General features: G+C 43.5%; 3 protein-coding genes, 1 long non-coding RNA gene and 3 pseudogenes across 5 annotated transcripts; 2 read left to right on the top strand and 5 right to left on the bottom strand.

The window, feature by feature from the left end:
- Positions 1 to 5144: 5144 nt before the first annotated feature.
- LOC129395840 (beta-defensin 130B-like) lies at positions 5145 to 18083 on the bottom strand. The gene is made up of 2 exons (XM_055107251.1): positions 13132 to 18083; positions 5145 to 5976 (listed from the first exon to the last, which is right to left on the bottom strand). The coding sequence occupies exons 1-2, from the start codon at positions 13220 to 13222 to the stop codon at positions 5795 to 5797; spliced, it is 273 nt and encodes a 90-aa protein (XP_054963226.1). The 5' UTR covers positions 13223 to 18083; the 3' UTR covers positions 5145 to 5794.
- A 15773-nt stretch (positions 18084 to 33856) lies between these two features.
- Positions 33857 to 39140, bottom strand: LOC129395917 (beta-defensin 108B-like; annotated as a pseudogene).
- A 10170-nt stretch (positions 39141 to 49310) lies between these two features.
- LOC129395839 (zinc finger protein 705D-like) lies at positions 49311 to 54366 on the top strand (annotated as a pseudogene).
- Positions 54367 to 59391: 5025 nt separating this feature from the next.
- Positions 59392 to 115037, top strand: LOC129395834 (uncharacterized). Of its 2 annotated transcripts, none has more exons than XM_063607056.1 (9): positions 59392 to 59952; positions 62779 to 63262; positions 77658 to 77782; positions 77875 to 77936; positions 109739 to 109854; positions 111030 to 111140; positions 112685 to 112799; positions 113808 to 113883; positions 114906 to 115037. In XM_063607056.1, the coding sequence occupies exons 2-8, from the start codon at positions 63130 to 63132 to the stop codon at positions 113875 to 113877; spliced, it is 732 nt and encodes a 243-aa protein (XP_063463126.1). In that variant the 5' UTR covers positions 59392 to 59952; positions 62779 to 63129; the 3' UTR covers positions 113878 to 113883; positions 114906 to 115037. The 2 variants fall into 2 exon arrangements, with proteins under 2 accessions (XP_063463126.1, XP_063463125.1); XM_063607055.1 differs by having other exon boundaries at positions 114865 to 114996.
- LOC134731032 (uncharacterized) lies at positions 107423 to 109742 on the bottom strand. The gene is made up of 3 exons (XR_010113094.1): positions 109130 to 109742; positions 108004 to 108182; positions 107423 to 107511 (listed from the first exon to the last, which is right to left on the bottom strand). It is a non-coding gene; the product is annotated as an uncharacterized LOC134731032 (long non-coding RNA).
- Positions 115038 to 115550: 513 nt separating the features above from the next.
- LOC117981336 (protein-lysine N-methyltransferase EEF2KMT-like) lies at positions 115551 to 128982 on the bottom strand. The gene is given in 10 exon segments (XM_055107276.2): positions 115551 to 115944; positions 119347 to 119496; positions 120324 to 120589; positions 120749 to 120882; positions 122117 to 122218; positions 123800 to 123863; positions 123865 to 123878; positions 125742 to 125804; positions 127968 to 128416; positions 128892 to 128982. Coding segments are annotated over 9 exon segments (990 nt in total). The 5' UTR covers positions 128064 to 128416; positions 128892 to 128982; the 3' UTR covers positions 115551 to 115843.
- A 21910-nt stretch (positions 128983 to 150892) lies between these two features.
- LOC134731030 (endogenous retrovirus group K member 6 Env polyprotein-like) lies at positions 150893 to 153482 on the bottom strand (annotated as a pseudogene).
- Positions 153483 to 237075: the final 83593 nt, after the last annotated feature.

Genomic DNA, 237075 nt, shown 5'->3' with positions numbered 1-237075 from the left:
TGGCACACATACACCATGGAATATTATGCAGCCATAAGAAAAGGATGATTCCATGTCCTTTGTAGGGATATGGATGAAGCTGGAAACCATCATTCTCAGCAAACTATCCCAAGGACAGGAAACCAAACACTGCATGTTCTCACTCATAGGTGGGAATTGAACAATGAGAACTCTTGGACACAGGAAGGGGAACATCACACACTGAGGCCTGTCATTGGGTAGCGGGAGGGGGGAGGGATAGCATTAGGAGATATACCTAGTATAAATTACGAGTTAATGGGTGCAGCACACCAGCATGGCACATGTATACATATGTAACAAACCTGCACTTTGTGCACATGTACCCTAGAACTTAAAGTCTAATAATAATAAAAAAAAATAGGCCATGCTGAGGGAAGAATCTCAGAGATTGAAGACTTGTTCAGTTAGACAAAAATAAAGAAAAAAGAATTCAGGAAAATAAACAAACCACTGAGAAATATGGAATTATGTAAAGCGACCAGCTATATGACTCACTGGCATCCCTGAAAGAGCAGAGGAGAAAGCAAACAACTTGGGAAACATATTTGAGGACATCTTCCATAAAAATTTCCCCAACCTCACTAGAGAGGTTGATTCAAATTTAGTAACTGCAGAGAACCCTGCAAGATACTACACAAGACAACCATCCCCTAGACATATGTCATCAGATTCTCCAAGGTCGACATGAAAGAAAACGTATGAAAGGCAGCTAGAGAAAAGGAGCAGGTAACCCACAAAGGGAATCCCGTTAGGCTAACAGTGGACTGTTAAGCTGAAACTCTATAAGCCAGAAGAGATTGTGGGCCTACATTCAGCATTCTTAAAGACAAGAAATCCCAACCAAGAATTTTATATCCATCTAACCTAAACTTTATAAGCAAAGGAGAAACAAAATCCTTTTCAGACAAGCAAATGCTAAGGAAATTTGTTACCATCAGACATGCCTTAAGGGCAGAGGTCCTTAAGGGAGTGCTAAATATGGAAATGAAAGAGTACCGGCCACCACAAAACACAATTAATTACATAGATATTGACACAATAGAGCAACACACAATGAAGTCTGCATAATAACCAGCTAACAACACAAGAACAGGATCAACTCCACACATAGCACAATTAACCTTGAACATAAATGGACTAAATGCCCTACTTAAAAGGCACAAAGTGACAAGTTGGATAAAGAAGCAAGCCCCAACTGTATGCTGTCTTCAGTGTCATTGCATGTGAGCCCATCACTCATAGGCTCAAAGTAAAGGCTCAAAGAAAGATCTGCCAAGCAAATGGGAAACAAAAAAGCAGGGGTTGCCATTCTAATTTCAGACAAAACAGACTTTAAGCCAACAAAGATAGAAATAGACAAAGAAGGGCATTACATAATGGTAAAGGGTTCAATTCAACAAGAAGACTTAGCTATCTTAAATATATATGCACCCAAGACAAGTGTGCGCAAATTCATAAAACAAGTTATTAGGGACCTACAAAAAGACTTAGATAACCACACAGTAGTAGTGGGAGACTTCAACACCTCACTGACAGCATTCGACAGATCATTGAGAGAGAAAACTAACAAAGATATTTAGGCCCTAACTCAACACTTGACCAAATGGACCTAAAAGACATCTACAGAACAGTCCACCCAAAAACAGAATAGACATTCTTCTCATCTGCACATGGTACACACTCTAAAATCAACCATGTGATTGGCCATAAAACAATATTCAGCAAATTCAAAAAACTCGAAATTATACCAACCACACTCTCTGACCACATCCCAGTAAAAAATAGAAATAAATATTAGGAAAATCACTAAAAACCATACAATTACATGGAAATTAAACAACCTGCTCCTGAATGACTTTTGGGAATGACTTTTGAGGCTACATCTGGAACCACATGTAAGCAGGGCTGCAGCAGGGTCCACAGGCAGATGGCGGTGTTTCTGTGTTCATGGCCAGGTCTCTGATTGGTGAGCCTACTCCCAGGGACATGGGCCTGCCTTCTCAAAGCAGTTTTCCTTGGTCTTGGGCTCTAGTGGGTTGTCATGAGCTCCTGACTGGGTCCTGATGTTCCCACAAAGACATTTTATCCATGGATGGTTGCCAAATCAGTGTTCTGTGGGTGGATGAAGGCTGGGGACCTTCTACTTAGCCATCTTACAGATATTCTGTTTCATTTGTTATTTGATTTCTTTTTCTTCTTTTTTTCAAGTAGTTGCGTCATTGTGATTATTCAAATTTTTTTCTTATTAAACTGTTGTGTTATTTAAGAGTTGCTTTAATGTTCATAGTATTGCTTTTTAACCCATCACAGTCTATCATTGGGTGTCATACTACTTTACATCTAATATAAAATCCTTTCAAGGTTATATGAGCTATGGTTCTTACAGCAGCAAAAATATTTTATTTTGTATTTTGAATATGGAAATTGCAATATTTTTCTAGTGATAGTAAAATCCATTTTACTTGGACTATTTTCAAGTATTTGGTGATTTGCCATTTATTCAGAATCTCTATTGTCTCGATTATATCAAAATTTCCAGAAAGATAGAAAGAACAAAACAAACTTCTAAATGTACAACTGTCAAAGGTCTGAGAGTACCTCAAGCTTTCATGATATATAGTATTGCCTTTGTCTTTTTTTTTTTTTTTTTTTTTTTGAGATGGAGTCTCGCTCTGTCACCCAGGCTAGAGTGCAGTGCCGCAATCTCGGCTCACGGCAACCTCTGCCTCCTGGGTTCAAGCGATTCTCCTGCCTCAGCTTCCTGGGTAGCTGGGATTACAGGCAACCACCACCATGCCTGGCTAATTTTTGTATTTTTAGTAGAGACGGGGTTTTGCCATGTTGGCCAGGCTGGTCTTGAACTCCTGACCTCGGCCTCCCAAAGTGTTGGGATTACAGGTGTGAGCCACTGTGTCCGGCCTGCCTTTGCCTTTATATAACAATAAAATTAACTCCTTTGGGGTTTATCAACTATGCCCTCATAAATTAGTATCAATATAATATGTTCCATGCACAGAATCATATCATTGTATACAGTAAACATGGCCTTCTCCAGAAGATATAGTCAAGTACTCCAACAGATTGCATGTAATTCACCCAGTCTTATTATCAAAAGGCACAGACAGCCTTTTCCCAGAAATATTTTAAATGTCCCTAAAACGTGGATTTCTGCACCTCTGGATGAGATATCAGAGCAATATTGCCCTAAAATCTCAATGGTTAAGATATGGTCAGGTATTTGTAACAACTAGCACAGCAGTAAAAAAACCAAAGGGGTTATCTCTAGATCTATATCTTTCAGATAAAGAGACATAATTCATCTTTGGATTGTCAGAAGACTTTTCTGATCTATTATTTTATATGTGAAGCTGTCTTACGTTTTGAAAGTTTACAGGCAAAGGTCTCTACTTGAGTGAATTTTCTAACTTTATTTACTTTCAACTTTAACTGATAATTTCTTTACTATAGTGGTTTTCAACTAGGGACAATGTTGCCCTCAGAGGACTTTTAGTAATGTGTAGAGATTTTTGTTTGTTTGTTTGTTTATTTATTTTTTGGTCACAGGTGGGAGAAAGGTTTTAGAGGCAAGAGAGGCTGCTAAACATCCTACAATATACAGCAAAGCTCCCCACAGCAAAAAAAAAATTGTTCTTCTCAAAATGTTGACAGTGCTGGAGATCAGACACATTGCTCTACTTTATATTTTATTGTCTGTCCCTGAACTTCTTTATTAAATGGCCAATATTGTATGGTAAAATCGAGAGTATCATCAGAAAGAAAATTAAGAAAAGCAATCAGAATTAGAAATTAGAGGCCCCTCTGCCTATGGAATAGCCATTCTTTTATTCCTTGACTTTCTTAATAAACTTTCTCTCACTTAAAAAAAAAAAAGAAATTAGATTTTCTGGACTGATTCTTTTTGTTCCTTATCTTTTTCATTTCCCTTACCTGTTTTTTCTTCTCGCTCAGAGATAAAAAACGTTCTGTCCAGGCGCGGTGGCTCACGCCTGTAATCCCAGCACTTTGGGAGGCTGAGGCGGGCGGATCACGAGGTCAGGAGATCGAGACAATCCTGGCTAACAAGGTGAATACCCGTCTCTACTAAAAATACAAAAAATTAGCCAGGCGTGGTGGCGGGCGCCTGAAGTCCCAGCTACTTGGGAGGCTGATGCAGGAGAATGGCGGGAACCTGGGAGGTGGAGCTTGCAGTGAGCTGAGATCGCGCCAGTGCACTCCAGCCTGGGTGACAGTGAGACTCCGTCTCAAAAAAGAAAAAAAAAAAAATGTTCTTTTTGCTTCAGTGAGTTGAGATGTTATATTAATTCAATGTCAAGTCTCTAAAGAAACTTTCACTAATTCACTAAGACGGAGAATAAGAAATGAGTGATGTTTCTTTTTTTTTTTTTTTGCTTACATTTAATAGAAAAATTTGGACTTAACAAGGGGAAGATAATTTCGTTTCAGGCAGTAATTCATTTGGATTCTAATGTCTTTGGGCATTAACATAGAGATTGAAGAGACTCAATCTTTGAACTTCAATTTATGCCTAGAAATTTTATAAGAACACTTGTTTATATTCAAATGTGGGAAATTTTTCTTTTTTAGCAATTTAATATAGGAGGGTATTTATGACTTTTAAAGTCTCTTAATGTCATTTAATTATCAAAGAATCTCTAATGTGCTACGCTGGATAATGTAGTGACACATAATTTAAGACAAGAAAGAAGAGAAGATGTTAATTTTCAGCTTGTGTAAAATGTATATGGTAGAAATTGTATTAGTGTATTATTCTGAGATTAGCTTAGAATCTGATCTCAGAGTAATATGCCGTTCATGAGTGATTCTGAGAAGATATAGAAAAAGTAATGACTAGTATTGAAGAAACAGATCCATGAAGATGAGATTAGAGTTATTTTAATAGACTCCTGACATCTCCTCTGCATAGGGAGATAACCCATCCTCCCCTGATTCATTGACCATAAGCTTTGTGGTTAAAAAAATACAAACACTTGAATTTTGTTTGTGGGGTAATTTAGCCTCATTCTAGATGTTTTCCATCTTTGTGACACTCATGCCATGTCATACTCCTGGTATCCTCCCTGTCCTTTTATTTTCTTGGCCCCAGGAAATGGAGTTATCTGATGGAGAGTTTGGAAAGAACTAACCAGGCATGCTGAGTTAGCAACTCTTCAGCTCTACAGCTCCTCCTAGTGAGCCTACTTGTAGAAAGCGGGTCTTCTTTTCCACTTTTCTAGGGGCAGGGGGCAGTAGAGGGGAGACCTGCTTCAAGTGCTGGAATGACTGGAATGGTCATGCGCCTAATTCTCAGGTGCAATGTTAGCAAGGTCACATGATTAGCAGGCTTTAACCCATATTATCTAAGTAGGTCTCTATTAGTAATGAAAATGATATTTGTTCAGAACTGGATGAGGAAGAAGACGGACATTGCACTTCAAATAATCAAACACTGCCTACTGATACTTCATATTCTTATTGTTTCACATATTTAACATTTTTATCTTTTTTTCTTAGAAACATATTTTTTATAAGTACCTATAGGGTATGAGATTCTTCTGTTATTTATTTTATTCTTATAGTTCTTAAGAGGCTTGCATGTGCATCAAGAAGAAATGCTCCAGGAGGCAGTCAGTAAACGTGGGATTAGGACAACGTTTATTTCCAGTCAAGGAAGAATAAGAAATTGGGTTAAACAGGAGTCTGCAAAATTTATCCATCCATTCTGGAGTTCAAAGGGCTTAACGTTTGCTCCCACCTAAGGAGATTTTCCTTTGGGAACCGGAGTTGGATAGGGCTCAAGTATCCACCACCTTCTACAACATTTTTTTCCTTCATTACATATACCAATGGTATCATCTAGTGTGCGGCATAGTTTGTCTCTGCACACCCCTTTCAAAGCAATACACTGTTTTTGTCCTGGAATAACGCCAGTCTTTCCTATACAGGAAGAGATTTAAGAACATCATTAATTCACTATTGAAAATATACATAAAAGAATAAACCCCCAGAAGAATGGCTTTGGGATAGGAAAGAAAACATTGTCTATATGAAAGGATGAGACCCGTAGACAGAAATAGTGCCTTTTTATGGGAAGGGAGCTAAGATTGTAGATTATATACACCCTGGAGGAAATAGGCCAATTTCTAAAATCCTTTAAAGGGATTGTCCTCCCCTAGCGCAGTACATTTTGGAATGTGTGGGACCATTTGTTCTTACCACCATGCCTAGGGAAGGTGTCTTTTGTATTTAGCAGATAGCACAGCATTGCTAAATTTTTCACCTAAGGAATTGTCTTGCACCAAACACCAACAATGCCACCACTAAGAAACAATTTCAAAGGAAGTATGTGTCCCTCCAAATTCCCATCTGTGCATACATCGTCCCTATCAAATGGTTCATGTTCATATCTTCATCTCCTTTCATAGAAAGCCTATCAATCCTTTAGATTTTATCTAAACTAATTTCCTCATTTCAGGACTATGTAAGAAATACCTTTCCTATGTTGCTCAATACCTCATAGATAGATGGAGGGATGGATAGATAGATAGATAGATAGATAGATAGATAGATAGATAGACAGAAGACAGACACCTGGAGAGAATTACTCACAGAGCTAAAAGGTATTTTCCCTTAAGTGTATCCACATGTTCTCTTAATTCATCTGGTTGTTGAGAAGCATATGGCTAAGGGTGTGCTCTAATTCAGTAGTTTTCTCTATGCTTACTATCCTTTCTCTTGCCTTCTCAGCACAACCATAGTTTATTTTTCCTACTGTATATCACTGCAGATGTTATATAAGAAAAACACTTTTGCTGATGTTCATTAACAGACATTAGTTCCTGAACCAGCCTGTTAACACACCTGGATCTTATTTTGTTTTTACTGGCCTCTAATATACTACCTCTGGCTTCTTTGCTTCTGTAGATGAGTAACAGTTTGGTGGCCATTTCAGCTCTCAGTCTTTTTGTTGTTGCTTGTTATTGTTTTGTATTTAAACTAGGCTATCATTGTTGTTTCTCTACTCTGTAGAAATAGATCCATAGCCAGAAAAACCAATGCAGCCTTTTGGAACTGAATGCTCATAACCTATGCAAGATTGTCTTCCACTCTTGTTAGAAGCTTCAACCTAGTGCAGTCTGGTATTATACTCTACTGTCAGACTAGCAGTTCATAAACTCAGGGTTTCTGTGCACAACAGAATATCACGATGGGGGAGTTGGGTAATATCTTGTAATATTCTCTCTTTTTTCCAAGACTATTGTGGAAGAGAAAGTGGCTGACTTTCAGAGAGAGACCTGAAGTCTCCCCGGCCAGTTGTGGAAGGCGCTGGTTCAACTGCATTGTCTACACAGAACACAGGCTTCATGCTAAGAAGCATAGCAGACCTGTTGCTAACTGTTGGTCTTTTCCCTGATAACTTCATCCATACATTTAACATCTGGCAACACTGTCAGACTTTTTAAATGAAGCTAAAATCAGGGGTTATTAGTACTGGGAAAGATATAGTCAGAGGCAGAGTATGGCATCAAGGAGGCCTATGCGTGTGAACTTAGAGGCATCCCATGCAAAATGAGGTGGAATGTGAATCTTCAGCTGAAGCCAAAAGAGTGAACTTCCTCTCAGTAGGATGCATAACCCACTCTACGGTAAAGTTCAGCCTACTGACACAGCATGTAGCCTAAGACAGTGCCAATTCCTCTATTTGGGAGATGTCCCTTGCTTCACTCAAAAGGAGTGGAACAATTCATCCTACCAGTGATGTGCTTCTTGCTACATGGGAAGCTTAATTTAAGGAGGTATGCTTTGAGCATGAAGCCAAAGAGTTATAATCTCCCTTTTTACCGATGACTGTGACATATCCTCATGCCAAGGGCACTAGTTTAAGTCAAAAAGATAAGATTAAATTACTTAATTCATATTCAGATTCATATTCCTCATTCATGAGGAAGGAAATTTCTTCCCAGATATTCACATTTATTTTCAGACTTATTGACAGAAGTATATACATGTAGAGCAAAAGAAGAGAGGCACTCTCTAATACACTTTAGAATTTATTTGACGTTAATATGTTATAATGGTTATATCACACAGCAGTTGAGGAAAGGATGCATATTTAATAAGTGCCTTTGGAAAAAGAAACAATTTAGATGTTCACTTCATATTATATCACAACATTAATTTCTGTGGATGCAGTGAGAAGGACTTAGAATCACACTGGAAAAGACCCTTAATAGCGCATTCATCTACTTTCTAAAAGGATATAACTTTCTTAGCATTAGAACTCATTGAGTCAGTAACTTTTAAGTTTTTTTTTTGGATGATGTAGAGGATTTAAATGGAACAGGCTCTGCCTGGAACTTTATCAATCAAAAAATAGAAGTGCAGTTTCCATTTCTCTACATAATGTGAGTTCAAGCTGTCTTCTGCTCCTATCCAATGTCGTGTATTTAGATATTATGTTATTCTCCACAGTCAGTGTAAGAAGAATGCTATAATTTTCTTAATTCTCAGACAGCTAATGCAGCAATCCAAGATTTATGCCATTCTAACCTCTTTAGACTCATATTCCCAGCATATATATGTATGTTTATGTGTACATATAAATCTATATGAACTATTACAATTTTTTATAGGATACCATGGATTCTTTTTGGATTAAATATAAGGATATATAAAAACATATATTCAAGTAGCTATAACTTAATATTCATCAGACATTAAGCTGATAAACTAATATTACAGATTATGTAGTTTCTTTGGAGAAATTTTTTCATGAAAACAATAACTTTTTTTACTTAATTGGATTTTTTTGGTGTAAAAATATCTTTAACAAAACTCTTCATGATCTAGCCACTCAATTTTTCTTAAAATAAATTTTATGACATAAAAGTTATATAGGAGTTATCAAATTTCTAAGATTATCAGAATGCTTCTAGACACCTGATAAATTCTACATGCCCGACAGTCACAGCAGAGATTAAGATCAGAATTTTTGGAGTGCAGTATTATTAAATTGTATAGACAGCTCAGCAATTAACTATTCAGTACTAGGAGACCATACAAAACTGATAATGAAATTCCTATTTTTCGACCTGAGTGTTCTGGGTCCCACTTCATAATGTGTCCAAGAACATCTCAATATGCACAAGTAAGGCATTTTGACCTTTATGTATGGTTTTAATATCCTCTGCTCACAAGAAACCTGGCTATTCAAAAGTGATTCCCTCCTGTGCAGAATTATAGGACCTTTGTTTAATCCTTCTTCCTGGTATAACTGATTTGGAAGGAAGAAAGAAGGGCTGATATTTCTATTCCTCCATGAAGATGTCACAGCTTGAAAGGCAGGCCTCTGCCTCTGAAGGATTATTGTCGTATTTGTGGGGAGATTAACTCAGCTTTCAACCTCAAATAACCTCTTGTTCTGCATCATTTATTTTATTGTGGTAATAACACTTAAAGTGAGATCTACCTTCTTAAGAAATTTGTAAGTGCTATAGATATAATATTGTACAGTTGATATTTAGAGCTTATTCATCTAATAAAACTGAAAACTTTTACTCATTAAATAGCAACTCCCTATTTCCTCCTCCCTCCCCAGTCCCTGGAAACCACCATTCTGCTACCTGTTTCCATGAGTTTGACTATTCTAGGTAACTCATAGAAGTGCAATCAGGCAGTATTTGTCTTCTGTGACTGGCTTATTTCATTTAGCATAATGTCCTCCAGGTTCATCCATGTTGTCACATAGAGTAGAAAACCTCCTTAGTTTCCTCAATATATAATTAGAAGATTTTGAGAAAAAAGTCTGGCAGAAATCAGAGTTATCATTTTTGTATGCATATCTACACCTATGGATTGATTAAAAACAACATTGACCCAGATTAAAGAGATTTACTTTTAGCTGCAATGTTGCTAGTACCTATGTGATCTGAGTAAAATCACGTTCTTTATCTGTACATGGGTTTTATTCTCTAAAATAAAAACAACTGCCACTAAATTTTATTTTAATTTGAAATTATTACAATCATATAATTTCATATCACATGTCACTACAAGTGTATCTGACCTCAATGGTATCTTCTGACCAAAGCTGAGAACCAAATGAGAATTGCATAAGCTCCTTCAGAAGGAGGCAATCATATGTGAGGTGGATCTCAACATGTCCACAGATTAGGTAAAGATCAAACAATTGAGTAGCTTTGATTGCACTTAAAAGAATCTCAGAACTGGAACAAAACAAGAGTGCCCTCTCTCACCATCCTAATCAACATAGTACTGGAAATACGAGCCAGAGCAATCAGCCTTTTGAAATAAAAGGCATTCGAATAGGAAAAGAAGAAATCCAATTACCTCATTTTATAGATGATATTATTCTACACTTAAGAAACCCTAAAGATTCTTTGAAAGCCTCCTGGACCTGATAGACAACTTTAGTAAAGTTTCAGGATGCAACATCAATGTACAAGATCAGTAGCCTTTCTATACACCAACAATGTTCAACCCAAGAACCAAGTCAAGAATGCAATCCCGTTTACAACAGCCACACAAAAAATTAAATACCCATGAATACATTTAACCAAGGAGGTGAAAGATCTCTACAAGGGACACTACAAATCACTACTGAAAGAAATCACGGATGACACAAATAGAAAAATATTCCCTGCTGTGGATTGGAAGAACCAATATTGTGAAAATGGCCATACTGCCCAAAGCAATTTATAGATTCAGTGCTATTCCTATCAAACTACCAATGACTTTTTTCACAGAATAGAAAAAACTATTCTAAAATTCATATGAAACCATAAAAGAACTCAGACAACCAAAATAATCCTAAGCAAAAAGAACAACACTGGAGGCATCATCCTACTTGACTCCAAATTATACTATAAGGCTACAGTAACTAAAATGGCATGGGACTGGTACAAAAGCAGACACATGAACCACTGGAACAGAACAGAGAACCCAGAAATAAAGCTGCACATTTATAACCATCTGCTCTTTGACACAGTTGACAAAAATAAACAATAGGAAAAGGACTCCCTGTTCAATAAATGGTGCTGGGATAGCTGGCCAGCCACAAGCAGAAGAATAAAACTGGATGCCTATCTTTCACCATATACAAAAAATTAACTCATGATGGATTAAATATTTAAATGTAAGACCTCAAACTATAAGACTCCTAGAAGAAAACCTAAGAAACACCATTCTAGATATTGGCCTTGGGGAATAATTTATGACTAAGTACTCAAAAGCAATTGCAACAAAAACAAAAGTTGACAAGTAGAGCCGAATTAAACTAAAGAGCTTCTGCAGAGAAAAAGAAACTATTAACAGTGTAAACAGAAAACAACAGAATGGGAGAAAATATTTGCTAACTATGCATCTGACAAAAATTTAATAACTGGAATCTACAGGGAATTTAAATCAACAAGCAGAAAACAAATAAAGTGGGGAAAAGACATGAAAAACATGAACAGACTCTTCTCAGAAGAAGACATAGAAGCAGCCAGCAAACATGAAAAATAGCTCAACATCACTAATCACTAGAGAAATACAAATCAAAACCACAATGAGAACTATCTTATACCAGTGAGAATGGCTATTATTAAAAAGTCAAAAAATAACAGAAATGCAGATGAGGCTGTGGAGAAAAGGAGTGCTTATACACTGTTGGTGGGAACGTAAATTAGTTCAGCCACTGTGGAAAGCAGTCTGAAGATTTCTCAAAGAACTTAAAACAGAGCTACCATTCCACTCAGCAATTCCATTACTGGGTATATCGTCCAAAAGAAAACAAATAATTCTACCCAAAACATACCTGCACTCCTATGTTCATCACAGAACTACTCACAATAGTAAAGACAAAGAATCAACCCAGGTGCTCATCAATGGTGGACTGGATAAAGAAAATGTGGTACATATAGACCATGGAATTCTATGAAGCCATAAAAAAGAACAAAATCATATCCTTTGTAGCAACATGGATGATCTGGAGGACTGCAAATTAATGTAGAAATAGAAAATCAAATACCACATGTTCTCACGTATAAGTGGGAGCTAAAAATTGGATACTCATGGACATAAAGATGGGACATGGGAGACTACTACAGTGGGGAGGGAGGAAAACAAGGATTGAAAAACTATTTGGTACTATGCTGACTACCTGAGTGATGGGATTACCATCATGCCCCAAACCTCACATCACAAAATATACCAACATAACAAACCTGCACATGTACCCCCTGAATCTACAATATAAGCTGAAATTATTTAAAAAATAATCTCAGAGATAAAGGGAGGAAGAGATCTTTGCTCATTGACCACACACTTTATTTTGGGGGATATGAACATCCCACTATTAACAGTCGAGATAATAATTTTACCGTATCTTATCAGGATCTGGATGAAACACCCTGAAGATGTTTGATTCTTTATTCCCTTTTCAGTTTGATGCTACATTTCGATATTGAAACTTCTGAATCATGGACCCTAAGGATGCAACTACGAGTCTTGAAGTGTTTTCTGTACTATTTGTCTTATGCTTAAAATTTTGCCATTAAAGCTTCATGCCACTGTTTATTCTTTTCCAAATTCCCTTGCTCCCAAATTTCTATTGGTCTTTTATAATTAGACGCAAAATTTTCTTGTTGAACTCTGTCTTATTTGCCTAACTGCTACCCTTCACAAATATTCCTCACCAATAGACTCTACATCACTTCCATCCACTACCGAGTTGGAACCAAGAGCTATCATCTTCACTCTCCTTTTTGGAGAGTGAAGCCTTGATGATAGCTGTTTGCTTTATTTACTAACCTTTAAATCACATATCAAAGCTTCTATACCCCTAACTCTATTTCGGCCCCATTTTCTAATTATTGAGCTCTTGAACCCCCATTTTCTGTTGAAATAACTCCTTGTCCTGCTTCTCAATTGTGGCCTCATTAGTACCAAAGAAGAGAAACATGTTGGATTTCTGAATTCCTAAGGCTGTGAATTGGGGTCTGAGTTAGGATGGCCACAGTATAATTATCTCAGTAGACCTCCTCCGGTCTAGGCGTCCCAATAGACTTCTACAATCATTCACCATCTTACCTTTTGGTATTAAAGTCACAAAGAGGAGGAGAACAGAAATAAGGGAATGGAGTTTCATGGTTGAGTGCCCAATAGAGAGGTGAGTGATCATGGCTGGTGGAACACAGGGGCTTTTATTTAATTCTGGGGGCCTGAGGTTCCTCTTGCTCAGTGAAGCTTAACAGAAAGGAAATAAAACAGCTTCCGTTGGAATATTTCCAAACTCGAAGGTCTCTAAGTTTGGTGACAAATTAACCTAATTGTAGGAAAGCAGATGGCTAACCCTTTCCTTTTTCTATGGCTGTCAGTTTCACCAGAGGTTAATTAATACCTGTAGTTAATTTGCTTTTTTGAATGGGGCCAAGAAGTAAAGCCATGTCGGTACAGAACATCCTTATTGCAAAAGTCCTAGGGCTTGTAAGGAAACATTTCCATAATACACTGTTGTTGTTTTTTTTTACAAGAAGGACAAGAGTATTGTCTAAGGTCCATTTATGAGAAGGTATTTTTTCTTTTTTCTTTTCTTTTTTCTTTTTTTTTTTTTTTGAGACGGAGTCTCGCTCTGTCGCCCAGGCTGCAGGCTGGAGTGCGGTGGCACGATCTCGGCTCACTGCAAGCTCCGCCTCCCAGGTTCACGCCATTCTCCTACCTCAGCCTCCCCAGTAGCTGGGACTACAGGCACCCGCCACCACAGCCGGCTAATTTTTTGTACTTTTAGTAGAGACGGGGTTTCACCGTGTTAGCCAGGATGGTCTCCACCTCCTGACCTCGTGATCCGCCCACCTCGGCCTCCCAAAGTGCTGGGATTACAAGGCGTGAGCCACTGCGGCCGGCCCTGAGGTGGTTTTAATCACATCTGAATGGTGGATACATTTAATTCGCATTGACAACAGATTTTTTTCATCGTTATGGATCCTTTGTATAATTATCTCATACAACAAGACAAGTAAGATCAAGAGAGTTGAAAGATAAAAGACAGAGTAAAGTGCGCAGCTCCTGTCAAAAGACTCTGAGTCTACAGCTTAAAGAGATTCCCCTAACCTTTCACCCTAACCCACCACATAGCAACAAAATATTGAAAGCTTAAGAGCCTGCCTTTAATCAAGAATCAATTGACCAAGATCCAACTTACCCAAAACAAATTTACCTTCTGTTCAATTTCTTATTGGCATATTTCCCTGAATTGATGTTTTTTTAAATTTGTAAACTTTCATATATGGTGTCAGTCTTTTCTGAAAAATTATATATACATATATAATATAACTTTTATATAGCTTTTATTTGACTACTTTTGATCATTTTCATGTTAGCTGATGTATTTATAAGCATTTGCTTATTTATTTCTTCATTAATAATTTATGCCTTAATAATTTTAGGTTTGCATAAATGTTCCAAAAGACTAATATTCAAAATATTTTTTGAAAAGTAGAACAAAGCCAGAGAATTTAGACCACCTTGTTTTAAGACAAAGCTACAATAATGAAGACACTGTGATACTGGAATAAGGAGAGACATATAGTTCAACAGAACATAATGGAGAGTCAAGGATAAGACCATCATATGAATGGTCTGTATATGGGTAAGACCATATATATTTATCCATGCTCAGTGATTTTGACAAAGGTGCTAAGTAAAGTCTTTTTTTTTTTTTATGCCCTCATTCTTGTTTATGTAACTAATTCAAGTGGTTCATGCGCAGGTTTGTTACATGGATAAATTGTGTGTCCTGGGGGTTTAGTATACAGATAATTTTCCCAGATATTCAGCATATTACTCAATAGGTAGATTTTCAATCCTCACCCTCCTCCCAACCTCCACCCCCAGGTAGGCCTTAGTGTCTGTTGTTCCCTTCTTTGTGTCCATGTGTATTCAGTGTTTAACTTCCACTTTTTTTTTTTTTTTTTTTTTTTTTTTTAGACAGAATCTTGCTCTGTTGCCCAGGCTGGAGGGCAGCAGCATGATCTCGGCTCACTGCAACCTCCGCCTCCTAGGTCCAAGCGATTCTCCTGCCTCAGCCTCCTGAGTAGCTGGGACTACGGGTGTGTGCCACCACGCACAGCTAATTTTTTGTATTTTTAGTAGAGACAGGGTTTCACCATGTTAGCCAGGATGGTCTCAATCCCCTGACCTCGTGATCTGCCTGCCTCAGCCTCCCAATAGCTTCCACTTTTAAGTAAGAATATATGGTATTTGGCTTTCTGTTTCTCTGTTAATTTGGTTAGAATAATGGCCTCCAGCTGCATCCATGCTGCTGCAAAGGACATGATTTTTTATTTTTCATGGCTGCATAGTATTCCATGGCGCATATATGCCAAATTTTCTTTATTTAGCCCCCTGTTGATGGGCATCTAGGTTGATTCCATGTCTTTACTATTGTGAATAATGCTGCAATGAACATACACATGCATGTATCTTTATGGTGGAATAATTGATATTCCTTTAGATATATACTAAGTAATGGGATTGCTGTGTCAAATAGTGCTTCTATTTTAAGTGTTTTGAGAAATCTTCAGACTACTTTCCACTATAGCTGAACTAATTTATATTTCCGCTAGCAGTGTATAAGCATTCCCTTTTCTCCAAAGCCTCACCAGGGTCTGTTATTTTTTGACTTAATAATATCTATTCTGACTGGTGTGAGAGGGGATCTTATTGTGGTTTTGATTTGCATTTCTCTAGTTATTAGTGATATTGGGCATATTTAAAAATAAGTTGGGTGTCTCCCTGTATGTCTGCTTTTGAGAAGTGTCCATGTTTTCCAAATTTTTGAATAAAGGTTTTAGTTTTTGCTTGTTGACTTAAATTCCTTATAGATTCTGGATATGAGACTTTTGTCAGATGCATGGTTTGCAAATGTTTTCTCCCATTCTGTAGTTTGCTGTTTACTCTGTTAATAGTTTTTTTTTTTTTTCTCTCTCTGCAGAAGCTCTTTAGTTTAATTCGGCTGCACTTGTCAATTTTTGTTTTTGTTGCAGCTACTTTTGAGGACTTAGTCATGCATTATTTCCCAAGGCCAATGTCGACCATGATGTTTCCTAGATTTTCTTCTAGAATTCTTAAAGTTTGAGGTCTTACATTGAAATCTTTAATCCATCTTGAGTTAGTTTTTTGTATATGGTGAAAGGTAGGCATTCAGTTTCATCCTTCTACATATGGCTAGCCAGCTATCTCAGCACCATTTATTGAACAGGGAGTCTTTTCCCCATTGTTTATTTTTGTCCACTTTGTCAAAGAGCAGATGGTTATAGGTGCGCAGCTTTATTTCTGTGTTACAACAATCTTTATCTCTGGAATAGAGATTCTGTTCCGATGGCCCATGTGTCTGCTTTTGTACCAGTCCCATGTTGTTTTGGTTTCTACAGCTTTGTCATATAGTTTGAAGTCAGGTAATGTGATGCCTGCAGTGTTGTTCTTTTTTGCTTAGGATTACTTTCACTCATCAGACTTTTTTTTTTTTTTTGGTCTCATATGAATTTTCAAATAGTTTTTCTAACTCTGTAAACATGTCATTGATAGTTTGATAGGAATAGCACTGAATCTGTAAATTGCTTTGAGCAGTATGGTCATTTTAATAATATTGATTCTTCCTATCCATGAGCATAGAATGTTTTTTCATGTTTGTGTCATCCCTGATTTCTTTCAGCATTGTTTTGTAATTCTCACTTAGAGATCATTCATCATCCTGGTTAGCTGTATTCCTAGGTATTTTTATTTTTTCTTCCAGCTGTTATGAATGGGATTTTGCTCTTGCTGTGGCTCACAGCTTGGTGTATAGAAATGATATTGATTTTTTGTACATTGATTCTGCATCCCGAAACTTTACTGATTATCAGGTCTATGGCCTTTGGGCAGAGACTATGGAATTTTCTCATTATGGAGTCATATTATCTCTGAAGAGAGATAGTTTGACTTCCTCTCTTTCTAGTTGGATGCCTTTTATTTCTTTCTCTTACCTTATTGCTCTGGCTAAGATTTCCACTCTTTCAACCAGTGGTTCTGGAGAGGGAGATACAAACAGAAGTCATATAACCTTTTATTATGTAGCCTGAGAAGGCAGAAAGCATCATCAGCACTGTATTTGTTAGTTAAGGCAGTTACGAAGGTTTGCCTCAGATCAAGCAGAGGGAACATAGACTTCACCTCTCAGTGGAGGAGTATCAATGTTACATTATAAAAAGTTCTTGTGGGATGGAATACATATTTTTAGAAAACTACAACTTTTGGAAACGTGTTTTTGAAAAACACAATGTGCCACTGTAGCTATAATTTTTTTTCAGTTTCACAAATGTCAATTTTACGTGGTTCAATCCATTATGCTCTTGACTAAAATTGCCAGAATTTTAATGTCCTTCATTTTTAATATTGGGAATTGCTGTGACTAGTAAGTACTAATAATAGTATAATGAATAAATTATATGGTACAAATAGTATAATAACAAGGTTGTGGTGTAGTGACAGCAGCAAAAATGGAATAAAAATGTTCAAAATTTTATCTCTTTATAAAATATACTAAAAAGCTGGCAACAACTGTCAAAATAAAGCTTTTTAGAACTCTGAAAACTAACCTAAGGTTTTTAGCAACCTAGGGAGTGCTAATTCTAGCAAAATATCTCATCTCAGTAAGAACATCGATTTGTGGTTTTTAACTTACCCTGTTTCCACTCTTCTCAGAGAAGCAGCAGGCTTGAAAATAATGCCCAGATTCTTAATACCAATGCCAGAAGAAACAGAATGGACCTCATTCATGAAAAATTGATCTCCCTGTTGACTCCCTCAAATATATTCTCAAAAGCCTCGTTTTTTCACCTAATCTGGACCTCACGTAGTGGTAAAGCTGCTACTTGGTGTGTGGCGGTGTTAGAAAACATTTACAGAAAAACATAAATACTGCTGCATGAATACTGGGGAAAACAATAGACTAAACAAAAATCTTGAGAGAAAGTACTGGGAATGAGATGCTTTGGGGAATATGGGCTTTGAAAAGCTTCAACAGATTTCTGAGAATTTGCAAACTGTGTATGTCAAGGCTGTGTGCATGTTCAGTAAAAACCTGGGAAATTTCTACCTTCCCTGCACAAGCAGAAAGTGTAGGCCAAGGCAGAGTTGTAAACTGTCTGGCTGAGTGTTGAAAGCAGGGCCCAACACATACACAAAGCCGCTCTGCAAGTTCCAAACACATATGGAAATCTTTGTCAAATTATTAGCTGACCTCTAAGCTAATGGAAAAAAAATATTTTAATCGACATAGGTGACAAAAAATAGAGACCAGAAAATTTATTCAGAAAAGATACTAAACAAACAAATAACTACAACGAGGAGTACAACGTGGGGAGGAGGGAGAATCTTATTTCCAGAGTGGCCACATTATCATGTTTAAAATGTCTGGTATTCAAAAAAAGTATGAGACATACAAAAAGAAAAAACTGAAGAAAGTATGGCACATGGAAAAGAAAAAATGCAGTTAATAAAAACTACCCCGAGGAGATCCAGACATTGGCCTTAATAGAAACAGACTTTAAATCAACTATTTTAGATATGTTCAAAGAGCTAAAGGAAACAACATCTAAGGAACTAAAGAGAAACATGAGAATGATATCTCAGAAAAATAGATAATATCAACAAGAGACAATTTAAAAAAAAACATGAGAATGATATCTCACAAAATAGAGACTATCAATATTTTTTAAAAATTATTTATTTTATAATGTTCTTTTAAAAAGAAACCAAATAGAAATTTTCGAGTTGAAAGATAAAATAATGGAAATGAAAAATGCTCTAGAGGGCTAAACAGCAGTTTTGAGGAGGTACGAAAAACTAGTGAACATGAAAATAGGTCAATTGAGATTATCCAGTTAGAGAAAATCTCACTTAGAGAAAAGAATGAAGAATAATAAATGGAGCCTAATAGACCTGTGGAACACCATCAAGATATCAACATATGCATAATGGAAGTTCCAAAAAGAAAAGAGAGAGAGAAAGGTACAGAAAATATATTTGAAGATATAATTGTCTAATACTTACCAAATTTTATGAAAAATTTAATCTACATGTACAATAAGCTCAATGTACTCTAGGTGGATAAACTCAAAGAGACCACCCGAAGACATATCATAACCAAATGGCTCAAATCCAAAGCCAAAGAGTAAATCTTGAAAACAGTAGGAGAGAAGAGACTTATCATTTATAGTAGTTCCTTCTTATCCATGAGGGATAGATTTCAAAACTCCTAGTGAATGCCTGAAACCATGGATAGTATTGAATCATACACATATTATGTTTTTTAATACAACTTACAATAACATTTAATCAAAATTTAAAATTTGATAATTTTAATGTATAAATTAGGGGGAATACGCTTGCATTTTGGGGCCATTATTAAGTAAAATTAGGGTTACTTGAATACAGGACTGTGATAGTGTGACAGTCAATCTGATAACCAGGATAGGTGATAATTGACTAATGGGTCAGTAGCATATACAGGATGAATATTCTGGACAAAGGGATGGTTCACCTCCCAAGTGGGATGAAGCCAGATAGCATGAGATTTCATCATGCTACTCAAGTGGCATGCAATTGAGAATTGTTTATTTCTGAAATTTTCCATTTAATATTTTCAGGCGAAAGTTGACCATAGGTAACTGAAGTCATGGAAAGTAAAATTGCAGATAAGGGAAGATTAGTTATTAGTGATTCACAGTAAATTTACAGCTGACCTCTTTTAAGAATACAGTGGGATGATAAAAAATTCTATGAGCAGTTATTTGGGCTGAAATGAAAGAACATTATATAGTAATTTCAAACACATAAAGGAGTAAAAATGCTGGGGTGTGTGTGTGTGTGTGTGTATCTTTAATAAAGGTAACTTTAGTATATATAAGCAATATCCTCTTTTCTTCTGATTTAAAAAAAACTACACATCACAATGCAGCATTACTCACATTACCCAAGATATTGAAAAAACCTAAGTGTTTATGAACAGATGGATAAAGGAATTATATACATAATAAAATATCACTCAGTTTTGTAAGAAGTTTCTTTCATTTGCATCAACATGGATGAACCTAGAAGACATTATGCTAATAATAAATCAGGCACAGAAAGAAAAATACTGCATTATCTCATTTATAGGTAGACCCTAAACAAAAAAGCCCCACAAAAGCCCTAAGAAATAGAAAGGTTAGAAAGAGGTGGGAGGTGTGTGGAAGATGGAAGATGAAATCCAAAGGGTACAAGTTTCAGCTATATAAAATAAATAAGCCTGGAGAGCTCATGTAAAACACAAGAGCTGTAGTTAATAATGTATCATACTCCAAAATTTGCCCAGAGTAGATTTTAGATACTTTTACCACAAAAATGTAACTATGTGAGATGATGGATATGTTAATTTGCTTGATTATGGCAATCATTGCACTACATATATATGTATATATACACAAACATAATATTGTATATCTTAAATACAATAAAAAGAAAGTCAATGCATAAAGCAATAAATATAAACCTATGTTGATGATCATACGATGTATAAAGATATGATTTAGGTTGGGCCCGGTTGCTCATGCCTGTAATCCCAGCACTTTGGGAGGCCGAGGCGGGCGGATCACCTGAGGTCAGGAGTTCAAGAGCAGCCTGACTAACATGGAGAAATCCCGTGTCTACCAAAAATACAAAATTAGCTGGGCATGGTGGCCCATGCCTGTAATCCCAGCCAAAAAAAGCGGGGGTTGCAATTCTAGTCCCTGACAAAACAGAGTTTAAACCAACAAAGATAAAAAAAAAGACAAAGAAGAGTACTACACAATGATAAAGGGATCATCTCAACAAGAAGAGCTAACTATCCTAAATATATATGCACCCAATACAGGAGCACCTAGATTCATAAAACAAATTCTTAGACACCTGCAAAGAGACTTAGACTCCCACAAAATAATAATGGGAAACTTTAACACCCCACTGTCAATATTAGATCAACAAGACAGAAAATTAACAAAAATATGCAGGACTTGAATTCAGCTCTGGATCAAGTGAACTTAACAGACATCTACAGAACTCTCCACCCCAAATCAACATAATATATATTCTAATCAGTGCCACATGACACATATTATAAAATCGACTGCATAGTTGGAAGTAAAACACTCATCAGAAAATGCAAAAGAACTGAAAACATAACAAACCGTCTCTCAGACCACAGTGCAATCAAATTAGAACTCAGGATGAAGAAACTCACTCAAAACCACACAACTACATGGAAATTGAACAACCTGCTCCTGAATGACTCCTGGGTAAATAAGGAAATTAAGGCAGAAATCAAGAAGTTATTCGAAGCCAATGAGAACAAAGACCACATACCAGACTCTCTGGGACACAGCTAAAGCAGTGTTAAGAGGGAAATTTATAGCACTAAATGTCCACATCAGAAAGCTAGAAAGATCTCAAAAATGACAGCCTAACATCACAATTAGAAGAGCTAGAGAAGCAACAGCAAACAAATCCAAAAGCTAGCAGAAGGCAAGAAATAACTAAGATCAGAGCAGAACTGAAGGAGATAGAGATACAAAAAACCCTTCAAGAAATCAATTAATCCACAAGCTGATTTCTTGAAGAAATAAACAAAATAGACCACTACCTAGGTGAATAAAGAAGAAAAGAGAGGAGAATCAAATAGACACAATAAAAATGATAAAGGGGATATCACCACTGACCCTATAGAAATACAAACTATCACTAGAGAATACTATAAATACCCCTATGCAAATAAACTAGAAAACCTAGAAGAAATGGATAAATTCCTGGACATATACACCCTCTCAAGACTAAACCAGGAAGAAGGTGAATCCCTGAATAGACCAATAAGAAGCTGTGAAATTGAGACAGTAATTAATAGTCTACCACCCAAAAGAAGTCCAGGACCAGACTGATTCAGAGCTGAATTCCACCAGAGATAGAAAACCAGCAGAAAACAAGGATGCCCTCTCTCACTGCTCCTATTCAACATAGTATTGGAATTTCTGCCCAGGGCAATCAGGCAAGAGAAAGAAATAAAAGTATTAAAATAGGAAGAGAGGAAGTCAAATTGTCTCTGTTTGCAGATGATGTGATTCCCTATTTAATAAATGGTGATGGGAAAACTGGCTAGCCATATTCAGAAAATTAAAACTGGACCCCTTCCTTACACCTTATACAAAATTTAACTCAGGATGCATTAAAGAATTAAATGTAAATCCCAAAACCATAAAAGTTCTAGGAGAAAACCTAGGCAATACCATTCAGGACATAGGCATGGGCAAAGACTTCATGACGAAAATGCCAAAAGCATTTGCAACAAAAGTCAAAATTGACAAATGGGATCTAATTAAGCTAAAGAGCTTCTACACAGAAAAGGAAACTATCATCAGAGTGAACAGGAAACCTACAGAATGGGAGAAAATTTTTGCTATCTACCCATCTGACAAAGGTCTAATATCCAGAATCCACAAGAAGCTTAAACAAATTTACAAGAAAAAACAACCCCATTAAAAAGTTGGCAAAGAATATGAACAGACACTTCTCAAAAGAAGACTTTTATGCGGCTAAGAAACATAAAACACAAAACAGTCTCCAGAATAGTCCACGTTAGGCCATAAAATAAATCTCAGAAAATTTTAAAATATTAAAATCATACAAAATACTTTCTCCAACCACTGTGGGATGAAACTAAAAATCAGTAACAGAAAAAAAAAAAAAAAAACAGAAAAATTCACAAATGTGTGAGAATTAAACACCATACCCCTACATAACCCATGTGTCCAAGATGAAATCACAAAGGGAATTGAAAAATACTTGGAGAAGAACCAAAATGAAAATACAATCAGGGATGCAGCAAAAGCTAAGCTCAGATAAAAATTTATAGATGTAAACTCTTACCTTAAAAAAGAATGAATAAAATAGATAGCTAACACTCTAAATTCAGAACCCAGGAAAAGAAGAACTAATTAAATTCATAGCAAGCAGGAAAAATAAAATGGTAAATATTAGAGCAAAGTGAAATAGAGAATAACAAAATAGTAGAGAAATCAACATCAAAAAAAAGTTGATTATTTGAAAAGATCAAGAAACTTCACTAGCCTTTTGCTATACCGACCAAGCAAAAAAGGAAGAATACATAAATTACTAAAATTAAAAATAAAGGCCAGGCGCGGTGGATCACGCCTGTAATACCAGCACTTTGGGAGGCTGAGGCAGGCAGATCACGAGATCAGGAGATCAAGGCCATCCTGGTTAACATGGTGAAATCCCGTCTCTACTAAAAAAATACAAAAAATTAGCCGGGCGTGGTGGCGGGCGTCTGGAGTCCCAGCTACTTGGGAGGCTGAGGCAGGAGAATGGCGTGAACCCGGGAGGCGGAGCTTGCAGTGAGCGGAGATGGCGCCACTGCACTCCAGCCTGCGCGACAAAGCGAGACTGTCTCAAAAAAAAAAAAAAAAAAAAAAGAGTGGGAATACTACTACCAAACTTACACAGATAAAAGAAATTATAAGCGAACCCTATGAATAATTGTATGTCACCAAATTAGATACCCTAAATAAAATGATGGACAATTTCTACAAATAAACTACCAAAACTGAGTCAAGAAGAAATAAAAAATACAGATAGACATATAACAAGTGACGGTAGTGAGTCTGTGATTAAAAACTTCCAAAAAAATCATCCAGGACCAGATGGCTGTACTAGTGAATTTAATCACGTTTAAAGAATAATGAAGGCTAATCTTTCCTACAATCTTCAAAAAATTGTGACACATTTCCAAACTAATTTTATGTGACCAGTATTACCCTGATATGAAGGCAAGACAAAGACATTACCAGAAATGAAAACTAGTCCAGTATTCTTTATCAATGAAGATACAAAAATTCTTAACAAAATACTTTAAAATGGAATCTAGCAATATATTAAAAGGATTATACACCACAACCAAGTGCAATTTATTTTAAGAATTGGCTTGTGGGGGGTGGCTCACGCCTGTAATCCCGGCACTTTGGGAGGCTAAGGCAGGCAGGTCACTTGAGGCAAGGAGTTCGAGACCAGCCTGGCCAACATGGCAATACTCCATCTCTGCTAAAGATACAAAAATTAGCTGGGCGCGGTGGCGCACGACTGTAATTTCAGCTACTCCGGTGGCTGAGGCAAGAGAATCGCTTGAACCCGGGAAGCAGAGGCTGCAGTGAGCTGAGATTGCACCACTGCCCTCCAGCCTGGGTGACAGAGCAAGACCCTGTCTCAAAAAAAAAAAAAAAAAAAAAAAAAAAGTTTTTTTAAATATGCAAAATCAATCAATATTAGTAGAATAAAGGGGAAAAAAAGCCACAATCGTCTCAAAAGACATAAACAATTATTTGACAAAATCTAGTGCCCTTTCATGATGACACTCAAGAAACCATAAATCCAAGACAATTTTCTCACCCTGGTAACGAGCATCGATAAGAAAAGTGTAGCTAACATCATACCTAATAGTGAAAGACTAAAAGGTTTTCTTCTAAAAATAGGAACAAGAAAAGAATGTCTGCCCTTGACACTTCCGTTCAACAATGTGCTGAAAGTTCTAGCAAAGGCAATTAGGCTAAGAAGAAACTAAAGGCATTCGGAGGAAAGGAAGAAGCATTATTATCTCTATTAAGCCATGAAATGATATTACATGTAGAATACTCAAAAGAATTCACAAAAATCTATTAGGGCTAATAAACAATTTCAATAAAGTTTGAAGATACAAGATCAATATGCAAAAATCAGCTGCATTTCTTTTCTGTAATAGCAATGAACAACTTGGAAGTTAAATGAAGAAACAATGATACTTACAATAGCATAAAACATTAAATACATAGGAAATAGTGCAATGAAGGAAGTGTAAGACTTGTACGCTGAGTCTACAAAATATTTTTGAAAGAAAAAGAAGATCCAAGTGAATGGAAAGATTTCTCATGCTCATGAGTTGGAAGATTTAATATAATTTGAATGAAAATACTTCCCAAATTGATTTATAGATTTAATGCAATCCCTATCAAAATTCTGTCTTTTTGCAGAAATTGAAAAAATTATTCTAAAATTTATATAGAAATGAAAAGACGATTAAATATCCAAAACAATTTTGAAATAGAAGAACAAAGTGGGAGTACTCAAATTTCTCAATTTCAAAACTTACCTCAAAGTCACAGTAATCTAAACAGTGTGATAATGGTGTAAGAATAGACATATAGACTGATAAAATCAAATTTAAAGTTCAGAAATAAACCCATTCATCTACATGCAATTGATTTTCAACAAGGGTGCCAAGACCATTTAATGAGGAAAGAATAGACTTCAACAAATGGTGCTGGGACAACTGGATATCCACATGTAAAAGGAAAAATTTGTCTACCTCATTCCGTATATGAGAATTAATTCAAAACTGACCAAAGACCTTAATGTAATAACTAGAATTGTAAATGTTCAGGAAAAAATGGTACAAATAGTTGTGACCTTAGATTAGGCAATGCTTTCTTAAATATGACACCAAAAACATAGCCACAAAAAATAGCTAAATTGGACTTCATTTAAGTTAAAAACTTGAGTGTATTAAAGGATACTACCAAGGAAGGGGAAAAACCCCACTGAATATGAGAAAAATATTTGAAAATTGGATTAATATCCAGAATATATAAAGAACTACTACAAATCAGCAGCAGCAACAACGACAATAAAACACAAATGATCTAAGAAATGATCAAAAGATTTGAATAGTTTTTTGAAAAAGATATTTAAGTGGGCTATAAGCACATGAAAGGGAAATGAAAATCAAAACCACAATGAGATACCATTTGATATCGAGTGGAATAACTATCATCAAGAAAGATGGAAAATAACAAGTGTTGTGGAAAATGTGGAGAAATTGGATTCTCATACATTTCTGATGGAAACATAAAATGGTGGAGGTAGTTTGAAAAACAGGTTGGCAGTTCTTAAAGAATTAAAAATAGAGTTCCCATATAACCCAGCAATTCCACTCTTAGGTATATACTTAAGAAAATAGTTTCTACCTAAGAATTGAAAAATTCTCAATGAATTCTCATAGCAGCATTATTCATAATAGTAAAAAAAACTTAAATAACCCAAATGCCCATCAGCTGATAAATATATAAACACAATGTGGTATATTTATATAACACAGTATTATTTATTGATAGAAGGAATGAAATAGCTATATATCCTACAACTTGGATGACCTTGAAAAATTATGGTAAGTTATGGAAGGCAGACACAAATGGGTATATATTTTATAATTCCAGTTATGTAATGTCCAGAATAGTCAAATCTATAAAGATAGAAAACAAATTAGTAGTTTCTGGGGATTAGAGAAGGAGTTTCTTTTTGGGGTGATGGAAAGGTTTTGGAATTAAATAGTGGTGATGGCTGCACAACATTGTAAATATACTAACATCTATTAAATTAAACAAATCAAAATGGTTGAAATAGTGAATATTTTGTTGTGTGAATATTATCTTAATAAAAATTGTTTTGACAAATACGATGTTTTGGAGTGTCCCTTTTTCTTTTTTTTCTTAGAAGAGTTGGATATAATTACAATTGTTTAAATTTCTGAAATGTGGTTGAAAATATAAGTTAAGTGCCCTCTTTTTTGGGAGGTTATTGATTACAGAATTAGTTGCTTTATTAATTCAGGAAAACATTCTTATTTTCTGTTTCATCTTGAGTTAATTTTGTCAAGTTTCTTTAATGGTTTTGCATATTTGAAGATGCTTCCTTTTTTCCTGTTACTTTTATTTGTGCATTTTATTTTCTTTGTAATTCATACTGCAAAGACTGAGATGTTTCTGTTTTCTATTATTATTTTCTTCTGAGATCAGATGAGATCAGGAGTGTTCATGATGGTATTGCCAAAGACTCACCATTATTATTTTCTAATATTAGCATTTATGACTCTGAATTTCCTCTTTAATAATATACCAATGGAATCCAAAAAGTTTTAATAAGTAATATTTTAATTTCAATATATTTATTTTTTCACTAAGTTTTTTTCTTTAATTAACTGGGTTTTAGAACAGTTTCTTATAATTTCATATCAGTGGGATAAATGAACACTTTCTGTAGAGTGTCAGTTATTTGACTTTTGTTAAGATTTGGCATGTAGAACAAATCGTTATATGGTCAATATTTGTGCATATTCAATATGTCCTATTAAAATTGTATTCGGTAGTTGTTGAATGAAGTTCTTTGTAATTATTCCCTTCACAAAAATAGTAAATTTTTATTAACATCCAATGTATTATTGATGTTTAAAGTCTTCTTTTTCTTTGAATGACTAAGAAAAATAAGTTATAATATCCCTCTACAGTTTGGAATTTTTTCATTTTTCCTTGTAGGTTGCTCAATTTTTGTTTTATAAATTTGATGCTATGTTATTGAAGTGCACATATTTTGATGTATATATTTTTCTGGTACCACACTGTTTTGGTGACTATGATCTTATAGCATACTTTGAAATCAGGTAGTGTGATGCCTCCAGATTTGTTCTTTTTGCTTAGTCTTGCTTTGGATATGTGGGCTCTTTTTTGGTTCCATATGAATTTTAGAATTGTTTTTACTAACTCTGAAGAATGATGGTGGTGTTTTGATGACTCCATGGGGGTCATCCACTTTGTAGGATATATAGCTATTTCATTCCTTGTATCAATAAATAATACTGTATTATATAAATATACCACAATGTGTTTATATATTTATCAGCTGATGGGCATTTGGGTTATTTCAGCTTTTTTACTATTATGAATAATGCTGCTATAAGAATTCACTGAGAATTTTTCAACTCTTACGTACAAACTTTTTTCTTAAGTATATACCTAAGAGTGGAATTGCTGGGTTATATGGTAACTCTATTTTTAATTCTTTGAGAACTGCCAACCTGTTTTTCAAACTGCTTCCACCATTTTGGTGGTTTAGGGCTCTATTTTTTGTGCTGATGGGCCTCCTGCTGGGAGATGGCGCTTTCCAGAAAGCATCCGCTATAGTAGTGTTGAGAGATGACAACATGCTAGCAGCCCTCGCTTGCTCTCAGCGCCTCCTTGGCCTCGGCGTCCACTCTAGTTGCACTCGAGGAGCCCTTCAGCCCGCCACTGCACTGTGGGGGCCCCTCTCTGGGGCTGGTCAAGGCCGGAGCCGGCTCCCTCTGCTCGAAGGGTGTGGAGGGAGAGGCCCTGGTGGGAGCCGGGGCTGTGTGTGGCCCTTGTGGGCTGGCGCGGGTTCTGGGTGGGCGCGGGCTCAGTGGGCCCCACACTTGGGGCGGATGGCCGGTGCCTGCTGGGCTTGACCGGGGGATGAGCTCTCTCTAGGCTTCTGGAGTGCAGGGGCTGGGTGCTGCAAAGTCCTGTCTGGCGAGTGCCATCAAGAGGTGAAGCCGGCTGGGCTTCTGGGCCCGCTGGGGACTTGGAGAACTTTTCTGTCTAGCTAAATGATTGTAAACGCACCAATCAGCACTCTGTGTCTAGCTAAAACTTTGTAAATGCACCAATCAGCGCTCTGGGTCTAGCTAATCCGGTGGGGGACTTGAAGAACGTTTGTGTCCAGCTAAAGGATTTTAAATTCACCAATCAGCACTCTGTGTCTAGCTAAAGGTTTGTAAATGCACCAGTCGGCACTCTGTCAAAACGGACCAATCAGCTGTCTGTAAAATGGACCAATCAGCAGGATGTGGATGGGGCGGGGGGCAAACAAGGGAATAAAAGCAGGCCACCGGAGGCCACAGCTCAACAGGCTTGGGTCCCCTTCCATGCTGTGGGAAGTTTGTTCTTTCGCTTTTTGCAACATAGCTTGCTGCTGCTCACTCTTTGGGTCCCTGCCGCCTTTAAGAGCTGTAACACTCACTGCGAAGGTCTGCAGCTTCACTTCTGAAGCCAGCCAGACCACGAACCCACTGGGAGGAATAAGCAACTCTGGACACACCATCTTTAAGAATTGTTAACACTCACCAGGAGGGTCTGCGGCTTCATTCTTAAACTCAGCGAGACCAAGAACCCACCAATTCCGGACACTGTGGAGAGGGACCAGTGGTGGGCAGGGCTCCAGAACTCCAAAGATCGTATGTTCTTTGTCTTCTGCTACCAGGGTGGATATGGAAGGACCATCAGGTGGGGGTGGGGCTAGGCGTGCCCGAGCTCAGACTCTCCTTGGGTGGGTCTTGCTTTCGCTGCTGTGGGGGATGGAGTTCAGATTCCCATGTTAGTGGAATTGTGTACCTAGAAGGATTATGGCTGCCTCTGCTGAGTCATGCAGGTTGTCAGGGAAGTGGGGGAAAGCTAGCTTCCACGCACACCGAAAGGCTGGTCTCACTCCCACAATGCCCCTTGTGATAGCCCGGAGTCTGTTTCCAGGCCGAAGGCTAATCTGGCTTGAAAACTTACCTGAGGCTTTCTGCCTCCCGACTGACAAAGAAATGGGCTTCAGTTCTCACCCCGCCTGTGAAGTCTGCAAGCCGGATTCACGCCCTCCCCCGAGTTCTGGCCAGGAGGCTTCCAGCCCCATTTAATTTTTTACAAAGTTCAGCTAGAGAAGTCCTTCTCCCTGTGAAGTTTTACCCCCTGCTCCTCTGGCCACCCTCCTGATGGATGCCTGTGGTGTCAGGCAGGAATGGGCTACTTGGGGATCCAGCGGCCTTCCAGTGCCTTTGTGCTACTTCCTTTACTCCTGTATGTTGCTCAGCTTGGCTCTCTAACTTGGCTCAGCTCCAGGTAAAGTCACGAACTTCTCCCACAAACAGACTTTCAGCTTCTCCAGTGGGGGTGTGTGTTCATGAGACGAGGGTCTCCCTTTCCCATTTCCGTGGTTAGGGGACTTAAAGTATTTGGGGTGTCTCCCAGGTCCTGCAAGAGCAGTCTGCTTCCTTCGGAGGGTCTGTGGGTCCTGTCAGGATTGCTGATCTGTTCTTGCAGTCCATCTGGAGCTAAAATTCACAATGCAAGCCTCCGCATGCTGCTCTGTCCAGAGCTGCCATCTAGTTCTGCCTCCTGTCTGTCATAATCCCTCATGACCCTTGAGCTTTTTTTTCATATGATTGTCGGCAGCATGTATGTCTTCTTTTGAGAAGTGTCTGTTCATGTCTTTGCCTACTTTTTAAAGGTTTTATTTTTTTGTAAATTTGTTTAAGTTCCTTATAGATGCTGTATATTGGATCTTTGTCGAATGCATAGCTTGCAAAAATTTTCTCCCATTCTGCAGGTTGTCTTTTTGCTCTGTTAATAGTTTCTTTTGCTGCCCAGAAGCTCTTTAGTTTAATTACATCCCATTCGTCAATTTTTGCTTTTGTCACAATTGCTTTTGGTGTCATTGTTATAAAATCTTCGCTCGTGCCTATGTCCTGAATGGTATTGCCTAGGTTGTCTTCCAGGGTTTTTATAGTTTTGTGTTTCACACTTAAGTCTTTAATCCATTTAATCTTGCATATTAAGACCGATCTTTATGGTTAGAAATTCTTTCATCTTCTTAATCTAGTCTATTGTTGAGGTTCTCAAATTGTATTATTTATTTTATTTATTGAATTATTCCATTTCAGCTGTTAAATTCCTTTTCACTCATTTTATGGATTTGTTTGATTGAAATCTGTTGCTGGAGAATTATTGGTTTTCCTTCAGAGATGCTATGTTTCCTTGCTCTTTAATGTTTCTTATGCCCTTACAATGATATTTGAATATCTGGTAAAACAGTTGCTTCTTCTAATTTTATAGATTGGCATTGGTAGTAAAAGACTGACTTCTGTAGCTGTATCTATACTGTTGAATCAGCAAGACACTTTGCCTTTAGTTCTGGGTTGGTTCAGTAGTTTAGACTTCTATGATTTCTTCAGCTATAATCAGCATCACTGATGTCTGTGAGCTCCTCAGTGTCTTAGCCTTCATTGTTAATGGAGGCTGTGGTGAGATTTTGCTGGGGAAAGACAAGCCAGGCAGTTTGGTCCTTGGGCACCAGTTGCATTGGTCTTTGAACTTGTGGGTGATGAACGTGGGCACTAGTGGTTGAAGTTTCAGGCAGGCCATCCTTGGGCCTTCAGGTGGCTTTTTTTTTTTTTTTTGAGATGGAGTTTCACTCTTGTTGCCCAGGCTGGTGTACAATGGCGTGATCTCAGCTCACTGCAACCTCCGCCTCCCAGGTTCAAGCAATTCTCCTGCCTCAGCCTCCCGAGTAGCTGGGATTACAGGCATGCACCTCCATGCCCGGCTAATTTTGTATTATTGTTATTATTATTATTATTATTATTTTTTTTTAGTAGAGATGGAGTTTCTCCATGTTGGTCAGGCTGGTCTTGAACTCCCGACCTCACGTGATCTGCCCCCTTCAGCCTTCCAGAATGCTGGGATTACAGGCGTGAGTCAGGTGGCTTTCTCAAGTGCCAGCAGTGACAGTGGTGAGCTAGGTAGATAGGCATGCCCTCAAGACCCTGAGAGGCATGTGTAGCATCAGCAATTGCAGTAGTCATAGCAGGTCAACTCTTGCGACCCCAGATGGCATGTGCAGACACCAACAGTCGTGGCAACATGATGGACAGAGTAGTCCTCAGGCTTTCACCTTGTGCAAATATGTGGGCACTGGTGGCAGCGGTGATGGCAGGCTGGGAAGTCCTATCCTTAGGCTCTCAGGAGACACACAGGTACTTGATGGTGATAGACATGGTGGATTAATCCCCAGGCTCCCAGACAATGTGCACAGGCACCACCAGGCTAGGTGGGCTCATACTCAGGTCACAAGAAGGCATGCACAGGTGCCAATGACAGAGAGCAGTGTGGGTTGATCCCCAGCCTCCTGGACAACGAGCTTGGGTAGTGGTAGCGACAGCAATGGGTGGGATGGGCCTGTGCTCTGGCCCTGGAATAGTGCCCAGGAAGGCAAGTCCCCAGGTCCCCTGAGGATGCCTGCAGGTGTGCAGTGGCCCTGCTCCTGGGGGTCAGGATTGCTGTCAGTGTCAGTGGTCCTGTGAAGGTGACTCTCCACTTGTGAAGAGTGCCTGCTTCAGCTCCCTTTGTTCTGGGGGCAGCCTCTCTAGTGAATGGCACTGCCAGTTCCCTGGAGTGTAGGACACTGTGTAGGCTAGAGTGATGGGGACCAAGCTACACTGGTGAGTTCAGCTGGTATTGTGACTCTGCAGGCCTCTGGATGGACATGAGGGAATGTCACGGGGGGTCCAGAAATGTGGAGATGCAGGGGCTGTTGGGCCCCAGGGAAGGATGTAGTCTGTTGGGGGCTGGGGTCTCAAATTGGCACTGTGCCACAGCTGCCTGTGTCTGGGGGTGGGTGCAGACGATCCAGTGCCAACTCCTTCTCTGGGACAATGACCATCACATAGACTCCAGGCAGCTCCCTATAGTAGTCTCAGGGCCTGCGAGGGCTGAGAGACTGTCCCTTGGCTAGGATTGCAGTGTCCACAGTGGGAATATGGACCACTAGGGCTCTCTTTTTTACCTTTTCACCACCCTGGAGAGGCTGTCCTGGCTTTAAGTTGATTCTGGCTGGGCTGCTGCTTCATTTTCCTTTCCTTCCATACCTCAGAGATTCCTCGTCACTTTGCTGCTGAATTCTAGTGCCCTCTTTCATGCCCTCTTCAAGGTATGATTATCTACTTGCTGGTCTGGTCTTTCTTTCGGAGGACACAGTGCCTGGTACCTCTAGTCAGCCATCTTGAAGGCCACCTCCTAGCAATGAGAGGATAATATTCTATGTGACGGCTTTAATATACGTGTCCAAACTGCTTCTTTTCTAGGGAAGCACTTACTCTAAGAAATAAATGTTATATAGTGCAAAAATATATTAAAGGGTCAGTTGGTGATGTAGTTTCAAGAGTGACACTGAGGAAAACTTGGCACTTCCACAGGGTTGAGTTGGTTGGAATATATCTCAATCTGTGAGATTTTGAACCCAATGTTTTGAACTTTTTGAGATTTCGAGTAGTCCATGTGACATAACTTAACATTGTTTCTTGCCCAAATCAGTCATAGTGAAAAATAAAATCCAGCTAATATACTTTGAAATATCTTAATTCTATACTCTTTCAATGACCAAGGGGAGGCCCCCCACTACTTTACACAGAAAAGAAAACTCTATGAATCAGAATCTCTTCACACAAAGCCACTAAAATTGTGTCTAAATGGAGCAAAATTGTGACAGGTGGTAAAAGCACTCAGTGGCTGTTGTAGGCAGAATAATGTCCCCTCTGTCTCCCACCAAAGCTATCCACATTCTAACTCCTGGGTCCTGTGAATGTGCCACCTTGTAAGGCAAAGGGGAATTGAGGTTTCATGTGAAATTAAGGCTGTTAATCAGCTGACCTTAAAATAGGGAGATTATCTTAGATTTTCCAGGTGGGCCCAATGTAATCATGAGTCCTAAAAAATGGAAGAGTGGGGAGAAGATGAATTCAGAATGATGGAATGTGAGGACTCAACGCTCCTTTGCTGGCTTTGAAAATGGATGGAGGAAGCTATGGTGCCCAGGAGTAACCTGCCATTGCTGGGATAAAGGTGCAGGAAGAAAACTGCAGAGCTTCCAGAAGAAAGCTCAGCCCTGCTGACACCTTGATGTTGGCCCACTGAGATCCATCTGAAACCTGCAGCCTGTAGAGCTGTCAGATAATGCATTTGTGTTGCTTTAAGCCACTAAGTTTGTTGTAATTTGTGATAGCAGCCGTAGGAAGCCCATGCAGTGTTTTAAAAGATGGAAGAAAATGCTGAATGATTATGCCCAGAGAAAGGTGGTAACTAAAGGAATTCCCTGAATCTTGGCCAGACATACATGTACAGACCCAGGGAATTGCCTTTGAAAAGAGTGCTGAACAAATTGCCTTTAATCTGAGTGCACCTCTTTTTATAATTTAGATTTCTGGTGAAGTCTGGCTGACGTGATTGTGCATTTTTCCCATGTGCTGCACCTTTATCAGGGAGAGACAGACCCCTGCAAGGCTGCATGGAATAGGATGGTGCATTTTCCCAGTAAAAAAGGGGAGTGGTCTTCCCACACGCAGGGTGAAGGGTTACAGGGTGAAACAAAAGCAATAGGTATGGTTGAAAGTTCCCCCACCCTGCTGTAGGTCATTTTCAACTAAGAGGTCATCCAGATGGGATAGAAGGATACTGGAAACCAAACAGTAATCAAGTCATAACATGTAATATAAACTTATTTTTTTCTTTCTTTCTTTTTTTTTTTTTTTTTGAGACAGTGTCTTGCTCTGTCGCCCAGGCTGGAGTGCAGTGTCAGGATCTCGGCTCACTGCAGCCTCCACCTCATGGGTTCAAGAGATTCTGCTTCAGCCTCCTGAGTAGCTGGGATTACAGGTGCCCGCCACCATGCCTGGCTAAATTTTTGTATTTTTAAAAGAGACAGGGTTTCACCATGTTGGCCAGAATGGTCTTGATCTCCTGACCTCATGATCCACCCACCTTGGCCTTCCAAAGTGCTAGGATTGCAGGCATGAGTCACCGCACCCAGCCAGTAATATAAACTTTTAAAAGAGGTTTTGTGCTGGTTGGTTTTGGTTTATTCTTTTTTGAGGATTCAGTAAAAATCCCTGTGAGGAAAATGGAGAGAGGGAAAGGGAGACAGGGAGACAGGGAGAGGGAGAGAGAAAAAAGAGAACCTAAAACCTCCAGAAAACAACAGGCTTCAGTCCTTTTTGGGTGTAGTGCTCTCAATTCTTGGTTGATGCCCCAGAGGCAGACAGCAGGGTCAGCTATTTAAACATCTCCTAACATGGATTTCTGTTTCGAGGCAAAAGTCCCGACAGGAGCCATTTGGACATTCACAGATCTCCTTGAATTTGCCCCTGGCTACATGCAGAAGAGGGTTATTGTAACCATTCATCAGTCTTTCTTTACTTTGTATTGAATTACATGGATGTAGGGGGCAGTGCCTGAAAATAATCTCGTGCGGATTTGCGTGTGTGTGTGTGTGTGTGTGTGTGTGTGTGTGTGTTATTTGATTTCTTAAACACTTAAAAATCTGCTGTCACACAAAAATTTGGATTTTTTGGTGTTCTTGAAAAATCTGAGAATATTGGGTGCACCTACATGACAAAAGGCTGGAGGTGAGTAGCCCGCTCCCCTTTACAAGTTCTAGAGCATGCAAGTTTCAGTTTATTTCTCCCTTATTATCTTCTAACACTGATGGGATATTTCAGCCTTTTTAAAAAATTTATTGTCTTCTACTATGGATTTTCCTGGAGTGAAAGAGAAGAAAATCTCTTTTGGCTTATCTCTTTTTATTTCTACACACACACACACACACACACACACACTCTATATGATAGATTATAATAGATGTATCTTTCATAAGTAGAACTGAAATATAGACCTAAAAGATAATATACTTTAATTGTTAGAGAGGATATTTTTCCTGTGGAAGGGAACAATATTCCTATGTGTTTAATACACAAATATATCTGTGCCAGTACTTGGTACACCCTGAGACTTCACTCACTACTTATATCTCTGGCACTGGTCTTTGAGGTTGCAATTTTTCTCTAGAAACCATGGCATATATTAAGAGTGAAACATTCAAGGCCTTCTTAGGCTCAAAAACTATACTTGTTGAAAACATTGAATAGTATTTCATTTATGTCCGAAGATATCACTGCTCTGGGAATAGGCTGCACACACTGAGGTATTTAGTTTGAAAAGTGTTTTAATTCTGAGCAGTCTTTGTATGTAACACAGAGCACCTTTTCCATGACAACTTCTTGGCAATAAGGGAGGTATAAAAACCAGCCCTTTTTTTTTTTCTATTCTGGAACACAAAAGCCAATTCTAGAATAGCTTTCAATCAGTACAGCAATTTTTATAAACATTCAATAAATGCCTATTTAATTGAACTGAAATCCAAATGTATTAGATTCCATTTAACTTTTCAATGGTCACAAAGCAGTTAGTGGATTGATGTGAAGACCAAATATATGTAATATCATATTTATATCTGTAATGCAAATTGGGAAATAAAGGTCATGCTTTTCTGAAGACAATGGTAATTGTAAATGTTGACCACTTGGTAGAAACAAGCTGAAATCTGAGTTTTTTGATCCCTGAGCTTTCCATCTCTTCCTTTTATCTGTAAGTAGTCAGCTACTACGTATAGTAGTACCCAAGCCCACTGGCTTTCTGCTAAAATTGGCCCTTTGCAGCTGGAAGAGTCATAAGAGATTAGTATAGTGTAGAGGGTGAACCACTGACCTGTCTTGTGATATGTGATAAATCACTCTTGAACATCCCTCTGTGGTAGTACTTCTTGCCTTCTACTACGGGTGGTGTTTTCCCACCTGACCTCAATTCTTTATAATGAATTTCTTGAGGGCAGGAATCATATCTTGTGCTCCTCTGTATGTATATTCCAGAATCTGATTAAAGTCTTGGATTATAATAGCTATTCAGTAAATGATTGTGGAATAATTGATTAAAATACAGCTATTTTCTAACTTGCAATGTGTTTGTGCGGAAATTTGTTGTTACTCTGAGTTCACAGGTCTTTGAATCATGTGTACTATTTTACTATACCTGAGTCTATTGAGCATTACATTTTCAAACCACTTTTCGAGAAACTTAATACAGAACTACCATTTGACCCAGTAATCTCACTACTGGGTGTATATCCAAAGGAAAATAAATCAGTCTTGTAAAAAGACCTAAATTTGTATGTTCATCACAGTGGTATTCACAGTAGCAAAGATATGGAATCAAACTAGGTGTTCATCAACAGTGGATTGAATAAAGAAAATCTATTACATATATGTCATGGAATACTATGCAGCCATAAAAAGAACAAAATTGTGTCCTTTTCAGTAGCATGGATGCAGCTGGAGGTCTTTATTCTAAGCAAATTAGCTCAGGAACAGGAAGCCAAATACCACATATTCTCAGTTATAAGTGGGAGCTGAGCAATGAGTGCATATGGACATAAAAATGGGAACAAGAGAGATTGGGTCTTACCAGGAGGGGAGGGAGAGGGAGTAGTCTGAATAGCTACCCTTTGGGTACACCCTACCTGCATGACAGAGTTATTCATACCCCAAACCTCAATATCACACAATATACCCATGTAACAAATCTGCACATGCACTCCCTGAATCTAAAATAAAGGTTGAAATTATTTTAAAAAATTGAAATTACAAAGGGCTTTTAAAAATTATGGTGTACCATTGTTCAATTGCAAGAATTCAAGTAACATTAAGGATTTTAAAAATCTTTTGTTTTCATTTGTTCTTTGCTTGTAAACCCTGTGTATTGCATATTGTGGACACTATGTCTTTTCCAGCTATTTGCTTTAGGAACAAAAGCTAGAGTTACAATGAACATCATAGGCTGTCTTGTCTAGTCACTTACCTTAAAGATGAGGAAATAAGCTGACGGAAAGGAAGAAACATGCTCAAGATCACCCAGTGATCGAGGGAGGCAGATGATAGGGACAACACTAAGGCTTGGTATTCTGAGCCTCATTCCATTTTCCACTCTTGCCCTCTCTCTGTGTCCTCCTCTCCTCTCTAGCCTTCTACAAAAAGTTTGCAGTTCTGCTTCAATGTCTACCTAAGGACATCCAGAGGAGATGCCACCTCTCATTAGGCTGCATTCTTTAGCACCATCCTGTGTTTTCTTCTCCAGTCTTGTTGCATCCCATTTTTGACTGTGAGTCATGCTTCTGCCTGTGCTGTTCTATCCAATTAGTTGCTTCTATTTTGATTGAGTGACAGTGAAAACAACAAAAAAAATTGTTTATCCAAATTTGGAATTTTTAAACCTTGATTAAAAGCATTGATTTCTTGGGGTTATATATGTAAGACACATATTTTAAAATATTTTTAACTGATTAAAAAATCAAACCCATGTATTTAGCCAGGATGACTATTTAACAAGTACTAGTGAGACAGAACTTCAGTAATGCCACAAGGGTAATAATCTTATAAGTCAGTCCCCGATGTTGTGTGCTACCAAGTTAATATAATTGGATATGGTATCTCCTTTTTTCAGCCTTTAGGAAGTCACAGAGAGGAACAGCACAACAGAACTCCAGAGTGGGATGTATAGGGAAAGCCAGGATACTAAAATAAAGCATTGACGCTGACATTTACCCCACCGTTGGGAAAGGCATTTCGGTTTCCAGGGCCTTAATTTTTTTCTCTATAAAACAGCAGAAATAGAGGCAATAAGTTGCTTATTCATCCTTGAATACACATGTTCAGGAGTTCCAGAAAATTTTTGGATCTACTTTTGGTGTCTGGTAATCACCTTGGGCCAATCCAAGAAGTCCTATACACACTTCTCCAAAGCATGTCTGTGCAAGGGGCCTTATACCTGTGATTAATGTTCACATGCTGAATGCAGTAGGCTATGCTCTGGTGTGGGGTCATCCCTGGTTCCTGTGTTTAAATTCTACATTACAAGACTAGATGCTGAGAAGGAAGAGGGACAGCCAGGGATGGAGATGGAGCCTTAAGGGTAAAAGTCAAGCCCCAGGGACCAACAGTATTGGGGAGCAATAGGTTAAAGATTTCATAGATTATAATAATATTTTCAAAGAGACTTCTTCCACCAATCCCTTCTGTCTGAGCCAACCACAGCTTTGGCATAGCTCTTATGCCAGTTCTTAGGATAACTAACTTTTGCCGAAAGAAACTAGAGGAGCTTTGGAGACCAAGATTTAGTAGAATAATGCCTGATTTTTAATTTTTGAGGCTAGTAAACTTGCCTAATTTGGAGATGGAATAAGAGGGTTTCAAAGACTTGAAACACCATTGACTTCATTTAACTGAGTTGCTATGGAGAATTAACGAATTTGATGGCTGCAGGCCTCTCAGCCAATGAGTCTTCCAGATTTCCTATTAGACCCCCTTTTCTGGTCATAGGTGATGGTGATTTCTCTTTGAGTCTTGAATCCCTGTAAGGTGTTACGCACTCTACTCTTACCAAGTTTATTTTGTTACCTGGTAGAACTTGGCTCATAAAGAAGAAAATGGTGAAGAGGAGGACAGCAATCCTCATGGCTGAAGAAAGAAGAAAGTTTGGCTTCATTTCCAGGAGGCAGAGAAAACTTCCGTCTGTGGCTCTCTAGCACCAGTGGAATGTCTCTGTTTGGGTAATAAGAGTCTTTCTGTACCTCCTTAGGCATATTCATAGATAGAGGTGTTCTATGCATGCAAAATTGCTTTTATGGGAAGACTGAGAGTCCTTTTTTTATTGGACAGCCAGTTCATTAGAATGATGTGGGTGCACAGTTTTGGCCAGAAAACCTTGTTAAATGGGGACATAAGCTACAAACATTTTGGCAAAAGATGAAAGTTTATGAAGAAACAACCATTTATATTGTTACAATAAATTAGACTGTGTTGAGAAATCAGTTGGTTTCATTAATGACCAGACATTTTGTTAGTGAACACTTCCCAGACTTTACTAGCCCTAAGAATTAATCACCCCACTTGCTCCTGGTCTGAAACTCCAAAGTGCTTTGTCTATGTTACAGTACTTACTGCCTTGTATGTTAGATTAGTGAATGTATATTTGCCTCATCCACTAATGTATGAGCTTCTTGCTTGCTGGGACAAGGCTATATTCCTCAGAACTGAGGAGGGAGTTGAATCATGTGGCTATTTATTCTCAAATCCTCTTCACCAAGTGGAACAAAACAACAGCGAAAGACCACCGCGCATGGAAGCAGGAGGTCTGGATTTGGATTCTAGATCTCTAGATCTATTACTAACTGGAGGTATGGATGTAGTCAGGAAAATTGTCTTCCTTAGGTGCTTCCTTGATAGCACCTATAAAGGTCGAGATCTGTTGGATCTAGATCAGGGGATTCTCAATCATTACTATGCAGAAAATCAACTGGGAGAGTTCCTTTGCAATACAGATGCTTAGTTCCATCTCATGATACTTTTATTTTTTTTAAATTGGTCAAGTATTTTTCATTAAATAATGTAAACTTTCTTAGTCTACATCTAATAAAACTCCCACCAGCATACAAATACATTGAATGATATTAGCAGCAGAATCTTTAAATAAAGTAACCATACACAACTATTAGGCCACTTTTTTTCATTGCTTAGTATTTCATGCTATTTGTCATCATTGTCATCATAATCAGCCTCATCCTACATTGTTGAACACCCATCATGGACCATATGGCATAAACATTTTTCCTACTCATAAAGGAGCATATGTTCTCTATATGTATATAAAATTAATGTCTGAACAAAGTGGCTTAAACAAGGCAGAAGTTTGTTTCTCCCTCACTTAAATCTATAGTTCTACCTACCATGGCTAGTACAGATACCTGCCAAATTCATTAGGGACACAGGCCCCTTCCAGCTCTCTGTTCTGCTATACTTTAGAAGAGGCTCTAGTTTGGCTGCTAAATCCCCACCTATCATTTTTGAATTCCAGGCAGCAGGAAGGAAGAAAGCCAAGAGAGAAAAACAAGGAACATCTACCCCTCCTTTTAAATTTTTTAAGCAACCCCCTCTTGTTTTTTTTTAACCGACTTTGTTGAGCTATGATTACATTTAAAAAGCTGTACATATTTAAGGTGTACATCTCAGTGAGCTCGGGGATAAGTATACACCATGAACACATCACTACCATCAAGATTATAAACATATCCTTCACCTCCCTAAGTCCCCCCCCTTTATTATTATTATTATTTTTTTTGGTAAGAAATTTTGGTAAGAATACAAAATCTACCCTTTTAGCACATTTTAAGTATGTAATACAGTATTCTTAGCTGTAAGCACTATGCTGTAAACGAGACCTCCAGAACTTACTTATGCGGTATATCTGAAACTTTGTACTCTAACCACATCTACCCATTTCCCCAGCACCACGGCCCCTGGCAACCACCATTCTACTCTCTGCTTTTGTGAGTTTGTCTATTTTAGATTTCAAATACAAGTGAAATCATATAGTAATTGTCATTCTGTGGTTGGCCTATTTCATATAACGTCATGCCCTCAAAGTCCATCCATGTTGTCACAAATGACAGGGTTTCATTATTATGTAACACTGAATAATATTCCATTGCATATATGTATTAGCCATTTATCCTGATACTCTCCCTCCACCTGCCTCCCAACAGGCCCCAGTGTGAGTTGTTCCCCTCCTAATATCCATGTGTTCTCACCGTTCTGCTCCCACTTGTAAGTGAGAATGTGCAGTGTTTGGTTTTCTGTTCCTAGGTTAGTTTGCTGAGGATGATGGCTTTCAGCTCCATTCATGTTCCTGCAAAGAACATGATCTCATTCCTTTTTATGGCTGCATAGTATTCCATGGTGTATATGTACCACATTTTCTTTATCCAGTCTGTCACTGATGGACATTTGGGTTGATTCCATGTCTTTGCTATTGTGAATAGTGCTGCAATGAACATATGTGTGCAAGTATCTTTATAATAGAATGATTTATATTCCTTTGGGTATATACCCAGTAATGGGACTGCTGGGTCAAGTGGTATTTCTGGTTGTAGGTCTTTGAGGAATCACCATACTGTCTTCCACAATAGTTGAACTAATTTACATTCCCACCAACAGTGTAAGTGTTCTTATATCTCAACAGCCTCATCAGCAGGTAGTTTTATTTTAAAAAATTTTTGAGAAACCTTCATACTATTATCTGAAATGGACATAGTAATTTGTATTTCCACCACAAGTATACAAGGGTTATCTTTTCTCCACATCCTCACTAATACTTGTTATACATCTTTTTGATAATAGCTATTCTAAGAGGTATCAGATGATATTTCATGGTGGTTTTTATTTGCATCCCCCTGATGATTAGAGATGGTAAGAATTTTTTCATATATTTGTTGGCCATTTGTATCTGTTCTTCTGGGAAATGTCTATCCAGATCTTTGCCCTTTTTTTTTTTTTTTTTTTTTTTTTTTGAGATGGAGTCTTGCTCTGTCACCCAGGCTGGAGTGCAGTGGCATGATCTCGGGTCACTACAAGCTCCACCTCCCAGGTTCACACCATTCTCCTGCCTCAGTCTCCCAAGTAGCTGGGACTACAGGCACCCGCCACCATGCCCTGCTAATTTCTTGTAATTTTTTTTTTTTTTTTTTTTTTTTTTTTTAGTGGAGACAGGGTTTCACCATGTTAGCCAGATTTTTGCCCATTTAAAAAAAAATCAACTTTTATTTTAGATTCAGGGTATGCATGTGCAGGTTTTTACATTGGCACATTGTGTGATGCTGAGGCTTGGAGTATGGATGATCTTGTAACCCAGATAGAAAACATAATACCCAATAGACAGTTTTTAAGGCCTTTGTCCCCACCTTCCCTTCCCCCTCTAGTAGTCCCCAGTATCTGTTGTTCCGATCTTTACATCCATGTGTAACCAATGCTTTGTTCTCACTTATAACTAAGAACATATGGTATTTGGTTTTCTCTTCCTGCATAATTTTAGAATAATGGCCTGCAGCTGCATCCATGTTGGTGCAAAGGACATAATTTTTTTATGGTTGTGTAGTATTCCATGGTGTACATATACTGTATTTTCTCTATCCACTCTAACATTGATGGGCATCTAGGTTGATTCCATGTCTTTGCTATTGCAAATAATGCTATAATAAATATATGAGTGCACACTTCTTTATGGTAGAACAATTTATTTTCTTTTGGATATAAGGGTCTGTCCCCATGGCTGCTGTCAAGGGTCAGTGTTGAGTGCCTGCAGCTTTTCCAGGCTCAGGGTGCAAGCTGTCAGTGGATCTACCATTCTAGGGTCTGGAGGATGGTGGCTGTCTTCTCAGAGCCCCACTAGGCAGTGCCCCAGTGTGGACTCTGTGGGGGCTCCAACCCCACATTTTCCATCTGCACTGCTGTAGTAGACATTCGCCATGAAGTCTCCATCCCAGCAGCTTCTACTGGACATACAGGCTTTTCCATACATCTTTAGAAATCCAGGCGAAGTCTTCTGATATGGTTTGGCTCTGTGTCCCCGCCCAAATCTCACCTCAGATTGTACTCCCATAATTCCCACATGTTGTGGGGGGACACAGTGGTGATAACTGAATCATGGGGGGCAGTTTCTCCCATGCTGTTCTTGTGGTAGTGAATAAGTCTCACGAGTTCTGATGGTTTGATAAGGGGAAACCAGTTTTGCTTGGCTGTCATTCTCTCACTTGCCTGCTGTGATGTAAGACATGCCTTTTGCCTTCTGCCTCCCCCCAGCCATGTGGAACTGTAAGTCCAATTAAACCTCTTTCTTTTGTAAATTGCCCAGTCTCAGGTATATCTTTATCAGCAGTGCACTCCTGTACTTTGTGCACCTGCAGGTTTAATACCCCATGGAAATTGCCAAGGCTTATGACTTGCACCCTCTAAAGTGCTGGCCCAAATTATGTCTGGGGCCCTTTTAGCCATGGCTGGAGCTGGAGTGGCTGAGACCTAGAATGCTGTGAGCACTGTCCTGTGCTTGCACTGGGCCCAGCCCACAAAACGATTCTTACCTCCTAGGCCTCCAGGCCTTTGAGGGGAGGGGCTGCCACCAGCCAAGGTCTCTGAAATGTCTTTGAGGCCCTTTCTTCATTGTCTTCTATTAGCATCTGCTTTCCTTTTAGTTACCCAAATTTCTGCAGCCTGCTTGAATTTCAGACAATACCAGTGGTCTTACAAGTACTACATGACCCCTATAACACTTCCTGACTTCATTTCTGCAATATATTTTATTTTTTTACATCATCATGAACATTGAAACTTTTTATATCTATTCACCTTCCATTTGTTTTCAAGTCCAGTTTACCTCCAAAGAATTTTAGAATATAGAGTCTCCAGAAGATTCTAGTTTGTCTTGTTTCTTGCTGTATCCCTTGACTGCGAATGCTTTCTAGTACATATAATACACTCAAAAGTACTTATGAATAAAAAAAAGGAATTGATCTTCACATTTTTCCTTCAAAATAGACTTAACTCTTTGGTTTCCAACTTTATGTGAGGGTTTTTAGTAGTAATCTCAAAAATCCAATCAAATTGAACAGGGAGTGTCTCCAGAATGAAGTTTTTGATTAGATTCCGTGTCTGTGCAATCGGGACATGTCTCTTGGAATGTAGTGGTGATTCGGTTTATTAATTTTTTATATATATAAGGGGAAGCCAATCAGAGGATGCATTTTCCCAGAGAAGGAGCATCTGAAGAGTTTAAGACCTTGGGGAAAGAGAGTCTTGCTGCTTGCTTGTGGGACTTGCCTTGGAAGGTAGATAAGTTCACTGCATCCTCCAACTTTTTATTTTTGGTGAGTTCTCCAAGCACTGAGATGTGAACTGGCCTCATTCCCTTACAATGATACTGTTACCAGTAGAAGAGATTCCAGTTACTGGCAGCATATCTGCATGGGTCCATAAGCAGCTTCAGTCCTTGCCTCCTCAGAAGAAAGAATTTGACTGAAGGGCATACAGCAGAAAAAGAGACTGAGCGGTAAGTTTCAGAGCAGGAGTGGAAGTTTATTTAAAAAGGCTTTAGAACAGGAAGGAGAGGAAAATTCTCTTGGAAGAGACCCGAGAAGATGCCTGAAGGTCCAAGAAAGAAAAGAGAAGAGTCTTTAACATTGATCCTGCGATGGGTTTACCTCTTTTCCATGATTCTTCCTTTAGGGAGAGTTTCCGGCATGCACAGTGCTTTCCTTACCCTTTGAAACTGAGCATGCACGGTGTGTTTAGGGAGTTATATGCATGTCCATCTGAAGCTTTCTTTCCTTTTCCGGTGGAGTGTGCCCCCAGAAGATTATGCTTTGCCATTTTTGTCTCTTAACATGCATGCCCAAGAAGTTGCTTCTTCCTGGGGTCTGCATTTAATTAACATTTTTGATGTTAACAGGTGTAGACCATCAGGAAATGGCCTCTCTCTGGTGCTGCCTAATTATCATTTTTAGAGAGGCAATGTGATAATTGACAGGCCATCACCTGACATTTCTAGTGGGTAGGGGAAGAGTCCTCTCCTGTCCTGCTCATGCTCTTCTACCTGTAGCAAGACAAGCCTTGTATATCATTAGACATTTGCCCCATCAAGGCAGCATCTCATTATTACATTTTATTGTGTGAATTGTTACTTCACATTCTCATATTCTGTGTTCACTATTTGTGTGCCTTTTCCATTTTTATTTTGGCCATATCTCATTATTTTAACTGCCTCCTCCAAGATTCTAGATCTGTATTGACCAATATAGTAACTACTAGGCACATGTGACTATAAACTGTAAATTAATTATAATTAAATGGACAATGCAGGTATAGAGAATTTTTTTCATCACAGAAAATCATGTTGGGCATGTTGGCTACCACTTATTTTTAAATTCTATTTGTGTGGTTTATAGTTAAATTATATTCTGCTTCTCTATATTCATTTCCTTTCACAGATTTTCTCAAGCAATTTTTAAATTTCATTCATTTACCTTATTGAGGTAAGTACTTAGATTACTTTTTTAAAATAATGCACAGCAAATAATTTTTCCATCGATATTGTTTTAGCTTTATTGTATTGGTACTTTTACGTACTATATTCAGGTATTATTATTTTTCATAACGTACTTTAAAAATTGTGCCAAATTTATTTAAAATAGATTTATCCCTTGATTTTCAGATGTTAGATTCTGTCTTCCATTGCTGTATTTTAATTTAATTTAATTTTATTGTATGTAAATATGTTGCATATTCCTTTTTTTAAAATGGGAGATATTTCCTCTCTCCTGTTACACAAACTTTGTATGCAGTGTTCATTATGCACTTTAAAAATAAATATTTTGTTTCAGGGCATGGTGCTTTCACACATAAAACCTTAGAATAATTTTAAATTCCATTCCACTTTCACCATTCCTGAACTGCTTTGAATATATTGGAGGTTGGAAGCCATGAGAGGCTTGCAATCCTGTCAAGATAATAGGATTTTCCATTTATAGTGTAATCTGACTTGCAATCCCATCAAGATAATAGGATTTTCCATTTATAGTGTAATCTGACATATATTCGTTTTGGTTTCATACTTTAAAAAAATCTATTCTCTTTTACTCTGTGGTGATCTCTGCTTTTCTATTTGTTCATTGCTAGAATGTCAGCTTGCTGTTTCCCTAGCACCTGAGATGTCATTCAACATTGTATAGCACTGGTGTTGAGAATTGAGAGAATCTACTAAATAGTAGGACTTTTCGAGACTGCAGTTCTGAATTAAAAGGAAGGGAAAGGACAGGCAAAACAATATAGACATCAGCTATTTTTACTGAAGATCTGTTGGAGAACATGGTTTTGTTGTCCAGGAACTTGAGACCTAATACCGCATTCCTAATACTTCACTAAGGTGTGTCTAAATAGCCGTGAAAGGGCTAAGAAGTCACAAGTCGGCCTCTTAATTTTTACGGGTGCCCTTAAAATATTAAGGTAATATTGAGGATGCAGAATGGCTCATTCCTCATGACTTTTTAAGAGATCTGGGCTGGGCACGGTGGCTCACGCCTGTAATCCCAACACTTCGAGAGGCGGAGACTGGCGGATCACCTGAGGTCAGGAGTTCCAGACCAGCCCGACCAAAATGGAGAAACCCCGTCTCGACTAAAAATACAAAATTAGCTGAGCACGATGGCGCATGCCTGTCATCCCAGCTACTCAGGAGGCTGAGGCAGGAGAATTGCTTGAACCCAGGAGGTGGAGGTTGCGGTGAGCCGAGATCATGCCACTGCACTCCAGCCTGGGCAACAAGAGTGAAACTCTATCAAAAAAAAAAAAAAAAAAAAAAAAGAGAGAGAGAGAGAGAGACATCTGGAGGGAGATACTAAGCTGTGCAGGCTCTCATCTTGAAGTCACCAAATACATAAGTTGTTATTTCTGCTCTGGTGAAAAGTTTGTCAATACATTTTTTTCCATGAATTAATGAAAATTTTAGACTCATAACATGAGTTTTTAAAAGTTTCTCCTAAAGATTGCTTGTGTATGTATGTGTTTTAAAATATATTTAATCTCTACATCTTGAAATAGTTTTTATAGATTCCACACAAGAATCCTTTATGAAATAAGTATGCTTTAACTTTCTTATAATATTTGTCCTTTTTTGTCCCTGGCACGGTCTGTATATGACCAGTTAAATTACTTTTAGTTCATGTTTGGGTTATAATTACACACAAATATTCTCTAAAGCCCAAATCTTATTTTGATATTCGAGGAAGAGTTTACTTGGTAATAATATTAAGGGTTACAGCTGGTTACACTGAAGCTTTGTCGGCATTCTCTAATATCTTATTTTTTTTGAAGGAATATCTGTTCTGCTTGAATTATAGACTACATAATACATGTACTGTCAGGTACATTCATGGAAGGGACAGGCAGATGGAGTCATATGTTACTGGAGTCTTGATGAACAGATGTAGAAAATAGTCCAAGGAATAAGAAAAAAGTTGATATTGAAAAGTGCTTGTTGAAGTCTGTAAATGTGCATTAAATGTGGCAGTAAAAATAGACACAATGATGTTTGGTAACTGGGGTCTAAATGCCAGAGTCCCCAGAATCATAGAGAACCTTGGTTAGGGGAGTAATTTTGTCAAAAAGCAAGAAGAGGCAGTGACAGGCAGAATATAATTAAAAGTATTGCTGGGCCATTTTCTAATTTTGTAATTTTGTCATATTGTTCAAACCCTGTTGATCATTTATTAAATTGGTAAATAAACTGTAATCAGCAGGGTTATTATGAGGGTTAAATAAGGAAATATATGTACATCTGTAAGCACAATGTCACAATTAATACAAAGTTACCCTTTTTATTTTTCCTGGACTTCATGTACAAATGGGTCAGTAAATTTTTTGTTTATGACACATAATTATCACTTGCACATAAAATATATTTAATTATTTTTATATTTTTAGCAGGGAAATAATACATGCCTGTTTCCCCCTGTCTCAAACACATACATTCATATAAACATATGCACCTATATACCTACATATCTATGTACGAATATATACATGGACATCGGTATTTCTCAGCAAATATGTATCATGATAATCAGAGATATTGCAGCTAACAAAGAGTAATATAAACCATGATTGCAAGAATTTTAGATACCATGTTAGTAAAACATCAGATTGAGCTGCTAAATTTCTCCCACCCCTAAGTCATTTTGTATTTTCTGAGCATCCTAGAGGATTGTGACTGTATACACAGGACAGAAACACCATGACTCAGGGTACTCCTGCTAATTTCCGATGCAGGAGATTTTAAGGGCTAGATTAGCAGGATGGGAGTGTTGACCCTCTAAGTGAAATAAATCCCTCAATTGATTATCCCCATCCTAAAACAGATTTTTTTTTTTTTGAGAGAGAGTCTCACTCTGTTGCCCTAGCTGGAGTGCAGTGGTGGGATCTCGGCTCACTGTAATCTCTGCCTCCCGGGTTCAAGAGATTCTCCTGCTTCAGCTTCCTGAGTAGCTGGGATTACAGGCAAGCACCACCATATCCAGTTAATTTTTGTATTTTTAGTAAAGACGGGGTTTCACCATGTTGGCCAGGCTAGTCTCAAACCCTTGACCTCAGGTGATCCACCTGCCTTGGCCTCCCAAAGTGTTGGGATTACAGGCGTGAGCCACCGCACTCGACCCTAAAACAGATTCTTACTTGATTATTTCCACGTTCCAAGGGGAAATACAAAAGTCAGAGTTGAGTGAAAGTAAAAGTGGAGTAAGGCTTCAGAAGGCTGTGGTGGGTGTTGGAGAAACATTGCTAGGGCATAAAGCTAGGATAATAAAATCTGAGAATCCCAGGGTTTATCTATAGGTGGAAATCATATTCCACATGTGGATGGAGTCAGGGATCCCTGTGTTTTAAAATCAGTGAGGGAATTGAATATCTGGACTTGTGCCAATTAACATACAAAACTCCGTGCTTTTGATGTTCTCATTCAGAAGATATCTGTGTTCCTTCTTGGTTAGCAACCATAGTCATAGGCTTCCTAATTTTGACCACAGGAAAAGAGGAGAGGCCTCTGCATGTTTGTGTCTGTTGGTTAGGCTGTGGTGCAGCTGGTGTCACACTTCAGTGAAAGTCTGGCTTTTCATCACAGGTTGATCTGAAAATTGTGCACAAGACTGGTGTCTCACATGTTCTTTCTCCAACCTCAGCTTTTCTTAGTGCCTAAGGTGTCTGCAAGTGGAAATCCAGAGGAAGACAGAGAGAAACTGAGTTCCTGACAATGCACTCACTAGTGAGTAGGGGATGCCTCTTTCTACTGAAATTATACCCATATTGCTGGCAAATGGACAGTTTTCTCCAATTTGCATGGGTGTTTCAGTTTTATTCTTTTTTTGTTTGTTTTTATGATGTAAAATCCACCCAGCCTGAGTCTTCCAAATGCAGTCAGGAGGCTTTCAGGTATCTGGCCTCCAATTAAGTTTTCTCAGGACTCTAGGTTGGGTATCGTGTGTCAAAGACTCCTAAATTATCAATATAATTTCTAATATTGCACTACTTTATTCCAGCCCTCATTAAGACTATTTACAAAAAAAGATATTAGAGGTTTCATTTATATATTTCTTTTTCTTCTATCCATCCTATAATCTCATAGGGAAATAATTGACCCATTAACTGTACTGTTGGCTGAAATAGACTTAGGATTGTGATGAATGCAGGCGACAGAAATGAGTGAAGAGCAGAACATCACAGCCCAACAATGAGTCTGATGTTCTAGCAGCTGAGTTCAATAAATCCAGTGTGATAGGACTTGGGCAAGAGCTGTGCAGTGTTGAGGGAAAAGAAGAGTTTGATAAAATATATTTGAGCTTTTAAAAACTTTGTGAAAGGACAACTAAAGAAGTCATTACTATTCTTATCCCCATTCATTTTACCTTTTGGTAATTAACCTTTTTGCCTTCTGGTAACTGAAAGTAACATATAAGAAATATAATTATTTAATTATGGTTGCACACTCAGAAGAAGGAATATAGTAGATAGAGTACAATTTAGGGTTCTGTGGAAATGCTTTATAAGGGCTGGTTAGAAAAAAAAAAACAATGAAGAGGCTTTTTTAATCTTTGAACAAGTGAAGTGAGAAGGTAAATTTAAAAGAGAAACAATGATAACTGATGTTTAGATTGCTGAGAGAAAGTTGAGAACAGGAGGCTTCATATCACAGGAATCATTGGACTAAGATTTCCTCAGTATAGCAGCCTCAGCGGTCTTGTCTTGTGCTGCTACACTGTCTTTAAGCCTTGTCATGAACACCTGAATTATATAACATTAGAGAGACTATATGTATGAATTGAATCCTATATTCTGCATAAAGCTTGTTCAGTTCTGAAGAATGCTGGAGTCTGGTTCATTACTTTCTAACTTTTTAATGAATAAGGGACCAATGACTTATATTTAATAAATATTTGCTAGATAGGAAACATGTTTTCTATTAGTTCATTAGATTATTCAAAACACATCATAGGTCTTTTAACCATTTGATTGGTGAGAAACCCGTGGTTCATCTAGATAAATAATTTATTTCATCACAGTCATGTTTAAAAAGTAGTAAATCATGGTTATTTGCCTTGTGACAAATCTGTAATTTACTTGAAATTCATGGTAAATTTCATTTTATTTATGAATGTTCAAGTGAAAATTTTATAATCAGTTATGTAGAGGTGATTAACAGATTACTGAAAAATATCTGGGTTATATTATGCCACACCTCATGCGATATTTCTTTATAGTAAACTTTAATGGATTCAGAGTGGGTATATCTCTGTGAGTGAATCTGAAAGGCAGATACCAGCTTAGTACTGAGAATGAACTGGCTGGAACCAAAAACACTGAGTATTCTGAATACCCAGCTCCTAGCTATGTCATCTCAGCCTTCCTCTTCCAGACATTGAAAGGGATTTCTCTGTCTAAACTAAAATGTCTGTGACGTTTTAGGAGAAAGTGACTTTTGAAGATGTAGCTATTGACTTCACCCAGGAAGAGTGGGCCATGATGGACACATCCAAGAGAAAGCTGTACAGAGATGTGATGCTGGAAAATATCAGTCACCTGGTGCCCCTCGGTGAGTCCCTCAACATTCACGTACATATGTAGACACACATTCTCTCATTCATTCAATAAGTGTTAGAACAGCTTCCCCATATCTCACTCTAATCTCTTCTCTGATTCTCTCACAGATCTCATCTGAAAAAAGTTTGAACTCTCTAAATCTATCTGAAATGAATATCTGTCTTTTTATTTTATTTTATTTAGCTTGTCACTCAATTAGAATGTAATCTTGACAAGTATTTCATGGTTTCTTTAGTACTCAGTCTCTAATACTCATAACAGACCTGGGAACATAATGAATATTTTCAATGTATTAAATTAAATATTTTCTAAATAACTCTTCTGCTTTAGTCTATGCTTAAGCTGAGACCAATTAGTGAAAACAATAGCAATATCTTTTCCATATAGAACACCAATTATTTTTGTAAATAGAATGTTTTTTTTTTGTTCTGCGTGAGAATAATAATAAACACAATGTGCAGAGATTTAATTACTCTCTTTCTGAAAAGATTGTGTATTATGCATTGTGTCTTGGAACTTAGGCATGGACTCAGCCTTCATAGGTCCTGACTATTTTGAATTTCCTTTTCCTGATGGCCCTTTGGTTTGGATTTATTTTCTAGTCTCATGTTGGGTCAGAAAAATCCTGGGGAGTTTTCTGTGTTCTAGGTCTTGTGGCCTGAGCTGACCTTCACTGTTTTTATTCTTCCTTGATAGCCTGCCTTACACTTGGTGATAATGCACATTTATTGACAGTGAACTCAAAACACATGTATTCTTTCCACTAACAGGGTACCAGATAAGCAAATCTTATATAATTTTGCAGCTGGAGCAAGGAAAAGAGCTGTGGCGGGAAGGAAGAGAATTTCTTCAAGACCAGAATCCAGGTAAGCAACAGGGTCCTGTGCTCTAATAGGAGGAGTTGCTTTGTCAATGAATAATATCAGTTGAATATTAATTAGTGGTTTTATTAAATGAGTGATGATTTCTAAAATGTAGGTTAGGCTACTGGAGCAGAATTCCTTAGATGTTATTATCATTTTGTTCTTGTGTCAGATGCTACTCTTGTGTCCTCCTCTTTTTCTTTTCTTTTAATTTTGGGAAAAAGATAATTCATGTACTTGGCTGGGGTTAAACTTTCATATGCTGACTCTTTCCCTGATATCCCTGTGAAGACTATCCCTCTATTTACTTGCCTGATATCTCATCACCATTTTAACTCTATTCACATTTTAATTTTAAAAATCTTTTCTAATTTCTGACACTGTACAATCTATTTCTTCTATTCAAGTAGTTTCTTCATTTGACACACTTGCCACATCTAAGTGTCAATTTTTGAAAAAAAGTAAATGGGCCTTGGGGCTTTTCAAACAATTTTATTACCATAATACCAATGTAACAATTTATTTTTCAATTATTTCAGACAGGGAAAGTGCCCTTAAGAAAAAACACATGATATCCATGCATCCTATCATCAGAAAAGATGTATCCACCAGTATGACAATGGTAAGTTTTATAGCTGTGTACACCAGTCATCTAAGTTAAAGACATGGTAATGGGTTAAGTTAGTAAGGAAGCACAATCACCTGAGTGTAATTAGGCTGGCATTAAGTGCTTTCTAAGCAAAGAAAAAAACTGGAGACTTTGAATTTAGTGAATACATTGACCTGTGTTCTAAACCATAACATGAGATCTCTAAAATAGAGCAAGTGCATATACATTGCTCATGCCCAGACATTGAAAGATATTGATATCATCACAATTATGCAATAACTCTACAGTTGAGATGTTACAGAAGAGAACATATCTGTGTCTGCAGGAGATAATGTGTATGCAAATGTCAATCGAGAAAAATGACAAGACAAGTCTCAATCATTTTAGGAGATTTATTTGCCAAAGTTAAGGACATGCATCCAGGGTACAGGTGTATGCCTTTCTCCAAAGATGATTTTGAAGGCTCCAAATTTAAAGGGGAAAGGGTGGGATATTGAGAAGTATACAATTTTCATGTAAAAGGTGGGTAGAAAAAATAGTCATTCATGCATTTTTCTGGCTTAGTGAATCTGGATTTTTTTACATAACATGACATAAACAAATGAGGCAGAGGAATAATGCAGGAAAGCTGCATTTTTACATAAGACAACATAGGCAACATGGGGCAGGGAAACAATCAGATATGCATTTGTGTCTGGTGAACTGGGGATGACTGCACCTGTAAAGACAAGTTATCAGTTTGCATTGCCATGGTGTAATTTTAACAGCTCATGAGGAATTTCCTTGTGGGCAAAATATGGGGGAGGCTTATAGCTTTTCATCTTGTAGCCATATTATTTAGGAACCAGAAGGGGGAGGCAGGTTTGTGTGACCCAGTTCCCAGCTTGATTTTTCCCTTTGGTTAAATGAGTTTGGGGTCCCAAAATTTAATTTCCTTTCACACAAGAAACATTGGAAAGATTTCAACAGGGGTCTACCACTGAATATTTGGTCTAGGATTCAAAGGTAGTGAAATGAATGTATAGATATATGTGGGTAAACCATTAAGAGCTTTTAATCTTTGTCCCAAAGGAGAACTCTCTCATTCTGGAGGATCCTTTTGAATGTAATGATTTGGGAGAAGATTGCACTGACAGTTCCACAATAACTCAGTGTTTGTTAACTCATAGTGGAAAGAAACCCTGTGTCAGCAAACAGTGTGGAAAATCCCTTCGTAATCTTTTGTCCCCTAAACCACATAGACAAATTCATACTAAAGGTAAATCATATCAATGTAATCTATGTGAAAAGGCCTATACTAATTGCTTTCACCTTAGACGGCACAAGATGACTCACACTGGAGAGAGGCCACATGCATGTCATCTATGTGGAAAAGCCTTCACTCAGTGTTATCACCTTAGAAGACATGAGAAAACTCACACGGGAGAGAGGCCATATTCATGTCATCTATGTGGAAAAGCCTTCACTCAGTGTTCTCACCTTAGAAGACATGAGAAAACTCACACGGGAGAGAGGCCATATAAGTGTCATCAATGTGGGAAAGCCTTTATTCAATCCTTTAACCTTCGAAGACATGAGAGAACTCACCTTGGAAAAAGTGTTATGAATGTGATAAAAGTGGGAAAGCCTTTAGTGAAAACTCTGGCTTTAGAGGAAACAAAATAATTTACACTGGAGAGAAACCACGTGCTTGCCTTCTATGTGGGAAGGCCTTCAGTCTGTCTTCCGACCTTAGATGACATGAGAGAACACGCACTGGAGAAAAGGCATATGAATGCCATTTATGTGGGTAAGCCTTCAGTCAATGTACTAATCTTAAGTAGCATCAGAAAATTCACCCAGGAGAGAAAATTATAAACTTCTTCAGAACATATTCTGACTTTAGATGACACGGTGTTAGGAATGACGAAGGTGAGGAATGTGGAAGAGACTTCAGCTGTAGTTGTAGCATCTAAACATGCCAAAAGACTCACATTTTGAAGAAATACTGTAATCAACATGGAAGATACTTCAGTTACCTTTATTCTCCAGCCCACATCAATAAATTCATATGGAAGAGAAATTGTATGACATGTATGTACCAAAGACTTGTTAGTGATCTGAGCATAAATGACATGAGAGAGCTGAAACTGTCAACATAATCAACTAAAAGTCTTCAGCAACAGCTTTAACTTAAAACATGTGGGACTTTCAGGTAGAGAATCTCTAACTCTGCATTCAGTGTGAAAATGTTTTTATTTGCAATTTATTGTCAAATAACATGAGAAAACTTTACTTGGATGAACCCTTTATTTGTATTTTCTGTGAATAAACATTCAGCCAAGCACCAGGCTTGATGTTCACAAGAAAACACAGTGATAAAATGCTGCTAAAATGGAAAATAAGAGAGGAAAGCCTTCATAAGCTAAATAACAAGGGAAAGTCTTTTCAAGGGCAACGAATACTCTTGGAATACCAAATACTTCTTACTGGAGAAGTTATGCAATGAAAAATCATGAGCAATCCTTTCTTCATAGAGCAACACTTGTGGCACATGTGAGATTTCTCACTGGACAAAACATGGTTAGCATCTTGAAAGGAGAAAATTCTTTAGTGGTAATTCATTTCTTAGTTGACATTAAGTTTCTCACATTGAGGAGCTATCAAACTTGAAAATCACTGTGGAGAAACCTGATAGATTTCTCATCAGAAAAGTGAGTCAAGAAGGTGGACCCCTAGAAAAAACTCTTAACACACACTTTAGCAAAATAATTCAGAAATTTGGGAAAATATCTATTCATAAAAATGTGGCATGTAAATGCATAATAGCAAAGTGACCAAGGAATAAATTGAATGCAGAATCATATAAGAAATCTCATTAAACTTTTCCAAAAGATCAATACTTACAAATATTGAAAGAATACAATCTGTTGTTGAAAAAACTTAGTATGTTGGCGAAGCCCTTGTTTCATTTATGCAGCCCTAACAAATTGATTTGCATCTGCACTCCTTGGGTGAGATTCTTGGTCGAGATTCTACCCCAACTTCTGAGTCTCCCCAGTCTTCAACAGCTCTTTCCTCACAGCTCACCTCCCTTTACTTCAACGTCCACCAAAACCACTTGTTTCCATCCAACCCTCGAGTTGACACACCAGGGATCTTCAGCCCCACTTGCTAGATTTCTCAGTGTGTCATTGCATAGATTTAGCAGGGAAATGGAGGCTGTATCAAAGACCCCTAGTATATGCATTTGGGTGTCCCCAGCTCTTGCCTCTGTCTCTGAGCAGTTACCTGGGATCAGAGAATAAGGCAGCTCATCTCTTCTATCCCTCAGAAGGCTCTTGAAATTTTGTCCCTGGAGCCTAACTGGAAGTAGCAGTTCATCTCATAACACCCCACATTTTATTCAGGTGAGTCCTGAGTTATTACACAGAGACAGACACAGCTGTATTCCTTTTACTGCAGTCCAGAAGATAAAACACCAGCATGATAAAACAGCCGAACCTGTCAGCCACCTTGCAAGCCTTTCCTATATTTGATTCAATGTACTTTTCCCGAAGCAAAATGAAAGTTCTCACAGAGAGGCCCTCCTCTGCCTTGTCCTCAGAATTGGAAAATGTATTCTCCGTGAAGGAGCCTCACCACTGAACCTAAAACTCAGGAGAAAATGTTTCCTGAATATCAAGTGGGATGACTTGAAATTTTGCCAAACAGGCACAATCTTAATACGATCGGCCTTACTAAGGCTAAATGGCTTTGTCCATGGTTGAAATTGACACATCATCATATTAAAAAATCTCCACGAGTAATTGATTTTACTCTGCAGCCAGGCTTTATGTCAAGTGTGAGGATAATGAGCAAGAAATTCAAGCCCTTGGCAAACTGGTTGGAGAGGCAAGGACTGTGTCCAGGCAGAGCTCATATCATTATTTATTGTTTAATCTATTTAATTAAATATGTAATTTACCCACAAACTGTGGCTGACCTTATATGTACTCCTGAGCCCCATTAAGATGTACTATTTGTGCTGTGAAATTCTATGGGATTTGACAAATGCATGGTGGCAGATCTCCAGCCATTATTAAAGTGTAACACAGAATGCTTGTCTTATTCAAGCTCGTCTTCCCTCCACATAGAGGGAATCAATCGACTTTTGTATACTGACTCTTGAATTTGCTTCTTTATTTCCATCTTCTTTAATTAAAGCACAAGATATCGTACTCAATTTCCATTTGATCTTCCAAAAGAAAAGTACTGAATAATCCACACCTGAATTTCAGTGATTCAGACTCAGGTCCACCGCTAAGACCAAACGTCCTGTGCTGCCACCTCATGGCCGGCAGAGGGCAATGAAACCCATCGTTCCGGCCATGCAGGGCGCATGCGCGCTCTGCCTCCCGCGGCGGGCCGGGTCTCCAGGGAGGACCTGAGTTTTCTTCACCCATGGTCAGGGAGGCGCCATCGCCCTGGCTTTGGGGCTGGGGCCTCCGGGGAGGTTCCGGTAGGGGCGTTGGAGAGGCCGCTCTTTTTGCAAGGCCCGAGACGGCGGGCCCTGTGCAGGCTGCCCTATTCCACGCCCTCAGGGCGTCAGTATCCGCCTGAGGCCGGATGCCACCGCTGGGCCTGGAGCATCCTCGGCGCTGCCCTCCCAGAGCCCCGCAGAGGCTGAGGTGGCGCGCGGGGGAGGCCGGCTCCGGGAGAAGCGGCGGCAGCGAGGGCTTGAGGACCCGGGCTACGGGGCTCCGGGGCGTCTGGCCTGGGTGGGACTGAGCCCATCCAGGGACTGGGACTCCGGGGTTGTGGTGTAGGTGGATCCGGGGCAGGCTCAGGACCAAGTCCCTCTCCTTCCACCAAGGAGCGCCCAGAGGCCGGCGGCAGCTCCAGGTTCACCTCCTCCTCCTCCAGGTGTTTACTTTTCCTTTATTTCTGTGAGGCCAGAAATTGTCGCCATCCTTCACATCGGTGAATCGGGACCCTAACACTCATTACCTCAGGTTTATTGTTATTGCCATTAACAGTGTTGGTGGCATTATCACTAAGATCATCATTGTTGTTATTATTGTCATTTATGATTATTAGCAGGTGTGTTCATCATTTTGTCTCACTATGCATTTTTTTTGGGGGGGTGGGATTGGTTTTGTATGACGTTGAATTGAGCTTCTTTAATCTTGACCAGTGTTGTCAGATTTCTGAAGAGAATTCCGGAGGACATCTCCTGCCTTTCAGCGCAGCCACAGAATTTCGTGGGCACAGGAGAGCACCTAGAATATTCCCCTTTCATTGCACAGCAGCTTTGGGAAATAGTGGCTGCCTGGCTCTGAGATGAGGTAGAAAAGACTGGATACTGGGGCAAGTGTTAGCACCTCCACTGGTGTTTTTATGAAGCTAAGAGCACTGTCTCCCATGTAGACTTAGAATAAAATCTGATGGCTCTAAAGGGCCATGACTGCCCTTCCTGGGACTTCCTGGGAACCTTTAAACCTTCTGTGGTTCCTGGAGTAGGTAGGTTGCCAAGTCTGTGCCTCATATGGTAGCACCAGTCTTTTCTGGGCCAACAAGGACACTTAGAATGTTTCCAGAAGCTCGGGCATGCTGTCTCTGTTCCTCCCTTCTGTTCAATGGCAATTCACTGGGTCCCTGGCTGATATAGAACATCCTGCAGAAGGTTGGGCTTGGGTGACTTCCTGTTCAGCCTTCCCAGGCAGTCATCTTTGAAAACCTTGAAGAGACTCACAGAGGCCATTCACTGGTATTTCATGACTGCAAGTGGGGTTTCTGGATCCTTGAGTTTACTCAGAATGTTTGAATGGCTCTGAATGGCCAAGAAACCCTCCCTGGTCTTAGAAGCTGCCAAAAGCTATTACTGGGTCTCTGAAGAGACTTTTAAATTTTTCCAAGTACATTTGGGCATAGGAAACTTTTCCAGGTCTAGCTGAGCCAGCTCAGGTCGAGTCCTGAAAAACTGGTGGGTATTGAGGGATCTCATCTTATGAAAGAGCAATTGGTGGCAAAGCTGGGCCTCCAGGACAGCTGTGTGTGTATATGTCTGTAGAACATGCCTTGTAGTCACCTTTGGTAACTGAACACCATTTGTGAATGGATAAACTATATTCATTGCTGTACAATCATGAAAAATCCATATTAACAATGGCAGTAATAAAAATATTGATGGATATTAACAGGAATAATGATCATCATGATACTAGTACTAATGGTTTTAATACTGATAATAATACTAACCCTATGGACTTGGGACATATAAGTTTTCCATAAGTGGATAATAGGCATAAATATTTGGCTGTGTAGATTTACTTCAAGTCCCAAAAAGCAAGGATGAACATCTAGAATGAGAAGAAAAACAATCTGGAGGTTAGTATGTGCACACCTGGGGACTCCTGTGTTAACTTCTGGTGTTTCAGCCTAAGAGGGAATGTTAATATAACCCTGGTCCTGGAACACCATGCTGACCAACACCTACCAGCTTTCAGGAGATAAGACAGCTGGCTGATGGGGCAGGGATCCAGAGAAGGCACGGGTCCACACCTGCACATGTTGCCCAGTGGCAGAGTTCATGACAAGCAATAAGCCCCAGGACAATGTCATTCCCAGCCACCTGGCTGTCATCTGCTCTTTCATGGCCCCTCTCTACTGGTACCTCTAGGCACTGGCATGTCCTCCAGAGGCTGCAGGAGGGCATGATACTCAGAACTCTCCCACCTGCAGGAAGCAAGAAAGATGGAAACAGCTAAATACCATGGCTTCTGGATTTTTTTTTGGCGGGCATGGAATATTTGGCACTTGCTTTAATAATGGTAGAACCCAGTCAGTGGCTTGCAATACAGATCTAGATGACTCTGGACACCTGTAGAGATTTTGACAATTTCCAGAAGGTCACAAGTTCTTGGAGGACTTTTTCATGAGTTCTTTGACTGAAAAGGTGGTTCAAAGAGCTTCTATACTGACTTAGAAAATGTTGCAGAGGCCAGGTGCGGTGGCTTATGCCTGTAATCCCAGCACTTTGGGAGGCCAAGGCAGGCGGATCATGAGGTCAGGAGTTTGAGACCAGTCTGGCTAACATGGTGAAACCCCCTGTCTACTAAAACTACAAAAATTAGCCGGGCGTGGTGACACGCACCTGTAATCCCAGCTACTCAGGAGGCTGATGCAGGAGAATCGCTTGAACCTGGGAGTTGGAGGTTGCAGCAAGCCAAGATCGCGACACTGGACTCCAGCCTGAGGGACGGAGCGAGACTCCATCTGAAAAAATAAAAAATAAAATAAAATAAAAATAAATAAATAAGTAAATAAAAGAAAAAAGAAAATGTTGCAGACACTCTGGTGAACAGGTAAGCCCTCTCCTGCCACTCCAGGTAAAAGTTTCTTGGCCACAAACCTGATTTAGCAATATCCCTTCATCTTAGGTGGGTAACAGAAAGCCATTCATGACCTATCCAAGCATGGAGAGGGGATTTGACTTAGAAAACTGTTAGGTGCACTAGTTGGTGAAAGAAAGTGCATTCTAGGGCTCACAGGCCTACACATAGTGTTGCTATCACATAAAGCATATATATGAATTCTTTCTGAGCCCATGGCAAGATGAGGGTGCACTTCATCAGTCTCCTATGCTGGTATGAATAGGTACTTGCCTGAAAAATAAAAGAATAATTCAGGAAGCCCATTCTTCTACAGGACACCAGGCAGTACAGTAGGAGTCCTGGGGTTGCTGTGGTATTTATGTTTTAAGGTTGTCTTTTAATCATCTTCAGCAAATTCAACAGTCTTCAGGAACATGAAACAGTTATTCAACATTGCATAAAAATGACCACAAATATATCCATGATAAAGAACTGTACCAATATAATAATAACATTAATAACAATCATAATGGTGATGATACAAATGTCAATTTAATGAAGAGAGTAATAAAAAAGCAGATATTTAAGAACATATTCCTGTAAGCCTGTGACAATGTTCCCATACTAGCCCTCATGTTATTGATTAGATGGAGAAGCTTAGGGCCACATCTTGAAATATATTCTGTGATGGCAAAGAAGAGTGGCAGCAGGGAGAATAATTCTGAGCCACATGAGAACATGGGCAAAAGTGGAGATACCTGTGCCATGTGGAAATACATTACAAATGCACTATGGCAAATGGTCTGGCCAGAGTCTTGCCTGACACAGGTCGTACAAAAGCCTTCAGTAGTTCACCCCAAGAAATAGCTGGTCCAGGCTGTAGATGAGAGGCACTAGGCAGACACATCCACACCCACCTCCTGAGTCTTAGAATTCTGGTGTTCATCGAACATTAAGCCCCTAGCCTACTGAGACTTCACCTCCCAGCTGGTCTTCTACCATCTGATTCTTGAGCCCCATCACGTTAGTGTCATCTCCATACTGGAATTGCCAACAATGTCTGATGGAGGGTTTCACCCTGGGTACTTGGTACCAGCAATGTATGAAATACCAGAAGGGAGGCTCCAGGGCTTCCATAGAAGACACATTCTAAAGTTACTCAGGTGATCAAATGGTCATCTCAGAGATTTTCAGTAGAACTGCAGCATTTTGTCAATACCTGAGTGAATGCAGAAACTATCCAGAGGCACGGGCATTCTAGGAAGCTCCCTGTGTAAATCAAATAGAAGGAATATCTACTTCTGGGCTCAAAAGCTAACTTAGAGAAAAAAAAAGTGAGATGCTGGCAGAAGGCAAATAACTCCATTTCAGTTCCCAAGAGAAAAATGGTTCTGTAACCTCTGAGTTTATTTAGAAAAGTTTTGGAGCCTCAGGAAGACCGAGTATATCATTCCTGATGTTTCCAGGACAGATTGGACTGCTTAGGCCTTTGGGACTATTCTAAGTCCTCTCAGGCTTCCAGGGGAGACTGTAACTCTAATCCTAGAGCTCACACCAACCCCGAGCAAGCTCATTGTTTTCGAAATATTCCAAGGAAGCCCATCCAGGGTATGCCTATATTGGTGAGTTTCACTTTGGACTGGCAGGAGAAGACTGAGAATTATACATCCTGAGTTCACTTGGTAAAGGTAGGGGAGCCAAGAAGTCCAGATCTGGAGAGCACCTGAAACACCAGAATGCAGAAGGACAGTAAGGAGGTAAAGTCAGCTATGGAATTGGAGCTTCATGTTTACTGCGTGTAGGATTCTGAGTTCCAGGACTGATGGGCTGGTAGGGATCAGAGACGTGTCTTCCTTGCAGGGAGCCAGGCCAAACCAGCCATCTGGTTGCACTACTGAAAGCTTTTGTGTGCCCAGTGGTGGGCAAGACACAAATCACAGTCCCTTCACCTCTGGCTGGTAGTTCTTGATGAGAGAGGTTTGCACACAAATGTTCATATTAGCCCATGGCCTCCTGCGGCTTGCTTTTCTTTCACCTCCTGTTTTTGATGTTTGCCATCATGGAACACATTTCATAGAGAAATTCTTTGACTCTGACTCCAAATTACACAAGGAGGACACAGTTTGTGAAGTTTTCATATATTTAGGGGAAGCTCCACATTAATTTTTGTGTCCTTATATTCATATTGTCACCAGTATTAAAATTCGTACTATTTAGGTCATTGCATTCATTATCATGATTATTAATTATTTTTCATTTATCATTTGTTTTTATTGGTTAATTTTTGTGGCAGCTGTTCTATAACAATCACTAGAGTTTCCCTATTCATGAAAGATATCCAAGTTAATGGAGATAACTAGGAGTGTTACTTTACAGGTAAGTAAATACAGATAATCTTGGCTGGACTGTGGCTATATTGTCTGGTGTCCCTTTGAGGGTGAAGCCTCCTGTATTATTCTAAGTGACCTCTGGAGAAAGCAACTGTCTCATAATTGCAGGGACGACTTGAGAAGGCATCCTGAGCCTATGCAGAAATGCAGAAACACTTCCATGATCTAAACAACCTATGTGAAGGCCTGAAAGCCAAAGCAAGATCCTCTTATTACAAAGCTGTCCAACAAAAAGTTTCCGAAGTAACACTGGAGGTCCATCAGTCACTCTTCCTGGTCTGGAAATGCCAGAAATGTCCTCCTTGGTCCTTCTGAGAGTCAAGATTTTTCAAAATCACCTCAGGAGCCGCAGAACCACTCCATCCTACCTGAAATTGCAGGATGACACTTCTTTTGACCAGAGTCTCAAAAATATATTCGTTCATAGTTTTGATTCCTGGGAGCCGCCATTGCTTGCAAAAGATGTGCCAGAGAATAGACATTTTCTGTCTCCTCACTTGTCCGGGGAAGACTGAACTTTTACTGAAACGCAGAGATGGGAATCTGACCCTCTGAGCAGCCTCAGGATTTTCTAAGTCTTCCAAGCAGAGTGGAAATACTGGTGAGGACCCATTGCACCCCTTGATGGTCTGGAATCACATAGGATGATGCTTTCAAACAACTCTAGGTGGAGATACATTTTCTGAGATATTCCAAGGAGGAGGGACACAATTGGACCAGATGTTAGAAGGACAGCTGAGCATTAAGTGCCTATGTAGTGTTTGCAGCTTAGTGTCCCATGCAGAAGGGGAATCTGGGCCCTGGTGTTAGAATTCAGTGTAATTCTGGGTTCCTGCTTTCCTTCCATGAACTCCCAATTCCAACTGGATGTCTGGAAGAACTACTGAAAGCTGCTGAGTGTCCTGCGGCAGGTGAGCTGTGGCCAGAGCCCAAGGATGAAGGGGGCTCCCTCACTCTGTGACTGTGAAGAGGAAGCCTGAGGTGTAGCAGGCCCAAGCCCCAGAAGTGTGGAAAAAATGAGGTAGGGAGGGAGGGGACCTCAGGAGAAGACTGAGTTCTACAGAATCCCAGGGTCAAGAGGATGGTGCGGTGTCCTGGCACTGTCCTTGATGTTGCAAGAGGGGTGATAATCCATCTCCTGAGTAAAAACTTCACATGGAGTGAGGAGGGGAGAAGTGAACAGAGAGGAAGCAGGGAAGGCCAAGACAGCGACCAGCCTTACAGCAATTTTAACCAGAAATGGACACAGACCCTGGACCCCATCACAGGAGTGCAGGCCTAGGACTGTCTCCAGGTGATGCATAGCTCCCTTGTCAGGTTAGTGGGTGCAGGGATTGTGACGTCTGCAGGGGTGTGGAAGGCTGGGCAACGGGAGCAGCTTACTGGGCTGGACCAGAAATACTGAACTTCTTTTCCACCAGTGAAATCCCTTCTGGGTCAGAAAAAACTGCAAGTTCTGGAGGGGCAGGGCCTAGGAGGAGGTCAGGTCCTGAGCCTTCCTGGTTTGACCCCCTCCCACCCCCTGTGTTTCTGTGTCTGTCCTCACTTCCACCCAGTGGATCCTGAGTCTCTTCCTTTGAGTCCCTTTGAGTGTGTTGTGTGCAGTGGGGCCGGGCCGCTTCATCGACTACACGTTAAAGGTTTCCAATACTTTCTGGCCAAAGCTTAGAGTTGTCAGACCACTGACTTTGAATGTTGACCTGGTTCCTTGTGGAACAGAGTAATAGCTATTGAAGTTTAAAGTCACTTTCCTGCGTGGATGGTGAAGAGGCAGGCTGTTAAGGCATAACTGTCCTCAGGCCTGGAGGGCTGTGGAGGTCACCGTGGGCGGTGGGTGGATCCGGAAACTCTGTGGCTCTAGACTTTCAACTATTTCATTTTTTCTTTTGTAGTTTTTGTTTGTTGCTTGCTTTTTTACAGTGGGAAGTAGAATGTAAGATGCCAAACTCAGCCTGTGGGGAACGTGGATTTTCACAACAGCAACCACAGAGCGTGGTTTCCATTTCTATTCCCTGTTCATGTGGGAGGCAGAGAAGGAAATCAGGTGCTCAGTTCCAGGGACATCACAGGACTAGGACATGTGCAGTGAGGGTGGAAGGCAGAGGCATTGCTTTAGGAGAATAAAATTACTGCATGCACACACATATGTATGTATATGGATGTATGTACACAAACATGCATATTTATAGATTCTGTTCTCCCTCTGTCTATATAATTTTCTTTATTTCACACTTGATATGATTTCTAAATTTAAATACCTTTGAGAAAAACGTGAATTGTGAAGGGATTTAAAAATGTCAGTGAAAAATGGAATTAACAATAAAAATATAAATATAAACTTTATTTCTCAATATAAGCTCTACTGAGATCAAGACACTCCATTAAGGGATGATCCCAGCCATTCAGTCCATTGCTAAAGAACTGAGGGTGATGGGAATTTAACCGTGTCAATGCAGTCTTCTATTATTACCTAAAGAAAAATGGGTGCCCTTTACAGTTATTTTAAGATTATGGAAAAAATAGTCAGAAGAAACCAAATCAGGACTGTAATGTTGGTGCCTAATAATTTCCCATGAAAACTCTTACAAAATTACCCATGTTTGATGAGAGGAAGGAAAAGAAGTGTTGTTGTGGTGCAGAGGGACTCTCTAGTGAAGCTTTACAGGGCGCTTTTCTGCAAAAGTATTTGCTAGTTTTCTCTAGGAACTCTCCTAGTAAGCAGATGTTATAGTGCTTTGATCTTACAGAAAGTCAACAAGCAAAATGACTTGAGCATCCCCAAAACCTCCATGGCTTTTGCTTTTGAGAAGTTTGCTTTTGCTTTGACTGGACCACTTCTACCTCTTGGTAGCCATTGCTTGAATTGTGCTTTGTCTTCAGGATCTTATTGATAAAGCCAGTTTCACTCCCTGTTAAAATTCTTCAAAATAATGCTTCAGGATCTTGATTCCACTTGCTCAAAACAGTCACTAATAGCTCTGCTTTTGTCCACTGCTGATCTAGGCACAAGGGTATTTGGGACTCATCAAATGTAAAGTTTCTCAACTTTCACGTTACAGTCAGTATTGTGTAAGCTGAACTAATTGAGATCTCTGTGGTGTTGGCTATAATATCTCTTATTAATCATCAATCTCCCTCAATTAGGGCATACAAACGATTTTTTTTTCTCAAAAATTAGTATGGATGTCCTTCCTCAGTTGACTTCATCTTCAACATTGTATTATCTCTTCTTACAATAAGGTATCCATTTGTAAATGATTGATTCTTCAGGTCATTTTTCCCATAGACTTTTCATAAGGAATAATTTATTTCACCATTTTTTGTACCCCAGCTTCACCGCAAATTTGATGTTTGTTCTTGCTTCAGGTTTGACAGAATTCATGTTGCTGCCATAGAGGGGCTCTTTTCAAACTGATGTCTTAAATCTTGTTCAGATATGTTAAAACTGGGCCAGGCATGGTGGCTGACGCCTGTAATCCCTGCATTTTGGAAGGTTAGAAAAAATAAAGTTTTTTAAAACTTTATTTTATTTCATTTTAAGTTCTGGGATACATGTGCAGGATGTGCAGGTTTGTTACATAGGTAAATGTGTGCCATGGTGGTTTGCTGTACCTATCAACCCATCACCTAGGTATTCAGCCCACATGCATTAGCTATTTATCCTGATGCACTCCCTCCTCACTCACCCCCAGACAGACTCTGGTGTATGTTGTTCCCCTCCCTGTGTCTATGTTCTGTCATTGTTCATCTCCCACTTATAAGTGAGAACATGTATATTTGGTTTTCTGTTCCTGCATTAGTTTGCTGAGAATAATGACTTCCAGCTTCATCCATGTCCCTGCAAAGGACATGATCTCTTTCCTTTTTATGGCTGCATAGTATTCCATGGTGTATATGTATCACAGTTTCTGTATCCAGTCTATCATTGATGGGCATTTGGGTTGATTCTATGTCTTTTCTATTGTGAATGGTGCTGCAATGAACATACGCATGCATGTATCTTTATAATACAAGAATTTATATTCCTTTGGGCATATACCCAGTAATGGGATTGCTGGGTCAAATGGTATTTCTGATTCTAGGTCTTTGAAAAATCACCACAGTCTTCCACAGTGGTTGAACTAACTTACATTCGCAAAAACAGTGTAAAAGTGTTCCTATTTCCCCACAGTTTCACCAGCATCTGTTGTTTTTTGACTTTTTAATAATCACCATTCTACTGGCATGAGATGGTATCTCACTGCGGTTTTCATTTGTATTTCTCTAATGATCAATAATGTTGGGCTTTTTTTTCATGTTTGTTGGCTGCATAAATGTGTTCTTTTGAGAAGTGTCTGTTCATGTCCTTTGCCCACTTTTGAAATTTTTAATTTTTAATTTTTTAAGACAGAGTCTTGCTCTGTCACTCAGGGTGGAGTTCAGTGGCACAATCTCGGGTCACTGCAACCTCTGCCTCCTAGATTCAGGCGATTCTTCTCTCTCAGGCTCCAGAGTAGTTGGGATTACAGGCCCGCACAACTACATCCGGCTAATTTATTGTATTTTCAGTAGAGACGTGGTTTCACCAGCTTGGCCAGGCTGATCTTGAACTCCTGGCCTCAAGTTATCTGCCCACTTCACCCTCCCAAACTGCTGGGATTACAGGCATGAGCCACTGTACCCAGCTTTTGCCCACTTTTATATGGGGTTGGATTTTTTACAGTTTTGGGTTTTACATTTAAGTCTTTAATCCGTTTTCAGTTCATTTTTGTATAAGGTATAAGGAAGGGGTACAGTTTTAGTTTTCTGCATATGTCTAGCCAGTTTTTGAAGCACCATTTATTATTAAATAGGGAATCCTTCCCCCATTGCTTGTTTTCATCAAAAATAAAATGGTTGTAGATGTGCAATCTTATTTATGATATATCTATTCCATTCCATTGGTCTATGTGTCTGTTTTGTACCACTACCATGCTGTTGGGTTACTGTAGCCTTGTAATATAGTTTGAAGTCAGGTAGCATGATGCCTCTAACTTTGTTATTTTAGCTTAGGATTGTCCTGGGTATATGCGCCCTTTTTTCATTCCATATGAATTTTGAAGTAGTTTTTTCTAATTTTGTAAAGAATGTCCATGGTAGTTTATGGGAATAGCATTGAATCTATGAATTACTTTGGGAAGAATGGCATTTTCATGATATTCATTCTTCTTACCCAGGAGCATGGAATGTTTTTCCATTTGTTTGTATCCTCTATTATTTCCTTGAGTAGTGGTTTGTAGTTCTCCTTGAAGAGGTCCTTCACTTGCCTTGTTAGCTGTATTCCTAGGTATTTTATACACTTTGTAGCAATTGTAAATGGGAACTCATTTGTGATTTGGCTCTCTTCTTGTCTATTGTTGGTGTATAAGATTGCTTGTGATTTTTGCATATTGATTTTGTATCTTTAGACTTTACTGAAGTTGCTTATAAGTTTAATAATCTTTGGGCTGAGATGATGGGATTTTATAGATATAGGATCATGTTATCTGCAAACAAAGACAGTTCAACTTCCTCTTTTACTATTTGAATATGCTTTATTTTTTTCTCTTGCCTGATTGCCTTGGCCAGAACTTCCAGTACTATATTGAATAGGAGTGGTGAGAGAGGGCATCCTTGCCTTGTGCCGAATTTCAAACGGATTGCTTCCAGCTTTTGCCTATTCAATATGATATTGGCTGTGGGTTTGTCAAAAATGGCTCTTATTATTTTGAGATATGTTCCATCAATACCTAGTTTCATGAGGTTTTTAACATAAAGGAATGTTGAATTTTATCAAAGATCCTTTCTGAGTTTACTGAAATAATCTTGGGGTTTTTGTCTTTAGTTCTGTTTACAAGGTGAATTACTTTTATTGATTTGGGTATGTTGAACCAGCCTTGCACCAAAGGGAAGAAGCTGACTTGATCTTGGTGGATAAGCTTTTTGATATGTTGCTGGATATGGTTTGCCACTCTTATATCGAGAATTTTTGCATCAAAGTTTATCAGAAATATTAAACTAAAGTCTAGTAAATACATTGAAAATAATAACAGACTGATTAAAAGACTAAATAATATGAATCCTAAGTGTTCTCACAGCTGATTTATAGAGTAAAAGCATTGTCAAACCAAATGAGCTTGGCCAGAAACTGTATAGAGTCTGAGATGTTGTCTGAACTTCCAGTTACTCATTGTGAGGTGGAACTGCAGTAACTATATTTGGTGCAAAATTTCATGTTGATGGAAGCTGAGATGTCCTGCAGTCTCAGAGGGAGAGAATTCTGGTGTATCTCCCTTTGGCTTATGAGAAATGAAGATTTAGGCCATGAGGGTTTTGTCAAAATTTATGAGATATAAGAAATGGGGACGTTTTTAGGCCATGAGGCAAGGCCTAGAGGTGTAAAGAAAACAGCTTCTGACCCAGCGCTCATGAAGTCAGCATAGTGTCAGAGGTGATGGCGGAGTGAGCATAGTCTGGTCTTTGGAACCATTCCTTCCCCATACTCCTTCATAGGCCAGGTATGCGCAACCAGGGGGCATCTCAGGCCTGATGAGCAGAGTCCTGAAGAGACAAAGGGGAAATCCTGAGGAAGAGATTTGACAGGGAGGAAGGAGCCACCATTTTCACTCCTGAAAAAACTCTTCCTCCCTAGTAAACCATAGGATTTTCCTTGAACTCAGTGAGAGTTTTCTCGAGTGAAGAGAAAAGAGAGAGAAAGGGACTGATGAGTTATCTGTTTCCACCACCTGAAGTGATTCTGAAACATTGGGGGACAGGAGAATTCTCTTCAGAATCATGAGCAATCCAGGTGCCATGGTTACACATGAGAGACTGGAAGTTCTTATCTCTGGAGGGTAGGCACTAGGCATTGATATTCGTTAAAGCTCATTCACTGATTAAAAAGTGAGACAAATAAATACTCTGCTGCAAGATTTATTCATGACATTTTATTTCACACACAATTCACTTGTCTTCAACACAAAGAGCTCTTGGTTCCCTGCCTATGGACACACTGTAACTGGGTCTTCCAATTTCATTCTTCTGGATGTAAAAGAGGACATAGGCCTGTTGACTCAGGGGAGAAGTGATACCAGAGGCAGTGACCTCGGCATCATCCATTTTATACCACTGGCATTCTTGAATTTGACATAAGAGAAGTAATGTCCGTTGTGACAACTCCACCCGGTGAGGACAAGCACAGCATACAGGACATAGACAAGAGGTCCTGTGTTCTGCTGAGACATGTATGGCTGCATGTCAAGGCATTCAGGATATTGCACATTCTTGGCAAGTTTGTTGCCTGTGACATCGGAGAATCTCTTCAAGACAAGGATGATGACCTTGGCAGAAGTGTGTAAAGTTAACGTCTTGGAGGCCGGCGCCCTCTGGAAACAAAGACCACAAAGATAGGCATTCTCTCCATTGAGTTCTTCGGGCTTCACCAACTGTTCCAAAGCTTGCTTCACACTCTGATCTGCCTGGATATCCAGCGCGATGTCCAGGTAAGGGTCAAAGGTGTCTGAAATGCCGTGGAAGTAGAGACATTTGATTTGAGATCTCCAGTAGCCTCCAAATATTTGGTGGATGAGGGTGGTGTCCTTAGAGTGATGATCTACCTGCTTGTGGCCGGGAAGTCATGCCTTTTTCATGGCATCCACAGTGAACATGAAAAATTCATGGGCATCTTCCTGTTTGTCTCTATGGAAGCCACCAGCCAATGCCTGTGAGGGCTGGATGACATGACCAGGATGGTGGAGGTGCCCGTGTGATGTGAGCTTACATAGTACAGAGCATGCAGCACTTGGGAGGATGACACGTTTGAGAGTGCTCCCAGGACAGCATGTAGTTGGCAAGGGGCAGTGTGTATGTCAGGCACTGCAGGGAAGCATTCAAGTAGCAGGTATTTCCCATATTCTGGAGCCCAGCCCCCACCGCAGAAGGTCTCCTGCTACTCAGAGGAAGCTTCTCCCTGGGAGCAAGCTGTCTTGCCACAGGAGCCAAATCATCACAGAGGTCGACACGGGTCTCAGATGAGAGTGGTGACTTCTCAGGGAGAGAAATCCGCTGGATTTCGGCAAAAGCTGCATCTGGCCGAGAAGATGTGAGTTTCGAAAAGTGGTTGAACTGCCACTCACCTCCCAAGTAGAGTGAGTCGTCCTCCATGTTGCCTGAAACAAGGATCACAAGGTTTTTCTGCTGGGACCGCAGGTTGCAGAAAGACGCTGTCTCTTCCGAGAGAGTCTTCAAATGACGAGCTCTCTGGCCGCATCAGCCCTTCCATAACTCACCCCCACCAACCGCGAACTCCCCACCCACACATCAGGTGCACGATAAACCAATCAAATATCAGCACTCAATTAAGGAATGAGTCACAGGGTGTGTCCACTTGCATCGCTGGGAATTCAACAGACACAGCCCACATCATGATTTCTAGAACACCTGCTTCAAATTACTCCTCAGGATGATAGGCACATATATGAGTATAACCGGGTGGGACAGTGGGCGCATAGATGCCTTATTTTAGGTAAAACAATGTCAGGGAAGAAATCTTTACCTATGAAACCGTGTGAGTATGTGTGTTTGTGTACGTGTGTGTGTGTGTGTTTGTGCTGGGATGTACTTCCAAGTATGTACTTTTGGCAGCTACTATCATCCTCTCAGCGACGGAAGGACAAGAAGTCTGAAGTGCGCTTTCTGACCTGAGAATAGTCATTGAAGTATAGTAATTAGCACAGTGTATCTTTTTCCTTAATAAGGAAGGAGAGATCCGTGGAATCAAACAGACCTTCCAGCGATAACCTTTCCACGTTCAGCCTATTGACTCTATATCCGAGAGAAATTACCTGCCAGTGGAGAACAGGAGAAGTCTTTGCATGAAATGCTCTTGTGGAAGCTAGATTGCCAAGTAATAAAGCACCAAGTGGTAGAAACATGCACTGAAATCTGAAGAGATACTCAGCGCACAATGTAGAGTGTGAAAGTCTTTGGGGAAATCATGCAATCACCGATAGACTAATTGATGACATTCCGCAAATTTATGTTTGCCAGAAAAGAGAGATGGTCATGACATTGTATAGGGAGTGTTTTCGGACGTGCGACGGCAGTTTAAGAAAACATGAAACAAAAAACTTGAGAAATCATAAGGTATCCCAACTATAACCTTTTGTTTATTAAAGAACTGACGAAAATAAAAACAACGTATCTCACAGCATGGGTGATACTATTTCCATACGTATGTGATAATGGATCAACGTTTGATAGAGATGAAATAAAAAGTTCTAATTTTGACAAAAGGAAACAACGAAAATTATAACGTAGAAAAGCCCGGGACACGGAAGTGAGGCCCTGTCTCAAGAAGAAACATCGGAGACTTTTAAAAGCAGGGAGTGAAACAGAGGACAGCACAGCATTGTTAATACTGGCCCTTGTTTCAGTGGGAAAAGGCAATAATAAGCCGTGTATCTCCTGGATTCTCGAATCGATTGTTCATGATCTGAGATGTTCCCTCCATTTCCAGTTATGCATTGTATGCTGGAATTGCAGTTGGCACATTTTGTGCAAAAATTGTAATGCTGACGAAAGTGGACATGTTCCCTGAAGTAAGAGGGACAGAATTTGGGTGTGTCTTCAGGCTCTCTGGCTTACCAGGAATGAAGATCCTGGCTGTAGGGATTTTCCCAACATGTCTTAGACTGTAAGGAACAGGGCAGAATTGAGGCCCGGCGCCAAGGCCTCGAGGTGTAAAGAAACAGCCCTGGCTTCAGGGCCCATGAAATTAGGATAATTTTAAGGAGGATGGTGGAATGAGAGGACTGTGTCCTTTGGCCCCGTTTCTTTCCCTTGTCTTTTCATGGGCCAGGTGTGCTCCATCAGAAGGCTTCCTGTGCCTGATGTAAAGTGTCCCGGGGGAAGAAAGGGCACTGCTTAGAAAGATGCTCCACAGGGAGAAAGGAGCCACCATTTTCAGGAGAATGATCCCCAGAAGCATGAGCAATCCAGATGTAGTGGCTTCACACCTGGTGTGGGAGAGTCTCATCTCTTTAACCGGGACCTGGGCATTGGTGTCCTTTAATGCTCATAACTGCTTTTGAGGTGAGCCGAATTGATATCCTGCCTGCGTGTCATGCTCATTGCACTGTAGTTCACACACATGTCACACAGAAACACTCTGAATAAGCACATTTTTGTTCTTGAGCAAAGTTGCACCCAAGATTCTGTGGTTCTATGGAGCCCTGAGTTCTGTCCTGGACCTCTCTACTCTTGTGTAGGTCAACTTTGATCTCTGTACCTAATGAGAAATGGACTATGAAATCTAATCAACAAATATACAAAAGTAAGGGCCATTCTCCAAAATTGTGTCTCTCCAGTAGGTCATCTTTGATAACTGTACCTAACAAGAAATGCATATGTGATGATTCCAAATCAAAGAATCTCTTGGTTTTTCGCCATTTTATTTAATTCTGTTAAAGTTTAAATAGAGTTTAAAACCCAAGATTTGGCATGAAATCTAATCGTCAAATACACAAAAGGAAGGAGCCATTCTTCAAAATCTTTTCCACTGAAAGACCACCACTGATAAACAAGTGTCGTTGCATTACAGGGATCCTGCTTCCAAGATGCAACTTTCACAGCTGGATGATTGACCAAGAATCTCCTCTAATGCCATTTTTTTACCCCCAAAATGAGATTTATTTCAGGGCTTTCTGATTTTGTTTTAGTTGAATACACCCACTCTTGTGTTTCAATTTCTTTCAAACACCTTTAAATAATTAAGTATCTTGCTGCATCAGCCCTTATTTAACTACTGTCCACCCACAGAAACCATTACGTTTATCCCTCAATTACCCTATTTACTAATGAAATATCAGGATTCAATTAATTTTTTTGTCTTAGGTTGTATCCTCTTGCATTCCTCAGAGAATTTAATGGACACAGCTTACATTGTGATTATGGAAGATTTGAAGCAGATTTACTTGTCAGTATTATGGTCAAATATGATAGGAGTGGAACCGGGTTAGGATAGGGGCTAAATATTTGCCTTATTTCATGTGAAACAATGCTAGTTAACAATTGTGTACATATTAAACAGTTTGTGTGTATGTGTGTATTTGTGTGTTTGTTTCTGGATGTGTGTGTATGCATTGAGAAGTACTTCCAAGCATGTGCATCTGTGAGATAAATCATTCTTTCACCGACTAAATGACAAGAAGTTATAACTACACTTTCTGACTTGAGAATTTGCAGCAATGTTATGTAATTAATACAGCATATACTTTGTCTTAATTAAGATGGAGAGATCAATGGAGTCAAATAGACATTCCAGAGATAACCTTCCCATTTTTGGCCAGTTGATTCCATATCATGTTGTAATGATCTGGCATTGGGGAGAAGACAAGTATTTGCATGAAATGGTCTTGTGGAAGCAAGATATGCAAATAATAAAGCATCAAATGGGACTATTCCCCCCAATAGTGAATGTAGAAACATTCACTTAAGTTTGTTGAAATTCTCAATGCCCAAAATAGATTGTGAAACACTTTCAAGAAAACATGCTATAACCCAGAGACTAATTGATGACATCCACCGAAGTTATGACTGCAAGAAAAGAGAAATATTCATGGCATTTTTAATCCAAGGGTTTCTTGTATATGACAGAATTTTTTAAAAAGTCAAAATCCGAAAAGCTTCACAAATTGGAAGATATCTAAGGTAAAAACTTTTGTTTCTTAAAGGAACGATGAAAATAATTGCAATGTAACACACGGCATGTGTGATAATGTTTTAATACATATCTAAAAATGCCTTAAAATTCAATAGAAATAAAATAACAACTTCTAAAACTTGACAAAAGGAAACAACAAAAATTACACACTGGAAAAGCCTGGCTGACTGGAGTGACATCCTGTCTCAAGAAAGAACAGACAAACACACAAACAAGCAAAGGATTCTAAAAGCAGGGAATCAAACAGATACTTGTACACCATTCTTCCTACTAGCACTCTTCATAGTAGGAAAAGGCAAAAACAACCCAAATGTGTGGCGAATTACTTCATTAATTTTTTTAGGATCTGAAATACTGCCTCAATTTTCAGTTACTCATTGTGGGGAGAACCTGCAGTTACCACATTTGTTCCAAAATTTTATGCTGATGAAGGTAAACCTGTCCGGCATTCTCAGAGGGACAGAATTCTGGTGTTTCTCCAGGTTCCTTGGCTTACCAGGAATGAAGATCCGAGCTGTATAGACGTTTTTCAAAAGTATGTACTTGTGTATGTATGTATGTATGCATGTATGTATGTATGTATCTATGTCCTCTTTTTAAATTTAAAAATTACAGGATACATATGCAGAATGAGCAGGTTTGTTATATAGGTATCCTTTGCTATGGTGGTTCGTTGCACCTATTGACTTATCCTGTAAGTTTCTTTCCCTCACCCCCAGCCCTCAACGGGCCGTGTTGTGTGTTGTTCCTCTCACTGTGTCCTTGTTTCCTCAATGTTCAACTTTCACTTATTAGTGAGAACATGCGGTATTTGTTTTTTTTTTGTTGTTGTTCCTGTGTTAGTTTGCTCAGTATGATGGCTTCCAGCTTCGTCCATGTGCCTGCAAAAGACATAATCTCATTCCTTTTTATGACTGCATAGTATTTTTTGGTGTATATGTACCACATTTTCTTTATCCAATCTAGCACTGAAGGGCATTTGGGTTGGTTTCATGTCTTTCCTATTGTATATAGTGCTGCAATAAACATACGTGTGCATGTGTCTTTATAGTGGAATGATTTATATTCCTTTGGGTACATAGCCAGTAATGGGGTTGCTGGGTCAAATGGTATTTCTGGTTCTAGATCCTTGAGGAATCGACCTACTGTCTTCCAAAATGGTTGAACTAATTTACAGTTTCACCAACAGTGTAAAAGCGTTCCTCTTTCTTCTGAGCCTCACCAGCATCTATTGTTTCTTAATTTGTTAATAATCACCATTCTGATGGGTGTGAGATGGTATCTCACTGTAATTTTGATTTTCATTTCTCTGATGATCAGTGTTGTTGAGCTTTTTAAAAATATATTTGTTGGTTGCATAAATGTCTTCTTTTGATAAGTTTCTGTTCATATCTTTTGCTCACTTTTGATGGGGTTGTTTGTTTTTTTGCTTGTAAATATGTTTAAGTTCCTTGTCAACTTTGGTTATTAGACCTTTGTCAGATGGGCAGATTGCAACAATTTTCTCCCATTCTGTAGGTTGCTTTTTCATGCTGATGATAGTTTCTTTGCTGTGCAGAAGGTCTTTAGTTTAATTAGATCCAATTTGTCAATTTTGGCTTTTGTTGCAATTGCTTTTGGCATTTTTGTCATGAAGTCTTTGCCCATGCCTATGTCCTGAATGGTATTGCTTAAGTTTTCTTCTAGGGTTTTTATGGTTTTGGATTTCACATTTAAGTCTTTAATCCGTCTTGAGTTAATTTTTGTATAAGGTGTAAGGAAGGGGTCCAGTTTTGGTTTTCTGCCTATGGCAAGCCAGTTTTCCCAGCAGCATTTACTGAATAGGAGATCCTTTCTCCCTTGCCTGTTTTTGTCAGGTTTGTCAAAGATCAGATGGCCGTAGATGTGTGGTGTTATTTCTGAGGTCTTTGTTCTGCTCCATTGGTCTATATGTCTGTTTTGGCAGCAGTAGCATGCTGTTTTGGTTACTGTAGCCTTCTAGTATGGTTTGAAGTTTGGTAGCGTAATGCCTCCAGCTTTGTTATTTTTGCTTACAGTTGTCTTGGCTATACGGGGTATTCTTTGATTTCATATGAAATTTAAAATGGTTCTTTCTAATTCTGTGAAAAATGTCAATGGTAGCTTGATGGGTATAGCATTGAATCTATAAATTAGTTTGGGCAGTATGGCCATTTTTACAATATTGATTCTTCCTATTCATGAGGATGGAATGTTTTTCCATTCGTTTGTGTCCTCTCTTATTTCTTTGAGCAGTGGTTTACATATGTCCTTGAAGAGGTCCTTCACGTCCCTTGTACTCCTAGCTGTATCCCTAGGTATTTTATTCTCTTTGTAGCAATTGTGAATGGGAGTTCATTCTTGATTTGGCTCTCTGCTTGACTATTGTTGATGTAAAGGAATGCTTGTGATTTTTGCACAATGATTTAATATCTTGAGACCTTGGTGAAGTTGCTTATCAGTTCAAGAAGTTTTTGAATTGAGATGATGGGGTTTTCTAAATATAAAGTCATGTCATCTGCAAACAGAGACAACTTCGCTTTCTCTCTTCCTATTTGAATACCCTTTATTTCTTTCTCTTGCCTGATAGCCCTGGTGAGAACTTCCAATACTATGTTGAAAAGAAGTGGTTACAGAGGGCATCCTTGTCTTGTACCAGTTTTCAAAGGGAGTGCTTCCAGCTTTCGCCTATTCAAAATGATGTGGGCTGTGGGTTTGTTATAAATAGCTCTTATTATTTTGCAATATGTTCCATCAGTACCTAGTTTACTGAGCGTTTTTAACATGAAGGGATGCTGAATTTTATCAAAGGCATTTTTGCATCTATTGAAATAATTGTCTGGTTTTTGTCTTTGGTTCTGTTTATGTGATCAATAACATTTATTCATTTGTGTATGTTGAACCAGCCTTTCATCCCAAAGATGCAGCCGACTTGATTGTGGTGGATAAGCTTTTTGATGTGCTGCTGGATTCTGTTTGCTAGTATTTTATTAGGAATTTTTGCATTGTTGTTGTCAGGGATATTGGCCTGGATTGAGCAAGTATGTGTGTGTGTATGTGTCTACCTTGGTTTGCCAGTAGGTTGATGTGTGAGTGTGTGTGACTTTGTGTGTGTGTGTGTTTGTGTGTGTGAATATGCGATAGAGAGCCAAACTAGAGCAGAGGAGGTTCCCTGGCCTGCCATGACATTAAATGTTCTGAATTCAAGATACCAAGAGAGGCATGAGACCCACAGTGGAAACTTCATGATGTGGCCAGGTTTCAGGGGTTTCTGGGAGCTGCCAGCGGGCATGTCTCAGGCTTGCTCCCACTGACAATCCATGTCTTCTCTCTAAATGGGAGATGGTTCTGTATGGAGAACAGACAACTTAGAGCATGATGTAAGGGTTCTGCCTCATACTCACTAGGAAAGGAAACAGTTTTCATCATCTCTCACTCCATTCCCATTGTAAATCTATAGACACAGGGGTCAGTTACCTGAAATATTAGCATAGCTAAAGTCCTCAGACCAAATTAGATGTCCTACCTTCTCATGTGGATCAGATCCTAAAAAAACAACTGCTTCCTGTGGTCATTATCTTTTCTCACAGGCCATTTCCAGTCCAGAGGAAGACCTTCTAAAAGAGGTGATGGATGGGAGAGTGCTGACATACTATGTGAAGCTACTATTTGGAGTTGGACACGAGTGCATGTGACCTTGTGCCACAGCGGCAATGTGAGCTGGATGACAAATGGAGATTTGGACTTGTGATAATTGGCCTCTGTGTCATTGTGTGGAAGACTGACTGGTCCCTTTATTTCCTGTAGCTTGACTACCACACAAATGAATCCATTCAAGTGTTGGCAAGTGGAGCAGAGTCCCAGGACAGGTAAGGCACCTTCCCTGCTTTTTCTTAAGATCAATCCCCATGCCTAGAAATTAAAGTCACATCCCACACTATCATTAAAGTAGAGAGTGCATTCTGCAGGATGAGTGAAAAGGCATTTATGATTCTTGGGGGCAGATGTTCTACAGTTGCCTGTGCTAGTTCACGTCTTTCTGCAGATCACATTCTTAACCTCTAGAGAGTCTGGCAGGAACAGAGCCATACCTTTCCCAGTCTGCAATCTCTACAGGTACAGAAACACCCCCAGTTCAAGGATCTTCACACCTGGATTTAGGCCTACACCTGCAACTACCCCAGGTAAGTTTCCTTTTTCAAGGGCAAAGTTCGGACAATGCTGTTCAAACTCCAGGCAACAAGCAACATCTAGGGAATGTGCTTTTAGGTAGGGTCAGCATAATATCGCACTCTGGGAGACATTTTTATTTTAAAGTTCTAGAGGGTGATGCTGCTGGCGGCTCCCTCCCAATCTGCACCATTTGCAGCCTCTTTTGAAGACAGAGAACTGAAGGCTGTCCTTCGAATGGAGCAGTGTGATTCCAAAAAAAGAGATGCTCCTTGTGGTCCTGGGACCAGGGATAGGACTCCAGTTGAGCCTGGTGGAAGAGGTCCTCGTCCTAGCCCAACGGAGAGCCATGCAGCTGAGCTTGGGTGATGTGGTCCGCGTGGTTGTTTCTGACTGTGTCCTGAGGTTGCAGGATGGCTTGCAGTTCCCTATGCAGATCCAATGCATCTTTTGCTTTTTTGCTTCTACAACCTGGAATTTATATGTTCAAGATGGAGCCATCTCAGCCATGGCAACAGAGAATGTACCACTCCCACGTGAGGAAGAGGGGTAGGCAGTGCTCTTGTATCACCAGCCCTTAATGAGACCCTGAGGAAACCACATCATGGAGATCAGCCCTTCTCTCCTGTAAGGAACTCATCCTATGAAAGAGCAATTGGTGGCTGCAAGAGCTGTCTCTGGGACAGCTGTTCATGTCTATATCTGCAGGGTAACCCTCATAGTCATATGCAGTCATATCCATCGTCATATCTGGAGTCAGTCTCCAGTTCGACTGAGTGAATGGAGAAACTAAACATTTATTACTGAATAATAACATTAATAAACCATCTTAATGATAGTAATAATAAACATATTGATGAGTATTAACAGGAATGATGATGATTATTATGATACTAATATCCATAATTAATAATTTTAATATTGATAGTACTACTAACCCTGTGGACTTGGGACCTAAAGAGCAGTTTCCCCTGACAATTATCCCATATTTGGCCAAATGGGGTAATATTGAGTTCCAGAAGGCAAAGATTAACATTCAGAAAAACAGGAAAAACAAACTGCAGGTAGGCATGTGCACATATGGGGACTCTATGGATAAATACTAAAGTGACTCTTGCTCTGGATCTCCATGCTAACAAACATGCACCAGCTTTCAGGAGGTAGGACAGCTGGCTGATGTGGCAAGGCTTCTTGAGGACATGGCAGGAGTCAGAAATCACACATGCTGCCCAGCAGCAGAGCTCATGACAAGCAGTAAACCCCAGCGAAAGGACCTGGCTGCCCTTCTGCCATCTGCTCTCCCATGGCCTCTCTTGACTGGTACATCTAGGCACTGGAGTAACCTTCATTGGCTATAGGAGGGCATAATCCTCAGTATTCTTCCACCTGCAAGAAAGACAAAAATTAACTGAACACCACGGCTTCTGGGTATCCTTAGTGGGCTTAGCATATTTTGCTTTTGCTTTAACAGGCCAGTTATCCAGGCAGTGACTTTCTGTACAGCTACAGTCACCTCTGGACACCTGCAGAGACTTTAAAATTTCCAGAAGGTCAGAAATTTTTGGAGACCTTTCTCATGGCTACATTGCCTGCAAAGGTGAATCAATAAGCTTCTGAACTGACTTGGAAAATGTTGCAGAGACTCTTGTGAACAGATAGACCCTCTCCTGCCACTCCAGATAGACGTATCTGGGTCACACACACCTAATTTAACAACTTCTCATTATCTCAGGTGGGCAACAGACAGCAATTTAGGACCTATCCCAGTGTGGATGAAAGACATTGAGTTGGCTTAGAAAAATATTAGATAGACTAGATGTGGCAAGAAAGCCCATTCTGGGGATCAAAAGCCTGCACATAGAGTTGTTGACACATAAAGGGTATGTATAAATTCTTTCTCAGCCCATGAGATCAGGATGTACTTCATCAGTATACCATGCTGGTATAAAGAGATTCTTGCCTCCAAAGGGACTCAGAATATTTCAGGGAACCTGTATTAGTCCATTTTTACACTGTCGTAAAGACACTACCCCACACTAGGTAATTTACAAAGGGAAGGTGTTTAATTAATTCACAGTTCTGCATCGCTGGGGAGGCCTCAGGAAACTTACAGTCATGGTGGAAGGCAAGACAGAAGCAAGCACCTTTTTTCACAAGGTGGCAAAAAAGAGAAGTGAGTGAGCAGAAAAAAAACCCTCCAACTTTTAAAACCATCGGATCTCCTAAGAATTCACTCACTATCATGAGGATAGCATGAAGTAAACTTCTTCGACACATGGCGATCACAGGTCCCTCTGTCGATGTGTGGGGATAATAATTTGAGATGAGGTTTGGGTGGGGACACAGAGCCGAACCATATTATTCTGCTCCTGGCACCTCCCAAATCTCATGTCTTTTATACATATTGCAAAACCAATCATGCTTTCCCAACAGTCCCCCAAAGTCTTAACTGATTCCAGCATAACTCAAAACTCCAAGTCCAAAGTCTTATTTGAGATAAGTCCCTTCTGCCTATCAGCCTATAAAATTAAAAAAAAACAAACACAAAGTTAGTTACATCCACAATGGGGACCTCATGACCCTGACCAGGGCCTTATCCTACTGTGGCTCAACTGATATCCAAGATGCAAGACAAAGTCCTTTTTACTCTTTCCTCTAATCTCCTCTAGCAGAAGGAGGCGGTCTTTTTCGGAGCTGCAAGCTGTGCTGCCTGGGGTTGGGGGAGTGGTAATGCAAGTACTCCTTTAGCTGTCCTGGCTGGTGTCTCAGTAGGTTTTATGGCCACTCACCTCAGTACACTGGCTCTGAGTACAGTACTATTGTGTCTGCAGTAGTGTATGAGATGGAAAATAAGTCTCCATTCTCCAAGACTCTTCTTGAGCATGAAGGCTGCCTGATTGTTGAGATATAGCTACAGACTTTCCTCGCTGAGCCTAGCATGCACATGTTCCTCTGCTGGAAAAAAAACAAAAACAAACAAACCACCAAACAACTTCCCACAAGTGGAATGTTCTGGGACTCAAGGCCATCTAGATTATTTTGTCCCCAGGGTGCTCCCTTGATGTGGTGCACTTCCTCTTTCCTCAGAGTAGGAGGCCCTGAAATTCAGATTACTGCATATGCTGCTGCTGCTTCTCTGGGTCTAGCTACCCAGTGGGGCTGCCGCACACCAGGCTGGTGCTCAAGAATGTCCGCAATGGATCCAGTGATATAATCTGTCCTCAAGTCTCACAGCAGTGTGTATCAGCAGCTGATCAGATGGGGATGGCAGGGGAGTGATGTAGACTCTGAAAGATTCCTCGGTTATAAATAGTCCTAGTGTGTTGTGTATTGGATTTCTCAAATGCCAGGTGTAGTAGTAATGAACTCATCACATGGACAGACTCAGGGCCTCCTGCTTAGCCAGAATGATGCAAGCAATGGTAACAGTTGTGGTCACTCACAACTTTTCTCCTTCCTGGGTGCTATGTTATTCTACCTGCAGATGCTGTAAAGGACTGTCAGTAGGCCTTCAGCCAGGAGGTGGTGCTTCCAAAAGACTGCCAGCTGTGATGGTAGTGGTGAGATTTGGACTTGCCTTATGTTACCCATGGGAGGCACTCTGGTGTCTCAGGAAATAGGTGGAGCCATAGAGCTTCTAAAAGTTTCTTCTGTTATTTGTGTTAATCTACCAGGGTAGGTGGTTGAGCAAAGCCAGGTGGGAACTAGGTCAGGTAAGGTGATGCTCTGGCTCTCTATGTGTGGGACAAGCAGTGGCTCCAGTGGGAATTGGAAGGCAGTTCTTGGGCCACTGGAGTAATTCTCCAGAGAGAAGTGAAGCTGTCTCTGCCTCTGTACAAGGAGAGTCCATGTGAAGAATGGGGAGTAGCAGCTTGGTAGTAAGCCCCATCCAGCTCCCACACACTTGGCAAGGCAGATCTCACACCCACAGTGTTCCAATGGGAGTAGCTAGCTAAGTTTCAAGAAGTCTGAGCTCAGAACTCAAAATTGGCCCATACCGTAAGTCTCCCCTATGGAGACAGCAACTGCAACCTTCAGGCCACACCCTTCCTGATCCACCTGCAGAGCAGGGGCCCCCAGTTGCTGTGCTTGCTGCTGCAGCACACTTCCCACTCACCTCTCAGTTCTGGCCTGGGGAGTTTGTCCCCAGTCAAGATTATATCACACATTTCAGTTGGGAGGTTGTCTCAACCTGTGACCACCATCTGAGTTAGCTGGCAGACTTCTAGGAGGTCCTGTCTAAGGTAGAATCAGAAATGGCTTCCCTCCATTCTACCAGAAACTGGGAATGTGCTGGAGATTCAAAGCACATCCCAATGCCACTCCTCATATACTCACCACTCTTCCCTAAATCAGCTCCAGCGCTGAGTAGGGTTAAGGCCTTCCCTCACGGCCTGGATTGATAGGTTTCCCAGTGGAAGTGTATATCTTAGAGTCAGTTTACCCTCCTGTCACACCCTGGAAACTTACAATTTTCTGCCTAGCTTATGGTGTAAGCTGCATCCTGCTGTTTCTTTCAAATGGTCTGTGGCTTATTTCAATTTTCCTGTTAAATTCCTGTGTAGCTTCTTCAAAGAAAGTTCACAGTGTGAGTCTCTACACACCATTTTGTCTTTCCAAGTGCAAGAGGCACACTAACAATGCCTTCAATCCACCATCTTGGAAAACAAAAGTAATGATTTTCTCATTTTTAAAAGTTTTGTTAAGATCTGTTAATGATTCACAAAGAAATAGTACTTGGGTATATTTGAAATTAGGATTTATTCATTTATGTTGATACGTGAAAATGCAAGACGGTTATCAAGATGGAAGTACTTAATATATATATTTTAATATTCTTAGATGCAAATAACTGCACTTTTGATGTATTTTTATTCTGTCTCAGTTTCATTTCAACTTAGGTTTAAGGGGTTCTTGATAATCTGACATGATAAGTGTTGTTGGAATTGGCATTAAAATCCACCATGCTCTACAGCCCTTCATCCTTCTTCGGCGGGCACCAATTTGATCTTCTACTACTTTGCAGACATCTCTTCTGCAAACACCAGACAAATTGAGACAATGACCTTCCGCAGGACCCAAACCACCTCTTACTGCAGGAAAGAAGATCCAGTGAGATAGTTAGTCCACAAATGGAATGCAAATCCATAAACACTCTTAAGTAACAGAATAAATTTAGTATGAGCATTTTTATGTGGGAGCTCTTGAAATGGTTGCTGCTCATATGTCAGAGACACATGCAGTTTAAGAAAGGTAGCAGTTCCAATCCTGGTTTGGCCCAACAGTCAGTGCATTTTTGGTGGGGAAAAGGGATGTGGAGGAGATGGTACATCTTCATCTTTTTCTCTGGGTTTTCTGTCAGAAAGGGATGTTGCTTACTCCAGTGGCAAAAAATGTCAGTGTCTTCTGCCAGAGTGGGTTACTGAGGGCCATGGTGGTTCCACCTTGTGGCTGATACAGATAGTCCCTTTCTGCTTTTGTTTCTAGCCAAAAAAGATGTTTCTCGCATCTCAGGTATGCTGATTTCAGCAGCTGTTTTCTCTATATGGCTATTTTTTTTCTTTCACTCTCTCTTTCTCTCTCTCTCTCTCTTTTTTTTTTTTTTTTGGCTTCACTGTGCTGCCATAGTTTCTTAAATGGTCCCTTGAACCCTCCCAGGGCTATTTTGGTTTGTACATAACTATCTATATATTTTTTCTCTTGGGGGGAGTGTGTAGAGCTAAAGGCTGGTATATCCTGCTCCTGCTCCCCGAAAGTGACATTATTCCCCCAAGCTAGTATTTCAGGCTTTCAATCTATTCATGCTTTCATCTGTTTAAACATAAGTAGAAATTACTTTTTCTCTCCACATTTAGATTTGCTCTATCTACTTTTATTGCTAATAGTGTCTTAGTCATAGAATAGATTAGTTAGAAAAAAGTGTTTTTGACATTATAAATGATTCTTTCAATTTGTATCTAAAAGTGGAAAATGCTAGAAAGCTTAACATTTGTTATTGTATTCAGACCAGTATTTCCTCCAGATGACCTTTATTACAACAAAGATAATTTAATGAAGATCTCTCTAATGGTAAAGCTGATGGCTTTGTGCTATTACAATATCCTTAAAATAAAGTGACGGTCTGGTGGAAATAACAACTAAAGCAAGGATTAGGAAGAAAACAGTTAATACCTTCAATTTGGTCTCACTGTGCATTAAGAGTTTTCATTGTGTTAAGGATTTACTATACATTAAATAATTTAATGTTCATTTAATAATAAATAGATCTTATTAAATATGATTTTTAGAATTATAATCACATTACTTTTATTCACATCTGTCTACTGATGCCATTCCTAGATGAGAATGGTATAACATTATTTTATTTTTTTTCATTTTGCCACATCTTTACTTACTTAGGATTATGCTGTATCAAACAATGTATGTGTGGGAGTAATGGATGATTCAGGAATGCATGAGGAGGAGGTTTAAGCTCCTTAACCTTGAACAATTAAAATTAGCAACATAATATTGAAATACATACATAACACTCAAGTGGTACTTTCAAAATAGTGTATATTTCCTCTGTTTATTTGTAGCTTTTAAACCCAGCTAGAAGCATTCTATTTCCTTTAGGCACCATAAGTCTGAAAGTCTGTAGTGAAAACTACAAGTAGTAAATGATAATAATTCATGTGCTCCCACCTGTGGAAGAATCGAATGTCTTAGATAAAAAAAGATGGTGCAATTGGTGTACAAAGTATCTAGAATACAATTTGGTGGTGGATTTTCTGTTTCCATAGCAGAGTAACATATATAATATTCTCCTTTCATCAAGTTATTTAAATATGCCTTTGAACGGGGAGAATTGAAAATAATACTGTGAATCCTGGTAAACATTTTAAAATAATGAGAAGAATATTGCCTTTACAAAGTCAAAATTTGTCTGATTAAAACTCATATAGCAATTTCATAGCAAAACACTTCATTCAATCCTATTAAAATAAGAAGGAAAAGAAGAATACCCACTGTCAATGTTGTATTAATATAGTTCTAAAAGTTTTGGACAATGAAATAGGTTGTAAGAAGAGAAGTCAGGGGAGACTTGAGCCCATTGTTTTCCCTCTCCTTCTATACCTCCCAAAATACCATTGGAATGTTGTAACATTTTGAAGAATCTATAGCAGTGTCCCAAATCATAGAACAGTATGAATACATCTGAATCTGAGATATCTCCAAAAGATACAAAATAGGTGTGATTAGAATGAAAGAAAGATTTAGGCTTTTGGCCATGACTGCAAGTTAGCTGCTCTCAAATGACTGCTGCTATCGAACAAATACATTTTAGAGATCTCTTTGAAACATTTCTATTCTTGAAAACGGTTAGGCAAGTTCTTAAAATATCTCCTCTTTCAAACACAAAAATAGTCTGTGAACTGGAGCTTGAGCACTGGGCACTTTGTATTGGCTAGCTGATGGAGGGGTGTGAGGGTTTCCCAGATCTTCTGGGAAGATCTGCTATTATCAGCAATGCTAATGGTGGTACTACTGACTCTTGGGCCATCAGAAATTCCAGTTCATTAATCCTGGAACTTCTATATTGAGATAAAGCATTGAGTCAGTTTCACATAGGAAGTTTGGATAATAGCATTCTCATTTCAGACCGTAGAATGATGGCAGATTAAGGATGAGCCACGAGTTCAGTATTAAAAATGATCAGGTAAGCAAGACACCATGAATAAAACTTAATGAAATGAATAGCACATTTAAATCCTTGAAAACTAAATGTATTGAAATTGTCAATGTGGAGAAATAATTAAGCAGCTGTGTATCGATTGTTTAAAGAAACAATCTACTCTTACAAAGAAGTAAAAACAATAGTAAAACAATATAGATGATAGAAAAAATGGGCAGGTCTGGCTGGGCGTGAAGGCTCATGCCTGTAATCGCAGCACTTTGGGAGGCCGAGGCAGGTGGATCACGAGGTCAGGAGTTCAAGAACAGCACCCCCAAGATGGTGAAAACTTGTCTCTACTAAAAAAAAAAAGTGTTTATATATATATAAATTAGCTGAACATGGTGGTGGGCACCTGTAGTCCCAGCTACTCAGGAGGCTGAGGCAGGAGAATCACTTGAACCCGGGAGGTGGAGGTTGCAGTGAGCCAAGATTGCACCACTGCATTCCAGCCTGGGCAACAGAGTGAGACTCTGTCTCCAAAAAAACAAAACAAAACAAAAAGGCAGGTCTGAATTAAAAAAAATTAACAATTAATGCAAGTTATTAATGATATATTAGATATAGGTAACAGGATAATTAGTAAAGAAAAAAATGCTTAAATGATATACCCAGAATGTAGCATGGAAACACAAGGTCTAACATTTATTTAATTCAAATATGGGGGGAGAAAGGTGTAAGAGGATTCAGCGTTTCAAGAGATTCTCAAAAAGAAATTAGGAAAAAGTATAAATCCATGGATTCAAAGACCGTATTTCTAACAGATGATATAAAAATAAATCCACATTACTTAAATTATAAATTATAAAACATTAAAACCAAAGACCAGACCATATAAACATTGAAAAAAGGACAATTTATAATGAAATAATATTTATCTGATTATTATAGTAAAGCAAAAACTAAAAATGAGTAAACTAGTATCAACAAATATTGAGAGAAAATAACTGTTAGTATAGAATTGGGTACTCAGTAATGCTGTCTTTCAAGAACAAAAGTAACAATATGAAATTGACAGATAAAAACTAAAATTGTTCACTATCAAGAGATCTGCAGCAAATAAAATTTCAAAGGCTATATATCAGGAAGAAAGAATTTAACCCAAAAGCTGATCTCAGAGTCAACTTGGAATTCCATAAATATCACTAAACTGATGATAATAGCAATACTTTCTGACATGGGGGGATTCTGAAAAGAAGCGAACTTTTACTTTTGTTTAAAGTTTAGAAAGCTATAGAAAAATGCTCTTGCCCTGACAAAGAGAATAAGCTGGATAATCTATAGATCATAGATTTCATTTTAAAAGACAGAGCTGAGGTCTCAAAAAAAGCTAATTAACTTAAATTCAGAGTAATGAAGCCCTACTGAAAAAAGAACGGATCCACAGATGATTTGTGTGTACCTGAGTTGCAGCAGCAGAAGCAGGAGGAAGCTGCCCCTGATGGAGATAAGAAGGAAACAAGTGAACCTCAAGCAAATGTTGAAAGGCTGAATGTGGGCTTGTGATAGTTTAGCATCTGTAGGGGCCCAAACACACTCACTCACTCACTAATGCTTTAATGCTTTTCTTTTCTTTCTTTCTCTTTCTTTCTTTCTTTCTTTCTTTCTTTCTTTCTTTCTTTCTTTCTTTCTTTCTTTCTTTCTTTCCTTTCTTTCTTTTCTTTTCTTTCTTTCTTTCTCTCTTTTCTTCCTTTTTTTTTTTATTTTTTTGACGGAGTCTCACTCTGTCACCCAGGCTAGAGTGCAATGGCATGATCTCGGCTCACTACAACCTCCGCCTCCAGGGTTCAAGCGATTGTCCTGCCTCAGCCTCCCGAGTAGCTGGAACTACAGGCACGTGCCACCACACTCTGCTAATTTTTTGTATTAGTAGAGACAGGGTTTCACCGTGTTGGCCACTGACCTCGTGATCCCAAAGTGCTGGGATTACAGTGCCTCGGCCTCCCAAAGTGCTGGGATTACAGGCGTGAGCCACCGCACCCGGCCCCACTAATGGTTTTTTCATGACCTATCTTGTGTGCTCCTAGGTAAGATCAGATGGAGAGCAGGTGAACTACCTGAGACACTTTTGAGGGACAGGCATGTAGGAACTGCTGCAATTTGAGGTCAGAGAAAGGTAAAGGTCACACTGTGAGAATCGGGAAAATCCTCTGTTACTGGGGAGTGGGTTGGGGAGCTGAGAGAATCCCCCCTTCACTCTCTTTTCTCACAGGTGCATAAGAAGAGAGGCCTGATGAGGTCTGAAGGCAGGGGAGGGCAGGTAGCTGAGAGAAGTAGATTCTCTGGTCTTTCACTGAGTGTGAGGCAGCTACTGCCCGTGGTTGGGCAAGGGATGGGAGCCCTGAGAGATTCTTGAGGTGCAGAGATAGAGGCTTGCTGAGGATGAAAGTGGACAGGAAAGCTAAGAGAAGCTCCAATGCTGACCATGGCACTCTGCAAGAAGAGAAAATCTGTATGTAGAGGTTTCTGAGGGAAAATCATGAGTTCAGTTTTGGATATATATTACTTTTGAAATCAAGTGTCCAAGTAGATATATCAGTTATGCAGTTGGATAATTTATTATAAGCCTGGAGTTCAGAAGGAGGTCCAAAAGGAGAATTTAAAGGGATGAGACTTGCTGAGCCCCTCCAAAGAGTGTGTGGTGAGGGAGAAGAGAAGAGGACCAGGAACTGAGCTCTGGAGCTCTCCAATAGGAGGTGTGATGCAAAAAGATGAGGAAGAAACAAAGGAAGCCGAAGTGGTAGCTCCAGTGAGATAGGCTGAGACTCAAGTGAATGTGCTGTCCTGGAAGCCAAGTGAAGAAAGTATACTGTGAAGAAGGAAGTGATTATTTGTGTCAAATGCTGCTAATAGGCCAATTAAAGTTGTAGTGAAAAATGATTACTGGATCTAGCAATGTGGAGATTATTCGTAACTTTGACAAAAGTGGTGTCAATATCATGATCGAAAAAGGGGGAGAGAGCCTGATTGGGATATATTTAAGAAACAATGAGAGGAGAGGAATTGAAGACAGAGAGTATGGACAGCTCTTTTAAGATGTTTTGCTGAAAAGTAGAGCAAAAAATGGGATGACAGCTGTCATCAGAAGAAAAGCAAGGACATTCTTTTTCTTAGATCAGAAAAACAACAGCATATTTGTATGCTGATGGTAATCATTTACTAGCATCAAAATTGATGACACAGTCATGATATAGTGAACTGCAACAGGAAAATCCCCAAGTACACAGTGAAGAGGGAATATAATGCACAAATTTAAAAATTATTTGAATCTCTGAAACATCTGTTTTGATATTAACCTTTCATTCCTGCAATAGTTATTTTAAGCATGTTCTCATTTTCTCTTGTTCAGCGTTGCCAGGTTATTATAAAGTGTATTAGACTTTTTGAAAAACATTTTTTAAAATATTAGTTTTTTCTCATTTATTTCATTAATTTATATTTTGTATTTATAATTTTCCCTTTATCTTCTTTAGGGTTATTATGCTGTTTTTTTTCCAAAAGCCCCCAAAATGCATGCTTAGCCATTAAATTTTAGCCATTTTTGTATTGAAAGTTATGTTACCCATTTCTGTGTGGTTACCTGTAATATACCGTGAGCAGCACTTCTTGGTGTCTTTGCTCCTTATTAATTCACTTGTCTGAAGTTCCTTTAACTCTCCTTTCTGGTCCTCAGTTTCACTTTGCAAATCATTTTTTATTCATAACCACATAAATCATAATTTATTTTGAAAAGTCTCTCATAAAATTTTCACTTATTCTAGGATTATAATTTTTCCATTTGTCTCTTAGAATGAAACTTTCAGATTTGTCAACACTCATTTAGCAGTAGCTCCTATTGATAGGATTCCACCATCTCTTTTGACCTAGTAAGTGAATATAATAATAGATGCCACAGAGATTCAATCCTGTCAGATTTAACTGCCTACATATAAATTTCCATGTCCCGCAAAGGCATCTCATTGAGGTCATGTCCTGTTGTAACCTTACTTTGTACCTTGAGATGCTTGGTGGGGCATGGAAATTTATATGCTGGCAGTTTCCTCTCACAGGATTGAATTTCAGCAGCATCCATTATTATATCCACTCACTAGGTCAAAAGACATGGATGGAATCTTATCAACAGGAGCTACTGCTAAATGAGTCTCTTTTCTATTTTTCCCTATTATAATCCTAGTGAAGCTGTAAATATTAGGTTCTTGAACCCACAGGACTGATTCTAGGATCTTGTCTGGCCAGGGATATAGCCTTCTCATCTGCAGAACCTTATAGTAATCAGCTACCAAATTACCTGGGGATAAGAGAATTGAAAAAAGAAGGAGAATAAGGAGAAGCAAATGGAGTCTCACGGCTGAAGGGCCAGCATCAATGTGGGTTGAGCCTGGATTCTCTGGGCATCGTGGGTCTGGGCCTTTTTATGATGCTCTCTGAGTCTGTGATTTGTTCTTGGTCAGAAGAGCCTAACGAAAAGAGAATAACTAAATCTCCCACAGGAAACTTCCAGGGACACACAAGTACATAAATGTGGTGATATCTCAATGGAATAGAAAGCAGGTGAATGCTATTTATTTCCCAAAGATTCAGGATGTCTTTATTGTCACCTGCTTTCTTTATTATTTTTGACATGCACATGCAATGATCATTGATCTCACTTTATACATCTATTGTTTGCCAGGCAATATAGTAGGAACTGAAGTAAAACTGTTATACACAAACAGTACATAATTAATGGATATAGTTTGGCAAGTTTGCACATATATATTATCTTGTTACCACACCAATATCCAGGTAATAATATATCCATCACCTCCAAATGTTTCCTACGTCCCTTTACTGTTGTTGTTGTCAGAATCCCTAAGATCGACCCTCTTAACAAATTGTTAAATACAAAATACCTCATTGTTAACTATAGGTACTATGTTTTGGAGCCTATCTCTGTAATTGACTCATTTTGTATAGCTTTAACCCTTGAACAATAACTCCCCATATTGCTCTTTCCTCACTCAGTAAAACACCAAAGTCTTTTAAAGCACATTCTATATAATCCACTTTATGAAGCTTTTCCTAACACTCTTTTATCTGTTCCCCCCCAGTAAAGGGAACTACTAATATAAAAATTACCTATTTTGGATTACTGTGTCTTTTACAAACATTATTTTATGAACCCATTTAACACTTATCTCCCATTATCTTATTATGAAGTAAAATAAAACTTGACGTGATTTTAAAAAACGAAATCACAAAAGGGCTTTGTTAAATTATGATGTACCACTGCTTATTTGTAACAATTCAAGTTACACTAGGGGTTTTTAAAAATCTTTTGTTTTTATTTGTTGCATATTGTAAGCACAGTGTCTTTTCCAGTTATTTGCTTTGGGAAGAAAAGTTAGAGTTACAATGAACATCATAGGCTATCTTGTCTAGTCACTTACATTACAGATGAGGAAATGAGCTGAGGGAAAGGAAGAAACTTGCCCAGGATCACCCAGTGATCTAGCGAGGAAGGCGATAGAGACAGCACTAAGGCTTGGTATTCAGAGCCTCATTCTGTTTTCTCCTCTTGCCCCTTCTCTGTTTCCTCCTCTCTTCCCCAGCCTTCCAGAAATACTTTACAGTTCTGCTGCAATGTCTACCTAAGGACATCCAGAGGAGACCTCACTTTTCATTAGACTGCTTTTTTAAGCACTGTCTTGCATTTTCTTCTTCAGTCTTGTTGTATCCCATTTTTGGCTATAAGTAATGCTTCTGCTGTGCTGTTCTATCCAATTAGTTTCTTCTATTTTCATTGAGAGAAAATTAAAACAAAAAAACCATTAGTTTATCTAAATTTGGAAGTTTTAAAACTTGATTAGAATTTCCCGGGATATGGATGTAAGGCATATATTTTAAAATATTTTTCATTTTCAAAATTAAAAATCAAACCCATATATTTAGCCAGGATGACTACTTGATAACTACTAATCAGATGGGTCTTCAGCAACGCCACAAGGATAAACATCATATAAATCAATTCCCTGGTGTTATGTGCTACTGAGTTAATGCAATTTGATATGGGATCACCTTTAAGCAGGCTTTACGGAGTCACACAAAGGAACAGCACAACAGAACCATAGGGTGGAATGTATAGGGAAAGCTGGGATGTAAAACCCAGCCTTGACTCTGACATTTACTCCACTGTTGGGAAAAGCACTTTAGTTCCCAGAGCCTTAATATTTTCCTCTATAAAACAGGAAAAATAGAGCCATATTTAAGGTTTTGTCAAGTCTTGTTGCTGAGTGATTTTACAGTGTCTGCAGCTATCCTCTCTGCTAATCATAACAAGGCTAACGAACTGTTCTTTTGTTTAGTTAAAGATATTTTTGCATTTGTTTACAAATTCTTATTCTTCCCTTCCCAGAAAAGGAAACATTTTAAAGGTAATTTATAAAAGGTTAAGAGTCTCTTACATGTCAACTCTTCACAATGTGACAGAGTAGCTTAACCCCATCCCTAAGAGTATAGTTTCAGATCAGCCCCAAACCTATGTGGAGTGTGGGACACAGAATATATTTCAAACACATGCAAAGGCACACACGCGCGCGCGCGCGCGCGCGCACACACACACACACACACACACACACACAGTATTACCTAAGGCAGAGGTGCAGATGGCAATCTTGGATAGACAGCTCAAAACTCTTAGTACTAAAAAAATCCTAATAATAATTTTCCTGCCAAAGTTCCCACTAACAATCAGATCTCTTAAGGGTTGATGCCTTAGGTTTTCGAGCCTTGTGTATCTTTTGGCTTTCTTTTTTGGTTGTGTGCTATTTATCTCATAGAAAGAAATCTCTTCTTCCTCCTATGCCAGTGCTGTATTGTAGGGGCTTGTTGACGTCTTCCTGCTATGTAGCAATCCAGGTGACTGGCCTCTGGCTTCTTAAGAGCAAGGCCATCACATGCTTTTGTTCTTTGTCTGCTTGTTTCCTTGTAAGGGCCCCATATACAGTGGGCGCTTAACAAAAATTTGATCAACTGAACTCATTTTCCATCTCCGTTCTCTCCACTTCAATCTCTCCCTTTTACTTCTTCCAGGTTAGTTTTCCTACAGCAAAATGGGAATTGTCCAAAAACTGCCCTTCATCTTTATAACTTGAAGGATTCATTTACCCTAAGCCGTCCTTTTAAATTTACTATCACAGACTAGATAGAAAAGTCTGGGTTCACCAAGAATAGGCATGTGTGCCACCATATTTTCTGTTGAAAACTTTGGAAACTGTCTTTTAGCAAACAACATGAAGCATAGAATTTGACCATCCCTGACAATGTACAAGGATCATCCATATTCTCACATATACATGCCTACTTTCCCACTCCTTCCCCAACCTTGAAATCCTGAATTCAAAAGAAAATATGAGAAGATAGTTTGCCTCATATAAGCCAACAGGTTGCTTAATCTTTCTTGCCTATGCACATTCAAGAACTCCAGAAAATTTTCTGATCTACTTAGAATGCCTGATCATCTTCTTGGGTAAAAGCAATAAGTCCTACACAGAATCACCAAAACCATGTCGGTTCAAGGGGTCTTATACCTGTGATTCATGATTGCATGCTCAATGCAGAAGGGCATGCTCTGTTGCAGGGTCATATCTGGTCATTGTGTTTAAGTTCTAATTTAGAAGACTAGTTGCTGAGGAGGAAGAGGGAAGGATAATGTTAGGAAATGGAATCAAACTTAAGGGGAAAAGTCCAGTACAGGGGAATAACAGTACTGAGGGGTAATAGGTTGAAGATTTCTTAGATTATTGCAGTATTTTCAAGGAGGCCCCACGAATCCTTCCTGGCTGTCCCCACCAAAGCTTTGGCATAGCCTTTATGCCAAATGTCTTAGACTAACTAACTTTTCCAAAAGAAAATAGAGGAGTTATGGAGACCAATATTTAGTAGAATAATGCCTGATTATTTTGCTTTTGAGGTCTAGTAACTGCTAGTAAACTTGCCTAATTAATTCACATTTAGAAGTAGAGTAAAGAGGGTTTCAAGCACTTGAAACACCACTGACCTCATTTCATGTGAGAGGTGCTATGGAGAGCTAATGAACTATGAGGCTGCAGGTCTCTCAGCCAATAGGTCTTCTAGATTTCCTATGTGACTCCCTTTTCTGGTCCTAGGCGATTTTGCTTTTGCTTTGAGTATTATAGCACAATAAGGTGTCAGACACTCTACTCTTACCAAGTCTTACACAAAGTTTATCTTGTTATTTGGTGGAGCTTGGCTCATAAAAAGAAAAAAAAAAGAGAGAACGATAAAGAGGAGGACAGCAATCCTCATGGCTGAGGAAAGAAGAAAGCTTGGCTTTATTTCCAGTAGGCAGAGAAAACTTCCGTCTGTGGCTCTCTAGCACCAGTGGAATGTCTCTGTTTGGATAATAATTGTCCTTCCATACCTCATTAGGCATATTCACAGAGATGTACTATGCACACAAAATGACCTTCATGAGACGACTGAGAGTCCATGTTTTATTGGACACTAAGTTCATTAGAATGATGTGGGTGCACAGTTTTGACCAGAAAACCTTGTTAAATGGGAACATAAGCTACAAATATTTTGGCAAAAGATTAAGGTTTATGAACAAACAACGATTTATGATAAGTTACAATTAATTAGGCCATGTTGAGAAACCTTTTTGTTTAGTTAATGATTAGACATTTCGTTAGTGAACACTTCCCAGATTTTACTTGCCCTATTAATCCCCACTTTGCCGCTGGTCTGAACCCCCACAGTGCCTTGTTTATGGTACAGTGCCTACTGCCTTGTATGTTAGATTAGTGAACATATATTTGCCCCCTCTACTACTGCAGGAGCTTCTTGTTTGCCAGGACAGGGCTATATTCCCCAGAGCCGAGGAGGAGTTGAATCATGTGGTCATTTATTCTCAAATCCTCTTCATCAAGTGAAGCAAAACAGGACAGTGAAAGGTCACTGAACATGGAAGCAGGAGGTCTGGATTTCAGTTCTAAATCTCTAGATCTATTACTAACTGGAGGTATGGATAGAGTCAGGCAAATTTTCTTCCTTAAGTCTTGACAGCACCTATGTAGGTCCAGATCCATTGGATGTAGATAAGGGGATTCTCAATAATTACTGTGCATAAAATCAACTGAAAGAGTTAGTTTGCAATGCAGATTCTTAGCCCCATTCTATGAAATTTTTACTGTTTTATAAATTGATAAATAATTTTTATTAGACAATGTAAATTTCCTTACTTGCACCAGCATACAAAAATATTGAATAATATTAGCAGCAGAATCTTTCAACAAAGTAACTATGTATAGCTATTAAACCACTTTGTTTCACTGCTTTTTATTTTCTTTTATTTATCACTATTGTCTTCATTATTATCATCACACATTATTGAACACCCATCATGGACCATATGGCATAAACATTGTTTCTGCTCATAAGGAGCATGTATTCTCCACGTGTTTATAAAATTAATGCCTGAATAAGTTTGCTTAAACAAGGCAGAAGTTGATTTCTTTTTCACTTAAAATTAACCTGTAGTTATACCATTCAGGGCTAGAACAGATACTTTCTTATATCATTAGGGATGCAGGTGCCTTCCGGCTCTCTGCTCTGCTATACTTTAGAAAAGGTCCTAGTTTGGCTGCTAAATTCCCACCTATTATTTCTGAATTCTAGACAGCAGGGAGAAAAAAGGCATGAGAGAAGGGCAAAGGAACATCTACCCTTCCTTTTTAAAATTTTTAACCAACCCCCCTTAAAAACACTTTGTTGAGACATGATTACATTCAAAAAGCTGTACCTATTTAATGTGTATATCTCAGTGAGTTTGAGAATAAGGATACATTGTGAAAGCATCACTACCATCAAGATTATAAACATATTCATCAACTCCCAAAGTTCTCCCTCCCATTCTAATTATTATTTTTATTGGTAAGAATAATTAACATAAAATTCACCCTCCTATTATATTTTAAGTATGCAATACGGTATTCATAGCTATAAGCACTAAGCTGTAAATTAGACCTCCTGAACTTATTTATGTGGTATATCTAAAACTTTGTACTGTAATCACACCTACACACTTACCTGCACCACAGCTCCTGGCGTCTACCCTCTGCTTCTGAGTTTGTTTTTTTGAGATTTCAAATACAAGTGAAATCATACAGTATTTGTCATTCTGTGTTTGGTTTATTTCACATGACTTCATGCCCTTCAGATCCATCAATGTTGTCACAAATGACAGGGTTTCATTATTATATAATACTGAATAATATCCCATTGTACATATATATATATATATGTATAACATTAATTCAGCCGTCCATGAATGAATGATAACCTGTATGTCTTCTTCATAGATCTTGACTATTGTGAACAGTGTTGAAAGGAATATAGAAGCGCAGATATCTCTTTCACATAGTGATTTCAATGACTTCATAGATAAATATTTATACATATATGATATATATAATACATATAAAATAAGTGGGATTGCTGGAACAAAATGGTATTTTTATTGTTAATTTTTTGAGAAACCTCCATACTATTTTCCAAGGTGGCCATACTAATTTACATTCCCACCACCAGTATACAGAGGTTCCCTTTTCTCCACATCCTTACCAACACTTGTTATCGTCCATCTTTTTGATAATAGCTATTCTAACAGGTGTGAGGTAGTATTTCTTGGTTGTTTTCATTTGCATTCCCGTGATGACTAGAGAGGGTAAGAATTGTTGATATATATGTTGTCCGTTTGTATCTCCTTTTTTGACAAATGACTGCTCATATGTCTTTGTTCATTTTTTACGTTTTTAATTTTTATTTTAGACACAGAGGATACATCTGCAGGTTTGTTACATGGATGTATTGTGTGCTGCTGAGGTTTACAGTATGAATGATCTCATCACACATGTAGTGAACATAATACCCAATAGGTAGTTTTTCAGGCCTTGTACCCAACCCTCCCTCCTCCATCTAAGAATCTCCAGTGTCTGTTGTTTCCATATAAGTGAGAGCTGAACAGTGTATAACCCAATGTTTAGCTCTCACTTATACATGAGAATATGTAGTATTTGGTTTTCTGCTCCTGCGTACCACACCACACTGGGCTAATTTTTGTATTTTTGGTAAAGATGGGGTAGCTTCAGCATGTTGGCCAGGCTGGTCTTGAACTCCTGAGGTCAAGCGATCCACCCACCTCACAAAGTGCAGACATAACAGGCATGAGCCAGTGCACCTGACTTTTCTGAACTTTTTTAGCTTATGTTAGGTTTGTCTGTTCTAGAATTTTGTATACATTTATTTATATTATAGGACACTTTTTAGCTCAGCTTTCCCCACTCGGGGTTAGAAAGATTATATTGATCCATGATCATGATGTCGATTCATAGAGTTGATTATTCCCATTTATTGATAAATATTACTCTATAATATGCATATAATTTATCAATTTCCTCTCAATAGACATTTGAGCTATTCCCAGGCTTCTGCTATTGTTAATAGAACTCAAGGACACATTTTTAAAAGAAAAAATTTCAACCCAAAATGTCCTTTCCTTTTGGCTCTCCAATATTGTGTCAGGGTTATATATTTGTTGTCTTGAAAATCCAATTACATTGAACAGGAGGTGTCTCTAGAATCAAGGTTCAGTATATGTGTGGTCTGGCTGTGTCCTGGAATGTAGCCCTTATTAGTTTTATTGAGCATTTTCCTATATAAATTGAAATCAAGTTGAAGACTCATTTTTCCACAGTAGGACAAATACAACAGTTTAGGACTTTGGAGAGATAGCAACTTGCTGCTTGCCTGTGCAACCCACCTCAAAAGATACAACTCCTCCAACTTTTGATTTCTGGTGACTTCTCCAAACAATTAGATGTGAATTGACCTTATTCCCTTACATTAGTACAAGTCGATCTTCTGCACCTGGCCAAATACAGTATAAAATTGATGAGCATACGTTTCTTTTAGTTTCATATTTTCTATTTAAAGCTACTCTCTTTGGCTGGGCACTATGGCTCATGCCTGTAATCCCAGCAGTTTGGAAGGCCAAGATAGGTGGATCACTTGAGGCCAGGGGGTTGAGACCTGCCTGACCAACATGAGGAAAGCTGTCTTTCTGAAAAATACAAAAACTTTCTGGGTGTGGTGGCACGTGCCTGTAATCCCAGCTACTCAGGAGGCTGAGGCAGGAGAATCACTTGAACCCAGGAGGCAGAAGGTGCAGTGAGCCAAGATCCCGCCTCTGCATTCCATCCTGGGTGACAGAATTAATCTCCATCTCAAAAAAATAAAAAGCTAATCTATACTTTTCTTTTGGTGCATTATTAGAACATAGAAGGCAATAAGGCAAAACTATTGTGGGTATATTAGTGCATATCTGTAGCACATAGCACAGTGCCTAGCCCAAAACTTGTGTTGAAAATTAAGAGAACCTTCTTCATATCACTTTTCCACACTCTAGTTCTGAATTTAAAGAAAGAAAAAGGTAGGTTAGGAAATATAGGTATCAGTTATTTCTATTGACAGATCATTTGGATAACATGTTATTGGGTGTGGGAGAAAAAAGATTCCTAACTCTCCACCCCAGAAATAATTTTGCTGATACAAAAATCAGCCAGACATGGTGGCACAGACCTATAATCCCAGCCACTTAGGAGGATGAGTTTGAGGATAAGGATACATTGTGAAAAAGGTGGGAAAATCACTTGAACACAGGAGGCAGAGATTGCAGTGAGCCAAGAGTGCCCCACTGCACTCCAGCCTAGGCAACAGAGAAAGACTCTGTCTGAAAGAAAAAAAAAAAAGTTGTTGCTATATAGCACATAATTTCATTGTCATCTCATTTAAAATTGAATAGCACATTTGGGTTGAATTCTTGTGCCTGCAGAGACATTTGCTTCCGGCTTAAAATCACTGGCTGTAGGAGGAAACTCCAGCAGAGGGCATCGTAAGGATTTCATAGTGTCTATGGTCATCTTGGTAATTCCTCAGATAATTCCTGGCAATTCTGTTAGGTCTTGAACTTCACTTACTTCTTACATGTTTAATAAAAAGAAGTTCAAAACATTGCCATGGCTGTTGAATTCCCACAGGCTTGTCTTCCCTTTAAAATTCATCACATGGTTTGTACTCTTTTGCAGATATAATACATAAGTTTGGAGGTGGATGCTTTCAGCCATTAAGTTCAAAAGTACTGCTACAAGGGCCAGGCCTGGTGGCTCACACCAGTAATCCCAACCCTTTGGGAGGCCAAAGCAGGTGGATCACGGTATCAGTAAACTGAGACCATCCTAGCCAACATGGTGAAACCCCATCTGTACTAAAAATACAAAAATTAGCTGAGTGTGGTAGTGTGTGCCTGTCGTCCCAGCTACTCGGGAGGCCGAGGCAGGAGGATTGCTTGAACGCAGGAGGCAGAGGTTGCAGTGAGCTGAGATTGCGCCATTGCAGCGCAGCCTGGTTACAGAGTGAGACTCCGTCCCCCACCGCAAAAAAAAAAAAAAAAAAAAAAAAAAAAAAGTACGCTACATGGACATCCATTGTCCCAGCATCTCTGCCATAATAGCTGAGGAATTATCAAGAATGTCTGTTAATTTCTTCAACTCCAAATTTGTGTTATGTCCCTTGGTCTCCTGTCATACCATAAATTGTATTATTCATAAAATGGACAATTTGTCTATACTTATGTCTTCTCAGTATGCTACATCCCTTTAGAATTTAAACATAGAGTGTCTCCCAACCTGAAATTGGAAGTTTTGAAAAACCAGAAAAATGTTTTCAGACACCTTTTATTTCCAGCTGTTTTTATGTCCTCTCCTGAATCCAAGTTGAGGGTAAAGTCCATTCGTCAGCATTTCTCCTCAACTCACAACAACCTCATCCCACTCCAGTATGATGTTTGTCCCCACAAATTGATGCACATAATTCTTGCTGGCAGTGGTAATGTCCTAATAAAAAAAATCATAAGATGGCGTCAGACTTTACTTTATTTTCTAGCTCAGCAGAATTTGATTCCTGCCTGATGAGGAAACCCTATTTTCCCTAGAAACTTTTCAATTTTGTCACAGGTTTGGTTCCCAGGGAACTGGATATAGATGAAGTTTAGTGTGCAGGATGTTTATTAGGAAGTGATGTGAGGATCCACATCTGTGGAAAGGATTGGAGGGAAGCCTTATGTGCAAAGGGACAAGTCTAATGGCAGTGCAGCCTGACATTGTCACCTGGCCACACGGACAGAGCTGTAGAGCTAAGAAGTCCTCCCCTATTTGTCCCAACTGAATCAAATGGCAAAGCCTATGTACCCCTTGCCTCCATTAATGATTGTGTGCTTGCCACTTGTGGAGGATGAGACTTTGAAGCAGGTGGCTTTCTGTGGCTGAAGAAAACCTTAAATGTGCTGACAAAGATTTCCAAAGAGACAGAGAATGTCATTGGCCATGTATGCTGCCCCTTTCCAAAGAGGAAGCAACAAGGGTAATGGCCTCCAATGGCTCTGTATGCAGATAGGTGGACAGTAATGTCTGTCCCTCCTGTGACCTAAGAAGAACAGATGGCAGACATGCAGCCAGGCAGTTAGAGGTGACACAGTGTTAGGAGATAAACATCTGTCAGAAGCAGTGCTTCTTTGAATCAGGTGTGACACGAGCCTTGCATCCCTTGCATGGACCCCTTCCCCATTATCCTGCTGTCCTACCTCATGAAGGTGGGTGGGGGCTGGCTGGTGGGGAGTCCCTGTACCAGGTACACTTTGCCTGCAGTCTTTCCACATGAGTTCCAAGGTAGCCCATGTGATCATCCATGAACGTTGTGTTTTTCTTATGCTGCTTGTCCTTTGCCTTTGAGGAACACGTTTCATTTGACTCTGAATCCAAACAACTCATGTGTCCCTATATCTGTACATTGTCCTTCACTTAGGGGAATCTCCAATCCCTAATGCCTTTGTTTTATTTTTGCTATTAATATTATAATAATTAACATTGTCATTATTATCTTCATTGTTGATATTCAGTTATTTTTATTAATAGAGTTACTATGAATTATTATATTGTGGCTACTTACACCAAGATGAAGATAATTAGTTCAGGAAGAATCTGCATTCTGAAGACAAATAGAAGTTCCAGCTACAGATGGGCAGACGCATGCCCTCTCAATTCCTGATGGACCTCCTAATGCCTCCTGGACCTAAGGGGCCTCCCTCAATGTTCCAAGATGCCACCAAGGCAGGGATCAGCTCGTGCATTCCTGAGAACATCCAGGATGAAGTGAGGCTCTGGAAAAATGCAAGAGTTTCCACATAATCCCAAAAAACCCTACAGGTGAACTGGATGCCACAGAAAGAGGAGTGGTCTTTGTTACAACGAAATCAACAAAATTATTTCGAAGTCAATTAGGAAACTCAGAAATCACTCTTGCTACCATTAAGAGGAAGAACAGGAGCCTGTGAATGGCATCCCTGGCCTACCTGAGACTCCACAGATATTTCTATGGGGCTTCAGACAGCAGAAATCTCTGTGATTTACAGAAAGGCAGGGACAGCTCATGCCAGCCCATCCCTCTGCAGAATGTCTCCCAGCAGATCAGTGGCATGGAACCATCATGGACAGCACCAAGGCTCAAGGGCAGCATCCCAGGCCGGCCTGTGACTCTAGATAAGTTCTGAGTCCCCATGGGGGCTCAGGAAAGGTTAGTGACGACCTGGAAAGAAGGGACAGGCTGAAACCGCCCCTAAGCAATCTGCAGGATTCCAACTTCAGCAGGAAGCCAAGGACCAGCTCGTACCACACCAGCGCCCCCTGAAAACGCTGGATACAATCCCACTCTGCAGAAAGTTCCACATAGAAGTGGCTGGGAATTTTGCATTCTAGACTGCATTTTACACTGCCTCTGGACATGTGATGAGAAATTTAACATTGGTGTATCTAACTCTGACATATTTCACGAAGTGATTTTTTAAAATGTGGTAAAAAAGACCAAATATAATTCAAACATATGCATTATATGTCAAAGTATGCTTCGCTGGCATCAAGTAGACTCACCTTGAGATACAATCTTGGACAACCTCCATCTTCAGAATATCTACTTTTTCAAAGGGAAACTCTCCAACCACAAATCAATAACATCAAAAGTTTGCAACTACAAGCCGATGTAAAATAAATACATGAATTCTACCGCAGTGAATTGGACTGCACTGGGAAACACAGATGAGGAAAGTCAACACCGCTTTGTCCTTCAGTGCCTGGCTCCTTTTTCAGCTCGTCTTGCGACTCCAGGCATTATGCCTGAAAAGTCTCCCGGACGCCTGTGAGGCTCTAATTCCCTGGGTCCCATTGCCATTTCTCTGGATTTGCGAAGATCCACCGGACTTTCTGTGGAACTCCCGTGTCCCTGAACTTTTGTGCCACGTCCCCTAATTCTGCCCATGCTCATCTGCACCTGCACGACTTAGGGTCCATGTTTCTTGGACGGGAAGAGACAGGCAGGAGTCGGAATGATGAACCAGCACACTGGGGCGTTTTCTCATGTAGCCCAAGTGACCCCATGGTGTTCTTGAGCTTTGGAACCAGTCGCGTCCCCTTTGACACTGCACCCGACTCCCAGTTTCTCAATCTTGTTGGCCCTCCGGCGATCTCTCGTTGGATGAATTGCACCTGCGGAAACTCGAGTCCCCTCTGATTTGCGCTTCATTAATTATTCATGATTCAGGTGGGAAGGCCTGCTGACGACCCCCTGTGGCCATTCTCTGAGCTTTCCGGTCATATCGTTTCCTTCCACGCTCTTTGGTTCATTGTGTCCTGCTCCTGCTGTCAGAGGAGCAGAGAGTTGATCTTATTGATTCTGGATACGGATACTTTCTAGGTGATCTGGATAATCAAGATAACGACCCTCAACAGCGGCGGAAAGGGAGCAGCCGTTTGGTGTGTCTCAGAAAATCCCGCTCAGTTCCGAGGCCTCCTAGATGTGGAATCCTGCTCAGAGTTGTTCCCAGGTCAGAGAATGGAGAGAGCCTGTGCATGATGGGATATCCCTGCCTAGATCTTTCAATGAGTCTCTACCTCAGCTACTCTCAGGATCAGGGGGAGAACCATGGTGTCAGACATCCGGAAAGAAGACGGGATGAATGTTTTACCGCTGAAGTACATCCCAAATGTCGGAGTTAACTTCAGCTTTGCTGGGGTCTATTTGGCCAGTGAAACTCTGCCTGGTTCATTCGCACATCCGGGAGCCACTTCACGGGGGGCCGTCGCAACCGGAACCACACACTTGACATCGGCGGTTGAGCCAAATGGGGACTCGTGGTGCAAGCAACGCTCCCCACGTGTTAGCGTGCGTCAGATTCAGTTGGCGGAATTTTACTAGGTGCGTGTTGGTAGAGCGGGGCTGAGGTTTTCTTGCTCCTGTGGTTGTATACGAAGTCAAAGGTCCTGCCCAGCCCTGCGGTCCCCTCAGTCAAGTCTGTTTCGGAGACATAACGATTTGGATTGCTAACAAGTCAAGAAATTTTCAAGCCCTTGGATGTAGGGAAGAGAAAGATGTCACACTGTCACTGTGTCGATGTAGAAAGGGAAGACACAAGAGACTGCATTTTGAAAAAGACCTGTACTTTAAACATTTGCTTTGCTGAGAAGTTGTTCATTTGTAGCTTTGCCCCAGCCAATTTTCCCCAGCCGCTTTGACCCAACTTGGAGCTCACAAAAACCTGTGTTGTATAAAATCAAGGTTTAAGGGATCTAGGGCTGTGCAGGACGTGCCTTGTTAACCAAGTGTTTACAAGCAGTATACTTGGTAAAACTCATTGTCATTCTCTAGTCTCAATAAACTAGGGGCACAATGCACCGTGGAAAGCCACAGGGACCTCTGCCCTTGAAAGCAGGCTATTGTCCAAGGTTTCTCCCCATGCGATAGTCTGAAATATGGCCTCGTGGGATGAGAAAGACCTGACTGTCCCCCAGCCTGACACTCGTAAAGCATCTGCACTGAGGTGGATTAGTAAAAGAGGAAATCCTCTTGCAGTTGAGATGGAGGAAGGCCACAGTCTCCTGCTTGCCCCTGGGAACTGAATGTCTCGGTGTAAAACCCGATTGTACATTTGTTCAAGTCTGATCTCGGAGAAAAGCTGCCCTGTGGCGGGAGGCGAGACGTGTTTGCAGTAATGCTGCCTTGTTATTCTTTACTCCGCTGAGATGTCTGGGTGGAGAGAAACATAAATCTGGCCTACGTGTACGTCCAGGCATAGTACCTTCCCTTGAACTTAATAATGATATAGATTATTTTGCTCACATGTTTTTTTTTGTTGTTGACCTTCACCTTATAATCACCCTGCTCTCCTACTACATTCCTTTTTGCTGAAATAATGAAAATCATAATCAATAAAAACAGAGGGAACTCAGAGGCTGGTGCCAGTGCAGGTCCTTGGTGTGCTGAGTGCTGGTCCCCTGGACCCACTGTTGTCTCCCTATACTTTGTCCCTGTGTCTTATTTCTTTTCTCCGTCTCTCATCCCACCCGACTAGAAACACCCACAAGTTTGGAGGGGCAGGCCACCCCTTCACTTGGAAAATCAGTTAAACACAAACACGGAATGAGAGTCAAAAGACAATACGTCATCTTTTTGAGAATTTTATTCACTTCTAAACAAATTCAACACACATATGTACAAAGGCATTCCACAGCCCAGTTTTCGAGGCTGAGGAAAGACCCCGAGAGCGCTCTGCACAGCACGCTTCCCAGCGTCCGAAACACTGCTCTCAGGGCGGGGCACAGCGGAAGGGCTGCACCTCTCAGGGTTCCCTAACTTTTCCCTTATTCAGTCATCTAGAGAGCAAATACACAGTAATTCCCCAGTTTCCTACTGACGTCCCAGCGGAACTCTGACTCCTGTGCATCACGCAGTTTCTGAGGCAACGAATCTCTGGCACGGAAGCTTTTCCTGGCGCGTTTCCGGAGAACCATGCGAACTACAATGTCCCTCACCAGAATTCAATGAGGCAGAGTCCCTGCATCTGCTCCCTGCCTGGCCTGGGCTCCCACATCCACAGAAGCGCCACAGCCGGGGAGCTTCGGAGTCACCGCACAGAGTCTTCTCTCTGCTCTCCGTACCTCAGTCCCACATTCCCCTTCAAGTCACGGGAGCTGGAGGCCAAGGAGCCCCTGCCACCTGCAGTCTCACTCCAGGTCAGAATCGCTGTCCTCTGAGGAGGAGGAAACCTGAAGGTCCTCATAGAGGACGCTCGGTGGGACACGAACACGGGGACCCTCAGACTTCTCTGACACATGAGGGCTCTGAGCGAGGAAGGCTCCCGGCTTCTCAGGAGAGTGAAATGGGGGTGCCGCCAGGAGGCTGGAGCTCCAGCGTCCGTTTTCCAGTCTCCGGAAGAGCACTCTGAGAGGCTGGGCCCCATCATGGCTGGCCGCTGGGTAATGGGACATGGTGCAGGCCTGGGCAGTAGGCAGGCAAGGTCTGCTGTGCGGAGGCTGCCGGTCGACGCTTTGCACCTGGGCGGGTGTCCTCCTGCCCATCTGGGGCGACGTACTTGGTCCAAGTTCGGTTGCGGCTGGCGGAGGTTGGAGATTCTCCGAGGCCCCCAGCTCACCTCCCTGGATGGCGCTTTCGGGGATCTGGAAGGGACCCAGTCTCGGTTTCTTGGGGAAGTTCAGGCAAGCCTGAATCCGAGCCTGGGCAGGTCTCTTGGCTCCTGGCCCGAAGCTGAGATTGGAGCCTAGGCCCAAGCTGTGTGTGGCGGCTGGTGGGCAGGGCTGTGAGGTCACTGCAGGACGTTTGTCTTGTGCCTGGGGTCTGATGGCCTGGAGCAGGCCATGGGTTTTGGAGGCAGCCTGGGGAACTTCTCGGCAGCCACCCTCAGGGCTGCTGTGTGCCGGCTTCACCACGAGGAGAGGCTCGGGGCCCTGGTGCCTGACTGCAGGCTGAGGGATGTCGGCCGCAGCCCCTGTCTGTCTTTCCTTTGGTCCAGGACTTGAGGAGGAGCTCAGACTGGATTTTCTGAGGGGAGACAGTGAAGCCAAGATGGAGACCCTGTCAGACATTTCGGTAGCTGAGCGATCAGAGAGGACAGGGTCCACGCGCGGCCTCTTACTGGTTGTGTGGACCGGCATTGGCCCGCTTGCAACCTGAAAGAGAGGAAACAACACAGGTTAGAAGTTCCTCCGCATGGAGCCAACATGAAAATCAAGCACATCCAAAGACAAGGTGCACACGCCATGAAATTCTTAGTACAGTATCGACAGGCGGTCCTTGGAAGTAGGGACAGACCCTCCACCTGAGTGCTGATCAGGACAAGACACATGAAAGATGCGCTCTCGAGCTATGTGTTGCTGACCTAAGCACACCATTGTTCAAAAGATCGCGTCTTGGTCATTAGCTGGACCAAAGCGCCTCCACTCACTCTTCCATGAAGTGGAACGGACTAATGCCCTTCCGAAGGCAGGTTGGTGGCTCAAGGGTACTCAGGACTTCTTCTCTGAACACATGCATGTTCCTGGGTTTAGCCTTCTCCACGTTTGGGGCCTCTGAGGACCTAATTTCCTCATGCCGCTAGGAACATGTTGTTGGCAGGCTTGCCATAATTGGACAGAAAGAAAGCAACAGGAAATACGGCATCTTCAGATGCCTTGGCCTGGAATCAAATTGACCTGGAAGGATCGTGGAGTCCCTGACCCCAAGAAGGCAAGAAAGAGGGGTTCCCCGATTCCCTCCCGCAGACAGGAAGCTGAAAGGAAATCAACCAGGTTGACCTAGAGGAGAAAAAGGCCAGGGGCCCAGGGTGACACTCACCCTCAGATAATGAGAAGATTCCGTGGATCCTTTTCGATTTGGCAGCGGCTTCTCTGGAGGTTTTCCGGAAAATATGTGGAGGAGAGTCTTCCTCTGCGGGTCTCCTTGCCTGCAGAACAGAAAAAGGTCAGGTCGTGCCCCCTGGTTTTCCCAAGGAGACAGGGAGAACCCTGTCTGGGGCCCAGTCCCATTCCGCGTTTTGTGATACAGAAATGGACATCTGGTGCCCTTTCCGCCTCAGCACTTTCCCTCACGTGCCAACCTTCCCATCCTCCATGTGGCCCTCTAGTCTTCCCAACTAAGGACTGTGATTTGGATTCCATCGCTTTTCCCCCTGTCGTGGGGAACCTGCACGAAGCGCCCCCGCCTCTCCCCGTCCCTGAATCTCCCAGAGCCAAAGGAGCTCCTGGGTGTGGAACCCTGGAGGACACGGAGCTCAGGTCTATTTCTCTGCAGCGTTCCTTCCCTGGCCCGGAGACGGAAAGGCACACGGTGTGCAGGTGCAGAGACACCATGTCCTTAGGAGGCAGTACCCTAAGAGTGGTGAAAACCCCTCCCACTGCTCACCTTGGTCTCTCTTCCTTCTCTCCCTTATCCTTGTTCAAGGGCCCCGGGTTGGCTTCAACCTGGGGCTTCCATGGTTTCAGGTTTTCCTTCCCTTCCTTTTTCCCCAAGGTCGCTGGAACCAGGGCTGCCTTCCAGCACTTCATGGGGCACCTGGTACTTCTGGCCGTGTGGCCAAAGGCCCCGCAGTTTTTGCACTTGAGCTGTGGGTGGAAAGGAAGTGATGTCAGTGAGTGAGCTGAAGCCACAGGCAGCGATCCCACGTCAACATTGAGACGGATTGTGAATTCAGAGCTGAATAAGTATTCCAAAGGGGACACCGGCATGGGGGCCGTTAAGTGCTGGGAGAGTTCGGATGCGATGTTCCCTCCCAAAGCCCATGTGACGGAGGAACTCTAAAAGGCAGGACTCAAGGTTCTAAGGGGCACGATGGTGAACCCGATGTCAACAACACAACCAAACGTGGCCACACAGGACTCTAAGTAGAAAGGGAGGTTGCCCCCAAGAGTCTCTCAAGAGGCCTATCGGGCCGGGGAGGAGGTCCCAAGCCACGCCCACCTTGGATGGGAAAAGCAACCTGGGTGGTGGTGACAGAACTCTTTGGAATCCAACCCAGTCTCTGAGGACCGTGTGACACACCCTCCCCCCGCCCCCGCCCCCACCCCAATACCCAAGAGATCCAGTTCTAGACTTACCCTTGGATCTTCTTCATCGGGCAGGGGAGACCTTGGCCCAACTGGGGTGCTCCGCTGCTTCTGGAGGGTCTGGGCTCTCACCAGTCTGTTTGCCCCAGGTTTGGGATCATGACGTGCCATCATCTTCGTATCCTGTGGGTTTTATGACCGGCTTTTTCAGGGGTTGATTGTTGGGTCACCTGAAACACACACAAACACACACATGTCGATGGTTAAGCACATTGGATATTCACACACCCACAGGAAGCCCCCCGCTAAATCCTTGCCGGTGTGGTCATGAGGAGACCTCACCACCAGTCGGTCAAATCTGTGGAACACAATGTGCTGTGTGCATCCTCAGATATTGTGTGTTCCTCTGCCATGATTACTTAGTCCGAGAGTAAACCTCGCCTGCCACAGGGCCCGTGGCCTAGGTATGGGGAGTTGACCTTTCAACCCAAAACAAGCAACTGATTCTGGAGACCGGACTTATGTGTATCACGATTCACTCCGGTAGAAGACACGATGACTCTATCTCCCTTGACAGACAGAATGATCAAAGCCACAGGGCATGGCGTGTGTCACCCTTTGGCTGGTCTGTTTGAAATCTGAGATAAGGGATGCTTCCTGTGACAACTTGAATCGCTACTCTTGCCATTTCATTAGGCAACTTCCAAACACAAATTCATAAAGAGAAGTTATCTTCCTCTCTACCACACTAGCAGGTGATGGTCTTTCCTGTTCTATCTTTTTGGCTTTAGCTCCAGCCCCTCTTTATTTATTTTTCTGGTATTTTACACATGCCACATGAATTCATCTAAACAAACAGTGAACAAGTGCCATATCGTATCGATGTCTTACATGGCTGAAGGGCAAACCACCCTTTTTTCCAAAGTCCTTTTTCCATTCACCCACCAATTCAGCATGCTGCAGTACATTTCTTTTCGCATTCCCACCTTGGTCTTATCCCACACATGGAGACGGAAATGCTTTCTCGTTTTCTGTTCCAAGAATTACTAGTAACGAGAGCACACCCTACCCCATCAGCAAGCCCCAGTGTGATCGGTTTCTTTCGGCCTCCTTTGTCTCTTTTCCCCCCCACCCCTCAGGGATTGCGTGAAACAAACAACTGTTCAGTGAAACTAACCTGAAATTGCACGTCTACTTTCTTTCCCCGGCTGGCGCTGAGATGGGCAGGTGCTTGAGCAGCCCCGCTGGAAGCGATGCAGCATCCAGGACGACGGAGGAAGGGGCGGAGAGGGACCTCTGCTTTCCAGGCTTCCTTTTATACTGCCTCTGGTCACCTGACGTGGAATGTACCCTAACCTAATCAGTTACATGTAGGTTAATTACAATCAACTTAATCCAATTACATGACCTGGAAAGGTCTATCTGCACAGCCCACTCTAAGATCATGTCCACTGCTGACAGACATTCTAAAACCTACGTGTACAGCTGCAAGCTTTGAAGAATAGATGTTCCCCGTCAGACATGTAACACTGGTGCCTGTACCCCTGTCTTCTTTTCCATCTTTTTTGTTTTTGTGTTTTGTTTTGTTTTAAAAAATGTGGTAAAATAGACACCTTTTAATTGGACCAGATTTACTCTATCTCGACGTAGGCCTCAGTGTCATCAAGGAGATTCTCCTTGACATGCAGTCACGGCCATGATCCATCTTTAGGGTTTCTCTTTCTTCCCCACGGTAGGTCTGTCAGCAGAGAACCCTAACCACACCCTCATGTGTTTTCTCCTCCAGGAGGCGCTCGGAAACCACCGTGAATTGGACCGCACTGGGAAGCACAGATGAAGAAATTCAGCACCGCTTTGTCCTTCAGTGCCTGGCTGCTTTTTCAGCTCGTCTTGCGACTCCAGGTATTTGAGTCCAGGGAGGGATACCCCGCCTTTACCGTGTGCTTGCCACGATCTTGTCTCCTTAATCCTCACTGCAGCTCTCTGCCATAGGGTCTTATACTGCTTTACATGTGGGAAACTGTGGCTCAGAGGGTTTCACAGCAGGGCAGGGAGCCCAGATGTGAATCTGTAGATAACAAGCTTTCTAGTTTTTCAGTAATTTCCAAGCATCTTTTTTTTTTTCTTGTTTCGTCATTGGTGTCTTTTTTTTTTTTTTTTTTTTTTTTTTTGAGACAAAGTCTCTGTCGCCCAGGCTGGGCTGCAGTGGTGTGATCTCAGCTCACTGCAACCTCCGCGTCTCACATTCAAGCAATTCTCATGCCTCAGCCTCCCGAGTAGCTGGGACTACTGGTGCCCATCACACCCAGTTTGTTTTTGTATTTTTAGTAGAAACAGGGTTTCACCATGTTGGCCAGGCTGGTCTTCAACTCCTGACCACAGGTGATCCACCCGCCTTGGCCTCCCAATATGCTGGAATTATTGATATGAGCCACTGTGCCCGGCCATGTCATTGTTGCCTTAACCAAGCCTCTTTTAATTTTTCAAACGGAAGAGCCCCTGTCCCACAGTTACTGCTGCTGAGCCCTTTCCAGGTGACTCATTGTGGAGGAGGAAAAGCGGAAGCAGTGTGGGAAGAGGCGGGGTCTGGGCCAGCTGCTGATCCTGCTCTCCTCCCTCCTTTGGCCTCTAGGCTCCCAGGAGTGGTTTGGAACCTGCGCCATGTGCTCTGGAGGCTGTGGCAGGGCAGGCACGGCTTGGAACCTGCACCATGTGATCTGGGGGCTGTGCCAGGGCAGCGGGAGTCCTTGTGTCCCCTGCGCACAACACAGACAGAAGGCTGGGTCCACCCAGTGGGCGGTCAGGTGCCAGGCCAGTGCTTACCCCGCCATGTTTGCAGCCTGAGGCCAGCTGGCTGCAGGTGCAGGGCTATGCGTCAGGGGTCAGGGTGAACACATCCCTGCAGGTCTTGGGGCTCCTGGGTTGCTTCTGGAAGGGCCCGGATGGGGCCTGACTGGAGCTGCTGAGGGGTGGAGCTTCTGGGAAAAGGATTCCTCCTAGGGGGAGTGTCTTGGGCCTGGGACCACGTGGCAGGGACAGATACGGGTGCATGGCAGTGTCTGCTCTTCTCTGTGAAGGCAAAGGGCCTCTGAGGGAGTATTACAGCCGCCTCATCCACCAGAAGCATTTCCAGCACATCCAGGTCTGCACCCCCTGGCTGGAGGGCCGAGGACTACCCCTGCTTCTAGGTGAGAGGCCAGCAGGAGGCTCAGGGAGGAGACGGAGCCTTAAGCAGGGGGAGCAGGGGTGGGCAGGATGTACTTTTTCTGAAAAGGTGGCTCTGGAGGCCACTTGGGGACAGGACCTGGGCTCTGGCTGAACTCCCGGGAGGAGGCTACTTCCTGGTGTGCCAGCCCCTTCCTGCCAGGTGGCCCCAGAGGCCCTTTACCAAGGGGTTTGAGGAGGCCATGTCCTTTCAGTCTGCCACGCCCTCCATTCAGTCCTCTTCCTTCCTGCAGGAAGTCTGGGCCTGGGGTTGGGGCCACTGTTGCCCAGGTGTGGGAGGGCAGTGGCTTTGGGAGGTACAGGGACGATGTGTCAAACAGCGTCGCCTCTCCCAGTGAGATGGTTCTCCTTTGCCTCCGTCTCTTTCCCCGTTGATTTCTCCAAGTGGGGAGTCATGGCTTGGTCCTGATGCGTCTCTATAGCCGCATCTTCCAGCTTCGAGTGAGCAGAGTACTTGGAGGCTGAGGGCCTTTTCCTGGCAGGATTCTCCAGCTAGTCTTTGTTTTAGACAGTCTTGCTCCTTTGCCTAGGCTGGAGTGCACGATCTCAGTTCATGCAACCTCCGCCTCCTGGGTTCAAGCGATTCACCCACCTCAGCCTCCCAAGTAGATTACAGGATTACAGGAGCCCGCCACAGTAGCTGGCTTATTTTTGTATTTTTAGTAGAGACAGGGTTTCACCATGTTGTCCAGGCTGGTCTTGAACTCCTGACCTCAAGTGATCCTCTCGCCTTGGCCTCCCTAAGTGCTGGGATTCCAGGCGTGACCCATCATGCCTGGCCCCAGCTAGTCTTTGGAAATGTTAAGCTATTTGGCTTATTTTCACACTGACAGCTGGTTTGCGGTGGGTGTGCTGTGGTTTATTATTATTATTTCTTTTTTTTTTTTTGAGACGGAGTTTCGCTTTTGTAGCCCAGGCTGGAGTGCAATGGCGCGATTTTGGCTTACTGCAACCTCTGCCTTCCCGGGTTCAAGCGATTCTCCTGCCTTAGCCTCCTGAGTAGCTGGGATTACAGGCACCTGCCACGAATTCGCTTCGCTAATTTTGTATTTTTTTTTTTTTAGTAGAGATGGGGTTTCACCATGTTGGCCAGGCTGGTCTTGAACTCCTGACCTCAGGTGATCCGCCCACCTTGGCCTCCCAAAATGCTGGGATTACAGGCGGGAGGTGAACCTGGGTGTTGGAGTTTGCAGGGAGCTGAGATTGTGCCACTGCACTCCCGCCTGGGTGACAGAGTGAGACTCTGTCTCAAAACAAAACAAAACAAAACAACAACAACAGCAAAAAAATCAAATTGTGGTTACGTAGAAAAAGTGTCAACTTACATTTTCAGATGTCCCAGACAGGCCGTGTGGCTGCTTGGCCAGCTTAAGCCACTTGTGGTTGGGGCTGTCGGGGGCCTTATCCAATTTTCACTCCCCTCGGGGGATGTTGCCTCACTGTGCTGGAAGGATTTGTGTTCCCAGGGCAGAGACCAGCGCTCTGACCCACCCCTCTTGCCTAGCAGGGTCGGTGGACCTGGGTGTCTATCTGGACACGTCCTCCAGTGGCCTGGACCTGCCTATGAAGGTGGTGGACATGTTCAGGTGCTGTTTGCCTGCGTGTGCCGTGAACTTCAAGTGGTAGGAGCAGAACCCGAATCTTTCTGGGGATAGCTTCACAGATCCACCACTGCGGGGGAGCAGTGCAGAGTGAGCTGCCCACAGTGAGGCCCTGCCCCTCGGTCAGTCCAGCACACACTGGAGGCCATGACGAGGAGCCCTGCGGTTACTGTGTCTGGGCTGAGCCTCACTGAAGTAGTTGCTTCCATTTAGAGCTCATGTTATATTTAGGTTGGCATAAAAGTAAACACGGTTTTTGCCATTAAAAATGGCTATTACTTTTGCAGCAACCCAATATGAAAAAAAAAAAGCACCTTAAATACCAGAACTCCACTAGGGGCTTTTGCTCCCAGAGTAGAATTGGCGGGAATTGCCTGCAGGCTTACATGGTTTTCTTTCTTTCTTTCTCTCCCACCATGTCCCTTTTGGCCAAGCTCACGTGCTGGGCTTGAATCAGTTAAATGAGTGTCATGCTGTGGCCTGACTCCACCCAGCATAGACGGGTGTTTGGAAGGGTGGAGTTAGAGGAGATTCTAGAAGCAGTAGCCCCAGCAAACGTTGAGCCCTTGGCCCCTGCTCAGGAGCCGGCCCCTGGATGGGATTCAGGGATGCGAGCCCCTCGTGTGAGCTGAGCTCAGGGAATGTCGGGTTCAAATCTGGTGTCCTAGAAAAGTCATCTTTTATGTGCTGAGCCAGTCCCCAGGGGGTTGCCTTTACTTGTTCCATGGCCATGGAATTAAGAAAAACATGCAAAAATAATTCTTCAGTCCTTGAAGAGCATCCAGCACAGAAGGTACAAACCTTCCTTAAGGCTCCCTCCTCAAATCAGTTTGTCCATTTTGATGTGCACCCCCCCAGGCTTTTATACTCTTCAGATGCCAAATCTAAGAACCACCTCCCAGAAACCACACACCCTGTTCCAACCCCCAGCCTGGTTTGAGCGTGGGGTGGGTGGGAGCCCAGCTGGGCACCCCAGGGGTCTGGTGTCTTCTCCAGGAAGCTCTCGGGCTCCCTTTGTTCTCTCTGCAGTTTACATGAGCTGGTGAAACATGAAGAAAACGGTCTGGTCTTTGAGGACTCAGAGGAACTGGCAGCTTAGCTGCAGGTAGCCATGTCTGCCACCACGCCAGGGTTGGCAGGGTTCTGGAGACTGGCACCGAGCCACGCTCCCTGATCCCTGCTTCCCACAGCCAGGGTGGGACCATGCGGGGTCTGGTGGAAAAGCTAGGGAGGGAGCAGAAGTCACAGAGGCTTCCTACTCTGCTGTCCCATTTCGGTACAGTAGGCTTGGGAAAGTTAGGACACAACCCCACCTGCCCTCTGGATTTCTGGAGCTGACACTCCACAAATGATGCTGGAGCCGGGTGGGCCGGGCTGCAGTTTAGGAAGTGGTCAGGATCAGGTAGGTGCGTGGGCAAAGGGAACTTCTGGGACAAGCCTTGAAAGATGGGTGGAATTCTGCAAAGCTTACTTGTTTCTTATTGCAAAAAGTAATACATCATTCTTGACAACAGAATGATTGGGAGGATTTTCAGTAAAGGTCCAGGTCAGAAGTCATTTAGACTGGGTCCCCCAGTCTCTGTCAGAACCATGGTACTCTGTTGTGGTGCGAAAGTAGCCACAGATCATCTGTAGAATAAGGGGTGTGGCTTTGTTCCAACAAAGCTTTATTTACAAACACAGGCTGTGGGCTGGGTTTGGCCTGCAGGCTGTAGTTTGTGATCCTTGATTCAGACAGTTTAGCAAGGCTGTAAAGAACACCCACACCCCCTTGTTACCCACAGATGGGTGGGACTGTGTTGGCCAGAGGCTGAGAGGACGGTGCTCACAGGGGAACGTACAGCATGTGGAGGCCGGAAGGTGCTCCAGCGCACCAAGTGTGGGAAAGTGGGACATACGGGGAAGTTTCCAGAAAGCATGATGTCAAGTTGGAGGCAGAGCGCTGCTGGGGTGTGAAGGGTCTCAAGTCCAAGTGAGGGAGTTAGGGACTTGGGAGGGGTTGTTGTTGTGTCGGGGAGCTGGGGTCATCCAGGTGGTGACCTGGGATGGGGTGGGGACAGGCAATGAGGTAAGCTCTGCTCTTTAGTATTTTGCAGATGCCTTTCTCAAACTTTCCTGATCCTGCAGGCAAGCTAAACCAGTTCTGGAAGAACCTGCGGGAGTCTCAGCAGCTCTGATGGGATGAGAGCTGGGTGCAGACTGTGCTCCCTTTGGTTATGGACACATAACTCCTGGGCCAGAGGCTAAAACCCCAGGGCCCCTGCTGTCCTTCCCACAGCTTCTTCTTGGAGTCTCAGGGCAAACCCTTTCGAGCAGCGCCTCCCAGTGGCCAGAAGCTGAAATGACGGCAGTGGTGCCACCTGGTGAATGACCCGGGAAGCTGTGGTTGGCCCTGATTTCTTCTTTGGAGTCTCCGAAACGCTTCCTGTCTTCTGTTCTTCACGCCCCATGCCCCTGCTAGCATATTACTGTTCTGTGACTTCCCTGTGACCTCTGCAGTACTCCCAATCCTGCATTTGGTCTCCAGGTGTCACCTTTCTTCCATGTTCCTAACACTTTGATTCCTGTCTTGAAAAAAGCACCTGCTGCACCATAAGCCCAGGGATGTGGCAGCTGCAGCGGGCTTAGATTTGTGAGGAACCGAGTGTGTCCGGGGATGTGGCAACTGCAGCGGGCTTGGCTTTGTGAGGAATCGAATGTGTCCAGGGATGTGGCAGCTGCAGCAGGCTTGGTTTTATGAGGAACCGAGTGTGTCCACGTGGGGGAACGTCATAGTTGATACACACGTTTTTATTTGCACAAAGAAAATGCTATTTTTGGAGCCAGAATTTTCATGTCTGATTTATGGTGATTTTCTTAAGAACCAGAACTGCTGGCAGAAACGGGGCACCCACACGCTTAGATAGCCAATGTCTTATTAGAGGGCAGTTTGTGGTTCCTGATTTGGAATTTAGCATTCTCCAAACATTCCAGTCCAATGAAAGTTTTATCCCCTTTCTCATATAAAAATTCTTCCCACGAGAGTGACTTGATTCTCACAATCCCGTTGGAGTCGTGTGTGAGTCCTACAGTGTGAGGTTCAGCATTGCCATCTCCAAGTGCTCTCCGTAGGGAAACAGTTTCTGGTCATGATGAGCTTCCGCTTCCCATCTGATCCCAGCCCAGCCTGGAAACAGAGCACGTGTTTGAGGATGGCGGTGTTTGGGGACAGGACATGTGCGTTTTGTGTGGGGCTGCTAGGACAGGCCTGGCGGGGTGGGGGGTGTCTAAGTCAGTTTACTTGCTTCACAGGTTCCCAGGCCCACCCACGTACCTAGAATTGGCCTCCAGGATGGGACCGGAAATCTGGTTTTGCATAGAAATGGCTAGCAGCAGGCACCATGCCGCTGTCCACTCTCTGCCCGCGTCTGCCCCAGCACTTGGCACAGCAGGACCGAAGCAGAGATCTGAACCCACATCTACCTGGCTGCTCAGTCAACTCACTCTTCACAAAGCTTAGAAAGTGGCCGGGCACACTGGCTCATGCCTGTAATCCCAACACTTTGGGAGGCCAACGCCGGCGGATCACTTGAGGTCAGGTGTTCGAGACCAGCCTGGCCAACATGGTGAAACCCCATCTCTACAAAAATACAAAAATTAGCCAGGCACGATGGCGGGTGCCTGTAATCCCAGCTACTTGGGAGGCTGAGGCGGGAGAATTGCTTGAACCCAGGAGGCGGAGGTTGCAGTGAGCCGAGATTGTGCCACTGCATTCCAGCCTGAGTGACAGAGCGAGACTCCATCTCAAAACACACACACACACACACACACACACACAGACACACACACACACACACAAAAGCTTAGAAGGGGCTGATGTTCTCATAAGCACAGATGTCTGAAGAGCCATTAGCCAGAATGATTCTTTTTTTTTTTTTTTTTTTTTTGTCTGAGATACGATCTTGTTATGTCACCCAGACTGGAGTGCAGTGGCACAGTCATTGCTCACCACAGCCTCAACTCCTGGGCTCTAGCAATCCTCCCACTTCCTGAGTAGCTGGGATGACAGGTGCATGCTACCATACCAGTATTTTTTTTATTTTGTAGAGATGGGGTCCTGAACGCATGGCCTCAAGTGATGCTCCTTCCTCAGCCTCTTTTATTATTATTTTTTAGATTGAGTTTTACGCTGTTCCCCAGGCTGGAGTGCAGTGGCGCAATCTCAGCTCACTTCAACGCCTCCCAGGTTCAAGTGATTCTCCTGCCTCAGCCTCCCGAGTAGCTGGGATTATAGGTGTGCACCACCACGCCTGGCTAATTTTTGTGTTTTCAGTAGAGGTGGGGTTTCACCGAGTTGGCCAGGCTGGTCTTGAACTCTTGACCTCAGGTGATCTGCTCACCTCTGCCTCCCAAAGCCTCAGCCTCTTACAGGGTTGGGATTAGAGGCATGAGACACTGTGACCTGGGATGATTTTCAATCACGGTTTTTTGTTACGAGTGGAAAATGCGTATTTATAAAAATGAAGTAGTATAGACATGAACGTGTAGCAATCTCTATAATCCTGCCATCCAAGGATGGCACCTGTTAACGTGTATATCAGGCATGTCCAATCTTTTGGCCTACCTGCGCTACATTGGAAGAAGAAGAATCGCCTTGGGCCACCCATAAAATACAGTAAAGCTAGCAATAACTGATGAGCTAAAAGAAAAAAAATCACAAAAAATCCTCATATTGTTTTAAGAAAGTTTACAGATTTGTTTTGGGCCACAGGTTGGACAAGCCTGCTATATATATGTTCTAGGTTTTCCCCTATAGGTATACCTATGTGAAAATGATTATTTTGATACATTTTTTTTTTTAGATGAAGTCATGCTATGTTGCTCAAGGTGGCCACAAACTCCTGGGCTTAAGTCATCCTCCCGCCTCAGCCTCCTGAGTAGTTGGAATATAGGTACTCATTACCACGTGTGGGTGATTATTATTAGTTTTTAAACAAAAATGGGGCTGGGCGCAGTAGCTCAAGCCCGTATTCCTACCACTTTGGGAGGCTGAGGCAGCAGATCACTTGAGGTCAGGAGTTCAAGATCAGCCTGACCAACATGGAGAAACCTCGACTCTACAAAAAATACAAAAATTAGCCAGGCGTGGTAGCACGCACCTGTAGTCCCAGCTACTCAGGAGGCTGAGATGGGAGGATAGCTTGAACCTGGGAGGTGGGAGGTTGCAGTGGGCCGAGATGGCTCCACTGCACTCCAGCCTGGGCAATACAAAGCCAGACTCTGTCTCAAAAAAAAAATAAAAATAAAAAATAAAAAATAAAGGTTGGTGGGGGCTTATACTATGTGTTCTGCTTGGCACTGTTTTTTTTCACTTAAAAGATATTGCAGGTTTTTTTTCACGTAAGTATCTGAAAAAAGACTTCCTTTTTTTTTTTGCTTTTTTGAGACAGGGTCTCGCTCTGTTGCCCACGCTGGTGTGCAGTGGTGAGATCAGGGCTCACTGCAGCCTCCACCTCATGGGCTCAAGCCATCCTCCCACCTCAGCCTCCCGAGTAGCTGGGACTACAGGCGTGTGCAACCACATCTGGCTAGTTTCTGTATGTTTTGTGAAGATGGGGTCCCACTATGTGGCCCAGGTTGGTCTTGAACACCTGGGGTCAAGTAGTCCTCCTGCCTTAGCCTCCTAAAGTGCTGGGATGACAGGTCTGAGCCCCGCGCCCAGCCAGCCTCCTGTGTTAGGTTGTGCGGGACTCTGTCGTGGAACCCAGTATGCCTTCGTGTGTTGGCTTGTTTGTTGACTCTGTAGTTCACGGGCTGCCCCACATGGACAGGCACTGGGTCGTCCGTGTGTCTGTGTGCAGGCAGAGGCTGCTGCGGGTGCATCTGTGCACATGGCTGCCAGGAGGGGCTGTGCTCAGGGGGAGCTGGGGCAGAGGCTGGTGGCAATGGGGGGCTTGGGTGTAGTGTAGAGGCACGAGAGCCACGTGGTCTGGGTGCAGTCTGTGGGAGCTCGGGGGTCGCTTGGCCTCTGTGTGTCCTAGTGTTTTTGTCGGTGAGATGGGACAATGACAGCACACCTTCACAGGTGCCGGGGGCTGACCAATGTCAGGTCTCAGGACAGTGGCTGGCCCATTAGGGGGCCCGTTCCCCTTCTCTATAGTCACCCTGCTCGTCTTCCATCAACTAGGTGCTCAGGACAGTGGCGTGGAGGATCCGCCTGTACAGCCTGTGCTCCAGCATCCTGCAGGCCACAGCTGTGTCCAGCCCTGACCCCAACTGCCCCTCCTGCCACCTGCATTTTACAGATGAGGAAACCGAGGCCCAAGGGCTTAGAGAACCCTGCTCTGAAGCACATAGTAGGGCTGCTGGGCTCAGACCCTCCCTGCCTGTGCTGACCTGCCCTCCTCCTGCCGCAAGCCCCCAACGCCCCGAGCCCACCCTGCTCACCGGCCTCTGCCCGAGTTCCCCGTATGGTGTGGGAGTGTGGGGCATCCTAGCTTTTCCCCGGCACCCAGTTCTTTCACTTTCACTGGAGTCCTGCAGGGACAGCTCGGGGACCATGCAGGCCCGGGTGGGCGTCGGGGCTCACCTAGCTCCGTGGTGAACAGCTGGCACGTCTCTGGGTTGCGGACGGTAAAGGCCATGTAGACCTCAGGAGCCCGCTTGTGCTCTTGGCAGGCAGCCAGCCTCCGCAGAACCCCGACCAGTGACACGATGGCTTCTGGGCAATACAGCAAGTCTACGGTGAAAGCTTCAGGTTACTGAAAGGGACAAGTGGAAAGTTCCAGTTCATGCTGACCTCAGCAGCAGGGCGAGGCCAGAGAGGCAGTGGTCCTATGAGACTATTAGATGCCACTTGACCATTTGGGCCATTAGACGGAAAGGCAATTACTTGGGTGAAAAAGGAGAACCCTTAGTAGAGAAAGCTGCAAAAGACCAAAGCAAAAGAAAAAAATCTCCAGACTCACTGGTGTTCCTTAAAAAACCAGCTCTGGTTCTCGGCCTATCTAGGGGGCTGTGAATGACAGAAAGCCTGACCCTGCCGTGAACTTCGTGTTTCAGGTGTCTGCCGATTGGTCTGCTGGCTTGCAGGGGTGGGCCTGTGTCCCTGGCCACCGCTGGACCTGTGGGTTTCAGGGCTGGGACCCAGGACCACAGGCAGAGCTCTGCTCCACCAGAGAGGGGACTGAGTGTGCTGGCAGGGGTGAGGGGTTTTTGGTGGCCCAGCCAAACACCACCTTCTCTCAAGGGCCCTGGCCTCATCCCAGAACTGGTTGTTTTCCTCCTGTGGTCTCTGAAGGACACAGGGCATGGCTCTGGGACACAGCCATGTGGTGACGACTGTAACGGGAGTATGCCTGTCTCCAACAAGAGGGCTGTGGCTTGAAGGTCACCTTAAGAGGCACCCCTGTCCTTTGATGCCACCCTGGAGGCCCAGAGTAACTCTTCTGGAAGCCCCATCATGTCCATGCCCGACAGGGTCCATTGTTCCCTTTTCCCAGAGCCAAGAGCTGGGTAGAGCTGCAAGGACACCGCCTGCACAGGATGCCCGGGGCTGGGCATTACCTGCTGCAATGACAACATCTGGCTGGAAGGCAGAGAGCTGATGGACCGTCGCTACGTCCCAGTCCAGCTGGGCCACTGTCACCCTGGGGCTGTCTAAGTTGGCAGTGATGTCTGCCTCTAATGAGAGGCCATTGAGAAGGACATTCCCTCGGAGCTGCTCGAGGAGCCGGCTGTGACAGTCGCTGAAGATGTATGCCCGGGGGTGGCACATCTTGCAGACGGACAGGCCTGTAAGGCCGGCGCCACTGCCAAGCTCTAGGACAGTCCTGGCGGGAGGAAAGGGGACCGTGTCTTCGACTGCACCAGGGTAAGCCTGCCTCGGTGCCCTGCCCTGTGCCCCGAGGTCACCTGTTAGTGAAGGCTGCCGGGTTCTCGATGACCCATTCTGCAAGGTAGACTGCGGCTGCCCTGTGCCCCGAGGTCACCTGTTAGTGAAGGCTACCGGGTTTTCGATGGCCCGTTCTGCAAGGTAGAGGGCGGCATCCCATGTGACCAGGCCTGTGGTACCGTGGGAGATGATGGCTGTGCTCTCGGAGAATGTGACCGACCCTTCCGAGGGCTGCACCAAGAGAGGGCGAGACAGTAAGTCCAGCAATCAGAAAACAAGTGGCTTAGAAGACAAGTAGCCATCCACCACATGGCTGAATAAAGCATGACAGGACCAATCGCCACTCAGCAATGAGAAGCAGCTAACTGTTGACATACCAACAGCTTGCACGGGCCTCAAGGGTGTCACGTGGCATGAAAGACACTCATCTCAGGCCACACAGGATTCTATTCATCGAACATTCCTGAGACAACGGAATTCTGGCGATGGAGCACAGGTCAGTGGTGGCCAGGGGCCAGGTGTGGCTATGAAGGGGTGGCTGCATCGTGATGATTCAATATGCTATGTTTTTCCTTTGTGGTTTTCTGTATCTATGTTTTATCTTATTTTTTTTTTGAGCTCTGTCATACAGGCTGGAGTCAGTGGCATGATCTTTGCTCACTGCAACCTCTGCCTCCTGGGTTCAAGCAATTCTCCAGCCTCAGCTGCCCAAGTAGCTGCAACTACAGGCATGTGCCACCATGTCCGGCTAATTTTTGTACTTTTTTTTGGGACAAAGATTCGCTCTCATTGCTGAGGCCAGAGTGCAATAGCGCGATCTTGGCTCACTTCAATCTCCACCTCCCAGGTTCAAGAGATTCTCCTGTCTCAGCCTCCCGAGTAGCTGGGATTACAGGCGCCCACTACCACACCCCGCTAATTTTTGTATTTTTAGTAAAGATGGAGTTTCACCATCTTGGCCAAGCTGGTCTCAAACTCCTGACCTCAGGTGATTCCCCCCGCCTCAGCCTCCCAAAATGCTGGGATTATAGGCATGAGCCACCACGCCTGGCCTAATTTTTGTATTTTTAGTAGAGATAGGGTTTCATCATATTGGCCAGGCTGTTCTCGAACTGCTGACCTCAGATCCACCTGCCTTGGCCTCCAAAAGTGCTGGGATTATAGGCTTGAGCCACCTTGTGCAGCCCTGTCAAATATTCTTTGAGGACTGGGCACCAGGTCCTTGTGAGGCAGGTAGTGTGTGTCACCTATTGGACAAATGCCCAACAACCCCACGAGACATGCTGTTGTTGTTGAAGTGCTTGATTTACAGACAGGGAAACTGAGGCTAAAGAAGGTTAATGGACCTCATGTCTAAGACTGCAGAATGGGTGAGTCAGGATTTGAACCCACACCCACGTTTTCACTTTGTCTGTGCAGGAAGGGTATCTGGGCTGTGAGGGGGAGGAGGGTGCCCTTCTCATACCAGCAAATAGCTCCAGTGGCCCAGGGTGCACTCCTTGGCCATCAGGGTCTCCACCAGCGCCTCGTACAGCTCGTCCAAAGGCTCCGTGTGGACAGCCTCGTGCTGCGGGCAAAGAGAGTGAGAGCTTGTTTGCTTTCGTTCTAATCTGTAAAAATGGCCAGATGATTTTCACCAAGTTTAGAGGGGAGATTTGGGATGGAATGGTGTAACACCGGACAGCTGGCGCATAAAATATTCACTTCGTTGGGCGTGGTGGTGTGTGCCGAATAGTCCCAGCTAATCTAGAGGCTGACATGGGAGGACTGCTTGAGCCCAGGAGTTCGAGGACAGCCTGGGCAAGAGACCTTGTCTCTAAAAAAAATTTTCACTTGGTAGGGCAACCTGGAAGGGAGGGCCTTCAACAAGAGGTGTTGAGAGGGTAGGGTTAGGTGTAGTCTAGGGCAGGAGACAAGGATTCCGTGAGAGCTGCCACATGACCATGACAGAGAGCTCTGTGTTTAGATCAAACACAGAGAGGAGGAAAACAAAAGGTGCTTTTAAGTGAGCCCAGGCAGAACTGTGAGGGCGGCCCATGCTGCAGGCTGTGGCTGTCAGCAGGCTGCTTTTCCACAGCTGGTCCCATCCTAGGATTCACAGGGCAGCAGCAGGGTACACTGGGTGACTGCTGCCCTCTCGTGATGGCACAGGGCAGACCTGCTGGAGACTACAGATGCACCCTTTTGGGGAGGACTAGGGAGAAAGCAGGTATTGGAGAAGCAGGGGATTGTTTATTTGCTAAAAGTGTGGCCCTTTCACTCAGCAGGTCTGCTACTGCCTACTAAGGAAAGGCCTCTCGACATCCTCATGTCAAACCCTGCATGTTCGGGCCCATCTTTAAAATCCATCCTAGGCCAGGTGTGGTGGCTCATTCCTGTAATCCCAGCATTTTGGGAGGCTGAGGCAGGCGGATCACCTGAGGTCAGGAGTTCGAGACCAGCCTGGCCAACATGGTGAAACTCTGTCTCTACTAAAAATACAAAAATTAGCCAGGCATGGTGGCATGTGCCTGTAGTCCCAGCTTCTTAGGCACGAGAGTTGCTTGAACCCAGGAGGTAGAGGTTTCAGTGAGCCGAGATTGTGCCACGGTAATCCAGCCTGGGCACCACGGTGAGACTGTCTCAAAAAAGTAAATAAATAAGTAAAAAATAAAATCCATCCTGTATCAGTCAGGAAAGAGCTCATTCCAGCAGGATCAATGCAGAGAATTCACCAGAGGAACTAGTTCCAAAGGTATGGCAAGAGCTAAATTTTCCAACAGGGGCCCATGGGGCAACCCAGAGACAGACAAGAGCAGGAAACTCCAAACCCTTCGGTGGGCAGGACAGAGGGTGTGAGTGAGGGTTCCAGTGCTGTGGGCTGGACCAGCCTGGTAGGAATGAGAATCCATATGCTAGGAGATGGGGCCCCAGAGAAGCAGCTGCTGTGGAAACCCCAGGAGGCAGAGTGAGGGAGAGACGCTGGCCTCCCCTTCTTCCCGCCCTGCACTGTCTCCCATGGGTCACACTCAGCTGCAGCCAGTTGCCTGGGGAGGCCCCTGCCATGCTGGGGTTTGCAAAGCAGGCCCAGGGCCTGGGAAGGATGGGGGCTCCAGAACGCAGGTGGCTATGCTGTCCGGCTACTGGGTGGACACTGCCCATTACTGACCTTTTTGATGAGTTCTGAGGGAAAGCACCGGGCATACTTGACTGACGGCGGGTGCTTCACACACAGGATGCCTCACAGTCTATGGCAAAGAACAGAACGTTGGTTGCTCGAGAGCCAATACAGCAGAGGGCAAACTCCAGGCTAGCCGATCCCTCAGCAAAGATGTAGATGGACACGGCGTTCTGGCCCCACGCATCTGCAGTTTGTCTTAAGATATAAGTCATTTCCTAAAGATGCTTCCACTGCAGTGGCACAGGCTATGGCAGCATTTCTAATGCCCATTCTGAGCAGGAACACAGGGCATGTGGGCCCAAACAACCTCCCTCCCAGGGGAGCCAGTGTGAACCAGGGCTTGCAGTAAGGACAGTCGCCAACTATCTGGCTCTATGGAAGAGGCGGGAAGGCCCACTCGGCAACTGCTCTCTTGGAGCGTGTGTCCCTGGGGACAGGATGGAGGGGAGGGGACACTCAGGGTGACACTCCAGCTAAAGCTGAGAGAAGCCAAGTGCAGGATGAGCAAGTTCCAGGCAGTGGGAACAGTCTGTGCAAGCTCTGAGGTGGCCACGGGCTGGCACTTGGAAAGGAGGGCAGAGGGACTGGTGTAGCAGGAGTGGGGACGGTGGGAAAACAAGAGCCTGGAAGGAGAGGGAGGAGACAGTCCGCAGCGCCTGCTGGCTGGGAGGGATGCAGATTCTGCCCAAGGGCAGCAAAGTACCCCACGCAATACACAGGCTCTTCATGCTGGTGCTGGTTTTTCATTTTTTCTGACACAGAGTCTCGCTCTGTTGCCCAGGCTGGAGTGCAGTGGCCTGATCGTGGCTCACCGCAGCCTCTGCCTCCTGGGTTCAAGCGATTCTCCTGCCTCAGCCTCCCGAGTACCTGGGAGTATAGGTGTGCACCACCACGCCCAGCTAATTTTTTTTATTTTTAGTAGAGATGGGTTTTTGCCATGTTGGCTAGGCTGGTCTTGAACTCCTGACCTTAGGTGATCCGTCCACCTCAGCCTCCCAATGTCCTGGGATTACAGGTGTGAGCCAGTGCACCCAGCCTTGTGCTGGGTTTTAAAGCAGCTCTCCCTACATCTCATGCTTCACCACCTACAAGAGTGAGGCTCAGGGGGAAACTCAGAGCAAGGTGCGAGATAACTTCAGGTATCTCCATGCTTGAAGCCCTGACCTACTGTATTGCCCTGAAAGTCTTCCCTGCTGTGGCTGCATCTTTTCCACGTGGATAATCTTGGTTCACCTCTAGAACAGGAATTCTTCACCGGGGCTCCTAGGATGGGCCGGGTGGGTGGGGGTGGAGGATGTCTGCCTCCCCTGAGTTTGTATGGAAAGTGTATTCTGGTGCACTTCTTTCTGGGAGGGAGTCTATTGGTTTGTCTTTTCAGAAGGGCCCATGGCCCTTTGAAGGTGAAGACCCAGGATGCAGGGTGATCTGCACTTGGCCCTCAAGGCCAAGGTCAGCCTGTGGCTGGGCCGGGTGGTGATCCTGGCTCTCACTTGCATGCAGATGCACTTGAGTCCAAACCCCACCCTGGGCAAAGCAGGGGCCCATTTAGGTCTAGAAGAGACAGGAGTGGGCGGGACAGGCCTCATGAATGCAAAAAAGAAAGTCTCTGAGCATCTACCAAATGCTAGAAGCTGTTTTGCACCTGTCATCTCTCTTTTTGCTGTGGATGGTTTAAAAAACATTCCGTAGATTTCCCCCCTCTTGCAGATTTTTGTATATTCTGATGTCTTTGTCTAAGTCATAGATAGAAAACGAAAGCTTAGGAGCTGTCGGAGGTGCTGACACCCTCCTGAAGTGCTGACTCAATGGTTTTGTTCTTTGAAGAGGGCTGTTTTTAAAGGGTACAAGCACACCTGTGCTGCTTCTCTCAGGTCTTCCGGAGAGCTTCAGGAGGCAGGGTCATGAGTCCCAGGGACTCTGGGATTCTTACCTTCTGCAAAATATCCCGCAGCAGCTCAGAATCTGATGAGTCTCTTAACTTTGCCTCTAAGCTCTGTGTGGACGGGAGAGAGAGAAATCTCAAGGGCCCATTCACAGGAACATTAAACATGCAATAGAGTGTGTTGGCAAAGCTCTATGTGATCCCTCCCTGGGGACGTGGAGCCAGTTGGAAGTGGAAGCCACAGCGGCTGAAAGCCTGACCTTCAGATGTCTCAGGATGCACCTGGATGAGTCACAGGAAGAAGGCTGACTCTTGGTCGCATTAGTCCTGGCTACTCAGCTGCCACCCAGGTCATGGGCCAGCTCCCTGGTTACACTGGTCAGCCAGGAATTACCAGGGCAGCCATGGCACCAAGGTTTGATGGGCTTGCCATCTGAGTTTAAGTGGAAATGCAGAATGTGCCCATACCAGCCTGGGTTACATTGTCCTCTTACAGGGGCCTCAAGCCCAGCAGCGAGCTTTGGCTCCCGAGTTAGGCAGACTGTCTCGGCTGGTATGTGACACATGGCAAGGCACTTCATTGCTTCAGAGCTTCTTCTATGCCATAAAAGGCCCTACAAGACCTGCTGCTAATCCCCCTCTCTGGCCTGTTGTCCCTCACCTCTGGCCCACCCTGCTCACTCCACTCCAGCCACACTGGCTGCCTTGCTATTGTTCCTCAACCACAACTGGCTTATTTCCACAACAGGGCCTTTGCATATCCTGTTCCCCAGACCCTTCCCATGGCTGGCTGCTTCACCACTCAGGCCCCAGTTCAAATGCCACCTCTTTGGGGAAGGCTTCCCTGATTCCCTGACTTTGGTGACACTTCTCCCCAGTTGCTCCATTCACCATTTCCCTGTTTTCTTGGCTTTAAAGCCACTCTCATCTGGTCTTTTCTTGTTTATTCATTTATTTGTTTAGTCTCTGGCTCTCCCATGCAAGCAGAGCCTCATCTATCATGGGTACTGCTGAGCCATGGTGCCTGGCTCACGGAAGGCATTTATTAAACATTTTGAGACTGAATAAAACACTAGCTAACACCGACATGCATTTACCATGAGCCAGGCACTGATCCACAGGCTTTTGTACTCAACGCTGACAACAACCCTAAGAGGTAGGTATCATTATATCCCCCATTTTATTAATAAGAAAACAATAGCACAGAGAGATGCAGTCACTTGCCCAAGGTCACACAGGGCCAGGGGTTGGGCCAGGATTCGAAGCAGGCAGGCTGTCTCCTGGGTCTGAACTCTCAACTACTTCACCATAATCAAACAATCCCTCTGGTCAAATGTGAGTGATAGTAATAGTACCCACCTCGTGGGTGTTGAGGGTGAGCACAAGTTAGCATTCAGTGTGGGCATGTGAACAATTATAGTCAATATTGAATGGAGACCTATGATGCTTTTATGAAGGTTTCTATTTTGGGTTAAAAATGCACAAATTTCTCCTGACTGGAAATGATCTCTGAGTGCTAAATATTTCATGTCAATGGAATAACGCAAATGATTAAGCAACACCCCATAAAATGGGGCAGACCCAGGGAGGAATATATATCCAAACTGACTCATCCCAGTGAGCTCACTGCACATGAATTCCAAATGGGGCGGGGTGCATTAAGCCCCTCTGCTGGCAGAAGGGAGGCTGCTGCCTGCCACGTGCCTGTGCTGAGAATGGCAGGTCCCCAGGGAGAGGAGAGGCCACCCCCTTCTCTGTCTCTTCCATCACAGGCGTGAAAGCCTCAGCGCATGAGCCGATTGTGTGCAGTGCTCGACATACAGATGAGAACACTGAAGCACGAGGGACAGCCTGTGACCTGGTCACCGTGCTCAGGAGGAGGTGGTTACCCGCGGGCCTGAGGGCACTGACTTTTAAGAATGGGCGAGCGCAGCTGTGTCCCAGTGACCAGAACGATTACTGCCTTTAAAAAGTCGTGAAAATGATCGTGAACTGTACCCCACACCGAGCGCGCGTCTGCCCCCCAAGGCGGTGGAGACACCCCCAGCTTCCGCCGCCAGCTCGCGGGGCAGAAGGGGTGCGAGCGACTCTGGCCAGGCCCTAGGGACGGGGACCGGTTCTCGCGGTCCTGACCGGGGAGAACCCAGGAACTCACGTGGCCGGAGCGCCGGGGGTTTCAGCACGGAGACCCATCCCGTCTGCCCCTGGACTCCCGCGAGCCCCGCGGGCCTCTCCGCTCGCCCCGCGGGCCTCTCCGCTCGCCCCGCCGCCCACCTGCCAGGGGAAGGAGTGCAGTGTGCGCGCCGCCAGGAAGCGGCGCTCGAAACCCTGCAGCAAGAGTTTGGTCCCCGCGTTCTCCTCGGGCGCCATGACGTGGGCGGGGCCGCAGCGTTGCCGGGAGACCTGGAGGAAGCCGGGCCTGGACTGAAGAGGGGGCGGGCCGAGGGCAGTGCGCGGGGGCAGAGAGGGGGCGGGGCCTGGGGATAGGGTCAGGAGGTGCGTCCTGGGGTCGGACTCTAGGACGGGGCCAAGATGAGCGTTAGGGGGGCGGGGCCTGGGGTAGGGCCAGGATAAGCGACGTCGCGGCAGGTCCTGGGTAGAGTCCAGCTTGGCGGTTCCTGGGGCGTGGCCAGGAGAGGGCGATCCTGGAAGCTGGGCTTCCGAAGCGTCCAGGTTGGTGGCGTCCTGGAGGCGGTGCCTTGAGTGGGGGCAGGATAAGAGTCCTGGAGGCGGGCATTAGGGCGGGGATAAACGCCAATGGGTTCAGGAAGCGGGACTCAGAGCAGAGCCCAGGAGACAGGTCTTAGGGCGGGGCGAAGGCCAGACCCAGAGAAGGTCTCAGAAGGCGGGGCAGGGGCGGGGCGTTGACTATGTCGTAGCACTTGGCCAGGCGGTGCGTGGACTCTGGGAGGCGAAGCTTAGGACGGGCCCACGTGGGGAGGAGCCCAGGGTCCGGGAAGCGGGGACGAGTCCGGGCTGGGCTGCGCTCAGGAGGCGGGCCCTCGGAGGCGGAGCTTAGGGAGGGGCCGGTGTCGGGAGGGACCCAGGGACTGGGAGGCCGGTCGGGGCTGGGCTCAGGGGCCGAGACCTAGCTGGGCTTGGGGCGGGGCCGAGACGGAGCAAGGGGTCCAGGGTGTGGGAAACGGGGAGGGATTTGAGGAGGGGATCGGAATGTGGCTCAAGTTCGGGAGGCGTTACCTGCGGAGGGTTTGAGGCAGGCCCAGGAGCGAGCCCATGGTCTTCCGACGCGGGGCCGGGGGCGGGCCCCAGGATCTGGAGCTTCGGGCGGGGCCGAGTCCGGGTTTGGGGCCCGGGAGGCGGGGCCAGTTAGGGCGAGGGTCCCTGGGATCGTCGGGTCAGGCCTTGGGCTAACGTAGGCACTCTCGCAGTTCCTCCGCCTTCGGAAGGTCTTTTTAGCAGGGGCCTTACGGGTGCATGCTTCGGTCCTGGAGGCCTTATCCTAGCCTCCTCTCCATCAGCGCCACCCGTCTGGGGCCCGAAAGGAGGGGCTTTCCCTCTGTCCCCCAGCCTTTGGACTGTCACCAAACAAGCCATTTGTTCATCAAATACTTTTTAAGCGCCTACCATGTGCCTGACAAGGGAGATGTAATGGTGAGAAAAACTAGGTGTGGTCCAGGCCCTTCAGAGGCTCAGGGGCTCGTGGAAGAAGTGGACATTGAAGTACTTATCACACAAATGAGGATAAAAGTACGATAGCGATATCTACCACGAAGGTGAGCAGACAGAGCTAGTGGGGCTTGCAGGAGGAGTTTTGATCTTGCAGGGACAGGAAGGAGGAGTTAGCTCCTGCGGGGTGGGATTGGGGATGGTGGTGATATAGACGTGGGGACAGAGTGGAAAACAACAAAAATATAATTATTTTAGTTCAAAGTTATTGTGTCTTGAGTTGAAAGGCAGGGCAGTTAGCAACACAGTTTAGATTTCAGTACTGCCCCTGAAATCTGAACTGTGTTCAAAGTCTAAAACGTTTACCTTAGCAAATTCCTCATAAAACTCCATTTGGAAGAGTCCCGAGAGCGAATTTGTTAAGTATACTTGCAACAGGTAGATGAGGAGACAGATAAAATCTTATTACCTCTTTCAGATGAGAGGCACTTGAGCCCTGCTCAGCTATGAGAATAAGAGAGGGGAATTAATTCTAATTGAATACACTTGTTCTCTTATAGCTGTTGTTCCACACCAGAACCAAATGAGCGCAAGATCTGACAAAGAAAAAAAAAGATTCATCTTTTATTCCTCCAAACACTTTCATCTAAATCAAGAGGATGAGATGTGGTTATTGCTGTGTTTTTAGACAGAATCAACGGTTTCTGGGTCTGAGATGTTGCATACACCCTCTCAGTCCCTGTATCCTGAGAGGGAGTCACCTGAGAATCCACAGCAAGTCCTAACCAGGGATGGGTCTGGGTGATTAAGGAAGATTGGCTTCAGAACTGGGCCAGGGGCACTGCTTTGCTTTTGCTGTTTTGATCAGCTCTCTGCCTGCAGGAGACAAGGAAAACCAATGGGAACAGGTTAGTTATACTCATAAATCCTGGGCTTATTTTATTAACTCACATAATAGCTATTAATTGTCTTTCCTCCAAGGAGCAAAAGGGCATATACGGTCAATGTCATAGTAAGTAACATTGTATTATGTTATACTAAAATATTAATAAATCTAGGTTGGTTCAGTCTTTCCTGAGTCCACAGATTGGAAGCAGATTGAGGAAGGACACTAGCGGACCACAGAGCTGAGCCATGCACACAGAAGAAATCTTTTTTTCTTTTTTTCTGGAGACGGAGTTTTGCTCTAGTTGTCCAGGCTGGAGTGCAATGGTGCGATCTCGGCTCACTGCAATCTCCACCTCCCAGGTTCAAGCGACTCTCCTGCCTCAGCCTCCCGAGTAGCTGGGATTACAAGCGTGAGCCACCCTGCCGGGCCACTTTTGTATTTTTAGTGGAGACAGGGTTTGAACACCTTGGCCAGGCTGGTCTCAAATTCCTGACCTCAGGTTATCCACCCGCCTCTGCCTCCCAAAGTGCTGGGATTACAGGCGTGACCCACCGCGCCTGGCCAGAAGAAATCTTTATCTTGGTGTGCAGTGTCTGGTGATGGACAAATGTCATCTCTCTTGGATCTGAATCTGGAAGGATCAAGGCACTGAAGGAATTTTTTTTTTTTTCAGACAGTCTCCCTCTGTTGCCAGGCTGGAGTGCAGTAGCCCGATCTCAGCTCACGGCAACCTCTGTCTCCCGGGCTCAAGCGATTCTCCTGCCTCAGCCTCTCGAGTAGCTGGGACTACAGGCACGCGTCACCACACCCAGCTAATTTTTGTATTTTTAGTAGAGACAGGGTTTTACCATGTTGGCCAGGATGGTCTCAATCTCTTGACATCATGATCCACCTGCCTTGGACTCCAAAAGGGCTGGGATTACAGGTGTGAGCCACCATGCCCGGCCTCACTGAAGGCATTTTTTTAATGTCACGTGGCTCTCACAGGTGCGCTGTGTTCGGGTGCAAGTGAAGATTACGACTGACGCTTAAAAACAAACGTAAAATTCCAGGTAGTGTTGCTATGGGTAGCAGTATTAGGACAAACTGAGTGGTTTCAGTGGCAAGAGTGTGCGTGTACGTGCAAGAACTACAGTCAAGATTCAACTTCTGGCTTTGAGGGTCTCTTTAATAACAGTATCAACAACCTAAGGCAGTTTAACAGTATGGAATGGTTGCCTTTTAGAAGTTAAGCTATGAGCATGGAAGTTCAATCAGTACATTGAAGTTTTTCCTTTATCTCTCCTATGGTTAATGGTTTCTGCAGAAAAGGACCAATTGATTTCTTTCTAAAACGTTGCTTCAGGGTGTAGAGACCTTTATAGGTCATGTTTCAACTTACAGAACATTTTTATAGTTCAAATATAAATTAAGTTCAATATGGACTTTGTAACAGAATTTAAGGTTAAGTAAAATTTCCACTTTCCTTAGGCTGTTTGCAGTGCCCAGCAGGCCCCATGATATCGAGATGGAAGTTATGTTAAAGGAGGAGATTGGTCAGGGATGGGCAGAATAAGGAATATGGGCAGCTCAGGCTAATGATACAATGATTTTAATGTAGAAAGAGGGTCAGGCATGGGATAACGCCTGTAATCCCACTGCCTTTGGAGGCCAAGACAAGAGAATCGCTTGAGGTCAGACCAGCCTGGTCAACAGAGTGAGACCTAACCTGTACAAAAAAAAAACACAAAAAAACAAAAAAATTAGTTGGGCATGGTGGTGTGCGCCTGTAGTCTCAGCCACTTGGAAGGCTGAGGTCAGGGGATGCCTTGAGCCCAGGAGTTTGAGGCTGCAGTGAGCTATAATCACATAACTGTACTCCTGCCTGGGTGACAGGGTGAGGCCGTGACTCAAAAAAAAATTGAGTCAGGGAAAAAATTTGAAATCTAAATCCTCAGTACCGAGGAATGTGACCTTATTTGGAAATAGGGTCTTTCTAGATGTAATCAAGTAACGATGAGTCATCCTGGATTGGGGGCTGCTGGTGAGGGGGCAGATGCAATGACTGGTGTCCTTATAAAAGAAGAGAATGAGGGCCGGGCATGGTGGCTCATGCCTGTAATCTCAACACACTTTGGGAGGGTGAGGTGGCGGGATCAGTTGAAGTCTGGGGTTCGAGACCAGCCTGGGCAATAATAACAATAAAGCCATTTTAGATTCCAATCCACTGAAAGAAAACTGTCCCTTAGTTAATGTCATGATTATTGGATCCATGAAGTCTTTGAAAATTTAAACTACAAGGACACTGCTCTCTGAGGTGGTGGAAAGAATACAAAGGATTTAAAGGTCTTTAAGAAAGAGAATGTAGAAAGCATACCCATTGGAAACAGCAGGATGATGATAATCGTACTGACAGCAATAATAAGCTCAAATATATAGAGCTTACTATGTATCATGAATTGTTCTGAATGCTTTATATATATATGTTACCTCGTTTACCCTCACGGCAGCCCAGTAAAGGCGCCATTCCCCATTTTACAGCTGGGGAAACTGAGTTACAGAGCTTTTCTGCACTGAGTCATCAGGAACAAATGCTAGATCAGGTAACTGAACCCAAGCAATCTAGTTCCAGAGCCAAATAGATGTATTTTTTATGGTATAAATACATATACATACACTTTTAGGGGAAGGGTGGGTGTAGGATGGGATGAGGATTCTGGGTAATTGCTTGGTAAATGGCAAATACCTTTCTTGCCTGTCCCTCTTTTCAAATGATAAAGTAATTTCAATTGCAACACTTTTTTTTTTTTTTTTTTTTTTTGAGACAAGGTCTAGCTGGAGTACAGTGATGCAGTCATAGCCCACTGCAGCCTCAAATTCCTGGGCTCAAGCGATCCACCCACATCAGCTTCCCAAGTAGTTGGGACTACAGGCCCACACTACTATGCCCAGCTAATTATTTTAATTTTTATAGATATGGCAGGTGGGGGTGGGGCTGTCTTGCTGTGTTGCCCAGGCTGGTCTCGAACTCTTGACCTCAAGTGAACCTCCTGCGTCAGCCCCACAAAGCTCTGGAATTATAGGTGTGAGCCACTGTGGCTGGCTACAATACTATTTATTTATATTTTAGACCAACAGATATTGTAGCATCTAAGAAATGTGATGCTCTCTGTACATTGAAGAGCTGGTCTAATATTTGGCCTGGGGCATACAGAAATTGCCTGTCTGCTCCGCTCTGGTTGAAGAAACCAGTCGGACTGTCTCTGAGGCTATGGAGCAGTCCATCAAGAATGAAAGCCCTCTGCCAGGCACGTTGGCTCACACCTGTAATACCAGCACTTTGGGAGGTCGAGGCAGGTGGATCACTTGAAGTCAGGAGTTCGACACCAGCATGGCCAACATGGTGAAACCCTGTCTCTACAAAAAATAGAAAAATTAGCTGGGCCTGGTGATGCGTGCCTGCAATCCCAGCTACTCAGGAGGCTGAGGCAGGAGAATCACTTGAACTTGGGAGGCAGAGGTTGCAGTGGGGAGCTGAGATCACATCACTGCATTCCAGCCTGGGTGACAGAGCGAGACTCTCAAAAAAAAAAAAAAAAAAAAGAATGAATGTCTTCATGATGGCCTCAAGCACGTTGGTCCCTGAAGAGAGTCAAGGAAGGCCCACTTTACTCTGTACTGCAAAGCAGGCAGGTGGACAGGAATCTGAGAAGTGGATTCAGTGAGAGGCATTGACCCAAAGGATTTTCTGCCTAATGGTCGGTCCAGCAGAAGATTAAACTGAGCACATCATCCTGTTCCCTCAAACCATCTGGTTGGTCAGTGGGGAATGTTCTTGTCTCGTTAAATGTCCTCATGCTACTGTCAAGATATCCTGTTACAAAACATCATAAACCAGGTTTACAAATAGGTCAGGTGACTGTGGAATTTCTCCTTGGCAAGGCCTTAGCTATGGGATTGCGATTGGTGTGCAATAATCACAGTGTTCCAGGCCACTTGAGGGATAAAATATACCTTAGATGATAAACTGTTGTATTTTAATGTGAATATTTCCACCAACATTAAACACTAACCCCATGAGTTTTCTCATACCTGTTACACTCTGGAGTTGCAACAAGCTAACATGAACCAAGTTGCGAACATAATTATCGCATTTGGCTCCTATTCACAGCAAAGGTTCTTCAAGCTGTACCTGGGGCAGTCTTCCCTCACATGAGGTTTATAGCATCATTTATTTAATTATGTATTTATTTTTTGAGACGGTGTTTCGCTCTGTCGCCCAGGCTGGAGTGCAATGGTGCGATCTTGGCTCACTACAACCTCCGCCCCCCGGGGTTCAAGCGATTCTCCTGCCTCAGCCTCCCGAGTAGCTGGGATTATAGGCACCCGCCACCACACCCGACTAATTTTTGTATTTTCGGTAGAGGCGGGATTTCACCATGTTGACCGCGCTGGTCTCAAACTCCTGACTTCAGGTGATCCACCCACCTCAGCCTCCCAAAATGTTGGGATTACTGGCGTGAGCCACAGCGCCCGGCTATAGCATCATTTAAACTTTGTTTCTGCCATGAATTGTTAGTTGGTAGTTAACAAGATATAGACCACCTCATTTATGTCTCACAGTTAGCATTGGTTTTGTGTTTTCTTTAGGCTTGTTTTTTAATTGTTTTTAAAACTGTGAAACAATTTCTTGTTCTGTTGCTGAGGCCAGAGTGCAGTGACACAATCTTGGCTCACTGCAGCCTCAACCTTCTGGGCTCAAGCAATCCTCCCACTTTAGCCTCCTGAGTAGCTGGGACTACAAACACGAGCCACTACCGATGGCTAATTTTTAATTTTTAATTTTTTTTTTTTTTGAAATGGAGTTTCTCTCTGTCGCCCAGCAGGTTGGAGTGCAGTGGCGTAATCTCGGCTCACTGCAACCTCCACCTCTCGACTTCAAGCGATTCTTCTGCCTCAGGCTCGGCACCCACCACCATGCCTGGCTAATTTTAAAAAATATTTTTAGTAGTGACAGGGTTTCACCATGTTGGCCAGCCTGGTCTTGAACTCCTGACCTCAAGTGATCCACCTACCTCAGCCTCCCAAAGTGCTGGGATTACAGGCGTGAGCCACCACGCCAAGCCTAATTTTTAAATTTTTTGTAGAGACCAGGTTTTGCCATGTTGTCTAGGCTGGTCTTGAACTCCTGGGCTCAAGTGATCCTCCTGCCTTGGCCTCTCAAAATGCTGGGATTACAGGCATGGCTCTTATGTCTGGCCCTTAAAGCTGCTTTTTAATAACAGCTTTATTGAAAGATAATTTACGTACAATACAATTTACCCATTTAAAGTGTATCATTTGGCCGGGCATGGTAGCTCACACTTGTAATCCCAGTGCTTTGGGAGGCTGAAGTGGGAGGATCACTTGAACCCAAGAGTTTGAGATGAGCCCGAGCAACATGGCAAAACCCTGTCTCGACCAAAAATACAAAAAAATTAGCTGGGCATGGTGGTGTGTGTCTGTAGTCCCAGCTACTCAGGAGGCTGAAGTGGGAGGATGGTTTGAGCCTGGGAGGTGGAGGGTGCAGTGAGATGAGATTGCACCACTGCACTCCAGCCTGGGCAACAGAGCCAGACCCTGTCTCTAAATAAATAAATAAAGTGTATAATTGAGTGGTTTTTAATATATTCACAGAGTTCTGCAGCCATCATCACCATCAATATTAGAAATTTTAATTACCCCAGAAGAAACCCTGTATCCATTAGCAGTCACCCCTTATTTCCCCCCGACTATCCCCACCCCTGGCTCCTGGCAACCATTAATCTACTTTCTGTTTCTTTGGATTTTCATATTCTGGGCATATATATATATATATATATATATATATATATATATATATGTATGTAGAATCATCTAATATTTGTCTGGCTTCTCTCACTTAGCCTAATGGTTTCAAGGTGTATCCAGGTTGTAGCATGAATCAGCCCTTCATTCCATATTTTGGCTGATTAATGTTCCATCACACGGGTAGACTGTACTTGTTTGCCCATTCATCTGTTGTTGATAGGCATTTGTGTTGTTGCCACCTTTTGACAATTATGAATAGTTTTGCTACGAGCATCTGTGTGTGTCTTTGTATGAAGAGGCTTGCATGTTTTTTGATATGGGCAAATGAGAACCAGCGGCAGGGGGCCTCTGTGGTGACATTTTTGGTGATCTTCGTGTACTCTGTATAATGATCATCCACTCAGGCTTGGGGGCAGCACTTAACCTTACATTTCTTTCTTTTTTTAAAGTTAGGGTCTCTCTCTCTGCCACCCAGGCCAGAGTGCAGTTGACACAGGGCAGGGGAGCCCCGAAGTGGAGCATAGTGTGTCCGGAACTGTTGGGTTCTTGGTCTCACTGACTTCAAGAAAGAAGCCGCGGACCCTCGCGGTGAGTGTCACAGTTCTTAAAGGCGGCGTGTCCAGAGTTTGTTCCTTCTGATGCTCGGATGTGTTCAGAGTTTCTTCCTTCTGGTGGTTTTGTGGTCTCGCTGGCTTCAGGAGTGAAGCTGCAGACCTTCAAGGTGAGTGTTACAGCTCTTAAGGTGGCGCGTCTGGAGTTGTTTGTTACTCCCAGTGGGTTCATAGTCTCGCTGGCTTCAGGAGTGAAGCTGCAGACCTTCGAGGTGAGTGTTACAGCTCATAAAGGCAGTGTGGACCCAAAGAGTGAGCAGCAGCAAGATTTATTGCAAAGAGCAAAAGAACAAAGCTTCCACAGTGTGGAAAGGGACCCCAGTGGGTTGCCACTGCTGGCTGGGGCAGCCTGCTTTTATTCCCTTATCTCGCCCCACCCACATCCTGCTGATTGGTCCATTTTACAGAGAGCGGATTGGTCTGTTTTACAGAGAGCAGATTGGTCTGTTTTGACAGGGTGCTGATTGGTGCATTTACAATCCCTGAGCTAGACAAAAGTTTTCCAAGTCTCTACTAGATAAGCTAGATACAGAGTGTCGATTGGTGCATTCACAAACCCTGAGCTAGGCACAGGGTGCTGATTGGTGTGTTTACAAACATTGAGCTAGGTACAGAGTGCCAATTGGTGTATTTACAATCCCTTAGCTAGACATAAAGGTTCTCAAAGTCCTCACCAGACTCAGGAGCCCAGCTGGCTTCACCAAGTGGATCCCACACGGGGGCCGCAGGTGGGGCTGCCTGCCAGTCCCATGTCCTGTGCTGGCACTCCTCAGCCCTTGGGTGCTCAATGGGACTGGGCGCTCTGGAGCAGGGGGCGGTGCTCATAGGGAAGGCTCGGCACTCATCGGGGCGGCTCAGTCCATGCAGGAGCCCACAGCGGGTTTGGGGGAGGCTCAGGCATGGCGGGCTGCATGTCCTGAGCCCTGCCTTGCAGGGAAGCAGCTAAGGCCTGGTGAGAAATTGAGCAAAGCAGCTTCTGGCCCAGGTGCTAAGCCCCCCACTGCCTGGATCCAGTGCAGCCAGCGGGCCACTCCGAGTGCGGGGCCCCGTAAGCCCATGCCCACCCGGAACTCATGCTGGCCCGCAACCGCCGTGCCTAGCCCCGGTTCCTGCCCGCACCTCTCCCTCTACACCTCCCCGCAAGCTGAGGGAGCCGGCTCCAGCTTCGGCCAGCCCAAGAAGGGGCTTCCACAGTGCAGCGGTGGGCTGAAGGGCTCCTCAAGTGCTACCAAAGTGGGAGCCCAGGCAGAGGAGGCGCCGAGAGAGAGCTCGAGGGCTGCCAGCATGCTGTCACCTCTCAATAGCACGTGAGGGTTCTTGTCTTTACCCAGGAAAGAATTCAAGGGCAAGCCGGAGGTTTAGAAGAAAACAGCTTTATTAAAGAGGCAGCATTACAGCCCTGTGACTGCTCCTGTAGGGCAGGGCTACCCTGGAGGCAGAGAGTAGCGACAGAGAGTTTGCAATCACATTTATACCCACTTTTAATTGCATGCAGATTAAAGGGCAGTTTATGCAGGAATTTCAAGAAAATGGGTAGAAACTTTTGAGTCATTCGGTCATTGCCATGGAAAGGGGCAGTAACTCCCGGGTGCTGCATTGGCAATAGTAAACTCACATGGCACACTGGTGGGCATGTCTGATGGAAAGCTGCTTCTGCCCCAGCCCTGTTTTAGGTAGTCCTCAATTTGGTCTGGTGTCCAAGCCCTGCCTGTGGAGTCAAGTCCTGCCTCCTATCTCACAGTGGTATGATCATGACTCACTGCAGACTCCACACCCCCGGGCTCAAGCAGTTCTCCCACCTCAGCCTCCTGAGTTGCTGGGACCACAGGCACATGCCACTACGCCCAGTTACATTTTTTGCATTTTTTGTAGAAATGGTGTTTCACTGTGTTGCCTAGGCTAGTCTCAAAATCCTGGGCTCAAGCAATCTACCTACGTTAGCCTCCTAAAGTGCTGGGATTACAGGTGTGAGCCACTGCACGCAGCCCAACCTTACATTTTTAATTTCAAGTCACTTCTCTCTAGGTTTTGATTTCTTCTTTAAAATGGTGGAAGTAAGAGCATCTATTTTATAGGGTTGTTAGGAAGACAAAAATGAAAGAACTGCTACTCAATGTTTAGTGAAGCGCAATGCACAATTTTGAATAATGAAGTTGGTGTTTATGTTTTATTATTTGTTTATTTATTTTTTAGAGACAGGGTCTTGCTCTGTTGCTCATGCTGGAGTGCAGTAGTGCAATCACAGCTTAGTGCAGCCTTGACCTCCTGGGCTCAAGAAATCCTGCCACCTCAGCCTCCTGAGAAGCTGGGACTACAGGCATGCATCGCTATATCTGGCTATTTATTTATTTGTTTGTTTTTTGTAGAGATGGGGTCTCCCTATGTTGCCCGGGCTGGTCTTGAACTCCTGGCCTTAAGCAATCCTCCTGTGTTGGCCTACCAAAACACTGAGTTTACAGTTGTGAACCACCATGGCCAGTCTTATTTGTATTTTTAAATCAGCCTTGTAAAGTTGAGTTGGTCATTAATCTTGTATAACGGTAATTTGGGGCAGCATTGGTTGGGCGGGGGGTGGGGAACATTTAGGACCCTGTGGGCTACAACTCGTAGTGTGTGCACTTATTTCATTTTATTTTATTTTGTTTTGTTTTGTTTTATTATATTATATTATATTATTTTTTTTTGAGACAGGGTCTCACTCTGTTTCCCAGACTGGAGTGCAGTATCATGATCTTGGCTCACTGCAACCTCTGCCTCCAAGGTTCAAGCGATTCTCCTGCCTCAGCCTCCAGAGTATCTGGAACTACAGATGCGTGCCACCACACCCGGCTAATTTTTGTATTTTTAGTAGAGATGGGGATTCACCATGTTGGCCAGGCTGGTCTCAAACTCCTGACCTCAGGTGATACACCTGCCTCAGCCTCCCAAGGTGCTGGGATTATAGGCGTGAGCCACAGTGCCCGGCTGTGCACTTATGTTTGATTTTTGCAGAACCACCCTTCCCTAATGGTTGTCTCCTAGATCCAAGGTGACTTTATTCATTTTAGAATGAACTTACCCCATTGATACTGTAACCAGAGTTGGCATACATCTCGATTGGCAGAACCCGGTCATGTTTAGCGAGATGGAAGTGTTCTGGAAACTCCTCCTTCTTGTAGATGTGGAGGTGAGGGTGCGCATTCTTCAGTGACTGGTAAAGGGCTTCCTCTTGCCCCAATTTGGGCAGGGGCATCCCAAAGCCACCGTAGCCCACAATATCAAACTTGACCAAGTCCCTGAACTTGATGTAGTTGGACAAGGGGATCTTGTTGACATTGGGTCTCTTCTTCACGGTGGTCATCCCACGGTCTCATGTGATGATGACGCTGAGGTGCTCTGCAGGCTGTGCTTCTCAGTGGCTCCCACCAGATACCCGATGGTCCTGTCGATTTGCTGAATCATCAACTTCCTGTTCTCTGCCTGTGGCCCGAATCGATGTCCCATGTTATCTGGCTCTCTGTAGCACAGAGTCACAAAGTCATAGTCTTCCTTGGTGAACCAGTTCATGACGGTATCGATGTTCTCCCTCCGCTCTGTCTCGTTGCTGTTTGGGTGAGTGTAGGACTCCACCAGGGTCCGCTTGACAGCCTCACCCTCGTATTTAGCACCACCCCTGGAATAGTGGAATGATGCCACTTTGTTCCCCTGCAAGTACAAGAAGAAAATTCCATCAGGGCCATTTATCATACCTTTCTCACAATCAACAAAGCTCGACTTGTCTACATCTGTGCCCCATTCCAAAGGCATAGGAAATATGTGGTCTTTGGAGTCAGACAGGGTGGAGTTAGGATTCTGGGCTTCCCCAGGATCTCATAGCATCTACAACACTGTTAGTTACAAGATGTGCTATTATTTTATGCGCTACTAAGCAGAAAAATGTTGCCAACGAGACCGTGACATTCCAGGGATTGTAAGGTATATTCCAACTTCAGAGATGGCAAAATGAAAAATAATTCCTTAGAATAGAGGGAGACGGTAATTTCTGAGTTGGTGGTGGTGAATTTGTGCATGTGTGTTTTTTATATATATACACATATATATACACACACATATACACATATACATGTATATATATATGTGTGTGTATATATATACACACTTATATACATGTATATATATGTGTGTATATATAGATACATATATATATTTATATATAGTGGTGCAGGGGTACAATCATAGCTCATTGCACCCTTGAACTCCTGGGCTTAACTGATCCTGCCACCTCAGCCTCTTGAGTAGCTGGGGCCACAAGCATGTGCCACCATACCTATTTTTTTTTTTTTTTTTTTTTTGAGACACAGTCTCACTCTGTCACCTAGTTTGGAGTGCAGTGGCACAATCTCAGCTCACTGCAAACTCTGACTCCTGGGTTGAAGCAATTCTTGTGCCTCAGCCTCCCAATAGCTGGGATTATAGACATGTGCCACTATGCCCAGCTAAGTTTTGTATTTTTAGTTGAGACAGAGTTTTGTCGTGTTGGCCAGGCTGGTTTCGAATCCCTGGGCTGAAGTGATCCACTTGCCTTGGCCTCCCAAAGTGCTGGGATTACATGTGTGAGCCACCGCGTCTAGCCCTAATTTTTGTTTTGTTTAATATTTGTAGAGATGAGGTCTCACTAATTTGCCCAGGCTGGTCCTGAACTCCTGGGCACAAGTAATTCTCCTGCCTCGGCCTCTCAAAGTGCTGAGATTACAGGCATGAGACACCGTGCCTGGCTGGTGGTGAGTTTTTAAATCTCCCAGTGTCTCAGTGTTTCAATATTTCTACCTGTAGGATGCCAAAAAGTAGATGGCATCTTTGTGAGGATTAAGCAGGCTAGCTTTTTATTTTTATTATTTTATTTTTTATTTTTGAAGACAGAATTTCTCTCTTCTCACCCAGGCTGGAGCGCAATGGCGTGATCTTGGCTCACTGCAACCTCCGCCTCCTGGATTGAAGTGGTTCTCCTGCCTCAGCCTCCCAAGTAGCTGGGATTACAAAGCCAGCTAGCTTTAAGATATAGTGTTGGGCATCACATTTTGGCGCGGAGCAGGCACTCTTTTCTTTGCCCCCAGGTGGGACTAAGCCACCACAAGCCTTCCCTGGTGTGTGCAGTGGGTGATGAATGCTTGCCTGCTCAGCCCCCACTTCCTGGTGGCAGGGTCACATTACTCTGACTCCCCCTTGAGCTTCAGTTCGTGCCTGGTTCAAGATGTATTGACTCAACCTGAGGATCCAGAGGTGGGATGTAGCTCTGGCCTGGCCAAAGGACCGAGGATGCTGCATGCCATGGCTACAGCAACTGGTTCAGCTTTGGGCTCATGTCCTAGTCAGAGCCAATGAGATGTAATCTTGGGATATCTGCTGGGCTGTTGGGAAGGGGACAGGATGTCCTGCTCATCCCCATTCCTGATGCTGAGGGATCTGAGAAAATCACTTGTAAAATTTGGGGGTGTTTGGAAGAAGTGGAGACTGATGTCTCTTTCTCTCTACAGACATCTGATCAGCTACAGAGCTTGACTAACCTACCCAGAGGCAGAATGATATGGTGGTTAAAAGTGTGCTCTGGGACGAGATTTTGCCACTGTACTCCAGCCTGGGCGACAGAGTGAGACTCCATCTCAAAAAAAAAAAAAAAAAAAAAGTGTGCTCTGGGCTGGGTGCGGGGGCTCACAACTGCAATCCCAGCACTTTGGGAGGCTGAGGCAGGAGGATCGCTGGAATTCAGGAGTTTGGGGTCAGACCCTATCTCTAGAAAAATATTTTTTAAAAATTAGCTGGGTTGGTGGTGAATGCCTCTAGTCCCAGCTACTCGGTAGGCTAAGGCGGGAAGATTGCTGGAGCTTGGGAGTTCAAGGCTACAGTGAGCTATGATCAGGCCACTGCACTTCAGTTTGAGGGACAGAGAGAGACCCCATCTCTCTGAATAACAAAAATGTGTGCTCTGGTGCCGCACTGCCTGGTTAGATCGTTTGTTCACCACTTAGATGCATGTTATATAAATGCTCTCCTCAGTTTCCTCATCTGTAACTTGGGGATGGCAATGCTGCCCCAATAAGTGGTTATGGGGACTAAATGCATGTGGACATATTGGTAAGTATTCAACAAGCTTGATTTTTCCTGGAGAGGGAGAAAGAGCATGCAGTGAGGTGGCATGGTCAGGTGCATTGGGACAAGGATTATTTCCTCTGGCTTCTGCCTCCTGGGAGGTACTAAGGAGGGATCTGAAATGTGTCTGCAGACCCCAGAGATGGGGACTGCAGAGGGAAATTGAGATCAGGGACCCCAGTCTGGCAGAAATGAGTGCAGCATGGGGCATTGTGTCCCTTCCATCAGAGGCATGGGGTGTGTTGCAGACAGTCATGAAATGTGGCTGAATCTTGCAAGGGACCCTCGGTCCTATGGTTGCTGCTTGAGACAAAGACCCCTGTCAGTGGAACCTGGTGACCTTCACCCTTCTGTGTCAGGCTGCAGACAGCAAGAGACGGCAGCAGATTATGCCCAACAGGAAAAGGGCCATTGCCATCACACAGGTTGCCATAGGAGGAGATGACATCTCTCCCTCTCGTCCTCCAGCAGTGTCAGCTGGGGAAGAGGTGGGTGGGTGTGCACAACCAAGAGTAGACCACAGACCATGCTCCTTCTCCTCCAGTCTGCTGGGGCCCCAAGGGAGTCTGCAGCCCTGGGCCAGGGACCGGCTGACACAGGAGAACAAAAGACCTTAGGCTGGGATAACATGGTGGTGCAGTTCACACTCTGGAGCTCCCTGTGAGATCAGACTGGAGCCAGTCTCCAACGGAGACCACATCTCACTTAGCTCCTTCCCTGTCATATCCTGTTTTCTTTACTCCTATCTCCTGAGAGTTCTTCCTGAATGAATTACATGCACTCAATCCCTGCCTCAGGATCTGCTTTTAGGGAACTTGACCTAAGACAGAAATGTTGGTACTAAATACTTTGCAAGGCGTCAGAAGCTCTGCTGTCCACAAGCAGGTGAGATATTACCTTCCCTACCCCCTGGCAGTCATAGTCTATGATGCGATTGAGCTTTATGGAAGTGCTTCTCTAAAGAACTTCCCCCAATTTAAGAAGATCTTAATTTGCTTACTTGTTTACTGTCCATTTAGCTGCTCTAAAATGTGAGCTCCAAATCAGGGGCCATGTCTGGTTGGTTACCCATTTCCTGGGATCTAGAATGGGCCTAGCTCAGAGCAGGTGCTCACTATTGATGGAATGCATGTTGAAAGAATGCATGAATCTCATCTCCCTTTGTGGGTGAAAAACTCATCCTATTTTCACCCAGATTAACTTTTTCTTTCTTTGTTGCTTTCTTTTTTTTTCAAAATGGAGCCATGATCTGTCACCCAGGCTGGAGTGCAATGATGTGGTCTCTGCTTGCTGCAACCTCGGCCTTCTGGATTAAAGCAATTCTCCTGCCTCAGCCTCCTGGGTAGCTGGGATTACAGGTGCATGCCACCACGCCCGGCTAATGTTTTGTATTTTTAATAGAGACAGGGTTTCACCATGTTGGCCAGGCTGGTCTCGAACTCCTGACCTTGTGATCCACCTGCTTTGGGCTCCCAAAGTCCTGGGACTACAGGCATGAGCCACCGTACCCAGCCACTCTTGATTAATTTAATGGAAATATTTACAGAGATTCTTTCTCTTCTGGGTTCTAGCGTCTTTTCTGTAACCTCTGCAGGTAATACATTTTCCTTCCTGATGATAACATTTCTATGGTTGCTTTAACTTGCAAATCCTTTAATACTTATTTATTCCATTTCTGATTGGCATTAGACATAATTCTCAATTTTCAGTGACAGCACTTTTTTTAACGTACATATAATTCGACTTTGCATTGAAATGTGACATTGACTAGAAGGATGAAACTTCTAACATGCTGTAGACCATAGTTTGACTGGCTAATTTATTATTTAGAAGAAGCTAATATTGTCATTATGAGGGACTTAGGTGGCTCTGAAGAACCAGTTGTATTTCTAATGTTTGCAATGTTAAATCACAGATATTGCCAACGTGAAATAGTTTCCATATGCTGTATTCTCAATACACACCTTTTCCAAAGATATCCCAAACTGTAGTCTTAGGAAACTGTGATTTTTCTTATTTGGTCTCATAGGAATTTGGGGAGCTATGCGGGATCTCCATAAAATGAGCTCCAGAAACACACATGTGTGCACACACACACACACACACATGAACCACACCACACTTGACTCTGTTTATTTGGGACCCATGATTATCAGAAGTTCTATTTTCAACAAATACTTCTGAGAAATAATTTGAACACTTAATTGGATGCAAAAGAGTGGCTATTTACTATTCTACCCTTTAATTAGCATAATCAGTGTTTCCAGCAGCAAAAGCAATTGAAAAATCGCTAGTTTTATTAGGTTCATTATTCTCCCTTAGCGTAGTGTGGCATCAGCACGGCTATTATTCTTAAATTGCCTCTTTAAAACAAGAGCTGGTGCTTCTTACAGGCAATTCCTAACTCTTGGGTTTTGTAGAGGGTCCAAAACTCTTTAGAAGCTATAATTCAAGGAAAGCCTCCACTTTGGTTTTACATTTTGTCTGGTCTCTTTCGGTGACAGAATTTATGTCACAAGGTGCACATATTTTGGGGAGGCTCATGGACAGCCCATCACTCTTGTGCTTTGGAAGGAAGTATGTGCAGTTAAGGGGAAGGAATTAGTTACTCATCTAGGGAACAATTGGGTAGAAAGAGATGGACTCCCTGTATTTGAAATTCAGAACTCAAGCTTGGCTCTAAGTGTTTCCTTGCCTTACTGTGCTCCGGGGGAGTCACTGAGCAGAAGGAAGCGAGTTGCCTGAGATTCCTCAAAGCCCGCAGCCCTTTTGGAGGTTACATTGTTATTCTCAGAGCCTTATGATGCACAATAAAGACCTAGCTTGGACCAATATTAGGATGAGTTATCTTGCTATGAACATTCTTTTAGGTAGAAGTTGCTGGTTCCATCTTGCTCACAATCCTCCAAAGTTTGGAAGTTACTTTCCAGGAGACATAGCTTGCACTGAGAGCTGCCCTCCCACCCTCTCTCCAAATTTCCTCTTGGGAGTAGCCTAACAAGGTGCTGTCACAGACCCTTGCCAGCCACGATGACCCCACCCAGACCATCCCTCTGCTGTTTCACTCTTTGATACTCTCTGGAGCTCTCTGGGGAGGGGTGAGACCTGCTGTCTGATTTGTACGGTTTGCTCAGGTCTTACAGTCATGGCTGGCTGCTTCTCTCTGAGAACTGGGACTCCTGAACTTGGTGAAATACGTGAGCCATCGATCATGTTAAATTATCAGGGACACTCATTTAAAATCCGAGTCTGCTCCAGATGGACTCTCTCTCTTTCTGCCCTGACCGTAAGAGAGAGAGACTGTGAGAGAGACCGTGAGAGAGACCGTGAGAGGACCGTGAGAGAGAGAGAGAGAGAGAGAGAGAGAGACCGTGCCCTGACCTGCTGGACGGTGGAGATGCTCGTGGGCTGTGAGCAACAGATGCAAAGGCTGCCGGGAATCCCATCTTTCCAGCATCATCTGCCAAGGGACATCAGTTCCTGGGTGTCTTGATGGGTTCTGGCAGCATTGCTGTCATTGAAGGAAAACATTTTAGCCATATTAAAGGTGAACGCAGCAATCTCCACACAGGCTGCCTGGAAGGGACGTGGGATAAGGGTAGGTTTTCCCTGTGATGGACAGGAGGCAGGCGGCCCTCCCACAGCCCTGCCTGGCAATGGAGATGTGTCCCCAAAAGGCACTGGGGGCCAGCTGGAGTGCTGTGCGGAGGCGAGCTCACCCGGGCCGTGGGTTCGCTCTGATTGCAGCGGTTTCCCGCCAGCTCCTTGGAGAGCTGGCAGATGACCCAGCCCCATAGCAGGAGCTGTGAATGGCAGAATGAGATACAACAATTTGATATCCACTTGCCAGACGAGCCGGGTGTCGTCAGTCACCTGGCTCTGCGCCAACCTCTTTTTGCACAAATACTTATGAATTGAGCCAGGAGGAAAAGCACTCTGATTATGAATTGAGCAGAAGGAAACAAAGTTCTGCAGATAAACACCAATGAGACAAAAAAAAACAGGAATAAGAAAAATGACAGAAAAGAAGAACTTTCCCAGAAGCCTCCTGCCAGTGAACGGCCACCATAGCAAGAGCATGGAGGCCCTGGGTTTTGAACCGTGAGATAAGGAAGATGAGGAAAACCTCCCTAGCAGCCAGGCAAGCACAAGATTCCTGTGAAATCCAGGTCTAAGTGTTTTGACCACAGAAGTAATATTATGTCATAGATGAGAGCTGTGAGTTGCTGAACCCAAAGTGAGTTCAAATCCGAGCTCTGCCTCCTGCTACCTGTGTGACTTTGAGAAGTTCCAGCACTGCTTTGTGCCTCAGTTTTGTCATCTGTTAAATGGGCATAATCACAGCTCCTGCCTCAGAGTTGTTGTAAATTAATACATGTAAAGCCCTGAAATCAGCCTGGTATACAGTAAGTGTAATGAACGTTATTTTCTTGGAAGGACAGAACTTATTTTCATGGTCTAATCCTGAAAGTCTAAAAAATATGAGAGGAAAGAATCTAGAGTGTCACCATGAGGGGGAAAAGTCAGCTTGAAGCAGGACAGGGTCATTGACAATTTCCTGTGATTCTACAGCTGCCTTGTACACTATGGTAGCTCCTAGCCACTTGTTGTTTAGATTTTGTGATTTAGAAATGAATTAAGGGCGGGGATGGTGACACACCTGTAATCCCAGCATTTTGGGAGGCCAAGTTGGGCAGATCACCTGAGGTCAGGCGTTCAAGATCAGCCTGGCCAACATGGTGAAATCTCGTCTCTACAAAAATACAAAAATTAGCCGGGCATGATGGCGGGTTCCTGTAATCCTGGCTACTCAGGAGGCTCAGGCAGGAGAATTGCTTGAACCCGGGAGATGGAGGTTGCAGTGAGACGAGATTGCACCACTGCACTCCAGCCTGGAGGATAGAGTGAGACTCTGTCTCAAAAAAAAAAAAATAAAAATTAGTTAAGAGAAAATTGAAAATTCAGTTCCTCATTCTCACCAGCCACATTTCAAGGGCTCAACAGCCCATGTGGGTGGCTAGCAGCTCCCATGTTGGACATTGCAGAGTAGAGCAAGCCCGCCATTGCAGAATGTTTGATTGGACCGTGACTGAATAGTCTATTGCAGTTGTCCCCAATTTTTTTTAGCACCAAGGACCAGTTTCCATGTATTTTTTGGGGGAAGTTTCAGTATGATTCAAGTGCATTACATTTATTGTATACTTTATTTCTATTGTTATGAACATTATAGTATATAATGAAATCATTATACAACTCACCATAATGTAGAATCAGTGGGAGCCCTGAGCTTGTTTTCCTGCAACTAGATAATCCCATCTCCGGGTGGTGGGAGACAGTGACAGATCATCAGGCGTTAGATTCTCATAAGGAGCACACAACCTAGATCCCTTGCACATGCAGATCACAATAGGATTGGTGCTCCTGTCAGAATCTAATGCCACTGCTGATCTGACAGGAGACAGAGCTCAGGTGGTAACGCTAGCGGTGAGGAGCAGCTGTAAATACAGAAGAAGCTTCACTCATTAGCTCACTGCTCACCTCCTTCTGTGCAGCCCAGTTCTTAACAGGCCACAGACCGCTACTGGTCTGTGGTCTGGGGGATGGGGACCTCTGGTCTATTGGATAACACTAGCTTTGAGGGTACTGATCAGCCAAAGAGGCACTGAGATGATTTGTCCTCCATTAATAAGAATGATGGACTTTTTTTCTTTTTTGAGACAGAGTTTTGCTCTTCTTGCCCATGCTGGAGTGCAGTGGCACCATCTCGGCTCACTGCAACCTCTGCCTCCCAGGTTCAAGAGATTCTCTTGCCTCAGCCTCCCAAGTAGTTGGGATTACAGGTGCCTGCCACCATGCCTGGCTAATTTTTGTATTTTTAGTAGAGTCGGGGTTTTGCCATGTTGACCAGGCTGGTCTTGAATTGCTGACCTCAAGTGATCCACCTGCCTCGGTCTCCCGAAGTGCTGGGATTACAGGCGTGAGACACCGTGCCTGGCCAGATGGACTTTTTTTGAGCATTTAGTTCCAAGCACCTTCCCTGCATTTTCTCAGTTAATCCTCCCAGTGACTCTTTGAAGCAGGGACTATGACAATCGTCATTTCACAGATGGAGCAACTGAGGCACAGAGAGGAAGCCAATAGCCACAGTCGCCCAGCTGAGGAAGGATGGAGCCGGCTGAGATCCTGTTCTGGGGATCTAACTCTGCAGCCTGCATTCTGGGCTGTTGTATTCTCCCATGTTGCTATCTGACGAGCACAGCATGGGCTCAGAGTACAGACAGGAGGAACCAGCTAATAAGGAGAGGTCTGGGGTGAAGGCTGGTGCCTTGGGGAAGAAGAGAGAGGTCCCATTCTAAAGGGATGGCATTGGAAGCTCATAGTGATAAAGCAAAGCCAACAGGTTTTGGGGCTGGGAGTTAAACACACAGCTCTGGTTTCTGCCTTTTCATAGTGGTGATGAATGGGCACTGAGACCCTCTCGAGCTGAAGTTGTCATCATTGCTTTTCATAGTCTGAAGGTGCATGAAATGGTCAACTTTCTTCCAAAGGGCTTTTATGCCTAAGTCTGTGGTTAGTGTCTAAACAGATATTTACTGAAGTCCTGCTGGGTGCAGACACAGTGGCCAGCCCTGACGCTACAGTCGAGATGAAGCCAGTCTCTGTCCTCATGGAGACCTGTCTATTGATAAGAAAAGAGAAAGCTCACTGAGCATTGAACCTGTGCCCACTGCTTTTGATGCATCTCTCATTTAATCCTTCTATCAAATCTGTGAAATAAACACATCACCATCATCCTATTTCACATTTAGGGAAACATGCTTAGAGAGGGTAAGTAACTTGGTCAAGATCACACAGCTTTGAACTCTCATCCCACAGGCGCAGGAATGGGAGGCAGCAGCCGGGGAAGCCAGGGTCTCTGGCAGTCCTTGTCTCTGGGCGGTGATCCAGAGAGAGAGAGAACACGATTGTCTCAGCACTGGGTCTTCTTCTGAGTCGTCTTGACGGAGCAATTCCAGAGCATCTCGGTGTTAAACATCATGTTGTGAATGACTCAGTGATCTCTGACCCAGAGACCTTCGGGATAAAGGAGGGGAGGTACGGAGAAGCTCTTCGAATGGATGTTACCGGGGTGTCAGTGTTCTTTGAGGCCACAGGCTATGTGTCACCAAATTGAAGGGGTGGCCTGCCCCTCCACACCTGTGGGTATTTCTAGTCGGGTGGGATGAGAGACGGAGAAAAGAAATAAGACATAGAGACAAAGTATAGGGAAACAACAGAGGGTCCAGGGGACTGGCACTCAGCACACCAGGACCTGCACGGGCACTGGCCTCTGAGTTCTCTCAGTTTTTATTGATTATGATTTTCATTATTTCAGCAAAAAGGAATGTAATAGGAGAGCAGGGTGATAATAAGGAGAAGGTCAACAAAAAACATGTGAGCAAAGGAATCTATATCATAATTAAGTTCAAGGGAAGGTACTATGACTGGACGTACACGTAGGCCAGATTTATGTTTCTCTCCACCCAAACATCTCAGTGGAGTAAAGAATAACAAGGCAGCATTACTGCAAACATGTCTCACCTCCCGCCACAGGGCAGCTTTTCTCCTAGCTCAGAGGTGAACAAATGTACAATCAGGTTTTACACCAAGACATTCAGTTCCCAGGGGAAGCAGGAGACAGTGGCCTTCCTCCATCTCAACTGCAAGAGGCTTTCCTCTTTTACTAATCCACATCAGCACAGACCCTTTACGGGTGTCAGGCTGGGGGACAGTCAGGTCTTTCTCATCCCACGAGGCCATATTTCAGACTATCACATGGGGAGAAACCTTGGACAATGCCCTGCTTTCAAGGGCAGGGCTCCCTGCAGCTTTCCCCGGTGCATTGTGCCCCTGGTTTATTGAGACTAGAGAATGGCAATGACTTTTACCAAGTATACTGCTTGTAAACATTTGATTAACAAGGCACGTCCTGCACAGCTCTAGATCCCTTAAACCTCGATTTTATACAACACATGTTTTTGTGAACTCCAAGTTGGGTCAAAGTGGCTGGGGCAAAGATACAAATGAACAACGTCTCAGCAAAGCAATTGTTAAAGTACAGGTCTTTTTCAAAATGGAGTCTCTTATGTCTTCCCTTTCTACATAGACACAGTGACAACCTGATCTCTCTCTTTTCCCTACATTTCCCCCTTTTCTTTTTGACAAAACCGCCATGGTCATCATGGCCCCTTCTCGCTGGTCACTGTCTCTCCGGAGCTGCTGGATACACCTGTAGACTAACAATAGAGAGGACAGACATACAAGAATTAATACAAAATTTGCAATAGTGGAATTTCCAGTGGTTTTAACCCAAGTGACAGGGTTAAGATTTGTGAAACTATCAACAGCTTTTACCATTGCCTCCATTTCTGACACCAGATTTAACTGGGCTTTTGATGTTTCAAAAATTTGTTCTTTCAATTTAGAAATGTGTAAGGTAAGATTATCTTCTCTTCCTTGTAGATGACGTCTAACCATGTCCCAGTGATGTTCAGATTCATTATAAGCTCGAGGTGTAATACAAAAATCTGACGTATTCCAGTCACACTGTAACTGAAAAAGATATTCCAAGCTCATGAGCCTATCTCCCATCCAAATAACAGTTTGTCTAAGATCATTAATTTGATTTGCCAATTTTTGATCTGTTTGAGTCTCACAATTCCACAATTTTGAGGAATTGTTTTGCCAATTATTCACACATTCTGCAGTTTGAACAGAGGAGTGTAAAGCAATTCCAGCAGGCGCAGCAGTAGCTGTGACTGCAATAAGACCCATAATCACTGCAATGAAAGTAAAAATGAATCTTTTAGATCTAGTTAGAACTCCTTTTAATACTTAAGATATGTACAGATGGAGAAGCCTCCCACGGTCGATCCTTGGACACAGGGATCCACACGTCTTTTCTTGCCCTTACTAACAGAATACCATTCTGCCAATCAAAAGTTGAATCAATGCATGTAAACAATCTACAATTTTCACTGGTTGTAGTTTGGGAATCTGGCTTAATAGCTATGTTTCCTACAGCTAGCATATAAGGGGGTTTTACACAACTTTGCAAAGGAATTTTCAGATTGTAATTTAGGTTAATAGTATAATATGGCTTATGACTTCTTGTTCCCATAACTTGATTTCCAGACCAAATTCTAATGTTGTACGAGGCCACAGTGAGCTTCCATAATTCTGGGTGTTCAGGACCAACAACAGGACTAACTAACTTTGGTCAGGGTGATGAAATCCTCTTTTCACCCCATTTCCATGGATAGGGTAATTCTAGCCTTCTATAAACCTGGTCTAGCCTTTTAGTTAAATCACTATCATAGGCCAGATTAGTGGGCCAGACAGATGGAGCCTGTGAACATGAGTGGATCTGGCCCATACAGTCATCATATAATTGGCCTCGAGGGGCCTAGTCTATAATAGTTCCAAATTTATTGTTTTGTAGTACCACTGCAGTATCAGCCACACATTCTTCCCAGACTAAGACTTCTGGGTCTTTTGATTCTTTTGGAATTTCCTTGGGGCATGGTTTCCCTTTAGGCCTAAATTTTAATGATCTTTGATAGGAAGAATTCTGTAAATTATTCATTTGTGACCCGAATGACATTCCACTTATCATACGATAAGTAAATTTACTGGTGGCCCTGACAGTAGGTACTTCTACCAACCAATTTTGGTTTGTAGGCATTAAGCATCCTGGTGCTTTTCCCAGGCAAATAGGAGGATAATGATACCCAATGGAAATGTTTATCATCATTCCTTCTTCTTCAGGTTGGGCAGGGCCACGGTCATCTGTGGGGCCTGGTACCCATGCACTGTTATTAACATATACTTCAATAGGATTATCTATCCAAGTGACTGCTCGAATTAAGGGTGGGAAAGGCACATAGGCCCAGTAAGTATAGTTAGCTGTAGCCGCTCCTGAAGACATAGGGAGACTTACCACCGTTGATACAATCATTAAAGCTGCAAGCAGCATATTCTCTGGAGTTTGTGTTACCCTTGTGTTTTCCAGGCTTTTTTCAGCTAACTGTGTCAGCTTCTTTAGCTGGGCCCAGGTCGGCAGCCCCACTTTCTTGGTGGATGGCAACTTCATCTGTTCTTCTGATATCACCATTTTGTTCACCCTGCGAGTCGATGATGTTCGATTGCGTGTTCTCTGTCTCTGCGGAGGAGCCTTCCCTTGCACCTCTGATGGGTTCATTGTAGAACTTCAAATGTCTAGTGGGTACCCAAAGAGGAAGCTGATTTTCTCCTGGTGAAACACAAGCAAAACCTCCCCCCCATGTTATCACCTTACCTATTTCCCATGTTTTATTTTTGTTGTCTTTCCACCAAATCAGTTTTCCCTCATGTGGGCTGTTCTTTTTTACCAGTAAAATGTTGTTCTGCAGAAGTAGTGGTCTGATTTCTATATATATTTAAAAAATTTAAAGTATAGAGTGCTAGATTAAGTTGCATCTGGGGAGTGTTATACTCCTTACTTTTTCCTTTTTTTGTTTAACCAATTGAGCTTTGAGTGTTCTATTAGTTCTTTCAATTATGGCCTGTCCTTGGAAATTAGGGATTCCTGTTGTATGTGTAATTTTCCACTGATTTAAGGATTTTCAAAATGCTTTACTACGGTATCCTGGCCAATTATCTGTTTCAATTTTTTCTGAAACTCCCATGACTGCAAAACAAGATAATAAATGTCTTTTAACATGGGAAGTACTTTCTCCTGTCTGGCAGGTTGCCCATATGAAATGTGAATAAGTATCAACTGTCGCATGGACAAATGACAATTTTCCAAATGAAGGTACATGTGTGACGTCCATTTGCCATAATGCATCAGGACATAAACCTCTAGGATTAACTGCTGCCTCTTGAGCGGGTAGGTGTAAGACTTGACACTGAGCACAATGTTGTACAACATTTTTTGGTTGTTTCCATGTGATATCAAATTTGTTTTTTAATCCTGTTGCATTTACATGAGTCAGGGCCTGAAGTTCTTGTGCTTCCATGAAGGCAGATGATACTAGCAAGTCAGCTTGTTCATTTGCCTTAGTTAAAGGCTCTGGTAAATTAGTATGTGCTCGGATGTGAGCAATATAAAATGGGAAATTTCTTTTTCTTAGCTTGTTGTAGCAATTTAAACAGCTGATTTAACTGATCATCCATACTATATTTGATTAGGGCTGTCTCAACATCCTTTGTAGCCTGTACTACATATGCAGAATCTGAAACAATGTTAATAGGCTGATTAAAATCTTGTAACACTGAAATGACAGCAACCAATTCTGTTCTTTGAGCTGAGTGATATTGAGTTTCAATGACTTGTTCTTTTGGCCCAGTGTAAGCCACTTTTCCATTGCTGGAACCATCAGTAAACACCGTCAGAGCATTTTATAGAGGTTTTTCTCTGTAATTTTAGGTAAAATCCAAGTTGTCAATTTCAAAAACTGGAAGATTTTTGCTTTTGGGTAATGATTATCAATAATTCCCACAAAATCAGCAAGACCAATCTGCCCTGCACCAGAATTGATAAAGACTTGTGTAACCTGTTCCTTGTTTAAAGAAACAATGATTTTTATCTGGGTCATTTCCACACAATTTTACTATTCATAGTCTTGCCTGACCAATTAATGTAGCCATTTGATCTAAGTACAATGTAAAAGTCTTAACTGTACTGTGAGGAAGGAATGACCACTCCACAAGATCTGTATTTTGAACAATAATGCCTGTTGGAGAATGTGCAGTAGCAAAAATTAAAAGTTGGAGTGGGGCTAAGTGATCTATTCTATTTACTTTTGCTGACTGAAATTTTTCTTCAACTAATTCTATTTCTTTAGTTGCCTCTGGAGTTAATATTCTTTTACTATTTAAGTCTGGATCCCCTCTTAAGATAGAGAACAAATTTGACATGGCATAAGTAGGGATGCCTAGAGTTGGCTGAATCCAATTAATATCTCCTAGCAATTTTGGAAGTCATTTAATGTTCTTAATGTGTCTTTTCTTATTTCTACTTTTTGTGGTTCAATTTTTCTCTCCTCTACCTGCATTCCCAAATAATGAAAAGGAGTGGAGGTCTGAATCTTATCAGATGCTATTGTCAGGCCTGCGTTTGCAACCTCTGTCTGCAGAAATGTGTAACAGTGAATTAATTTGTCTCTTGTTTCTGCAGCACACAAAATATCATCAACATAATGAATGACATAACAGTCTGAAAACTTGTCTCTAACTGGTTGAAGAACTTGAGCTACAAAAGTCTGACAAATAATTGGACTATTAAGCATTCCCTGAGGCAACACTTTCCACTGAAATCTAGTGGCTGGTTCTTTATTATTTATGTCTGGTAAAGTGAAAGCCAATTTTTCAAAATCCTGTTTTGCCAGAGGAATGGTAAAAAAGCAATCCTTCAGATCAATTATAATTAAAGGCCAATCTTCGGGGATCATGGCTGGAGAGGGCAGCCCAGGTTGGAGAGGCCCCATGGGTTTAATTACTGCATTAACAGCTCTTAATTCAGTTAGCATGTGCCATCTGCCTGATTTTTTTCTGAATTACAAACATAGGAGAATTCCAAGGCGAAAATGAATGCTCAATATGTCCCTTTTCTAATTGTTATTTTGCCAATAAGTGTAAGGCCTCCAGCTTTTGTTTTGGTAGTGGCCACTGATTTACCCATACAGGCTTTTCTGTTTTCCAAGTTAATGAAATGGGTTTTGGAGGCTCTACAGTGGCCACCCCTAAAAAGGATACCCTAGTCCTTTTCTTTCTGGATTTCCCTTAGCCTCAAATGGAACTTTAATGCCTTCTCCATTTTTCCCTAGTCCTTTGCCAGGGAGATATCCCATTTTAGTCATGATTTTTTGACTCGTGGGGCTGTATAGAGAGATTGGAATAGTAATCTCTGCATGCCACTGTTCGAATAAGTCTCGGCCCCATAAATTAATTGGAATAGAAGTAATCATAGGCTGAAATGTACTCTCTTAATTATCAGGTCCTAGACAATGTAAAATCCTGGCACTTTGATACACTTCTGAGGCAGTGCCCACACCAACAAGTCCTGTAAAAGGCTTTTGTTTAGGCCGATTTTTTTGCCATTGATTTAAGGCAATGATAGAAACATCAGCCCCAGTATCCACTAATCCTTCAAACTGTTTTCCCTGAATAGTAACTGTACACGCAGGTCTATTCTCTGAGAGCTGACTAGCCCAATAAACAGCTTTTCCAGCAGTGTTGGTACTTCCAAACCCTCCTGTTCTTTCTGTTTTGCTATCCCCAATTTTAATATAAGGCAAGAGCAGTAATTGAGCAATTCTATCACCTGGATTGGCACTCCAGGGAACGGTAGAGCTGATCACTAACTGAATTTCCCCTTTATAATCTGAGTCAATTACCCCAGTATGAATTTGAACTCCTTTCAAATTTAGACTAGATCTTCCTAAAATAAGGCCTACCATCCCTTGTGGCAGCAGGCCATATACCCCTTTAGGAATCTTTTGCGTGGGCTCTCCACGGAGTAAAGAAATCATTTGAGTAGAACATAAATCTACTTCAGCACTGCCTGCTGTGGCAGGGGATAATTGTCGTATTCTAATTGGCTGATTCCCTGAAATGGTGGTATTTACTCTGGGGGTTGTCCCTGAAAATCCTGAGGAACAAATGGCTGAATCGGGAATGCCCCACTTTGTTGCGGGGCCTGGGGCTGGCCCCTCTTGCCGTTTCCCGACAAGGGTTGTCCATTTTTATCAAATTTAGAACGACATGCCTTAGCCCGATGTTTTCCTTTTCCACATCTTGGACACAGGCCAGGTGGCTCTTTTTTTTTTTTTTTTGCTCTGTTTATTTAAGCCTGGGCAATTCTTTTTTAGATGACCGATTTGACCACAATTATAACATTTTCCCCCAAATGTTTTAACTTGTCCTCCTAAAGCAACCCCTGTAATTGCTTGAGCCAATAGCATTGCCTTATGCATAGCTCCTCCAGTCCCATCACAAGCCTTCACATATTCTGTAATTACATCAACTCCTGCTGAAACCTTTCCTCTTAATGGCTTTATGGCTGATTGACACTCTGGATTTGCGTTTGGATAAGCCATTATTTCTACAATAACTTTTCGGGCGTTACATGCAATGGATTTTTGAGCTGCATCTTGCAACCTTGCCACAAAGTCTGGATATGGCTCTTTAGAGCCTTGTCTGATTAAACTAAAAGAAGGGCATGAGGTTCCTGGGTTCTGAATCTTTTCCCAGGCCCTGAGGCAAATAGCTCTTAGTTGTTCAATAGCCTCATTTTCATTACTGATTGTTGGTTAATAGTGCCCCAATTTGGACCTGTTCCTAGCAATTGGTCTGCATCTATATAAGCAACAGGATTAGTAGCCTGATTTTTTCGTACCTGTTCTTGTACCCCATCAATCCACCAGGTTTTAAACTGTAGTTACGGAGAGGGTGAAAGGGAAGATTTAGCCAAATTTTCCCAATCATAAGGAATAAGTCTATTTCAACGAGCAATGGAATCTAATAATGTTCTCATATAAGGAGAGTTAAGTCCATATTGTTTAACTCCTTCCTTCATATCTTTTAAAATTTTTATGGTGAGAGATTCATATCTAGTCTCAGTTCAGACAGACGCTCCTGCGTGACTCCCTTTCCCTGCCGTCATCGGTTGTAATATTACCGGATATTGCCATGCCTCAAGATCTCTCTGTTTTCTGGTTGTAGCAGTGGTCTCATGCAGTGCACATTCTTGTCCACTAGGTGGTACTGTAAGATCAAACGCCATCGCCGTGGGTTGTTGATATAGTGCCTTGCTGTTTGGCACAGGACGCACTGCCTGAGATCCATACTGAACCTCTGGAGACGGCGGATAGTGAAATTCGGCTGGCGGCTGGTGGTGATAAACTACCGATGGTCGGGTTTTATTTTCTACTGGCTGGTATTGCGGATACTGTGCCTGGATTGGCATTTGAGATTGTGACATCACAGGCATCTGAACCGCGGGAGAAAGAGTTGGTGGCCATCGTGGTCTAAACTCTGATGGCCGAAATAATTCTGGACCTCCTTCCCCCAATTTTGATGATTCAGGATATATTACCTCCTGTAATTGATTATAGTCAACATTCTGCATTGACCAAGCCAGTACAGGCTCTACTGCATTTTTACAATGTGAACTTTCCATTCCTTTCTTAAACTCTGTTTCTGCCTCTTCTTCACAATCTATTACACAGCTTTCAGGGGCATGAAAGACTGAAACGCTATCTTCTTCTATTTGAAATGGTTCTAAAGTTGCTTTAATAGTGGCCCAATCATTCCATACTGTAAGTGGGATGATTTTACCTTCCCTAATTGCTTGTTTTAGTTCTTTGCCAATTTTTTCCCAATCTTTCAAATCTAAAGTTCCCTTTTCTGGAAACCATGGGTGGAATTGTTCTATTGTTTGAAATAGCGTAACTAGATTTTCTGTAGAAGCTTTAACTCTACGTCTTCTTAAGAGAATTTTAATGAAGCTGAGATAAGAAGCATATTTACTTTCAGTTTGCCTCATTGTTACCCTGGATTCCTCCCAGCGCACAAGCTAACCGCAAGGCTGACTGTGGACGTACTGGGGAATCTCTCGTCCGCTGTCCTCAATGCTCACGTTCTTAGCGTACCTTCACCCTAGAGAAGGGCCCCACGCTGGGCTCCAGATGAAGGGGTGGTCTGCCCCTCCACACCTGTGGGTATTTCTAGTCAGGTGGGATGAGAGACGGAGAAAAGAAATAAGACACAGAGACAAAGTATAGAGAAACAGCAGTGGGTCCAGGGGACCGGCATTAAGCACACCAAGGACATGCACAGGCACCGGCCTCTGAGTTCCCTCAGTTTTTATTGATTATGATTTTCATTATTTCAGCAAAAAGGAATATACTAGGAGAACAGGGTGATAATAAGGAGGTCAACAAAAAGCATGTGAGCAAAAGAATCTATATCATAATTAAGTTTAAGGGAAGGTACTATGACTGGACATGTACATAAGCCAGATTTATGTTTCTCTCCACCCAAAAATCTCAGTGGAGTAAAGAATAACAAGGCAGCATTGCTGCGAACATGTCTCGCCTCCCATCACTGGGCAGCTTTTCTCCTATCTCAGAGTTGAACAAATGTACAATCGGGTTTTACACCGAGACTTTGAGTTCCCACGGGCAGGCAGGAGACAGTGGCCTTCCTCCATCTCAACTGCAAGAGGCTTTCCTCTTTTCCTAACTCACCTCACCACAGACCTTTTATGGGTATCGGGCTGGGGGACAGTCAGGTCTTTCTCATCCCGCGAGGCCATATTTCAGATTATCACATGGAGAGAAACCTTGAACAATACCCTGCTTTCAAGGGCAGAGGTCCCTGCGGCTTTCCACAGTGTATTGTGCCCCTGGTTTATTGAGACTAGAGAATGGCAATGACTTTTACCAAGTATACTGCTTGTAAACATTTGGTTAACAAGGCATGTCCTGCACAGCCCTAGATCCCTTAAACCTTGATTTTATACAACACATGTTTTTGTGAACTCCAAGTTGGGTCAAAGTGGTTGGGGCAAAGTGTCTGGGGCAAAGCTACAAATGAACAATATCTCTGCAAAGCAATTGTTTAAAGTATAGATCTTTTTCAAAATGGAGTCTCTTATGTCTTCCCTTTCTACATAGATACAGTGACAGTCTGATCTCTCTTTCTTTTCCCTACACAAATAAAGAGCCCAGTGCCTTTTCTCATTGCTCAAGAGATTGAAGGGGTAGGAAGAAAAGATGTTAAGTTATAAACATGTTTCAGTTTTGGTACCACTTGAGCCAATTTACGTTTTAAAGAGGAAAGAGTCTTGCCTACAAAGTCAGCCCCTGGGTTTTCCTTCTGCTTATGGAATCCAGGCAATAGGCAAAGAGAAAAAGAAAACTAAGGAATCAGCCAGATGCAGTGGCTCATGCTTGTAATCTTGGCACTTTGGGAGGTTGAGGCAGGTGGACTTCTTGAGTCCAGGAGTTCAAGACCAGCCTGGCCCACATAGTGAGACCCCGTTTCTAGAAAAAATACAAAAAGGTGCTGAGCATGGTGGCATGCACCTGTAGTCGCAGTTACTTGGGAGGCTGAGGTGGGAAACTACTTCAGCCCAGGAGGTTGAGGCTGCAGTGAGCCATGATTGTGCCACTATACTCCAGCCTGGGTGACAGAGTGAGGTCCTGTCTCAAAACAAAAAAGATAAGAAAAAGAAAACTAGGGAATATGGACAGAATAAGTTTCTATATATAATAAAGAACTGAGATAGAACTGGGTTCACTGAATAATTATTTGAGTTGCTTTTGTGTGAATTTTTCCTATTGGAGTCTACCTTTGTTTTTTTGTGTGTGCGCATTTTTTGTTTTTTGGTTTTTTTTTGTTTAGTTTTGTCTTTGTGTTTTTTTTGAGACTGGGCTCTGTTGCCCAGTCTGCTGGAGTGCAGAGGCACGATCTCAGCTCACTGCAACCTCTGCCTCAGCCTCCCCAGAAGCTGGGACTACTGGGCATGTACCACCAAGCCCAGCTAATTTTTGTATTTTTAGTAGAGATGGGGTTTCACCATGTTGGCCAGGCCTGGTCTTGAACTCCTGGGCTCAAGTGATCCACCTGCCTCAGCCTCCCAAAGTGCTGGAATTACAGGTGTGAGCCCCTGCGCCCAGCTAGAGTCTACCATTCTTTGAATTCACTGCAGTGCAAAGACTGGGACATGTGGAACTCCAGGTGTATATGGGTTATGTAGAGATGCTAGGGGCGGATTAAGGAAGGAAAGATATGAGAAGCCTGCAGAGCATGCTTTCCCAGACTGTATGGGCCCTGGGAAAGGAGAAGTGGACAGAAAGAGAACACTAGATACCCTGGAAGAGAAGATTCATCAAAGTCATCAGGGAAGTTAGTAATGCAAGGGAAAAAATTTAGAGACAGGGCCAAACACGCTTCTTCCAAGTCCTTTCTGTCTGCTCAGTCACCTCTATGCTTATTTTTCTTCTTTCCTCTAAGTAGTGTCATGCGTTTTCTTCCTATTCCTAGTCACTCCTAGTCAACAATTTCCTCTCTTTACCATCTTTTCATCAGAACTTGAAACCTCCTCTCCTTCATGTATTAGTGATCATGTTTCTCCATAATACTGCTAGAAACAAGAAATGAAACCTGGAAAACCTGCGTTTGAGAACCAGATCTGCCTCTGCTAGCTATTTGAGAAGTTATTTTGTTCCATTCTTTTTGTTGTTATCGAAACAGCGTGTCACTCTGTCGCCCAGGCTGGAGTGGAGTGGTTCAATCTTGGCTCACTGCAGCCTCAATCTCCTGGGCTCACTCAATCCTTTCACATCAGCCTCCTGAGTAGCTGAGACTACAGGTGTGTGCCACCACAGCTGGCTAATTTTTAATGCTTTTTTTTTTTGGTTTACTTATTTTTTTTTTTGTAGAGATGGTGTCTTGCTATGTTGTGTAGGCTGGTCTCAAACTCATGGGCTCAAGCGATCCTCCTGCCTTGGCCTCTCAGATGAAATGGGAAAAGTTCTGTTGTCCCCCTCGAAGGGCATGCGATGCGAGTGTCGTTAATTTTTCAGTGCCCCACTGCTCAAACCTCTAGGAGAGCATGCAGACAGGCAGGGAGACTCCTGGCAGTGTCCAGGGGTGAATGTTTATAGTTGAAGCCCCAGTGGGCGTGTGTTACAGGGTGCTGTTTTAGTTTAGCCGTCTGTAGGTAGCTTCTGTTAGTCGGCTCAATTAGACCCCCGCCTTATTGCAAGGAGAGAGGGCTCTCTTTGTCCCGGGGTTCTTGCCTTGGTGTACCGGAAGTGGTGCGATCTCAGCTCACTGCAAGCTCCGACTCCTGGGTTCACGCCATTCTTCTGCCTCAGCCTCCCAAGTAGCTGGGACTACAGGCACCCACCACCAAGCCTGACTAATTTTTTTGTATTTTTAGTAGAGATGGGGATTCACTGTGTTAGCCAGGATGGTCTGGATCTCCTGACCTCGTGATCTGCCCACCTCGGCCTCCCAAAGTGCTGGGATTACAGGCTTGAGAGTGCAAGGTTTTATTGAGTGGAAGTATCTCTCAGCAGATGGGGGAGCCAGAAGGGAGATGGTTTACCTCTGGAGTTGGGTGAGTGGCCGGACTCTTCTCCGAACGTCCCAGCCAAACTCTGCGTTGTTCTGCAGTTAGTGGCCTGCGGTGTGTCGGTGCCCATTGGTGCGTTCCTCTTGACGTCCAGCACCCTTGTGTTCCTCCGGTGATGTGCTCCTCTCGAAGTCCAGCTGCCTGTGTGTCTGCCTGCTAGGGTGTCAGGGTTTTTATAGGCACAGAATGGGGGTGTGGCAGCCAGGGTGGTCTTGGGAAATGCAACATCTGGGCAGGAAAACAAAAATGCCTGTCCTCACCTAGGTCCATGGACACAGGCCCTGGGGAGGAGGAGCCCTAGCCAGGGACCACACCCTCCTCTACCCAGTACTTCCCTTCCTCACTTCCATATCATTTAAAGGGACCACATTCTTCCCTTCTGAGCACTTCCCTTCTGTATCACAAAGTGTTGGGATTATCGGCATGAGGCACTGGTCCCAGCCAATTCCGTTCTTTTAATGCAAACTAGAAAATAGGTGTTCAGAAAGGCCTGCCCTATCCATCTCAGGGAGTTGCTATGAAGATCAAATTAGACCATGTGCAACAGAAGTTTAGAAAAGATTCCAAAAGCACTGTGCAATGGGAATGTATTTTTAAACTCCACTGAGTGGACTTAAAACTATGGTTTTCTTTCTTTCTTTCTTTCTTTTTTGGTTGAGACAGAGTTTCACTCTTGTTGCCTAGGCTGGAGTGCAATGATGCCATCTTGGCTTACTGCAACCTCTGCCTCCCAGGTTCAAGTGATTCTCTGCCTTAGCCACCCGAGTAGCTGGGATTGCAGGCGCTCACCACCATGCCTGGCTAATTTCTTTCTTTCTTTGTTTTTGTCATTTTAGTAGAGATGGGGTTTCACAGTGTTGGCCAGGCTGGTCTCGAACTCCTCACCTTAGGTGATCCACCCATCTTGGCCTCCCAGAGTGCTGGGATTAAGGCTTTAGCCACCGCACCCAACCTGTGTTTCTTTTTTAAGCAAGAAAACAAATGCCTCTCCCCAGCGCTCATTAAACAAATCCCTCTGTTTTTTTTTTTTTTTTTTTTTTTTTTCCCCCATAGGATTCTTATCCTTCTTACCCCACTGCAAACAATCTATTTTCTTTTGGCCCTTCTGTCCGTCTGTGAAAGGGTCAGGCTTTCTAGCTAACCCTTCATCAAATATTTTTGATGACCACAGTCAAGACAGTACTTATTATTTTTGGGGGGAGGACGGAGTTTTGCTCTTGTTGCCCAGGCTGGAGGGCAATGGCGCAGTCTCAGCTCACTGCAACCTCTGCCTCCAGGGTTCAAGTGATTCTCTTACCTCAGCCTCCCAAGTAGCTGGGATTACAGGTGCACAACACCACACCCAGCTAATTTTTGTATTTTTAGTAGAGATGGGGTTTCTCCATGTTGGTCAGGCTGGTCTCAAACTCCTGACCTCAGGTGATCTATACACCTCAGCCTCCCAAAGTGTTGGGATTACGGGGGTGAGCAACCCTGACTGACCAGGACAGTTCTTATTAATGCCTGAGATGCATCCAGGAGCACATGACCTGGCTGTGACTGTTCTAACAAAGTTCCCCAAATGGGTGGCTCAGGACAACAGAAAGTCATTCTCTCCAGTTCCAGAAGCTTGATGTCTGAAACGGGCAGGGCCGTGCTCCCTCTGAAGGCTCTAGGGATGAATCCTTCCTTGCCTCTTCTGGCTTCTGGTGGTTGCTGGCATTCCTTGGCTTGTGGCCACATCATTCCATTCTCTTCCTTCATTCTCATGTGGCCTTCTCCTGTGTGTGTCTCTGTCTCTTCTTCTCTTCCCATGAGGATGCCATTATTACTCAATTTAAGGTTCACGCTATTCCAATATGACCTATTTGTAATTAGATCTGCAGTGACCCTATTTTCTTTTCTTTTTTTTTTTTTTTTGTGATGGAGTCTTGCTCTGTTGCCCAGGCTGGAGTTCAGTGACACAATCTCAGCTCGCTTCAACTCTGCCTCCTGGGTTCAAGTGATTCTTCAGCCTCAGCCTCTGAAGTAGCTGGGATTGCAGGTGCACGCCACCATGCCTAGCTAATTTTTATGTTTTTAATAGAGACAGGGTTTGCCATGCTAGCCAGGCTGGTCTCGAACTCCTGACCTCAAGTGATCCTCCTGCCTCAGCCTCCCAAAGTGTTAAGATTACAAGCATGAGCCACCATGCCCTGCCCCTATTTTCTAATAAGGTCACATTCTGGGATTCCTGGTGAATGTGAATTTTTGGAGGACAGTATTCAGTCTAGCAAAAGGCAGAACATCCTCATTTTCTTCCCTACCTCAGAAATAAAGAAGTTAACTTCAACCCCTCTGAGAGAGAGAGGCTTCCTGAGCTTCCAACAATCAATTATCCAAATATTAGTCACAGAAGGGCACTAAGGGTTGTGCACAGCACGTGGCCAGCCCGTTCTCTGAGTCTGTCAAGTTTAAGGTGAACGCTAATCCTGAATGAGTCTTAAAATGTATTTGGCATATCCTGGTCATTGTAAAATGTTCTCACATTGTGATGGCTGGGGCTTCCCTCTCAGGTGTAATCTGCGAAGTCAGACGTGACACAGCCTGGGTGAGGTGGGCCAAGCCGGGAACTGGGTTAGGAGGGAAGCTGGGGAATGATCTCCAAGGTCTCAGATCCCAAACTGGCTTTAGCCAGATTCACCCAGAGGGATCTCATAAAAAATGCACATTCCGGGGTCCACCCCAGACCTAATGAATCAGAATCACCTGGGAAGGAGCCTGGGGAGCTCTATTTTCAGAAGCAGCCCAGCCGAATCCTACGGTCAGACAGGGCTAGGAATCCGAGCTCAGTCTAGCGCGGTAGTTCCCAAACTCGTCTGTGCTTCAAAAAATACAGATGCTGATGTCCGGGCATGGTGGCTCATACCTATAATCCCAGCAGTTTGGGACGCTGAGGCGGGAGTATCACTTGAGCCCAGGAGTTTGAGACTAGCCTGGTGAACATAGGGAGATACTGTCTCTATAAAAAATTTAAAAATTAGGCAGGTGTGGTGGTGCCCGCCTGTGATCCCAGCTACCGTGGAGGTTGAAGTGGGAGGGTTTCTTGAGCCCAGGAGATGGAGCCTGTAGTGAGCTATGATTGTGCCACTGCACTCCAGCCTGGGTAACAGAGCGAGGCCCTGTCTCAAAAACAAAACAAACAAAAAACGGATGCTATGTCCCATTCCAGAGGTTGAGGTTTAATTGTTCTTGGGTGTGGCCTGGATTTTGGAAGATTTAAAAAAAAATCCCAGGTGACCCTAAAGTGTAGATGAGTTTGGAAACCACACATTTAAGGCACACTTGAATGGGGGAGCAGTGAGGTGGCGCGGGCTAGCCAGCCAGAACCCAGGAGTGGGCCAGTAGGAACGAGCATTGCAGAGGCCATTAAGTCTGGGAAGCGTAGTGTCTGTGGCCCATAACAATGCTTCGGCATGAATGCTTTAGACCTAAGACAATTGGCTCCTAAATGTGCAAACTGCAAGGCTGAAATGAATGCATGTTTAATGCTTTACAACACTGTCAAGGGATCAGCTGCAACTCCGTTCTGAGGGCGTGATGCCTGAGATATGCCTGTAATGGAGGTTGATTTTAATGAATTTAATATGGTGTGGAGTGGGGCCTTCAAAAGTAAAGATGTCAGTTCTAAGTTGGTTGCAGGGTTCTGGGCAAAGGTCTTAAAACCCCATGGTGAGCAGATGGCCAATCCTGAGCACCCCAATTTTAAAACAGGGCTTTTTCCAAGAGACTTTTTGAAAATAGCTCCTATTTTGAGGGGAGGAACCCTGGCAGGAGAGAGCCAGAGTTAAGCCCAGCTGAGAGGGGGTTGGCAGGCAGGGGTCTGCCTGATCCTCACTGAAGCTTGGTACTCAGGGTGAGCTTCCTAAACCAGTGCAGATTTGCTGGCCCACTGAGCCTCCCAGATGAGAACCTGCATTTCAACAAGGTCCTTGATGCAGCAAAGTTTGAGATATACTGGGCTAGAACACCCAGGAGACACAAAGGTTCTCTGAAAACTAAGGAAAATAGGTAGGGTGTGGTGACTCATGCCTGTAATCCTTGTATTTTGGGATGTCAAGGCCGGCGGATCACCTGAGGTAAGGAGTTTGAGACCAGCCTGGATCAACATGGTGAAACACCATCTCTACAAAAAATACAAAAATTAGCTGGGTGCGGCTGGGCACAGTGGCTCATGCCTGTATTCCCAGCACTTTGGGAGTCCGACTCGGGCAGATCACGAGGTCAGGAGATCGAGACCATCCTGGCTAACACGATGAAACCCTGTCTTTACTAAAAACACAAAAAAATTAGCCAGGCGTGGTGGCAGGTGCCTGTAGTCCCAACTACTCGGGAGGCTGAGGGAGGAAAATGGCATGAACCTCGCGGAGGAGCTTGCAGTGAGCCGAGATTGCACCACTGCACTCCAGCCTGGGCAGCAGAGCCAGACTCTGTCTCAAAAAAAAAAAAAAAAAAAAAAAAAATTATCTGGGTGAAGTGGCAGGTACCTGTAGTCCCACCTACTTGGGGGCTGAGAGAGGAGAATAGATTGAACCTGGGAGGCGGAAGTTGCAGTGGCCCGAGATCGCACCACTGCACTGAAGTCTGGTGGCAGAGTGAGACTCCATCTAAAAAAATAAAAAAATAAATACACAAATAAATAAAAAATAAAAATAAATACTGGGCTAGAAGACCCAGGAGACCCGAAGATTCTCTCAAAACTAAAGAAAATAATCTAGGTCACAAATATATTCTCTTCCTCTGTTATGCCCAGACCGTTAGTTCCCCAAAGAAGACCACCAGAGTCCAGAGTCAAAGCCAAGCGGCAAGGATCTTTACTACAAGTTCGAACCTGGTCCCTCCATTCCACAGCATACAAGAGGGCCCGGAACAATGCGAGTGTTTGCTTTTTATAGCCTGAAAGTTACAGGGGAACAAAGGAATTCTTTTGGTTCCCGCTCTTTCAGTAAAACTTTGAACGGCTGTCCCCTCATCTGTCCCCTTATCGGAGACTTTCCTGGTGGTGTTTGTACTGGGCTTCTTTGTTTTGAGCCCGGGGGAAGTTTAAGAGATATATGGTGATATGTGGTGGGATGGGAGGATGGGATGTGTTTGTACTGGGCTTGTTTGTTTTGAGCCCGGGGCTGAGGAATGCGCCCGGCTCTTTTCACCTCCTTCTCCCCATTGCCCCCCTCCACCAGTAATCTTTATAGACTCAAATCGAGTTGATGTTCTATAATCAATTCTAGTCACTTTTATTTGTATTTATTTATTTTAGAGATGGGGGTCTCACTATGTTGCTCAGGCTGGTCTCAAATTCCTGGGCTCAAGTGATCCACCCACCTCCGTCTCCCAAAGTGCTGGGATAACAGGCATCAGCCACTGCACCTGGCCGTCACTTTTATTTTTGATGTTCAAATTATAAGCTAATGCCTGTGAGACCATAGATTCTTTTTATGCACTCAATACATTTTCGTGTTTACCTTATATTTGTATTATGGAAAAGTTCTGTTTTTTCCACCTGTTTCTATTTGATAATGAAGCCCTGTGTGCCTATCACCAGCCTCAGCTGCCATCATCTCATTACCAATCTGGGTTATTTTGAAACAAATATCTTCTAGTATTTAGCCAGTGTTCAAATTTCCCTAACCATCCTAAATGAATGTTTAGAACAGTTGTTTCATTGGAAACAAGGTCAAAACAAATACATTTTACATTTTTAGGCCAGTCTTGAAAGTAAGTGTAAAACCATATGTGGGGTAGGAGGTGGGACTAGACTCTCAAGGTGAAGCCTGGATACCAGACCCAATTGAGGACTAGATAAGACAGATTCCACAATGAATAACACCAGGAGGTGGGAATATTAAGGTCCATTGTGAAGGATGGTTACCACAATTTTTTGATCAACTAGTTATCAACCCTGACTGAAGCTGAGAGAGATTTGTTTTTGCTTTTTTTTTCTTTTTTTTCAGAGACAGGGTCTTGCTATGTTGCCCAGGCTGGACTCAAATTCCTGGGCTCAGGTGATTCTTCTGCCTCAGCCTCCTGAGTAGCTGAGACTACAGGTGTGTGCCACTGTGCCCAAAAAGATTTTAAAAAAATACGTATGCCCGGACACCACTCTAAACCAACTAAATCAGAATCAGATATCGTGAAGTCACTAATCATTTTGCTCCTGGGTCTTTATGACAGTTTTGCTCCTGGGAAACTCCTGGGAATGTGGTAGAGAGAGAGAAAGAGATGGGAAAATAAGATTTTAAGAAGTGTTGCTACGCATTTTGAAAATAATTTTTATTTGGTGTTTGTCTTGAGGGACGGCGGTAAACATTTCAATTGCCTTTAAGTGTGCTGCATGCTGGAATGATGGTTCTTTGAATGCAGCATCAAACTGGCATTGGGTCACATGGCAGCCTGCATTAACCTTTATGCCACATTTATTAAACATGAATGTCATGAGCCCACTCTCAGGGACCTTATAATTTGGAGGGTTAGGTCAGATCCACAAATCTCTTGTATCTCATTGTAAAGGAAAGCTGGCGTGTAGCAGGAGATGGTGTGATAACAATAACATATTGCATGATCAATATTTGTACCTTCTTAGCAATATTAAACTTTTTGACCTCCTCCATTGTGTCATCAATTTGCTTAACACAGTTTCTTCCTCAGCGTCGTTTTTTAGGCCTGGCATAAGCTGTTTGAAACCCAGGCATATACCCCACCCATCATCTTTGGCCTAGTTAACACCTCCCCTCCCTGAGTGGTGCTTTGGAGAACCTGCTTGTTCCTCATCCCACTGATCCCAAACCCAGGACACCCCACAGCTGCTGACCAGGATTAAACCTAACGGAGATTTAATGCCGTTAAATCAGAAGAAATTCTGATTCTCAGGGACTGACATTCATTCACTTAAATACTTGCAGAGTCGGCCAGGTGTGGTGGCCCACACCTGTAATCCCAGCACTTTGGGCAGCCGAGGTGGGTGGATCATGAGGTCGAGTTCGAGACCAGCCTGGCCAACATGCTGAAACCCCGTCTCTACTAAAAATACAAAAATTAACTGGTATAGCTGTGTGTGCCTGTAATCCCAGCTACTCAGGAGGCTGAGGCAGGGGATTTGCTTGAACCTGGGAGGTGGAGGTTGCAGTGAGCCAAGATTATGCCATTGCACTCCAGCCTGGGCAGCAGAGCGAGACTCTGTCTCAAAAAACAAAAAAACCCAAAAACTTGCAGAGTGAATTTAGGAAACCATGTAGTTTACAGTTTGATGCAATGTCTTCCTTTTCCTCTTTCTCAAATATTTTGAGCCAGGTACTATCCTAGATTGTCTTGTGATATTTACAATCTAGGAGAAGGCAGGAGAGAGAACTAAGAACAGAGAGCATGTTCTGAGATGTCTGCTGTGTCTGCAGGTACCTTCCCTCAATTTCCCTATTCACTGGCCATGATGGAAAGCAGGTCTTGGAGCCATATTTGTACCATGGTACTTCCCCTTCCTATACTCAATTGGTTGGCCAGAAGCGCAATTGTCATTCTCTCTCTCTCTCTCTCCCTCTCCCTCTCCCCCTCCCTCCCTCCCTCCCTCTCCAAGATATCCAGTAACTGACTGATCAGCTGGCGGTGGGTTCTGCTGGCTGCCATGATGGGCCACCAGCAAAAAGGGAAAATTGGTTGTGAGTGAGAAGAAGATATAAGAAAGTCCACAGGGCTGATAAGAAAGACCATGGGCTTCCAGGTGCGGTGGTTCACGCCTGTAATCCCAGCACTTTGGGAGACCAGGATGGCCAGATCACAAGGTCAGGAGATCGAGACCATCCTGGCTCACACGGTGAAAGCCCATCTCTACTAAAAATACAAAAATTAGCTTGGTGTGGTGGCGGGTGCCTGTAGCCCCAGCTAATTGGGAGGCTGAGGTGGGAGAATGGCGTTAACCTCAGGAGGTGCAGCTTGCAGTGAACTGAGATTACACCACTGCACTCCAGCCTGAGCGACAGAGCGAGACTGCGTCTCAAAAAAAAAAAAAAAAGAAAAAAAGAAAAAAAAAGAGACCATGGGCTTCTGAGAGCAAGAAAGAGGAATTTTGGTTTCTGTAACTGCAGTTTCCATTCTCTCATGGCCTCTCATTTGTTTCTTGTGCCCATGAGTTTGCCTGTTAGAGATAAGGTGTGTTCCTTGTCCTCAAGTTCATGCAAATGGGTTTCTGTTACTTACAATCATTGTTCCCAGATATGGATGGTGACTGATGCTCTACTAAATGCTGAAAAAAAGCAGAGTGGAAGCACAGAAAAGCGGGCTTCTCTGAGGAGGTGACGTTAGAGCCCAGTTGGAAGGCAGGAGTAAATGTGCACCATGATTTTTTAGGATTAAAACCAAGTATCTCACTGCTTGGGCACGTGTAGATAGAGGTGATTTAACGGTAAAGTGTCCCAGTTGTACCCATTGTGAGTTACCTCACCACAGGGATTATGTAGCCCTGAGTTTGCTTACTGCTTATTTATTTTAGGTTGTTGTTTATCCAAACCTCTTAAATGATATGTGTTTGGAACAGGTAACAGCATCGTTCATTGATGTTGTGGGCAAACCACTATTTTATTACTCAAGACTGGGTAATTTATAAAGAAAAAGAGGTTTAATGGGCTCACAGTTCCATGTGGCTGAAGAAGTCTCGAAATCATGGTGGAAGGCAAAAGGAATGTCTTACATGGTGGCAGACAAGAGTGATAGCTATTTTGGTCATTGTTCGCTGGCCATAGAATTTACTTCTATATTTTGAACTAAGATGAGAGCCAGGCACACAAGACGGTTACAGGTCTGTCTTTTGTTTTTGATGATGATGATGAGGATGATGATGATGATGATGATGATGATGAAATGGCTGACATGGTTGATGACTTGCTTTTTCTCATCATCTCAGACCTAGATTTTTGGCTGGACAATTGGCTTGGGATAGATGAAAATCATTCCTTGTATCCCCTTATCTTAAAGTCAAGACTGAACCAGCCTCCAGACTCAATCTTTCATGGGACTTCAGATACCATGAGGAATGGGTGTCCCTGCAATATTGTCATGGCTGTCAAAAGTGTTATTGGAGCTGGGCAAGTGGGCGCTCTCCTGTCATTCCATCCTGCTTAGATTTCCCATTCAACACCAATCTTATTTCCTTTTTTTTTTTTTTTTTTTTTTTTTGACAGAGTCTTGCTCTGTCTTCTAGGCTGGAGTGCAGTGGTGGGATCTCGGCTCACTACAGTCTCCACCTCCCAGGTTTAAGTGATTCTTGTGCCTCAGCCTCCCACGTAGCTGGGATTGCAGGTGCACATCATCAAGCCTGGCTCTCTTTTTTTTTTTTTTTGTACTTTTAGTAGAGACAGGGTTTCGCCATGTTGGCCAGGCTGGTCTTGAACTCCTGACCTCAAGTGATCCACCTACCTCTGCCTCCCAAAGTGCTGGGATTACAGGTGTGAGTCACCGTACCTGGCCCCATTTCCTCTTATACCATAAGTCATTGCCTGCAGATGTGTTTTCTCCATTAGTTTGCAAAAGATTCCTGAGAGTCGGTCTGTGCCTCATTTACTCTGGAATCTCCCTGGCACAAAGCATAGGACTTTATCTTCAGCAGGCATCCAACAAATGTTTAGTTTCATTCAACAGCTCCTCTTACCACTGCCCCCACCTTATTTGCAGGTGGCTAAGTACAATCGGAATAAGTAGGTATCATAAGATTTAGTCCAGAGTCAATTTGAGAAGAAATTACTTTAGTGATATGAAAATAAACCATGCTATTTAGTCAGAATACTTCTGAGAGTATCCCCTGTCCAAGCATTTGCTGAATTTCGATCTACTATTTTTCAGATGGAACAGTATGCTTGCAGAGAGTCCATTTGGACATAGATACACTTTCATACATTCATGTCTTTAACAATAATTTGTGTCCCTACTGTGTTTGTTCACTAACTCCTTTCAACCTACCACATAAGCTATGTCTGTATTTTCCTTGTAATTTGGGAGGTCCAATGCTTCATTACGCTCATATGCCTGAAACTAATGACGAAAACAGCTCGTTAACCAGCTAGTATAAAAGTAGCCACCAAATCAAGTCAATCACCTGCCTTAAATCAGCCCAGTAATCCCATCTTGAGCGGAGAAGCCTATTCTGAATCACAGTCAAGACATTGATGGAAAAACAGCTCCCTCTGGGGATCAAAACCACGCTCACTCCAAATCCTCCTCCCCAGAGTTCTACTCATTGCTCACCCACTGAACCCAGAACAAACCAGAAGTGCTTGAAATGAGGACGGGTAGCTCCGTGTACCAATCGGAATTTAAAACTCTATCAATTCCTGCTATAGAAATGAGGCTTCTCCCCAGGACCAGCATTCCACGAAGGCAGCCCTTTTCTAGATGGAGAAAACAGAACCTGAAGACACCCGTTTCCCTAAACTGCTCTCGCTCATGTGTAAGTACAAATGAAAAATGTTGAGGCTGCTTCTGTTGGCATTGCTTTTTATGGCCATCAATAAATCATTTTATCCTTGAACAAGACTTGAGAATGACCCGAAGGCAGAGGCACAATTCCTTAGGAATTAGGCCAACAGAGAATGGGCTATCTCTCTTCCCACCCCTTCTCTTACTCTGCTGTCAGAAACAGAAACGTTCTCTGTGAGTAGCTGGGAGTAGACGGCCACACTTGAGTTCCATCTGGGGGTTCTGTTAACACAGTTTTACCCCAGCCTGCCTTGATGGCCACTGCCACACAAGCTGCATCTGTTCTTTCTTCTGCGCCTTTTGTTACTTCGTTGTTTTTCCTCTTTCTAGTGTAGTGAGCTGAATGGTGGCTTTGCACAAGATATATCCAGATCCTTGTGCCTAGAATCTGTGGAGGTGGCATTATTTGGAAAAAGGGTCTTTGCAGATGTAATTAAGTTGAGAATCTCGAGATTATCCTGGAGTAATTTAGGTAGGCTGCACATCTAAAGACAAGTGTCCTTATAAGAGGACACTTTTGTCTGGGCGCAGTGGCTCATGCCTGTAATCCCAGCACTTTGGGAGGCCGAGGCGGGTGGATCACCTCAGGTCAGGAGTTTGAGACCAGCCTGACCAACATGGAGAAACCCCATCTCTACTAAAAATACAAAATTAGCCGGGCATGTTGGCGCATGCCTGCAATCCCAGCTACTGGGGAGGCTGAGGCAAGAGAGTTGCTTGAACCCAGGAGGAGGAAGTGGCAGTGAGCTGAGGGCATGGCATTGCACTCCAGCCTGGTCAACAAGAGTGAAACTTCATCTCAAAAAAAAAAAAAAAGGACACCCTTTTTCATGCGCGTCCGTGTGAAGAGACCACAAAACAGGTTTTTTGTGAGCAATAAAGCTGTTTATTTCACCTGGATGCAGGTGGGCTGAGTCCAAAAAGAGTCAGCGAAGGGAGATAGGGGTGGGGCCATTTTATAGGATTTGGGTAGGTAAAGGAAAAAGGGGGGTTCTCTGGCAGGCAGGAGTGGGGGTCACAAGGTGCTCAGTAGGGTAGCTTTTGAGCCAGGATGAGCAAGGAGAAGGAATTTCACAAGATAATGTCATCAGTTAAGGCAGGAACAGGCCATTTTCATTTATTTTGTGGTGGAATGTCATCAATTGAGGCAGGAACTGGCCATCTGGATGTGTACATGCAGGTCACAGGGGATATGATGGCTTAGCTTGGGCTCAGAGGCCTGTCGTTCCTGTCTTCTTATATTAATAAGAAAAATGAAATAGTGGTAAAGTATTGGGATGGTGAAAATTCTTTGGGGGTGGTATGGAGAGACAATGGGCGATGTTTCTCAGGGCTGCTTCGAGCGGGATTGGGGTGGCATGGGAACCTAGAGTAGGAGAGATTAAGCTGAAAGAAGGTTTTGTGGTAAGGGCTGATATTGTGGGGTTGTTAGAAGAAACTTTTGTCATTTAGAATTATGGTGATGGCGTGGATACAGTTTTGTATGAATTGAAAAACTAAACGGAATAAGAGAAGGAGAAAAACAGGTATTAAAGGACTAAGAATTGGGAGGACCTAGGACATCTAATTAGAGAGTGCCTAAGGAGGTTCAGCATAGCCTTGTCAGCAAAGATTATTTAAGAGTTAAGCGTGGTGGTTTGGGGATAGCACCAGGAGATATCAGCTGTGATGGCTTGGAGAAACAGTGTAAACCACCAGTGTAAACAAGAGCAGGGCATATATGAGTAGTTGAGAACAGTGAATAGGAGTATGGCTAGACAGAAGATAGTAGGGATGACAATTTTTTGGGGGCAGAGTCCAAGTTGGTCTTGTGTCTGGAATGAGACTGGAGCCTATCAAAAAGGAGCGTCTATACAGGAGATCCAATGGGTTTCGGGGGACCTGCCCCGATAATCACGTAGGTTCTTTTCTATTTTCCTAAGCGTCGACTGGCTTGAGAAATAAAAGGACAGAGTACAAAAGAGAGAAATTTTAAAGCTGGGCATCCGGGGGAGACATCACACATTGGTAGGATCCGTGATGCCCCACAAGCCACAAAACCCAGCAAGTTTTTATTAGGGAGTTTCAAAAGGGGAGGGAGTATACGAATAGGTGTGGGTGACAGACATCAAGTACTTAACAGGGTAATAGAATAACACAAGGCAAATGGAGACAGGGCGAGATCACAGGACCACAGGACCGAAGTGAAATTAAAATTGCTAATGAAGTTTTGGCACCATTGTCATTGATAACATCTTATCAGGAGACAGGGTTTTGAGATCAACCGGTTTGACCAAAGTTTATTAGGCGGGAATTTCCTCTTCCTAATAAGCCTGGGAGCGCTGTGGGAGACTGGAGTTTATTTCACCTCTGCAATCTCAACCATAAGAGACAGGTACGCCCCGGGGGGCCAGTTCAGAGATCAACCCCTAGGTGCGCATTCTCTTTCTCAGGGACGTTCCATGCTGAGAAAGGAATTCAGTGATATTTCTCCCATTTGCTTTTGAAAGAAGAGAAATATGGCTCTGTTCTGCCGGGCTCACCAGCGGTCAGAGTTTAAGGTTATCTCTCTTATTCCCTGAACGATTGCGGTTATCCTATTCTTTTTTCAGGATGCCCACATTTCATATTGCTCAAACACACATGCTGTACAATTTGTGTAGTTAACGCAATTATTACAGGGTCCTGAGACGATATACATCCTTCTCGGCTGACAGGATTAAGAGATTAAAGCAAAGACAGGCATAGGAAATCACAAGGATATTGATTGGGGAAGTGATAAGTGTCCATGAAATCTTTACAATTTATGTTTAGAGATTGCAGTAAAGGCAGGCATAAGAAATTAAAAAAGTATTAATTTGGGGAACTAATAAATGTCCATAAAATCTTCACAATCCACGTTCTTCTGCCATGGCTTCAGCCAGTCCCTCCGTTTGGGGTCCCTGACTTCCCGCAACAAATGGGCTGTACCTTGTAGCATTCCGAGGACAGGCCTGAATTCTGAGAAAGAAAAGTGGTAAAAGTATTGTCCAGTCCTTTTTAAGTTGGTGGCTGCGCTTGGTAAGGTGTGTTTTTAAAAGACCATTAGTCTGTTCTACCTTTCCTGAAGACTGAGGACTGTAAGGGATATAAAGGTTTCACTGAACACTAAGAGGCTGAAAAAATGCTTGGCTGACTTGATTAATAAAGGCCGGTCTGCTATCGGACTGTATAGAGGTGGGAAGGCCAAACTGAGGAATTATGTTTGATAGAAGGGAAGAAATGACCCTGGTGGCCTTCTTAGACCCTGTGGGAAAGGCCTCTACCTATCCAGTGAAAGTGTCTACCTAGACCAAGAGGTATTTTAGTTTCCTGACTCAGGGCACGTTGAGTAAAGCTGATTTGCCAGTCCTGGGTGGGGGCAAATCCCTGAGCTTGATGTGTAGGGAAGGGAGGGGGCCTGAAGAATCCCTGAGGAGCAGTAGAATAGCAGATGGAACACTGAGAAGTTATTTCCTTGAGGATAGATTTCCACGATGGAAAGGAAATGAGAGGTTCTAAGAGGCGGGCTAGTGGCTTGTACTATAGCATAGTCTGCTTTTGCTGGTGTGTAGCAATTAGGCCTGGTGGAACTGACATCAATAAACTAAGTGTGGTCAGGGTGAGAAACAGGGAAGAAGGAAATGTGGGAAAATGGGGTAAATGTCAGGTGGATCAGAGAGATGCAGTCATGAGGGTCAGGTGTGGTATCAGGAATAATGGGGGAGGCCGGATTGAAGTCTGGGCCAGGAACAATGGTAATTCTGGTAGACTCAACAAAGAGTGAGTACAGCAGAAGAAGCCAGGGAGCAGAATGTATATGTGGCAGGTATGAGGAAGAAAATACATTTTGGAAATTATGAGAGCTGTAGAGAGTGAGTTGAGCATAGTTTGTGATTTTAAGGGCCTTTAAAAATATTAGGGTGGCAGCAGCTGCTGCACAGAGACATAACAGCCAACCTAAAACAATAAGGTCAAGTTGTTTGGACAAAAAGGCTACAGGATGCGATCCTGGTCCTTGTGTAAGAATTTCAACTGCACAGCGCTGCACTTCGGCTGTGTGTAATGGAAAGGGTTGGGATGAGTCACGGAGAGCTAGTGTAGCAGGACGAGTTCCAGACAAAACTCCTCAGACACCGGATTAAAGAAGGAAGAGGCTGGGAGGTGGAGGTTGTAGCGAGCCGAGATCACGCCACTGCACTGTACTAAGAAAAATTCTTCTGCCTTGGGATCCTGTTGATCTGTGACCTTACCCCCCAACCCTGTGCTCTCTGAAACATGTGCTGTGTCCACTCAGGGTTAAATGGATTAAGGGCGGTGCAAGATGTGCTTTGTTAAACAGATGCTTGAAGGCAGCATGCTCGTTAAGAGTCATCACCACTCCTTAATCTCAAGTACCCAGGGACACAAACACTGCAGAAGGCCTCAGGGTCCTCTGCCTAGGAAAACCAGAGACCTTTGTTCACTTGTTTATCTGCTGACCTTCCCTCCACTATTGTCCTATGACCCTGCCAAATCCCCCTCTGTGAGAAACACCCAAGAATGATCAATAAAAATAAAAATGAAAATTTAAAAAAAAAAAAAAAAAAGAAGGAAGAGGCTTTTTCATTTGGCCGGGAGCGTCGGCAGACTCGTGTCTTAAGAGCCGAGCTCCCTGAAAAAGAAATTCCTAGCCCTTTTAAGGGCTGACAACTCTAAGGGGTCTACGTGAAAAAGTCATAATAGATCAAGTAAGCCTGAGGAACGTGACTGGGGGCTACATACATCAGCTAACAGAACAAAAAGTTTTTACAGTGCTTTCTCATACAATGTCTGGGATTTACAGATAACACCAGTAGTTTTGGTCAGGGGTTAATATTGTTATTTTAACCACCAGGGCCAGGTGGTGGCACCAAGGTCGTCTAGCTATTTATTTTACTTCTGTTTTTTCCAACTTTTTGCTTTCTCCATTTTTTGCTGTCTTACAAACTAGGGAAAAGGGGAGGTTGGGGAGAAACTGGGAAGGACAACAGGAGAAGTGGTGGTCTCATACCATATTTCCCCCCTTTGAGCATTTTCACTTTTTAGTGGGAGTTCTCACTCTCATCTTTACTTTTTGAGTCTCTTTGTGAGATAGAGCGATACTGATTTATATAACACACTTGTGCTGAAGTTTTCTGATGAACCAAAGTAGCTACAAAACCTTTTATCATTTGAAAAAGCAAGAGTAATACACAGGGGAGCAGAAAGCAGTTTCCTATCACTAGCAATACACCTACAATGAGGGTTTTAAATCCTCCTATAGCTTGAAACCATTTTTCAAATAAAGACTCAGGATTAAACTCGTGCCAAACCTGTACAGGCACGTGTGCCACTTTTGTCATGTCCCTGACTATGTTTTTAACCACCTGTCCTTGATCATTTATTTGTAGGCAGCAATTGGTTAAGTTAAATTTTCCACAAACTCCTCCTTCAGCTACTAGCAAGTAGTCTAAGGCCAGTCTATTCTGATAGATAGCATTCCTCATTTGGGTTTCTTTCCAAGCTAAAACAGTCAAAGCTCTGCCAGTTTCATTAGTAATTATTTGTAAGATGGCCTGCAACCGTATGATCCAATTGAGCATGTAGATGGGGGTTCGGTATCCCCATGAGCCGTCTTGTGACCATGTGGCAGGCCCATAATACTGAATGATCCTTTCAGGGGGCCACTCATTCTCTTTCCAGTTTCCTATAACTATGCCTTTCTTTTCTCGGGCGGCGTAGAGAGGGAAACCTAGTAGCTCACCCATTTTTATGGGTAATAAGAAAAAGGATGGCTTAATAGTGCCAATAACACAACTGCCTGCCCATTTATTAGGTAACCGAATGTAGGCTCTGTGCCTACGTATCTAGTATAGTCCAGCGGGAACCGTCCAGTCCTGATGAGATTCTGGATGAGCCTAATCAGTTTTTAATTTAGAAAATTTACTAAATGGATTCTTTTCAGTGTGGTTTAGGTCCTACTAAGTAATTGTCTTTGTTGTGTTGTTATACAACTTCTGTCCTATACAATTAAGCTTTCCTACAGGGATGATAACGTCTTTCCCTTCTCCAGCTATACAGTATTGTCTAATAATTGAGGTTTTTAGGACCTAGAAGTTGCTAGCTTCGGCCTTCTGAACTGGAATTATATCAGGAGCTGGATCAGTAGGCACCAACTCTCGGGCTTCCCAAGGCCATCTGTCTCCGATAGTGCTTCCTCCGCGTACATAACAAGAAGTAACATTAAGTAAGAAAATTACATTTTCTGCTAATTGGAGAAACAAATTTTTTGTCTTTTTCAGAAGTTCTGGTGCTGGCAGATTCAGCTCCTCATAAAAGGTTTGAAATACTGGTTTGGGAGAGCACTTGTGGACCTCCCCTCTAATTAAAATGGCAACTTGAGGGTTTAAACCTGTCCTATTGATCCCCAGGGTTACACTTTCTCCCTTTTTCCAAAGGGGATCTAGGGGATTGGTAATTATTAGTTCTAGTGGGTTACAGTGACCGGCAGCACAGGAGGGGTTGGCTTCTCCCTTCTGAAGATAAACCGAGTCCTTTTTGTTCTTTTTTTAAGTAGCCTGAATAACACATGTCCAATAGGCACAATTTTTACAAACCCCTGACTCATGACAAACATATTTATTTTCTACTCTTTAGCTCCTTTCTCAGTTAAGAGAACCACATCCTATTTCTAGCTTTTTACTGTTAATGGCTGCATAAGCATCAAATCTTAAAATGATTTGCTTGGGGATTTCTTTTTCTTCTGTTCTAGTTATTATTTTACTTGTATCACCTAGCAAAAGGCCAGTTCTTATTTGAAAAACGGTGGTTGCAGAGGGCTCAGATGGGTCATAACACACATCAGGTCGGTCATTTCTTGGGCTACATACCTTGTACTGAGTGGCATTACACAAACAAGTTTCTTTTAATGTTTCCATACATTCATAATAACTATAGAACAGAAAGATTGTTTTAATTTGCTGTCCTACTTCGGTGACCTGATGAATACACTGGGAACAGTCCCCATTTTGAGTAAGGTCAGTTGAAGCCCTTACTGTGTAAGTCCAAAATTTAAAAAAAATGAATCTAACGATGAGCTTCCTCATGCTTCGGCCATGCGTGGACCAGTCAGCTTCCGGGTGTGACTGGAGCAGGGCTTGTCGTCTTCTTCAGTGTCACTCTGCAAGGGTTGTCTGGGCTTGGTCTTGCCTCCCAGGTTTCCAGCGCTGCAGGTTTTACACACCTGTGGTGGTTCCAGGCTGGGATTCCTTCTACCTTCACAGCGGTGGGAGTGGTCAGGACGACAGTCTGGGGTCCTTTCCACCGTGGACACAAAGAGGCTACGTTCCAGTCCTTGATCCACACTCGATCATCTGGGGAGAAAGGGTGAACTGGGGAGAATAAACTAACAGGGCATCTCTCATTTACCCAGGCTGAGATTGTCTGTGTAATTTTTCCTAAAGCCTGTAGCTGTCGCTGTAACTCAATTTCACCTAACTCTCAGGGAGTGCCTGGAAGTCCCCGCAATATAGGAGGGGGCCTATGATATAATATTTCATAAGGGGAATATCCTGTTCTTTTAGAAAGGGTATATCTAATTTTAAATAATACCATAGGGAGAGCCTGTATCCATTTTAATCCTGTTTCCTGACATACTTTCCCTAAACTATTTTTGATAGTTTGATTCATTCGCTCCACCTTTCCGGAACTCTGAGGCTGGGAGGCAGCATGCAGTTTCCGTGTGATCCCCAATACCTTTGCCGCCTTCTGTACTAAGTCAGCCACAAACGCCGACCCATTATCTGAGCTGATCCATAAGGGCAGTCCAAATCTAGGAATAAGATCTCGAAGAAGCACACGAGTTACTTCACGAGCTTTCTCAGTTCGTGTTGGATAAGCCTCCAGCCACCCAGAGTAGGTACACCCAAGAACTAGTAAATACTTGTTACCTCTACACTTTGGCATCTCTGTGAAGTCCACCTGGAGATCTTCAAAGGGGCCTGCTCCATAAGCTTGTATGCCGGGTGGAACGGCTGGACATTGCCTCGCATCATGCTGTCGGCAGGTAACACACCACTGTGTCACCATTTTGGCAAGGGCTGACAAATGCGAGATGTAGAAATACCAGCCTAACAACTTTTCAAGTGATTCCTGACCTCGATGGGTGGTTTCATGCACAGCCAGTACAACTGCAGCTCCTAGCAGCTGCGGCACAGCTACTCTCCCATCCGGTAACCGAATTCATCCTTCCTCCATCACTTGTGCTCTCTCAGCCTGGAGAAAGTCCTTTTCTTCTGTAGAATAAGTAGGTACAAGATCAGATGCTTGAAGGGAGCATGGGGGCTGTGACTGATGTCCGGAAGGGGGCAGATGCTGCTTTTCGAGCCTCTAAGTCAGCGTGGGAATTCCCTAAACCCACCAAGGTGGAAGCTCGCTGCTGTCCTCTGCAATGCATAACTGCCACCTTGTGGGGTCTCCATACTGCTTGTAATAATTGCAAGATTTGTTCTTGATGTTTTATGTCTTTTCCCCCAGAGTTCAATAGGCCATTTTCTTTATATAATGTTCCATGCACTTGAAGGGTTGAAAAGGCATATTGAGAGTCAGTGTAAATGTTGACATTCTTAGCTTCACTGAGTTCTAAGGCCCGAATGAAAGCAATGAGTTCAGCTTTCTGAGCTGAAGTGCCCTGGGGAAACGATCTGGCTTCAGCAACAGTGTCCAGAGTTACCACCGCATAGCTTGCACATCTCTCTCCTTGTGGGTGGATGAAGCTGCTCCCAGCCACGTATAGTTCCTAGTCTACTGATGCCTAAGGCTGGTCCTGGAGGTTAGGTCTGCTAGAGTAAACTGAGTCCAACACTTCTATACAGTCATGCTCGACAGGGCTCTCGGATACTGGGAGCAAGGTAGCGGGGTTCAGGGTGTTACAAACTTCAATGGTTATATGGAGATTTTCACAGAGCAAACTTTGGTACTTGGTGAGTCTAGCATTCATTAGCCAATGGTGTCCTTTAGTATTCCGTAAAGTCACCACAGCATGGGGGGCCTTTATGTTCAGGTTTTGTCCAAGAGTCAGCTTATCTGCTTCTTGTACTAGCACGGCAGTTGCTGCCAAGGCCCTTAAACACGGGGGCCATCCTTTAGAAACCCCGTCTAGTTGTTTAGAGGGGTAGGCCACCGGGCTCGGCCAGGGACCCACAGTTTGGATTAAAACTCCAACTGCCATCTTTTCTCTCTCTGACACATACGATAGAAAAGGCTTTGTTAGATCGGGTAGCCCCAGGGCTGGGGCTGATATAAATCTTTCCTTTATCTCATGAAAGGCTTGCTGTTGCTGGGATCCCCATTCAAAACGTTTCCGCCCCCCCCCCCTTTGTGACCTCATACAAAGTCTTGGCTTATACTGCAAAGTTTGGGATCTACAGTCTGCAAAACCCCACAGCCCTTAAGAATTCTCTCACCTGCCTTCTGGTCTTAGGCTCCGGTAGATCGCAAATGACATGCTTTCTTTCTGATCTTAGGCTGCTCTCCCCCTTTCCGATAGTAAATCCTAAGTAATGTACCTGCTGTCGGCAGATCTAAGCTTTTTTCTTGGACATCTTATACCCACAGTCCTCCAGGTGCCGGAGTAGAGCATCTGTTCCTTTGGTGCACCCGACTGCCGTGGGGTGTCCCAGCAAAAGATCTTCAACGTACTGGAGCAACACGCAGTCTAGGTCTCTGGTGGGAGACTTCTGGAGGTCTCGAGGCAATGCCTCCCCGAAGATGGTGGGGGAGTTCTTGAACCCTTGGGGAAGCCCGGTCCAAGTGTACTGAGTAGTGACACCTGACTCCGGATCTTCCCACTGAAAGGCAAACAGCTTCTTCCTCTCAGGGGCTAATCTGATGCTAAAGAAAGCATCTTTCAGGTCCAAGCAGGTGAAGCAGCTGTCCTCAGCTGGCAGCAACCCCAGCAATGTGTACGGGTTAGGTACTGCTGGATGTAAAGTCACTGTAGCCTGATTAACCAAGCACAAATCCTGTACCGGCCAGTAGTCCTTGGTCTTAGGCTTGGGAACAGGCAGGAGGGGAGTGTTCTATGGAGACTGACAAGGAACTCTAATTCCAAAAGTTCTTAGGTGCTTGAGATGGACCTGGATACCTTCAAGAGCTTCTCTGGGGACCGGCTCCTGTTTTTGCTAACCGGCTGGGCCCTAGGCTTAACTTCTATAAGTACGGGGGCTTGGTTGACTGCCAACCCTGGAGGGTTGTCTTCCGCCCACACTCTTGGCCACCGCTTAGCCAGAGCTGGTCTTATCTCTTGGCCCCACTCAGTTAAGAAAAGTCTCCATTCTTCCTCTCGGGTGACCGTAAGGGTCATAATGACTCCCGTTCTTGGTGACTTTAGCAGCAAAGAGCCATGCTCTGTAAAAGAGATAGTGGCTCTCAGTTTGCTGAGTAAGTCCCTTCCCAACAAGCGCAAGGGACAGTCAGGTGTGTACAAAAACTGCTGAATCACTTTATGTCCTCCTACAGTACAAGTCCGATGCAAGCAGAAAGCTTGCTTTGCTGAAACTCCCGTGGCTCCGATGATGTCAATAAACTTTTTGGGTAATGGGGCGGCCGGGGCGGTTACTATCGAATGTTTAACACCGGTATCTACAAGAAAATCAATGTCTTTACCCCAAACTGTCATCCTGACCATAGGCTCTTTGGGGGTCCTTGAGCCCGGTCCCCCTCTGTCCAATAACCCTTCTGCCAGGTTGAGCAGGGCCCTTCATCCTTGTCTGGGGCCTCCTGCTCTGAGTCATCTGGTTTTCTTTTTAGCTGAGGGCATTTGTTTTTCCAATGTCCTATTTCTTTACAATAAGCACACTGATTACGCTGCAAGCTCTGGCAGCCAGGCTGAGTTTCCTTCCCGGGGCCCCCCTTCCCTTGCCTCTTTGGGGGGACCCCTCTGATTGCTGCCGCTAACAGGTCGGTGTTTCGCTGGGCCTGACGTTCATTGTCTCTGTGGTTTTCCTTATGGCTTACTGCATCCCCGTTTACAAACGCCTGGTTAGCTATTTCTAATAACTGTATGTGTTCATCCCTGCAAACTCAGCCTGTTTCTGCAGTTTTCTTTTAATGTCTTCTGCGCTTTGACTAACTAAAGCCATGTTAATCATGCCTTGATTTTCAGGGCTATCGGGATCAAAGGGAGTATACATACAATAGGCGTCACACAGTGTCTCCTACAATTGTGCTGGACTTTCTTCTTTTCTCTGAATGACCTCAGAGACTTTGTTAACATTTGTGGCCTTCTGGGCTCCCCTCTTTAATCCTTCCAAGAGAGCTTCCCTGTCTCTGTTTAGCCTTTGCATATCCTCTCTTTCATGTGGGTCTCACTGGGGGTCAGTTCCTGGTAACTGGGTCCTTCCATACTCTTGGGGGCTTTGATAATCAGCTGGTACATGTTCCTCTGGCCACTTAGTTGCTGCTTGGAGCACTCTCCGCCTTTCATCTGTGTTAAAGAGGAACATGAGCAACTGGTGGCAATCAGCCCAGGTGGGGTTATGGGTCTGCATAATAGTTTGGAGCAAATCAATCAGAGCTTGTGGCTTTTCGGTACAGGACAGGGTATTGTTTTTCCAGATGAGAAGGTGGGCAGAGGTGAAGGGCTGGTACCCAAAAATACGCCTCCCCACCACGTGACCATCCTCATCTATCCCAGTATACCACTGCTCTCTCAGGGGCATTTGTGTCCCCGTTTTGGGTCTTAAACGAGCTGCCAAGGGAGGGTTTCTACCGAGTCCTCACCTCCTCTCTTGTCTACTCTGGGTGGCCTGGGGATATGTTTGTCTTGTGGAGGCGCAAGCACTGTGGACTCAAAAGTGGGGAGCCTGCCTCCCTGGCAAGGAGAGGGCACCACTGGGATCACTGGTGCCATCTCCTGCAATGGATCTTCTGATGTTGGGTCGAACAGAACTTCAGGAGTTGATTTCCCTCGGTGGGTGGAGCGGCATCCTTCCTTGGCTGTCTGTCACTTTGCTACTAGCACTGCTGCTGCCTGCCCTCTTAGCCACTGTGGGGGGTTTAGCATCAGCCGTAACCAAGTGTCTATGTATGGAAACTGGTCTGAGTGTCCTGACTTACCAGTTACCTTGTGCCATACCTTAGAAACAAGAGACCTGTCCAGGCTTCCTTCTGATGGCCACCCTACTTCTAATGTTGGCCAATCTATTTCACACAAAGTTCTAAGTTCCCCAAAGTCTCCATTAAATCCTTTCTTAAAATTTTTCAACATAGTTCCTAGCGGAGTAGGCTTACTTTGTATCTGACCCACGTTTCCTCGAGACAAAACACCAAGCTCACACCACAGAACAAATAATGGGTCAAAAGGGCACACATACACTTTTTCAGTTTTCACCAAACCAGAATCAATACCAAAATCAGAGTATCCAGAAATCCAAGCCAGGTCAATCCAAAACCAAAGTATCAAGCAATTCAAGTCAAGTCAAAAACACAAACCAAAGTGCCAGTACAGGCAAGCCGTGGGTGATCAGGCCACGCTTCCACTCAAATGGAGTGGGCAAGTTCCAAAGACCAGTTTTACCAAGTTTCAAATGTCCAGACTCCAAGTGCCTCTTCCTTACCTGTGTTCAGCCACTGTGTTGATCTTCCATGGGGGCCTACCACACAGTGCTCTGACGAGGCATTCCTCCGGGGCAGTTGCCTACCCGGGAGAGCTCTCAGGATCCGCGTCTCTCAAGCTGGCCGGAGTCCCCCGCAGGGATGCTCCACAGGGCAGGCCTAAGCCACCTAACGGGCTGCCTCGACTTTCCATCAATTACCTCACTTCCCGGTCAGGGAACCAAGACTGGGGGCGGGGGACAGTCTTTAAAGCTGTCTTCAAGGAACAGAGGAGTGGGGAGAGGATTTGGGATCTATGGGGTCAGCTAGGTTTCCTTTTGTGAGTTTATATAATGGTTTTGTTAGGATGGCAAAACCAGATATCTAAAGATGAAAGTATCCAACCATGCCCAGGAAGGAAAGGAGTTGTTGTTTTGTAGAAGGGGTTGGGGTTTGAGAGATTAGTCACACACGATCAGCAGGGAGAGCACGTGGATTTTTCTGAGAATTATGCGGAGATAGGTAACAGATAAGGAAGAAATTTGGGCTTGACTGAAGTAATGGGGGCTGTCTGTGAAGCTTTGCGGCAGTACAGCCCAGGTAACTTGCTGAGCCTGATGGGTGTCAGGGTCAGTCCAAGTGAAAGCGAAGAGTGGCTGGGATGTGGGGTGCAAAAGAATAGTAAAGAAAGCATGTTTGAGATCCAGAACAGAATAAGGGGTTGTGGGAGGAGGAATTGAGGATAGGAGAGTATATGTGTTTGGCACCTTGAGGTGGATAGGCAAAACAATTTGATAAGTCATAGATCCTGAACTAACTTGTAAGGCTTGTCTGGTTTTAGGACAGGTAAGATGGGGATATTGTAAGGAGAGCTTATAGGCTTTAAAAGGCCATGCTGTAGCAGATGTGTGATAACAGACTTTAATCCTTTCAAAGCATGCTGTGGGATGAGATATTGGCATTGAGCAGGGTAAGGGTGATTAGGTTTTAATGAGATGGTAAGGAGTGCATGATAGGTCGCCAAGGAGGGAGTAGAGGTATCTTCTACTTGTGGGTTAAGGTGGGTGGCAATGAGATGTATCTGTAGTCCGGGAATAGTCAAGGAAGCAGATAATTTAGTTGAAGTGTCTCGGCCTAATAAGGGAACTGGGCAGGTGGGGATAACTAAAAAGGAGTGCTTAAAAGAGTATTGTCTAAGTTGGCACCAGAGTTGGGTTGTTTTAAGAGGTTTAGAAGCCTGGCCGTCAATACCCACAACAGTTATGGAGGCAAGGGAAACAGGCCCTTGAAAAGAAGGTAATGTGGAGTGGGTAGCCTCTGTATTGATTAAGAAGGGGATGGACTTACGCTCCACTGTGAGAGTAACCTAGAGCGTCTGTGATGGTCCTGTAGGCTTCCGAGGTGATCGATCGGGCAGTGTCGGTCTGCTGCTGCTAAGCCAAGAAGATCTGGGAAGGAGTCAGTCAGAGAGCCTTGGGCTGGAGTTGCAGGGGCTCTAGGAGTGGCTGCCAGGTGAGTCGAAAAGTCCGATTTCTAGTGGGGTCCCACACAGATGGGACATGGCTTAGGAGGAATCCCAGGCTGCAGGCATTCCTTGGCCTTGTGGCCGGATTTCTGGCACTTGTAGCAAGCTCCTGGGAGAGGCGGTTCTGTAAGAATGCCTGGCCACTGCGCTTTAGGCGTTTGGAAACTCTTGTGCTGGAGATGTGGCTGGGGTTTGTCTCACAGTGGAGGCAAGAAATTGCAACTGAGAAATATGTTGCTACTTGGCTGCCTCTACTCTATTATTGTACACCTTGAAGGCGAGGTTAATTAAGTCCTGCTGTGGAGTTTGAGGGCCGGAATTTAATTTTTGGAGTTTTATTTAATGTCGGGAGCAGATTGGGTAATAAAATGTATATTGAGAATAAGACGGCCTTTTGACCTTTTAGGGTCTAGGGCTGTGAATCATCTCAGGGTTGCTGCCAAACGAGCCATGAACTGGGGTGGATTTTTATATTTGATGAAAAAGAGCCTAAATCTTACCTGATTTGGGATAAAGAAAAAGGAGCATTAACCTTGACTATGCCTTTATCTCCAGCCACCTTTTTAAGAGTAAATTGCTGGGCAGGTTGGGGAGGGCTAGTCATGGAATGAAACTGTAAGCCGGACCCAGTGTAAGGAGGGGAGGTGATAAAAGGATTATAGGGTGGAGGAGCAGAGGCTGAGGAAGAATTGGGACCTAGCTCAGCCTGGTGAGGAGGGGAGAGGTCAGATGGGTCTGTAGAAAAGGAAGATTAGAAAGACTCACTGACACTTGGAGTTGGGACTGAGGGGACAGGTGGGAGGGAAAGAAAGAAGATTTGGCATGAGTTGCATTGGGAACAGAGTCTAGGGAGGGACCAATGTGTAAAAGAATGCCTGGACGTCAGGCACCTCAGACCATTTGCCCATCTTATGACAAGAATTATCTAGATCTTGTAGGATGGAAAAATTGAAATTGCCATTTTCTGGCTACTTGGAACCACTGTTGAGTTTGTATTGGGTTCAAGCAGCAATGTAGAAGAAAATAAGGCATTTAGGTTTTAGGTCAGGTGTGAGTTGAAGAGGTTTTAGGTTTTGAAGAAGACAGGCTAAGGGAGAAGAAAGGGGAATGGGGGGTGGAAGCTTGCCCATAGTGAAGGAGGCAAGCCTAGAGAAAAGAGAGAGTAGAGACACAAAGAGAAGGGGTGGGGTGGTCTTGCCTTCCAGAAAAGCAGGAAATGGGTTGGGGCACAGAAATAAAGGGTTGGGGTGCAGAGATAGGAGGTCAGGTTGTGGAAATAAGGGATCAGGGCACAGAGAAAAGAGGCGGGGCATGGAAATAAGGGATCAGGGTGCAGAGATAAGAGGTCGGGGTACCTGTGCCTCCCCTAGAAAAGTGGGACTTGCTGCTAAGGGTGAAGGATATGGGGTTGAGGGGTTCTTGCTTCTCCCCCAGAAAAGCAGGACTTGCTGCTAAGGTTGAAGGAGCAAGGCAGGCATCCCTGCTTGGTCTGACACCTCTGAAACCTGGGCGAATAATCAGAGAGGCGTCCCTGCAATGATTAAATGCCGAGGGAAGGCTGCCTTCCCTAGTCCGTGACCGGCACCAGAGTTTTGAGTCCACGGATAAAACGTGTCTCCTTGGTCTCTACCGGAAAATGAAAGGAATTGAAATTAAGAGAAAGGAGAGATTGAAGTGTGGTGCCAAGATTGAAAGGAGAAAGAGGTTGAAGGATAGAGAGGGAGGTTGGAGAAGAGAGTAAAAAGAAGCTGCTTCCCAGATTTGAAATTGGTGAGTTGTTTCTTGGGCTGGTCAGTCTGAGGACCTGAGGTTGTAGGTGGATCTTTCACACAGAGCAAAGAGCAGGAGGACAGGGGATTGATCTCCCAAGGGAGGTCCCCCAATCTGAGTCATGGCACCAAATTTCACATGCATCCATGTGAAGAGACCACCAAACAGGCTTTGTGTGGGCAGTAAAGCTGTTTATTTCACCTGGGTTCAGGTGGGCTGAGTCCGAAAAGAGAGTCAGTGAAGGGAGATGGTGTGGGGCGATTTTATAGGATTTGGGTAGGTAAATGAGAAAGGGGGGTTGTTCTCTGGCAGGCAGGAGTGGGGGTCACAAGGTGCTCAGTAGGGGAGCTTTTGAGCCAGGATGAGCAAGGAGAAGGAATTTCACAAGATAATGTCATCAGTTAAGGCAGGAACTGGCCATCTGGATGTGTACATGCAGGTCACAGGGGATATGATGGCTTATCTTTGGGCTCAGAGTCCTGACATTCTTCCTCCAGAGGAGGAGACCCAGACAGAAGATGAGGCAAGGTGATCACAGAGGCAGAGATTGGATCATGCAGCCAGAAGTTGTGGAATTCTAGTAGCCTCTATAAGCTGGAAGATGCAAGGAATGGATTCTCCCCTAGAACCTCTGAAGGAGCATGCTCCTGCTGACCTTTGATTGATTTTGGACTTCTGGCCTCCAGACAATTTTTTTTTTTTTTTTTTTTTTTTAGACAGAGGCTTGCTCTGTTGCCCAGTCTGGAGTGCAGTGGCACGATCTCAGTTCACTGCAACATCCACCTCCCAGGCTCAAGCCATTCTCTTGCTTCAGCCTCCCAAGAAGTGGGGACTACAGGTGCCTGCCACCATGCATGGCTAATTTTTGTATTTTTAGTAGAGATGAGGTTTTGCCATATTGGCCAGGCTGGTCTCGAATTCCTGGCCTCAAGTGATCCACCCACCTCAGCTTCCCAAAGTCCTGAGATTATTTAGATGTGAGCCACGGCACCCGGCCCAGACATTGTTTGAAACCACCCATTTCATGGTTCTTTGCTGCAGTGGTTGTGGAAAATGAATGCACTCGTGCCGTTGGTTAGACTTTGCTGACCTTTTGTCTGTTATTCCCTGGCAGTTCTACAAGGCCTGGAGCTGATACGAAAAACCTCCCTTCTTTCCCAAATGGTCCCCAGCTTCCCCGTTCACTGAAGGCCCTGCAGTCAGGAACAGTCAGGACTTTGCACCCAGTTGTTGTGGGTGTTTGGCCGACCCTTCCTCTTGTGTGATTCATGGACCCTTAGCATTGCATCACCTGGGAGCTTTTGGAATTGAAGACTCTCAGGCTCACCCGGAAGGACCTTCTGGGCCAGAATCTGCATTTTAACAAGATGCCCAGGTTATTTGCATACATGTTCAGATCTGAGAAGTGCTAGTAGGAGAGGCTTTAAGGTGGTAATTAGATCTTTTCTCCACCTGCAAGAATCTTAGTTTCTTCATGTTAAATCTATTAACTGTGGCAATGGCATGGGGATTATAAAACAAAACAAAATCCTTACATCAAGAATGCACCCTGGTGTGTTATGGATGTGGGTGAAATGAAATGTCTGGAATTTGCTTTAAAATATCCTAAAATAGCAAGAAGGAAAAGAAAAGTGGGAACTGGAATGAGATTGGAGAAATGTTGACAAGTTCTTCCAGTGGGATGATGGGTGCATGGGGATTCATGGTATAATTCTCTCCCTGCTTTTTGTGTATATGGGAAATTTCCATAATGAAAAGTTAGAGATCGGACACGGTGGCTCATGCCTGTAATCTCAGCATTTTGGGAGGCTGAGGTGGGTAGATTGCTTGAACCTAGGAGTTCAAGACCATCCTGGACAACATGGTGAAACCCCATCTCTACTAAAAATGCAAAAATTAGGCATGGTGACAACATGCCTGTAGTCATGTTGAGGCACAAGGTTGAGACATGAGAATGACTTGAACCCAGGAGGCGGAGGTTGCAGTGAGCCAAGATCGCACCATTTCACTCCAGCCTGGGTGACAGAGTGAGACTTGGTCTCAAAGAAATTTTTAATTTTCTTTTTTTTTTTTTGAGATGGGGTCTTGCTCTTTTGCCCAGGCTGGAGTGTAGTGGTGTGATCTTGGCTCACTGCAAGCTCCACCTCCCGAGGTCACTCCATTCTTCTGCCTCAGCCTCCAGAGTAGCTGGGACTATAGGCACCCAGCACCATATCCGGCTAATTGTTTGTATTTTTAGTAGAGATGGGGTTTCACCGTGTTAGCCAGGATGGTCTCAATCTCCTCACCTCGTGATCTGCCCACCTTGGGCTCCCAAAGTGCTGGGATTACAGGCATGAGCCATCGTGCCCGGCCTTAATTTTGTTTAATTTTTTTCTTTTTTGAGAGAGGATCTGTAGCCCAGGCTGGAGTGCAGTGGTACGATTCCTGCTCACTGCAGCCTCTACCTCCTGGGTTCAAGCGATCCTCCCACCTCAGCCTCCTGAGTAGCTGAGACCAGAGGCATGTATCACCACACCTGGCTAATTTTTTCCCTTTTTCTAGAGGTAAGGTCTTGCTATTTTGCCCAGGCTGGTCTTGAACTCCTGAGTTCAAGCAATCTTCCCATCTCAGCCTGGGAGTAATCCCAAAGTGCTGGGATTACAGGTGCGAGTCACTCTACCCAGCCTCAACTGTTTTTCATGACTCCACTTTTTTCTTCCCTCTTGGAAATGAGTAGTCTTTGAGGGAATGTCTTTTTTGTCTCAATCTCTGGTTTCTTTGCTCAGTGCACCTGTGTTTGGGGCTTTGTTGATCTCCAGGCCTTTTTCAGGAGCGTTGTTCCTGGAGAGCAGGATGGGAGCTGATGGCTTCTCAGCATCTTTTAACTCAGTTTAAAGATGACTATCAACAACATCTAGTCAGCATCTGTTGCTCTCGGCAGCTGGGACTTCATTTCTTTTCTCTTTCTCCACCTCTCTAACCTCTTTAAGACTCTGTCTTTGTCATGGGTACAGCATCACCTGTGTGGCCCTTAGGCTCTCTTACTTACATGTGATCTGCATATTATGTCTTTTCTTCAGGGCTTCTCAACCAGGGGGTGACTTTGTCCCCCAGACAACATGTGGCCATGTCTGGAGATAATTTTGGTTGTTGCCGCTGGAGGAGGTGGTGCTACTGGCAGCTAATGGGTAGAGGCCAGGGATGCTGCTAAACACCCTACAATGCCCCGGACAACTCCCACTAAGACAAAATAATGATCCAGCCCCAAATGTCTATAGTGCTGAAAGTGAGAGACCCTGATTCCATCTTAGAGATCATCCAAGCACACTTGGCCAAATTGTTTTTTCTACTGTCCCATGAAGAAAAGGCAGACTCATGACTGATGGCAACATCGATGGGAATTTTGTTTACCTCTTCTTTGTGGACTTTGGGATACGATGACTTACCATTTGTGCAAGTTGTGCGTTGCATACCTCCAGGGGGCGCCACCCACATATATATGAAAATGCCACCCCAGGAATTGCACAGTACATAGTCTACATGGCAATAAGCAGTTGTTCTGGTTTTGGGGTTGTCCTGGGGTGCTCTGGAACTGGGAGGAACTTTATTTCTGGCCATTGGAGGCACTGAGCATGACATTGAGTATCCTTTCAAGAAAGGAGAAATGTTGAACAGAGAGGACCTCATTTTTATAACTCTTGACCATCATCTAGTTACAGAGCATCCACTTTTCACCCCTGGGCCATATCCATTTGACGGATGAAAAATCAAATTATAATATCATGGCTTATACTTTTGATAGCTTCTGCCCGGAACATGGCGGTAACAGCTTCTCATTTTCAATTGATTCATTGGGGGAGAAAATATACATGGCTGCCCTAAGACTTTCTATGACACACAATTTGCTTGACGGGATTTCTTTAGTTTCTGTAGCATAACTTATTCTAACTGGTCCTCAATCACTTTGCAATAAAACCTGAGATTGTGAAGATGTTCATTGTCATTACCAGTGACGGAGCAGTAAGTACAGAGTTCTGGAGAGGAAAGGAATCGAGAGAGTTAAACTAGCAGAATGAGCCGCTCACCCTCAGAACTGCTTTTAATCTTGGTGAGAACTGAGGGGAATTTTGACAGGGTTCAGGGGGACTGCGGGGAGTGGGGCTGGGAAGTGGCTGTTTGCACGTGTGGTCAGCAAATCCAGTGAGGGGTCCATGTACTGTGGGCAGCCCCACAGATGGAGTTGGGATTGCCCTAGACTGAGTACTGGGTCATCAGTACTCAAGACATCGAGGCCCAGGCTGGTGCAGGAGATACATTGCACTGCTTCAGCCTTTCTTCTATCGCTCCTTTCCAATGACAGTCCCCGATTTTCCACCGAGGAGTCACTAGTCCCCCACGACATGTGTGCGACTGGCCATTCCCCACCCTGATGTGGAGCTGGGACATGTGGTCCCAGCCTGGATGTTAGTATCCTTCCACCACCCTGGCCACAGTGATTGGGTCTGAGAAGCAGATTAGCCAAAGGAGAAACAGTCTTGGAAATTTCATGTTCATGCTTAAGAAAGTAAAATGGAAAGCGGGGGGAGGGTGAGGGGTCATTCTGATGATATAGTTTTAGGACCTGGATGTAGCCACACCTGTAGCTGTCAACTCTGTGCCATAGTATTGCTTTTTTTTTTTTTTTTCCTTCAACTTTAAATACTTTCTAAAGTCAAGGTCTTGCTATGTTGCTTAGGCTGGTTTTGAAAACTCCCTTTTGGGGGGGATGCTTTCACTGCTTCACTTCCTTTCTATGACAGCTCAGGGAATCAGAAGAAAAGGGAGATGATTTTTTTATTTGTTTGTTTGTTTGAGACAGTGCTTGCTCTGTTGCCCAGGCTGGAGTGCAGTGGTGGAATCACAGCTCGCCACAGCCTTGATATTCTGGACTCAAGCGACCCTCCTGCTTCAGCCTCCTGAGTAGCTGGGACTGTAGGTGGGTACCAACATGCCCAGCTATTTAATTTTTTTTTTTTAGAAGTGAGATTTCACTATGTCACCCAGGCTGGCCTCAAACTCCTGGGCTCAAGTGATCGCCATGCCTTAGCTTCCCAAACATGCAGGTGTGAGCCCCCACACCAGTCAACGCCATGGACTTATGCTCCTGGTGTCCCCCTACGCCCTGACCAATGATCCTCCTGCTTCAACCTCCCAAAGTGCTGGGATAACAGATGTGAAGCAGCATGTGTGGCCCACATAGTATTCTTATGGGTTAAATTGAGTCCACCTCAAAACATGTTGAAATCCTAAATTCTAGTAGCTCAGAATGTGACCTTATTTAGAAATAGAGTTATTGCGGGCCGGGCGTGGTGGCTCATGCCTGTAATCCCAGCACTTTGGGAGGCCAAGGCGGGCGGATCACCTGAGGTCAGGAGTTTGAGACCAGCCTGACCAACATGGAGAAACCCCTTCTCTACTAAAAATTCAAAATTACCTGGGTGTGGTGGTGCATACCTGTAATCCCAGCTACTCGGGAGGCTGAGGCAGGAGAATTGCTTGAAGTCAGGAGACGGAGGTTGCATTGAGCTGAGATCGTGCTATTGCACTCCAGCCTGGGCAACAAGAGTGAAACTCCGTCTCGAAAGAAAGAAAGGAAGAAAGGAAGAAAGAAGGCAGGAGGGAAGGAAGACAGACGAGAAATAAAGAAAGAAAGAAAGAAAGAAAGAAAGAAAGAAAGAAAGAAAGAAAGAAAGAAAGAAAGAAAGAAAAAGAAAGAAAGAAGGAAAGAAAGAAAAAGAAATAGGGTTATTGCAGATGCGATTGATTAGGATGAAGTCATCCTGGAGTAGGGAGGGCCTAAGTCAATGACTGGTGTCCTTATAAAAGAGGAGAGGACACGCCAAGTCACAGAGACACAGGGAAGAAGACCACGGATTGGACGGCAGATTGGACTGATGCGTATGCAAACCAAGAAACACTGAAGACTGCCAGGAGACCACAGGAAGCTAGGAAGAGGCAAGGCAGGACTCCCCGACAAGTGCAGGAGGGAGCGTGGCCCTGCTGGCACCTCTGTTTCAGACTGCTGGCCACCAGAGCCACAAGACAATCAATTTCTCTGGTTTCAAGTCACCCAGTTTTGGTACTTGGTTGTGGCAGCCCTAGGGAATGAATATAAGTACTTTCTCTTTTTTTTCTTTTTTTGAGGTGGAGTCTCGCTCTGTTGCCCAGGCTGGAGTGCAGTGGCGTGATCTTGGCTCACTGCAGGCTCCGCCTCCTGGGTTCACGCCATTCTCCTGCCTCAGCCTCCTGAGTAGCTGGGACTACAGGCGCCGGCCACCACGCCCAGCTAATTTTTTGTATTTTTAATAGAGACAAGATTTCACCGTGTTAGCCAGGATGGTCTCCATCTCCTGACCTCATGATCCGCCTGCCTCAGTCTCCCAAAGTGCTGGGATTACAGGCGTGAGCCACCACGCCCGGCCGAATATAAGTACTTTTAAATTAACTCTCCTCTTCTCTCCATCTTCTTCTAAATCATCATTTTCGCCTAAGCAACAGCTAGGGTCTAATACGGATGTGATGACTCACTTCAAAGTGGGGGAAGCCCCCATGTGCACCCAAAGCTCCTGCTGCCTTGGCCCTGGCTTCAGATACTGGACCATCATTGTGGAGGCTTGCGGGAGATCTGAGCCAGGACACCATTCTCGGTTGCCTTTAAACAAAGGCTGGTGCTCGCCCAGGCATGTAAGCTCCACCGAGGATCTATTTGGAAGGCAGAATTCTGAGATGACCCCTTAGGTTCTTGCCCTGGATAAATGCCAGGTGTAATCTCCTCTCCCCTGGAGTGTAGGCAGGACCCGTGGCTTGCTTCTAATCTATACCTATGGAAAAGTTGAAGGGATTTTGCAGATGTAACTAAGCTCCGAATCCATTCACTTTGAGTTAATCAAAAGGGAGATTATTCAGGGTGGGCCTGACATCTTCAGGTGAGATCTTCAATGAAGGTCTGGAGGAGAGAGACTCCTTCCTCCTGGTTTTTGGTTTTTGTTTGTTTGTTTTTGACATGGAGTCTCACTCTGTTGCCCAGCCTGGAGTGCAGTGGCACGATCTCGGCTTACTGCAAACTCTGCCTTCTGGGTTCAAGTGATTCTCCTGCCTCAGCCTCCAAAGTAGCTGGGATTACAGGCGTGCGCCATCATGCCCGGCTAAGTTATGTAGAGACGGGGTTTCACCATATTGGCCAGGCTGGTCTCGAACTGCTGACATCAGGTGATCCACCTGCCTCGGCCTCCGAAAGTGCTGGGATTACAGGCGTGAGCCACCATGCCTGGCTGGTTTTGACGAAGCCAGCCACATGAGTTCCACAGTTGCATGGAAATAAATTCTGCCAACAACCATGTGAGGTTGGGAGAAGACCCCAAGCCTCATATGAGACACTAATTCCAGCCGACACCTTGATCACAACCTTGTAAGAACCTGACAAGAGGACACAGCTAAAGCTGCACCCCCAGACTCCTGACCCACAGGAAAGGAGACGTAATAGATGGGTGTTTTAAGCTGCTAAATGTGTGTTGATTTGTTATGCAGCTTAGAAGATGAATACATCATTCCATTTTTTAAAAATCATAAGCTAATCACACCATTCGATATCTTTTTTTTTTTTTTTTTTTTTTTTTTTTTTTTATACAGAGTCTCACTCTGTCGCCCAGACTGGAGTGCAATGGCGCAATCTTGGCTCACTGTAACCTCTGCCTCCCAGGTTCAAGTGATTCCCTTGCCTCAGCCCCCCAAGTAGCTGGGACTACAGGCAAGCACAACCACACCCAGCTAATTTTTATATTTTTAGTGGAGATGGAGTTTCACCATTTTGGCCAGGCTGGTCTCAAACTCCTGACCTCAAGTGACCTGCCTGCCTCAGCCTCCCAAAGTGCTGGGGTTACTAACATGAGCCACCGCACCCGGCCTGACACACCATTCAACTTTAAGGAACTTCCAGGTGCTGTGGTCACGCCCCTCTTGTGTGGCATGCAGGTGGGGAGAGATGGGTTGGAAGATGACTGGATGGGGGCATGGAGCTAGGTGAGAAGAGGAAAAGTGTCTTGAAGGAAGTAAGTCCCTTCAGATAAGGGAGGGAGAAGCTTGATCAATATGCAGACTTTCACAGTCCTTCAGTCCTGGGGATATTGGTGGAGAGACAGGTCTTGCCTTACATTTGAGAGTTACCATCCCAGGCAGAGGCCCTACTTCCACCTTCTTGCAGGTGGGGCTGGCGAGCAAATACTTAGAGGAGAAACGAACACCCTTTGTAAGCATGTGAAAAGTTTCTGGAGTGGAGAGATGATGAAGCAGGATATTTGGAGTCAACAGCCAAAGTTTTTATTTTATTTTTTATTTTTTATTATACTTTAAGTTTTAGGGTACATGTGCACAACGTGCAGGTTTGTTACATATGTACACAAGTGCCATGTTGGTGTGCTGTACCCATTAACTCGTCATTTAACATTAGGTATATCTCTTAATGCTATCCCTCCCCCTTCCCCCGACCCCACAACAGGCCCCAGTGTGTGATGTTTCCCTTCCTGTGTCCATGTGTTCTCATTGTTTAATTCCTACCTATGAGTGAGAACATGCGGTGTTTGGTTTTTTGTCCTTGCAATAGTTTGCTGAGAATGATGGTTTCCAGCTTCGTCCATGTCCCTACAAAGGACATAAACTCATCATTTTTTATGGCTGCATAGGATTCCATGGTGTATATGTGCCACATTTTCTTAATCCAGTCTATCGTTGTTGGATATTTGGCTTGGTAACAAGTATTTGCTATTGTGAATAGTGCCATTATAAACATACGTGTGCGTGTGTCTTTATAGCAGCATGATTTATAATCCTTTGGGTATATACCCAGTAATGGGATGGCTGGGTCAAATGGTATTTCTAGTTCTAGATCCCTGAGGAATCGCCACACTGACTTCCACAATGGTTGAACTAGTTTACAGTCCCACCAACAGTGTAAAAGTGTTCCTATTTCTCCACATTCTCTCCAGCACCTGTTGTTTCCTGACTTGTTAATGATCGCCATTCTAACTGGTGTGAGATGGTATCTCATTGTTGTTTTGACTTGCATTTCTCTGGCCAGGGATGATGAGCATTTTTTTCACGTGTCTTTTGGCTGCATAAATGTCTTCTTTTGAGAAGTGTCTGTTCATATCCTTTGCCCACTTTTTGATGGGATTGTTTGTTTTTTTCTTGTAAATTTATTGGAGCTCATTGTAGATTCTTGATATTAGCCCTTTGTCAGATGAGTAGATTGCAAAAATTTTCTCCCATTCTGTAGGTTGCCTGTTCACTCTGATGGTAGTTTCTTTTGCTGTGCAGAAGCCCTTGAGTTTAATTAGATCCCATTTGTTAATTTTGGCTTTTCTTGCTATTGCTTTTGGTGTTTTAGACATGAAGTCCTTGCCCATGCCTATGTCCTGAATGGTATTGCTGAGGTTTTCTTCTAGGGTTTTTATGGTTTTAGGTCTAACATTTAAGTCTTTAATCCATCTTGAATTAATTTTTGTATAAGGTGTAAGGAAGGGATCCAGTTTCAGCTTTCTCCATATGGCTAGCCAGTTTTCCCAGCACCATTTATTAAATAGGGAATCCTTTCCCCATTGCTTGTTTTTGTCAGGTTTGTCAAAGATCAGATGGTTGTAGATATGTGGCATTATTTCTGAGGGCTGTCTTCTGTTCCAGTTGTCTATATCTCTGTTTTTGTACCAGTATCATGTTGTTTTGATTACTGTAGCCTTGTAGTATAGTTTGAAGTCAGGTAGCATGATGCCTCTAGCTTTGTTTTTTTGGCTTAGGATTGACTTGGCAATGTGGGCTCTTTTTTGGTTCCACATGAACTTTAAAGCAGTTTTTTCCAATTCTGTGAAGAAAGTCATTTGTAACTTGATGGGGATTGCATTGAATCTATAAATTACCTTGGGCAGTATGGCCATTTTCACGATATTGATTCTACCTACCCATGAGCATGGAATGTTCTTCCATTTGTTTTTGTCCTCTTTTATTTCGTTGAGCAGTGGTTTATAGTTCTCCTTGAAGAGGTCCTTCACATCCTTTGTAAGTTGGATTCATAGGTATTTTGTTCTCTTTGAAGCAATTGTGAATGGGAGTTCACTCAGATTTGGCTCTCTGTTTGTCTGTATTGGTGTATAAGAATGCTTGTGATTTTTGCACATTGATTTTGTATCCTGAGACTTTGCTGAAGTTGCCTATGAGCTTAAGGAGATTTTGGGCTGAGACAATGGGGTTTTCTAGATATACAATCATGCCATCTGTAAACAGGGACAATTTGACTTCCTCTTTTCTTAATTGAATACCCTTTATTTCCTTCTCTTGCCTGATTGCCCTGGCCAGAAATTCCAACACTATGTTGAATAGGAGTGGTGAGAGAGGGCATCCCTGTCTTGTGCCAGTTTTCAAAGGGAATGCTTCCAGTTTTTGCCCATTCACTATGATATTGGCTGTGGGTTTGTCATAGATAGCTCTTATTATTTTGAGATATGTCCCATCAATACTTAATTTATTGAGAGTTTTTAGCATGAAGGTTGTTGAATTTTGTCACAGGCCTTTTCTGCATCTAATGAGATAATCGTATGGTTTTTGTCATTGGTTCTGTTTATATGCTGGATTATGTTTACTGATTTGAATATGTTGAACCAATCTTGCATCCCAGGGAGGAAGCCCACTTGATCATGGTGGATCAGTTTTTGATATGCTGCTGGATTCGGTTTGCCAGTATTTTATAGAGGATTTTTGCATCGATGTTCATCAGGGATATTGGTCTAAAATTCTCCTTTTGGTTGTGTCTCTGCTGGGCTTTGGTATCAAGATGATGCTGGCCTCATAAAATGAGTTAGGTAGGATTCCCTCTTTTTCTATTTTTTGGAATAGTTTCAGAAGGAATGGTTCCAGCTCCTCCTTGTACCCTGTTAGAATTCGGCTGTGAATCCATCTGGTCCTGGACTTTTTTTGGTTGGTAAGCTATTAATTATTGCCTCAATTTCAGAGCCTGTTATTGGTCTATTCAGAGATTCATCTTCTTCCTGGTTTAGCCTTGGGAGGGTGTACGTGTCGAGGAATTTATTCATTTCTTCTAGATTTTCTAGTTTATTTGCATAGAGGTGTTTATACTATTCTCTGATGATAGTGTGTATTTTTGTGGGATTGGTGGTGATATCCCCTTTATCAATTTTTTATTGTGTCTATTTGATTCTTCTGTCTTTTCTTCTTTATTAGTCTGGCTAGCGGTCTATCAATTTTGTTGATCTTTTCAGAAAACCAGCTCCTGGATTCATTGATATTTTGAAGGGTTTTTGGTGTCTCTATTTCCTTCAGTTCTGCTCTGATCTTAGTTATTTCTTGCCTTCTGCTAGCTTTTGAATGTGTTTGCTCTATGCTTCTGTAGTTCTTTTAATTGTGATGTTAGGGTGTCAATTTTAGATCTTTCCTGCTTTCTTTTGTGGGCATTTAGTGCTATAAATTTCCCTCTACACACTGCTTTGCATGTGTCTGAGAGATTCTGGTACGTTTTGTCTTTGTTCTCGTTGATTTCAAAGAACACCTTTATTTCTGCCTTCATTTCATTATGTACCCAGTAGTCATTCAGGAGCATGTTGTTCAGTTTTCATGTAGTTGAGTAGTTTTGAGTGAGTTTCTTAATCCTGAGTTCTAGTTTGATTGCACTGTTGTCTGAGAGACAGTTCGTTATAATTTCTGTTGTTTTACATTTGCTGAAGAGTGCTTCACTTCCAAATATGTGGTCAATTTTGGAATAAGTGTGGTGTGGTGCTGAGAAGAATGTATATTCTGTTGATTTCTGGTGGAGAGTTCTTTAGATGTCTATTAGGTCCGCTTGGTGCAGAGCTGAGTTCAATTCCTGAATATCCTTGTTAACTTTCTGTCTCGTTGATCTGTCTAATGTTGACAGTGGGGTGTTAAAGTCTCCCATTATTATTGTGTGGGAGTCTAAGTCTCTTTGTAGGTCTCTAAGGACTTGCTTTTTGAATCTGGGTGCTCCTGTATTGGGTGCATATATATTTAAGATAGTTAGCTCTTCTTGTTGAATTGATCCCTTTACCATTATGTAATGGCCTTCTTTGTCTCTTTTGATCTTTGTTGGTTTAAAGTCTGTTTTATCAGATAGTAGGATTGCAACACCTGCCTTTTTTTGTTGTTTTCCATTTGCTTGGTAGATCTTCCTCCATCCCTTTATTTTGAGCCTATGTGTGTCTCTGCACATGAGATGGGTTTCCTGAATACAGCACACTGATGGGTCTTGACTCTTTATCCAATTTGCCAGTCTGTCTTTTAATCGGAGAATTTAGCCCATTGACATTTAAGGTTCATATAGTTATGTGTGAATTTGATCCTGTCATTAAGACGTTTGCTGGTTATTTTGCTCATTAGTTAATGCAGTGTCTTCCTAGCCTTGATGGTCTTTACAATTTGGCGTGTTTTTGCAGTGGCTGGTAATGATTGTTCCTTTCAATGTTTAGCGCTTCCTTCAGGAGCTCTTGTAGGGCAGGACTGGTGGTGACAAAATCTCTCAGCATTTGCTTGTCTGTAAAGTATTTTATTTCTCCTTCACTTATGAAGCTTCGTTTGGCTGGATTTGAAATTCTGAGTTGAAAATTTTTTTCTTTAAGAATGTTGAATATTGGCCCCCACTCTCTTCTGGCTCCTAGAGTTTCTGCCAACAGATCAGCTGTTAGTCTGATGGGCTTCCCTTTGTGGGTAATCTGACCTTTCTCTCTGGCTGCCCTTAACATTTTTTCCTTCATTTTAACTTTGGTGAATCTGACAATTATGTGTCTTGGAGTTGCTCTTCTTGAGGAGTATCTTTTTGGTGTTCTCTGTATTTCCTGAATTTGAATGTTGGCCTGCCTTTCTAGGTTGGGGAAGTTCTCCTGCATAATAACCCGCAGAGTGTTTTCCAACTTGGTTCCCTTCTCCCTGCCACTTTCAGGTACACCAATCAGATGTAGATTTGGTCTTTTCACATAGTCCCATATTTTTTGAGGCTTTGTTCATTTCTTTTTATTCTTTTTTCTCTAAACTTCTCTTCTTGCTTCATTTCATTCATTTTATCTTCCCTCACTGATACCCTTTCTTCCAGTTGATTGAATCGGCTACTGAGGCTTGTGCATTTGTCACGTAGTTCTCGTGCCTTGGTTTTCAGCTCCATCAGGTCCTTTAAGGACTTCTCTGCATTGGTTATTCTAGCTAGGCATTCGTCTAATTTTTTTTCCAAGGTTTTTGACTTCTTTGCCATGGGTTCGAACTTCCTCCTTTAGCTCGGAGTAATTTAATCATCTGAAGCCTTCTTCTCTCAACTCATCAAAGTCATTTTCTGTCCAGCTTTGTTCCATTGCTGGTGAGGAGCTGCATTCCTTTGGAGGAGGAGAGGCACTCTGATTTTTAGAGTTTCCAGTTTTTCTGCTCTGTTTTTTCCCCATCTTTGTGGTTTTATCTACCTTTGGTCTTTGATGATGGTGACGTACAGATGGGGTTTTAGTGTGGATGCCTTTCCTGTTTGTTAGTTTTCCTTCTAAGAGTCAGGACCCTCAGCTGCAGGTCTGTTGGAGTTTGTCTGGGTGTCAGCAGTGGAGGCTGCAGAACAGCAGATATTGGTGAGCAGCAAATGTTGCTGCCTGATTGTTCCTCTGTAAGTTTTGTCTCAGAGGAGTACCCGGCCATGTTAGGTGTCAGTCTGCCCCTACAGGGGGGTGCCTCCAGTTAGGCAACTCGGGGGTCAGGGACCCACTTGAGGAGGCAGTCTGTCCATTCTCAGGTCTCCAGCTGCGTGCTGGGAGAACCACTATTCTCTTCAAAGCTGTCAGAGAGGGATATTTAAGTCTGCAGAGGATTCTACTGCCTTTTGTTTGCCAATGCCCTGCCCCCAGAGGTAGAGTCTACAGAACCAGGCAGGCCTCCTTGAGCTGTGGTGGGCTCCACCCAGTTGGAGCTTCCCAGCTGCTTTGTTTACCTACTGAAGCCTAGGCAATGGTGGGCGCCCCTCCCCCAGTCTTGCTGCCACCTTGCAGTTTGATCTCAGACTGCTGTGGTAGCAATGAGTGAGGCTCCATGGGTTTAGGACCCTCTGAGCCATGCGTGAGATATAATCTCCTGGTGTGCCGTTTGCTAAGACCCTTGGAAAAGTGCAGTATTAGGGTGGGAGTGACCCGATTTTCCAGGTGCCATCTGTCACCCGTTTCTTTGACTAGGGAAGGTAATTCTCTGACCCCTTGCACTTCCTAGGGTGAGGCAATGCCTCACCCTGCTTGGGCTCATGCTCGATGCACTGCACCAGGTGTCCTGCACCCACTTTCTGACATTCCCCAGTGAGATGAACCCAGTACCTCAGTTGGAAATGCAGAAATCACCTGTCTTCTGCATCGCTCACGCCAGGAGTTGTAGACTGGAGCTGTTCCTATTCGGCCATCTTGGCTCCACCCCCGCTATTATGATTCTTACACAGAGTCCTTTGCTTTCCAGCAGCCTCCTCTTCCTCCATTTTAGGTTGGAATCCCTCTATTTTAGTGGCCACTGGGATTCTGAAACGACCAGGTCTTTGTCTCAGAGACCTCACACATGCTCTTCCCTCTGCCTGGAACACTTTTCCTTGCTCTGGTCCCCTGAGATCTTTTTCAGCTCAACTGCCCCATGCTCAGAGACCCCCTTTCTCCCTCTCTAGTTTGAAGGCAGTTTACCCCTGTAGTCTGTGCCTGAAAAACTTGTTTTCCTCCTTGATGCCTCCTGAGTTGTCACGGGATGTATGTGCCAGTTTGGGTGTCTGGTGTCTGTCTCCCCGACTGGACTGCATGCTCCTGGTGAGCTGGAGGGACTGGACTAGCACAGGCCAAGGCCCTGGGGCTGGAGGGAGCAGGGCAGAAGGCACAGGCAAAAGGCCTTTGTGATCCGGAAGGAAGTGAAGGAGAGGGAGAGAGATGAGAGAGGCTGACAGAAGATGGGCCAGGGGCCAGGCTGTGTGGGATCTTTTGGGCTACAGAACGACATTTCAATTCTTATGTAAGAGAACCAGGACACCATTGGAGGGTATGAGTCACCTCATCTAACTGAGCTCTGTAAATGTCAATGTTTTATTATTTTTATACAATTATTTAAAAGTGATTTTAGTTATTTACATTTTTATTTTTATTACTTTTTCTTTTTTTGAGACAAAATCTTGCTCTGTAGCCCAAACTGGAGTGCAATGGCATGATCTCGGCTCACTTCAACTTCCACCTTTTGGGTTCAAGTGATTCTCCTATATCAGACTCCCGAGTAGCTGTCGTTATAAGCATCTGCCACCACGCCCAGCTTATTTTTGTATTTTTAGGATAGGCGACGTTTTACCATGTTGGCCAAGCTGGTCTTGAACTCCTGACCTCAGGTGATCCACCCGCCTCAGCCACCCAAAGTGCTGGGATTACAGGGGTGAGTCACCATGCTCGGCCTTATTTACTTTTTTAAAAAAGATCAGGCCAGGCACGGTAGCTCATGTCTCCAATCTCAGCACTTTGGGAGGCTGAGGCGGGATGATCACTTGAGGCCAGGAGTTCAAAACTAGCCCAGGCAACATAGTGAGACACCCCCTGCCCCAATTTCTAAGAAAATGAGAAAATTAGGCATAGTAGCTTCTCTGTATCCCCAGCTACTGGGGAGCCTGAGCTAGGGAGGACTGCTTGAGACCAGGAGTTTGAGGCTCCACTGAGCTGTGATTATGCCACTGAGCTACAGCCTGGGCAACAGAGTGAGACCCCGGAGCCGCCCCAGCCTCCCTAAAGCTGACCGAGTTTTTGCTTCTTATCACAGGGAATGACGGACGCTGGGGCTTTGATGGGCATCGGGTGAAATGGGCAGAGTGACGCTTACCTGGCATGGCAGTGAAGTGGGACGGGGAGGTCATTGTGACAAGGGGCGGCATGAGGTACTTGGCCTTGACGCCCTCCCCGGCCAGACGGTCCATGTTGGGGGTGTCCACATCCTGATCGTAGTCCCAGCGGAAGCCCTGGAAGGAGATCGGCAGCAGTTGGGAGTGCTCTTCTTCCCTGGGAGGGGGTGGCCGCCCAGCAGGACAGGTGGTGGCAGCAGCAGCTGGAGGGCACCGAGCCATGTCATCCCACGAGCACCTGTCATGCACTCCTCACAGAGTTCTTGGGTTTCTCCCTCTTTAGTCCGTTGTTGAACAAAGTCCACATTAATAATTCAACCCAGCTCTGTTGTGGGACAACAACCTGGAGTGTAGCAAGGTGCTGCATATTTGCAGGACAGTATGAAAGCATTCTGGGGATGGATGGGGGATATGGCTGTAGAGTGTGGTGGATGCACTTGACACCACTGAATTTTTCCTTTGAAAATGGCTAAAATAATAGATTTTGTATGTATTTTACAACAATAAAAAATCAAATTGGCCGGGCATGGTGGCTTACACCTGTAATCCCAGCACTTTGGGAGGTCAAGGCGGGTAGATCATTTGAGATCAGGAGTTCAAGACCAGAGTGGCCAACATGGAGAAATCCCATCTCTACTAAAAATGCAAAAATTAGCCAGGCGTGGTGGTTCATGTCTGTAATCCCAGCTACTTGGGAGGCTGAGGCAGGAGAATTGCTTGAACCCGGGAGGCGGAGGTTGCAGTGAGCAGAGATTGTGCCACTGCATTCCAACCTGGACGATGGAACGAGACTGCATCTCCAAAATAAATAAATAAATAAATAAATAAATAAACCACATGAAATATTTTGGACTCTTATACTAATTCCAACATTTTGAAGATCTGGGGAGAACAAACTAGATTGGTGCTTTCCTTGGCTTAGTATGTTCTGTTTTTAGAGGGAGAGCAAATTATTGCTCACCAGCACTATTAAATTAGCTACAACAGGATGGGCATGGTGGCTCACACCTGTAATCCCAGCACTTTGGGAAGCTGAGGTGGGAGGATCGCTTGAGCCCAGGAGTTCAAGATGCCAGCCTGGGCAACATGGTGAGACCCTGACACTACCAAAAAATACAATGACAACAACAAAAATAGCTAGGTGTGTTTGTGTGCATCTGTAGTCCCAGCTACTTGAGAGGCTGAGGTGGGAGGATTACTTGTGCCCAGGAGGTTGAGGCTGCAGTAAGCCATGATTATGCCACTGTACTCAGCCTGGGTGACAGAGTGAGACCCTGTAAGGAAAAAAAAAATTAAAAGCTGCAGTGGACTCGGTGATCATGAGGCCAGGCACTGTATACATATACATCATCTCATTTAACTTTTTCTCTTGTTTAAAATTATTTTTTCCTCTAATCCGCATGTTGATCGACATTTTTTTTAATCCTAGGAATTAGTTGAAAATTTTGCATAAGAATTAAAAATTGCCTGGCCTGATGGCTTACACCTGTTATCCCAGCACTTTGGGAGGCTGAGATGAGAGAATCACTTGAAGCCAGGAGTTTGGGCCTGTCTGGGCAATAAAGCGAGAATGCAACTCTATAAAAAAATTAAAAAAGCTGGGTGTGGTAGGGTTCACCTGTAGTCCCAGCTACTTGGAAGACTAGGTGGGAGGATTGCTTGAGCCCAGGCGGTAAAGGCAGCAGTGAGCTATGATTGTGCCATTGCACTGCAGTCTGGGTGATGGAGTGAGACTCTATCTCTAAAATAAATGAATAAAATTGTGGTATAATATATGCAACATTTATCATTTTGTGCATCTGAAAGTGTACAATTCAGGGACATTTTGTACATTTATCATGTTGTGCAATTATCACCACTACCTAGTTTCAGGGCTTTTTCAACACCTCAGTTGGAAGCCTCATATCCATTCAGCAGTCACTCTGCATACCCCCTCCTGCAGCCCTTGGAAACCTCTCGTCTACTTTTATCTCTGTCGATTGGCTTAGTCTGAACATTGCATATAAATGGAATTCTACAATATATGACCTTTCATGTCTGCTTCTTTCACTGAGCATATTTTCAGCGTTCATCCATATCACAACATGGATAAGTTTTATTTTCTTTTTAGACCCTATCTAAAAAGAAAAAAAAATTGTGAAACAAAAACAAAAACAAAAAAATATATAGGATGGAGATCAGATGAGTCCTGCAAAGTTTATAATATTTACTATCTAGTACTTTACATAGAAGCTTGCCTACCTCTGAATGATATGCAGGTACAGAGATGACATTTATCTTGGCACTTATAGAAAGACCTATAAATTGTATAAAGACATCATCATTGGATTTCCAGTAACAAGAAGTGGCAAGACATGACGGTGGTCCAGGTGTTCAGGTGAAGTGTAGGGAAGGTCTTGTCTTGACGAGGTCGGATGAGACCCAGATGAGATAACCCCATTTCCCCTGCTGAAATTGCCTGAGAATTTCATTCCAGTTATTTGCGTAGGTTGATTCTTTCGGTGGGGTTGGGGTTGGGGAGGAGGTGAAGTGTCAGGTGAGTTCTATTTTGTATTTGCACAACTTGGCTTTCTTTTTACTTGGTGTGGTGTTTTGCTGTATGAGGAATTTCATAGAATTTTGTGATGAGTATGCAGCATAGTGGTTTGAATCCTGCCAGGCCGAGGGTCATATCTCAGCTCTGCAACTCATTATCTATGATGCCTTGGGGCAGGTCCCATAACTCTCCAAGCCTCTGTTCTCTATTCCATAGGGTTGTGAGGTTCAGATGAAATAATGCATGCTGGCAGGAATGGTTACTGCTCATGGGATTTCCATCTGCTCCCCGTATTCCCCAGGCCCCCTGTAGTTAGATGGATCCATGCCAGGGTCCAATGCTCTATAAGTGGAGGTCACTGATATCACCTCTACTCTACAGCTTTTGAGGGCTTGGGAATAACCATCTCATTCTTTCATCTCCTGGTGCAGTAACTATGGGAGAATCCTTACATTAAGATGGTAGAATTTCCATCATTCTAGGTCTTTGAGTGGTCATATGGAGCACACCATACCCAGCCAACCCATTGTGGACATGGAATGTAAGAAATCAACCTTGATTGCTAAGCTGTTGAGACTCTGGGGTTAATTTGTTACTGCAGCATAACCTAGTCCATCCTGATGCATGCAGCATGCAAACCACTTATGTTGACCCTTAGTCATGGTAAGTGCTCCACAGATGTTGGTTACTTTCGGTAGGAAGCTAGATTGCCTCGAAAGTTTTATTAGCTGATCTCATGATGCCAATGTTGCTATTTTGTAATTGGATAAATTGGACTCGGCTCTCCTTCCAGCATGTGGGAGAGAAAGATGACTGAGAGACAATAAGGCACTATTATCTTCAGTTTGTGTCCTTGGATACCCTTGGTGGCAATGAGCAATGCATGACCCTCTGAGAAAACTGGACCTAAAGGAGAATGGGAGGTGATACCAGAATTGGGAAAGTCCAAGGCCCCAGGCATTCCCTGGTCTGGAGACAACTTTGAGTCCTTGGTGGGAAGATTCTCCAAGGGAACATAAATGCTTCTACTATCTAGTTTGTCTCTTTGAGAATTAAAACTTTTTTTTTTCATTCCAGTAGCTTTTGGGGTACAGTTTGGCTCTGAGAATTGCATACTAATTAATTTTAGGGGCCATCTGTACACATCTCTATATTCCTGAAACATGGTAGAAAAAGCCAGCAGTCAGGCGACAATCTACCATGACCACTAAAATATCCCCAAAGTAAACACTAGATGTGATCCACTAGGTTTAGTGGAGGTGGCTGGCTCGAGAGTTGATTATATTTATTATTGTCACTGTGGTGATTATGGCCACAACATTGTGATACGTATTGGTCTTCTTTTGGTGAGTTGCAGTTTGGAAGGAATAAATCCATTTTTTTTTTTTCTTTTTGAGTCTTGCTCTGTCACCCAGGCTGGAGTGCAGTGGTGCCATCTCAGCGTGCTGTAAACTCTGCCTCCCAGGTTCAAGTGCTTCTTCTGCCTCTATGGCCAGGCTGGTCTTGAACTCCTGACCTCAGGTGATCCACCTGCCTCAGCCTCCCAAAGTGCTGGGATTACAGGCGTGAGCCACCATGCCCGGCCCCATTATTCATTTAACCAGTATCTATTGAGCACATTGGGTGTGGTGGAGGATGAACTGAAGGGGAGAGAGGAAGCCTCCTCCTGCCACTATGTTTTCAAGTTGTCCTAATACTCCACCATGACACGCAGGCTTGTGGGTCCCAGAGCTCCAGAAGCATCTCCCGACCACAACATCCTGACCCAGATTCTACTGAAAAATACGCGAGTCTAGGAGAGCCATCTCTGACACTTCCCTTCTTTTGAACGGCTGATCTGTCAGTCATGGGGAGCCCTTATGAAAGTGCAGTGTGTTTTGTGAAATTTGAGGTTGATCAAAGAATACCATTAAACTTTGTTAAGAAATCTACATATTGATGACATATGCAGTAGGGTGGAGGTGGGGAAATTCCCAAATACCTTTTAGGAATTATCTCAGAAGGAGGTAATAGTCAGAACTCTTGGTTGTCAGTGACAGAAACTCGTCTTACTAGTCTGGAGTGGAAAAGGGATCATGTTTTTCTCTGCATTCCCCAACCCCAACCCCAAGCAGATCCTGAAAGAGGGACAGGATTGCAAGTGGATTATTTAGGAGATGATTCCAGGGATCACCAATAGGGGAGTGAGGAATTGATTCATGGAAAGGCAGGAGGCCACACAGGGGGCTTCAGTGAGCATCTTGCCACTCCAGGCAACTAGGATTTGACCCCACTGGGGACCTCTGGGAGGTGATGTGGAATACATTTCAAAGTTGTTCCATCCAGGGGGCAAAGATATTGAAACATTTAGAGCCTGGCTCCCATCCGTCACTGGCTGTGGACTGGTCCCTGGGCATCAACTCTCTGGCTTTGCTTTCTTCTTCTTCTTTCTTTCTTTTTTTTTGAGACATAGTCTTGCTCTGTCACCCAGGCTGGACTGCAATGGCATGATCTCGGCTCACTGCAACATCTGCCTCCCAGGTTCAAACGATTCTCTTGCCTCGTATTCCTGAGTAGCTGGGATTACAGGTGCCTGCCACCATGCCTCACTAATTTTTTTTATTTTTTGTAGAGACGGGGTTTTGCCATGTTGGTCAGGCTGGTCTCGAACTCCAGACCTCTTGATCCACCTGCCTCAGCCTCCCATTGTTGGGATTACAGGAGTGAGCCCCTGCGCCTGGCTTCTGTGGCTTTTCTGACATACTCTATGCCTGACTTTGAGAAAGCCCTCAGGTGAAAGTCTTGGTTGTATGCAGTAGCAAGCATGTACTAGAATGATGAAAACCAAGGGGCTTACCACAAGATCTCTCTCTCTATCTCTGTCTCTAGCTTTGTCTGCATACTGGCTTAATGTCTTCTTACTCAAGCCTTTTCTCCATAAGGCGGGAAACGTGGCCACAAAAGCTCCTGTATTTCTCACTACACACAATTCCTGTCATCACAGAGAATGATTAACTTGGTCTAGTTTCAGTTTCGAAAAATATTCAAGGAAAGAATTCTGATTGGCCAATTTAGGCCAGATGCTCATCCCTGAACCAATCAACTGAGGACAGAGGGGTGGAGTCATTTGAGAACATGGCAGCCCCCATGAGAGCCACATGACTGGAGTAGGAAGTGTGAGTCTCTATAGAGGAGAGGGCTGCTAGGCTGAAAAGGCAATAGATGTCTGCAGTGAAAGGAATAGATCAGGAGATACATTCTGTTAAACCTGTTAATTATTTGAAAAAAAGAGAAACTTCCAATATACTGTCACAGTATATGTGAGCTGGTGGCTCACGCCTATAATCCCTGCACTTTGGGAGGTTAAGGTGGGCAGATCAGAGGTCAGGAGTTCGAGACCAACCTGACCAACATGGTGAAACCACGTCTTGTGCACCTGTAATCCCATCTACTCAGGAGGCTGAGGCAGGAGAATTGCTTGAACCAGGGAGGCGGAGGTTTCTGTGAGCTGAGATCATGCCACTGCCCTCCAGCCTGGGCAACAGAGTGAGACTCCTCAAAAAAAAAAAAAAAAAAAAAGTTACATTGTAGTTCCCTCAGCATGATTTATCAGAAAGGAAAAACTTACAATATGCGTATTTCCTATGCACAGGCTACTGCTATGAATTGAAATTCTTAAATTCCAAAGATTAATTAAAATGTTTCTCAAGACACATAAACTGTTAGAATCTGCTTATAATGAGGCTGAAGTTGAGTAAGAAGAGAACTGGCATTTAGGACACTAATTTTCTTCTGTCGAGTACTGTCAAGTTTTGGTTCTGCCTGGAAGTAGATGCACCTCAAGGGAGGGTTGCATGTAAAGCTGTGTGTGTGTGTGTGTGTGGTAGTTTCCAAAGATGGGTACAACTTTCTGCAAATGCTCGTGCAGTATAATTGAACCAATCTTTCCTTTAAGAGGTAGAGTTTATACTCCTCTACAAGAATCTGGGCTGCCTATGACTTGCTTTGGCCAGTGGAATGCTGCCAAAGTGATGGTGAACAACTTCTAGCCGTGAAAGGAAAATAAACCTTGGGGCCTCAAGATCAGTAAGCTAGGCTGGGCTCGGTGGCTCACGTCTGCAATCCCAGCACTTTGGGAAGCTGAGGCGGGCAGATCACCTGAGGTCAGGAGTTCAAGACCAGCCTGGCCAACATGACAAAACCCCGTCTCTACTAAAAAATATGAAAATTAGCCAGGCGTGGTGGCAGGCGCCTGTAATCCCAGCTACTTGGGAGGCTGAGGCAGGGAAATTGTTTGAACCCTGGAGTTGGAGATTGCAGTGAGCCGAGATCGTACCACTGCACTCCAGCCTGGGCAACAGAGCGAGACTCTGTCCCCCCTCCCAAAAAAAAGTTACTAAGCTAAAGAGAAAAGTCAAGCTGGGAACTGCTTAGGGGAAACCTGCCTCCCATTCTATTCAGTCACCCCTTTGCTCACTGAGATAAACGTATATGTGATTGCCTCATTTGGAGAGGCTAATCAAGAACTCAAAAGAATGCAACCATTTGTCTCTTAACTACCTATGAGCTGGAAACCCCTTCCCTTTGTCTCACCTTCACCTTCACCTGGAGTTGTCCCGCCTTTCCAGACTGAACCAATGTATATCTTACACATATTGATTGATGTTTCATGTCTCTCTAAAATGTATCAAACCAAGCTGTGTCCCTACCACCTTAAGCACATATTGTCAGGACCTCCCGAGGCTGTGTCACAGGCATGCGTCCTCAACCTTGGCAAAACGAACTTTCTGAATTAACTGAGACCTCAGATTTCTGGGGTGCAAATAATCTTAGGCCTTGAGAGCCCTCTCGTAGTTTCTATATTTTTGCCCTCTTGGATGCTGGCACCAAGCAAACCTTGGCTATCCTGCTTAAAGGGACATTTGGAGAGGGGTTCTGGAGGGCAAGGGGCCACATGGAGGAAAACAAGGTTCCCCGGCTGACAACCAGCACCAACTGACAGGCACATGCATGAGGCCGTCCTGGATGCTCCGCCCAGCTGGCCCTCCAGCTGCAGGTAGCCACACAAATGAGCCCAGGTTAAACCAGCCAGGAAGTCCCCATGCAACTCACAGGGTCCTGAGCAATAATGGCTTGTGGTGGTTTAAAGTTTCTAATTTTAGGTGCAATACGTAACTGAAACAACCCACAAGGGTGTGAGCCTGTGGAGGGTGCATTTCCCACCTGCTGAAGCTTCTCATTTCCCAGGATCCAATCCAGATAAGACTCCTGTTCTCAGTGTCCTTGATGGAAATGGCAATGAACTTTTGCAGATTGGACCATCTCGGGAATCCCAAAGATCGGAAACTATTTTCTTTCTCAGAATCTTCCACACAGTATTGAGCCTTAGGAATTTCTAAGAAGGATCTGGAATGAAAAGAAAAATCTTTTGAAAAGGTATTTGTATAGCTTCACTTCAGCAAGATTCATGGTGGGTATTAGACTAAGTGCTGGTATTAAGCCAAACCATGTTCTTCAAAGACTCATCTGGCCTCAAGATTGGCAGGATCAGAGTGGCCTCCCAGGATCTATCCCATCCTCAGAAGAGTTGGTTCAACTGGCATGTACCCAGATCTCTTTGAGCTACGATGATACTCCCTTGAGCCAAAGGCTGCCACATCACATCTCCTTTAAGTCCCCCTAAGTACGACCCCAGAAGTATTGACAAAATAGTGCTATTCCTGAAGATTTCAGGAGGACATAAATGAAGAGATTAAACTGCAAGGTACCAAAACTTCCATCTTTGCTAAAGACCCTCATCCAGGCTGGGCACGGTGACTCACGCCTGTAATCCCAGCAATTTGGGAGGCCAAGGCGGGTGGATCACCTGAGGTCGGGAGTTCAAGACCAGCCTGACCAACATGGAGAAACCCCATCTTTACCAAAAATACACAATTAGCCGGGCGTGGTGGCACATGCCTGTGTTCCCAGCTACTAAGGAGGCTGAGGCAGGAGAATCGCTTGAACCTGGGAGATGTAAGTTGCGGTGAGCTGAGATCGTGCTATTGCACTCCAGCCTGGGCAACAAGAGTAAATCTCCATCTCAAAAACCAACAAACAAAAAGCTCTTATCCAATGGTCATGCCACTCTGTCTGGCCATGTAATTTCTCCTCCTGGCTTTCTGTAGCAACAGCCTTCTGGGGAACCTCACTCTGCCTTTCAAAACCCCTTCACCTTGTACCCTTCATCAGCAAAGTACTTAGCTCAACATGTATGCCTCTGGGGGTACTCATCCACATGCCATTTCAGGATATTTCCAGCAACATCATCTTCACTACCTCAGGATGGCATTTTAGAGTGGATTGCATGCCTGCTGGATGTGTTGTACTTGAACGAGTTAGAGAAAATGCCACACTTTGAGACAAATTGTCTGTTCATTTAGCCGACGGCTAAGAAATGGCTAACGTTTTAAGTTCTCTCGGCCTCGAAGAAGGGGATAGATTTTCTTTTATACTTTGGTTTAGAAAGGGGAGGGGGGTCTAGTTAAAACAATTTTACAGAAGTAGGCAAAAAAGTTAAAAGGATAAATTGTTGCAGGAAAGTAAAGAATTCTAGTTCTAGGGGCTTTAAGACTATTATGAGGTGATAAAAGCGGGGCTTTGGGCGCTATCAATTGGACGAATTCCTGGGAACTGCGGATATTGCTCGCCACAGTATCTTATCAGTTAATTGCATTCTTCGATGTGCTGGGAGTCAGCTTGCACAAGTTAAGTCCTTGAGGAAGGGGCTGCCAGTGAAAGAGCCAAGATGGAGTCTCTCTGGCTCTCTTAGCTAAGGGAGAGTCAATTCAGATGGAAACAATGCTAGGTGATTCAAAGAAAGGGAGAGTCTAAGAACAGGGTTAGTAAAAATAAGGTTGGGCATTACATTCCTCACTTGTGTTTTTGGGGAATCAAATCGTTGATTTTTCAGTTATAACAAGGGGGTTATATTGAGTCTTAAGATACATAAGTTTGACAGAAGCTATGCGTTGTTTTACAAAATTAAGAAACTAATTTAATATACAAGGTCCAAAAATTAAAACTTAATAGTAGGACGGGGAGGGGGTCTGTCTAACTTAGTAATTAGAATAGTTAGCTCTGGGTTCTAGTTGAACATGTTTTGATACTGGGGGATGTTATTTTCTTGTTCTTGTTGGCGCTTATCTAGATTTTCTTGCACTTTCTGGAGTGTATCTTTTATGACTAAGAATGGTGGAGGAACAGTTAAATCAACTTTGTCAGGGTGTTTCTGGAACATAGGGTTACTTAGATCAGTTAAAGGCCTGATTGGCTTGGGTGGGCTTTATGAGACTAGGGTTTTTTTTGGATGGTGAACATAGACTTAACATTAAATCCTGGGATATAAAATCTTAATCTTCATGACATGCCATGATACTATTGAGTTAAATTAAGGTCATGGCCAGTTATAGTAAGAGGATTACAATTTTTTCTAGTATATAATTTAGGATGAGAAGCATGACTTATGGAAAGAGTTGAAGATCTGGTTGATCTTTTAGAGTAGGTGGCTAAAGTTACACATGTCTAATCAGGGCAGAAAAACTGATAAGTATCTTGACAGCTAGCATCAGGGTGATTTCCAGGACAGAGGTAAAAGTCAATATTTTGGAGTCTTTTTTCTGCACTTTTGGAGCTTCTACACTTAGTTTGGCTGTTGGAGTGTCTGAATCTTGCTGAAAGGTCGACACTTCCTGCTCCTGGAACTGGCAGATTGTGTTGCTTTTCATGGGTATGGGCTGGCTTTGGGAACAGTACAAATAAGTCAACTGCAAAGGAGACTTCCTTGGAGGTACTGGCCTTCTAAGTGGTGTTTGCAAATACACGTCCTGTTGTGAAAGAGGTGAGGAGAAAGGAGTAGGAAGGCACAGAGGATGTAACGGGCAAAAACAAATAAGTGGGGTAGATAAAAAGAATGAATCTAATGGCTTCACCTAACTTAGGTGCAGTTTTAAGGGGACTGACTTAGACCTGGCGACTTATGTTTTTAGCTGGGCTCTTTTGGCCTTTTTGATGCGGGAGTGATGAATGTAAGCAGGAATGCCGTCTACTTTCAGAGCACTTGGCATCGTGAGGATGCCGGTGTGAGGTCTTTTCTAAGCAGGAGTGAGTCTTTCTTTTTGGAACTTTTTAACAAACACTAGGTCTCCTGGCTGGAACGAATGGCAGGACTTTGGTCAGGAATTGGATTGGGATGGGCTCCTGGAACAAGTGTCAGGAGAATATCTTGTACCTGTTGGAGAGACTTTAGGTACTGTAATCAATTAGTTGGTGATATTTCTGCTAATTTGGCATCTGTTAGCTTAGGCAAGATAGGCGGTGCCTTATTATACATGATTTCAAAAGGTGAGAAATTAGCCTGGTAAGGGGTGCACCTTACTTTAAGTAGGGCTAAAGGAAGGAGATTTACTTAATTTACACTGATTTTTTAAGATTAATTTTGTAAGAGTGTTTTTTAGGGTGTGGTTCATGCGTTCTACTTGCCTGGAGCTCTGGGGTTGATAGGCACAATGAAGCTTCTATTAAATGTTTAACGCCTTACTGACTGACTGAGCTATAGGCGAGGTGAAGGCTGCTCTATTATCAGACTTTATGGCAGCAGGCAGCCTATATTGAGGGATGATTTCATTGAGTAAAAACTTAACTACTATGTTGGTGGTTTCATTTTCGGTAGCAAATGCCTTAGTCTATCTGGAGAGGGTGTCTACTAGTACTAGAAGGTATGTGTACTTAGCCTGGTGTGGTTTGACTTCCGTAAAGTCAATTTCTTACTTTTTTCTTGGCGACTTTTTTCAGAGACAGTGGCCTGGACTGGGTTTAGGACTGTGTTTGGCATTTACTTGGGCGCAGGTTGTGCACTGGAGAGCTCCTTAATTTGTTAGGCTTTGAAGATGGGGGATCTTAAAATGGCTCTGGAGGAGCTGAGGTAGCTTTGCTCTTCTTAAATGGGTGGTAGACTGTACGTAACTGATTAAAGTTTCTTTAAGAGTTCAGGGTATGAAGATTCTAGAGTCAGGAAGAATCTACTAACTTTCCTGATTTTTATTGGCTCTCAGATCCGAAGCCCGTTGTTGTTGTTGTTGTTGTTGTTGTTGTTGTTGTTGTTGAGTATACGGGATTGTCAGGCAGATCTGGCTGTGGAAAGGAGACTGTGGGCAGCAAGTTTAGAGGCGTGACTGAAAGTCTCGCTGCGACCTGAGCTGCTGAATCAGCTTTCTGATTACTATGGGCAACGGCCGTGTTTTCTTTTTGATGTCCTTTGCGGTGGATCACAGCTACCTGCTGAGGTGAGTAGCCTGCTTTCCTGGTAGATGGCTTTATGTACATGCACAGTAGCAAAGGCGAACTTGCTGTCAGTGTAAATGTTAATACGTTTATTCTTACTTTATCGGAGAGCCTGAGTGAGGGCGATCAATTCAGCCTTTTGTGCTGAGGTGTTTGCTGGTAAACCTTGAGCTTATAACCCATGTGTCTCCGTGGTAACAGCTGCACTGGCTCTTCATATTTCCTGCTTGAGGAAGCTGCTACTGTCTGTGAACATGGCAGCATCTGCCTTTTCTAGGGGCACAGCTTGAAGATCAGATAGGCCAGTTTCGATAGTTTCTAACAGTTCTTGACAGTCATGAGCAGGAATAGTGGAATCTGAGTCAGGAAGTAGTGTAGCTGGATTGAAACACTTTGTGGAAGAGAAAGTCAAACGAGGCTGATCTAACAGTAAACTTCGATACTGCAAGATGCGAGCATTTGACATCTATTTGCCAGAAGCATTTTGTAGTAAGGTCTTTACGGAATGAGGAGCTGTAAGGGTTAAATTTTGGCTTAGAGTTAACTTATCTTCTTCTTGGGCCAGGCTTGCTGTAGCCGCTACGGCTCACAGACAACTTGGTCATCTAGAGGCCACAGGATCTCGCCTCTTAGACAAATAGGCCACTGGGCGGCTTTAGGGTCTTAGAGTCTGAGTGAGCACGACTTTAGCAACTCCTTGGCTTTTATGGAGATATTAGGGAGGGCTAAAGCAGGGGCTTCAGTTAATGCTAAATTAATGGGCTATTTCATTCCATACTTCTTGGATAGCTGCCACTAAAATTTTTGTCTGTCTTTTGAATGCTTTACAGCGGCCTTTTCAGCTGCCTGTGTTGCTTGTTTTTGTTTTTTAAGCTTTTGATTATCAAAAACTTTTTGGGCTATTTCTAAAAGCTGACTGATATTTATTCTAGAAAATCTTTTTAGTTTTTGGAGGTTCTTTTTAATATCTTAGGCTGCCTGAGCCACAAATGCTAAATTAAGAGCAAGGCTATTTTCGGGAGCTGCCGGGTCAAAAGGGGTGTAAATCCGATAAGCCTCCTGGAGGCGCTCTAAAAACGTTTTGGTGACTTATCGGGCCTTTGGACAACGTCGGTCGTCTTAGACAAGTTTATGGGTTTCTGAGAGGCTCTTTCAATGGGTTTCTGACAGGAGATACCGGTGAAAATCGTCTAAAGCTCTCTTTCTACTTGAGGAATGTGAGTCCTGGTTAGGCCGGGTAGAGGGAAAGACATCCTCAAGGAGGTCTCTAGCTTCTTCTTCCGGTCCATTGGCTGATGTGAGGAAGTAGTTTTTGGCTTCTATTTGGATACGTTCCTTCTTTTCAGAGGTGAAAAGGGTTAAAAGCAGCTGTTGGCAATCATCTTAGGTGGGCGGGTGGGTCCGGAGTACAGACTCTGTCAGAGAGGTCAAAGACTGGGGCTTTTCAGAGAAGGGAGGATTATGGGTTTTCTAATTATATAAGTCAGAAGTAGAAAAAGGGACACAAACTAAGAAGGGTGCTGAGCGCTCGTCACTTGGAGGGACTTGTGCCTCTCTCAGTGGTAGTAGAGGGGCTACTTCTTCCTACCACGGTCATGATTGAGAGGCAATGGGTGGCGAGCCTACAGGGGACGTCGTCGAGGAGACATGGTATAACTTTAAGGGAGAAGGCTGGTTGTAAGGCGGTGGGACTGGGTGAGGGAGACCCCCTCTTCTTCAGAGGGAGGCAGTACAGGGGAGCTGAACCGGCTGAGGGTCGAGGCGAAAACGCGGTCTGGCTTAGGAGGACCTTGGAGGTAGAATCATGAATGGCGCATGAATGGAGCCATGGAGAGTGGATCCTGACTAAACGTAGCTAATGTAGGGAAACTGATCAGGGTGGCTAGGAGTTTCTGTAACAACCTGCCACACAGCTTGAACAATTGTGAGGTTCAATGACCCTTCAGGGGTCACTTGACTTTAAACTTTGGCCATTTTATTTTGCACAGTGTCTGGATCTTGCCTTTTTTAAGGCGGACTTTATAATCCTCTGAACTGAGAGAAAAATTCTGCAGCATACATTGGAGAGGGCTTTAACTTTACAAGGCTGGGAGGAAGTGTTTCTTATTTTATTTTATTTTTTTGAAGGCAATTTAATAAGATTTGAGCATAGATATTAAACTTAGCATGGACAGAGAAACTTATTTCTTGGGGGACTGGCGTAGTGAAAGAACAGAATCAATATGACTAGAAAGAGCAGAAAAACTTACAACAGCTAATACTACTTGCTACATTGCTGTAGCTTTAAGATTGAGGGAGGAGGACTAGAGCCAGCCTGAGATCTTCTGGGTCAGTTTGATCTAGGCATTCTTCTTCTTCTAGATCTGTACTTTAAATACTTTTGGTGTCTTTATGACTTAAACGCAAATAGCTTAAACTTAGCTTTTACTTTTAAGGGTTTAAGGAGTAAGAGCAGAGCCAAGTCCTGGAGACGGTAAACTTGCTGTCGCACCGTAAAACGAGATGTGCGGGATAGGGGGCAGGGACAAGGCGGAAAAGGACTACTCGGATCATTTTTAAGATTGGACAGTAGCCACAGAGGAACAGAGTAAGAATCTAAATGAAGTAAAGCAGTACGGGCGTACATTTCTTTACACAGTGTTCTACTTAAGGGCACTGGAAAAGTTACAGAATGACAAGAGAGGTGAGCAAGGAAATCTGCAGGGTGGCTGTTTTGAACTCACTACTGGTTTAACTTAGAGGAGGTCTAATCACTTGGACGTGGAGTATGACGATCTAAATACTTACAACTTTCATGGTGCTAGAAATCTTAATCAGGCAAATGTTTTTCACACTTGCTCTTGTAACAACACTTGACTTGCTTCTGGCAGAAAAGACAAGACTGTGGTGGCCAGCCTAAAAGATTGATGAGAAATTTAACCTCCTGTGACAAAAAATCAGCACTAAGGACTTAGAAGAAGTTTTTACTTAGACGTCTTGGGCAATATCAACGTCTTGACATGCAAAACTTTGACAACTACTAACAAGACAATAGACACTGAACAGAACAATCAATATAAAACAAACAATTGACTTTAGGGCATGTAAACAGTTATGACAATTTCTTTCTTTTTTTTTTTTTTTTTTTAGACAGACAAGGGGCGGGTTTCCTGTGATGGGATCAGTCAGGTGCCTGCCTGGCCGCTCCCCCTGAGGGGACTTGGGCTCCTCTTAGCATTGGCAGGCCGGTATAAACTTCCGGCTCAGATCAAGCTATGCCTGATGCTGCCTTAAGCCTTATGAGGTCGCCACAGAACCGCAGGTGAGGGCCCACTTGAACTCCGTAGCTTTCGCGGTGGAGCTACAAACTGCAGGACAAGCGCAAGCCCTTGTCATCCCTCATTCATTCATTATTCACACAGAGTATATAACAGTTTTTTTTTTCTTTCTTGGAGATTCTTCAAGAAACTTGAATAAGAGAAAGATGAGAGATAGAAAAAGAGAGACAGAGAGTGACCGGTCTGCCAGAAACCAGGACTCAGTCCTCCAGCATCCTGGGATGTGAACTGAGTCAAGGGAGGGCCCCTGTCAGGGCCACTTCCCTCCTAGAAAGAAACACAGAGGTGCCTAACAGAAAACCAGGGCTCTACCTTCTAGCGTCCTAGAGAAACAGGTAGAGTGGAAAGAGGGACACCCTCATCAGGGCCGCTTCCCTCTTACTAGAACTGAAGTCAAATCTGACCTACGTGACCTCAGGGTCAGAAGTCGAGGACTCAGAGGTGGAATTTTTATGGGCACCCACACGGTTGTCGATAAGCTCTCCTCTGGAAGACGGTCACCTTTCGAGGACCTGAAAATTTTTTTTTAGGTGGCACCCCCCTACAAGCCGGCCGTGAGCCCGGAGGGAGCCCGGGTCTCGCCTGATGGCGTTTCTCGCTGGGGCCTCCAAGTGTTGTACTTGAATGAGTTAGAGAAAATGCCACACTTTCACATGAATTAAGAGTCTGCTTATTTAGCTGGTGGCCAAGAAATGGCTAACTCTTAAAGTTCTCTTGGCCCCGAAGAAGGGGCTAGATTTTCTTTTATACTTCAGTTTAGAAAGGGGAAACGGGTCTAGTTAAAAGAATTTTACAGAAGTAAAGTAGGCAAAAAAGTTAAAAGGATAAATTGTTACAGGAGAGTAAACAGTTCTAGGTCTAAGGACTTTAAGACTATTACAAAGTGATAGACGTGGGGCTTTAGACATTATCAATCGGACAAATTCCTGGGAACTGCGGATATTGCTCGCCCCGCAGTATCTTATCAGTTAATTGCATTCTTCGATGTGCTAAGAGTCAGCTTGCAGAAGTTAAGTCCTTGAGGAAGGGGCTGCCAGTGAAAAAGCCAAGATAAAAGCTGTCCCCGGTGTTAGAGGTGGGGCCTGATGGGAAGAGATTGGATCATGGGGGTGGATTTCTCATGAATGATTTAGCATCATCCTTTTGGTCCTGTCCTTGCAATAGTGAGTGAGTTCTTGCAAGATCAGGTTGTTTACGAGTGTGTAGCACCTCCCTCCTTACTCTCTTGCTCCCGCTTCACCTTCTGCCATCATTGTAAGTTTCCTGAGGCCTCCACAGAAGCTCAGCAGATGTCAGTGTCATGCTCCCTGTATAGCCTACAAAACTGTGAGCCAATTAAACCTCTTTTCTTTATATATTGCCCAGTCTCAGGTATTTCTTTATAGCATGAGAGCAGCCAAATCCAGCAGCCATAGACAATATGTAGCAAATGTGCATGGCTGGGTTTCAATAAAACTTTATTGACAAACACATCTGCAAGCAGGTCAGATTTGGCCCATGGGCCATAGTGTCCCAGCGTCTGCTCTGGAATATTCTGTTCAGCCTGGATGGACATCTCTAGGTTTTTTTTTTTTTTTTTTTTGAGACAAAGTCTCACTCTTGCCCAGGCTGGAGTGCAGTGGTGCAATCTTTGCTCACCACAACCTGTGCCTCCTGTGTTCAAGCAATTCTCCTGCCTCAGCCTCCCAAGTAGCTGGGATTACAGGCACCTGCCACCACACCTGGCTAATTTTTGTATTTTTAGTAGAGATGTGGTTTCACTATGTTGCCCTGGCTGGTCTCGAACTCCTGATCTCAAGTGATCCACCTGCCTCGCCCTCACAAAACGCTGAGATTACACGTGTGAGCCACTGCAGCTGCCCTCTAGGTTTTTTTTTTTTTTTTTTGACCATTGCTTATTTGGTTTGACTTTCATTTTCTTCCCCATTGTGGTAGTCATTTTCTGAATGCCTGTTAGTTTGTCCATCTCTCTCCTCTGTAGTCCCTAGCGTCAGATGAACTCCTCTGCAGGTGCAATGGTGTAACACTCTCTAGTGCTGAATTTTGAGCAGGAGAAAGAGAGCAAGAGTGACCACTACCTTTGGAAACTCTGGCCTCCTGAGAATTTGGTGTCTCCTCTGCAAAGGTTGCATACCTGTTAACCCACAGGCCGGAGAGAGAGACAAGCCAGAATCATGATCTGTTGAGCTTGAGTTTAATATTTGATGAACAGAGATCACTGAGTTTTTTGATAAGAATTAGAGGGGGAAGAAATGGCCACAGAGAACAATTTCTATCTCCAGATGAGGATTCAGGAGATAATTCTGTGAACAGAACTTCCTGAGAACCGAGATGGGGGAAATCGCTGGTATTAGAAGAGTGAAAATGTCAGTAAGTATGGCTACGACTGTGCTCTTAGAGGCAAAAGAAGAAAATGAGACTGCCAGGCCTGAATAATGAGAAATCTTTGATGGAATTAGCCATGCAGAACAGACACTAAATGCATCCTCATTCTTCTCATAGTCAAAAGTTTTTGCTTAAGCTGGATGGGAAAAAGAGAATCCCATTTCACTAAGTATAAAAGAGGGGATTTTAGAGAAGGTCTCAGAAGAAAGAGATGTGGGGGTTTGGTGAAACTCACCAGAGGCTGAACCCTCTCCAGCATTACACAGGGATTGGGAGGAGCGGGGTGGCATTAGGCCAGGTGCATAGCCCAGTGCTGCTCTCTCTGGACTTGTTTGCTAGCTGAGCTCATCCATTTACATAATTTTCAGTGCCATTTCTCAGCTAATGAGTCCTGAACTTTTGTCTTGAGGCTAGACTTCTCTTTGAAACAGCAGTCTTAAACACTCAACTTCTTTCTTGTTTTTTCCACTTGTCAACTCATGAACACCTCAACCTTGTTACATCCAAAGCCAAACTCATGGCTTGGAGTGGTAGGTGATGGCTGTAATCCTAGTGCTATGGGAGGCTGAGGTGGGAGGATTACTTGAGGCCAGGAGTTTGAAGCCAGCCTGGAAAACACAGTGAGACTCCCTATCTACAAAAAAAAAAAAAAAAAAAAAAAAAGCTAGGCATGGTGATATGCATCTGTAGGATCTGTAGTCCTGCTACATGGCAGGCTGAGGCAGGAGGATCACTTGAGCCCAGGAGTTTGAGGCTGCAAAGAGCTATGATTGCACCAATGCACTCCAGCCTAGGTGACACATCCAAAGACCCTGTCTTAAAAAAAAACCCAAAGCCAAACTCTCTTTTTCCTCCTCCTTCTCCATGGGCTCTGTCCATGCCATCTCTGTTCTGTAAATGGCACCACCCCTGCTGAGCTGCTAAAGGTGGTCATAACTCATGTGTTGTGCTAACTCTGCTTTTGCCCTCTTCTCCAGTCAGCAAGTCCTGTGATTCTAAACTTTATCCAACTTGTCCACTCTCTGTAGCTTCACTGTCATTATCTTTGCCTAGGACACTGCTATCTCAGCTGGGCTACAGCAACCTCCTAACTGGTCTTAACTGGTATTCTGCACCTGCTCTCCATGCTCAGCAATCCATTTCCTACCTGGCAGCTTCAGTGATCTTAAGGCGTCCATTGAGTCTCATCCCTGCCTTTCCTGCCCATGGTACATAGAATAAAATCGAGACCCCGAGTCTTCTGCCTGTTCCTGCCACCTCTCCAGCCCTCTCCTATCTCCTGCCCTTGGCCTACTCTATTTCAGCCACTATGGCCTCCTTTTGTTTTCTTGGACTTTCAAACTTTTTTCCACAACATGGCCTTTGCACTTGCTGCTTCAGCCTGGAATGATATTCCTCTGCACCTCCCCAAATTAGGCCATCCTTTAGGTGTTAGCTAAAATGGTGCTTCCACAGACAGTTCTTCCCTGACCCTTTTACGAAGTGGACTTCCCTGCTCTTCTCCACCTTAACCTTATTGTTTCTTGTTGTGGGAAATCAGGGACCCCAAATGGAGAGGGACTGGCTGGAGCCATGGCAGAGGAACATAAATGGTGAAGATTTCATGGACATTTATCAGTTCCCAAATAATACTTTTATAATTTCTTATGCCTGTCTTTAATCTCTTAATTCTGTTATGTTCATAAGCTAAGGATGTACATCACCTCAGGACCACTGTGATAATTGTGTTAACTGTACAAATTGATTGTAAAACATGTGTGTTTCAACAATATGAAATCAGTGCACCTTGAAAAAGAGAATAACAGCAATTTTTAGGGAACAAAGGAAGACAACCATAAGGTCTGACTGCCTGCAGGGTTGGGCAAAAAGAGCCATATGTTTCTTCTTGCAGAGAGTCTATAAACCGATGTGCAAGTAGGAGAGATATCACTAAATTCTTTCCCTAGCAAGGAATATTAATAGTAATACCCTGGGAAAGGAATGCATTCCTGGGGGAAGGTCTATAAATGGCCGCACTGGGAATGTCTGTCTTATGCGGTTGAGATAAGGACTGAGATACGCCCTGGTCTCCTGCAGTACCCAAAGGCTTACTAGGGTGGAGAAAAACTCCACCCTGATATATCTGTGGTCAGGCTGGTTCTCTGCTCTTGAACCCTGTTTTCTGTTGTTTAAGATGTTTATCAAGACAATACATGCTTGAATGAACATAGACCCTTATCAGTGGTTCTGCTTTTGCCCTTTGCTTTGTGATCTTTGCTGGACACTTATCAGTAGTTGTGCTTTTGTCCTTTGTCCTGTTCCCTCAGAAGCATGTGATCTTTGTTAGACCCTTAGTAGTAGTTCTGCTTTTTACCCTTTGAAGCATGTGACCTTTGTACCTACTCCCTGTTCTTACACCCCCTTCCCTTTTGAAGCCCTTAATAAAAACTTGCTCATCTGAGACTCAGGGGGAATCACGGTCCTACTGATGTGTAATGTCACCCGCAGCAGCCCAGCTGTAAAATTCCTCTCTTTGTAGTGTCTCTCTTTATTTCTCAGCTGGCTGACACTTATGGAAAATAGAAAGAACCTACATTGAAATATTGAGGGCAGGTTCCACCTATACTTCTTTCATGGATTTACTTATTTTTTATTTGTCCCCCTCTGTATCCTAGAAACTCCTGGAGGGCAGAGGCAGGCCTGCCATCTTCATCATTGCATTACCACCAACCAACACTATCGGGGGACCTGCCCTGATAATCAGGTAGGTTCTTTTCTATTTTCCTAAGCGTCGACTGGCTTGAAAAATAAAAGGACAGAGTACAAAAGAGAGAAATTTTAAATCTGGGCATCCGGGGGAGACATCACACATTGGTAGGATCTGTGATGCCCCACAAGCCACAAAAACCAGCAAGTTTTTATTAGGGAGTTTCAAAAGGGGAGGTAGTATACGAATAGGTGTGGGTGACAGACATCAAGTACTTAACAGGGTAATAGAATATCCAAGGCAAGTGGAGACAGGGTGAGATCACAGGACCACAGGATGGAAGTGAAATTAAAATTGCTAATGAAGTTTTGGCACCATTGTCATTGATAACATCTTATCAGGAGATAGGGTTTTGAGATCAACCCGTCTGACCAAAGTTTATTAGGCGGGAATTTTCTCTTCCTAATAAGCCTGGGAGTGCTATGGGAGACTGGAGTTTATTTCACCTCTGCAATCTCGACCATAAGAGACAGGTACCCCCCGGGGGCCAGTTCAGAGACCTACCCCTAGGTGCGCATTCTCTTTCTCAGGGACCTTCCACGCTGAGAAAAGGAATTCAGTGATATTTCTCCCATTTGCTTTTGAAAGAAGAGAAATATGGTTCTGTTCTGCCCGGCTCACCTGCGGTCAGAGTTTAAGGTTGTGTCTCTAATTTCCTGAACAATTGCTGTTATCCTGTTCTTTTTTCAGGGTGCCCACATTTCATATTGCTCAAACACACATGTTGTACAATTTGTATAGTTAACGCAATTATTACAGGTCCTGAGACGATATACATCCTTCTCGACTGACAGGATTAAGAGATTAAAGTAATGACAGGCATAGGAAATCACAAGGGTATTGATTGGGGAAGTGATGTGTCCATGAAATCTTCACAATTTATGTTTAGAGATTGCAGTAAAGACAGGTATAAGAAATTACAAAAGTATTAATTTGGGGAACCAATAAATGTCCATAAAATCTTCATAATCCACGTTCTTCTGTCATGGCTTCAGCCAGTCCCTCCGTTTGGGGTCCTGACTTCCCGCAACCTCTCTTCCTCTCTTTTTATATAAATGTGCCATGGCGATGAAGGCTTGTTCATTCTCTCGATTTTGATACAGGATTATTTGACTGGTACGGCACACTGAAAGCCTGCCGATTAAGCAGAGAAACATAATTCCAAAATTTACTACAGTGGAGCCCCCAATAGACTTAATTCAAGTTGTGGGGTTTAATCCATAAAGCTTTTCTGCCACCTGATCTAACGCCTGAGCTCCAGGCACGATGGATAAGTGAGCTTGGGAGGCTTCAAAAATTTGTTTTTTTAATTTAGTTGTTTTCAATGTTAAACTATCTTTTCTACCTAGAAGGTGTCCTTTGACCATTTCCCATGAATGATCAGTCTCGTTATAGGAATAGGGGTGATGCAGAAATCCACAGTATTCCAATCGCACTGCATTTGCATGCGATGTTCTAGACTCACTACCCGATCTCCAAGCCAAATAACAGACTGTATTAAATCATTAATTTGATTTGCCAATTTTTGATCGATGCCTTGTTGAGAATTCCACATTTGGGTGGAATTGGCTTGCCAATCATTAACAAAATGAGCCGTTTGAATAGACTGGTCTAATGCCATTCCGGCAGTGGTGGCCATTGCAGTGACTGTAATTAGGCCCATGATAACAGCGACTAAAGTGAAAACAAATATCTTAGGTCCTTTTAGAATTCATTGTACCACTTCATTAATTAAATGTATTGAGGGGGAGGATTCCCAAGGTCTAGGTAAAATTATCAGAATCCAGATTCCTTCTCGAGCTCGAACCAACATTGCACTTTTCCTCGAGTCAAAATGGGAGTTAATACAAGTGTATAGATGACAATTGACGCATTGGACAGTTTGATTATTCATCCAAATTTTGATATTTCCTACCAATAGCATGTAAGGAGGCTTAACACAACTCTGTATGGGAACAGTCAGGTTGGAGGTAAGTAAAGCAGAATGTCTGGGTCTACGTTGATACTGAGAGAGTGGGACGGTAGTGGGAACAACAGTCAAAATAGTTTTTCCTTCCCATACTCGCAGTCCAGACACGGCAATAGCCAATTTCCAAAGTTCTGGGTGTTCTGGGCTCAGAATAGGGAGTATCATAGGAGGCCTGGTGGGGGGGGGTAATGCCTTTATCTTCCCATTTTAAGGGAAAGAATGAGCTGATCCTGGTATGCAAAGTAGAATGATGATTCTCTTTCTCCTGATAAGAAATAAAATAAGTAGCCTCCAGGCATTCCCTTCCACAGGGGAGCAATTGTTTTTTAAATAGCCCTTTGGTGCCCAGTCTATTACTAAACCATATAAGTCATTTTTTAATATTACTGCATGTGAGTTAACACAGTCTTCCCAAATTAAAGTTTTAGATGGGCCCTCAAAATGTTTAGGGCATGGTTTTCCTGCAGGTTTATATTGAAAGTATGGGATACCTCCCATTACTCCTCCTTTCATTTGTTGTAAAGGAGAAAGGGAGAGGCCACAGACCAAATGTCCCATTTTATCTGTAGCTGATGTTTCTGAAAGATAAGCAGCCCAGAACTGAGTTTCTAGATGGATGCAACCAGGTGCATGTCCGAGGCACAGAGGGGGGTATTTATAACCCATGGTAACATTAAATGCAGTGCCTTCTTCTCCTGGTTGAGCAGGGCAAGGGTCGTCTATGGCTCCAGGCATCCACACACTGTCGTTAGTGTAGATTTCTGCGGGAGCATCTATCCAGGTGAGAGGGCGAATAAGTGGAGGAAAAGGCACCTAAGCCCAAGAAGAATAATTGTGTGTAGCAGGTAAATCAGTGTGAGAGGAAACTCGTGAGACAGAAAGTATTAGGAGGAGAATCATTAAATAAAACCGAGTGTAAGCGAGATGGAGTGCTGAAGGAGAAAGAGAAGAACAGAGGGATGTTATTTTCAGGCTAATAGAAATGGTGAGATATTTAGGTTTGTAAGGAGAAAAAGAAAGGTAATCAGGAGAAGTGTGATTAGTTAGATGGGTCTCCACTGCCATCAGGGAGGATTGATTTACACCCATTGTGATTTGGTGTGCCTGTTTCTGAGGAGTCGGCACAGATCTCACCACATCTGAAGGCAGTCTCTGACACAGACGTCTCTTCACTGTGGTTTTGATTGTCAGTATTCACAAGAAGCTTGAGTCTTCTGGTGGGTACCCAGACAGGGGATTGATGATCTCCTGGTGAAACACAAGCATATCCTCTTCCCCACGTTAAGTAGAATAAGAGACAATATTTAAAGGTTTGGGGAAGTCCTGTAAGGCAGTAATCACAGCAATTAACTCCGCCTTTTGAACAGAAGTATAAGAGGTAGAAAGAAGTTTGTCTGCAGGACCTATATAGCCAGCATTGCCATTGCTAGAGCCATCAGTGAATACTGTAACGGCCTCAGGAATGGGTTGATTTTTGGTTAATGGAGGAACCACCCAAGACGTTGTTTTTATAAAATCAAACAATTTGTTTTTTTGGATGATTGTCAATAACACCAATAAAATCAGCCAAGTGAATTTGCCACAGTACAGAATGTTGAAAGGCAGCTTGAACTTCGAGCTGATTTAAAGGAACTACAATTACACTTGGATCAAATCCAGAAATTTGAAGTATTCTGCAGTGAACCTGTCCAATTAATATGGCTATTTGGTCTAGATAAAGTTTTTGACACAGAATGAGGAAGAAAACACCATTCCACTAAATCATTATGTTGAACTATTAGTCCAGTAGGAGAGTGTAATGAAGCAAAAACCAGAAGCTGAAAAGGCTGAAATGTCTGTACTCTAGATAACTGGGCAGTCTGGATTGTTTCCTCTACAAATTCCAGATCCAGTACATAGGTCGGAATGCCTAAAGTAGGTCTTAAATAATTAATGTTACCCAAAAGTTTTTGGAAGTCATTTAAAATTTTTAAAGAATCTCTCCTAATTTGAATTTTTTGAGGTTGAATACATTGTTTATCGACCACCATTCCTAAATATTGAACAGGAGTGGTCTGTTGAATTTTATCCTGAGTAATGTATAACCCAGCCTCTGTAACACAGCGGCTCAAAATTTGGTAACAGTCAATTAATTTTTTATCAGTGGGGGCAGAAATTAAAATATCATCAATATAATGAAGAATAGAGGCCTCGGGAAATCGGGCTCAAACTGGTGAAAGCACTTGTCCAACATAAAGCTGGCAGATTGTAGGGCTATTTAGCATTCCCTGAGGAAGTACTTTCCATTGATAATGAGCTACAGGCTCCTGATTACTGATAGATGGTACAGTAAAAGCAAATTTTTCACAATCCGATTTATATAAAGCTATATGAAAAAAAAACTCTTTAAGATCAATAAGTATGAGAGGCCAATCTTTAGGTATTAAAGCAGGGGCAGGCATGCCGGGTTGGATGGCCCCCATAGGTTTAATTACAGCATTAATGGCCCTTAAATCGGTTACCTTCCGCCATTTGCCTGATTTCTTTTTTACTAGAAACACAGGAGAATTCCAAGGGGAAAGAGAAGGTTCCACATTTCCAAGTTGTAACTGCTCAGAAACCAATTGATTTAAAGCCTCCAGTTTTTCTTTAGAAAGCGGCCACTGCTGAATCCCAGGGCCACTTGTCTTATCTCCTTTGTTTAAAAGGATATTAGGTAGTAAAAGCAATTGAGCTTGTTTAACAGTAGTAAAAGAAACAGGAGCTTGGGCTGCGGAGTGTAATTTATCCCAAGCTCTCATACACACTTTTGTTACTTGTTCTGTGGTAAGAGTATCAAAGTTTAATTGGGCATAAGCATCAGAGAAACTATCGGAGCCTGTGAGCTGAGCCTGAGTAATTAGAATGTTATTACTCCGATTTAGCTGAGCCTGTAAACAGGCCTCCTCTGACCGCCAGGCTGAGATGGACTTAGAACAGCTTTTTGCCAAAAGATCACAGTCTGAAGGAAGCAAAACGACCTCAGTATAAAAAGTGTGCAATACCATTTGAACATAAGGAAACGTAGGACCATACTGAGTACAAGCATCCTTAAATTGTTTTTAAAAAGGTAAGATTGAGCGGCGCATATCGACGCAGACTGGTTGAGGAACTGAAATGACAGGAGGGTGAGGGGCTGTAGTGGATGGGGGAGGGCCTGGAGAATGACAGGTAAATTGTAGTTTGGTCCCAGAGCCATTATTTGATGCTGGAGGTTTGAAGAGAGAAGAATTAGCATATTTATGGTACCGGGCTTTGTGAGTCACAGCCGCAGGAGTTTGAAGTACTGGCTTTTCGTGAGAAGAAGTAAGAAAAGTAGGGGGAAACTTTAAGCCAAAGTTACCAGTTAGAAATCAAATTTTCAGAATCGTTAGGGTGGGGAGGAGTAGCTGAAGGGAGAGTCTGAACGAAGGCCATGTGGGAGAGGAAGGTTGAGAAAAAGGCAGAGAAACTGAGGAAAAGGCAGAAAACTGTGGCAACTGCAGGGATTCACGAGATTGGCAAGCCACGAAGATGGCACGCACCAAGCACCCCAAACAGTGATGGGAACATAATACCCGGCCGAGACCAGTTTTCGGAATGCTTTACGGACACAATCACACAATTTTATATACACCGTTCCTTTTTCAGGAAACCAAGAACAGTATTTTTCTACTGCCTTGAATAGAGTGATCATATTTTTCATGGTTACCGGTTTTAACAGGAGTTTGTTAGATTACACATGACCTATAGTTAACCCAGACCTTACACAGATTACTCACCACTCGTCGGGGAGTTGAACACGCTTATCTGTGGACCAAGCCGATTGACGTTACACCGCACCTACCAAAGCGAATCCGGTTCCCTCATGCACTTAGGAAAAAAGAAAGACCACGTGGGCGCCAGATATCGGGGGACCTGCCCCGATAATCACGTAAGTTCTTTTCTATTTTCTTAAGCGTCGACTGGCTTGAGAAATAAAAGGACAGAGTACAAAAGAGAGAAATTTTAAAGCTGGGCATCTGGGGGAGACATCACACATTGGTAGGATCTGTGATGCCCCACAAGCCACAAAAACCAGCAAGTTTTTGTTAGGGAGTTTCAAAAGGGGAGGGAGCATATGAATAGGTGTGGGTGACAGACATCAAGTACTTAACAGGGTAATAGAATATCACAAGGCAAGTGGAGACAGGGCGAGACCACAGGACCGAAGTGAAATTAAAATTGCTAATGAAGTTTTGGCACCATTGTCATTGATAACATCTTATCAGGAGACAGGGTTTTGAGATCAACCCGTCTGACCAAGGATTATTAGGCGGGAATTTTCTCTTCCTAATAAGCCTGGGAGTGCTATGCGAGACTGGAGTTTATTTCACCTCTGCAATCTCGACCATAAGAGACAGGTACGCCCCGGGGGGCCAGTTCAGAGACCTACCCCTAGGTGCGCATTCTCTTTCTCAGGGACGTTCCATGCTGAGAAAAGGAATTCAGTGATATTTCTCCCATTTGCTTTTGAAAGAAGAGAAATATGGTTCTGTTCTGCCCGGCTCACCGGCGGTCAGAGTTTAAGGTTATCTCTCTAATTCCCTGAACAATTGCTGTTATCCTGTTCTTTTTTCAGGGTGCCCACATTTCATATTGCTCAAACACACATGCTGTACAATTTATGTACTTAACGCAATTATTACAGGTCCTGAGACGATATACATCCTTCTCGACTGACAGGATTAAGAGATTAAAGTAATGACAGGCACAGGAAATCACAAGGGTATTGATTGGGGAAGTGATAAGTGTCCATGAAATCTTTACAATTTATGTTTAGAGATTGCAGTAAAGACAGGCATAAGAAATTACAAAAGTATTAATTTGGGGAACCAATAAATGTCCATAAAATCTTCATAATCCACGTTCTTCTGTCATGGCTTCAGCTGGTACCTCCGTTTGGGGTCCCTGACTTCCCGCAACACAGCACAGTGACTGGCACAAAAGAGTTGCTCAATAAATAAATCAGGATGAATAGATAAATACACGGATAGGCACTTTGAACTACAGATGAGCTTAAATTCTTTGTGTTTTTCTTAGTCAAACATGTCCAATTAAGCATGTGATAAATGTTATGATGACCATACCTGTGTCTTGCCTGATGTTCTTTGCAATCACTAAATGAATTCAATTGTTCCTGTTTTGACAGTTCTATTTTCAACCTAATGATCTGTTTATTTTAACTTCTGGCTGTTGGCTTTGGGTTTGTTAGCCTGACAAAGTGGTAGATACTGGTATTTGCTCTTTTGTTTAAATGTCACAAACTTTAAAAATGCCTTTGCTTTTGGTAAGAAACCCTAGTTAGGACACCCTAGCGGTCAGGATGATTTGCGTTCTGGTGAAGTAACAGCAATCCCCAAATCTCAGTGGCCTCATGCAGTGAGGTATTTGTTTGTTTGTTTTTGAGACAGGGTCTCACTCTGTCACCCAGACTAGAGTGCAGTGGTGCAATCTCAGCTCACTGCAACCTCTGCCTCCCAAACTCAAGTGATTCTCCTGCCTCCTGAGTAGCTGGGATTACAGGCCTATGCCACCACTGTCTGGCTAATTTTTGTACTTAGTAGAGACAGGATTTCACCATGTTAGCCAGATTGGTCTTGAACTCCTGACCTCAAATGATCCACCCGCCTTAGCCTGCCAAAGTGCTGGGATGACAGGCATGAGCCACCATGCCTGGCCACAGTGAGGCTTATTCTTGGTCACGTTGCATGTCTGGGCTGTGTTAGGGCATTGTGGGGTGGTCTGTTCATTGTGTTCACTCAGGGATCCAGGCTGACAAAAGCCCCATCTCTGCATGTGTCCTTGATCACCACTTCAGGGGAAAGGGAATGTGGTGGATCATAGAGCCTCTTAACACTTCCACCTGGAGGTGACTCAAGTTGCTGCTGCTCATGGTTCATTGGACAAAACGGATCACAGAGTCATGGGCAACTTCTCTGTGCCTGGAAGGGGAAACAAAATATGAATAGCCACATTGATTTTCCCTAGATATTACACAGAAGGCCTCATTTAAACACAGTTACTTATTTGTGTTTTGAAGCTAATTGTAGTCCATCAAACTTCACAGAAGATATGTGCACTTCCAAGCTATTATTAAGCACAATTTTTTTTCTTTTTTTTTTTTTTTTGAGACAGAGTCTCACCCTCTTGTCCAGGCTGGAGTGCAGTGGCATGATCATGGATCGCTGCAACTTCTGCCTCCTGGGTTCAAGTGATTTTCATGCGTCAGCCTCCCAAAATGCTGGGATTACAGACACCCACAACAACGCCTGGCTAAGTTTTGTATTTTTAGTAGAGATGGGGTTTCACCATGTTGGCCTGGCTGGTCTGGAACTCCTGACCTGAGGTGATCCACCTGCCTCGGCCTCCCAAAGTGCTGAGATGACAGGCGTGAGCCGCCGCGCCTGGCCTTGAGTATGATTTTTGATTTGGAAGTTCAGAGTTAGGGTTTTAGTCTGAGGACTGTATGATGGGAAGGTGAAAAGCAGAGCTTGGCTGTGAGTTTGCTGGGATTCCTGTGCTGCTTCTACAGCTCTTTGGCTGTGTGACCGTTACTTTTGGCAAGTTCCTTTACCTTTCTATGTGTTGGTTTCCTCATCAATAAAATGGAAAAACTAATCATAATCATAATAGCTATTGGTGTTGGGATAGCCCAGTGGTTGACACATAAGGACTCAAACATACTTTTTTTTTTTTTTTTTTTTTTTTTTTGAGACGGAGTCTTGCTCTGTTGCCAGGCTGGAGTGCAGTGGTGCAATCTCGGCTCACTGCAACCTCTGCCTGCTGGGTTCAAGCGATTCTCCTGCCTCAGCCTCCCGAGTAGCTGGGATTACAGATGCCTGCTACCACTCCCAGTTAATTTTTGTATTTTTAGTAGAGACGGGGTTTCACCATGTTGTCCAGGACGCTCTCGATCTCTTGACCTCATGATCCGCACACCTCAGCCTCCCAAAGTGCTGGGTTTACAGGTATGAACCGCCGTGCCCAGCTCAAAAATACTATTATTAATTTTGGGGGGCAGTTATTATATTTTGTGAAAATCAGAGTTCAGTACCTTGTAACACTGAGTTAGGATCTATCCCTGAAGGAACAGGCTTCTAAAGAGGAAGGCATCGAGAGAGGGGCAAAATTTTAGTGGACGCTGTAATGACTTTAGGTATATGGACCTGGGGCAGAGTTCTAGCTGGGGCCACCAGGTAGCAAGGTGGACTTTGCTAAATTCTATCACTTTCCTGAGCCTCAGCCTCACTTGTTACAAATGGGGTTAAAGCATCCCTCTTTCATAAAGATGATTAAGTAAGAGGGAATGAAAGCAACTTCCATCAATGGTCAAAAGTATTCATTTAACTTCTTTTTTTTTTTTTTTTTTTGAGATGGAGTCTCTCTCTGTTGCCCAGGTTGGAGTGCAGTGGCATGGTCCCGGGTCACTGCAACCTCCACCTCCTGGGTTCAAGTGATTCCCTTGCCTCAGTCTCCTGCGTAGCTGGGACTACAGGTGCGTGCCACCACGCCTGGCTAATTTTTCTATTTTTAGTAGAGACGTGGTTTTACCATGTTGGCCAGGATGGTCTCGACCTCCTGACCTTGTGATCCACCCACCTTAGCCTCCCAAAGTGTTGGAATTACAGGCATGAGCCACCATGCCTGGCCCATTTAACTTCTATATTACTTTCCTGTTGGTGGATTTCCCAGTGCAAACTGAGCGGCTTAAAACACCACCCAGTTATTATCTGTTTCCATGAGCCAAGGGTCTGGGCAGGGTTTAACTGGGTCTTCTATTCAGGGTCACAATACTGCAAACAGAGTGTCAGCTGGGGTCTCATCAGATGCTCAGTGTCCTCTTCCAAGCTGATTCAGTTTGTGGACTGAATTCAATTTCTTGCAATTGTTGAACGAAGGCCCTCAGCTCCTAGAGCTGCCACCTCCAAAGACAGTTCACAGCATGGCCATTTATGTCTCCTTGGAGGCTAAGGGTTGAATCTCTGAAACTTCACCTTTAAAAGACTCACCTGATTAGGTCTGGCCCACCTAAGATCATCCTGCTTTGGATGAACTCAAAGTCAGCTGAGCAAATGTGCTTAACAAAGCAAGCGTGACCATAATCACATTTGCAAAATTCCTTCCCCTTGGCCAAATCACAAGCTCTGCACACACTCAAGAAGAGATGATACAGGGAGCAGATATAAGGGAGTTGTTCTCTTGGGGGCTGTCCTAGAACTCTGCCCATTACAACTTCCTTTCTCGAGGAACAGCAGGCCTGGGGAGAGATGATCACGGATGAGAGCAGCCCACAGGTTGTGAGCACCAGGTGCTGGAGTAGGATGCAGGAGGCTGACAAGCAAGTATGAAAAGCCTTCTCTGGGCTGGGTGGAGTGGCTCACACCTGTAATCCCACCACTATGGGAGGCCGAGGTGGGCGGATCACGAGGTCAAGAGATCGAGACTATCCTGGCCAACCAACATGGGGAAACCCCATCTCTAATCAAAATGCAAAAATTAGCTGGGAGTGGTGGCACACGTCTCTAACAACCCAGCTCCCCAAGTGAGCAATTCCTGTCCCTTTTAAGGGCTCACAACCCTAAGGGGGTCCACATGAGAGGGTCGTGATCATGAGAGAGTCGTGATCGATTGACCAAGAAGGGAGTACGTGACTGGGGGCTGCATTCAGCAAACCCCATCTCTACTAAAATAGCAAAATTCAGCAAAGTCTCAGGATAAAAATCAATGTGCAAACATCACAAGCATTCGTATACACCAATAACAAACAGAGAGCCAAATCATGAGTGAACTCCCATTCACAATTGCTTCAAAGAGAATAAAATACCTAGGAATCCAACTTACAAGGGATGTGAAGGACCTCTTCAAGGAGAACTATAAACCACTGCTCAACGAAATAAAAGAGGATACAAACAAATGGAAGAACATTCCATGCTCATGGGTAGGAAGAATCAATATCGTGAAAATGGCCATACTGCCCAAGGTAATTTATAGTTTCAATGCCATCCCCATCAAGCTACCAATGACTTTCTTCACAGAATTGGAAAAAAACTACTTTAAAGTTCATATGGAACCAAAAAAGAGCTGGCATTACCAAGTCAATCCTAAGCCAAAAGAACAAAGCTGGAGGAATCAGGCTACCTGACTTCAAACTATACTACAAGGTACAGTAACCAAAACAGCATGGTACTGGTACCAAAACAGAGATATAGACCAATGGAACAGAACAGAGGCCTCAGAAATAATGCCGCATTATCTACAACTATCTGATCTTTGACAAACCTGGCAAAAGCAAGAAATGGGGAAAGGATTCCCTATTTAACAAATGGTGCTGGAAAAACTGGCTAGCCATATGTAGAAAGCTGAAACTGGATCTCTTCCTTACACCTTATACAAAAATCAATTCAAGATGGATTAAAGACTTAAATGTTAGACCTAAAACCATAAAAACCCTAGAAGAAAACCTAGGCAATACCATTCAGGACATAGGCATGGGCAAGGACTTCATGTCTAAAACACCAAAAGCAATGGCAACAAAAGCCAAAATTGACAAATGGGACCTAATTAAACTCAAGAGCTTCTGCACGGCAAAAGAAACTACCAGCAGAGTGAACAGGTAACCTACAGGATGGGAGAAAATTTTTGCAATCAACTCGTCTGACAAAGGGACCTATGACTTTCTTATAACCAAGAGAATATGGCAGAGGTGATGGGATGTAGTGATTATGTTAGATAGGATGTTAAGTTGTCTTGGTAGGAGGTTATCTTGCTGGCTTTGAAGATGTGAGCTGCCATGTCATGAGTGGCCAGATGGAGAGGCCCATGTGGCAAGAAGCTGAGGACAGCAAGAACCTGGGGCCCTGATTCCAGCAGCCTGCAAGGAACTGAATGCTGCCAACAACCAGATGAGACGGGAAGCAGATCAATCACCAGTCAAGCCTCCAGATGAGAACTGAGCCCTGGCTGACATTATGGTTGCAGCCTTGCACTGAACCCAGCTGAGTCACGCCTGGATTCCTGACCCACAGAAACCACGTAGTGATAACTGTGTGCTGTCTCAAGCCACAAAATTTGCAGTAATATTGTTGCACAGCAATAGATAACTAATATAAAAACTGTCCTACATCATGTACATTACTGAGTGAAATGTAGGACCTGGATTTAAGCTCTGATTTCAGAGTTGTGGTCTCAGTCTCCCCAGGGAGACCTGTCCTGGGAGACAGTTATGCCAGGCTGTGATGCTGTGATGATTGTTCTCTTCCTACCCAGAAGCTTTCAATAGGCATGTCAAGCATGTGACCCCAGCTACATATACCAAATGTATTTCTGACAAATGCCAGGACATCGTGAGCTTTCTTGTTTTACTGAGAGCTCCATAAAGGAAGGATCATCTCTGTCTCTTTTTTTTTTTTTTTTTTTTAAGAGTCTCACTCTCACCCAGGCTGGAGTGTAGTGGTGCGATCTCGGCTCACTGCAGTCTCTGCCTCCTGGGCTCAAGGGATTCTCCAGCCTCAGCCTCCTGAGTAGGTGGGATCAAAGGTGTGCATCACCGCACCCAGCTAATTTCATATTTTTGGTAGAGACGGGGTTTACTCATG

Source organism: Pan paniscus, chromosome 7 (genome assembly GCF_029289425.2).
Source record: "Pan paniscus chromosome 7, NHGRI_mPanPan1-v2.0_pri, whole genome shotgun sequence".
Taxonomy (NCBI): Eukaryota; Metazoa; Chordata; class Mammalia; order Primates; family Hominidae; genus Pan; species Pan paniscus.
The sequence above is the reverse complement of the archived record's forward strand: the minus strand, read 5'-3'. Positions and strand labels throughout refer to the sequence as shown.

Bases quoted from the DNA above. Each gene is read 5' to 3' on its own strand.
- LOC129395840 (XM_055107251.1), bottom strand. From the start codon at position 13,222: ATGATCACTCACCTCTCTATTGGGCACTCAACCATGAAACTCCATTCC. The intron at 5,977-13,131 runs GTAAGATGGTGA...CTTCCTGTATAG, and splicing joins TGTGACTTTAATACCAAAAG to GAAAGACTGGCGTTATTCCA.
- LOC129395834 (XM_063607056.1), top strand. From the start codon at position 63,130: ATGCAGAAGGGGAATCTGGGCCCTGGTGTTAGAATTCAGTGTAATTCT. The intron at 77,937-109,738 runs GTAAGGCACCTT...TTTCTCCTCCAG, and splicing joins GGAGCAGAGTCCCAGGACAG to GAGGCGCTCGGAAACCACCG. The intron at 112,800-113,807 runs GTAGGAGCAGAA...TTCTCTCTGCAG, and splicing joins TGTGCCGTGAACTTCAAGTG to TTTACATGAGCTGGTGAAAC.